The sequence below is a fragment of the Amphiprion ocellaris genome, chromosome 24 (genome assembly GCF_022539595.1).
Source record: "Amphiprion ocellaris isolate individual 3 ecotype Okinawa chromosome 24, ASM2253959v1, whole genome shotgun sequence".
NCBI classification, from domain to species: Eukaryota; Metazoa; Chordata; class Actinopteri; family Pomacentridae; genus Amphiprion; species Amphiprion ocellaris.
Genome location: NC_072789.1, coordinates 2,937,649 through 3,177,093, shown reverse-complemented (window position 1 = coordinate 3,177,093; position 239,445 = coordinate 2,937,649). Strand labels below are relative to the sequence as shown.

Below are 239,445 nucleotides of genomic sequence, written 5' to 3'. Positions count from 1 at the left end.
TCTGGCTGGATTTTGGTTGATTTTTATGTGAATGTTCTTAAAGAAAATATTAGAAGTTTTACTGATATATATGTAATCACTTTAGGATTTTTTTTGGAAGATTTTTACTCATTTTTTGAAAATATTTATAAGAATTTTCTTGCCAAATTTCGGGGATTTTTTCCAATAAAACTTTTAAGGGAAACTTTTAAGGAATTATGTAATTTTCTTCCTGAAGGGTTTGCAAATTTTCAGAAATTTGGGGATTTTTTTTGATTATTTTTTGGATTTTTTTTTTAGACAAGGAAACATATTTTTTGGTGCCCATAAATGAAGACAACAGGAGGGTTAATGATATTTTTAGCTGTTTAAAACTCTAGTATAAAGACCAAGATTCTGTAAATCAAATTCTGACTTTTCTGTTGTTTTCTGGCACGTGAGAAGCCCCAACATCCAGTGTGTTTTTACATCACAGACTCTCTTCTCTCCTCTCTCACACACCTGATGGAACAATCAAAGCAAATTTGACCAGTTCCCCTTCCAATTACCAGTCCCCCCCTGACAGTGGCTCCTTTCACTGCTCTGACAATAGAGCCACATCATGCCCTTAGTCATATGGACTGGGATCTTGTGACGTGGTGATATGCCAAAGCTAAATAAAGACCCCGGCGAGCTCCGCATGCAGCACAATGTGACACTTTTAACAGCCGAGCTCACAGATGTGGCCCAGGGGATGTCCAGAGGAAACACATTTCAAGTGTTTCTGTGTGGTTTTTTTTTTTTTTTTAACCAAAGAAGCACTTTCAGTTTTAGTTTGCTGGAAATGTTCAGGTTTACAGAGCAAAGAAAGCAGAACAAGGAGTGCTTTACAGACTGTAAACCTGTATGCAATGGTGAAAAAATAAGGCATAACATATTATGGGAACAACATGAGAACACAAAACACACATGGACACAGTTCCAAAGTGCAGAAAATGGTTCATTTGACTTTTAGAATGACCCTTGATTGACTATTTAGTTCATTTTTTGTGCACCTTTCGAATCTTATACTTCTGCTCACACTGTTGCACAGGAAAACTGATAAAAGTGACACCAATTATTGATCTCCTCCTTTCAAACCTTGCTGTATTTGGTGCAACAAGTTTACAAAAAAAGTGTGTTTGAAGTGTTATTTATTTCTTTTACCTTATTCCAGAATCTGAATTCATTTACCTCGCACATCCATACCAGAAATGACACTTTTGTGAATAAATTCAACTCATCAGGCGCGCGTCTCCATTAAATGCCGACTTTTGCGCATTTTTCCCCATTGCGCACGTAAAATACTGAACATGGCGCTAAAATTTATATGCCGAATTGTCAGTCGGGTTGTATTTATTAAGAATAATGAAGGAATTAACTCTGTGTGATGCGCAGTTTGTGTTACTCGACGTGAACACATGTAACTCGCAGATTAACAATTGAGTTTGGCGTGGCGACGTCTCTGTGTGTTTGAAGTGTTATTCATTCCTCTTGTACCTCATTCCAGAATCAGAACTCATTTACTTCGCACAACCATTACAAGAAATGACACTTTTTGGGAATAAACTCAACTCATCAAGTCGCGCGTCTGAAAAAAATGCTGACTTCTGCGCATTTTTTCCCCATTGCGCACGTAAAATACTGAACATGCCGCTAAAATGGATATGCCGACTTGTCAGTCGGGTTGTATTTGTTAAGAATAATAAAGAAATTAACTCCGTGTCGTGCGCAATTTGTGTTACTCGACGTGAACACAATTAACTCACAGATTAATAATTGACTTTGGCGTGGCGATGTCTCCAGAACCAACCTGATGTTTTCTCCTCTACGCAGCAACGCTGCCTCCGTGCGTCATTTTAGGAAATTACACCGAAATGGCAGTTTTGGATTTTGCTGGATCATAAATTGATGTTTACTATGTTGTTGTTGTTGTTGTTTTGAAGGTAATATCTCAGATTGCTGCGTCTTTACCTGCATGTTGTCCTCAAGCCAGCAGCTCCGCCTCCAGTCAGCCAATCAGCTGCTGCCTCCTCCTCATCTTGTAGAGGACATCACGGTGAGTCTGAATGATCTGAATAGCTTCAATAAACAGGCATCTAGGTGTTATTGTGAGACTTAACTCTGCATGATCACATTGTGTTAGATGGCAGATGTCGAACTGATTGAGCTGGAAGCAATGTGTGCACTTAAATATTTTATTTTTGACAACATTTTCTCAGATTAAAAAGAAGAAAAAATCATGTTTGGGCTCAACAACAACAAAAATCAACAGTTTATATCAGTCTTTTTGAGATATGCCTTTTAATAATGTCATATTCAACCAATATATGACATTAATTTAGGGGGATTAGCTCTTAATTAATTATTTAATGATTGGCAGAATATAAACACATTTTTAACCCTGTACACCCTGATCCATCGAAATATAGCCAGAAAATTCTTTTTTTTTTTTTTTTTTTGGGACTGAGGTGTTTATTCACCCTTTGAATAAAATTCACGACAAAAAGTGTTTCGGATATGTTTTTCTGTCATATTTGATACACTGATCAGTTTTAACAACTTTTTGCTCACAATAATGTTGATTTTAGAAACAAAAAAACACCTTTTGTCCTATTTATTTAACTATTTATCATGTTGATGAGATAGAAGTCGCAGAAACTCATGTAGGAAATAGAATACAAATGGTTATATTGGGTTAAGTTGATCACAAATTTAAAAATAAGTTATTCCAAGTAGTTTTTCCACAGGATTTGAAATATATACATTACTTCTCATTTAATGGTTTTCCTTTATTTTCATGACTATTTACATTGTAAATTCTCACTGAAGGCATCAAAACTATGAATGAACACAGATGGAATTATGTAGTAAACAAAAATAATGAAATGCTACTTTACACTGTTATATGGTATGTACACTTTATGACCACTGGGAGGCTCCAGTGATGCATAAACTAAATCTATTTTCAAAATTATTTTTTTTTCACAAAGTACACGGACAATAAGTACAATGACCTGCCTTAAATCTTTTATGTGGGAAATATTTGCTTAAATTTGTCTTTTTAAAATGCATTTTAATCGGATGATATTTCCGCTTTAAAAAAAAAAAAAAAAAAAAATATATATATATATATATATATATATATATATATATATATATATATATATATACACCTGCATTTTTGCTATTTGTTTTTTCCATCTACCCTTTAATGACAGGTTTCAGGAAAGATAAATATAAATAAATAGGGATTATATTTAATAAAGGTTCTCAACTGCACAGGAAGCCTCATTCACATCCATCTGATGAGCCTGAAGTGTCTGATAACAGCAGTTCTAGTCAGATATACAGTATGTGTTGCATCCTTGGGTTAATCTGAGTGCTTAAAGATAGAAACTGGATGTGCATTAGGCCCAAATGATCATATTAGGGTTATTTTTGATAGATAATGTGACTGATTTCAGTAGAAATAGTCACTTTTAAATATGTGTTCTGCTTTTAAAAAATAAATAAAAACTCTGATGGAGATATTTTGATAGTATTTCAATTAATTGGGTGTACTATTATGCAAAAACTTCCAAATCAAACCAATGTACTGAGCCCTGCTGCTCACCAAGCCTGTTTAAAGGTACACAAGACTGGAAGGTGCTGCAGATGATGCTCCACAAGAGTGGAGCCTTGCTGTGGGTGCACCGCCTACATATTCACCGTTTCCCTGGTATACATCACCCCTCATACACCTCATGGCACGGTGCATGCCACATACTTCCTCCACTCCTGGCTGCTGACAGCCATATTGTACATCTCTACAATTAGCTGCGTCAAGTTTGAGACAGAAACTACAGACATGGACGGAAACTGGTGTTTTCCTTTCAAAATAAAACCGACAACCAGAACTAATGTGGTGAGTCCGCAGGTTGTAGACTCCAAAAGTGCCCAAAGTAATACTTTTTGTCCAATTATTTATATTTTTAAACATTTGTTCCACCCCAAACTGTACATACTTATTATTAACAGTGTCTGTAGGCAAGAAAATTAGGAAACAAATGGTTGCCATGTTATCTAACCCCCAAAAAGACAATAAAATTAATGAAAATGAAATGCAAAACAATGGTTCTAGAAATACAACCCCTAAAATGCCCCTTCCTCTGTATTTATTTATTTTTTCTCAACTTAAGAACTGAATTACAATTAAGGACAAAACACAACAATATGCATACACTACTGGTCAAAAGTTTGGACACATCTTCTCATTTATTTTTTTTTCTTTACTTTCATGACCATTTACACTAGAAATCACGCAATTAAAGTTTGATTTGCATAAACTAATGTTAATTATTTGACTATAGAGGGAGGACTTTGCAGAGTGATTTAGAGCTTCACCTCTTAATACTGTTGTGTGCTCATAGCTTTTGTCTATTTTTTTAGTTGCTATTTTATTGTATGTTTATCTTTTGTGTCTTTTTTGAGCTATTTTACTCAGCTGGTTTTAATCATTCTGTAAGATGTGTGCACTTTATTCACCTTGGCTGTACTGTTATTAAGTTTTTTATTTTTGTATTTTATTCTGCTGTTTTTCTTTGCTATATTTTTGGGAGCGTTTCATTTACACTATAATATTTTGTTTCTGACATCCTTAGGCTTTTACGCTTAACGGTGCAACAGGAAGTGGTCGTAACTAATCGCGGCCTACTCGACGCATTCGCCCCAAATCCCCTTATGGCTGTTTAGACTTCAACGGTTCTTCTATGTCTGCGGGAATTCGTCTCCGCGATCGCGCCGAGAGACGAGAAACGGCACCGAGGAGGCATTTTTCGTCGTGAACGTTCAGTTTCTTGTGGAGATACCGGACGCTTGTGCCGATTTTAAAGCCACACGTCGACCCCCAGTGAGTCGCCTCTCCCTAAAAAAAAGAGGAGCTTCTCTTCTTCAAGTTTGATGCAATAGCGGATGTCCTCGTGTCGGACCAGTTCGTGTGTCACAGAGAGGCCGAGTTGTTCCAAAATGTGTCCTCCAAACTGCCCCTAAACGGCAGCTTATGTGGGTTTAAATCACAGTTTTTATCAACGTTCCGCTTTTGGTATCGTATATGGAGAATTAGCGACCTCTTTAAGGCGTTAAAAGTTCCCCGGTATGAGCCAGCCTCCGTCCCGTTATACCGACTACACCCACTAGCTTCAAATAGCAGCAGTGAGAACTGTTTGAACTATAGCGGCTAGCGTCGGTGAGGAAACTCTCATAAAAGACTCATTTTAACCCCTCAAACGTATGTATTTTTTTATTTCTGTCGTCGAGTTAAGCTATTTAGATAGTGTTGTGTTATTTTTAGTCAGTTTGTGGGTAAATTACGGTGCAATGGAAGCCAACTCTCGGACGGGTAAACATTGGAGCCAATTCCCGACAAGCCACAGGTCTTCATGTGGAGTCGGTGGCTTTTTACAGACACTCTTCAACTTTTATTAATCTTTTCAGCCACAGTTATTGACTGCAGGGAGGATTATGCTCACCTCTGTATGTTCTCTCTTCAATTTCCAAAGTGGAGCAGAGCATTTGGGTCCTTAATGTACAAATATTGTGTGTTTTCTAACCAGACATTACCAGAGATTACCAAGTAGCTAAATGCTAACTAGGCACAACAGGATTGTATGAGAGGAGAGCAGCATGCTACCTCAAAATACCTCAAAATGTCAATATTGCAAGGATTCACAAATGCTTTTTGTATGCGTAAGTGCTCAAAATTTATGTTGAAATGTCATCATTTCTGGTGTTTTAACCCTGAAGCCTTACAAAACAACTTTAAGAGCATTAAACTGGTCATTTGTTTAGTTTATGATGAAGAGAAGGCTGATTTAATGATTTATAGTCATCACCACTCAGCAAAGTATATTTATATGGTGTCTTGTTTGTATGTGTAGTTGCATCTGCTATTGGTTCTTTTTTATGAAGGTTTGCAGGTTAAAAAGCAACCAATTCCTCCACACTGTACCACTTTTATTGTCATGTATGTCATAATAAAGTAATTTTTCCTCATTGAAGTTTCAAACAAGTCAGGTTGCGGTTCAAACAGTTATGAAAAGTATGTTTAGACCCCAAAAAAAGGTGGAGTCAGTCACATATAATGATGTAAGGTGTCCATTCAGGCAGGTTATGGTGTGTTAATGTGCTTCATAAGCGTTGTGTTGATACCTACGACCGTGCACATCACCGTCACACCATGCTGGAGCTGCCAGATGTGACACTTCCACACATAAGAAGCTCTTGGATCCTTTAAGTGTTGTATTACAGTTCAACACAGGTCATTAACAAGCTATTTTAGCCATCTAGTAAAACATATATGTTGGAGAAAACATGACAGGGAAGATGCCATTGAAATGAAACATGTTTGGCTGGACGCCACCAAGAAAAACTGTTAAACACAGTTGATTTTTAGGTGGTATAGTATAAATTGCAGTATGATGAATTTCTCAAGTGCAAATGGTTAAACAACTATTCTGTCATATAAGTCGTTTGTTTCATTAACTGTAATTGGTGATGATCATTTTACAGTTTCCCACGAGTCACTGTATAATGCCTTGATTGTACTTTAGTGTTCTCTTCCAAGGCATTCACGTTTAAAGTAGTTTCCCCCCATGCACTCTCGCAATAGTTACCGTATGTGCACTTAGCAAAGTGGTAGTGCATGGCGGGATTGAAAGCAAAACCACTTCTCTGGGCCTCAGTCTGTTTGGGGTTTCTGTGTCTTTTAGTCATTAACAGATTTAGGAATGGGATTCATTTCACTTTTTTTTTTTCTTGTCATTCTTTGGAGTACTTTGCTTTTTCTTCCTCATACAGGCACCTAATTTCCTCTTTATGGAACCTTTAGATTGCCAGATTGACAGATTTACAACATGTAATCATTGGAAAGATAGTTTTTATATCGAGAAAACTTAGGCAGCTGCTCATTTTTCACCCTTCCGTGCTGTGTACTGAATGGGAAAATGTTTTCTTTCACTTTCAGGTCCTGTGATACAGGTGTTGTTGCTATCCTGTGACGGATTTATCCTCTCAGCTGTTGGGTGTAAGGAGGAGAGGAAGCAAAGATGCCGAAACCGGTAAGAGATTGAAAGAAGCTTGATAACAGTCGACATTAAAAAGTCTGTATTTTTTATCGTGCTGCATTGTTCAGATATATACAGGGGAATAAACCAGAAATGAACCACTGGAGTTCGGCAGCTTCTTTTCTGATTGGTTCAGAAAGCATGATGAACTCATTTTAGTTCAGGGACCACATTCAGTCTAATTTGATCTGAAGTGGGCCATACCAGTAAAGTCATAACATAATAACCTATAAATATCCACAATTTGTCCAACTTTTTCCTTTGTTTTAGTGCAGCAAACACGTTCTGAAAATAGTCACATTTAAGGAATGTTCTTTTTATAAAACATTATGAACAACCTGAAATTTCTTAAGAAAAGTAAGTTCAGTTTTAGCAATATTATGCCTCAGTTCACCATTCACCTAAAATATGTTACAAAAATTAGACACAAAATGACAAAAATGAGATACAAAACAACAAAAAAATTGACAAATGACACGAAACAAAACAACAGAAAAAATTAGACAAAAAAGTTACAAAGCCACAAAAACGAGACACAAAATTACACAAATGACACAAGCTAGACCAAAAATGACAAAAGCGACAAACAAAACGCTAAAAAATAGACAACACAAGCAAGACAAAAAGGAAACACAAAAATGACAGCAACATGAGACAAACGACAAAAATCAGACCAAAAACAAGACAAAATATCACAAAAACAATACACAAAATGACAAAAGAACAGTGAGCAATCTAGGATTTTACTTTATGATCAAAACAACTTGTCATGGGCTAGAAATTGTTTTAAATTTATAGTTTTACAAATTTATAATCTGCACTTAATGTCTTCTCTGTAATTTTTACACTTTACAAAGTCGTCTGGCGGGCCAAATAGAACCCTCTGGAGGGCCAGTTTTGGCCCACAGGCCGCACGTTTGACACCCCTGGTTTAGGATATATGATATGAATCAGAAGCATGAAAGTTGCTTGTTTTTTCCTGTCTGGTCTGCTTGTGTAAACCGACTTCTTAGAACTGCTCTGTAGCTGTCATACTAGTCAGCCTGCTCTGCTGCCCAAAGCTGCATTTGAACGTTCTGGGAAGTGGCAGCTTCATCCCCATGGCTGCTCCCACTCCTCCTACTCCTCTTCCAAGTAAACAACAGCCAGAGTGTGAAGCGAACTGCCCGGCCCACGGGCCCTGCAACTGCAACACTGCTGCCATTGTTGCTTAAAGGCTGGAGAGAATGCCAGAGTCCGAGGATGTGACCAACGCCAATACAAAACCAATTTGATGCAGTCCCTTCATGGCTGTCTGCTTCCCGCTGTCGTCATACTAGTTTTCACCATGAACAGACTTGTGTAGAGCACATGAATGAGTCTGGAAGTACAGCATGTTGAACAGTTTTACTGCTTTTAATCAGCAAACATTTGTATGATTTAACAGAAACTACAGTCTGCAGTGTAGTTCTGTACACTTCAGTGATGAATCTGAGAGTTCCTGTAAATTACGTTCAGTAATTACGAAACAAATAAGTTTCAGTTTCACCACCGTGACACTGAGGCTGCAACTAATGGTTATTTTCATGATTATTAGTTTTGTGGTCTATAAAATGTCAGAAATTAGTTGATCAATGTTTCCTAAAGCCCAGGATAACGCCCTCAACTGTATTGGTTTGTTCACAGCCTAAAAGTATGATATAAAATGAAAGGTTATTGTCATGCAGGGGTAAAGAAAACCACAAATATTCAAATGTAAGACACTTAAATCCAGAATTTAACTTTTTTTCTTTTAAAAAAAATACTTAAACCAATTATTCTATTATCAAAGTAACTGGAGATGAATTTAATAGCTGACAACTTGTCGTTGATCGTTGCAGTTTATGTGTCACTGGTTTCAGCTGAATAACTGTTTATGTCTGAAAGGAAATGGAGTTTTCTCTTTGCAGTAGATTTTGTCTGTAGTATATTTGTTACTCTAAGCAATCAAAAAATATGACAGCGGTTGTGAATAACGTGACATTTTTAGACAAGCACTTCTGGTTTCCTTTATGTGATGCAAAGCTTGCAGTCTGTTTTTCACATGGAACAAAATTGAAGTTGAAGCTACTGGTGCTTGCATCAGAAACTTTCCAAGGAACTGGGAACAACAGGCCTCCCTCAGACCACATCGCAAGTGAAGCACATCTCCTGTCTAGCTCTTTAGGTGGTGGGTGTTTGTGTGTCTGTGGATGAGTGGTTTGGGTTGATACAGCAGAGGAACAGCCAGGCACTGATGTCATCCTCCACTTCCCTCTCTTGTCCGCTGAGTCACCAGGGCACCATCCCAAAAACAGCTCCTAGGACGGCAAAGCGCCGGCCGCTCCGCTGAGAGCGATGTTTGTCCCACAGACAATATCTGACGGAGAAAGTACAGCTTGTCGCAGGGAGGCACTGACATAATAAACAGAGGAAGCTAGAGCAGGGTCCATCAGATGTGACCTTCTCTGGGTCTGGTGCCAGACATCAGAACTTCTGGAACGGCCTCTTAGGTCTCAATGTCATAAGGCATAAAAACAATCACAAGCTTGAGTAACAAAAGAGTTTGTTGAGCTACAGGGAAGGGTACTAAATTTGCATTTCAGTTGACGAGAGCTTTGCAGATTTTTAAACCTTCTTTCAAAACGTGGTTCTTGTTCGCAGTAAGGTTTTAGGACATCCTGTGAACTTCTGCTTTAAGGTGGAGTTGTCACAGCTCTGCCTTTCCTGTAACATCGCCTTGCTCTTTGGTCAACAGTTGAGGTTGTGGTCATATAATAAATTAGTTAAGTGCCATGTCAAAATACACACAGATGAAACCTCTGGACTATATTGAAAGAGTTTCTTTTTATAGTGAATATATTAAAAGTTTCTGTAAAACACAATATGTCATTTTTATGGCTGTAACTGACCACTGTTTTGATTGTTAATTAATCTGGTAACAGTGTGTGGTTGAAAATGCTCATCAGTCTCCCAGAGCCCAGTGTGAAAACTCTAAACAGCTTATATTCATTTTAAAATGATTGCAGTCTGAGAAAATCAGCAAATATGTAGATTGATGGATGATTTAAATGATTAATTGACTATTTAAAATGTTGCGGGTTATCTGTTGATTGACTAATCTGCCTATCACTACAGTAGTAGTGCTGTTGCTTCTATTTTGCCCTCAGTCCGTTAGATTTTTTAATCAGCCAAATAAGTCTGTGACAAAGCAAGCCAGCAAGTATAGCGAGTATAATTGAGGAAAAATAATTAGACTGACACTAAAGATCCGGTGCAGCAACTTAAGACATCATTACATAAATAAAAGGCTGAAGTCTAATGCAACTTGTACAGAAAACTATCTAGACTCTTAGCAGCAGCCCATAGTCTGAATATGTTCAAAAAAACTGAACAAAAGCTGAGCTTAGTGTGCTGTGTTTGATAATGAGAGTAACTAGATTGAAACAGTGTCCTGGAAGGTGCTTTATGACTGTCGCACTGACATTGCTGTTATTTTTCTGCGCTGGTATTCCACCAGCAGGATTTACACCCAGAGGCACAAGAAAGTCTGACTTTTTTCAGTTTTGACTGAAAGTGTCCATGCTGAGCTGTATTGGATTCCTGAGAGGTTGAATGTTAAACATGTCTATTCTTAAATCTGGATTCACTGATCATGAATTCAGGATTGAAACATCTGAGGTACTCTCATATATCCTGACACCAGTATTCCAGCCGTTCCATTTGGTGCACCCTGTAGGCTGGAGAGGGGCAGGGGAATTATGAGGTGATAGGAAGAGGGCCTTTGCTGGCTTCCTAGCTTGTGGCTGTTTTCCTGTTTGCTGGGGAGGGGGCCAGCTGTGTACTTTGGGGGCCTGGTCTATGTCAACATCCTGGCTCTGTGGAAGTAAAGGAGCAACTTGTAGGGAGAAATATCAGCAGAAACAGTCAGAAAGATGAGCGAAAAGTTTGATAAGAAAAGACAAATGAGTGGGAGAACTGTGGGATGTGGAGGAGATTCTACTTAGGAACTTTAGGAGGTAGAAAAGCAGCGGGGGTTGCAGCATGGGAGGAGTTGTGACATGGGTGCAGGGCAAAACACCTTTTGTGTTTGACCCTTCACCTCATTTAAGTCCACAGTCTTGCAGAATAAGCCCTTTTTTTTGTCTTCTGCAAGAGACACTCCCAGATGACATTCACCTTCTCGTACACCAAAATTATGAATGTTTGCGTTGGTAGTGGTGGTTGTTTATCGGTTCTCACTCCTCCTTCCGTTTTTCCCTCCCTCTGAGGACCACCTCACTCTGCAGGGGGGTTAATCAGCGGGACAGACAGTTGCTCAGAGCACAGCAGGCCAGATTAGCAGCTCGGCTGATTGAAGTGTGTGTGTCTGTCTGTGTGTGTGTGTGTGTGTGTGTGTGTGTGTGTGTGTGTGTGTGTGTGTGTGTGTGTGTGTGTGTGTGTGTGTGTGTGTGTGTGTGTGTGTGTGTGTGTGTGTGTGTGTGTGTGTGTGTGTGTGTGTGTCTTAAGACCTCTCTCGGCAAAGCTTCTCTAAACAGCTTACAGTAACTAAACAGCTGCACATTTAACAAGGGGCCCATTTGAGTGGGAACTCGTCTTCACAGCTGAAATGGAGAGGGGGATTTAGAAACATCCCAAAATGGCATCCCTTAAAGAACAAAAAATATGAATTATATCGCCATTGGACTTGACACAGCTTGTACACTTTCTGGCCTCACTTGTTGCTTTGTATCCCTTATAACACAGTGGTATAGTACAGTCTTGAACTATACTTGCTGCAGATTGAGGTCTGTTTCGTGCCCATGCACATGAAGGTGGGAGTTCAGACTTTAAGGTTATTTAAATATGAGGTGACACATAATGAAAACAAGTCCTCGCTTTCATGGTTGAAGCTAGAAGTTTCAATGTGTGTCATCGAGAAAATGGGAGGAAGATGGAGGAAACAATGGGGGGGACATGGGAGACAAAAAATACAAATTGGGTTTGAAAAAGTTTTTACATAGGGTCTTTAGTGTTCTGTGACTGGAGATGGACATTGAACATTACGTTACCTAGAGTGTCCAGTGAATGCAGCAGCGTCATGTTTTGCCTCTACTCTGGCTGCCAGAGACAGTCATTTGGTGCTTTTCCACCAGCACCTGCTCGACTCTACTCTGTTTGTGAGGTTTTCCATTAGGGCGTTGAACCTGGTACCAGATACTATTTTAGTACCTGCTCGACTGGGGTTCCTATGGAGCTGAGTCGAGCCGATAATGTGACGTCTACAGAGTGCAAGCCGCTGATTGGACAGGGAGTGATGACGCTACACAGCATACACATTTTACTATCAAATAGCGACAAATTGCAGCCATTCCAGGGTTGTACACGAGACTGATATACGATAACTGTAGCGAACTAGCATTAGCTTACCCTCATATGTCGTCTAGTTCGTATCCTCTTGTCTTTGGCTTGATACTGCTCTATCGCCTCCCAAACTCTCCTGTTCTCTTGAGGGTTTCGAGTCGCCGCCCTCAGCTTTCTCTGACTCTCTTCTTTTACTTTGAAAGCCATAGACTGAGCAGCATGTATACCATCGCCTCGTTGGTCGGGCTGCCGCGCTATGACGACTCCACCCACGATGAGATGGTACTCAATTGTAATGGAAAACGACCTAAGTCGAGTAGGTGCTAGTGGGAAAAGCGCCTATTGTGACATGTCTGCTGTTGCTGGAAATGTTTTAGTCTTTCAAACCTGTAAATACACTCACAATGCCAGTGTATGTAAATACCAACGTTTATTGACAGTAGGCTTAAAATTCATGTTTAATGAAACATTTAATTATCTCATTGTCTTGTGTCTTGTTTTTAGTCAAATAGAAAGAGAAAACTACAAAGGAAGAACTGTAGAAAGAAAGTCTCTAAAATGCTTCCACTACTTGTTGGAACCGCTTCTGACGGATGCCAAGCAGGAACTTTACTCAAGTGGATATCCAGTGTTACACTAATTTGAGGGTTTCATTGTTGTTTAGGAATTTTTAAGGCTTCAGTTCCCATGTGGCATGGTGACATTAAACAAGCACACCTAGATTTGCAGGTTGTATGTCCTGTTTAAGTTCGTAAATCTAAACGTATTAAATGTGGCTTGTGTGGAATTTACTGCTGGTCTAACTCCTTCTTTAAAGGGCTAGCACTAAGTGGTGTCACTCTCTTGTTCAAGAGGCCAGTTTGATCCTTTTAAGAACAGAGATGTTGCACAGTGATTGTGTCTAGTGTCTCCAGACAGTGTGCCGTTTAAGGACAGGCTCGCAAAAGTCACTCCTTCAGGACGTCTCAGTTGTCGAAGTGTGTGATTAGCTGTGTCGGTGCTTCGGCATGTTGTTGTCCCTCTTCTCCTCCCCCTCTCTCTGCAGGAGAGAGAGGATTAACTGACCGTCTGGTCCATACAGGACTCCACCTCTCTCCACTCCATGGGTTTGCTATGTTGTGGCAAAGAGACACACACACTTGCAGCACAAAGGTTGGCTCTTTCACAGCTGATTGCTGATGGCAGGCGGGCCCCACACAAACATGGGAAGGCACAGTCAAGGCCGGTCACTTGGAAACCCCAGCTCAGCACTACATTCTCCATAACTGTTCCTGTCTTACACAGTTACCAAGGCAGTTACTGTTGAAGTCCACGCAAAGTCTTAATTCATCTGCCAGTGAACCAGATTATGTTTCTGACATGGCTTTTGTCAACAGCCACTTTTATGCGCTTGGGTGAGCAGATCAACACGTCGTCCCTCTAGTTAATTGTTGCCATAATTGGCTTCATTTGGTGTGGTGGGATTTGTTGCAGAATTGTTTCAACAACAGATCTCAGTACCTGTGTTAAATGCGAGGTTGTTTTTCAGAGTCAGAGGTCACTGATGGCAGAACATTTCAGTGATTCTCCATGTTCAGAAACTGGTAGAGAAGACTTGATTACTGTTATCAAACCACATTAGCTGAAATACTTGGACGGTCTGTTCATAACATGGCAACACAATATGCCATGTAGTGTGAGGTATTTTACACAGGAACACAATGGCACAGCTCTTAACTAGCTGAGAGAGACCTGCTTTTCATTGCTATGGTTCTCTTACAGCTTTACGTGCACTGATAGACACAAATAGAAGGGTGGAGGTGTTTGTACTTCCACATCTGCCAGATTTGTGTCTTGGGTTGTAGTTCCTCTTGAGTGAAAGTTACATTTCATTTGTCATGCTCCTGCGGCCTGCCACAATCATGTGAAATAGGGAGCAATGACCTTGTTGCTGTATAGTGACCCCTGTACTTGGAGTTATTGACCTCCTGTTCAGTACATGTTTACATTAGTTTAGCTTAGTGTTATAATGAGATTAACATTAGTCAGTACTGTTTTGTTTGTATTGAACTGTCTACACAAACCCAATCAGAATAAAGAGCTGGTGTTGCTCTTTAGCAGTAGCTCATGTTCTGCCATGTAACAATATCCTCAGCATCCTCGTTGAAATGATGTTGATCAGGTTGTGCAGTAATAAGTAGCTTATGCTATTGGATGCCAGCCAATGGTGTAGATTGCCCAGAGTGTGACCCCAGTTCATAAAGCAGATCCCACCCTGTGAAAAGGTCTGAAGTGAGAGTGAATAACATCAACAAGATCTTAAAAAAAGTAGTAGTGTGCAAACATGAAATAAATAACTGCAAATCACTGTTTTTGTAGCTGAATTGTTTTTTTAATTAAGTGTTAATTGGTAGAGGTAGTTTTTCTATGATGGAATGAAACTGTCTATATCTCATCATCCAGTGGAATGTGTGTGCGTTGCATTTCTGTTAGTCATTAACTGGCAACTCCTGCCAGCTTTGGACAGTTGCTTTAAAAATTTTCAGCCACTTAGAACAAGTTTCCTACAGTCTGGTTTCTTCAGAGGTTACCACCGCCACTCTTGTACTACACACTAGTCGGATTTCATCTTTTGTAAAACCGTAACTTTTTCCAGACTTGCAGATTACTGGTGTGTATTGCAGCTTGGGTCCCTTTCCCAGACAGGAATTAAGCCTCGGTCTTGATGTTGACTAAAATATGGTTTTCCTTCTGTGCCGAATCCTCACTCTTGCCACAAGTGTGCCGCAGAGATTTTGGCTCACATAGAACACAATGTTTGTTTTAATGCAGCATCTGAATCAGTTGAAAATTGATCCAGACTGAAGGCAACGTACAGTCATTTATTGGCGTAAAACAACAATATGTAGCATTTGTTGAGCAAATTGTCATGTCAGTCTAAACCTGTAATTTAGTGTCCATAGCAACAGGCATTTTTGTGTTACATGTCCTTTAACAAAATGAAACTGAGCACTTTATACAACCCCGGTTTACTTTGAATTATTCACCTTCGACTTTAGGATATTAACTCAGAGCCACAAATAGCAATAAAAGAAAAATGTTATTCCCACACCATAGTGCAGCTTCAACACAGTTTACCAATATATATAGTAAAAGCCAGTGTTAAATTACCAGTAGAGCAAAGCAGATGCTTTCTGTTGAGATCTCTAGCTAGCAGTTAAACTTCTGTCATAATGGGTTGACTTGGCCCATGATCAAAAACTAGTGAGTCAACAACTTTGCTTCTACAGCTCAGAATCAAGCACAAGACTTAACAAGCCGGCTAATATAATCTACTTGTCTAACAGCAAGGACAGCTTGGCCTCTGTTTTGAAGCCTTTTATTTAGAGAAGCTCCCAACAACAAAAACAAAAAGCCAGTCCAAGATTTCCTATTGTCCATCCTGGTCGGTCTCTGTTTGTCTTCATAGCTTCCTCCATTCTTTCCTTCACTTTTTCCGTGACATCTGTACTCAGTCGTCTTCTTTTTCCTGCTTAAAGGCGATGCCGACTAGCTTTAAGGTGGTGTCCGTAATGTGAATACCGAGCTAGCTTCTACTTGGAGTGCATTGGATGTAGTAACACAAAGCACTTTTACTGAGAGATCATATCGCTATCCAAGTTAGACTGTGCGAGAGCAGGTGTTGAGGCTGTGGAGTGGGAATAGAAACTGTTATTTTAAGTTAAAATAGTTGCACAATGTTGCTTTAAGACTTAATCGTTTCCCTGGAAGCTGTTCGTCTTTTCCAACCAGATAAAGCTCGTCCTTAAGTAGGTTAGATTGTGGACACGTAGGATGCAGCCCCTTTAAAATAATGTTATATAAACGGACTGTTACACGTTAGCTATAGTGTGGCCATGCAGGAGAGATCATGCAAGATATCTATAGTATGGAGAAAGTGCTGCAAGTATTCATGGGTAATTAATGAGAGTTCGACAGAGGCAGATACATTGTGGTCTGAGCTCCCTGTGGCACAGGGGAGTCCAGCTATGTGCTGTATAGACACAAGTTTCATGGATTATTCATTGCAGGGATATTGAGAGAAACCGAGAGAGGGATGAAGGCAGGAGAGACAGTGAAAAAATAAGAGGGAAGGGAGAGAAATGCTAAGTAAGCGTTCCTGAGGTTTTGTCTATAATTGCCGAGAGGAAAAAGGGTTCATTGCCACAATTTCTTCTTTCCGTGTCCCTTTTCCTCTCCCTGCTTTCTGTATGGTTGGCTCTGCAGCAACCTCGCTGTAACTTAATCTCAAAGAGAGTATACCCCAGATCATCTCTCTTGCTTCCTGTTGCGCTGTATCTCCCCTGCTCTTTTTTTTCCCCCTCTTCTTGCACTCTTGCTAAACTTTGCTTTTTGTATACCATCTCTTCCTCTGTACTGTGCGCCTCCCTCTTTCTCTGTGTTCGTGTTGTAAACCACCGCTGAGGCAACATACAGCTCAGTGTGTAAGTAGGTGAGGGAGGAAGGATGTCAGATGCCTCGGAAGTCAGGCCCGCTCTGTTCTTTGCCATCAGCTGCTGCTAGGCCTACTGCCAGCTCCGCTTAACGAGGCACAGCCAATGACTGACTTTTATCCTCTGCTCCACCCCATCTCAGGTCCTTGAGTAGCAAGCTGCTGCCTTGAAAAGTGGGGCTTGCTCGCCCTGGTAGAGTGCTGAGAGGGTAGGAAGGAAAGGATTTGACTCACTGCCCACATATAGAGACAGAGTTTTGTATTTTCTAAAGAGTGGAAAATATAAGTTGTTTCTTAAATTCTTTTCAAACAGTCATTTTCTTGGTGTTGTGATTTGTGAATAGAGACCAATAATAATTGTGGGAGGAAAGAGAAACTGAGGGAGGGGCCCCCAGTCTGAATCCAACTCTTTTTTGAGAAAATTCAATTGAAAACTGAGAGCAGTAATTTGTGAAAAAAATGGATTCATTATTGTATTTTCACCAAAACTTGTGTGGTTTCAGTTCGTCCAACATTAACACCCACCATGTGCCAAATATTGGTAGATTTTCCATTTGGTGAGTGAATCTTGGCAGGCTGTCTGTCACACTGGCAGGCAAATGTTTGTATCAAAATACTAATGTAATAAAAATCTACCACGCTCTACCATGCTGTGTGGTTTACTGGCTGAGTTTAACAATTTATGACAGCTTTAACTGCTTTTTGCTAAAAAAAAAATACATATATTTAATGTTGAAAACACTTATCGTTGTGCTAATATTGGAAAAATGCTGGAATATTTCAAGTAAGTTACACAAACTTTATTTTATATAGTATTTTCATGTAAATTTCAAAGTTCAAATTTCTTTCTTTACAGTAAAATATGGAATGGAACACATTTTATAGCCCTAAAATCAACAATATCAATACATTTCTTTCCCATAAATGTAGAAAATGTTTTACCATAGCAATCTGGCAACCACAGCTGCCGGAATTTTACCGTAAAAACAACTTTTTTTTTTCTCACAGTGTATTGAGTTAAAGTTTTGGCTCCAACCTTTTGGTTTTAAGAGGTACATGTGATCCTGTCATTTTACCTCACATTGTCGTGTGCAGTTCTTTTTCTAATGGGATTGCTGTGGTTTTGCAAAATCTCAACACCTAAAAAAAATGGTGCTTCATAAAAATCCTCACAAAATCCTTTAAGAGGTTTCCCTAGGGATAGTTCTAATCATGAAGCATTGTTTATGTTAGCAAAAAACTTGACAAGGAAGTTTAAAAGTAAACTGAATTTGCTACTAATAATATTTCTTGATTGTTACTGGAGACTAGGGGGCATTGAGCTCAGCTCAGAGGAAAAGACATAAATAACAATGAGCTCAGAGCTGAGGTAGTTCTAGTATTGTTGTGTAGAAGTAGCAAAATGCTGAAACGGTTATTCAGGAGCTGACTTCATGGCCCGATTAATCACTCTAATTAAACAATGGACACTTAAAAATAGGTTGCTTCTCCACGGAAACTTTGTAATGAACGGTCAGGCGTCTGATCTCTTTCCCGGGGTCAAACCCAGATCAAGAGTCTATCTGTATGGGTCCTTCATAACCATCCTCTTGACCAAAGTTGGATTCTGCCCAGCTTTGGTGATTGGGTCTTGCTATCAAGAATAGAAACACGGTTCATGATACCCTCGTATAGACGTTATTTCACTGACTGACTGAAGAATTTGAGGCAAAGAAAGAAAAGTTTGCACACCTGGGGATCGAGATAGATAGGTTAACTGAATCTTAACTTTTCTTTGCAAACATTAATGCTTTGCTTGTGTAACATGGCAAACAGTCAACCTGTTGTTGTGTTTTTTTTCTAGATCAATGTCCGTGTGACCACCATGGATGCAGAGCTGGAGTTTGCCATCCAACCCAATACCACAGGAAAGCAGCTCTTTGACCAGGTCAGCATCGTTGTCAAACACCACAAATCTGGATGGAGACACATCTTGTCTTCATCCCAGATTTGTGCAAACATGGTCACACTCCGACTGGACAGCTTCAGATACAAGAAAACTGTGATGAATTTAATTTGGTTGCCTTTAAAAGCTGTAAAAATTCACATTTAGTTTTGTTTTGCTCTTAGGTGGTGAAGACGGTGGGTCTGCGGGAGGTGTGGTTCTTTGGCCTCCAGTATGTGGACAGTAAAGGCTACATTACCTGGCTCAAACTCAACAAGAAGGTCTGTCTTCTTTTGGTTTGTTATTCTGCTTTTGTAATAGCCACTAAAACACGCATAACTTTTTTTCCTTTATTCTTCGTCGGGGTCTTTAGCTTTCATTCACACTTTATCTGTTTCATTCTACATCAGTGTCTGTTGCCTGTGTGGGATTTGCCTTGAAGCTCTGCTGTGGTCTGGAGCCTCAGTTGTGCTTAACAGGCTTCCTCTTTCTCTCAGGCCAACACACCCTACAGTCTTACACCCCCACTGACACAGTGTCTCTCTGTTTCCAAGTGGGCGTGACAGAAATTCCCTCACACTCTACAAGCATTGTGTGCTTGAGAGAGGGGCAGAGAAAAACTGTGCTGGAAAACGCCAGTAGCATTAAAGTTCTGTGAAACCAGTACATGTTTATGGGCACAGATATGTGTGTGTGTTTGTGTCATAGACCTTAGGCTGTCGACATGATCTATGACAGGATTTCTTCTAACAAGTGCTCTTCCAATGAAAACTATCTTGTATGTGTGTGTCTCTGTGCACAAGCGTCAACTGTGCACATATGCACAGCCCACCCCGCTAGCATATGTCACCAGATATAGGAAGATCTGTTTGGACTGACAGTGACCACATTACAGAAGCGATAAGTGATGAAGCTGCTTGTTTAGTACAGTCCATTAACGTGCTTTTGTTGAGGATTACAGCGTGACCAATCCTAGATTTTTGAGGAAGCTATATTGCTGTATGTGTCAGTATTTTAATTTGTTTTTTCTTTTCTATGTAAACGAATGATATTTTTGATGAAATCATCTTGGATTTGATTATTAAAGAGTTTCAGATTGGGAAATAATCTTATCGGTGTTTTTTCTTGTGTGGATAAACTAGGTAATGGCTATTTCTAAAGTACTTAAGTATTTCTTCAATTAAAAAAACTTTAAGTAACAAGCTAATATTTCCTGATATATCAAGCTGACCTCTCTGTTGCTCTGCTCTGTTATGGATGAAAGAAAATACTGTTCACGTGAGATGTAGCATTAATACAAACCTTGCGATCTGCTGATTACTTGACATTTAAATGCTAATGTCTTTATTGTCCAGGTTACCCAGCAAGACGTGAAGAAAGAGAACCCTCTGCAGTTTAAGTTCAGAGCAAAATTCTTCCCTGAAGACGTCTCGGAGGAACTCATCCAAGAGATCACCCAGAGACTCTTCTTCTTGCAGGTAATCAGAGGCTCACTGCACCAGCACAAACTCATGGCATCATCACACTTTGACTAAGACAAATAGTGCCAGGATGAGGTTGTTTTATTCATTCCCAAACTACACATTATCATATTGTGTGATTCATTAACATCATTCAGCTGCCACTTTGTGCTTTTGTTTCTTTGTACACTGAATTATTATTTGACACGAAGCAGAGTATTGAATGAGTTCCATTTGTCCATGTCACCCACACCTGTTCTGCCAGGTCAAAGAGGCCATCCTGAACGATGAGAACTACTGTCCTCCAGAGACAGCTGTGCTGCTGGCTTCATACGCCGTCCAGGCCAAGTACGGAGACTACAACAAAGATGTCCACAAGGCCGGGTACCTCACCCACGACAGACTGCTGCCTCAGAGGTACACACACAAAATATGCCAGAACATATACAGTAAGGTCAAAATTATTAGCTCCCAAGGAGAAAAAGAAAGTTTTCCTAAAATTCAGCAGGTGTGTGCACCACTGCAAATATTTTATTTAGCAATACAGCTCCATTGCCTCGCTTCCTGTCAAATAAATGAAAAAAGAAATACCTCGAGGTTAGACAGACTGCTTTTGTGCCTCTTCAGGAAGAGTCCTTTTGAGTCTTTGAAACTGTTAAAAAAAAAAAAAAAGAGAAAAAGAAGTCTAAATTAAGATAGCAAAAACTCAGCGTCAGGGATAAAGTATAAACATTACATTATCCACTTGCATGAGCTGTTGATTTAATCAGCAGCTATGTCCTAAAAATATAAATTTATTGCTGTCCTTACTAGCTAGACTCCTTACATACTTGCTACTAATTTATGTGAATAATTGAGTCTCTGAGATTGAGACCATTGTTTTCAGAACATTCCCAGATTAATTTATCAGAGTTAACTTAAATCCATCAATATTTGACAAATTTGTGCAGAGGCGTTCATGATGTAAACCATTCATGAACTGATTCTGTTCAGCCGGCCTCCTTCTCTGCCAACAGCAGTCCTTCTTGCCGTGCACAGATTTTGAGTGAGCAGAGATGAGGTGTGCTCATCATTGCAAGGCAAGGAGGGAAAGAACAAATTGATGCAGTGCGTTACAGTAAAATAAGACTTTTTTCCATCTTAAATAGTAAAAAAAATTTAAAAACAATATTTTTTTGTGTTGTTGTAAATTTTAATGTTGTGACAGACTTCCACAAATACATCAGTATATGGGAAACACCATAATGAATGTATTGAAAGTATGTCGTTCAAGATGTGTCCTGTTTTGAGGTTTTTGTTGTGGGTCGTTGCCAAAGAAAATCTCCACTGCACGTCAAAACCACACTAAAGTTTGTCCTCACAAAGCACAGATCTACATATTGTGCACGCAGACCATATAATACGGACGAGCTGGAACCATTTGCTACGCAGAAATGGGCTAAAATCCCTCAAGGGACGTGTGCCAACCTAGTTAAGGAACCACAGTAAAACGCTGCCGTCAGTTGTGAGTCGGAAACGTCACATTGTTGAGTAATAATTCTAAGAGATGTAATAATCATTGTTATAATTTTAGCTTTGTCATTGTCATTTTTTTCTGATTCAAAGTGTTACTAAACCATCTTAATCAAACTTCAATTAGATTTTGTCTTTATTCTTTTGGCAGCAATTATATTACAAACACTTTATGCTCTGGTCACTTCCTTAGAAAATCTAAGGGTATTGTTAAGGTTTAGAAAAGACTCTGCCAGTCAAAGCACTTGAGACCAAACTGCTATCTACTGTGGAAGGTGTATCTTTGGTTTTCACACGAAAATGGAAATCTGTCTCGTCCCCTGTTGGAATTTTGTATGATTTCCTCCTGAGGAAGTAATTCTGTGCTGCTCGACATTCCTTGAGGTGAACGTCACTGTGTGTGTGTGTGTGTGTGCGTGTGTGTGTGTGTGTGTGTGTGTGTGTGTGTGTGTGTGTGTGTGTGTGTGTGTGTGTGTGTGTGTGTGTGTGCGCTTGCGCACAGAGTCCTGGAGCAACACAAGCTGACTAAGGAGCAATGGGAGGACAGGATACAGACTTGGCATGAAGAACACAGAGGAATGCTCAGGTGTGTCAGACTTTCCTCATCACATTCCTAACTTCACACACTCCACCCCTTGATATGAACAAAGGTATAAGTAAACATGTTTGTACTTGATGTATCATGTTTTTGTCATTCTGTGTGTAGTTACTGATTGAACAATGGTAAAAAATTCCTAATTTTTGGTTTTGGTTGGAATGTGTGATTGTCTCATACATTGGCCATGCGGTTTATAAAAATAAAATGGACAGAGATTGAATTTTCTAAAAACAGTACGTGTGTAATATAGTCTTCCAACTCCTCTTGCTTTTCTCTAGAGAGGACTCGATGATGGAGTATCTTAAAATCGCCCAGGACTTGGAGATGTACGGAGTCAACTACTTTGAGATCAAAAACAAGAAGGGCACGCAGCTGTGGCTGGGCGTGGATGCTCTCGGCCTCAACATCTACGAACACGAGGACAAGTAAGAGATGCACAGACAGAACGTTGCTTAAGTCTAGGGAAAAAAACAAACTTCAGGCTAATCCTGTGACATAATTGTTAGTCTGGTAGTGATGAAACTAGACTTCAGCTTTCAAAATGTTTGGATACATTATGTTTTACAAAAATAAATTCTTACATACAGATAGTATTTTGATGTTCCAAAAAGGATGTTTTGACATTAATCCCATCACACAGGCATGTTTTTCAAAGCCCCAAAGCGGCAGTTGAAGACAAATGACTAGTTGGAGGCTTCTAACATCAGTGTGTCACAATTAGAAGTGCTGGTGGCCGTGTGTTGAGGCATGTCATCATAATGCTGTCTGTTAGACTTTCTGCCACAACCTCACCACAAAATCAGAGCAAAACTTGAGTCATGGTCATTCAAATATAAAACCATGAGAAGATGCATTCAGATTTTACAGAAACCTATATTTGCTATCATCAGTTTTACACCATAAACAAAGCCAAATGGAATGCCTCTCTCTGCTCATATCTTTGCCTCTCTCTGGGTCCTTTTCAATTACATTTTGTGAGTGAATTGAATTTTGAGTAAAGGGTTTTAATATGTTTAATAGATTTCCAGCAACTTTAATCATCTAAACCAGTTGGCAAGGGATTTAAACACTCAACAGACAGGGATAATTATGTGGGCTTTGTGTAGGCTCTTCTGTTACGACTACAGAGCACACAGTGTGACATTTAAAACAATTCAAAAACTGTCTGTTTGGCTTCAACATTGTTAATGTCATGATATATATTGTGGTTTAAGGCTGAATCTTTGGAAGCAGTTTACACACCAGAAAGCAGCAGCAGACTTTCTTTTTCTAAATCAGTAGTTGGGCAGTGTAGTGCATATAAATATGAAACTTTGTGCCATAATATGGATCCATTTGCCAACAAATATTTTGTTGTTTATATAGTGTCTTTAGAGCTGCTATTTCAATTGCTTTTGCACATTTGACTGCAACATTTTACAGTAAAAATATCATGCTGTTTAATGGATAAACAACAGAAAGATGACCCTTTTTCAAAACAAATCTGTAGTATTTCTAAGATGCAATTTATGAATAATTATTGCACAAATCAGCGATATCAGTGGCAGTGTGAGATGCACAGAATCCAACAAGTTTAGAGGAAACAAAGATATTTTTAAAACTGAGGGAAAGGTGGGGAAAGGAAGGCTGTGTCTCTCTACTGTAGGAGAGTCTTTCCTGTCCTCGCTGTTTCGTTTTTTTCCCCATTTGTGGGAGAAAGGATAGATTTAATCACTGCTCTCATAGTTTTTCCTCTCACTGACTCTCCGCTTTGCCTTTTTGTCTGTTATCTGGGGTCATCGCAGCTGTCATCCTTCTTCCCTTGTCCAGGTGACATGGGAAGGAAACGAGAAAGATTGCAATACTAAGATAGCACAGGATAGTTTGTTTCTCTCTGTGTAGGCAGTGGCTTCCTCGCTATCCCTTTCCGTTCTGCCTTTTTATTTCTTGATCAGAGAGCACCCATTATCATTGTAATTCTTGGCAGCAAGTGATTTTTGACTTGTATTCACTCCTCCACTCTTACCACATTTCTTTTCCACTTACAAACACCGAAAAAGTAAATTGAAACTCTTTTCTGTCATAATTTCCTGCTATGTGTTCTGTTTATATGAGGCACCATCTGCTGGCAGAATTTTATAAACCATGCTGTTACATCCTGTGCTGTCCTCAATTGACACTTGTACTGTTAAAAGCGCTCACCAGTAACCATATATTAATATTTTCAGGTTGACACCAAAGATTGGCTTCCCCTGGAGTGAGATTCGAAACATTTCTTTTAATGACAAGAAGTTTGTCATCAAACCTATTGACAAGAAAGCACCTGTGAGTCAAATTTATCACAAGAACTGAACACACCACCAATATTTTAACTTTCAACATGATGCAAATGCTTTATATTATCTCTGTGTTTTCTCTTTTTTTAAATACTTGTAGGACTTTGTGTTTTACGCCCCACGACTGCGCATCAACAAGCGTATTTTGGCATTGTGTATGGGTAACCACGAGTTGTACATGAGGAGGAGAAAGCCAGACACCATCGAGGTGCAGCAGATGAAAGCTCAAGCTCGGGAGGAGAAGCATCACAAACAGATGGAGAGGTACTGCAAGGATGCACTCACAACCATATATACGTTTTATTTATGCTACATCTATGCATTTATTTATTACCTGTGCTGATCTAAAACAAAGCTTAGTAACTTTTACACTCTTCATTTGCAAAACAAGGTGTGATCAAAGAGTTTAAAGTCTCTTCCCATAAACAAACACCCTGCTCCCCTTCAAAGTGGTCCCCTTGTTCAGTGATACTCCGCCTCCAGCGCTCCTGCCAACTTCTGGAAGTCCAGTTTATAAACATGTCAAACATCATCTGGGGCAAGTGTAACAGGAAGACATTGCAAGAAGTGAAATGGAGCTAAAAGGGCGGGTAGGAAGCGACAGTTACGTGGCCAAAAAAACCCAACTGACATCGCCCCACATTTCAGGTGGCATGTTCTCCCTTCGACGCTACAGGATGTTACAGTAGATCTCAGCATTGACAGTCTGACTCTGTGGAGCAAATTCATGGTGCACAACCCTGTCAGCCCTTTTCCACCAAAAAGAACCAGGTGCTAGTTCAGTGCTGGTGCTTAGTTGGTTTAAATCTCGTGCCTCCAAAGAACCATTTTGCTTTTCCATTGGCACGCTCGGTTGTTTAAAAGTGGTGGTTCTGTGTGTTCGCCATTGATCATTGGTCACCGTAACCCCGCCCCCAGCCCATAATGTCCTCGGTTCTTAACTCTAGCCCAGTAAAGAGTTGTTGCCTGAAAAGCACCAGTTTTTGGAGCCTGGAGTCGGTGCTTAGTTGGTGGAAACACAAAGAACTGGTGCCAACTCAGGCACTGGCTCCGAACTAGCACTGATCGAAAAGGGACCAGTAAAAATAAAAAATAAAAACCATCAAGAGTGCTCTTAATGAAGCGCTGATAGGCAACATCACGCAGAATCCAAACCTAAGAGTTACTGCTCACACCTGTTGCATTCACATGACTTTGCCTCTGAACCTTTTGATCACACCTTGTAGTTTTCAATGCGACTACCCTCTATTTCACATTATTTTTAAAATGCATAAATGTATGCACAAGTACTTCTACCTAACAAATGGAGATTAGATGGATTCATATCGGTTTAGTATTTGTTTCCTAGAAAGAGCAGCTGGTGAACATAAGCAGCTGATGCAGTCGAGTCTTTCCACTGGAGGGCAGTCTTGCCTCTTTAACACACATGAGCTGAAGCAGGTGTCCTATTCAGTCAAAGCAGCTCAGCTTTATTCAGATCCCACTGAGAGGGCTTAATCTGCTGTGTTTCTCTGCATTTGTTTCACTCATGTAATTAAATGTATATTTCTAACCTAAAATAAACTCAAAGTGATCTGGAACATGTGATTGCAAATCTTCCCAGGGCCCAGCTGGAGAATGAAAAGAAGAAGCGAGAGCATGCAGAGAAGGAGAAGGAGAGGATAGAACGTGAGAAAGAAGAGCTCATGGAGAGGCTGAGGCAGATTGAAGAGCAGACGATGAAAGCTCAGAAAGGTGCCCATTTCTCTTTTCATCCATCCATCTGCTCGCTTATCCTCGCTGCTGCCTCCCTCTTCCCTCCTTCTGTCTATCAAATTAGAGAATCTCTCCACTGCTGTAAGTCAAGGCCAATTTTGTCTATTCATCCTGCTTGTATAACCAGAGTGAAGTAAAAAGTTAATTGAAGCCATTGCTCTTTCATCTCTCTGGTAGTCACGATTTCTTAGTTTATTGAATTTTTTCCATAGAACTCTGTTTGGTGCCATGTTTTGGATGCTTATGTGCAACAGAAGTCAAAATACAATTGAGAAACCATGAGTCCGCTCTCAGTTTAGATTTACATCCACATTCGATGAAATGACACCTTATGTGCAACATGTTACGTGTTTGCTCTTCCACAGAGCTCGAGGAACAAACTCGGCGGGCCATGGAGCTGGAACAAGAAAGAAAGAGAGCCAGGGAGGAGGCCGAGCGGCTGGAGAGAGACCGACAAGCAGCTGAGGAGGCCAAGGCAGAGCTGGCCAAACAGGCTGCCGACCAGCAGAAGAACCAAGAACAACTAGTGTGTATTTGTTTGGCTGACAGTATGAACATTCCCAGACTATTAGATAATGACATGTTTAGGTTTTTGCATATAGAAAACTCTGGTGTGTGTTTGAATATTTAGGCAGACATACACGGTATCTGTAACAAAACTATCTGCATCTTATCCCAGGCTACTGAACTGGCTGAATTCACAGCAAAGATTGCTCTCCTAGAAGACGCCAAGAGGAAGAAAGAGGACGAGGCCACCGAGTGGCAGCACAAGGTACAGCAGCTTCATCACTGGCTTCATTGTGGGATAAATGTGGAAATGTTTCCAACTATTGCATACTGTGACTCAGTCTTCTGATCAGCTTTAGTTAAAGAAATAATTGGATCAGAACAAATGGAGTCACTTGTTGGGAATGAAATTATCAACCTGCTCCCCACTTGGAGGTGTTCAGTCATAATCCTACAGATGGTAGCTTCACACCATTCGCCCATCAGCCAGGCACAGACAACAGATGTCAAAACCTGAGTTTTCTCTCACACTGAGCAGGATCACTAATGTAACAACACATCATCAGTAGGGTAAAACAAACCTGTCTCACCCCCGTCCAACAGTCCAACGTCTGGGCTTTCAGGGAGGGGTGAAAGAGTAAAGAACAGATCTATGCTGGACTCTAGACAAGTGTGCCAAAATTAAAATTTCAAGTGGTCACAATGTGTTAGTGTACGATGATCATTAAGCTGTATTGATGCCACTCTAACCGCCTCAGACAACTACTGTGTTAGCCACAGTGGTGGAAAGCAGTACTTTTATACCTTTGATGTACTGCGGTATTTACACTTCTGCATGCATTGCTCATAGAACAGAGATGAAACATCAGTCTGTTTCATCTTGGACAAATATGACATTAGAACGCCCTAGTTTAGCTCTTTTCAAAATCATTTTTGGTGACACACCTGTCTGAGCACCGCAGCTGCCAAGAGCAGCTACTGCAGCCTGCAACATGGGGCGTTCAGGGAAGTTTGGTAAATTGTAGTGTCTGTCCATAAGATATGTCAACTGAATTTCCCTCTGGGGGTAATAAAATCAGTCTATGTCTAAGAAAATGTTCAGCAAGCGATGTGTTTTGCCTGTGACAAAGAGAGAGACCAAATAAGAAAGTTATCTCACATTTGTAACGGTTAAACGGTATAAATTCCTTCACCCGCTGTGAAATCTTAGACTTTGAATTCATTAGACTCCCCAGGCTGTACTGCACTGAACCTCTATAAATATTAATAGCACAAAATCTCACATTTGCTTCTAAAAAATCTGACTTATTTTATAAAATCCAAATCTCTACATCGTCTGGAAATCTTTTCTAATCAAGCATGCAGTTTTGCAGTTCATGATGTATACAGAAATCGTGCCTGTGATGTTTGCGAGTCGAGTCTGTAGGAGACATTACAGTTAAAATCACACCTGGTCTGGTGCTCCCAACACTAAGCCATGGCTTTCACACTGTTGATCTACAAGAGTACCTTGCTCTTACCAGTCTGAGTCCGTTCTGTCCTTGTCTTACTCTTGTCATGTTCCTTCCTGCAGGCTCTGTCTGCTCAGGAGGACCTGGAGAAGACCAAGGAAGAGCTGAAGACTGCGATGACGGTGGTGCCTGCACCTCCAGGCGGCCATGCTGAGAGCGAGCATGACGAGCAGGATGAGAACCACGCCGAGGCCAGCGCAGAGCTCTCCAACGAGGGAGTCAGCCAGCTAGACCTCCGCAGTGAAGAGGCTCGCGTCACTGAAGCCCAGAAGAACGAGAGGGTCAAGAAGCAGCTGCAGGTAAGACAGGAGTGGAAGCATTCAGGTATGCTTCAGAATGCCTGCCTGTGGGCCAAGTTTAGCCTCTCAGAGACGGTTGAAATTTTCCGTTGAAGGGCTAGATGGAAATTTTTCTTTTCTAAAATAGAAACCTAATACAAATCCAGTTTAAAATCCAGTTCATTAGTTAATCCCCCCTTTGTGAAGTGCATGTTGCACTGAAATGAAGCGTAAAACAAAGGAATTAGTTTCATTAAAACTAAACATAAAGCAAGATCTTTTCAGTTCAACAATATTCATCTCTTTAAACACAAGTTCAGTTCATTTAATTTTATTTAACCAGAAGAGACTAATGTCTCACAAACACAAATAACAACAAGACTATATTATTTTCTAACAGCAGTTATGTTGCAAAGAAGAGAGACCGGCCAAGCAATGGCAGATAAGGGTAAGATATGGCACATCTGTCTGTCCATTCTTCTTTGAACTCCTGCTTTTAACAGGAGGAGATGTGCTGGCTTAGACGGTAGCCTGGCTTTAAAGCAGACCTCCTGGTAATTAACCAGTCAAACACATCCAATCTCCTCATATTTTTCATTATGTTAAATATATTACAGAGGCTGTAGAGCTAAGCTTGGCTACTGCATAGGCCAGGACTTTTACTGAAGCTATGGCGAGAAGAATTTAAACAATTTCAACAATAAAAACAATCACATACAGGTCTGTGTCTGCACCTGTTGGCTTACATTGTCCTTCCCCAAAGAACAGCGATGAAGAAACTGGCTTTGGCCCAACCAGTGTTTATGCTGACTCCTGCTTCTGTCTTTAAAACAAGTTCCACAGTTGATTACTTGTTCAGTGAACACTGAGGACGCTGTGACACATAAGTAGCCAGAGGCTAAAGATAAATGGCTTTGCGTCAGTCAGGTGTTTACGTGTACAATGAGGCGTGTTTCCCCTTTTTCTCTTCTGCACTTACGTCTCGTTTCTTTTTGTCACCCGTCTCATCTGCAAACTCTGTGCCCCCTCACCACCCCACTGGTGTTTTCCTTTAATGTTGTTTTCTTTGATTATTTTGTGCACTTTTTCATTTTCCTTTTTTTCTCTTCAACCTCTTTTCCTTCTTCTCTTTGATCTCTCAGACATTAAGTTCAGAGTTGGCCCAGGCCAGAGATGAAACCAAGAAGACACAGAATGACGTTCTACACGCAGAGAACGTCAAAGCAGGCCGAGACAAATACAAAACGCTGCGGCAGATCCGACAGGGCAACACGAAGCAGCGCATCGATGAGTTTGAATCCATGTGAGGACGGCACCTCTGTCCCTCAGAGGAGCCTGCTACCAAACTTTCCCCTTAACGGCTGCTTGATTTTCATGGACAACAGATGCCGCCGTCCTTGTAATCCTACCAAGTCTCCCTCGACATCCCCCAGGCAATCTTGAGAAATCGTCTTGTCAGACTTTGCCAAAGTCCTGCCCTACATCTCCATTCTGAAAGTCTGGATTTCTCCCTGACATGGAGCTGCCTACACGCCACTCTGAACAAGCAAGTTATCATCGAACTGCCGAGATCATCTGTAATCCGTCAGCGCAGGGGAAAAAAGTGACTTTACAACCAAAATGGAAACAATTGGATTTTTTATTTTGAGTAAACATGGCCATAGAAAGCTACTTTTTGTTGTTTTCTTTGTTGTTTTTGCTTGACGACTTGTATGCAAAGCTTTAGTATGATTCCATGTCTTCAGTTTAAGATTACCTGTCCTCTGCTTGTTTTTAAGTTCTTTCCCTCTGCTTTTGTTTGACTCGTTTTATTGATGATACCCGTCTTTTTAGTTGTCTGTCGAACACATCAAGGCCGGGTTTAATCCCAGGCCGCAAATAAGGACTGGAGTTTGGGGATAAACGAGGTCACTGTTGTCGTTGAGCATCAGAGCGCTTCTACATTACATCATGTCAAAACATATCACATGCTAGATATGCTAATACTGTTAGCATCTGTGAGTTAAGCTGAGATCATTTCACTCAATTCAAACTGTAAACATTTATAAGTTTATGTAAAAAGAAAATATAACACTGCAGTATTTTAATAGTTTCATTAAAGGCAAAATATCAAGATAGGCAATATTTTCAGATTTTAAATAAAATCTTTTCTGTGAATGAAATGGAAGCGAATCGATCCTCGTAGGGGAAAGAGCCACCCGACTTGTCAGACGGCAGGTTTTGACGAACGAATGTAGCAAAGGTAACAAAGGGAAAGTGGGGTTTTTTTTGTTTTTTTTACATGCAGAGGTCATAGGATAGCATGTTATCAGCTTGTGCCACTGAGCTATCGCCCTCAAGCTTCAAAAGTATTGCGAACATAAGCTAATTGGTCGTAGCGTAGCTGCGTGTTTGTATTCCCCAGCAGCACCCCAGTGTTTCATTCCCAGTCACCATAGATGGTTTTCTCTGCCTGCCAGCTCACAAAGGAACCCAGGGAGTTAAATGGACGGACAGAGGAATGGCCAGCTCTTTGTCTGCCCGTCCAGTTGTTTGAGTGTTTGTGTGGTTGAATGAGTGTATCTGAGTGTGTGGAAGCTGAGGCCTGGTACCTCTCTGGCTGGGGAGCTTATGAAAACATCGGTCCCAACCCGGGGGCAAATCTCTACCTCAGTAATAATAGCAATGGTGACTGACAGTCAAACACTCAAGGTGCTATTCCCCCCTCTCTCCTGCTTTTCCTTTAAATAAAATAACAATAAAAAAGGTCAAGATTTTACTTAATTGCTGTTACATCTTTGGGCGGTGCTCCAGGGCAGGGCTGCGTTTGGTCAGATTCTTTGTGGCTGAACATTGGTTGAGAGAGCATTTAGGATTTAATCAAGGTAGAACAGTGTTACTTCTCACATTTAAAGCAAGTTTTATACGACCATCTCTCCTGATAAAGCGGTTCATTCACTCGTTTAGTCCGGAAAACGAGCACCGAACAATGAGGACGTTAAATAAATGTGTATGGAAGATTTTCAGAAGAAGTTAGGTCAATTTATGTGGTAGGTTCCTCAAAACTTCTTTTAAAAGAAGGCTCTCATGTTAATTAAAGGCCTTATGTGTTGGTCCAAAGTGTTAGTCTCCACTGTTACAATTCCACTTTGAGGAGACGGTTTGCAGACCTGCAGTGGAATCTTGAGTCTGAGACTTTGTGAATTTGTAAAGTTATTAGTTCCTCTTAAAGTAAATGTACCTCGCTACTGTTTTTGATGGAGATCAGGCCAATGTTTTCCCCCAGAAATCTTTCTAATTTCACATCTAACAGACAACAAATTGACTCCACCTTTTTATGGTGTGGAAAATGTTTCAGGGTGCATTTTTGAAATGAGTGAACATGAACCTTCCTTTTTTTTTTTCTTTCTTTTTTATTAACATGATGGAAATGTTAAATGGTAATATTTGTTCTGCTATACTTGACAGCTGGTGTAGGTTGATATTTCTTTAATAGTCCGAGTTTCAAAGCACTTGTATGAAACAAGACACTGAGGCCTGCCTTTTGTGTTTAACTTCACAGTGTCCGTTTGTTAGCATTGTGTTTGCCATAGCAGGTGAAAAAAAAATGATCCTGTGCTTCCAGCTCATATTTTTGTATTGTGTTCAAAGATCCTAAACCAGCAGCACGCATCGCTTTATTGGACGGCTTCACTGGAGGGGAAAACGCTGGTTGACGTGTCCACACTCAAGCTGCGAGGTTTCGGTTCAACTGCAGCAGAATGTTAGCGGTTCGCCTGTCCCCTCCAGTGAAGCCAGCGTCCCTGATGATGCCTGCTCTGGCACCAGCTGTCACGTTTTGCTTTGCTTTTGTTTTTGTTTTTTTCTTTTCCTTATGTTCATTTTAGTTTTCTATAAGATAGAAGGCACAGGTGGATTGCAGTCCATTTCATTGGTTCACAAATAAAAGTTTTAAATTTTGAACGTGTGTTTTGGACAATTTGTATTCTGTCAGTCATCGATGTTGGTGTTAAAATGGGTTTAATGTATTGAAACCAATATTTTTAAATGAATTAACTAAAAAAAAAAACTAGCTAATATACACTACCATTCAGAAGTTTGGGGTCACTTCAAAATGCCTTATTTTGGAAAGAAAAGCTTTTTTTTTTTTTCAATGAAGATAACATTAAATGAATGATGAATCCAGTGTAGACATTGTTAATGTGGTAAATGACTATTGTAGCTGGAAATATTTAATGGAATATCTCCATAGGGGTACAGAGGAACATTTCCAGCAACCATCACTCCTGTGTTCTAATGCTACATTGTGTTAGCTAATGGTGTTGAAAGGCTCATTGATGATTAGAAAACCCTTGTGTAGTTATGTTAGCACATGGATAAAAGTGTGAGGTTTCATAGAAAACATGAAGACCCCAAACTTTTGAACGGTAGTGTACATACTTATTGAGACTGTTTAATCATTGCTGAAGTATTGTAGGCAGTAGCTAACTCTTTTGCTTCCTTAATAATGCTGCAACTAACAATTATTCTGTTCATTTGCCTTCTTTTGGGTCCTTCTATCTCTTCCTGTCCTCTGCTTCTGTCACACCCACCACCTGCATGACCTCTCCCAACACATTCTTAAATATCTTTTTTCCTCTTGCTTGGCTGCTCTATTTTCACAATCCTCCACCCGTCCAAACCGATGCCTCATGCCTCTTTTAGTTCGTCCCCGAATCGTCCAACCTGAGCTGTCGCTCTGCCTTCCTAATCCTGTTCGTCCTCGACAGTGTAAATGCAAATCGTAGCATCTTTACCTCAGCCAACAACTTTATTAATCCCCAAAGGGAAATTCAATATTCAGTCAATCAAATCAGTTCAATTCAATCAATATTAAATCCAGCTCCACCTTCTGTCTTTTCTAGTGATTTTCTCCAGAATGTAGTGAAAATGCGATAATCCAAAGTATATTTTGTTTTGTCAAATCTGGAAAATGTTCATATTAGAACCAGTCAAAGTGTCCTTTTCTTTCCCACTAAAAGAAGTCAAACTAATTTAGAGATTATTTATCGACTGTCACTGCTGCCCTAATCCATAGTTTTCTGCCTCTTCAACCGTGTTTAATTGGTGAATCTACTGATCTCTTGTTCTTTTTGCTTATTGTCTGAGGTGTTAACGCCCATTCTTTCACTTGTCTGAAGGTTTGACAGCATTGTCTTGGCCGTGCTAAAAAGCTAATTTTACCCTTGGTTTAAGGTCATGCACCCTCTGGAGAAGACTCCTCTTCCAAGGATGCCTTTGTATTTATCCCATTTATCATGCTGTCGCTTTAGACATTCCCTGTTGCTAAGAGCTGTCTTCATCCTCCCATTCCTCATGTTTCACCAACAAACAATTGTAGTTTAATAATTATATTAATTCAATAGTCGCTTTGTTGCTTTCGTGGCTTTTAAAATCTTGCTGTGGCCAGATAATATCCTTAAATGTCTTGTGAAAAGTCCCAAAATTGTTTGCAAATAGGTGGAAATTTCCTGAAATTATGAATTCATTGTCTAAGTCAGGGGTGTCAAACATGTGGCGTGCGGGCCAAAACTGGCCCTCCAGAGGGTCCAATCCGGCCCTCAAACTGGAAAAATTCCAGAGAAGACATTAACTGCATATTGTAAATTTGTAAAACTATAAATTTAAAATAATTTCTAGACCATTTTTTTCGTCCTTTTTTTGTCTTTTGATCATATAGTAAAAACTGGTTCGGCCCACTTGAGATTAAATTGGGCTGAATGAGGCCCCTGAACTAAAATGAATTTGACACCCCTGGTCTAAATGGTCAAAACTATTTCAAATGGCAGTAGAAACTGAAACAATTCTGCCAATAGACTTGTTCCTTTCAGCTCTGGTTTCAGCTGAGGGATGGTAAATGAGATGATGAGGGGGCTGTGATCTTAACGAGATGTAGCATTTCAAGCTAAAAATACACGCCATCTGCTTCCACTACAAGCTTGATTACAAATGACTGTGAAAGGTCACAATGAGTCGAGTTTTAGACTTGTACCGCTGAATTAGCCGTTAACGGTTTATTTCTGTTGTGTACCATTTGGCGTACTGACACTGAATTACTTTGGTACGGAAGAAAGTGTGACAGAACAACACTTCTTACCAACGGCTGAATGTTGAACCCCATCTTTAGCCCATATTTGTTTAGATTTTTTAAATATTGCAATACACACACACACACACATATATATATATATATATATATATATATATATATATATATATATGAAATAATGGGGCATGAATTTGCACAATTCACTGTTTTTGGAACATAGTTTGTCAGGAAATTAAAACAGATGTAGTAATTTCAGCTGCAGCCCATAGTCCAGCTTAATTTATCTGTTATTTTAATAGTTATTTAGTTTTTACCTGATTTTTGATGTGAAATTTTACAGAATATTGTTGTTTTTGTTTTTTTTTTTTTTTAAAAAAAAAAGCCTTAACCCTTTAACGCTGATCGACTTGGATTCAGACTGCAGCCAAGATAGTGTATGTATTCCCCCAATGGCGTTTTTTGCATATTCAGTACGGAGTGGGACTAAATTATATATATCTGTTATTATTATTATATAGCTATTCTATGTACATAGACAAATTAACAATCTCCACTTAATTTAGCATCAGCTTGAAAGCAAAAACACAAATAATATATAGATTTTCTTTACATAATTGTAAATAATTTCAGGCATCAAGAGGTTAAAATTGATATTGGAGTTTATATTTATTACATAAAACAAAGTAGTGCCATTACCCCCTTCCTCTCAAGTATAGCGATTGTTGATAACCACCTTAAACTTTTATTATTACGATATAAGGGCTCCACTTTGTTTTTATTACTGTAATTTCCTTCCTTTGCTAAGAACTACTGTTTTCCCTCATTTTTAAAAGGAACATTGTATTTTTAAAAAAAATGCCCAAATGGCTGCAGGTATCAAAGCCCGAAACTGTAAAAACCTATAGAACTATGTGTCAACAATCCTTTAAATACTCATTTCATTGGGAAATGTTACCAAATCTGAGCTTAAAATGATAATATTTCATCAGTATCAATTCTCAAAACCAAAATTTGGTCTTACCAGATTCATTAATGTGAACTTTTCAGTGCAACTTTGGAGCCATTGGTGATTCAACTACAGGTGGCAAAGATTCTGTGATATTTTTTTTTTTTTGGCTGAATTAGGCTGAACTGTAGGCTGTGTTTACTGACAAATTAACAAACAAGAGGTTTGTTATTTTGCTGTGGAGAGGTTTTTTTTTCCCAGTTTTGGTGACACCTATTGGAAAATGTTGTAAACATTAACATTTTCAATGTGCTTTATAGCATTTTAACTTTGTTATGCTGCACAAAAGACATTTTTGGAGTTATTTTTGGCCATTTTTATTGTATGGGACAGTGGAGAGAGACAGGGAACGTGGGTAGAAGAGTAGGGGAATGACATGCACGTGTTGAGCCGTGATTGTACTGTTTCCTCAGAGGTGCAGGGTTTTATATTGTGAAAATGAGTCCACAGTGACACTGTCAAGTGTCTTTTCTTAGCACTATGGCTTCCCACACTTGAAAAGGAAGCACTGGACTCGTGTCAGGATTTCACTCAAATCTTTATTTTAATTTGATCAGTGAAGGAGGAATCAGGTGAAAAACCTTTAAAACACAAAAATAAACAAATACATATGCTTCTCCAACTTAGTAAAGCAAGTATATTTTGCATAAACATAGTCATTTTTTAAACCCATAATACTCAATCAGGTTTTACAAGCATTAAACACTTTTACACTGGTATTTTTTAACAGTTCTAACACCTCTTTAGCTCTTTGCATTTACTCATGAATTAAAAATAAAGCAAAACTCATTTAACTTATACCATTTATAAACTATTTTTTAAACAAAGGTTTTAGCAAACAATGGACTACGCTAATTATGTAAATCAATATTTTAAATCAAATAAACAGTAAGTATCAAAACTAACACAAATTGCACCGTAGAATTTTTTAGCGACACAATATTAAACAAACCAGGCAGTACAATTTAAACGTGTTCTCAACAACACAGCCAGAGAGCACACTTAAACAGAGAGACAGGCTTCTTGGTCCTCACCAGGACACACCCACTCGGAGAGACTTTCACATGAACATCCCGGACGATGCCATTGGAATCTGCGTTCACACTGACAACTCTTGCTAGTTTGAACTGTCCCCTTATCGCATTTTGGTCGCAGAGCCAAACTACGTCTCCAATGGCAACGTTTCTTTCAGCCGTATGCCACTTGCTGCGGATGAACAGGTTTGGACCTGCGAGTTGGCTCCAAGACTTCCAAAAGTTGCTAACTTGAGCTTGCATCTCTTTCAGCCTTTTGAAGGGGTAGATGCTGTTGTCAAATGCCTTGAAATGGCCACTCTGTGTGGCTCGGCCAAGAAATAGGGTGTTCGGAGTGATGTAGTGGATGCGGTCTTCACGGCTCTGGATTCTAGCATCGATAGGCCTCTTGTTTGCAAGGTTGGCAGACAATTTGAGCACCGTCAGGAATTCGCTGAAGGTAAGGCCTTCTCCTCTGCAAAGACTTAGCTTTCTGAGTTTCGAAGTAAAGAATTCAACATAATATTCTTCAAAGTTGTAAGAACTGAATACAGACATACTTTATAGCAGTACTCATTTTAATGAACAATCACAGTTACAGTTGAAAATGTTACAGTATTTAATTAGTTACACTGTTATTCTACCGGCAAAATGTAAAGATCATGTGAAATAGTACATTTTCATTCCATTAGAGCAGAGCAGCCATTACAGCGTTATTATATGTACAGCCCATAATTCAGCTCATCGCTTTCTACGGCTGAGCGCACTTCTAAAGGGAGATACTTTCCTTAACGGGTTTCTTGATCCCGTGAAGTAAATACCAAGCGTTGTAGCATTCCCACTCAGGTTTATAAGATCAAAGAAGAGCGCTGCACTGGAATCAATACTGAGAAAAATTTACAAGCAGAAAAACAAGCCAGTATTGTGTACAGTTAGTCTTGTCTCGACTACTAGCATCATGTGACAGTAACAGCAAGAGAAGCTTCCAGGACAGAATATGTAACACAAAGTCAACACGAGAACACATGCAGAAACAAAAACAAATAAAAAAAAAAACCAAACATGCATAACAGTTAGCTGAACATAGTTCAGAGTATTGGATGTGTCATAAGCACAATGCCAGGAAGAGGCATTACTTTGGGCCCACGCTCAGCTGCCACGCTGACACACAGTGCCAGGAGGCCAGAGAGAAGGCGCTTCTTCAATACACAAAGATTCTCTCTCATCAGTAGCACGTGTCATTGTACAACTATCCGTACTTGTACAATGCTACACGTTGGACAGGAAAGAAACCGTTGGGCTATACGTAGCTGGCTGGTGATGAGTTGTATGTTGAGCTCACTTTTTATTTCCTTGGTTGCCATTTTGAACTTTACACTTCAGGGCTCTACCTGAAAGTTGACGGATTATTTGTGTTTTTTAAAATAGATTCCTGTTTTTAAAAAAGCAACTTAAAAGAAACTTTGTCTCTGATGCAGCTGCCTCAGTCTTAATGGTTACACGATGGCAAACGTTAAGAAGGCTTTTTTAAACCTCGTGTCGTCCTGCGGGTCAAAATTGACCCGGTTTAAAGTTTGAAAGTGTGTGTGTGTGTGTGTGTGTGTGTGTGTGTGTGTGTGGGGGGGGATCACAGTTAAACTTCTGATGTTCACATTTTCAACATTTTTGGGAAATCTTTGAACATTTTTTGGTTGAAAAAAAGAAATGTTAAAAATGTTTCTTAAGAACATTCACAAAAAAATCTACCAAAATCCAGCAAATTTCATTGGATTTTGGTTGATTTTTATGTGAATGTTCAATAAGAAAATATTAGAAGTTTTACTGATATATATGGAATCACTTTAGATATTTTTAGGATTTTTTTTGGAAGATTTTTACTCATTTTTTGAAAATATTAATAGAATTTTCTTGCCAAATTTGGGGGATTTTTTTTAAATAAAACTTTTAAGGGAAACTTTTAAGGAACTATTGGAATTTTCTTCCTGAAGGTTTTGCAAATTTTCAGAAATTTAGAGAATTTTTTTGCAGAATTTATGGGTTTTTTTCAGACAAGGAAATATTTTTTGGTGACCGTAAATGAAGAGAACAGGAGGGTTAACTAAACATGTGTAAAATGTAGCCTAACAGACGCACTTCAGCTTATTATATTCAAAATGTTCATTGTTACTGCAAATGTATATTAGGTAAGAATATCAGCTATTGATCTCCTGAAAAAGTCCCCTAAAAGTCCACCCCTATTCAGAAGGGGTAATTACTCACGATAATTACTCATTCATTGGTGGTTAAATCTAAATATTGAAGCTGTAAAGTTGATTAACATTTTAATGTTCCATCCTACTGATAGAAGCGGAATTTATGAACAAGTCTGGTGTGTAATACTACAAGGAAATGTCAGCATTCGCTTCATAAGTGCTCAGCTAGCCTCGGCAGTTATAAGTAAATCTATTTCTGTATTGTGATGCTGACATCCTGAGGCTAAAGGAGTATCAATATTTCACCTGTCAACCCTTTGACATGCAGTGTGGGTCAGGAGATACCCATTTTCCATTGGATTTAGGTCACTTTTGAACCATGTTGCGCATCAAAGGGTTAAAGAAACGTTTCAGCTAATAGTTTAGCTTGACATTCACCTGTTTAAACAGAATTTGCCCAAACTAATCAACTCAGAAACACTGGGATGCCAAAATCCATGCACGAGACTTCATTTTAAATGATTTTTTAGTTTCTAAAAATGGCTGTTAAGAGGTTTTGAGCAGTTAAGAATGCATCTTTTATCTGTTTTTTAATACTCCAGGTAGAGCTTCACTACAGTGACTTTCAAAATGGCCACCATAGGGTTTCATACTGACCCAAATATAAAGCTTTGTTGGGGTCTGTCCACTCAAATTGTGAAATAATAGAAACTTCAATGACAAAACATCACTTCTCTATTATTTCCAGTATGGTTTTACAATATTTCTGTTAGGAATATCTTCATCTTTCTGATGTAACAAAGAGGCTAAAAAAGAAACTTACGATGAACCGACCCCAAACTCACCACTGTTTTCAAATGGGCAGTTAGCCAGGAAACCAAAGCACATTTCTGGCACGATTTGATCGGCGCTCCTGTCAAAAAACTAAGCCAGCTTCAAACCCAGAAGCGCAGGTAAAGGAGTTGCGGCACCTAAACATAGTAGGCACACGGCTCCTTCCGTTGATAACATCGTTGAAATAATTGTCTCAAAGCTATTTCCACAAGATGAAAAGTTGGAACATCTGGATCGGAACGGAACTGTGGTCAATGCACTTCATCATATAGCAATACATCAAGAGTGTTCGATAGATACGGATCAACAAGTCCATGTACTGGATATAACATCAGCGACTTAGTTAATGATACAATTTGTATCAAACAAGGTTTTTCTCTGTCTAGCATGGATTCAGCTGGGATCTGCTACAGACATCAGACAGTAGACGCTGTCGGCCAAAAGCACAGCGGAGGAATCTGTTAAATATATTTACAATACGTACACGTTTGGATGGCGAGATGTTTCCTGTCTGTAGCAGATACCAGAGTTGACCCAAAATAAAGGGCCAGAGAGAAAGAGAGAGAGAGAGAGATGTCCCTTACTAAAACTAAGGTACACACGACAGGGTCACCCATCTCTACAGCTACAACTCTGACCAAAAAACCGACGCCATCTCAAATAAGACGACCGTCTGTCCAACACCTATTTTTACCAGCATGGGAAAAAAACCACAAACGGCCACAAAACACACACTAAGAGATTCATAGAGGAAACAGACCTCGATCAAAAGTAGTATGAAACTGTCGTGTGGTAATTAAAATGAAGATTTGTCACAAAATAAAAATCAGACGAGGATTGCTTTTGAACCCTGTTTGACTCAGGTCTGAGGATAAGTGTCCTGGTGTGTAATCTGATCATAAAAGTAGTGGTAGTTGTTAAATAATCCTTAATCAGGGTTTCTGCAGAAATCAGCAAGTCAAATTTAACGCTTTTTAATGCCATTTTAATGCTAGACTGTAAAAACTTTAATGCTGTGACCGTGAACTCAACAAATTACACAGGTTTGTTTTTTTGTAAAAGATGATTTTTCTATGAAAACTGTCCCCTCATTTCACTATTTCTGAATCCGGAAACCATCCCTGACCACCCACGGGCTGCAGTCATTCTCTGAAATCCACATTTTCTAGCCATTTTTGCTGGAATTTGCATTTCCCCATTACAGAGTTCTCCACTTTCCAGACGTGCAGTTTATGGAGCAATTATCGCAATGCTTCAGCATGTTCACGCAGATGCACATATATAACAAATCGCAGTCTATAATTATAATTATATTATTATTATCAAATATTTTTCTTGAAAACAGCAAAAAGAATTTTTAATGCCACTCGGAGTCAGATGTAACGATTTTTAATGCCATTTAAGGCCTTAATTTTCGCAAAATCAACTTAATGACTATTAATGCTTTTTAATGCCCTGCAGAAACCCTGTTAATTTCAGTAGTCATGTGTGATACCAGCTCACCATGTGATGATTTGGCTGTGAGACTAAAAAAGTGCCTTTTTGAATTTAATGCATAACTCGTCCTGCATGTGAAAGACAAATCAAGCTACTTCATAAATAAAAAGAAGAACCGAGTAGGTCTGGAACAATCACCACACGTTGCACTTTGATTCAAAGTCAGATTTCGTCCAGTGACTCGCTCTCTCTACACCTGCTAAAGTTGAGTTGATTTAGTGGTTGCTGCGCAGTGACCAGATCTGGATTGGGATTATCTTCAGCATTTATATGTCCTTAAATCTTATGCATCGTCTCATTAATGCCATAAGAAAGGAAGAAGCTCTCCAACCCACTTAAAGTTTGTGTTTTCTGACTCTTCAGTATCCTTTCTGGGCTTTCTCTGCCAGGATGGCGGCTGCCAGCTGCTGGGGGTCGGTGATGTGGGGGCTTCTGGACATCACCCGACTCACCAGCTCCGGGGGGAAGATGTTACACAGGTTGACGTACACTTTCTCCCTCACGTCGCCGTAGCGACCGTGTGCAGGGGAATCTGGGTGCTGCGTCAGGTAGGAGGGAGGGGGAGGGTGGGAGGGCACTGTGAGGTGGGAGCTGTGAGGAGGGTAAGGCGGGAGAGGGGTGCTGGACGGGTGAGGCGGGTGGGGAGAGTGTGCCGGGGGCGGCGGGTGGCTTAGGTAGCGTGTGGGGGACGGGTGGAGGGCTGGGTGGGAGGAGTGGTGCTGGGTGTAGCCGTCCTGTGCCCAGGGGGGAGTGTGCCAGGAGGACTGCCAGGTGTCCGGGAGGCTCTGATAGGTGGCCAGCTCGTACCTGGCAGGAAGCGGCTGCCGGTAGTACGAGTCCCAGCTGGGCAACGCTTTAGGCCGGTGGTGATGGTGCGACGCAGACAGGTGTTCGTGCAGGTGTGAGTCAGACACGCTCTCTGCCCGTGTGGGCGCCAGACAGCGGCCAAGAGGAGAGCCGGGGGGGTGAGGGTTGGACTGGGGCAGGGAGTGGTAGTCGCCTGGGCAGCTGGAGCGGGCAGTGAGAGGCTGGTGTTGGAGGTGAGGGGGCAGGGGGTAGAGGGGGCGCTTCGGTGGGGCCTCTGGTGGAGGCTGATCATGGGCACAGCTCTGCCCTCGGGCTGCACTCAGGTGGTAGCTGTGGACTCCTGGATTAGACGTGTGGCTGTGTGGGATGCTGGTATATTCAGCAGGATGGAGGCCACACAGTTCATGGTTGGACGTGGCGTGGTGAGGATACAGCCGGCCGTGGGGGTTGGCAAAATGAACGCTGTCCTCCAGTAAGGTGTCCGGGGGGCATCCAGGACACGACCGCTCGCTGTACGAGTCGCAGCTGCTGCCGCAACTGACGCTGCTCTCGCTGCCGCACTCGGAGCCCGCTGAGCCCATGGAACCTAAGCGCAGGTCGGTGTCGTTGGGGAAGCGACAGTCTGGGCTCCGTCTGGAGGAGAGGCTCAGGCCAGAGTAGGCACGTGTTACTGAGTAGTAGCTCAGGTCTGGGGACTCACAGTGAGGGTAGAGGTCATGACTGGGGGCTGGGAGGACACCATGAGGGGGCACTGCTCTGGACTGCTGGTCCTGTGGAAGGCTCAGCCCAGATGGGGGCCCTCCAGGGGCCGGAGACATGGTTGTATTCCCACTGCAGCTGCTGCTGCTGGAAATGCTACTAGTGCTGCCACCACACAGACCGCTCTTCTGGCTCTCGGCCCTCCCTTTAGCCAGCAGCTTCTCCTCAGCATCACTGTACGACAGAGCTCGGATGCTGGGGTCCGACTGCCTTTTGGGGGCGCCTTTTTTCGCCTCGATGCTGCCGGCCGGCACACTGTGGCTCTTCACCAGCCCCGCGTCCCCCTGGTTCTTTGAGGTGATGCAGGTCTTGGCGCTGGCACGGAGCTCATCAGCCACGGCACGCTGGGGCTGGGCGCCTCTCTCTGGGTGGTAGTACTTACACTTGTGGCCGTAAGTGCACTTCTTTCCTGGAGAAACACACAAACAGGTAAATAAACAACACACTGTCACCACTACACAAATGCAGATTGTGGTTATACAAAGAGAACCAGTTCCATAAATGAGCCATGAATTAGTTTTCATTTCAATTCGAGTGGTTGGTTCTTTAAACATTTTACAGCATACTTCAGACACCTACTCTCTAAAGGTCACAGTGAGAATATTGAATTTAGTCACAGTAGTTATTTTACAGTTTGTCTGATCCTTATGAACAGATGGTGTGTTGGTCCAGTTCAGTTACAACATGCTGCTAGTTTAGGAAACGCTCTGCAGATACTAGAAAATGGAGATTTGATGTGACGCTGTAAGTGGTACATTTACTGCTCAGGGTTTAATTTAAAAGGCCGATCTCCACTGATGGTTGTGAGAACAGCTGTGATGGTGAAACTGGGGTTGGATGTCTTGTTACTGGTCAGACCTCAGCTGTTTTACTGCAAAGAATACCTAAACTCAAATACACACTCAACTGCTGCTTGTGGTCAGCATTACAGCCATTAAAAAACAAGGCTGTTTGGAAATAATGACAGTCTGTGAACCCTCAGCTGTGTCTGTCAGGCACAAAACTGCCTCACTGTATTAACCCTCATGTCGTCCTGCGGGTCAAATTGACCCTTTTTAAAGTTTGAAAATGTGGAAAAAATATTTTCACAATGCAAACTTCCACATTTTCAACATTTTTGGAAAAGTTTCGAACAATTTTTGGTGGAAAAAAAGAAATCCCTAAGTTTCTTTAAGAACTTTTACTGATACATATCACTTTAGATATTTTTAGGATTTTTTTGGAAGATTTTTATTCATTTTTTGAAAATATTTACAATTTTTGTTTTATTTCCTGCCAAATTTAGGGATTTAAAAAAAACTTTCAAGGGAATCTTTTAAGGAATTTTCTTCCTGAAGAATTTGCAAATTTTTATAAATTTGGGGAATTTTTTGCTGAATTTTGGGATTTTATTTTTTTTTTCCAGACAAAGGAATAATATTTTTTGGTGCCGTAAATGAGAACAACAGGAGGATTAAAAAGAAAACTACAGGTGCTGGTAACTCTGTCACTGACTGCAGCTGAGACACTGTAAGACACATTAGTTTTTAATGGATGCAACACTGACTACATGCAGCAGTATAATTACATTAAACATACTTTATTTCTGCACTCCTAAATAATATTATCTGTCATAGAAGCAGCACGGGTACAAAGAGTAACAGCTGGACATATCCATAGCAGCTGAACAATAACCATACATCCAACCACAGCAGACAGAGCAGCTGTTCTCACAACCAGCAGCTGGACGCTGTTGGAGATCTGCCTTTTAAAATGACTAATGAGTGATGAATGGATCAATTGTCTCTCTTGAGTGACATTCTCACTGTGACCTTTATGGGGGCTCGTTATCTGCACCGTGAAGCCATGCGAGCTGCATGCATGTGTGTCTTTCTTTGTCTTCCCGCATTTGTCCTAGTAAACCATGAGACTTGCATTATTGTCAGTTAACCCACCTAGCCATCTCCGAGGTGTTTGATTAGCAGAAAATGTGTGATTGTTTTGTTACAATCACTTCAATTGAGCAAACGCTGCTACAAAACACTTCCCAGAGATAGGACTGGACTCTCATTACAGTGAAGTAGGCAAAATATGATCAAAATACACTGTAGTATTGAAGCAAAGCAAAGGTATTTAATGCAGAAATGTTTTTTTTTTATATATATATATATATATATATATATATATATATATATATATATACATTTTTTAATATATATATATATATATATATATATATATATATATATATATATATATATATATATATATATATATATATATATACATTTTTATATATATATATATATATATATATATAAATGCATTAGGAGATGGGAAGACACGGGTCAACATATTATTATTAACCCTTGTGTCGTCCTGCGGGGCAAAATTGACCCATTTTAAAGTTTGAAAATGTGGGGAAAAATATATTTTCACAGTGAAACTTCTGATGTCCATATTTTCAACATTTTTGGGGAATTTTTGAACATTTTTTTGGTGGAAAAAAGAAATGTTACAAATGTTCTTAATAAAATATTAGAAGTTTTACTGATATATATGTAATCACTTTAGATACTTTTTGGATTTTCTGAAGATTTTTACTCATTTTTTGAAAAATATTTACAAGAATGTTCTTGCCAAACTTGGGGGATTTTTTTATTTTTTTTTAAAATAAAATTTTTAAGGGAAACTTTTAAGGAATTATTGGTATTTTCTTCCTGAAGGTTTTGCAAATTTTCAGAAATTTGGGGAATTTTTTTTGCTGAATTTTTAGATTTTTTTTCAGACAAGGAAACAATATTTTTTGGTGCCCGTAAATGAGGACAACAGGAGGGTTAAAAGTAAAAAAAACTAACCATTTTTTTATGTTCATTATGATCATGTCTTTCCAAATTCCATAAATATTTATTATGGAAGCATCACTTATTAATAAGAAATGACTGGATATCACTAAAATGTCAACTAAATAACCATCCCAATTTAATAACAACCACCCTCTAATTAGCTAAACAATAATAATAATGTACGGAGCCAATCAATTTTACATTTTTAGGATTTGTTTAGTATTATGGCTGTGACTGTACTAAAAGAAACTACACTTGAAGACCTAAGAGAGATTCTTAATGCAACATACATTCACATGTATGGGGTGTCCGAAAACTTTTTTCCACCACTGCATGCTGGACAGTTTAATGAAACACAATGCATGATATTTTATTTCATGAGTAAAAACTGTGACACCGTCCACAGTGCTCTGACCATCCCATCAACACAACATCAGTATCTATATAAATATTAATTCTTGTACAGTACACATGAGAAAAAAAGCAATCTTTATTCTGTTCTTAATTTGTTTAGTTTTTTTCTCTTTAAAAAAAAACAAAAAAAAAAAAACAATCAAAACCCATCCCTATCTGTGCCCAACCCCACTGTTCTTACCATATGGACAAGGCTGTTTCTTCTGCTCAGGCATGACAGGTCTTTTCCTCAGGAAGTTGTCTAAACTGGGACCATGACGACCAAGAGGATCATCTGGCGGCATGAACCTGAAGACACGGGTAAGATCGTTCATATTTAAGGTATGGTGATGCTTTTAAAAGATGATGCATATTCATTATCACATATTAAATTGATTGTGGAAACTGAACTGGAAGTAGACAGGATAAAATAAATTGTAATTCTACATCTATATCCAAGAGAAACATGTCCGATCTGGTATCGATTTTACTCAAGCTCATTTCTGCACTGCAACATAAAGTCCTGCACTTCTAGTACAACCATGGCTGCAAGTAGAGAGAACTTAAAAATCTCTGTTGTGAAATATGACAGAGAATGAAAGCATAAAAAAGGAAAAAAAATAATTTTATGGAAGAAATTGATTTTCCACTCAACAAAAATTTAAAAACCTTGAACTGAATGTACAATTTGTTTGTTTTTTCTCCAAATGCCCACAGGTTTTACCAATACTGACATACAGACCAGTCAAAAGATTGGACACAATTTTAAACGACCCAGAATATGTTTTAGATTCCTCAATTAGTCACCCTTTGTTTTGATTACTGCTTTGCACACTCTTGGCATTCTCTCCATGAGCTTCATGAGGTAGTCTGACATGGTTTTCCAACAGTCTTGAAGGAGTTCCAGAGATGCTGAGCACTTGTTGGTCCTTTTGCCTTCACTCTGTGGTCCATCTCATCCCAAACCATCTGGATTGAGTTTAGATCATCTGACGCAGCACAACATCACTCTCCTTCTTGGTCAGATAGTCCTTCCACAGCCTGAAGGTGTGTTTGGGGTCACTGTCCTGTTGGAAAATAAATTATGGTCCGACTCAACACAAACCGGATGGGATGTCATGTCGCTGCAGGATGCTGTGGTAGCCATGCTGGTTCAGAGTTCCTTCAGTTTGGAATAAATCCCCAACAGTGTCACCAGCAAAGCACCCCCACACCATCACACCTCCTCCTCCATGCTTCACGGTGGGAACCATGCAGCATGTAGAGACCATCCATTCACCTTTTCTGGAACCAAAGATCTCAACTCATCAGACCAAAGCCCAGATCTCCAAAGGTCTAATGTCCATTCCTTGTGTTTCTGGACCCAAACAAATCTCTTCTTCTTGTCGTTCAGCCTCAGTAGTGGTCTCTTTGCAGCGATTTCACCATGACGTCCTGATTGGTCAGTCTCTTCTGAGCAGCTGATGTTAAGATTTGTCTGCCTCTAATCTGAGCTCCTGTTAACTTGTGGTTTCTGAGGCCGGTGACTCAGATGAACGTATCCTCAGCAGCAGAGGCAACGTGGTCTTCCTTTCCTCACGTGAGGCAGTTTGGTCGTAGCGCTTGATGGTTTTTGCGACTGCACTTGGGGACACATTCAAAGTTCTTGAAACTTTCTGGATCGACTGTACTTCATGCCTTAAAGTAATGATGGACTGTCGCTTCTCTCTACTTAGCCGATTGGTTCTTACAATAATATGGATTCCAACTGTTGTCAAGTGGGGCTATCCACTGTGTCCTAACCCTGTCTCTGCACAACACAACTGATGGTCTCAAACACATTAAGACTCAAGAAATTCCACAAATTGACTCTTGACAAGACACACCTGTGAAGTGAAAACCAATCCAGGAGACTACCTCTTGAAGCTCATCCAGAGAATGTCAAGAGTGTGCAAAGCTGTCATCAAAGCAAAAGGGCGATATCTTAAAGAATCTAAAATATAAAACACATTGATTGTATAACTTTTTTGTTTACTACATAATTCCATATGTGTTCTTTCATTGTTTTGATACCTTCAGTCTTAATCTACAATGTAGAGAATAATTAAAATAAATAAAAATCATTAAATGAGAAGGTGTGTCCAAACTTTGACTGGTGCTGTATTACAGACATTTTACTACTTTCATTTTTAACTTGTTTCCATCCTTGTCTAGTTTAGCTGAAAAGTCTGAATATTTGTCATATATTTGTTGGTAACAGCAGTTAGTCGTGGCCTCTTGCTTCTGCTTTCTACAGAGTTTAATTAGTGCAAATGTTTGTTCTTTTTCTCTTTTTGAGAATCTGAATTTGATGAAACATCCCAGTTTTAGCTCAGATTTCGTTGCTTTTCAAACCAAAACCAAAAGGTCACACATGATTACCATAAAGTTGGAAATCTGACAGTTCTTCCTGCTTTACAGTTTCTTTCTCTGATAAAAGTCTGATTTTCTTCTTCTTTTTGTACCCAAAATTATCAAGTTCTGATCTGACAAAACCTTACTAGTCCACTTCTACTTACTTGTCATTGACAAAGGAGTACATGAGCAGCCGCTCGTCTATGAATTTCTTCCACTCTGGCTTCTCATTAGCCAGGTCTCTGTAGTTGTCATTGGAGACGATGATGCCGTCTGACTCATAGGCCAGCTTGACAATGAAGCGGTCGTCATAACAGACCACGCGGCGACCCTGGACGCGTCGTGAAGGAGTGAAGACGAGGATTTTTTCCTTCTCAAGGCGACGCAAGATCTCCTGATCTGTGGAGGAGAGGTTCACGGTGAGATCGAGGGAAATGTTATCGTTAATGTGTGTTCTCGCCTGCTTTTGTACTCACCTGTTATCGGGGCGTCGGGGCGGGACTGCTCCTTCCTCCACGCAGGAACAAAAACTGTGATGTCATGATGGCCATGCTCCAGGAACCAATCAACAGCCAGCTGGATGCCCTGACAGGAAAACATTTCCTTGTTGCCATGGCTGCAGAGAATAGTAAAGAAGAAACGTGCAATGGTAAATTAACATTTTAATGTTTAAAGAAAAAGTAAAAGACGTCTGTACGGTGACTGAACTAGGGCTGCAACTATCGATGAATCGTCTAAGAACATTATGGTGTCAAAAGCGGAAGTGAGGGCGCTACGCAACAGAAATAACCGTCCAAGCAGAGCGCTAAACACAGACAGACATCCGCGCTGTATCGTGCATATACAGGGTTATTCAAGAAGAATGAACCGGTTTCATTACACAATATTTTAATAAGGAAAAGCAATAGAAAGCTCCAGCCAAGTCACAAGTATTCTACTCACAATCAACTTTTATTTGATATTAAAGGTCATCGAATGACATCGAATAACAGCGATTAACTCAGTGGATCGTGATATGCTGATAGGCGTCTGGGAGGAATTCTCATATCGCATTGATGTTGTCCGTGCTGCAGGTGGTGGCCACATTGAACACTTGTAAGACAGGAAATAAAAGTTGATTGTGAGTAGAATACTTGTGACTTGGCTGGAGTTTTCTATGGCTTTTTCTTATTAAAATATTGCACATTGAAATCGGGTCATTCTTTTTGAATAACCTTGTGTAATATATGTACGATACAGCGCAAACATCAGTGTTTACGATACAATGGACGATATGGTGGGCGATACAACGGACGGTACAGCGCGGACATCCATGTTTACGACGATACACCGGACAATACAGCAGATGATACAGCGTGACATCCGTGTTTACGATACAGCACAGACGTCCATCCGTGTTCAGCGCTCTGCCTGTACGATTATTTCTGTTGCGTAGCGCCCTCACTTGCGCTTTTGATGCTTTAACGTGCTTAGACAATTCATCGATTCACCGATAGTTGCAGCACTAGACCGAACTTCTGCGTTATAAGCGCCGCTCACCTCATGGCGACGTTACTGCCATCTACCACTATTGGCCGAAGGTTGTCCTGGCCGCACACAGAGTCTGAAGGACAGGGCGAGTCCGACCGCTGACCGTCCAGCAAATCTGAACAACCGCATGACGATGAGGAAGATGAGGAGGACGAGGTAGAGGCTAAAGATCCGGGCTGTTGCTCACTGTCTGACTTGGTGCCCAGTTTGACCAGCTCTCCCAGTATGTCATTGATCAGGGTGTCGGGGCCGAGCTTGGACAGCACCAGTCGCACCGTCTCCTCAGAGTAGCCGAGCTTCAGAGCAAACTCCAGCTTAGCCTGGTACTCCTTACCACCGACCTCGGACGCCGGTTCTGCTGTGGAGGGGTTGGGTGGAGGCTCACATTGGGACTGGGCAGGCGCATCGTGTTTGAGCTCTGCTGAAAGTTCGGATGGAAGCTCGGGAGGCCCGTCGGTGCCCAGGTCCACGCACTGGGTCCGACAGAGCGGCTGGTGGGTGTTCTTGCTGTGAGCGGACCCTCCCTCTCCTCCATCCGAGTCGGCGCCTGAAGCGAGGACGGAGCCAGGAGACGGCGCAGACTTGGACTCGGTGTCGGAACCGGAGTTTTCCTCTAAGGCTGCCGGTGGAGGGGAGTGGGCTGTGCTGCTGTTGCCAGAGCTCTCCCCCTGCTCCTCCATAGCAGGGGGTCCGTCAGCGCCGCCAGCCTGCCGGTCAGCCCCCGCTACGTGGAGATACTCCAAATCCAGCCCCAGGTCGAGGATATGGCCTGCTCCTGCCTCCACATGGTCCTTCTGGCCCATGGATCTGTCACAGACATCCAGCACACTGGGCTGACTGCTGCCCACTCACACAAATCCACTCACTGGTGCCTGAATGGAAGAAAGACAGGAGGATGATAAAGTTAGACAAAAGGGATGTGTGAATCAAATTTAGGAGTTAACAAAGATAAGATTGGGAGACCTAACGTGTCAACTGAAGTTATGAGTACACTAAATAATCCTGTGGAAAACGGCAACCCAGCGGGAGCCTATGGAGCCCATATAAGACATGAGACAGGAAGTTCATGCACTCTCTACATCAACACTCGTGAGTTGAAACCTAGGGCATGCTGAGCCAAGCAGAAATAATGCCAACCTAGCAGAAGTGAAAAAGAGGAGGTGGTCAACCTTTTGGTAAGATTACATCATATACATTTCTGATTAGGTCTTAACCCTCATGTTGTCCTGCGGGTCAAAATTGACTCGTTTTAAAGTTTGAAAATGTGGAAACAAATATATATTTTCACAGTGGAACTTCTGATGTCCACCTTTTCAACATTTTTGGGAAATCTTTGAACATTTTTTGGTGGAAAAAAAAGAAATGTTAAAAATGTTTCTTAAGAACATTCACAAAAGAACAACTAAAATCCAGTGAATTCCACAGGATTTTGGTTGATTTTTTTCTGAATGTTCTTAAAGAAAATGTGAGAAGTTTTACTGATATATATGTAATCACTTTAAATATTTTTAGGATTTTTTTGGTAAGATTTTTGCTTATTTTTTGAAAATATTTACAAGAATTCTCTTGCCAAATTTGGGGGATTTATTTATTTATTTATTTATTTATTTTAAATAAAACTTTTAAGGAATTCTTGGAATTTTCCTCCTGAAGGTTTTGCAAATTTTCAGAAATTTGGGGATTTTTTTTGCTGAATTTTTAGATTTTTTTCAGACAAGGAAATAATATTTTTTGGTGTCTGTAAATGAGGACAACAGGAGGGTTAAGAGAAGGTATAAAAGATGCTTTGTGTAGTCTGCCAAAATCTGGAGAATTTGCTCATGTTTGTTCTTACATCCTCTGTATTGAATAGACATTATTCACATCAGACTCTGAAGATTGCATGAAGACTCTTTCTTGAAAACATTTTGAAGAGCTGCCTGATCATCTTTGGCCCTTTGCAGGCAGACTGACTCACAACAGATGGAGTGAGTAGATGTGGATGAAACCTATTCAACTGTTCAGGGAAAGCAGTCATGGAAACAATGCAGCAGATAATCGGTACAATTTTCATCACTGATCCTCACTCAAAATGCACATCTGTTGTTCTATATGATGCGATGACACAGATACCTTCAGGGGAAACTGGGTGAATCCCGACTTAAACTTACATTTGGAGGCAAACCTTTTGTTAAAGTACGCCGTCTGCACTGGAGATCATTCAGCCTGTGTTGAGCATTTTGAGTCAAAATCTGACTTTTCACGTTTATTTTCTCAGGAAAACGTCATTGCGGAGCTCCGAGCTGATGTTGTTTACAGTGACTCTGGCTGTCTGTTGCCGTTGGGGACTCGGCTGGCAGACACAAAGAGCCGCTGGGGCCCTCTCACCCTAATTAATGGACTCCCGCGTTTTTTCAAAGCCCGGGTCCCAGTGTGTTTTTCCAGCGCCACGCCACTGCGCATTAATCTACGGGGCAACAGAGGGTGAACGCCAAGCCGTTAGCGCCAGGGACGACGGACTCCTTCCCCCCTCGTCTCATTCTACCTGGTAATTAAAGCCCATAAGCTTCTTCCCACTGGGGCGGAGGAGTCGCTCATTAAAACACTGAGGGGCTCCGAAGCCAATCAGCATTCAATCGCCACCAAGGAAACGGTATCTGGTGAGCCTAATCTGATCTAAAGGTTTGGCTGCAAATTGCAGAGAGACTTTAAAGGTTAAGCTGAGATAATGATATTATGTGGAGTTCTGGAAACAAAATTACAAGGCTTGGGTAGAAGAAATAGATGTCAGTGAAAGTTTGAGTATCTTTACATCAAATAATGTTTAATATTTGCAAATTCTACACAGATGCTGCCAGAAAACGCCACACTATCTGGACCGAACACATGGACGATGGAAGGGGAAGTGACTTGAAACAGGTGGGAGGGGGTTGATTGGGTGGAGTGAGTGTGCATTTTATGAAAAAAGGGCTGCCTAGCAACGTGCCTGAGCTACTGTTGCTAAGCTACAGCTGTTAAAAGCATTCTCCCTTCTAAATGCCAAGACAGAGGCTGCAGCCGGCTACCCGCCTCACACACACACACACACACACACACACACACACACACACACACACACACACACACACACACACACACACACACACACACACACACACACTACACAAAAAAAGGTCTACTGTGGGGGACCTAGGGGCTTAAGTGTGCCTCGGCAGCGACCCTCCCTGCCACCCAAGACAACAATAGACCTGCCGGGGCGATCGGGTCGGGGCCTTGGCATCAGCCGCTGTGGGCGTCGATGGTGCCCGTCGCTACATAAACAACATCTACCTCACTAAGTGACTCATGCTGCTGAGGAGAGAGCTGGCTGGGAGCGTTACTGATGGGCATCAGCAGGCGCTACCCCAGCGATTCCAGCATCTTCAACAAATTGCAAGAATTAACTGCAGACAGTTTGTTGATCCTCAGTAAATAGAGTTTCTTCATCAGTATCAATGTAAAATCCACTTACGTGCACGTCAGTACTAGGAACTAACATTTCAAATGATATCCAGCCTTAACAGAATGCAAATTCTAATACAAAACCTCCACGGTTACTTGAGGAAAATGATTTTTTTGTATTTCTGAAATCTAAAAAAGCGACCTTCATTGCCAGAAGAGATACGTGAACACTGGATGAAGCCAGCTTTAAAATTTGTTTCTTTTTGTTGACCAAGGTTTTTACAGAGAGGATTTGGAATAAAATGTTCTCCAAATCATGAACAAACTCCTCTGTAAAAAAAAAAAAGCCTCTAGAATATGGAATCAAATAGAAAAACAATAAAAATCGAAAGTTCGGCTTATGAAACTGTTACTGAAGTGGGGCTTTATGGCTTGGAATACGAGAAAAAATCACATTGAGGAAAATATAAGTAACTTATTTGAAATCTGTAACACAAAAAGGGGAAAGTGTAGTAATTTAAACATCTTAATTCATTTTTAGCCTGGAGGTTTTCTCTGTTGTAGCCTGAAAAAATGTCACAGAAGCAGAATAACCAAACAAAATACTACACTTCTAATATTAAACCAGCATACAATGGTTATATATTGTATATGATTCATGATGTTATTCATGTGTGTACATTCACACACATTCTGATGCATCACATCCAGGGTTTAATTATTTTTACTGCCCGTTAGTGTCAGGGAACAGTGGGAAAATGATGAGCAAAAAGTGACTAAGCAGAGCAGTCCAAAACCCAACGATGTGAACTACTAAGCCAACTAAAACCCTGCTGTTGTCTTCATTTATGGACACCAAAAAATATTGTTTCCTTGTCTGATAAAAATCCCAAAATTCAGCAAAAAAAATTCCCCAAATTTCTGAAAATTTGCAAAACCTTCAGGAAGAAAATTCCAATAATTCCTTTAAAGTTTCCCTTCAAAGTTTCATTTAAAAAAAACATCCCCCAAATTTGGCAAGAGAATTCTTGTAAATATTTTCAAAAAATGAGTAAAAGTCTTCCATAAAAATCCTGAAAATATCTAAAGTGATTCCATATAATTTAGTAAAACTTCTAATATTTTTCTTTAAGAACATTAACAAAAAAATCAACCAAAATCCAACGAAAATTGCTGGATTTTGGTTGATTTTCTTGTGAATGTTCTGAAGAACTTTTTTAATTTTTCTACCAAAAAATGTTGAAAATGTGGACATCAGAAGTTTCACTGTGAAAATAGATTCTCCCCCCCCCACATTTTCAAACTTTAAACCGGGTTAATTTTGACCCGCAGGACAACACGAGGGTTAAAACACAGAAGATTTTTCACTGTCAGAGCTGTCATTGTTCTGAAGTTTGTTTTCCTACTTTAAAATAATTTTTCACAATGTGCTCCACAGACAAATGCCCTTGATGCACCGTGACACCTCCAGCTCAGACACCGGTCTTTAACGGACCTCATCGCCTCGCCGCATCACCTCCAGACCTCCATCCTGAGTGGGTGCGTCTTTGAAACACCGGCAGTCCGGCGGCTTTGATGGTCTGTATGGTCTGTATTAATATAGCGCTTTACTATACCGGAAACGATACCCAAAGCGCTTTACATTATACATCACATTCACCCATTCACACACAAATTCACACACTGATGGCGGAAGCTGCCATGCAAGGCGCTAACCACGACCCATCAGGAGCAGTTGATGGAGGCAGTAATGAATATGTAACACGCTCCTTACAGCGCTTTGTATGTGGGAGCTTTGTGCAAGTGTGTGCAGTGACGGGGGGGGGGGGGGGGGGGGGGGATGGAGGGCAGTTAGGGAGGGGGGTTGTCTGTTGGTACATGACTGCATACCCGATACTGTGCAAGAGTTATTGTACAAAAAAAGACGAGGGGGGCAGCATAATCAGACAGAATGTATCTAGATGGCGCACAAGGCTTCCCCTGCCAGCAGCAGGGCAACAGATGTCTGCTGGGGAGGAATCGCAACAGGTGTCTGCCCCTCACACACACACACACAAGCTCATGTCTACACAGCCAACAGGGAGACGATAACACACTCCGATGGCAAAGTTGCACACACACACAGCCGCAGAACTTTTGCTTCCTCGAGGCTCGTGTGACCCACAACGCAGCCTGCATCGAGTTTCATATCGACGCCGATCAACGCTGAAATCTGAACGATGTAATGACAGCTGCAGACTTGGGGAAAAGTTGAGGCAGGTGCCGCACAGCGCTGCAGCTTCTTAGAGATGTATTAATGCAATCTAGAGTCGGTTAACCCTCGTGTCGTCCTGCGGGTCAGATTGACCCGTTTTAAAGTTTCAAAATGTGGGGAAAAAAATCTATTTTCACAGCGAAACTTTTGATGTCCACATTTTCAACATTTTTGGGAAGTTTTTGAACATTTTTTGGTGGAAAAAAAGGAATGATAAAAATGTTTCTTAAGAACATTCACAAAAAAATCCACCAAAATCCAGTGAATTTCGCTGGATTTTGGTTGATATTTTAATGAATGTTCTTAAAGAAAACATTGGAAGTTTTACTGATATATATGTAATCACTTTAGATATTTTTAGGATTTTTTTGGAAGATTTTTACTCATTTTTGGAAAATATTTACAAGAATTTTCTTTCCAACTTTGGGGGATTTTTTTTAAAAAATCAAACTTTTAAGGGAAACTTTAAAGGAATTATTGGAATTTTCTTCCTGAATGTTTTGCAAATTTTCAAAAATTTGGGGAATTTTTTTGCTGAATTTTTGGATTTCTTTCAGACAAGGAAACAGTTTTTTGGTGCCTGTAAATGAGTACAACAGGAGGGTTAAACTCACCTCTGCAAGTTGCATCTCTTTTTCTACAATATTTCACATCCAAAGTCAGTATCGGACAGAACAACACCCTGACTCCAGCTTCTTTTAAATTTAAGACTAGACTGAGTATTAAAGTTTGGTTTATGATGCTATGCAGGCGACACCACTGTCGCTTGGGATCTTTGAGCCTTAGTCTTCTATTTAATAGCAATCTATACATAATAGGGCTGCCACAAACGACGAATCGCCTGAGCACGATACGTCATCAAAAGCGGAAGTGAGCGCGCAATGGAACAGAAATCACCGTCCGAGCGGAGCGCGGAACACGCATGGACATCGTGCATATATAATATATGCATATACTATATATGCACGATACAGCGCGGATGTCCGTGCGTGTTCCGCGCTCCGCTCGGACGGTGATTTCTGTTCCATTGCGCGCTCACTTCCGCTTTTGATGACGTATCGTGCTCAGGCGATTCGTCGTTTGTGGCAGCCCTAATGCATAACAACGTCAAGTTCTAAGTAGACTTAATTCCACTCACCATACAGAAAAAGAGATCAACACCCAATGAAGCTCATTTCCACATAATTAAATCCTTGAAATGTTTGTCTCCTTTGCAGGTAAACCTCAGAGCATCCACATCCAGCTTCCGTCCTCACTGTCTGAGCGTCTTCCAGAGCTGCATTTTTTTTCGTCCTCCTCGCTATACACAAGTTGGACAATAATCGTCTGAACAGATGGACCCACAATGTCTGCTGTTCACGCACCCGGAGTGGCTGCTTCTCCGCCAATGGAAGCGCAGAGGGGGCTTCACAATGAGGCGCACAAGACGACGGAGGGGAGGGGAGTGGCCACGGGCAGATGCCTGCAACACCCAGTTTCCCCCGAGGCACGCTTACTCAACGTGCACCCGCACGCACACACGCACACACACACACACACACATACACACACACACACACACTCACACACACACACACACACACACACACACACACACACACACACACACACACACACACACACACACACACACACACACACACTCCTGAAAGGGCTTCCCCTGTGTGGCCGATGAATCAATGAGGGGTGGGCGGCCGAACAATAGAGCCACACAATGGGAGGCTGGGGAGGGCAGCTGCAGTGTGAGCGCTGGTGCTATTACGGCCCGGGGCAGCAATGGAGAACACCTGGCTACAGAGCGCCACAGTCACTCTCCTCCCTTTGTCTGGGGCCGGGGGTGCCGTTGGAGGGGGCTGGATGGAAAGAAAAGGGCCAAGGCTGCCTGAAAGACCGGCGTGGCCTTTAAGAGAGTGCAAGAGGAAAGAGGAGAGTGTGGCCGGGCTGAAAAGGACAAGTGTGGAGGGGGTGAGGGACATTAAAACAGTTTTATGTCCCAGTGAGTATGAGGAAGGGACCTGCTCTGCATTGTTGCGGCACACTTAGGGCAGATGACTCGGAAGCACAAATCTTCGCCTTTCTGTCTTTAATGTCACGATGAAGCCCATGTAGAGCATCTGAATAACTTAAATGAATCAACTCGTCCTCCCTAGAAATTGGATTACTTCAATTTACCCAATTCTGATGATACTTTTAAACGTACTTTTTAACATCCTTTTTAACGTACTTTTTGACATTCTTTTTGACGTACTTTTTAACAAACGTACCTTTTAACGTATTACTACCATACTTTTTAACATATTTTTTAACGTGCTCTTTAACGTACTTTTTTACGTATTACAAATGTACTTTTTTACGTACTTTTAATGTGCTTTTTAACGTAGTTCTTAAAGTACTTTTTTAAGTATCACTAACATACTTTTTTAGGCATTACTAACATACTTTTTAATGTACTTTTTTACTAACGTACTTTTTAACATACTTTTTGCCATACTTTTTAATATATTACTAATGTACTGTTTTACATGCTTTGTAACGTGCTTTTTAAATAAATTAATATATTTGAAATAATAAAAAATTTATGTATTCAATTAAATTGAATTATTTACTTAAATGCCAATAATGTCCCAATACAATGCAGAGCAGCCACCTTCACGTTACTCCCACACAGGCTGATTATCATCTTGCGTATGAAACTTGACACTGTTGGCCCTCTTAAAAAGAATCACTTATGAATCAGAATTAGCTCCTAAGTATAATTCAGTCACGAAAGAGAGTTTAAAAACAACATATAAAACAGGACAGCATCCAAAAAAATACCAGATAAAAAAAGTTTCTGTAAACGTACTACTGCATTTCCGGACTGGAGCTAAACTAACTGAATCGTCTATGACGTTTCTTTAGTGTCGCATTATGTCGATTGAAAAACGTCACTTTGTGAAAAACATCAAAAGATATGTCTGTCAATGAAAAAGTCATGGGGAATTGGGTTGAGAAAAACGTCATAGTATACCATGTCAATAAGAAACTATCATAATTCAGAATGTCCCTCAAAAAACGTTATATTTTAGAAAGTCGCCAAAAAAAGTCATAATGCTATGAGTTTTTGTTGCGACTTTGTATAATAAAATGTTTTGCTCAAATGTTTTGGTCGCTCAAAAAACGTCATAGTACAGCCTTTGGTCCAAAAAACGTCATGGTATAGCATGTCACTCAAAAACATCATATTATAGCATGTCGCCCAAAAAAAGTCATAGTATAGCATGTCGCCCAAAAAAAGTCATAGTATAGCATGTCGCCCAAAAAAAGTCATAGTATAGCATGTCGCCCAAAAAAAGTCATAGTATAGCATGTCGCCCAATAGACGTCATAGTAAAGCCTTTGGTCCAAAAAACGTTGTAGTATAGCTGTAGCCCAAAAGACGTCATAGTATAACATGTCACCCAAAAAATGTCATAGTACAGTATGTCATCCAAAATGTCACAAAAATGTCATAGTTTAGTATGTCGTCCAAAATCTGATCAAAACATCATAGTTTAGAATGTTGTGCAAAATATTACAAAACCATCACAGTTTAGTATGTCGTCCAAAATATGATCAAAACATCATAGTTTAGTATGTCGTCCAAAATTTGACAAAAACGTCATAGTTTAGTATGACGTCCAAAATGTCACAAGAACGTCATAGTTTAGTATGACGTGCAAAATGTTACAAAAAAGTCATAGTTTAGTATCAAAACATCATAGTTTAGTATGTCGTCCAAAATGTCACAAAAACATCACAGTTTAGTATGTCGTCCAAAATGTCACAAAAACGTCATAGTTTAGTATGTCATCCATAATACGATCAAAACATCATAGTTTAGTCTGTCGCCCATAATTGGACAAAAACATCATAGTTTAGTATGTCGTCCAAAATTTGACAAAAACATCGTAGTTTAGTATGTTGTCAAAAATGTCACAAAAACGTCATAGTTTAGTATGTTGTCAAAAATGTCACAAAAACGTCATAGTTTAGTATGTCGTCCATAATATGACAAAAACGTCATAGTTTAGTATGTCGTCCAAAATGTCAAAAAAACGTCATAGTTTAGTATGTCGTCCAAAATGTCACAAAAATGTCATAGTTTAGTATGTCGTCCAAAATGTCACAAAAATGTCATAGTTTAGTATGTCGTCCAAAATGTCACAAAAATGTCATAGTTTAGTATGTCGTCCAAAATATGACAAAAACGTCATAGTTTAGTATGTCGTCCAAATAATGACAAAAACATCATAGTTTAGTATGTCGTCCATAATATGACAAAAACGTCATAGTTTAGTATGTCGTCCATAATATGACAAAAACGTCATAGTTTAGTATGTCGTCCAAAATGTCACAAGAACGTCATAGTTTAGTATGACGTGCAAAATGTTACAAAAAAGTCATAGTTTAGTATCAAAACATCATAGTTTAGTATGTCGTCCAAAATGTCACAAAAACATCACAGTTTAGTATGTCGTCCAAAATGTCACAAAAACGTCATAGTTTAGTATGTCATCCATAATACGATCAAAACATCATAGTTTAGTCTGTCGCCCATAATTGGACAAAAACATCATAGTTTAGTATGTCGTCCAAAATTTGACAAAAACATCGTAGTTTAGTATGTTGTCAAAAATGTCACAAAAACGTCATAGTTTAGTATGTCATCCATAATATGACAAAAACGTCATAGTTTAGTATGTCGTCCAAAATGTCACAAAAACGTCATAGTTTAGTATGTCGTCCAAAATGTCACAAAAATGTCATAGTTTAGTATGTCGTCCAAAATGTCACAAAAATGTCATAGTTTAGTATGTCGTCCAAAATGTCACAAAAATGTCATAGTTTAGTATGTCGTCCAAAATATGACAAAAACGTCATAGTTTAGTATGTTGTCCAAATAATGACAAAAACATCATAGTTTAGTATGTCGTCCAAATAATGACAAAAACATCATAGTTTAGTATGTCGTCCATAATATGACAAAAACGTCATAGTTTAGTATGTCGTCCAAAATTTCACAAAAACGTCATAGTTTTGTATGTCGTCCAAAATATGATCAAAACATCATAGTTTAGTATGTCATCCAAAAAGTCAAAAAAACGTCATAGTTTAGGATGTCGTCCAAAATTTGACAAAAACGTCATAGTTTAGTATGTCGTCCAAAATATGACAAAAACGTCACAGTTTAGTATGTCGTCCAAAATATCATCAAAACGTCATAGTTTAGTATGTCGTCCAAAATATGACAACAACATCATAGTTTAGTATGTCGTCCAAAATACGACAACAACGTCATAGTTTAGTATGTTGTCCAAAATATGACAAAAACATCATAGTTTAGTATGACGTCCAAAAAGTCACAAAAATGTCATAGTTTAGTATGTCGTCCAAAAAGTCAAAAAAACGTCATAGTTTAGTATGTCGTCCAAAATTTGACAAAAACGTCATAGTTTAGTATGTTGTCCAAAAAGTCACAAAAACATCATAGTTTAGTATGTCGTCCAAAAAGTCACCAAAATGTCATAGTATAGTATGTTGTCCAAACTGTCCCAAAAACGTCATAGTTTAGTATGTCGTCCAAAATATGACAAAAACATCACAGTTCAGTATGTCTTCCAAAATATGACAAAAATGTCATAGTTTAGTATGTCGTCCAAAAAGTCAAAAAAACGTCATAGTTTAGTATGTCGTCCAAAATATAATCAAAACATCATAGTTTATTATGTCGTCCAAAATATGACAAAAACATCACAGTTTAGTATGTCGTCCAAAATGTCACAAAATTGGCATAGTTTAGTAATTGGATGACATACTAAACTATGACTTTTTTTCAAATTTTCGACGACATACTAAACTATGACATTTTCATCATTTTTTGGACGACATAATAAACTATGACATTTTTGTCATATTTTGGACAACATACTAAGCTATGACGTTTTGATCATTTTTTGGACGACATACTAAACTTCATCAGGTAGTTAAACAAAAAAACATCAAAGAACAGTCTTTCAACGTTAATTATTCTGTGCATGTTTTCATTTTTCTTCAGTAAAATCCTCAGACATACAGCTCAGCACACCAAAAGCTAAAGACCTCATAAAACAAACAAAAACTCAGAATTCCTGCATCTGAACCACCACTGACATCACAGTAGCTTCAGTTTTATGTAATTTCACTCACACATTCTAGAGTTTTTCCTGTTTGGGGTTGAATCCTCAGTTGATGTATTTGGATTTTCTATCTTGTTTTCTTTTATCTGAGCCACATCATCATTCCTGAGTTGTAATTTCTGTTTCATGAGGACTTTTTTTTGCTTCTGTCTTCACAGATTCTATGGATATTTGGACTATATAGATGTCAGCATTTCATTTAAAGCAGCATCTGCAGTGATTCACAAGGTGAGTTATGTTTGCCTACATTGCTTTAGTCTATTGCACAGTTGCAGTTACTTTTTTCCCCCTGATGTTAAAGGAACAATATGACATGTTAAATTCTAGTCTATCTCTTTACTGAGCAGAATGTGTCAAAACACATGTGGTCAGGGAAGAAAAGTACAGGAGTAAAGTGAAAAGTGTTCCTTGAACAGGTCTGTTTTCTGGCAGGTTATTGAACAAGCAGACATTCATGTAATCTAAGATGTGATTTTAGACAAAGTGAACCTTAAACTGTGAAACTTTCAATGCAGCATCAGCAAAGACAGGAAAACTGGCATAAAATAGATGTAAATCCTGATAGAGGCTTTAAAGCCTTCAATTTTAACCATTTCTGGGGGCATGTTTGCTCTGAAATAAGTACAAAAACAGAACTATTCTAAAAGTATCCCGATGCTGCGTGACACTACTGATAGGTCGAATTCAACTATTAGCAACAGCATTGCTAAAACCTAAAAAACACTGTAAATGAAATGTGAAATTGCATTATTCTCAGTTAAATTTAAACTTTTAGATGGGACATAACATCATTAACAGTCAAGCATTATACACAGCAGTATTATGTACATTTGATACAGTATTTTTAGCCTTTAAAAACTGTACATTTTACAGGACACTTTTCATGCCATTACTGAAGACATGAGATTTCTTAACTGTTGGAGTCAGTTTAAGGCAAGTTGTGCTTTAATAGTTGAACTTTTAAGTGACCGAAAATTGTCCTCCAAATAAGACCTGGGTCATTTTAGGATTGTAAACTTATTACAGAAGTTGTGCAAATAATAGGTTCCTCTGTGCAAAATGAAATGCATCTTCTTTGCTTCAATGCAGGAAAATTCTTTTGAAGTGCAGGTTGGTTTCAGCTGAAAGCCACACGAGGGCAGCACTTACACATTTTCTTTTCTAATCCAGCTCACATCCTCTAACAGCAGCATCGGAAATTGTTTTATGTTTAATATATCCTTGTAATCAAATTCTGGGTTTAAAAGCTACTGTAGAAAGTTTTCTGTAGCTTACGTCAGACAGTCATGTTATTGTGTTTTGTGGTAAATCATCTTAAAGAGCTAGAAGACATGTCCAGCTGTTGTATTTAAAACCATTTATACAGCAGAGAAACAATTGTAGTCATGTGTTTGTTTTTTATTTTAGGGTGTGTAGCAGTGGAGAAGGAAGCAGCAGCTGAAGCGTGTTAGGGTTTCCTGCAGGAGAGAGGAGGGATGGTGGCATTGTCATCACAGCAGGCAATGTTGTTTGACAGGTAAAGCTGTGGATTTGTTGAAACAGGCAAGAGTAGGGCTTTATTGACTGGCAGGCTGACACAGACACAGCGAAGAACAAACTAGCTTCTTCTTCTTCTCCAGACTTTGATCATTTGCTTATCTTTCTGTTTTCTTTTTTTGTTTTACATGCTGAGAGAGCCAACGTCTGCGGTGGACGATTAAAGACCGAGTTGTCGACATCCATAGAGGTGAGTTACACACACACAGTGTCACGTAGGTGATGGGTGTTTTCTGTCTGTGTCTCACTTTATTGTGGTGACTTGTTTTGATGACTTGTATGTCTGATTGATTGCTTTGTCACAGATTGCAGACAGTAGGCTTTGCTCATGTGTTTCTTTCTTTCAGATGCTGAGAGAGCAAGTGGTGGACATCCAGAGAGGAGAGGTGAGTTAGAAACATGCACATTGTCAGTCATTGCAGACAGCAGACTTTGCTGCTTTATTCATGTGTTTGATTGTTTCAGATGCTGAGAGATCAAGTGGTGGACGTCCAGAGAGGAGAGGTGAGTTAGACATTGTCACACATTGCAGACAGTAGACTTTGTTGCTTTACTTATGTGCTTCTTGTGTTTGATTGTTTCAGATCCTGAGAGATCAAGTGGTGGACATCCAGAGAGCAGAGGTGAGTTAGAAACATGCACATTGTCACACATTGTAGACAGTAGACTTTGTTCTTTTACTAATGTGTTTCTTGTGTTTGTTTGTTTCAGGTCCTGAGAGATCAAGCGGTGGACGTCCAGAGAGGAGAGGTGAGTTAGACATTGTCACACATTGCAGACAGTAGACTTTGTTGCTTTACTTATGTGTTTCTTGTGTTTGATGTGTCAGATCCTGAGAGATCAAGTGGTGGACGTCCAGAGAGGAGAGGTGAGTTAGAAACATACACATTGTCAGTCATTGTAGACAGTAGACTTTGTTCTTTTACTCATGTGTTTATTGTGTTTGATTGTTTAAGATCATGAGAGATCAAGTGGTGGACGTCCAGAGAGGAGAGGTGAGTTAGAAACATGCACATTGTCAGTCATTGTAGACAGTAGACTTTGTTGCTTTACTTATGTGTTTATTGTGTTTGATTGTTTCAGATCCTGAGAGACCAAGCGGTGGACGTCCAGAGAGAAGAGGTGAGTTAGAAACATGCACATTGTCAGTCATTGTAGACAGTAGACTTTGTTGCTTTACTTATGTGTTTCTTGTGTTTGATGTTTCAGATCCTGAGAGACCAAGCGGTGGACGTCCATAGAGGAGAGGTGAGTTAGACATTGTCACACATTGCAGACAGTAGACTTTGTTCTTTTACTCATGTGTTTATTGTGTTTGATTGTTTCAGATCCTGAGAGATCAAGTGGTGGACGTCCAGAGAGGAGAGGTGAGTTAGACATTGTCACACATTGCAGACAGTAGACTTTGTTCTTTTACTCATGTGTTTCTTGTGTTTGTTTGTTTCAGGTCCTGAGAGAGCAAGTGGTGGACGTCCAGAGAGGAGAGGTGAGTTAGAAACATGCACATTGTCACACATTGCAGACAGTAGACTTTGTTGCTTTACTTATGTGTTTCTTGTGTCTGATGTTTCAGATCCTGAGAGATCAAGTGGTGGACGTCCAGAGAGGAGAGGTGAGTTAGAAACATACACATTGTCAGTCATTGTAGACAGTAGACTTTGTTCTTTTACTAATGTGTTTATTGTGTTTGATTGTTTCAGATGCTGAGAGATCAAGTGGTGGACGTCCAGAGAGGAGAGGTGAGTTAGACATTGTCACACATTGCAGACAGTAGACTTTGTTCTTTTACTCATGTGTTTATTGTGTTTGATTGTTTCAGATGCTGAGAGATCAAGTGGTGGACGTCCAGAGAGGAGAGGTGAGTTAGACATTGTCACACATTGCTGCTTTATTCATGTGTTTGTTTTTTTCAGATGCTGAGAAACCAAGTGGTGGACGTCCAGAGAGGAGAGGTGAGTTAGAAACATGCACATTGTCAGTCATTGTAGACAGTAGACTTTGTTGCTTTACTTATGTGTTTCTTGTGTTTGATGTTTCAGATCCTGAGAGACCAAGTGGTGGACGTCCAGAGAGGAGAGGTGAGTTAGAAACATGCACATTGTCACACATTGTAGACAGTAGACTTTGTTCTTTTACTAATGTGTTTCTTGTGTTTGTTTGTTTCAGATCCTGAGAGATCAAGTGGTGGACGTCCAGAGAGGAGAGGTGAGTTAGACATTGTCACACATTGCAGACAGTAGACTTTGTTCTTTTACTCATGTGTTTATTGTGTTTGATTGTTTCAGATCCTGAGAGATCAAGTGGTGGACGTCCAGAGAGGAGAGGTGAGTTAGACATTGTCACACATTGCAGACAGTAGACTTTGTTGCTTTACTTATGTGTTTCTTGTGTTTGATGTTTCATATCCTGAGAGACCAAGCGGTGGACGTCCAGAGAGGAGAGGTGAGTTAGACATTGTCACACATTGCTGCTTTATTCATGTGTTTGTTTTTTTCAGATGCTGAGAGACCAAGCGGTGGACGTCCAGAGAGGAGAGGTGAGTTAGAAACATGCACATTGTCAATCATTGTGGACAGTAGACTTTGTTCTTTTACTCATGTGTTTCTTGTGTTTGATTGTTTCAGATGCTGAGAGATCAAGTGGTGGACGTCCAGAGAGGAGAGGTGAGTTAGAAACATGCACATTGTCAATCATTGTGGACAGTAGACTTTGTTCTTTTACTCATGTGTTTCTTGTGTTTGATTGTTTCAGATGCTGAGAGATCAAGTGGTGGACGTCCAGAGAGGAGAGGTGAGTTAGAAACATGCACATTGTCAGTCATTGTAGACAGTAGACTTTGTTGCTTTACTTATGTGTTTATTGTGTTTGATTGTTTCAGATCCTGAGAGATCAAGTGGTGGACGTCCAGAGAGGAGAGGTGAGTTAGACATTGTCACACATTGCAGACAGTAGACTTTGTTGCTTTACTTATGTGTTTCTTGTGTTTGATGTTTCAGATCCTGAGAGACCAAGCGGTGGACGTTCATAGAGGAGAGGTGAGTTAGACATTGTCACACATTGCAGACAGTAGACTTTGTTCTTTTACTCATGTGTTTATTGTGTTTGATTGTTTCAGATCCTGAGAGACCAAGCGGTGGACGTCCATAGAGGAGAGGTGAGTTAGACATTGTCACACATTGTAGACAGTAGACTTTGTTCTTTTACTCATGTGTTTCTTGTGTTTGATTGTTTCAGATCCTGAGAGATCAAGTGCTGGACGTCCAGAGAGCAGAGGTGAGTTACACATTGTCACACATTGCTGCTTCATTCATGTGTTTGTTTGTTTCATATGGTGAGAGACCAAGTGGTGGACGTCCAGAGAGAAGAGGTGAGTTAGAAACATGCACATTGTCAGTCATTGTAGACAGTAGACTTTGTTGCTTTACTTATGTGTTTATTGTGTTTGATTGTTTCAGATGCTGAGAGATCAAGTGGTGGACGTCCAGAGAGGAGAGGTGAGTTAGACATTGTCACACATTGCAGACAGTAGACTTTGTTCTTTTACTCATGTGTTTATTGTGTTTGATTGTTTCAGATCCTGAGAGATCAAGTGGTGGACGTCCAGAGAGGAGAGGTGAGTTAGACATTGTCACACATTGCTGCTTTATTCATGTGTTTGATTGTTTCAGATGCTGAGAGACCAAGCGGTGGACGTCCAGAGAGGAGAGGTGAGTTAGACATTGTCACACATTGTAGACAGTAGACTTTGTTCTTTTACTCATGTGTTTATTGTGTTTGATTGTTTCAGATCCTGAGAGATCAAGTGGTGGACGTCCAGAGAGCAGAGGTGAGTTAGAAACATGCACATTGTCAATCATTGTGGACAGTAGACTTTGTTCTTTTACTCATGTGTTTCTTGTGTTTGATTGTTTCAGATGCTGAGAGATCAAGTGGTGGACGTCCAGAGAGGAGAGGTGAGTTAGAAACATGCACATTGTCAATCATTGTGGACAGTAGACTTTGTTCTTTTACTCATGTGTTTCTTGTGTTTGATTGTTTCAGATGCTGAGAGATCAAGTGGTGGACGTCCAGAGAGGAGAGGTGAGTTAGAAACATGCACATTGTCAGTCATTGTAGACAGTAGACTTTGTTGCTTTACTTATGTGTTTCTTGTGTTTGATGTTTCAGATCCTGAGAGACCAAGCGGTGGACGTCCAGAGAGGAGAGGTGAGTTAGAAACATGCACATTGTCAGTCATTGTAGACAGTAGACTTTGTTGCTTTACTTATGTGTTTCTTGTGTTTGATGTTTCAGATCCTGAGAGACCAAGCGGTGGACGTCCAGAGAGGAGAGGTGAGTTAGAAACATGCACAGTGTAGGTGATGGGTGTTTTGAGTTTGATTCATTGCTTTGTCATAGATTGAAGACATGGGACTTTGATCATATTTGTCTTTTATTTGTTTCAGGAGGTTGACAGAGACAGACAGAGGTGAGTTACAACAAGAAAAAGTTATGTATGGTGTCACACATTGAAGACAGCGTTGTTGATTGTTTGCTTTTGTGTTCATGTCTTTTAGGAGGTGTCAGAGGATGTGCTGTGGAAGTTCTTCTTCTTCTTCTTCTTCTTCTTCTTCTTCTTCTTCTTCTTCTTCTTCTTCTTCTTCTTCTTCTTCTTCTTCTTCTTCTTCTTCTTCTTCTTCTTCTTCTTCTTCTTCTTCTTCTTCTTCTTCTTCTTCTTCTTCTTCTTCTTCTTCTTCTTCTTCTTCTTCTTCTTCTTCTTCTTCTTCTTCTTCTTCTTCTTCTTCTTCTTCTTCTTCTTCTTCTTCTTCTTCTTCTTCTTCTTCTTCTTCTTCTTCTTCTTCTTCTTCTTCTTCTTCTTCTTCTTCTTCTTCTTCTTCTTCTTCTTCTTCTTCTTCTTCTTCTTCTTCTTCTTCTTCTTCTTCTTCTTCTTCTTCTTCTTCTTCTTCTTCTTCTTCTTCTTCTTCTTCTTCTTCTTCTTCTTCTTCTTCTTCTTCTTCTTCTTCTTCTTCTTCTTCTTCTTCTTCTTCTTCTTCTTCTTCTTCTTCTTCTTCTTCTTCTTCTTCTTCTTCTTCTTCTTCTTCTTCTTCTTCTTCTTCTTCTTCTTCTTCTTCTTCTTCTTCTTCTTCTTCTTCTTCTTCTTCTTCTTCTTCTTCTTCTTCTTCTTCTTCTTCTTCTTCTTCTTCTTCTTCTTCTTCTTCTTCTTCTTCTTCTTCTTCTTCTTCTTCTTCTTCTTCTTCTTCTTCTTCTTCTTCTTCTTCTTCTTCTTCTTCTTCTTCTTCTTCTTCTTCTTCTTCTTCTTCTTCTTCTTCTTCTTCTTCTTCTTCTTCTTCTTCTTCTTCTTCTTCTTCTTCTTCTTCTTCTTCTTCTTCTTCTTCTTCTTCTTCTTCTTCTTCTTCTTCTTCTTCTTAATGGAATTTCACCTAAATAAAAAAAAAAAAAAAAAAAAAAGAGTCCAAACTGCATTGTCGTCAATTTTTCTGAAAAACAAAGAGGAAAGTGTGAAGAGAGAGAAAAGTAGGAAAGAGGAAAAGAGTAAAGTGTGAGAAAAAAGCAAAGAGAGAAGAGAGGAAAAAGAAGAAAGTTTAAGGAAAGAACAAAGTGTGAGGAAAGAGGATAGAGGAAAAAAGACTAAGTGTGAGAGGAAAAAAAGACTAAGTGTGAGAAAAAAGGGGATAGAGGAAAAAAGACTAAGTGAGAGAAAAGGGGATAGAGGAAAAAAAGACTAAGTGTGAGAGGAAAAAAAGACTAAGTGTGAGAGGAAAAAAGACTAAGTGTGAGAGGAAAAAAAGACTAAGTGTGAGAGAAAAGGGGATAGAGGAAAAAAGACTAAGTGAGAGAGGAAAAAAGACTAAGTGTGAGAGGAAAAAAAGACTAAGTGTGAGAGAAAAGGGGACAGAGGAAAAAAAGACTAAGTGTGAGAGGAAAAAAAAACTAAGTGTGAGAGAAAAGGGGATAGAGGAAAAAAAGACTAAGTGTGAGAGAAAAGGGGACAGAGGAAAAAAAGACTAAGTGTGAGAGGAAAAAAGACTAAGTGTGAGAGGAAAAAAGACTAAGTGTGAGAGGAAAAAAAGACTAAGTGTGAGAGGAAAAAAAAACTAAGTGTGAGAGAAAAGGGGACAGAGGAAAAAAGACTAAGTGTGAGAGGAAAAAAGACTAAGTGTGAGAAAAAAGGGGATAGAGGAAAAAAGACTAAGTGTGAGAGGAAAAAAGACTAAGTGTGAGAGAAAAGGGGATAGAGGAAAAAGAGACTAAGTGTGAGAGGAAAAAAAGACTAAGTGTGAGAGAAAAAGGATAGAGAAAAAAAGACTAAGTGTGAGAGGGAAAAAAGACTAAGTGTGAGAGAAAAGAGGATAGAGGAAAAAAAGACTAAGTGTGAGAAAAAGGGATAGAGGAAAAAAGACTAAGTGAGAGAAAAGGGGATAGAGGAAAAAAAGACTAAGTGTGAGAGGGAAAAAAGACTAAGTGTGAGAGAAAAGGGGATAGAGGAAAAAAAGACTAAGTGTGAGAGAAAAAGGATAGAGGAAAAAAAGACTAAGTGTGAGAGGGAAAAAAGACTAAGTGTGAGAGAAAAGGGGATAGAGGAAAAAAAGACTAAGTGTGAGAGGGAAAAAAGACTAAGTGTGAGAGAAAAGGGGATAGAGGAAAAAAAGACTAAGTGTGAGAGGGAAAAAAGACTAAGTGTGAGAGAAAAGGGGATAGAGGAAAAAAAGACTAAGTGTGAGAAAAAAGGGGATAGAGGAAAAAAAGACTAAGTGTGAGAGAAAAAGGATAGAGGAAAAAAAGACTAAGTGTGAGAGGGAAAAAAGACTAAGTGTGAGAGAAAAGGGGATAGAGGAAAAAAAGACTAAGTGTGAGAAAAAAGGGGATAGAGGAAAAAAGACTAAGTGAGAGAAAAGGGGATAGAGGAAAAAAAGACTAAGTGTGAGAGGAAAAAAAAACTAAGTGTGAGAGAAAAGGGGACAGAGGAAAAAAGACTAAGTGTGAGAGGAAAAAAAGACTAAGTGTGAGAGAAAAGGGGATAGAGGAAAAAAAGACTAAGTGTGAGAGAAAAGGGGATAGAGGAAAAAAAGACTAAGTGTGAGAAAAAAGGGGATAGAGGAAAAAAGACTAAGTGTGAGAGAAAAGGGGACAGAGGAAAAAAAGACTAAGTGTGAGAGGAAAGGGGACAGAGGAAAAAAGACTAAGTGTGAGAGGAAAAAAAGACTAAGTGTGAGAGAAAAGGGGATAGAGGAAAAAAAACTAAGTGTGAGAGAAAAGGGGATACAGGAAAAAAAGACTAAGTGTGAGAGGAAAAAAAAGACTGAGTGTGAGAGGAAAAAAGACTAAGTGTGAGAGGAAAAAAGACTAAGTGTGAGAGGAAAAAAAGACTAAGTGTGAGAGAAAGGGGATAGAGGAAAAAAGACTAAGTGTAAGAAAAAAAACAGAAGATTAAAAACAAGAAAGTTGAAGGAAAGAACAAAGAAAAAGAACAAAGTGTGAAAAAAGAGGAAAAAGAACAAAGTGTGAAAATAGCTAAGTGTGAGAAAATAGCAAAATGTAAGAAAAGAGCAGTGTGAGGAAAGTAAAAAGAACAAAGTGTAACAAAGGACGAAAAAGAACAGTGTGAGAAAAGAGGAAAAAAGAACAAAGTGTGATTAAAAACAACAAAGTGTGAGGAAAGACGAAAAAGAACAAAGTGTGAGAAAAGAGCAAAGTGTGAAAATACCAAAGGAAGACGAAAGAGGAAAAAGAACAGTGTGAAAATAGCAAAGTAAGAGTAAAGAGGAAAAAGAACAAATTCTGAAAATAGCAAAGTAATAGGAAAATGAACTAATTGAGAAAATACCAAAGTAATAGGAAAGATGAAAAAGAACAAAGTGTGAGAAAATATGAAAACTAGCAAAGTGTGAGAAAAGAACATAGTGTGAAAATAGCTAAGTGTGAGAAAACAGCAAAGTGGAAAGCACTAAAGCAGAAATGCAAGGCACCGGAAAACAGTGCAAACATGAAGCAGAAATACAACAGCCATCTCCTCCATGAGTGTGTTTAACTCACCTCTATGGATGTCTACGTCGTCTTTAATCGTCCACTGCAGATCTCGTCTCTCGGCATGTAAAAGAAACAAAACATATGGCGACATCAGCAAACAATCAAAGTCCCATGTCTTCAATTTATGTCAAACCCATGAATGACGCAGACAAGTGACCAGGATAAAGTCCAAACATGACCCAGATGGAAAACAGCCAACACCTCAAGGACAGAGTATGTCAAAGCAAAGAGTTAGACATGCAAAGAACCCGAACAAAGTGCAAACATGACACAGATGACACAAAACAGCCATCGCTTCCATCAATGTGTGTGACTCACCTCTATGGATGTCAACATCGTCTTTAATCGTCCACTGCACATCTCGGTCTCTCGGCATGTAAAACAAAGAAAATGGCAACATCAGCAAACAATCAAAGTCCCATGTCTTCAATTTATATCAAAGCCATGAATGACACATACAAGTGACCAAGATAAAGTCCAAACGTGACCCAGATGGAAAACAGCCAACACCTCAAGGACAGAGAATGTCAAAGCAAAGAGTTAAACATGCAAAGAACCCGAATAAAGTGCAAACATGACACAAACGACACAAAACAGCCATCGCTTCCATCAATGTGTGTGACTCACCTCTATGGATGTCAACATCGTCTTTAATCGTCCACTGCACATCTCGGTCTCTCGACATGTAAAACAAAGAAAATGGCGACATCAGGAAACAATCAAAGTCCCATGTCTTCAATTTATGTCAAAGCCATGAATGACGCAGACGAGTGACCAGCATTAAGTCCAAACGTGACCCAGATGGAAACCAGCCAACACCTCAAGGACAGAGTGTGTCAAAGCAAAGAGTTAGACATGCAAAGAACCCGAACAAAGTGCAAACATGACACAGACGACACAAAACTGCCATCGCTTCCGTCAATGTGTGTGACTCACCTCTATGGATGGCAACGACGGTGTCTTTAATCGTCCACTGCACATCTCAGTCTCTCGGCATGTAAAAGAAAGAAACAAAACTGCTACATCAGCAAACGATCAAAGTCCCATGTCTTCAATTTATGTCAAAGCCATGAATGACACAGACAAGTGACCAGCATTAAGTCCAAACGTGACCGAGATGGAAAACAGCCAACACCTCAAGGACAGAGTGTGTCAAAGCAAAGAGTTAGACATGCAAAGAACCCGAACAAAGTGCAAACATGACAGACGACACAAAACAGCCATCGCTTCCATCAATGTGTGTGACTCACCTCTATGGATGTCAACGTCGTCTTTAATCGTCCACTGCACATCTCGTCTCTCGGCATGTAAAAGAAACAAAACATATGGCGACATCAGCAAACAATCAAAGTCCCATGTCTTCAATTTATGTCAAAGCCATGAATGACGCAGACAAGTGACCAGGATAAAGTCCAAACGTGACCCAGATGGAAAACAGCCAACACCTCAAGGACAGAGTGTGTCAAAGCAAAGAGTTACACATGCAAAGAACCCGAACAAAGTGCAAACATGACACAGACAACACAAAACAGCCATCGCTTCCGTCAATGTGTGTGACTCACCTCTATGGATGGCAACGACGGTGTCTTTAATCGTCCACTGCACATCTCAGTCTCTCGGCATGTAAAAGAAAGAAACAAAACTGCTACATCAGCAAACGATCAAAGTCCCATGTCTTCAATTTATGTCAAAGCCATGAATGACACAGACAAGTGACCAGCATTAAGTCCAAACGTGACCGAGATGGAAAACAGCCAACACCTCAAGGACAGAGTGTGTCAAAGCAAAGAGTTAGACATGCAAAGAACCCGAACAAAGTGCAAACATGACACAGACGACACAAAACAGCCATCGCTTCCGTCAATGTGTGTGACTCACCTCTATGGATGTCAACGTCCTCTTTAATCGTCCACTGCACATCTCAGTCTCTCCGCATGTAAAACAAACAAAGAAAATGGCGACATCAGCTAACAATCAAAGTCCCATGTCTTCAATTTATGTCAAAGCCATGAATGACGCAGACGAGTGACCAGGATTAAGTCCAAACGTGACCCAGATGGAAAACGGCCAACACCTCAAGGACAGAGTGTGTCAAAGCAAAGAGTTAGACATGCAAAGAACCCGAACAAAGTGCAAACATGACAGACGACACAAAACAGCCATCGCTTCTGTCAATGTGTATGACTCATCTCTATGGATGTCAACGTCCTCTTTAATCGTCCACTGCGCATCTCGGTCTCTCCGCATGTAAAAGAAAGAAAATAGCAACATCAGCAAACGATCAAAGTCCCATGTCTTCAATTTCTGTCAAAGCCATGAATTAGACAAAAAAAAGTGACCAGGATAAAGTCCAAACGTGACACAGACAACAGAAATCGCCTACATGACAATGTGTGCAACTCACCTCTAGGGATGTCAACGACGGCGTCTTTAATCGTCCACTGCAGATCTCGGTCTCTCGGCATGTAAAAGAAAGAAACAAAACTGCTACATTAGCAAACAATCAAAGTCCCATATCTTACATTTGTGTCAAAACAAATTAGATAGACAACTGACCAGGATAAAGTCCAAACGTGACACAGACAAAAGAAATCGCCTACATGACAATGTATGCAACTCACCTCTATAGATGTCAACGACGGTGTCTTTAATCGTCCACTGCAGATCTCGGTCTCTCGGCATGTAAAAGAAAGAAACAAAACTGCTACATCAGCAAACGATCAAAGTCCCATGTCTTCAATTTGTGTCAAAGCCATGAATTAGACAGACAAGTGACCAGGATAAAGTCCAAACGTGACCCAGATGGAAAACAGCCAACACCTCAAGGACAGAGTGTGTCAAAGCAAAGAGTTAGACATGCAAAGAACCCGAACAAAGTGCAAACATGACACAGACGACACAAAACAGCCATCGCTTCCGTCAATGTGTGTGACTCACCTCTATGGATGTCAACGTCCTCTTTAATCGTCCACTGCACATCTTGGTTCTCTCCGCATGTAAAAGAAAGAAAATAGCAACATCAGCAAACGATCAAAGTCCCATGTCTTCAATTTCTGTCAAAGCCATGAATTAGACAAAAAAAAAGTGACCAGGATAAAGTCCAAACGTGACACAGACAACAGAAATCGCCTACATGACAATGTGTGCAACTCACCTCTAGGGATGTCAACGACGGTGTCTTTAATCGTCCACTGCAGATCTCGGTCTCTCGGCATGAAAAAGAAAGAAAACTGCAACATCATCAAACGATCAAAGGCCCATGTCTTCAATTTGTGTCAAACAGATGAATTAGACAGACAAGTGACCAGGATAAAGTCCAAACGTAACCCAGACGGAAAACAGCCATCACCTCTAGGACAGACTGTGTCAAAGCAAAGAATTAGACATGCAAGTGACCCGAAAAAAGTGCAAACATGACACACGCAACAGAAATCGCCTACATGAGTGTGTGTAACTCACCTCTATGGATGTCGACGACGTCGTCTTTAGTCGTCCAATGCAGATCTCGGTCTCTCGCCATGAAAAAGAAAGAAAACTGCAACATCAGCAAACGATCAAAGGCCCATGTCTTCAATTTGTGTCAAACAGATGAATTAGACAGACAAGTGACCAGGATAAAGTCCAAACGTGACCCAGATGGAAAACAGAAATCACCACTAGGACAGAGTGTGTCAAAGCCAAGAATTAAACATGCAAGTGACCCGAAAAAAGTGCAAACATGACACGCACAACACAAAACAGAAATCGCTTCCATGACTGTATGTAACTCACTTCTATGGATGTCAACGACATCGTCTTTAATCGTCCACTGCAGATCTCGGTCTCTCGATGTGTAAAAGAAAGAAAGGAAATGCCAACATCATCAAACGATCAAAGTCCCAGCGTGCATGCATTCGGAAGTGTGGAGCTATAATTCTGTATTTACATAATCGGCATAGCTTATGAATAAAACAAAATGTCTGTCAAACATGTTTGGTAATTTAGCACATGACATTTCAACCTAAATAAATGCCTGATTGTCTGCCTGCCAAAAAAAATGTACCCCCCCGCCCCCCTCTATATTCCTCAGGTGATGTACTAACATCACGTGGTTGATTCTGCAGACATTTGTGACCATGCTTAGCAACGCCTGTGAATTAGGACTGATTTCATCAATCACAGCTAAAGTTGTAGAGGGATACAAATTATTTCAGCCTCATTCACTGGACTTGTCATTGCAGCGGGGGGATACATTGGCAGGTCCAGTGAACGAGGCTGAAACAATTTGTATCCCTCTATAACTTTAGCTGAGATTAATGAAATTAGTCCTAATTCACAAGTGTTGCTAAGCATGATCACAAATGTCTGCAGAATAAACCACGTGATGTTAGTACATCACCTGAGGAATATAGAGGGGGGGAACATTTTCTGGCAGGCGCAGACAATCAGGCATTTATTTAGGTTGAAATGCCATGTGCTAAATTACCAAACGTGTTTGACAGTCGAAGCATGATCATAACGATCCACGTTTTGTTTTATTCATAAACTACGCTGACAAATTGACTCAAAAACGGCTTCTTACCCGACTTCCGTATAGCTCAATACGTTAAGCGTACGACCCATGTACGGGAGTTGTTCACCAACGCAGCGACCCGGGTTCGATACCCGGTCGCGGCACGCTGCTGCATGTCTTGTCCAACTCTTTTCCCCCGTTTCCTGTCTCTCGCTCACTGTGCCTAAATAAAGCCGAAAAAATAATTTTTTTAAAAAACAAAAAAACCCAGCTTCTTTCAAAGAGACACCAGGCAGACTGTAGATGAGCAGGGTTTTAGTTACAAAAACACTAACAAACATGCCAACTATGTGCAGAACTCACCACACGAGAAAGAAGAAGGAGGGCTCCATCTGGTCGGAGAACGGCTGGGGAAAATGCGAGCTGCTCGGTCTCCGGAGACACTGGACAGGAGGAATGATCCGCACAGCTTCGGAGGAAGAGTGCGAATGATCGGCATAGTCGCACTGCCGGCCTTTTAAGCGGGAGATGACAAACGAACTGGACCTCCACAGCTCATTCAACTCATCCAGCGCAGCTGCAGCTCATCCTCTCATCAGCACTGTGGCACAGAAACTCCCTTGAAACACACATAAAGTTGATTTTTTGATAAAAGCATCTGCTAAATAAAATTATAGACCGACATACTGTCTGTGTTTTTCACAAGTTAGGATAAGATAAAACATTATTAATTTTGCAGACATGGCTCAGAAAACAAAATATCTAGTAGAAAAGCAATAAGCTACAAGAATGAGACATGACTGAAAATTAAACACAGCTCCAACAATGCTGTAAAATAGAAAAGTTAGAAGAAATGCCACACATGATAATGAAATATTGGACATGAAATTGGAATATTGCTCATGAAAAACTGAATGCCTAGAACCGGAGCGCCGTAAACCTTTTTGCTTCATCGCGTCTTAAAAAACGGAGAAACGTTCATCCTGGCCGTGTATTCTTCTTCCCATCTAGAAACACACACAAAGCACAAGTTTTACATGGAGACGGACACAAAAACAAAACAAAAACAAGCAAAAGAAGCAATCGAGGTGATCACAGAACATCAAACAGGCCCTCTGAACCTCTAAACCTCACTGAGTATGTTCTATCAAGAAAACATAAACCACCGACATGACACCATTCATCAGACAGAAACAGAGATAATGTAGGATTTTCCGTCTGCAAAATGAACCAAATCTCAATCTAAAAACGTGATAATTCATCAAAATGACTGTATTCTGCTTCTAAACATTTATCAAAAACAAAAAAAGATTCTGTAAGTGGTGGATTTGTAGTAGGATCGCGATCGTGTTATCGTCACTAACCTCAAAAACATCAGTAAAACTTTAGAATGCAGTGAAAAATGAGCCCACGGTGAAGAAAAAAGCTTTTACGGTGAACAGACAAGCCAGGAACTCCCCTCCACAGGTAGGTCGGGTATACTTAGCTCTAGATTTTAACCTATAATGGTTTTCTGTGTCATGTAGGGAATGCTTAGTCCTGCTTTACAGAGACATAAAGCTGACTAGAGATGAACAGATCTCCTTAGATGGACCTGGAGCTTTTCCTCTGACCCCTATTCTTGGATTGTTACATAACATCCTGAGCAGCTTCAAACACACTCCACTGTTACCTCCAAAATAAAAAGCTTCAGCAAACTGATAGCATTCATAAGGTGAGTTTGTTTTCACTCAGCCTCACGCTCAGAGACCTTAAATCCAGACAGGAACCTTTTTAAAGAGGTTTTAGTGTCTTAACCTTAACTAGACCTTAAAGTGTATGAGATCGTAGAAAGAGCAGAAAGAAGCTGGACTCTGAAAGCAAGAAAAACCCTTCAGGTGTTTCTCCAAAGTCACTCTTCTGAAACACATGAATGAATGAGTTGTATACCGGATAAGTATAGGACGTGACATTTTGAAAACACCATAGTGTATGCAAACGTACGATTGGTTTTCAAGGATTTTCGTGGTTAAGCGCCCTCGCCTCAAGTTTTTGATTCACTGCACCTCTGGAAATACAGCCAGGACAACAAGGCCGCATCCCTCTACGTAAAACTGCCTTTGGACAATCATCTTTTTCCTGCAAAGCAAAAACGGAATGGAATGAGCTCCCAACTGAACTAAAGCCAGTAACTGATTTTAAAGACTTTTCTATAGAGACAAAAAAAAATGCCAAACCTGTCAGCTTTGACAGTCTTGAAATGATTTTTTTGAACCATGTAAACGTGAGAATGTGAGATCCTTTCTTAAAGAAAATGTAATATTTTGCTTTTCTGCCTTTACTTGTGTCTCTCTTGCCTGTTCCAGGGACTGCAGATGGAAACTAGCGAGCGTGCTATAATCTGATCCACAGCATCTTTTCATTGTGTTTGATGTTCTTCTGTACATGGTCCCTGTCAAATAAACTCATTTTAAAAAAAGTGTGTTTCTGCCCGAAGTCTAAAAACACACAAACAGGCTCCATCGCCACGTCTGCAACAGCTCCTGTTCAAAGCCAATAACACAAGACAAGTGCGACAAACGAGTCCATTTTATGTTATGTTTTTGGAACGGTGACTTAAAGCGTGAGCTAAAACCAACAGTATGCAACACATTAACACCAATCCCACACCACAGCATCTTCAGTGCTACAGATAACCATGTAGCACCTCTACCAAACAATCGGGGTGTCCTCTTGGTGTCTTTCTATACAAGGTGACGCCTTCTCTCACTGTATCCAACCCTAACACACAAACACTCTGTATGAGTCACTGCAGCCTCCCACAAGTGACACTACTGGAAAAATAAGAGCCCACATTTACTGCTCTCTATTAATAGTGGAGGGAACATTTAACGCCTGTGGAGACAACACAACAGTACGTGTTGATGTATTCTGTGGCCAAAAGCAGGCAGACTAACCTTTGGTGTGAGGCCGTCTGTCATGTTTTACCCTTTAGTTTCACTGAAAGCACTGACATTTTGTAAACCTGTGCACTTTATGGCACTTCTTCCTGTCCCAACATGATAACACTGAGGACTGTCAGAGCTCTCACATCATTATTTGCTATTATTTGAGCAGGTTTGATTATTTTGCCGACTTACTGTATTCGTTACTGCTCACCGAAGTAAAAACAGCTACAGAAATGTCATGTTTCGGTCAATATTTTCAAGTTGTTTTGCAACCCTTCTTGTGCTAAAGTTTAATGATACTAGCTGTTTATCTTGAGGCTTTTAACTTCTATTATCCACCTGTTTTAATGTACCATTATTTACATATTGTTACGGCCACAGGTATCTGTGTGCCGTCTGGTTTCTGGGGTGCTTTTCTGTTAGGCCTTTGTGTGGGGAGATTGCTTGTGTAGCTTCAGCTGTGGCTGGTTTCAGAGTCTCTCCGGAACCCCAGCTGCCAGTCGTTCCAACTAATGAGTCAGGAGTAGACGACCTGCACCGCAGCCCTGTTCTCCCCGCCTCCGGACCTTCCTGATTGGGCCACCCTCCGGCTCCCCTCCACCTCTAACCAATCGAACACAGCCATAGCCACACCTGCAGACTATATACCTGCAACCATGCGCTTAGTCTGGGCGGCTGACATCTGTGACCAGTCCACCCTGGTGCCGCTGTGAGTAATTTCTTGTTTCTATTTCTGTGATGTCTTTTGGTCTGTAGGTACTTGTGGTGGGTTCTACAGACATTTCAAGCTCCTGTTGGCGGCTGCGGCTTTGGTGTGGAATCTCCAGGTAGCAGTCCGACAACTTAGTCAAGGAGCTGTTTTGTATTTAGAGTCTTCGCCAGATGAAACTAATCAGCTAGCCAGACTGCAAGATTGTCTTAAGGACATAAAGACCTGGATGACCTAGAATTTCTTACCACTAAATTCAGACAAGACTGAAGTCATTGTATTTGGCCCCAAACATCTTAGAAAATTGCTTTCAAAGCATATAGTTACTCTGGATGGCATTACATTGGCCTCCAGTAATACTGTGAGGAACCTCAGTGTTATCTTTGACCAGGACATGTCCTTTAACTTAAATCTGTAGGACTTCCTTTTTCCACCTGAGAAATATTGTGAAAATCAGGAACATCCTGTCTCAGAGTGATGCAGAAAAACTAGTCCATGCATTTGTTACTTCTAGGCTTGACTACTGTAATTCCTTATTATCAGGTTGTCCCAGAAGCTCTCTGAAACATCTACAGCTGATCCAAAATGCTGCAGCCAGAGTACTGACGGGAGTTAGCAAGAGAGATCTTATTTCTCCTATATTGGTTTCTCTTCATTGGCTTCCTGTTAAATCTAGAATAGAATTCAAAATCCTTCTTCTGACATATAAAGCTCTTAACAACCAATCTCCATCATATCTTAAAGACCTGATAGCACCATATTATCCTAGCAGAACTCTTCGCTCTCAGACTGCAGGCTTACTTGTTGTTCCTAGAATCTCTAAAAGTAGAATGGGAGGCAGAGCCTTCAGTTATCAGCTCCTCTCCTGTGGAACCAGCTCCCAGTTTGGGTTCTGGAGGTGGACACCCTCTCTATTTTTAAGACCAGGCTTAAAACCTTCCTTTTTGACAAATCTTATAGTTTGGACTGACTGGGGGACCCTGAGGGGGTCAGCTGGAATCTTCCTCTTAGACATCCCTTTAGTTTGCCCCTAGTTCTGCTGCTATAGGCCTAGACTGCTGGAGGACCTCTCTGGATGCACTGAGCCCTTCTCTATCTGCCATTATATTTAATATATATATACCATTATTGCATTACATTCACTCTGTTTCTCCCTGTGTCCTTTCTCCGAGTGTCCCTGATCCCAGAGCTGGATGCTTCAGATCTGTGGTGGTTCTCCCACCAACTGGCCTAATCTCCATCTGTGGGATGCTGCTGCTGCTGACCTTCCTCCAGCCCACTGCTTCCAGCTGCCCATTTCCATCAATCTACTCTGCATCGCCCTCACTATACTTGATTTGCTCATCTACATATTTTTGAATTTACCACCAGCTATATATGTAGTATATTTAATGCCAGAGCCGTACACCATAGCAGTAAACTATAATCAGTTTCCATGTTAATTGTACTTTCCATGTATCATCTGTCTTATCATGCATGTATTAAACTGTGTGTTTTATGGTCCTTGTGTCCCCCCCCACCTCTCTACCTCTGTCCCTCTATCTCTATCCCTCTACCTCTTCTGTCCCTCTCAACCCGCCCGGCCAGCAGCAGATGGTTCCCCCACATTAGAGCCGGGTTCTGCTCGAGGTTTTTTCCCTGTTAAAAGGGTGTTTTCCTGCCATTGTCTCCTTAGGGCTGCTCTGGGGTTCAGGCATATGGGTTCTGTAAAGCGTCTCGAGACAATTTGACTTTAATTGGCGCTAATTGAATTGAATTTGGGAACTGTGTAATCGGTATGTGAGTGTGAGGCACCACATTTTAGTTCGTTTTTGCACTCTGTGTATTAGTTTTTGTTACTTGTGGTGGCTGTTGTTCCTGTATTTAAGTTTGGCTAAGGAGTTCAGTTGTTTTGTTTGTGTTTAGCTTAGTTACAAACTCTGTTAGGCTTCGTTCTGTTATATTTTGTTTTTGGATTTGACAACATCCACCAATAGTGTGTTTGTTGTTATCACTTTTATGTTCCATTTGCCACTAAGCAATAAATCCTTTCACCTGAACCAATAACATTCTGGTTATTTTGTTGCATCCAGCCAACTCCTAGAGGTTGGATCATAACACAGATTTATATACATTTATAATTTTATCATCAATTCAAGCTGCACAATTATGACCAAAATAGTCACCGGTGTTTTGATCTATGTGGACATTCTGATTATTTATCACCACTGATGATTTATTTTAGGAACAAAACAATTTTCCTACACTTTCACATTTTAAAAAAATCAAGTTTTCAGTCCCCTGTCCTGCTACGCTCCTATCTATGCACAAACATTTAAAGCAAAAATAGACTTAGAGCACTTCCTATTGGCTAAATATGAGTAAAACTTTACCCAAAACTACTCACTTGCTGAACATCTGCTTATTAACTTTTGACCAGATTGATCTGAAACCAAGTGATTTTATTCTCCTGGGTTGTTTGCTAGTAAGTTGAGATTTCTAAGTGTGCAGCATTTTAAAATCAACATCACAGTCGCTCATCATTTCATTGTCGGAAGCCAAAATTGTATTTAATATTCAGTGAATAGTACAGTCGTGGCATCTAGTGACATGAACGTCAGGGATTTGGCAGCAGAAAACCACATGGAAAAGTTAAACTGGGATTCGCAGCAAAAAAAAGGCCATCAAAGCTGCCAGTACCACAAATTTAAAACTAATACAGGTAAAAAATGAAATGAAAAAGACAATTAATCACCAAATTCATGATTAGAACAGTCCTAGCAAACCCCACATGTTCACAACACCTGATCCACTGAGAAACTGTGTCAGTTTACTGCTGAACTTAACTGGCTGCACACAGCTGCATCCTCATTAACCTTCATCATTACTGGACCTCACTAATCCAGCTGACTGCACACACAGAGACAGGACACAGAGAGGGAGACAGGGGAAGACCGAGAGGAAAGACAGAGAGGGAGACATGGGGGGAGACAGGGTGAGACAGAGAGAAAGACAGAGGATAGACAGAGGGGGAGAGAGAGAGGGAGACAAAAAGGGAGGCAGAGGGTGAGACAGAGAGGGAGAGATGGAGGGAGACAGAGGGAGGCACAGAGTGAGACAGAGAGGGAGACAGAGAGGAGAGACAAAGAGAATAGCCAGAGGGGAAGACATAGAGGGAGGCAGGCGGAGGGCAGAGGGGGAGACAGAGGAGGCGAGAGAAGGGGAGACAGAGAGGAGGAGAGAAAGTAAGACAGAGGGGGAAATGGGTGGGAGACATGGAGGAGACAGAGAGGGAGACATGGAGACAGAGGGGGAGGCAGAAAGGGAGGCAGAGAGGGGAGACAGAGTGACATCACTGCTGGCGGTCACAGGCCTTTGCTGCATTGCAGGTGCTGAGAGAAAACCATCAGGGAGGAGGAGGAGGAGGAGGAAGAGGAGGAAGAGGAACAGGAGGAGGAAGAGGAGGAGGAGGAGGAAGAGGAGGAACAGGAGGAGGAGGAAGAGGAGGAACAGGAGGAGGAGGAAGAGGAGGAACAGGAGGAGGAGGAAGAGGAGGAACAGGAGGAGGAGGAAGAGGAGGAACAGGAGGAAGAGGAGGAACAGGAGGAAGAGGAGGAGGACTAATGAGAGAGAGAAAAACAGCAGCTCATGTCCAGCTCTCCTCTCTGCAGACAAACATTTAATCCACGTTTCCAGAAAACTGTCACGCAAACTGGAAGCAAATTTTTTGACATGTCACAAAAAGAACCTCAGAATCAGCCTTGTTTCCTTTAACTGATGGTGGTTATCAGCTTTGTTAACTCAGGGCATCATTCTCTGATAATCATGTGGGTTAAAATATGTATTATACTGCTCAGAGCACTCGCAATGCTTCCACTGATTTCTAACCTGACAGAGCTCTGAAACTTCCTTCATTTAAACACCAAGAAGTGCAGGTTTAACTCTCACATAATGAAGGATACATAGAGATAACTTCAGTTCTTCAAGTTGTTGAGAAACATGGAGGTATGAGATCCCAGAATCAGCCCCAAGGGTGAGACTCTGGCAGAATAACAGCTAAATAAAAGGGACACTGTGATATCATAACCTGTGATTTATAAATAAATTATGCCATAACCCAATGAATGTGTTGAAGCTAACTCAAATACCTATTCTTATCATCTTTATTTAAGAAGTAACTAAGTCAGAACAGCAACTCACTGTGAAAAGTGATGTTTTTGGTTACCAGGGAAACTGATGTTTTTGATAGATTTTACAGATATGAGGAACTGATGCTTTATGAAATGGAAATGCTTTTAAGAGTTTTGATTACTATGAAACTGAGATGTTTTAAAAAGAGGTTGGATTACGATTAAACTAAGATATTTTTAACCTGGTAATGAGGGGAGATACGTGAAAGTCGTGAGGGCAATCAGGTAGCCCAGGACGACTTCGCGGAGTAGTCGAAACTAGTCTGCCCTCATCCTGACTCTATGCGCTACGAGCGGCTTTGAGGGTGCAGGCGACTCGAGACGACAAAGACGGACAAATTGGATAAAATGAACAACGATCAGGAGTCGGATTCCCTACAGTTGGAGAAAGAAGTCTCCCCTCCGCCGGCTCACGAGGCAGCGGTGGAGACAGCGGCGGAGAATGGAGGAGGAAGTGAAAGCGCAGCTGCATCCCAGTCACTGAGGATTCCGCCCGGGGTATTACCTGAGCAGAAATTCCAGGTGATTATCCGTGGGGATGGGTGGAATTCTTGGCACCCGGTTGTGCGGAAGTTGGTGGAGGCAGCATTCCCCAAAGAGGAGAGAGGTGGAGTGAAGCAGGACGGACGGTATGCTGTGTATGACCACCTGAACAAAGTTTGGATTATAATATTAGACATCCTACTGAAGTAAAAACAGAGCAAGATGCCAGAGTATGGCTGATGTGGTGGGGTGACTTCTTAGAGAAGACCAAAGAGGGCACCTTAAAGGGGCGGATAGTGTCAATAATTAGCCCCTCTGTGAAATATGATCCTGTGGTGAAGACATTGGCAAGAGAAACCGGGTGCAACAGGTTTTAGTGGCTCCCTCAAAGGCGGAAGCCATGTCGGTGTATAAGGACCATTGGACAGTTCCTGGCCCCATTAAATGTGTACCGCGACACAGGATTATTGAGGGAGAGTGAAGAAACCGCGAGTGTACGCACTGACCCTGAGGCGATATCAAATGAAGAAAATGACAGTCATGACCAGGCTGCATCGCAGGAGGAGATCTCTCGGATGCAGATAGGGAACTAGAGCCAAAAATAGACCGACACAGTCCTGCCACGGGGCGTGTGGCTGGAGAGGATTGTGGCTGCTAATAAGTCTGTGATTGAAGCACCTGAAAGGAGTTCACCAACCGTTCCTGTGGGAATGTGAACCACAGAAGAGGAGCAGGCACGTGGGGAAAAAAAGCGGAACAGAAAGATGGGGTCAGGACACTTAGGCGTGATTGGCCAGCTCAGGCCCAGCCTGAGGCTGAGGCACTGCATCTACACGAAGGAAAGAACCAGCGGGGGGCAACGTGACCTGGGGGGTGGGAGGGGCAATGAGGTTGGGATCGCGGGGCGTCAGCACTCTCTGGCATCATAAGGAACCCCTCCTTCTTCCAGGCCCGGGGTTTCTGAGTGGGGAGCTCAAGCTCAACCGGCTCCAGTTGTGCAGAGACTGCAGTGGGCAGCAGGCTGGCGCTTTGGGAGGACTGAGCCAGAAAGTGAGAGTATAAAGAAGCAGAGCAACCCGGCCGGAGCCTCCAGAACGGCAGGCAGAGGATCCAGCAGAGCCTGAGGAGGACAACATGGCCGAGCACAGTGAGATCAGCGAGGAGGACACCGCTGGACTCCATGGATTATACTACGCCAAGTAGGGTGAAAGTACTGACACTGGGCCTCCAGTAAAGGGGCGAAGAAGGATGTACAGGTTGTTCACTGCTGGATGTATCCAAGAGAAAAGCAGTGAAGCAGAAACCTGCATTCAAAGAGTGAATTAAAAAGTCCACTACAGAAGGTAGGAGGGGTTCTAAGGACGCCGGGACAGACTTTTTAGATGATCGTGGATTATGATCCAGCAGGGAGGATGACCACAACTCCCGTGTTGCTGCATTATGTGCTGTGGTTTGAAACCAGGTAGAGTGAGGAGCTGTCTGAGTATCAGAGAGCTGTACCTGGGCAACCATGATGGACTGGGAGACCCTTTTTTGAAGGTTCCTAACTGAAGGATTTATCTGGACTGCCCAAGAAGGGATTATGGAATATCAATACAACAGCTGTGGGTTCAATTCAATTCAATTTTATTTATATAGCGCCAATTACAGTCAAATTGTCTCGAGACGCTTTACGGAACCCATATGCCTGAACATCCAGAGCAGCCCTAAGGAGACAGTGGCAAGGAAAACACCCTTTTAACAGGGAAATGCTCAAAGCGTTTCGTTTTGATTCATTTTTCCCAATTATAAATAAATAAATGAAAGATTTTTGGCATTATAGCATCACAGTTATATGCCTGGTAGCTCAGAGAAGGCTTTGAAAAAAACACTTTGACCTTCATGTTTGGAGGCAGGCAGCTGACGTAGCGTTCACTTGTTGTCATGGTTACAGTGACGCTGTGCCGCTATCTGGCAATAATACAGAAATCTTTAACAAATCCGTGGATCCAGACTATAAGCCGCATCACTGCTAAAATCTAGTCACTTGGTCCTTGTGTCATTTCTGACCTTCCCTGAAAATTTCATCCAAATCCATTTTGAAGTAATGTTGCCAACAGACAGACGGACAAACAGACAACTGGAGCGTTCCTTGGCGGAGCTATGATTCAAACTGGTGCCGACAAAAAACGACAAAGGAGACGACGGGACAAAAACACCTCCACAACCAGCACAATGCCACTGAAGAAACTACTGAATCGTTTTCCATCTCCACGTCACTCTAATAGCTTTCAAACATGTAAAAACTTAATGGAACTTTTAGTGCAGCTATAAAACCGGAACGATAAGCAGTTTGTGAACGTGCAGCTCAGACAACGAGTCTCTGCTGCTCAGTTTAACATCCTCCTGAAATCAATGTGACTGAAGGTTTGTCTTGCAGAAGCATCTTGTGTCAGCAGGACGAAGCACAAAGTGTTGAGGTCGGTGCTTTTAAACATCACACAGCAGTAGAAAAAAAAAACCACGGAGGAACACATTAATGAAAACACACACAGGCTGCAGGCTGGGCCAACTAGTCACTGGGCTAAAAAATACGCTTAAATCTGATCTCTTCTGTATGTGTCATGCACCAAAATCCACCAAACAGCAACATGAACGCTGCAAATCAGCAGACGCTAAGGCATCGCACAAGATCCTGCAGGAAAACGACAACAAAATGCAACAAAGAATTCAAATCCTGCATGATTCTGGTGTCACGTTTGTTTAAGGAAGCTGTAACTCTGCAACGCTTTAAATGAAAGATTTGTCACATATGTCACATTTGAAGTGAGTTTTGCTTTATTTTAGAAAACACTGTAAGAAATTATGGCTCATAAGTGATGCGAATATCTAAGATGTGCAGGAATGTGTAAATTATTCACAGAAGACAAGGTTTTCTTATTTTACATTTTAGATGAGGCCTCTAATCCTCAATGTACTCGAAGTTTAAATAAAGGTGAATAAATGAATAAACATAGGAGACATGAATAGGATTTTACATCCTGAATGGATTAAATATCAGCTCCTAACTGCAGCAACAGCCTGGAAAACCCATTCTAACCATTTATATCCATTCCCTGCTGTATTTTTTGATGTGTTTTTGAATGGAGTTTTTAATATGCAGGATCACTGTCTTACTGGCTTTCAATCAGTGTGTTGACACGGTTTTCATTTAAGATTTTTATTTATTATGGTTTTAGAAAAAGATTTTCATCCATGTATTTATACATTTTTGACTAATTTGTTTATGTTTTGTCACTTTTTTAAAATTAGATTGTTCGATTTTCTTTATTTTTATTACTACAATTTTTAAAATGGATTTTGATCCCATTTATATATATATACATTTTGACTCGTTTATCTTTCATCACTTTTTGAATTAGATTATCAGATTTTACTAGATTTTATAAAAATTTAAGATCACTACAACTTTGAAAACAGATTTTCACCCATTTAATTGTACATTTTCACTATTTAGATTATATCACTTTAAAACAATTGGGGCATTGTTTTTTTTTTAACTGCCGTTTTGTTCCTTGTCTTCTTCATGTACTTCCTTTGATTTGAAAAATGCTACACAAATAAAGCTGGATTGATTGATTGAATGATTTAAGAAATTAACAAAGTTTGCTGCATTGACTTTAACTGTTTTTAATCTTAATTTTGTCCACAACCACCCAGCACCAAGCTACAACCTGTCCAAACACCCTGATAAACACAAGTTCATCCAAAAACCTGCTCTCTAGTGACAGAAAACTCCCTCCACCTGAAACCTTTCAATGAGCATCAGGATCATATTCTAACCCACTGACAGACTGTGAAGTCCTCACCTCCTCTTGTACTCGTCCCTCTCTCTCTTCACCTTGGCCAGCACGTTGTTCAGCGCCCTGATCTCCGGTGTGATGGTGTCGATCTGGACTCCGACGCCGTCCGGGTGGGTCCAGGACACTCTGGGTCCCGTGACGCACGACTCCCTGCCGGTGCCGAACCTCCGGGTGTGGTTGAAGGACCAGATGGTTCCGGGGGGGAAGCCCGTTGCTGGTGCCGGTTCCGGTGTGAGCGGAGAGCTTCTCGCTGATGTTGCTGATGGTTCTGGTCGGGTCGCTGGGACTCAGAGCCGGGCTGGTGGTGAGGTTGGAGTTGGAGTCCGTGTTCAGGTTGTTCCCCAGCAGGTATTTGTTGTGGAACAGAGGAGGAGGGTTGAGGGTTGGAGAGAGGAGGCCGCCGGGCAGGTAGGCCGGGTTGTTGGCGTTGTGGAGCGGCATGTCTGGGCGAGATCGGACCGATGAATCCGGTCTGGACCCCCATGTCTTTGGTCAGCGGCTTCTGGTGTGGATCTCCTCCGCTGTTGTCCTCCAGGGCCTGCTGCAGCTGCTTCTCCAGTACCTCGTTCCTGCGCTCCAGTTGGTTCACTTTGACCAGGAAGCAGCGGAAGCGCAGGATCAGGGTCTTCAGCCAGCTGATGTTGGATTCCAGGTCGTTGCTAAACCTTCATCATGCAAAAGGTCCAGCACTGAAGCTTTGTGGGGAAAAAATAGTCTTTGCAGGTTAGATGGTGTGTGAGAATCTGAACATACTTGTTTAATAAAATGGATGTTAAGAGTTAATTTGTCTTGTTTTTGACCAGATTTGGGGTCCATTTTTGGACAATCCTTTGCATGATGTCTCAGCTGTTTCATTCAGTGTTTTGAGAGTTTTTGTATAATAAACTCTGACATTCTAATACCAGAGCTGTCATTTTGAATTCTAACTCTCGTTTTGTTCTTCAGGCCAAGTACGACGACATCAAGAAGGTCGTCAAGGCCGCCGCAGAGGGCCCCATGAAGGGATTCCTTGGATACACAGAGGACCAGGTGAGAAAAATGAGTCCTTTTTAACTTACACGAGGATGCAGATGATGTAGGTGTAGGTTGTATGACTGTACAGGAACCACAAGATGGCAGCAAGTCTTTAAATATTACCACATTTTTCTTCACTGGGGCTGAGTTTCCCTGCAATATAGAGTCCTGCACCTCTATAGAAACAGCTCAACCATGGATGGAAGTAAAGGGAACTAAAGTCTTCTGTGGAGTTAATTTTTTTTGATTGTTTCAACTTAGTCTTAAGCTTAGATTTGTTGATTTTCAGAATGAAACTGCAGCTACAGATGAGTAATGCAAGTTGAAGATCTGAGCTGCTTCTTTCCATGATAAATGGTGCTTTTTTGGCAATTTTTTTCACCTTTATTATATTTAAGCTAACATGCTATTAAAGTACACTGCCATTTTGGGAGGTCAGAGGGTTAATGTAGTCAGAAAGATCATTTCTCTTTTTGTCCTCAGGTTGTGTCCACAGACTTCAACAGCGACCCTCACTCCTCCATCTTGGATGCTGGTGCTGGCATCGCCCTCAACGACCACTTTGTCAAGCTGGTTTCATGGTGAGTTTGTGACGAACTCAGCAGCTGATTCCTTCTCGTGTCAGCAGCTGTTTAACCTCAGTGTTAAAATAAATCCATATTAAATCAACATCAGCTGACCAAAGTTTATATGCCACTGAAGAAGAGGAGTTCCCAGTACCCATCTTCTCACTTGGATATTATTTGGTGGCTTTGTTTCTTTGAAGCAACTAAAAATGTCCACATATATTAATACAAATCAAAAGACCATGACTCCCTGTAATGAAGTGTTTTTTTCCATTTCTTAGTATCTCTTTAACCGCCCTCGATCTCTTGTCTGTAGGTACGACAACGAGTTCGGCTACAGCAACCGTGTCTGCGATCTGGTCCAGCACATGTTCACCAAGGAGTAAAGTCCTGTCTAGTCGACACTCGTTCCTTCCCATGATTCCCTGTTCCTTCACCTGTAACTGGATGCTGCGTCATCCGTCCCGGCAGCAAATCTTCTGACCTTTTTATATGATGCAGTCACCTCTGTTCTGCTCAGCGGTGAGGATCTTTCAGATGACGTTCCACCACTGAGCTGGATTCTGCTGAATGGTCACGTTGCACCAAACATGCACAGTGGCTCCTTTGCACTTACAAAGAAAATAAAGTCCTCAGTTTGTGAAAAGACATGCGACTTTTGTGTTTTTTATTTTGTACTTGCTATATAGAACAAAACTTGTCGGATGTTGCTCCATCCTTACAAATATGCAACGAAGGAAGGAAAAACCAACAAAGCATGCATTACTTCTCCTTGTTTACTTCTCCTACGGAAAATAATTCTCTCCAAAAATATTCCGTCATTTGGTGGGAATATCCATCTTAAAACGTCACTCCATTCTTAATTTAGGGTTTTTCTCTGTCAACTGTCTGTATTTTAAATACTGGGACGTTTTTTTTAGGCAGAACATCAAAGCAGTTAGTCCTGTTTGGTGCAGAACATTGAAGACATTTAGCAGGAGGCCAGTCAGTAGATGTTTCCTGAGAAGACATGTCACCCTGGACAATTTTATATAAATCATGTCTCATTTAATTCTTAAATGAGCTGTCGCTTTCACCATTCTTTAAACAACCATTTGGTAATTTGTGCGTCACTTTTCATTTACATAAATTTATAAATTCATCAGGGCTGTGCAGAGACCTTTGGAGGGGCAGGTGCTCAAAGTTAAAGGGGGCACATGGAGCACCAATTTGAAACACCATCCAGAAACATACCTGACAATATAACTGGCTGAACTGTAGCAACCCATATCCATGAACATGGAAGTGGTGATGCAATGGTTAAGTTTCTGGACTACTGATCAGAAGGTCAGTGGTTCAAACCCTGATGTGGTCACCATTGGGCCCTACAATTTATTATTTTGAAGCTGAATTTACATCACCATTAGACACTGGACTGTTTAACTGTGGCTACTCTTCCTGGAGTCCTTGCTTTTAAATTTCATACCTTTTCCAGACATGTACTGTAGAGCCACGGATTTGCTCCATGGTGCTGATTCATATCCTGCCCTTTATTATTTGTAGTGCTCATAATAAAGTAAAAATAAAAAAAAAATGATACAGGAATCATGTATTTAAATGTATTTGTGCTTTTATTCAGTTTCACTATCCACTTTGCGCAAGACAGCAAGGTTCTAAATGTTATATATTTTATATTTATACATATTATATTTAATTTGTCTATATATACAAATGTTATAAACAAGTACTGATATCTTTAAATGAGAGGTTGAGAAAATCACAATTAAAATTCTTCTAATTATTATTGTAAGCCATACCGGTCAGCTTGCTGTTCCGGGACAAACATCAGAATTCAAGAGATCAGAGATGATGATGTTCCTCTGAACAGCCCCAACACTGATTCCTTTCCTGCTACATGGGGAGTTCATCTACTGGTCAGAGCTACATTTCTTTTCACTTCCATTTTGTTAACCCAAGAGTAAACATGTGAAGTTACCCGTTGAGCTCGGGGACGACCTTGCCGACAGCCTTGGCGGCTCCAGTGGAGGCGGGGATGATGTTCTGGGCAGCACCACGTCCGTCTCTCCACAGCTTGCCGGAGGGACCGTCAACTGTCTTCTGTGTGGCGGTGACGGCGTGGACTGTGCTCTGGAACAGTCGGAGCAGACACATCCAAGATGACGGGGCTGTTTTATGACAGCTACAAGTCTCCTCACTTGTCACTCGTGTCTTAGCTCCTCGCAGCGACAACATGAGCGAGGATGAAGTTAGTCCTGAGTGAGGCCTGTAAATAACGTGCTGCACACCTGCACTGAACCAACAGGCATCTACACAACTTGTTAAAAGACTTCTGGATAGAACTAACTCATGTTTCTTCACTCTGATCCTCCTCTCTCCTAAAAAGACTAGAACTAGCTTAATTGAAGATGGAGAATCTTATCAGGTTGCCTTTGAAGAATCATCAGTTTCAACTTAAAGTTCTGTCACTCTGATGCAGAGTTTAAGCATCTTTGACTTACATGAAGCTAAAAAGCTGAAATCTTGACATTTGACTAGTTTTATAGTCATGTACATTTTTGTAGCAGCTCTAACTTAAAGCCTTTGCCTTCCCTGATTTTATCCAATTCTTGAGGTCACTGTTTATGAAGTTTGCCATTATTTTTCTTATTTCAATTATCTGTTCTGCTTTGTACTTTTATTTCATTTTCTTAGGTTTTATTTAGGGTTTTCTATGGGAAATGCCATAAAAATTATGACATCATTGCTAAACTCGTTTCCTTCTTTTTAGTGGGAACTTTTTGCAGTTGATAAAATGACAGCTTTGATTGCCTGTTAATGACTAAGACATGCTTTTTTAGTTTTGGCTTTATAACTGAAGATCCAATTCCGTTTTATACCGGCAGAATTCTGATCTGAGCTATTCAGATTCATCACTTTGTGACCGATAAGGTACAAACGCGTATTTTATAAACCAAATAAACGATAAATCTGGACTGAATTTAAAGTTAAACGCCTGATGATTGAATCTTCTCACTGTGAGCTGCTGACTAAAGTTTCCGTGTCCTCAGATGCATGAACCAGAATGAACCTCCGGTCGCAGCGGCAGGTTACTGCACTGTAATTTTAATCAGTGAAGTGTTTCAGTTGTTTACCATGAGACCCTCAATGATGCCGAAGTTGTCGTTGATAACCTTGGCGAGGGGAGCCAGGCAGTTGGTTGTGCAGGAAGCGTTGCTATGGAGACAAAACATAATACAAGTCACAAACACAAAGTTAATACAGAATAGAAGAGGTGCACATTCAGTGCATTTGAAGCGATGGAGTTGCAGCTAAAAATCACATCTGGAGTCCAAACGTGACTCACCTGACAACCTTCATAGAGTTCTCGTACTTCTCGTGGTTGACGCCCATCGTGAACATGGGAGAGTCAGCGCTGGGAGCAGAGATCACCACCCTCTTAGCGCCGCCCTTCAGGTGAGCCTGGGGGTAAAAGTCGGACATTTAATCTGGAGGAAACGAGACATGATGATGCCTTCTGTTTAAATGAAGACATGGCATACGAGTTTACAATATAGAATGTGGAGCGTTCTTCATACTACACAATTAAACCATTTACTGCACAGGTATATGGAATATAATCTACTTTGTTAAACAGATAAGGGTAGTACAAACAATTATGAAAAGGAAATAAACATCAAATTACATTTATTTCTAACCTTTAAGCATTCCATTAATACCATTTATTCGAGCAAGAAACTGCAAAATTACTCAAAATTTTAACTTTCTGACAGTCCTTGAACTACTCATCTGTAATGTGCTGTTCTGTCTGGAACTTTAACCAAATGAAAGTTTAAAATTGTGACATTTCATTGAAGTGACACTTGTAAGTGTTTGAAATGTGAATAATAGAAATTTGAATGACCCAGATCCTGTATTTAAAAAAAATAATAAAAAAGCTCTCAGTGCAACTATGACGCTGCAACCAACAGTCACTCGAGAAAAAATCAGTTTTTTTTCAGCTGAACTGCAGGCAGGGATTATTAAGAAGAGACAATAGGCAGGTATTGAAACAAACTTAAAAAAAAAAGTATAGTAACATATCTATAGTGTCTGGAGCTATATTTTTGAAAAAAAAACAAAAAAACAAATTCAGCTTGTTTATTTTTTTGGGATTGTATTGCATTGTACTACACTGAAGACATTTCTGAGTTTTCTCTACTTCTGGCCATAGTTGTTTCCATAGAGGTGCAGGACTTTATATTGTAAAAAATGAGGCCACAGTGATGAAAAAATGTCCAGAAAGCCCTTTGAGTTCAGAGGTTGATTTATAAAAAGGAACTCCTTCAACTGTGCTCTTTATAGACTTGCAAAAAAGAAATTAAGCCCTCAAAATAAATATAACATAAGATTTCAGACCGTTTATATGGAGTTTTGCTGAAATGACAGGTTCTAATAATTAACCTAACAATGAGAAGTCACCCTGGAGCAGCTGGTGAACTTACAGAGACCTTCTCGATGGTGGTGAACACACCGGTAGACTCAACAACATAGTCGACGCCAGCATCGCTCCATTTGATGTTGGCGGGGTCCCTCCTGCACAGAATCACAAACAGGGGGAGGTTAAACAGCATCTAGGAGCAAAGACGCTAAAGACTCTTAATGTGCTTCAGTACTCACTCGTGGAAGACCATGATGGACATCTTGCCGATGATCAGCTTGCCGCCCTCTGCCTTCACCTCTCCGTGCTTGAACACACCATGAGTGGAATCATACTTGAACATGTAGACCTGCAGGAGGAGACGACTGGATGAGTTTCACATTTAAGAATCACCACCAGGCTTCTATACAGGAACACTTGTGTGACTGCGGAGCCAAAATCTCCAAAACCTCATTACCTTCCCCCTCTTAACATCCTTCCCATGAGCCAAAAATGATACTGGCGACTACTCCTATTAAACTCGCCCTCATTTTAGGAAAACCCATAATCCAGGAGGAACATTGTTGCCTATAATTCTTTGCAAAATGCTCAAAACAGTGAAACCTGAGACGTTTGGAAAGCTTGCAGGTAGACAATATGCTAAGATAGATCCCTATTAAGCACTTTATGTCCTCTTACCATGTAGTCCAAGTCGATGAAGGGGTCGTTGATGGCCACCACCTCGACCTTGCCACCGGGGGTGGCAGCACGGGTCACCAGACAGCCGATACGTCCGAATCTGAAATCAGAAGAAGGCTGTTAGCTAGGAGCAGCTGGGAAAGTGTGCACAAACCCAACCAGACTAGAAACAAAGAAGGTTTTAAACTAAAACAAGTAAAATATTTATTTATTTATTTGCTATTGTTATATAATAATTTAGATTTTTCAATCAATAAAAGTAGTAAAATACTTCATTATTCTATAATAATATTGATTTTTAAAGAATAAAAGAATGTTCTTAAAGAAACATTTTAAACATTTTTTTCCCACCAAAAAATGTTCAAAGATTTCCCAAAAATGTTGAAAATGTGGATATCAGAAGTTTCACTGTGAAAATATATGTGTATTTTCCACATTTTCAAACTTTAAAACAGATCAATTTTGACCCACAGGACAGCAGGAAGGTTAATGCATCTCAAATTAGGAGGTTACATGAAAGCAAAAATCCATTCTTGAGTGAAAAACTGCTATTTGTTTTAGCATATCTGGCTTATTTTAAGACACCTAAGCTTGACAATCCTGGTAAAATAGAGCTTAAAATAAGTTTTCCCAGCTAATTTTAAGATCCCAGTATTCTAAATATATCTTATTTCAAGAAATCTTACCAAGACATCTTTCACTTGTTCTACTGGCAGATTTTTTCTCTTATTTCAAGGTACAAGGTTCCTTAAAACGGGTCAGTTTTGACCGCAGGACAACAGGAGGGTTAAAGCGAGGACAAACAGACTAAAAACAGCTTCTTTCTGAGAGCCATCACCACCCTCAACTCTCACCTGTAACAACTCAGCCAACAATATAATGTAAAATGTCTCTGCTGCTCTTTACTACCTCAGTATTCACTCTGCTATTTATATTGTATATTTTTAAATAGAGACTGTTCGCGCTACCTTTCAGATTTTTCAGACTTCTATCTTGCTTGCACTGAAAAGAAGCAGCTCTCCAATCTCGTTGTACACTGTATAATGACAATAAAGCGCATTCTATTCTATTCTGTTCCACTCTGGATCACCTTCTAGTACTTTCTGACAGTAAACCTAAGAGTGACATCATGACGGCAGCTGAAGACAGACAGTAGCGTTCATCATTTTAACTTTAGCTTTTTCTCTTAACTGAAACAGGAGACATGTTGAGTCATTATTAACTTCATAAGGTTTTAAACTTACCTGTGGGCTCAGTCCACTGCTGTGCAGCTTCAACGGCGCCAGGACGTCATTCTGCGCGACTCCGACCTTTAACAGCATTTACTGTTATTTATAGAAATCAAGATTATTTCGGCGTTTAACCGGCAAAACCCCGATTTAATCGGGCGGCCAGTAAATCTGTTATACGTCTTCCACGTGGAGTTGTTTGGTTCTGCTACTATCGGATCAACTGCCTATTTACGCTTCCGCGACGGCAAGTCTACTTGGACAAACTTCTAGAAATGCGTTGCCGGAGACGTTTCAGGGATTTTGAGTCATTCTTTAGATGCTTTAAAATTTTTTAGTCAGAAAAATCATAACGATAGATTAATCGGCATTAACATGTTAATTTTGACAGCCCTATTTTTAAACAATAAAAGAAGTTAAATACTTATTTATTAAACAATATTTTTTCTTTTAAAACAATGAAAACAGCAAAATCTTTATTTGTTCTTATGAAACAATAACTTTGATATTTAAACAATAAAAGTAAAATATTTATTTTATAATATTTTTTTCAACATTAAACAAGCAAAACACTTCTTTGTTATAATTAAAATTTTTTAAGAATAAAAGTAAAATCATTCTTTGCTATTATTATCTAATTAGATTTTTAAACAAAATACTTATTCAATTTTATTATAATTGTTCTTTTTCAACATTAAAAAGCAAAATACTCCTTTATTATTAAATAATGTTTTTTCAGAATAAAAGAAGTAAAATACTTCTTTGTTATTATTATATAATAATTAGATTTTTAAACAATAAAAGTACAATATTTCTTTATTATTAGTATATGATAATTTTTATTTTCAAACAATAATAGTAAAATAATTATTTATCTGTTATGCCACAATAATTAGATTTTTAAACAATAAAATAAGTAAAATACTTTATTTTGTTAGTTATTTAATAATTTAGATTTCTAAATCATAAAAGAAGTAAAATGTCTTTTACTTGTATTTTCCTGCTCTAAAATGATCCAATGTTGCTTGACATTTGATTATGTAGCTCTTACTGTATCACTATTTGTAAAACTTTCACCTTCATTTCAAGTTTTTTAGTGCTTTTAGTTGGCTGTACTTTCTTTCACACAAGGATTTTCTATCGATCACACTCATAAAGTAGGATTTCTTCTACTTCATATTACACTTAAAAAAAAAAAAAGTATTATTTTCATGTAGTTTTGGCATAAATAGGTGCATTAGTGATACATCAAGACCAATGCAGTGCTGTCTGTAAATTACTTCTGATTTTATTCAATGGAGAAAAAAAAAGACTTTCAGGAAAATACAGTAATTCCCATAGTACACACAGAGAGGACATAAATTAGAGACCTGGCAGAGGGACATCTGAGGAGGAAACGTTACCTGGGTGGCAGAAAAACATGAGACCCATGCCACCACACAGCCAGGGGGGAGGATGGAGAGGAAATCAGTGAAAAGACACCATGGACTCGTGTGAATTCTTAAAGTGAGCAAAAAAGTTGATTATTCCTGTACACAAACGTCTAAATGATAGTACAAAAAGGAATAATACAAAATACAAAACAGGGAGAAGAAAAAAAACAAACTGCCCTCAAAATTAAAACCATAAATATTCATATCGATGCACATTGGTTTAACAAAACAATTGCTTCTGTAAACATTTCTGAACATAAGGTGTGCATTACAAGTTAAAAACCACTGCAGTAGCACACGAAGGGTTACAGAATAAAAACGAGACTAGAAACTAAGTCCGAGTTAAAAATATGCCGCTCAGCTCGCGCCAGCTGAAGAGGTTTTGTAACGCTGCTGTTTGAACGTGTGTTCTTGTTGTTGTTTTTGTTGCCTTCTTAGCTTTTCACAGATGAGAGTGAAAGCATCTCGTTCCAAATGTGCCTGGAGCTCCCAACAGGTTCCCCCTTCCTCAAACCAGACAGTGAAGGCACCACGCCTACCGGGAGCAGATTCGGAAGTGTGAGTTTAACGGTGGAAAAACGGGATTAAGTCTTGTCGTTTCCGAGGATGAGCGAGGAAGAAAAATGAAACAACAAAAAGCGGGATGGAGTTCAGTTAAAGTATCTTCAATGCAGTCTGAAGATCAAAATATAAGATAAAAGAGGTCCAATATTGAATCACATGGCTGCTTCAGACTAAAGTGTTCCAAAATCCGATTCTTCGCTTGTGAAGTTGTGGATTTCAATCATCCGGAGACCCTTCTAAGGCAACCGTTTAGCTACATGTGAAGCTAAAGTCTCCTTCGAATGCCTCTCGCTTCTTTCTCCATGCTACCTTAATGGCCACCTGCTAATTTTGCACGTCTAATTCACAGTTTATCCTAAGCCCTACTTAAAAATCAAAGGAAAAATCCACTTTAAAACAGCTACGTGTAGTGAAACCTCACATTTCCGGGTGTTTTCTTGGTGCTCAACGGAAGGAGAAAAAAAGATGATAAAAAAGGTGGATTTTTCCTTTATCTATGGGTGCGTTTATTCATGTGCAGCACACAAAACATACAGTGTATTAAAAAAAACGGGGCTAATTTTTTATTCTTTTTCTCGTCGTTAATAACACCAAAGCATCATGCCGTCATAAAGTTCTGTCCAACATAACCTACAGCACACGAGGCAATGTGGTAAGATTTGTTTTTTAAAAAGGCGGGAAAACCTGTGAGATGTAGTTAATATGTACAGGCTGACATCCAGTACCCTGTGTTTAATGATTTATCATGAAGGTCCCTTAAGAATGCTTCACTTTGAGGATGTGAAGGCAAAAGAGGCAGTCAAGCGTCGTCTACGGGGGTGAATAGAATAGTGTCGCGTGCTTGACGTGGGAATCTACCAGCGGTGGTGGAAACTACCTCAAACGGGGGGCCGCGATCCAACTTCTTCGGCGCGGCAAACCTTTTAAAAGCGGCGCCTTCAGACAAAACACAAGTTGTCGTTCACATACAAAGTTTTACTATGACACAGAAACAGGCAACGCAGCCCTCAGCGGGAGAGGAGAAAAACCTCGCGAAGTTCCTTATCCTGATTACAGTCCAATCCGTTGGTTTTGTTTGTTTCGGCCCGAGCGGCTGAGAGGAAGCTCCGACTCTTCTTCGTCGGTGTCAGTCATAGTCACAATCGTGGTCCGTTGGTCGCCGTGCGGTCGTCGGGTTCGGCCAGAGGACGCCGTCTACCAGCTCATGAGGGAAGTGCGTCCCAGTGTCATAAAATAGACTTGGCTGGCACCTCCGGGACGCACGGAGGCGAAGAAGACCTGACATGAATGAGGCGATGTTTAACTTTGGTTGTAGTGAAAACTTTTCACCACTTTTTAGGAAGAGCATGCGGCACATTTCAGGTTGTTTACAGAGGCCCCTCGCCATATCGCGGCTCACTTTCCGCGGTCTCACTGTATAGGTAATTTTATATATTTATTATTTTAACCCTCATCAGTACAGCTGGGGTCCATGCGGACTCCAGGGGTATACAAGTTGTCATATTTTTTTTATTTACAAGTTGGATTTTTCAGTCCCTTTATGTAGTTTAGGTAGATGCTATTTTTGCGGTAAAATAAGCATTTTCTGGCCTAAAAAAATGAAAACAATATAAAAAATATCTAAAAATAATAACTAAAACACATTAAAAGAATATTAAATCGAAATAAAATGCGTAGCGTACAGTTGTAGTACATTCACTGCTGAGGACCCATATAGAATTTTATATGTTGTTAAAATTACATAGGTTGAAGAGTGTCGAAAGTGCTTCAGAGCATAGGAAGTGTTTATAAGTATGTAAGAAAGGTTTATAGGAGTGTGGGGAGGGTGTATAAAGCCCTAAAATATGCATAAATAATAAAATAAATCTAAGTTCAGTACTTCGCAGATTTTCGCCTATCAACGAGGGACCACTGTACACCATAAACTCTGCAAATTTTCACATTCTCAGATGAATAATCTGCACATTCCTGCACTCTGTCAATATTTCTATTGGGTTTTATTATTTAAAATTCAGATTTGCTTCACTTGCTTTCTTTTATTATACTTTATGTTTCTTTACAAATGTTCCACTTGTCACCAAAACACTAGGTTGAACTCCTCGTATGTGAGAATCTACTTGTCAATAAAACAGATTTTGATGATCTGTTGAAGATGTCCACCATTTATTCTATTCTGCAAGTTTTATAAGTTGCCATATGCAGCTCCTTTCAAACAGGAAAATTGTCTAAAAAGCCGAGAGTGGGGGCTACTATCCTCCACTCTCCTGCAAAAGTAAAGGAAAACACAACAAAAACTAAACATTTCCAGCTAGAATCGTCATTTACCACATTAACAATGTCTTGACTGGATTTTCTGAAAAAAAAAACAGTTTTTCTTTCAAAAATAAAGACATTTCTAAGTGACCCCAAACTTTTGAATGGTAGTGTAAATGGAAAATAGAATAAAACTTGTTCTATTTTCATCTAAAAATAGACGATAAAAGAACGTAACACAGGAGGAAAAACACAGGTGGTAAATGTCAGGTGCAGAGGTTTGACCGATTTCGTCGCACTTGACAGATTTGGTTGTGCTTTGTAGCGTTGGGTAAAGGGTGTTTGGTTTTATTTGTGTCATTACAGAGTTAAAGAATTCTTTCAAGAATTAAATACTGGGGGACAAAGGGAACTTTTTACAATCCCATCTTTGAATCAAGCATTTATTTCCATTGCGTATCCCAACCAAACACTCATTTCTATTTAGCTGCAGCAAAAATGAGAACAACTGTGGCTGTACATTAGTTGTCCGTAAATGACTGGACAATTCTTGGACGGTATTCCCTGCCAACCACTACTGTGACGGCTCAGACTGAGTTGGTAAGGAACCTACGTATCATTTTTGCCATTCCTTCCTTCTTCCTTGTAAAGTTGGAGACGGAAACTGTAGGAAGGATGAAACAGAAAAAAACATAAAACATAAGTACGTCCTCACCTTATCGTTCCTCTCACAAAGGAACTTGAGTCTCTGAGCTCTCTTGTGCATGAAGACGCCGTCCAGGTGACCCGTCTCAACGGAGCGGATCTCTATGGCCTTCTCACCCCAGCCCATGATCTGGTTTGACCTAATGTAGGCTGAACAACAGAGGGAGGGAGTTACAACTGTCCAGATTTATGGAAAAGTCATGAACGCTGCTGTTCGAGGCCACTTACCCACTGAAGTTGGCATTTCTCCCCACTGCAGCACCACGTCCTTGGTGATGCGTCCGTAGGTGTTCACGTAGACACCCTCGTCCTCGTAACACACCAGCAGCTCGATCCCATCAGTGTTGGGTAAAATGATGATGGCGTGGCACTGGATGCTGGTCTGGATCTGGGGATAAAGATGAAGAAGAGGAGTTCAGAGAGTAAAGAGCAGGAGAAAATGAGGTGTGACAGGCGACTGAGCCATGGTGGACTCACATGTGTGGGCAGGTAGATGTCGTAGACGGCACCAGAGTCCACATCCACAGCATGGAAGCCTGAGCAGGAGCCGTAGATGACCTTTAACCTCTGACCTTCCTCCACAGTCAGGTCGACCAGCAGAGGCTTGTGCACCAGGTCACCAAAAGACTAAACACAGAAGAATGTTTTAAAAACATCACTCCATCTGCCACCCCATTAGAGACCCAGATCCATCCTGTCATCGTATTTACCTTAAAGGCCATGAATTTGTGGTAGGGTTTGGGCGCCCAGGCGTACACCTCCACAGCGTTCTTCAAGGCCAGCACCAAGAACTTAATCCTCTCGTACTTCACTGGAATCAAAAGAAAAACCCAATCAGCTGAGGGTCTGAACTGTTCATTAGCAAATCTGGTCTCTACGTCAACAGACGAACACGTACCAACTTTGTAGTGGACGCAACCCTCCAGGTCGCCCACGTTGACCCAACCCTGCTTCTTCTCCACTTCAGGGTCGTTGTGCAAAATCTTGTTCCTGAGCCACGACAGGTAATACACTCGCAGCTTGTTCTTCTTACCTGCAGGAGGCGGAGTCTAAAGTTTATCTCCATTTCTACAGGAAATCAATCAGAAAAAGATCAGTGAATCGGCTCATGCTCCGTACCTGATATGGTGACCAGGACGTTGAGTCCCTCCAGGACGTCCATCTGCTGGATGCGTCGGCGGTTGATCAGAGGGTAAACCTTCCCCTGACCGCTGCGATCCAGCAGCATCAGACCGCTCTCTGTCCCGACCAGCAGATTCACTCCTGGAGCAGAAAAGCAACATCAGGTGGAACTGCTGGGTTTCTGTGTCGTGTTGTTAGGAACTTTCTGATCGTCCTTAACCTACTCATCACGACATGTCTTTTGGCCGGAAAAAAAACCCCAACCTATGCTTGAAACACGATATTTCCGCAAAAATCGCTGTTTTAAAAAATGTGCTGCAAATAAATCTTTTGCATTAACTAGAATCTGTGAAATTCTACTTACCCCAAAGTGCTGCACACAGGATCTCAGAGTTGAACCTCTTTTTGTACTTGCGAATCTCCGGAGTGTCGCTCGGCGGACGAGTGTTGACCGGGTTGACATTGACCACAGAGCCTTTACGGGACGGATCAGACCTCAGCGGGTCGGCCAGGCGTCCGTCCTGCCCAAACGCTGCTGGAGGGGGAACAGAAACAGTATTGTTAAATTATTATTACACAGCGGCTGTCTTCATGCGTCTTTTCAGTTTGGCATTGTTACTCCGCCAAGGAACGCAGCGGAGTTATGTGACAATCGGCGTACTTTGTGTGTCTGTTAGCAACATTACTCAAAAACAGACTAAAGGATTTGGATGAAATTTTCAGGGAAGGTCAGAAATGACACAAGGACTAAGTGATTAGATTTTGTCAGTGATGCGGCTTATAGTTTGGATCCACAAATTAGTTAAAGATTTCTGTATCACTGCAAGATAGCGGCACAGCATCACTCTAACCATGACAACAAGTGAACACTACGTCAGCTGTGTTCAGAGTCACTTCCAGACGTGGAAGACAGCATAGCACATGTCTGTGCTCAGCGCAAGGTCATTTTGTTTGTGGGTACATCTATATGAAATGGACACATTCTATGGTGCCATAATTTCTGCCACAAATTTTTTCGAGATTTCATCCGTCTGAAATGATACAACTGAGCAGCCTTGGCAGAGTACTGTGCTCTCTGGGTGCTTTTCTTGTTGTGTATTTACTCTGTCGCTGTCAACTTACCCATGTTGTTGAGGGAGCTGCCGCTGGATGGGGATATCTGCAGAAGGCGTGGGTCGATGAAGGGAGTGAACGAAGAGGAAGACTTGTGTTTGGACATGGAGTTGCTCTCTGACTGGGACTGACAGACACATCAGACATTTAGAGACTGATCAAAGAACTTGGAAAAAGGAGAGAGGAGACAACTGCAGCACGGACATGAAACAGAATCTGAGATGAATCTATAAAACTGACTGTAGATTTAAGCTGAAATAGAAACAGGGCCCTTCAGTTTCAAGCACATGAATTACAGTTTTCTCTCTTGGGGCTCATAAAACAGCCTCATTGTGTTCAATCAAACTCTTTCTTTTATGAGACCTAACATCTGTGAACACAAAGTTGGCACTAAAAATTCAAAACAAATCAAACAAAAAGATGACGTGCAGTTATGTTAGTTGTTTTGAAAGTTGGACAGGAAAAACATGATGAAGAAATGTGTAGAGGGAAATGAGAAATGATCCAAACACAGACTGCGGTGAATTGTTAGAGGAAAAAGCTGCTCTTAATAAAGCACAGACAGCAGAGGAGCGTAATTTCACCACCTAAGATGCATGTTGTTTGCAGAACCGCACCACAAACGGGACTATTTAAGCGGGGTGTTCGCGTAAGAAGATTTGCAGTGCATTTCATTTCACCCCTACCATCACACCAGGCATGCCATCACCCGACACTGCTACGATTATGCTGCAGAAGCCCCAGGTTTAGCTTCCGTCGACCACCAGGAGGCGCCGGTGTTAGCAACGACGCAGTGCGATGCAGTGAATTGCAGGAAGGAAAGAGGTTGCAGCAGCTCGGAAGATTCAAACCAGGTGCGAGCCAAGTCAGAAGGGAGGAGGATGAGAGGGAGGAGAGAGGAGAGTGAAGGGGAAGGAGAGGCTTGGACCAACAGTCGAGGGTCAGACGGTTGGAATGTTCGGACATACAATCATGTTTGAGCTTTGCAAATGATTTATTTCACCCAGCAAGGCCAGAGAAACCCAACATACTTCTATATTTAATCCATCTTCAACTGGGTTTAACCCTCGCATCGTCCTGCGGGTCAAAATTGACCCATTTTAAAGTTTGAAAATGGGGAGAAAAAAAATATTTCCACAGTGAAACTTCTGATGTCCACATTTTCTACATTTTTGGGAAACCTTTGAACATTTTTTGGTGGAAAAAATTGAAATGTTAAAAATATTTCTTAAGAACATTCACAAAAAAAAAAAATCAAACAAAATCCGGCGAAATTCACTGGATTTTGTTTGATTTTTAGATGAATGTTCTTAAAGAAAATATTGGAAGTTTTACTGATATATATGGAATCACTTTAGATATTTTTAGGATTTTTTTGGGAAGATTTTTAGTAATTTTTTGAAATTATTTACAAGAATTTTCTGGCCACATTTGGGGGATTTTTTTTTTTTTATTTTTTATTTATTTATTTTTTTTAAATAAAACTTTTAAGGGAAACTTTTAAGGAATTACTGGAATTTTCTTCCTGAAGGTTTTACAAATTTTCTGAAATTTGGGGATTTTTTTTTTGCAGAATTTTTGGATTTTTTGCAGAAACAATGTTCTTTGGTGCCCGTAAATGAGGACAACAGGAGGGTTAACAAAAATTTGCAAATGCTGTTCTGCACATTCCGGCCGTCCGTCCCTCGGGTGTTTTCCTCGGTGATGTGGGGGCGACATACCTCTACGGCAGTGAGCTCGTCCAGGGGGATCTGTGGGGACATTGCAGGACTGGCATAGCTAGATGATGAGGGGAAGGAGGAAGGGGAGGACGAGGAGGAGGAGGAGGAAGGGATGGCTGTGGAGGAGGAAGGGGAGTGATGGCTCTGCTGGATAAGGTCTGGTAGGTGGTGTATGCGGCCAGCAAAGCCGTTTTTCTCAGGGAGGCCGTGGCCGGGGGGTTGGCCGTGACCAGAGCCAGGCGAAGAAGACGAGAGACTGACCAGCCGCTTTATGTCTGCTGGGCTCTGGAAGCAAGAACAGGCAAACTTGGGCTCAAGCAAAGAGGTGGAGACGAGGAAGAGGAGGAGGAAGAGGTGTATGTGTGACTGCTTCGTGTTTGTCATTCACTCCCTTAACCCTCATGTCATGTTCGGATCTTAAATGACCCGGCCACTATGTTTAATAGCACAGAAAACGTCCTAAATGATCTTTTTTCAACTTGAAAGTGAAATTCTTACTACTGCTGTAGGTTTTGCACCTTGTGGGTGGGAGAAACAATTCAAAAGGTGAGAAGAAGAAGAGTATTTTGAGGCTGAGTATACAGTACATTGTTGTTTCCCTTCAAAAATGCATTTCAAGCTACTTTCTGCACATTTCTGGTACTTTCTTAGGATATACAAGTACTAAGTACTTTTGCTCAAACAAATAACATTTACACCTGTGCAGTACCTTTAGCAGCAATAATAGTGATGATAAACCTCTATTTCAGTAAAAGAACAGCTGTAACATGTGTGACATGATAAAAATGAATGATTAAATCCAGTCTTTCTGCCCTCTGAAGAGGGAAGACCTGACATTCACAAAGTGTGTGACGCATGACAGGTTGGTCCTTCATGTAAAATAGATTTTTGGCTGAAAATTCAATGAAGCTGCTCTATTTTAGAGGCCCAGTGGAGGCAGGATGTTAAGACCACACGAGGGTTAAACATTCTTTAAACTCATTGTTCCTCTGCTGTGCATGTCGCCGTACAACAACTGCAATGTAAAGCTGCAGGTCTGTAACATGGAATGATAACATGTCAGAAGAAATGGAGAGGAATGAGTGGATAAACAAAAGAAACTACAGTTCTATCAACTACAGTCAAGTAAGTAAGTATCAAGACAGCCCAGTGACGCAATTTTAATTTTAATGTAAGGTGTCGTTGCTCTCAACCACAATGGATGTGAAATGAAGCCATCAAGATGTAATTCAAGTGCAGACGTTCAGCTTTAAATTAAGTGGTTTGACAAAAACATTGCATAAACCGCGTTATGACTGTGGTCATATATGTGTGGTTTCTTTCTGTGCTCTGTGTCTCCTATGATTTGCATTTTCTAATATTCAAGTAGAGCTGCACCGTACCATCGACGTCACTGGACGCCAGGGTATCGGGTCAGCGCGGGATTGGTCAAGCTACCGACGAAATCAGATGAGGTGGAGATGACAGGTGGGCCTTCCTTAACTGCATCCCAACCGGCACACACATCTCTAGCATAGCGTTCTTTGTACAGCGTGTCCACGACTTAGGTCTGAGTTCCGTTCCTACAGATTGATGTAAGTCGATTTTTGTCAGAAGTCGGAACTCCGGAGAAAACAAAACCGTTACATGCATCGCAATATTAATCAGTTCCTCATAAAAGACATGAATACCAACGACTTTCATGCGTGTATGAGTCATTTTACAAGGATAACAGAATATGTTGCACTGTTTCTACAACTTGATCTAATAATGTCGATGTTCGTCGGTGTTTCGTCCTGTTCAGAGCGTTTTATTAAATCTAATTTCACTTCCATTGTGTGTTGCTCTGAAGGCAGAATTATCAATGTACTTTTATTCTGAAGTTGTCTGTTGATATTTGTCACTTACTGGCTATTTTGATGTTTAAATTTACATACGTGCTTTTCTGGATGCACGACTCTCTGCTTTGTAAATTCCACAGAGGCGATGTCATAAGTAATTAACTTCATTTTTAGACTGACTGGTTAAGTTAAAAGGAATTATTTACATGTATTTATGTTGTCTTATTCTGTTTTTGTTGCAGTTTTCACTCTGTAATGTGTATAGAGCGCCTCAGCAAAGAAGTCAAGTTTGCTACGACTCACGATTCATTTTGCAGCAGGAGTTTAACTAGTTGGACAGCTGCAGCTTTTACCATCAGCATTTTCTTTGCCATCAGAAGAGTCTGACTTATGCTTTGGAGCCATAATGAAGGGCAAAAAGTTAGTGAATGTAGGTCGAGGACGTCATAAACCAAGGACCTCCTGTAGTGTGGTAGATGTATGAAGGAGTGAGCTACCCATTTTTGTTTAATCCGTTTTCTCCTGTTTAAGTTACAGAAGGAGGGAAGACTGTGTTTAATTTTACCTTTTAGACAAGTCGGACTCCCAAAGACTAGTGTGGTGTTATTTGTTATTTTGGCGTAGAGCTCACTTTTAATTTAATTCAATGCAACCACCAATGTGTTTTTTTCAACCACAACCTTTGCTATCACATCACATTTTCTTTTTGTAAAATAACAAAATGAGAAAAGATGAATTTCTGTTTTTACTTGGAACACACAAAGTTATCCATCCATCCATCCATCCATCCATCCATATTATTCATTTTCTCAGAGAAAAAAAGTGCTTTGTGTGGCTGCTTGAGACGTGTGAAGGATGGCATTTCATGTTGCGTTTGAGGGCTTAACAAACCGTTTTGGAATTAGAGGCAATTCTTTCGCATAGTTTCTCCATTTTGACGGGCTCAAAAGACACTGGAGGTCAGCCGTGGTCGGTTTCCTCCTCATTTCATGAAAAATCAATGAGTTAAAGATCTGAAGTTGATCCTGAATGTCGAATTTGGATTCATGGAGACTCCTTCACTGCTTGTAAAGAGGTGAAAACTGCGCCGCCGTCCAAATACTTAGGCACCTGACTGTATATACGAGCATAATGTTGCTTTAATTTAACAATAACTGATGGCTAATTACCTGTCTGATGACCAGGGTTCCATCCTTGGAGGGTGTGATGGCTTGGTCACTCTCCGAGTCCTCCACCAGCATGGTCTTGGCAGACTCCGTCTCTCCGTTACTCAGCCTCCTGCGGAAGCCATGGGGATATCTGATGTCCCATAACCAGACGTGTGTTAACAGTCATGCAAGCAAAGCAACACTAATTTCTACTATCATCTCACAAGGAAACACTGTGCCGGCGCTTTATGCGTGAAAGTTGTACATTAAATCAAACAGAAGAAGCGGCAGCAGACAGCAGAAACTAAAGCTAAAGAGCTAAACCGACCCAGCTCTGGAGTCCTCGGCCCCTGAGGTGGACTCCTCTCCCGCCTCCTGGTCCACCTCCTCATCGTCGTCCTCGTCGGTGGTGCCTGATTCCTCGCTGGAGGAGGAGTAGTCGGTGACCTTGTGGGGAGGCCGGACATCGTCGACGGCACGGAGCTCCTTGGCCAGAGCGGTCAGGTCCTGAGAGGAACGGTGAAGAGGTTTTAGAAAGATTCAGGTTGGAGTCGCACATGTCTGGACTGATGTTAAGAAAGGTGCAAACTGGGTGCTTTTCTTTTCATACAGAGCAAATCAAAATGCTACCAACAGCGTGAGCCACATTACAAAGTGAATCACTGCAAAATGGGCTATTCTAGACCAGGGGTGTCAAACATGCGGCCCGCGGGCCAAAACCGGCCCTCCAGAGGGTCCAATCTGGCCCACAGGATGACTCTGTAAAGTGTAAAAATTACAGAGAAGACATTACCTGCAGGTTTTAAATTTGTAAAATTATAAATTTAAAATAATTTCTAGACCATGACAAGTTGTTTTGATCATGAAGTAAAATACTAGATTGTACATTGTTGTCATTTTGTGTCTCATTTTGGTAATATTTTGTATTCTTTTTGTTGTTTTTTTGTCATTTTTGTCGTTTTGTTTCCTTTTTGTCTCGCTTGTGTTTTTTGTCTTACTTTTGTCATTTTGTGTTTTGCTTTATTTGATGTTTTGTACATCATTCGTGTCGTTTTGCGTTTTTTTGACTCCCTTGTGTTGTTTGTCTACTTTTTTGTTTTTTCGATTCTCGCTTTTGTCATTTGTGGTCTCGTTTGTCCATTTTTTTGTCATTTTGTAACTTTATGTCTCTTTTTTGTTTTGTTTCATGTCGTTTGTCTCATTTTTTGTCATTTTGTGTCTTATTTTTGTCATATTTTGTCTTGTTTTTGTTATCTTTTGTCTTTTTTTGTCTGATTTTTGTCGTTTTGTTCATAAGGTAAAATACTACATAGTTCAGTTCCAGGTACCTGTGACTAAATGTTTTGCGCTTTTGTAGAAACTCTCATCTGGAAGTTGTAATGTGTAAATGAAATTTACTTTATTTTTTTTAAAAACAAATTTCAAGTTGTTCATGATGTTTTGTAAAAAGGCAATTCCTTAAATGTGAACATTTTTAGAATGTACTTTTTTGTACTAAAACAAAGGAAACATTTGGAGTGGGTTATTTATAGGTTATTATGCTGTGATTTTAGTGGTGATCAAATTGGGCTGAATGTGGAACCTGAACTAAAAGGAGTTTGACACCCCTGATTTAGACGATCTGAAAGTAGTCTGAAAGCAATCCCTCCTAACTTTATACACATCTTCAGGTCTTTTCTTGCTTTCTGTATTTACAGGCTCAAATCTCTGGGTAGAAACTTGTGCTTACTGGGTTGCTGTCTTGTTTATTTTTAGCCCTGGAGACGCTTTCCCTATAGTCGAACAACTTGGCCCTGGGTTGAAGCAAGAAAGACGCCAATTTGAAACCTTATTAATTCTAAGCTCTGCGACGTAGTGAGCCAAGTGGAATATTGTTTGGAAAATCAAGTACCGTATTTCCTCAAATAGCGGTGGGAGCCTTTCTTAACCTCAACCGTAGACTTTCTAAAATTAATCATGTTTCAGTCTGAGGATTTGCTTAACCCTCTGAACCCTAAAGGCATGCTGTCTTTACAAAACCACCATTATCACACCATATATCAGGGTGGAAGAAACAGAGAGAATCATTGAATTTCATACTTTCTGATGGTCCTTAAACTACTCATCACGGCATGTCTTGAAAATTAACCCAATCTACAGTTAAAGAACAATATTTCTGCAAAATCAATTGTGCTATAAATACATTGTTTGATTAACTAGAATCTGTAAAACTCCAAAAATTCTGTGGTTCTCTGCACAGCTGAGGAAGCCATTAATGACTCGGCTGCAGCCAACTTTTATAAACAAACATTCAGGTAATTTTTGGCCGAGCTAGGCTGAACTGCAGGATGTGTTTACACAGAGGAGAGAGAAGAAATATGGAAGCAAATTTACAACTGTAAGTGACAAAATATCAACAAAGTCACCATTTTTAAGTATTGGTAACACCTATGACGTGTTGATTACAAAGAATAAATACTCAAAGAAATTAAACTGTTATTTTGTGATTTATTAGTGCACAAAAGACGTGTTTGACGTCTCTTTATTTCTAGGTTTTTGTGCACTGTTTCAATAGAGGTGCAAGACTGTATAGCAACAAAAAATAAGCCTACATTGAGTAGAAATGTGAATCCCTGGTGTTCCAGTGGACAGAAATCCTTCATTTCTTAACAATGCTTCTATTGTGAAACATTTGCAAGAACAGACTTGTATTTGTTTGGATCAACCACACCTCTAGCCATTATTAGACCCCAGCTTTTAATTGACTCCCCACATTTGAGGAAACACAACAATCAGTCCACAAGTTAATGATTTTTAGTTAAATAAATATTCTTGTTGATTTGTGAGGTCAGTGACAAGCCACAAAGGGAGGAGGGATGCTTCCCCTGACATGCTCGACAAAACAAATAGGCCAGCAGCAGAGCCAGGTGAGATAAGGAGCCATTCTGACAGGAACAAGGAAACAGGAGGAGTGTGTTTGCATTCAAATGTGGTCGCATTCAAATCCAGGAAGCTGCGGCAGACGGTTAACCCTTCTCATGGCTTTTTGCTGATGGCAAGCAGAAAGGACTGTGCAGGCATGAGGGGAGACGCCAGCAGAAGGCAGTCACATCACAGGCAGAAGGTAAATCCCACAAAGGAGCAAAACTTGTTTTATCACAAACCTTTATCTTATAATGTAATGAGACGGGCAATGGTGCAAGCATAGCAGAGGTGTGATCATGTAATTTCATTTAAGAGGCTTACCACATCACCCTAAAGCCCAACAATCAGGAGCATTGGATTCACATGAAGTGTCACACACCAGGTGGTTATTAGAGTAGTAGAAAATAGAGAGAAACAGTTTTCACCCATTCGTTATCACACAAGTTGAACCTGCACTTGAGGAACGGTGGACTTACGGCCGGTCGAGTAGGTCTAGCGACGTTCTTTTCGTCTTGTTTTTTGGAAACGTTCTCAGGCCGCTGGAGAGGAGATCCCTCAGATTTAGAAGAGGCTTTGCGGAAATAAAAGGAAACAGCATTAGTGAGGAGGGCAGGCCTCTCCAAGGATCTCTAAGTACCCGTATAAGAACAGCACAAAACTTAACAGAGCATGAGCTGACAGCATTTGACTTGTAGAGTTATGGTAATAAGCATCATGCGCTAATGAGCGGGGAGGAAGAGTTAGTGAAATGTGGCCGAGTGCAGTACCAGGGGACTCACAGCGTGGCCTGAAGCGGTCCCCTGGACTGGCCTGGGAGCTGGAGTTGGAGGAGCCGGAGGAGCTGCCGCTGCCCGGACGAGACTGAAGCTTCTCCACTCGATCCCACAGGGGGCGCTGCTCCACGTTACTGCCGGGAAGAAGAGCAGCAGAGACAAGCATCAGTAGGGTTGAACCCTCCTGTCGTCCTTCAGGTCAAAATTGACCCGTTTTACAGTTTGAAAATGTGGGGAAAAAAAACATATTTTCACAGTGAAACTTCTGATGTCCACATTTTCGGGAAATCTCTGAACATTTTTTGGTGGAAAAAAAGAAATGTTAAAAATGTTTCTTAAGAACATTGACATAAAAATCAACCAAAATCCAGCAAATTTCGCTTGATTTTGGTTGATTTTTCTGTGAATGTTCGTAAAGAAAATATTAGAACTTTTACTGATATATATGGAATCGCTTTAGATATTTTTAGAATTTTTTTGGAAGATTTTTACTCATTTTCTAAAAATATTTACCAGAATTTTCTTGCCAAATTTGGGGGATTTTTTTTAAAATAAAACTTTTACGAGAAACTTTTAAGGAATTATTGGAATTTTTTTCCTGAAGGTTTTGCAAATTTTCAGAAATTTGGGGAATTTTTTTAAGGGAATTTTTGGATTTTTTCAGACAAGGAAACAATTTTTTTTTGTGCCCATAAATGAAGATAACAGGAGGGTTAATACATTTTTGTGCCTTTGAATCCACACAAAACTCATGCAATCACTACATAAACCACAGAAAATAAAATGATTCTTTCAAAAGCTTTGTGATGAAAATTCTTCCGTGGAGTCCTTATTTCTCCAAATTAATACTCGGAGTCATCTCTCAAGTCAAAGCAATGTTTTACTTGCACAAGGAATCACATGAACAGAAAACAGTCTGGGCAGGTGACTGATAATATGTGAAAACAGTTTAGCTTTAATACAAGCACAGAAACAAGTCGCAGTGCTGATATCAGTTTCTGAGCAACCAGCTGCTTGCAAAACCACATCGGGTTGTATGAGTTGACAATTATACAGTAGTTTGAATTCATAAAGAGCGTTTAATAATAACATTATTCTAATTTTATAACTCTACTACAAAGAAGGCATCATTTTGTCTGTTACATATCCACGTGTGCTGCAATTTTCTGCAAAAAAAGTACAATTTTTTGCAAAAACTGTTTCTCCTTTTAGCACCAGGCTAACAACTTTCTCAGTTTGTGGCACCAGCACATGATATGGCTCAGTTTTATTAATTTTCATGATACAGCATCATATTAATCAACCTCACATGCTGATGAGTCGTCTTCATTTGCACGACCCAATTTTACCATAATGTGAAGACCACCAGCGCCTCACAAATTGAGATCTGCAACATATTTTTATCTAAAATTAGATGAATTTTGTCACCGTCTTTCCTTGGAAAACCTAATATTTGAATGTAGTGAATTTGAGCTCCTCTCTGTCTCTGTTACCACCAGTGCTGAAATTGATGACTAGTTTATTCTCCTCCACTTAGTGATAACTCTTTTAATCGCTTAATCGTGGGGAGGTTCTTAATGTTTCCATGTGATGCATCAGTCTCTGTTAGTTTTTAGTTTCTCACTGTTGTTGTGCAACTTGGAAGGTTGGAGCTTAAGCTGTGTTAACCCGCTGGCAAGTTTAGAGTTGTCTGCACTGGACGGCCAAACTTCCCTAAGAGAACAGACACAGTCGCGAAGCCCTGTCTTAGTGGGTTTATGTTTTGTACCAACTCAGCGTTCATGGATTTTAGCAGTTTTACATCCACGACGACACAGAAACACCTCACGAGCCTCTTCACTCACCCGCCAGCGTTCCTCTGTCCACCCTGGTTGCCAGGTTGTGACGGCAGGGGAGACTCTCGGCGTGACAGAACGGGAGATCTGGATGTTGTCCTCACCGGTACCTGGAGGAGACACATTCTAATTGTTATCACGTGTGTGTGTGAGGATGATGCCACTAAACTGAAGCCCAGAAAATAAACATGTTTCTTATAAATATCAAAGAAAAAGGAAAATGGACAGTGGGTCAGCACAGGCTACACCCCATCAGTGCAATCCATATTTCATGTGCAATAATCATATCAAGTCTCTAACAACGAACTGTTTCCGTATTGTATATTGCTCTTATGTTGTATATACTTCAAGGTTTGCTCTTAGGTTGTATATATTTTTAGTGTGATATACAGTCTATTTTCAATGCTGCTATTCAGAGAGTGCCAAACCGATTTTCATTGTTTTCTGTAACAGTGACAATAAAGATCTATTCTATTCTATTCTATCAACAGTGGAAATTATTTTGAGGTGTTAAAAATATTTAAGAGGATAAAATTGCACAGGTTTATGACAAGAAGAAGAAAGAAAGAAAGAAAGAAAGAAAACTCAGATGACTATAAGTGGATAAACCTGACATCTGCACCAAATTTAGCATGAAGCATTTTTTAACCTCCTAGGACCTGATGTGCACATATGTGGACATCTTTAATTTTTCCCCACAAAGAGCGGACTGTTCATAATAATAGTAATAATAATAAAAACAATCTTAATAATTGTAATAATAAAAATACCAACAACGATAATAATAATAACAATATAAATATAATAATCAGATATCAGAGATTATCCGACTATTATATTTATTGGTTTCTCCTTACCCAACTACTAAAAAATGCAAAGTTTCCCTCATGGTAGTTGAAATGTATGCATTAACAACACAGCAAGACATGCACACACACACACACACACACACACCCCTACACACACCTACAAACACACACCTACACACACACACACACACACACACACACACAGCCTAGGTGAGTGACTTGAGAGGAGGTGAGTGACGGAGGAGAGGGTCGAGGACGGGGGCGGAGAAGGTCGGCCCTTACCTTGGGAGGGACCTCCTCGCCGCCGCTCTGGCCCTGAGGAGGGTGGTGGCGGAGGGGAGGTTGGGGTTGGGGGTCAGTGCGTGCGGGCGATGGGTGGTGGTGGTGGTGATGGTGGGGGTCCTGGGAGCGCAGGTGTAGTTGTGCAAAGCTAGAGGTGACGCCGCCGCCGGACTCGCTGAAGGACTGGGAGCGAGCGACCACGGGCGGAGGAGGAGGAGGAGAGGGGGCGGCGCTGTTGCTGCTCTTTAGAGCAGCCAGGTGGGACCACTGGACCTTATAGGGGGGGAGGAGGGGAGGGAGGGGAGGTGAAACAAGCAGACAACACAGTGAGACATGAGGGAAGATGCGTGTGGCTTTTCACATACATGTGCTCAGGTAAATACACATGCATACAGTAGACAAAGAACAACACAGAACAATGACAGGTTCCACTCACATTCACTGTCTGGGCTTTGCAGAAAGGAGCAGTCCTACTTACACTACATCACTACATCATACTCACTTCTTTGTGGTGAGTAGGAAGTTTCGTTTTTTGTAAGGATTGAATAAACAATATGTAACGTGGTCATTTGCGAGCTTTAGTATGCAGATATTTTCGAAGAACCTGAGGTTCAGAGATCTCACAACACTCTCTATCCCAAGGTTCACACTGTCTTTGGCCGGAATTCCTTTCACTTTGCAGCAGCAATCGATTGGAATTCCCTCTAAGAATCTCTGAAACTGTCATCTCTTCCATCACTATACATATTTAAGCAGAAGCTGCAGCAGACTCTAGCAGACCACTGCACATGCTGACTGTTTCTGAATGAATTGCTAGCATTAATCTAGGTTGTTTTTAATGTTTAAACACTTGTGTGTCCTTTTTTGTAAACACTACTGCTCAAAAGTTTAGAAATGTAATTATTTTTTAAAGAAAAGCAGTTTTTTTCAAAGAAGATAACATGAAATGAATGATAAATCCAGTGTAGACATAGTTAATGTGGTAAATGACTATTGTAGCTGGAAATGTTTCATGGAATATCTCCATAGGGGTACAGAGGAACATTTCCAGCAACCATCACTCCTGTGTTCTAATGCTACATTGTGTTAGCTAATGGTGTTGAAAGGCTCATTGATGATTAGAAAACCCTTGTGCAGTTATGTTAGCACATGGAGAAAAGTGGGAGTTTTCATAGAAAACAACAAACATCATACTTATGTATGGCAAACAGGAAGTTTCAGTTTGTAGTCATTTGTGAGCTTTACTATGCAGATTTTTTGCGCTGCTTCCCCCAGTTCAGGTCTAACAAGTGCTGACAGCTGCTCAATATTCAAAACAAAGGTTCAAACAGACTCCTGCACACTGTCTAACGTGGAAAAACACATTTACTGAGGACATTTCACTCGACTTTCTTCAAGTGAATGCCATTTCCTATTCATGATGGCTTCTTGAGTTTACAAGTTACATTTGAAAGTGGTAGTAAAAAATGCCTACTATTTCTTTTACATGACTATTGGATGTGTCTTCAGGCAACTAAAAAGGAATTATAAAAATAGTTAATTTAACTGTGCCAAATGGTTTTTAAAAACTATATAAATCATAGTATTCGAGTGACAAGAAAAGTTGATTTTATGTTCTTTATGGGATGATTTGGCTTGGATTCCTAGTGTGTGGTCTCAGAGAAAACACCATGAAAGTGTTCAGTATTCGAGTAAAACTGCAACACATCTATGAACTTTTGCATCCAAACAGGATTTTTATGCACAAGTAAATAAAACAACGACTGAAAAATATCAGGAAAATGTGTCAAAACTCAGCAGTGTAAAGTCTGGACAGAACTCACTAATCTACAACATCAGGAGTCAATCACATTGTTTCAGTAGTAAGTCAGTTTAATAAAAAAAAAAAAGGTTCACCCAGACACACTATTTTTCTTTTAAATACTTTCACCTTCTCCTTTTGGAAGTGATTTGTGATTCAAGTGTGAGAGTTTAGCTGACACTAGAGCAGTCCTACATCAGATTAATATGGCTGAAAGAATTCACAATATTTTTGCAATATTAAATAAATAAATACAACATTGAAAAAAAAATTGTAATAATGCTTTTCTGATGCAGGTAGATGTGTAAATAACAAACTGAGGCGTAATATTATTGAAATTGCACTTAATTTTCTTCAGAAACTTCAGGTTGTTCATGTTGTTTTGTAAAAGATCATTCAATAATTGTGAACATTTTCAGAATTCAACTTTTTTGCACTAAAACAAATGGGAAAAAATTTAATTTTATAGATTATTATGCTGTGATTTTACCACTTGAGATCAAATTGGGCTGAATGTGACGCCTCATCTACAATGACCCCTGATTCAGAGCGTCTGACTTTGGTGTTTTTACCAGTTTCTGGTTGGTGGCATCAAGCTTTATGGTATAATACTGCTGCCTATTATGTTAGAATCTCAACATGATGGATTATTTACAATATCATGGGTATTATTAACATATCAACATGTAATTGTTGGAAATATCACAGCAATACCCCTCAGTGACACATCCCATATAAATGGGCTAAAAGCTCACATACTTTACTGGCCTTTAAACCAAAAACTAACCCGACTGTTTGAGAAAATCCAGCAGTGAGGGAGGAAGACATAGTGACAGGAGGAAAGAGGAAAAGTCTGGGTGGAGCAGGAGGAGGAAGTTACCTGGGGCTCCATGGGCCGGTGCATGGCGGAGGCCTCGGAGGAGCTGCCGTTGGAGAACGGTTCAGAGGATCGGGGAGGCAGAGGGGGCTGCTTGGGAGGAGGGGCGATCTGAGGGGAGCCCTGAATGTTCTTACGGTAGCGCTCGTCGGCCTGGGATGGGGGAATCGTCAAGGACAGAGACGGGATGAGGGACAGGAAATACTTCAATGTGTAGAAAATCAAGAAGATGGAAATCACGATGGAAAGTGCAGGACAAAAATGCACTGATCTTGACACTGACAAGCTGTTTTCTGGTTTCCATCTTCTTGTATTTTCTAATATTAGCAATCCTTTGCTGCTACACAGAAACCTTCATATCTAACTGACAACAATCAACAGTAAAGACCGCTTTTAACAGTCGTATTAAACATGCTTGAAGCCCATTCAAGGCAGCCGTACAGACACAGATACATGTGGACAGACGGAGGTGGTGGTTCCACAAAAACACGACCTAGAAGTTATAACATCAGCGGAGGGAAAGATGGCTGTTAATGACACGTTGGGAGATGCTGCTTTGGTTCCCTGCAGGTTAGTTTGGGCCTCAGTCATCCACATGCAACGGCCCAGTCCACACAGTCACTGGAGAATATCTGAGGTGACCATCCAAGATCAAGAGAAACCCCTAACACTTTCTGTTCTTTAGTGATTTAAGGAGAAAAAAACTAACAGAAAAGGATGGCATTTTTTTTTCTGATTCCAATAACTGTAGAAATACAGCTGAAAAAGTATGGCAAATACTCTTTTTCTTATTCACTAAAATTCAGATGAACACATCTCAAACATCCTAATGGTTTTAGTAGTCAAGGAGACCAGCAACAGTGCAAGTGAGAGCAAGTGCCAAGAGAGAGAGGAGGAGAACAGCTGTTTTATTCAGGGCATAAAAAGGCTGGTCGCGAGCCCGTGGTTTCTCCATTCTCCGCCGTACCCCCCACTCATTTCATTCAAAAGACGACCGGCTGAGAGGCTCTGCATCGCGACAAATTAGAGGCTGCGTGAAGACAAGCAAGAAGAAGCTGGAAAGAGCAGGCGGCGGGGCAGACAGGAGGTTCACCTCTCTGATAGGCTGAGGAGGATGACTGACAGGCTCGCTGGGCCTGTCGGGTTCCAAACCTTCTGCCTGGGGAGGGGTACAGTCAGTGGGGGTTTCAGTCAGAGGGGGGCTGGGGGAGTTAGAGGGCCGGCTGGGGCAGGTCTCATCAGTCTCGTCTGAGGGGACGGTCTGGGCTCTGGGGGACTCGCCTCTCGCTGCACAAACGGCGGCAGCGTGGAGGACCTGAGCTTGAGGGGTGGTGGTGAGGGCTCTGTCGGGGGGCAGAGTGGAGGTCTGTGGAGGTTTGCTATGGTCTGAGGGGGGTTTGGTCTTGTCGCCAGGCTGCTGTTTGGACTCGTGCTGCAGCGACAGCAGGTAGGCCTGCTCTTGCTGCAGGCGCTTATGGAGTCGCTCGGCTTTGCGCTGCTCCTCGAGCTCCCGCCACTTGAACTCCTGTCGCAGAGTGTAGGACGGTGAGGAGAGAGGGGAGAGCTACCAGGTCCGACCAGTAGACTTAGCCTGACAAACAGTCTGTTCCACAGCGTTACAGAAAAACACTTCAACTTGTGCTATGCAATGTGTAAAGACTAGGGATGTCCGATATTGGCTTTGTCGTCGATATCGTCCAACTCTCAATTTCCAATTCCAGTATCAACCATACCGATATATGTGGACAATTTAACTAATTTTAGGTAACATCACATATCTCCTGTCGTGGAATTCACACATCATGCCTAATTTTATTGTGATGCCCCATTGGATACATTCTCAAATGCAGCAAGGCTTTCAAATGTAAACATTGTCTGTGCAAAATAAGAAAACTATTTCAACTTCAGTTATGGAAAAAATCCCGTATTTATGTCTCTCTCTTTTTTTTTTTTAAATTGTCTCAAACAACAGTTCACACTCTCCCTCCCTCCATCAGTTCGGTAAATGCTGGCAAAATCCAGGTATTACTTTATCGGTTTTCATGATAGGCAAAAAACCAATAACAATATTGACATTTTTGCCAATATTGGGCTGATATTATCGGACATCCCAAGCAAAGATAAGGCATTTTCAAGCTTCATCATAGGGATAATGAAATTTACAGAACATACAGAACAAATCTATTAAAAGATAGAAATTATTCTGCACACAGATTGTTAAAACTTGGAATCCCTCATCATCATAATTACTGATTTGCCAAAAAATACAAAAACCCCCTGTAAAATATGTTGGATGAGTGGAAGGTAATGCAATGGAACAACACAACATTTCAAGTGAGTCAACGGTTTCACGATCTGAATATAACTCAAAGGAAGAAATACACCGATTAAAAAAAACAAAAAATTGTCGTGGAACATTTCCTGTTGACTTCCATGGTCTTCATGTCTGTCAAAATCTGAACAATTCAGATAATATCCGAGGAACTTTCTCAATGCCTGAGGAACTCTTCAAGGATGTTATTCAGACTCAACAATGTCAATAGAACTCAAACAGTGCATCTGGAAAGTATTCATATCACTTCTCATACTCATTATTTCGTGTGTTTGAGTTTACTTCAGATCCTTGGACAAGGACTTCTTCAAGATCTCATCATTTTTTTTGGTTTCATTTCTTGCTTTTTGAGGCCAAATGACTGAATTTAGCTGCAGATGTTCCAGTAACTATTACTGTTAATATGGAAACAGGATGCACCTGAGCTCAATTTTAAGTTCCATAGCAAACAGTGTGAATATTTATGTACATGAGATATTTGAGTATTTGGTTTTAAATTAATTTGCTAAATTGTCCTAAAATCTTTTTTCACTTTGTCAGAATTTTGAGGAAAAAACATAATCAACAAAAGGTGGAAAAAGTGAAGCGTTATGAATACTTTGTATACCCAAAGTAAAGGCAAACGTGTCATCCTGAACAACCTGTTCATAACTTAAACCTACACTAACATACTGAGGAGGTTAAATGTGTGTGACTGACCAGCAGCATGGCCTGTTCACGGAGCAGCTGCTCCTGCAGCATCTCCAGGTGTCGCTGCTCCTCCTCCAGCTGACGTCGGATGTACTCCTGTGAAACCATTAAGATGGGATTAGAAATTCACTGTTCACTTTTATGTCTTGTATTAGAGTGCTCCCCTCCAGAAGTTTCTACTCTTGCTACACAAAAACATTCTGAATGCTCATACTTGCATAATGTAGGTGTTCTGCTGATTTTGTGTCTTCTTAATTGACTGAATAGTATAAAAAATATGCATACCTGTCAGTAATAAAGTAGCAAAATTCTAATTATAATCATTAGAATTGCTTAAACATTTCATACACTTCTTAATACTGTTTTGTTTAACCACCTGAACCCCAAAAACTCCTCTTTAGGTTTTAAAAATATTATCATAGCAGCAAACTGTAAAAATCCAAATAGTAGCCGGATTTCCAATTATCTGAAAACCCTTGAACTAATCATGTGACTCTTGGTTTCGTAGAGGAAAACAACCAAATCTTAGCTTAAAATTGTAATATTCCATCAAAATCACTTTACGTGTCTTAATTAAAAATTGTGACTAGATTCTGTAGAAAACTAAACATTTAATACGTTGGAAACTTTGAATGTAAAATGATTCACAAACTGACCTGCTCACGATCGTTCCTTCTCTTCTCGTCTTCAGCCCGCCGGCGTTCCTCCTCTTCTTTGCGTCTACGATCCATCTCCTCGATGCGTCTCTTGTCCTCCTGCTCGCGGCGTCGCTGCTCGCGTTCCTGTTGCCTCCTCAGCTCGCGTTCACGTCGCTGTTGCTAAAGGTGCAGAGCATCGAGAAGAGTTTCCTGACACCCAACTTTCTCTCACTATCTGATTACTCTCCGAGAGCTGAAAAATAAAACGATCCTACCTCCTCCAGCCGCCTCCTCTGCTCCTTCTGCTGCTCGATTCGTTTCTGCCTCTCGGCCAGCAGCTGTCTCTTGTACTCCTCCTGCTCTCGGAGCTGCTGCTCCTGGAGGAGCTGCTGGTGACGGAGAGCCTCCGATCGCTCCTTGTTCTCCTGCTGCAGGCGGATGAAGTCGCGGCGCAGAGTCGACTCACCGGGCACGTTGACGATGGAGCTGGAGGTTTGGTGAAATATGAACAGAATATTAGAGTTGCTTTTGAAAAGATTAGGACCCAAATAAAAATTAGGAGCAAAACGATAAATAAACAAACAAAAAAATAACATTATATAATTATTTGTATATAAATTATATATATAGTATAGAAAAAAATTGCAAAAGCAAAAAATAAATTAAAAAATTTTATTTTTATATATATATATATATATATATATATATATATATATATAAAAAAAAAACCCAAATATAGAAAAAAAATTGAAAAAACTACATTTATACACACAATATAGAAAAAATAAAATAAAACATAATATAGCTAAAGATAGAAAACAATGAGAAAAAAATGTAAAAATATATTATATATATATATTTATATACTCGTTTTGTTTCTCGCTTTTGTCTTTGTTTCTTTTTTGTTTCACTTGCTGTCTCACTTTTGTCATTTTGTGTTTTGCTTTATTCATTGTTTTCTGTATCGTTCTTTGTGTTTGTTTCACGCTGTGTTTGTCCATTTTTTTGTCGCTTTGAAACTTTTATGTCTAATTTTTGGTCACTTTTTGTTTTTTTTTAACATTTTTGTGTGTGTGTGTGTGTATATATATATTAGAAAATAATATTAAAATGAAAAATGTGTTGTTGTATTCTTGCAACAGTGGGTTTTAAAGGGTTCGTCAGGCTTTTAGGAAGTCCTGCGCGTCTCAGAGCTTACCTGGGTTCTCCCTCCTGCTCTGGGGGATCCTCTTCCTCCTCCTCACTGCCGCTGTACTCGTACTCCGTCTCATCTGTATAGAAAAAGAAAACCCTCAGAATTAGTCATAGCAACATGAAAGTATAGATTTACTTTACTTTTTCAGGAGCAAGTAGGTGGCGAGTACAAACATAGACGCACCTTTCTCGCCCCTCTTCTTCTTGGTCCGGTCAATGTGGTCTTTGAGCTGTATCCGGACCTGCCTCTCGTTGGGCTGGTCTCGGATGAAGGGATGCTTCAGCAGCTGCTCCGTCGGCGGGCGCTGCGTGTAGTTCTTCACCAGACAGCCTTCGATGAAACTGAAAAACTTTTTGGACCTGTGGTGAGGAGAGAGCAAATTACACAAAGAGGCTTCAGCCATGTGAGGATGGGGATCCAGGGATCCTAAGTAGAACGGATGTTTCTGTAAACAAGATCTGACTCCAAATTAGCCACTCGGTGCTTCATGTCTCCGAAACACTCTCCAGAATAACAACAGCCTCTGGTGTCTCTGGATAAAGTGAGATTGATGCACACGGACAGGCAGGATTGAACCTTTCATCGCATATATACCATGAAAACTCTGAAATACAGGACAAACTAAAACAAAATAATGACCACTTCTATACCTGCTGCCACTAAAAGCTACATTCCTGACTGATATGGCAGCAAAACAACCCGATATGTTATGCAAATCTGTTTAGATAACACTGCAATTTCTGTTTTGAGAGAAGTTTAAAAGAAGAGCTAATTCATCCGAGCCCTGCAGCCGAGGCAGATGAGGTTTGACTTTTTTCTGCAGTGCAGTCCAGAGCAGCGATGCAGTTTTTGTGCCAGGAGAGGCAGAGTCTGCCAGAGCAGGTGTAGCACAGATGTTCAGCTCAGCAGCAAAGCAGAGGACGCTCTTAGATTTAAGTCTCTGTAGCTGCTTGGTCTGAGGTCCGAGATAAAATCTAAATGCGTGGGAGTACACATAAAAAAGTAGGAAATCTGCACATAAAATGTCACAGATTGGCATAATCTATCAGGGCTTTTGTCCAAAATAACTGGCCGGGGAAACAACTGTATAAAATGAGGTACAATGTGTGTAAAATGGTTGAAATGTTTCCACACTGACTCTGAATTGTTAAAAATGACTAAAAACATTTGTCCAAATTGACCTGATTTTTTTTTAAAACACTTGAAATTTGTTCTGAATGAGTCAAACCCTAAATTTTATGATAGAAAATGAAACCACAGTGAATATATAGTCCTGACAGTGAAGAACAGAGAAGATAGCGTGACAACGAAGTGTTACTTTTTAATCTGACCTCAGAGATAACACTCCACTGTCCTATTCTGCACAAAATTACCAGATTTTTTTCTTTAAGTCTTAAATTTTATGATAGAAAATGAAACCATAGTGAATGTATAGTCCTGACACTGAAGAGCAGAGGAGAGAGCGGGGCGACGAAATGTTACTTTTTTAATTTGACATCACAGACGATACTCTACTGTTCTATTTTGCACGAAATTACCACAAAAACACACAAAACAACCACAAAGGCACACAAAAAGTAAATAAGATTCAAGCAAAATGACTTGTGGAGCAACAAAATGAGCACAAAGAGGTAAAAATCTACCACAAAAAGAGAGGAAATGTGGGATAAAAGGATTGCACCCACCATTTTTTAGATTTGAGCCTAGGTGGAGGGTTTCTCGGAATGAGGAAGAGGGCACGCATGGGGTGCATGTCACAAAGTGCTGGGGGAAAAAAAACATACAATATCATGAAGGATTCAAGACGCAGAATCAGAAAACAAAAAAAGATGAAAAGTTGCACTCACGTGGTGCTCCTTCAGCCATTTCAATCGCTGTGATACCACAAGACCACAAATCACTCTGCAAGAGAAGAACACACATGCTCAGACACATCGCAGGTAAAATGCACCTGCTTTATATAATTACAGCATGCAGAGGTTTGAATGCTTCTGTGGAAGTCTTACTCTGTAATCATAAGTAGCATCCGGGTTCTCGTCACAAGCGATGACCTCGGGGGCCATCCAGTAAGGAGTCCCGATGAAGGTGTTCCTCCGACCCACCGTCCGGTCCAGCTGAGCGCTCACACCAAAGTCCACTGAACAGGTAAAACAGGTGAGTGTTCATATGAAACAGGGGGCTAAAAATGTGCACATGCCAAGGCTACATCATAATTCATCATTTCTATGGCAGTGGGCGCTATCAGAGTTGAGTTTTGTTCTCAAAAATGTCAAAAGAAGAGGAAGAGGAAAGCCATCTATCATTGAAAATTAAGCTTGAAGCTGCAGAAGCACTATGCTCGCTCGCCAGTGCATTCTGCAATATTTTAGATCAGATTAAAATTGACTGGTTTGTTTAGTAGCAGCAGTCACGCTGGGAGAGGTTTTGAATTTCTGTCAGAACTTTGACAACATCTGAGCTTCAAAGAGAATCCAAATGTGAGGACAGTTGTGGGGTTGCCCACTAATTAGATGTGTTGTGATAAGATAGCTTCCTCTAAAGCTGAATTTAGATTTTGGCTGATTTACTCACAAATATATTGAATTTTCAGGGACTTGTTGATGACTTTAATCAGAGCTGAATCAATCAACTGATTACTTGGTTACCTGTCAACTATTGTATTAATCTAATAAGTGGTTTGAGTAATTTTTAAAGAAAAGAATGTTAAAATTCTCTGATTCTACTTCCTGAAATGTGAATATTGTGTTTTAGCTCAGTCAGAGTGTAAAAAATATGATGTGTTATGACTAGATTGTTAAGTAGTTTTCTCTAAGGCTTAAAATAGATGCTGGCTTATTTAGTCGCCAATATATAGAACATGCACTACCATTATAAAGTTTGGGGTCACCCAGACAATTCCATGTTTTCCATGAAAACTCCCACTTTTCTCCATGTGCTAACATAACTGCACAAGGGTTTTCTAATCATCAATAAGCCTTTCAACACCATTAGCTAACACAATGTAGCATTAGAACACAGGAGTGAATGTTGCTGGAAATGTTCCTCTGTGCCCATTTTAGTGTCTTTAGATTTTACATTAATTGCTTATTAACCCTGTTACTTTCTTGTTGTCAAATTTTTTGTGAGTACTGTAGGTCCTCGATTTATGATGTCTTCAACTTACGGCGTTTTTTCGTTACGTTGGAACTGGTTCAGTGGAACTAGTTGGCGAGTGGAGTGGATGAATACTGTATGTACAGTAGTCACACGGTGCCATAAGGCGGCTTTGTTTACATTTGCCGCCACATTGGATGATGCTACATTCGCTAACTTCATTATGGCTCTCAAGCATAAGTCAGACTTACAGTTTATATTTTCGCCAGTATTTTCCTACTGAGTTGTGTTTCAGTGTGAGCTAATGACTGTTTTTGTTACTGTGGTTGTACAAATATGTAAACTGATCAATATCGTGACACACACATAGGGGTTTTGTTTACATTTTCACTGGAGTTCCGACTTCAGGTGAAAATCGACTTACGTCACACTGAAGGAACGGAACGCCGACGCAAGTCGAGGACCTCCTGTACTGTAAGTTTCAGTTACTAAGACAAATTCCTTGTGTGTGCGAGCTCACTTGGCAATAAAGTTTTTTCTGATTTTCTGATTCAGTAATTGAGGTTAATGAATCACTATCAGCCTCATGCTTGTTTGTTAACCCACCAATAATTGATTATATTTCCATTTCAGTTCATGTAAGGCAGTTCTATTTGCACAGCAACCTTCAAGACGAGATCATTTAAGGGAAATATCAGCATCCCTTACGGATCGATGAAATGTAAAAGACATTCTTTAACTCACATTAATATTTTAACTTATGATTTACATGCTGTGCATATGTCTAAACTTTCGTATTTTTTTTCTAACTTATATACTATGTATATGGTCATACTGATGACTATTAGTGTTGGTGGGTTGTCTGCGTGTTAACATGCTACCATAATAAAAAAAAATTCTGTAAAGGATCAATTAAGTATTAATCTATTCTATCCCTATGTAGATACTCCACTAAAAATTTCCAGCTAGAATTGTCATTTACCACATTAACAATGTCTAGATTGGATTTCTGATTCATTTATTGTTATTTTCATTGAAAAAAAATCTTTTCTTTCAATAATAAGGACCCAAACTTTTGAACAGTAGTATATATTTGGCTTCACTCCCCATGAACTCAATATCTTCAGGTTTTAGAAAAAAACTAAATATTCAAGAATGCCATCAAACATTGATCGATGTCTTTTTTACTTTTTCCTGGCATTTTATAGACCAAACAAGTAATCAAGAAAATAACTAATAGCTCTAGTGTTGCGTAACTTGACGTTCATCTGAGGAAAAGTTTTCAAACCCATAAAAACCGAGTCACTCACCGAGTTTAACTTCAGCGTTCTCGGTTAACAGGACGTTCTGGCCTTTGATGTCGCGGTGGATGACGTGGTGGGCATGTAAGTGAGCCAGACCCTGAGGAAAGCAGGGAGAAAAAAACATGACATGGGTGATAGAGGGGAGGAGAGCGGAGGAGAGGGAGAACAGAAAGAGGAAAGCTCACTCTGAGGATTTCTCTGGAGATGTAGGCGATCCAGTCTTCCTTCAGCTGGTTCCCCTTCGTGTTCTTCACCAGGTCTGTGATGGAACCAGCACCACAGAATTCCATCACCAACTACAAAAACAGAAGGAAATAATCAGAAGAAGAGTCATTAATAAAACACAAGAAGACGACAGAAGTTAGGGGGAAGGAACAATAGGAAATATCACCAAGCTGCTAACCTTCCTGTTGTCCTCCTTTACAGGCACCAAAAAACATTGTTTCCTTGCTTGAAAAAAAATTCCCCAAAAATCTGCAAAAAAATTCCCCAAATTTCTGAAAATCTGCAAAACCTTCAGGAAGAAAATTCCAATAATTCCTTAAAAGTTTCCCTTAAAATATTATTTATAAAAAATCCCCCAAATTTGGCAAGAAAATTCTTCAAAAAATCAGTAAGTCTTCCAAAAAAATCCTAAAAATATCTAAAGTGATTCCATATATATCAGTAAAATTTCTAATATTTTCTTCAAGAACATTCACATAAAAATCTACCAAAATCCAGCAAATTTCACTGGATTTTGGTTGATTTTTTTGTGAATGTTCTTAAGAAACATTTTTAACATTTCTTTTTTTCCATCAAAAAATGTTCAAAGATTTCCCAAAAATGTTGAAAATGTGGACATCAGAAGTTTCACTGTGAAAATATTTTTTTATTTTTTCACATTTCCAAACTTTAAAACGGGTCAATTTTGACCCGCAGGACGACATGAGGGTTAACCTGAATTTCTTGAATGGATTTGAGGATTTACCCATAGTTGGTCGTCGTGTCCCGGGGGGCTCTTCTTAATGAAAGCGCCGTAGTAGGTGGCTATGTTTCTGTGGTGCGAATACTTCTTCAGCATATTGATCTCCAGTTTAATTTCCTCCTCTTCATCCTAGACAGACAAAAAAAAAACCCCAAAAAAACACGCAGACAAATGAAAAACACTCCTTGAACTGGAAAGTCCTTACGATGACATGATGGTGCTGTAAAAATCGTTGCCCTCGAGCATTATTTCACTTCAAATCATTTCACTTCCATAGTGGGGGGTTACAGGAAGTGTCACGCTGATTCACCGCAGCCCAGTCAGGCCTTTTCCACGTCAAGAACTCGGCTGTATCTACTAGCAAATGATTCCTTTGTTTACGGATTAATGATGCATGAGTGAGTCGCATTGGAAGTCAGATTCATTACATCGACAGCTAATCCTCCACAGATATACATTAGCATCCAGCTGAGTAGCTTAAAGGGAGGCTCAGAAACTTGCTTCAAGCTTCTACCTGGAATTACTAGAATTTCAGAAACGACTGAGGGGAATTAGTGCATTTTTAATGTGAAAAACTAAATTAATGAGCAGATGCTGCGTTTAATCCCTGCTGGAGACGACCTTTAGTGCCAATAATAGGAGCGAACCTGTCCACTATCAGAAAAAAGGTCACAACTGGCTGCTGCGTAAACTCCCTGCTTGCTACTTGACATCGATTAACAAAGACACACTAATTGAACACATGCAGAGATCAGCCTGCGAGTGGTTTTCTTTATGTGGTCTCTCCTATAGAAAGTACAGTGGGAGGAGGGGGACACAAAGCCAAGGTGGGGGGTGGCTGTAGAGCATCACCACTGCATCATACAGGGTGGGGGGTTTGCATCTTTACATTAAGGATTGTTTCATTCCTGTAATCACCAGGCTCACAGCATAAAACTGCAGTTAAACACAAACAGAAGTGTGCATTTCACCACAGTGTCTCATATAGCAAAATGGCAGGTGGCTGTTTGTGCAGGCGGCCATACTGCCACTGCATGACTCGTTTGAGTTGACGTAAGCCTTTTTCTGTTGTGTGCACCCCCCTTCTCCTCCTCCTCCCCGCCCTCCAGCCCTCCCTTCCCCATCTACCCCTCTCTGCTGCGCAGCTGTTGGATTATCACACTCCTGACTGCGAAAGCCTCGCTGCCACAAGTCACATGGCGAAGCAAAGACAGATGATCATATGGTGATGTGTGTCCGAAAGAGAGGCAGCACAGAGGATATGGAGGAAAACCATACGTCAACACACATAACCCTGGAAGACCCAAATATGGAAAAAAATGAAAAGGAAAAACTGAAATATAAATCATAATAATATATAAACCAAAATGTAGAAAAAAATGAGGAAAAAAGTAAATAAAATAAACCCAAAAATTCTCTTTCTCTCTATGAAAAAAACATAAACAATAATAATAATAATAATATTTAAACTCAAATCGAGAAGAAAATGGGCAAAAAAGAAAAAAAATTATTTATACAAAACAAAAATAGAAAAAATGGGCAAAAATAAATATAATAAACAAAAAACCAGAAATTCAAATATAGAAAATATTTTTTTCAAAAAACAAAATAAAAAGTATAAATAAAATATATAAATCCAAATATAGAAGAAAATGAGCCAAAAATTAAAATAAAACGAAGAAATATAAATAACAATAATAAGAATATATAAACCCAAATATAGAAGAAAATTTGCAAAAAACAAAAAAGAAAAAAATAGATATATTTAAAACAAATATTGAAAGAAATGACCAAAAAATAAACACACACCTGTTTTAAAATTGTATATATATATATGTGTGTGTGTGTGTGTGTGTGTGTGTGTATATATATATGTAAAACTCAAATACAGAAAAAAAGCAATAAAAAATGAAACTGATGCACTTTTTGCAACAGTGGGTTTTACAGGGTTAAAGGGTTAATTTAAAAATAATACTAGTCTGTATTTTAACTGTGGAAAAATATGGCTATTTGTGAAATTGTTTGGGTTTTTTTTTTTCATTATCTTCTAGCAGTTTTTGGTGCTCTAGCTACTTCAGCATGATCCTTACAGTCAGTGTTTTTGTACTAAATACTGTAAAGCTCAGACCTGAGTGTGCACTTGTTATTTGCATAATCAAACAGGTTTAACCTCAGTGTGCACCTGCTGCTGATGACAAATGATCTCTATTCAGTCTGGAAGGCACACCTAAGTCTTCTGTCACACAGAACAGGAAGCCGTTGGGCAAAACTCTCCCTCTCAAGATAACAAACCAGGCAGCTCTGACTCATCGTGATGGAGGGAAACCGGAGGAGTGGCAGGAGGCAAGTCGGGGCACACGGACTGCATCACCCGCTGTGTTGTCAGGGCAAAAAATAGCAGTAAATGTAAAGGAGCAGCCATGCATGGGGGGGAGATTTAGCTGATTTTAGGCTCGGCTCCCACCTATTGAGGCTGTTAATGATACATATGTTCCTCTTCATTATCACAGATGCGCAGCCTTGATTGTGCACATGTGGTTGTTTGCGTCCTCTTGCTGCTGGATGACGCAATCCACTCAAAAAGCATCCCTTCCCCTGCTGTTTATTATGGGGGGGTCGAGTCATTTTCTCCTCTCTAACCTCAAAACATTCAGACATCAGATCCAGTGGAATGCAGGCAGATTTTTACATTAACCAGACCCAGACTCAAACACATCAAAGTATAATTAGATTTGACCACAGGGCTCGTTTTCAGTCCACATGTTAATATGTATATTATAATAAGAGAAAAAATCAATCAATCCAAATCAAAGTTGCAACATAAAAGACCTGGAATGACTCTAAAAGTACCAACATCTGGTTAAATTATGTTTTTTTACAGTCTGTAAAATGCTAACTAGTGCTGGTTGAGTCAGTTAATGCGGTGTGGCATTGCGGTGCGCCAAATTACGACTTCCAAATGTTTCCTCAGTGACGTCATTGCTGAAACAATATATTGTGGAGACTTACTTCAGTGACATCCATGACCTTGATGGCAGCCAGCTGTCCGGTCTTGACGTGTCGTCCCTGTGAAGAAACAACAGAAGTGAGTGTTCACACTCCAAAATCACTGCGCTAATATATAGCAAGGAGGAGAAATGTTTACGTATCATCTTTAAAATAAAATGGAAGCTTCCCAGAGCCCGAGATGACATCTTCAATCACTCAAAAACCCAGATAATTAACTTATGATCACATAAATCAATCACTGAGCTTTGGTTTTGATTTATTTTTTGATTGCTTTAGCTTCATGCAAAGGTGTCGGTTTGTATTGTACAGTGTGTTTTTTTAGTTTATTTCATGGCTGATACCAAAACAAGTTATTAAAAAATTATATTATTATATTTATTTTGTTATAATCTGGGTTTTTTTGGAGTAAAAACTAAAATCCTGGTGTCAAAATTAAGGACAACAAGGAATTACCTGCAAAACTTTATTGAAATGTCCTTATTTGTGTTTTCCAGACTTTTAAATAAAAGCCAACCTGTCAACATATATCCTTTAGTGTCGATTGGGTGTTACTTGTAGACAGTTTTTGAGTGAGAACCTTCAGAAAAATGTTGAGTATTGGATTGAATAATCTGTTGACCAAGTCATTCAATCAACTAGTCAACTGACAGAAGATCAACCGGCAACTATTTGACACCGGACTAGCAAAAATACCAAATAATTTGCTGGTTTTGGCTTCAAAAATAAGAAGATTTGCTGCTTTTTTCTGTTTTTTATCAATGTAAATATAATATTTATAATATATATGGTCCTATAACAATATATCGGCCACGAGAAACATCGTATCACGATACAGTGATTCTGCAAGACAGACAGTATTTGTGTAATTAAAGGAGAAAGAACACCCCAAAATAGGGGAAACACAGAAATTATCTATTTCAGAATCAGCTTTAATAGCCGAGTACGTACACAACATAACCACCATACTGACAACAATATTCTATTTTAGGACATCAACTTGAGCTCTTGGAAACTGGGTTGGACATTTTTTACGACGATTTCACAGATAATAAATATAGAAAAAAAATGAACAAATTCCCCGATAATTTAAACATTTGACACTTTTAACACCAATTAAAAGCCTGTCATCTACATGAATATTAATCCAGCTGCTGTTTACATGGCAACCAAGTTCTCCTCGGATGTATCCCACAGCCTATGTGAACCGACTATATACAGTGCATACCACAAATGAGCATATGATTCCCAAGCTATAAAGTCCCAACATTCCCAGACTTCTCTGCTCTCCTAACACCCCACTGCCACTCCTTACATAAACAAAGGACCGAAATAGAGGCCTCCCTACATCCCCTCCCTCTGCCAAACCTGAGAGGAGATAAAACGAGGGACGTTTTTGGGAGCTGGCCGACATGGGTATTCCCCTTCTTCTCTGGGGCAACGCTGCAGTGACGCCGTGTTTTTCTGCAGTTTTATTGCAGACACAAATGTCAATACATCATAGCAGTAAACGGCTATCCGCATATGGACGCCCCCCGACATCGTCATCTTAGCCAGTGCATTCCATAGTCAATTGAAACTGTATGGATTATGACAATAAAAGCCACGCAGGCTTAGGGGCCCCTCTTTTTTCACTGGGCAGGGGAGAGGGATGAGAGGGACACGTTACAATAACTTTAATCCTCTCCACTTTGATCCCAGGGGTTTGCCACTGCAAAAACAACACCGGAGCTGACATTATAGCCGTCAGCTGCTCGTGTATGGGCTGCTAGTGCAAAGTGTTGGCTTCACAAATGGAACCGAGGAACTCAGGAGTTCACCTCATCATGCCTCAGGTGCACCATAAGTGTCCTTTAGTGAAAAGTCCATCCGTAATCAGCGCATTTTCTAAGTGAAAAACAGCTGATGTAGTTCTTATTTGTTGGTCATGTTTTCGAGTTGGAATTCTATCTGTGATATCGTCTTGATCTTGAGATGCAAAGTGCCCTGAAATGACAAACAGCCTCTGAACTTAACCTTGCTTTGAAGAATCAAGAAATATTTTCCAAAGAAAAGCAGTAGGGAGCACAGGCTCTAAACAAAGCTTATTAAAGACTGTAGATTGTATTCAAAACAAGAAAAGCACTCTGAAAGCACAGTACTCCACCAAGGCTGCTCAGTCGTATCATTTCCAACGGTTGAAAACCTGATTAGTCTCTTAATGTCTGATGTGTCTGTCAGTCCTAGTCAGAGAGCAATTCTATGTCCATGTCTTCCTCTTCATTCACTCCTTTCATTGATTCACGCCTTCTGCAGATATCTCCATCCAGCGGCAGCTCCCTCAACAACATGGTTAAGTCGGCAACAATGGACAGAGTAAATACACAACAAGAAAAGCACTCAGAGAGCACAGTACTCCTCCAAGGCTGCTCAGTCGTCATATCATTTCTGACGGCTGAAATCTTGAAAATATCCATGGCAGAAATCACGGCATTATAGAATGTGTCCATTTAATATAGATGTACGTGGAAGAACCTGAATCGATTCACAAACGTTCAAATTTCGATTATTTAAATCTGTTAATTAAAGTAATACAGAAAGTCCTAAATAATGTGGAACTAAGAAGCGTGGTACGCTAAAGTGCTAAATGTGACAACCATATCCTTTAAACTGTTCTGAAAAGGATGTGATTAAGGCTTGTTTTCAACCATTCCAGATATTCAACGGAAAACACCGGAATTCATTGTTGAGTTGAGCAAATCTGATTTCGTTTTAGATTTTAGATCACTACTCATTAAAAATTTCTCTTTCTTAAAGAAGGTACTGCTTATCAAACTGTCTCCGGCACACTTTGGGATGCGCACCTGGAGTGGACACGCCAACATGCGCACTGACGAAAACAAACCCACCTCGCTGTAATATCCGAACAGCTCCTTCTAATTTGTGGAAACCCTTCAGCTTCTACAACGTCGACAGTAGAAGCGAACTGAACAAGAGCCATGTAAGCTGTGTCGCGCTAAAATAAAACACTTTGGCTTCACAACAAACGTGAGAAGCCATGTAAATCAATTTCACTCAATGCATTAAAGATGCATCAACAATCATTTTAGAATCGAATCGTAATCTAATCATGAGGAGCCAAAAGATTCTCACCCCTACTTGTAGTCATGGTTACACCGTGCCACAATCTCGCAGTAATACAGAAATATTTAACAAATACGTGGATCCAGACTATAAGCCGCATCACTGCCAAAATCTAATCACTTGAGCCTTGTGTCATTTCTGACCTTCCCTGAAAATTTGATCGAAATCTGTCCGTTTTTGAGTAATGTTGCGCACAGACAGACAGACAAATATACGCCAATAGTTACAGATTGCTGTTAACAAGCAATACACATGTAGAAGAAAGCTTCAAAATTAGGGATAGTCAGACTTGCGTTTCCTGAATTATAGGAATATACATTACTGTACGATTGATTGTTTCTATGCAGCTGTATGCAAAATAGCAACAAATTTTTCATTTTTTTTGCATAACAGCATCTAATACTAGTCAGTGCCAGAGCTTTGAAAATATACATCTAAACTGTAATTTAAGTCACACTGAGTGACTATAATAAGCCACAGTCATTCATACTCACACATGCAGATCTCCTAGTTTAGTAGTAAAATAATCTCATATTTATCAGCATTATTGCACTATTGGAGTATATCATGACGTGGTTGGAAATTATTTATTTTACCAACTAGTCACATAATCAGTTACCCCTTAAAGTCATCATTTTAAGCTTTTAAAATGTGAATAATTTGTGCTTCAAGACAGTACTTTGGACAAAAGACTCAAAGGAAGACGTTGAGGAAATGATGAGCTAATTAAACAAGAAAACAAATCGTAAATATTAGAAGGAAGCAATAAAACAAATGTTTCTTGGCTAAATAAGGTTCTAGTAAGACATGAGTCAGCCATCTGACACATGTGCACACAGCCTCCCCCATGTCTACAGGAAAAAAAGGAGTGTCTAATTTATGAAGTAATACTATTTGCATCATGTTACTGCAGATATTGGCAATTTTGTTTGTAGCTACAAGCCATAACTAAAGAGTGAACACTAAGAAAAACTTCTAAAATCTTTTGAGACAAAGCTTCGGATAATCTTTTAGTTGGTTGTTGGATTTTACAGACCATCCAGATATTTGAAAGACGCAATTAATCCATCTATAAATGTGTCCAAAACTACGACAACCCGAGCTGCTTACATTGGACTTCTGGATGACTGAAAATGTGGTTTGGAATATCCACCCAGAAGTGTCAATAAGAATGTGCAAAGTTCCTACAATTCCTCCTCTGTGAGCTGTAAGTATTCATGGTCTTATAAACCCAAATGTTTCCAAGCTTCTGGAAGGGACGTCGGGTTATCTAGGCCGCAAGGTTATTGCATTTTCATACCACAAAACAACTGGGTTACACATCATTAGCACATGAGTAATGAGAGGAGTGCCTGGTTTACACTCAAGTTCCATGATGTGCTTTTATCCCCTTACACCATCCATTTATTGCATTTGGAATAAAAGAAAACACCGAACTGGTGACTTTGGAGTTGACGCCACACTGCACAAGTGATTAGAAATAAATCAGCACAGATTAAATACTCAGGTTTGCTTTTGGAGGAATGATACGGCCAAGTGTGTGCAATAGAGTTTATAAATCTACTGTTAAACAAGTGTGTCCAAGAGCTCTTAGTGAAGCAGTGACTGGATATTTACCCAGGAAAAAAAGGCTGCTAAAACACTGGTCAATTACAGTCTGAAGGTGTGCTCTAACTCATGTCATACACAGTTATCTTTGAGTCACAGAGTTTCATAATTTAAAGAATCTGGCTTTGGGTTCCATGAAGAGGAATCAAAGCAAATAAAGCTTGATTTAGACCTAATAACAGAGAAAAAACAGGTAAAAAAATTCAACCTGTGAATGGATACAGTTAGTCTAATGTCTATTTGGAGTGCCTGGACAAACTATTTCCATTGCTGAATAATCTGTTGGTTATTTTCTTGATAAATCGATTAGTCGTTTGGTCGACAAAATGTCAGAAAATGAACCAAGATGATGTCCACATCCCAAAGATACTCAGTTTAAATATTCAAATTTAAGATGCTGGAGTCAAAGATTATTTTCTTTTTTTTTAAATAAGTCTAACCAATGAATCACTTACTAAAATAGTTGACAATTATTCCTTCACCAAGGAACGCAGCGGAGTTATGTGACGACCGGCGCTCGTCCATCTGTCTGTTAGCAACATTACTCAAAAACAGGCTAACGGATTTCAATGAAATTTTCAAGGAAGGTCAGAAATGACGCAAAGACCACCTCAATAGATTTTAACAGTGATGCAGCTTATAGTCTGGATTCACGAATTTGTTAAAGATTTCTGTGTCATTGCAAGATAGAGGCATAGTGTCACTGTAACCACGACAACAAGTGAACACTACGTCAGCTGCCTGCTGACGATCACATGATTGTGATCCTACTACAAATCCACCACTGAGGACTTATCGAGACTTATCTGTCGGAATTGATACAAGGAACAATTGATTAAAATGTGGGGGTGTTTCCGAGTCCCATCAGTTCCCGCTGCCGGCTACATATTTAGGTCACGTTATTCGCTTTCTGTACATAACGTACACATGCATAACACATGCCTGTGCTCAGCACAAGGTCATTTTGTTTGTAGGTAAATCTATATTAAATTGACATTCTATAGTGCCATGATTTCTAATCATCAATAACTTGATAAAAAATGGTGCATTTCTAAAATAAAAATGCTGCATTTATGGTGGTGTAGCTTTGTTACATTGCAAAAAACATTTCTCTCACAGTTCTCTCTACTTCTAGCCATGATTGCTCCACTTCAGCTGAGGTGCAGGACTTTATATTGTAGTAAAAAATTTACCTACGGTGAATACAAATGTGATCAAAAAAAAAAAAAAAAAAATCACCCAGAAGCTGCTTAGGGTTGAGGCGGTCAACAGGCAATGTAAATAATTGTCACTTGCAGCCTTGGAACAAACAAGTGACTGTTCACAGTTGTGTTTTTTGCTAGTGGAATATCTACTAATCAACGTAATGTTTCAGATCTAGTCCTGCTGGTACTCGGCCCTTAGACCAGGATCGATCAGAAGGCCTGCAGCTCGGCACTGAAGGGCCCCTTGAAGCAGCCAGCGAGGCGGGGCTGTGGAAGGGTTATCTGAGGCACTAAGCTATCACTCAGCCCTCCCCCAGCCTCCATCTCCACTCCTCCATCACAGCTCCTCTTAACCATGGCCAGATGTGCTGCTGGCCTCCCTCCAGCTGAGCACTAAAACCACCAAATGACTTAGTGCCTTTCGAGCCAGAGAAATCGAGTTTAAAAATCTAGCAGAAAAAAGAAACCCACTACTCAATGAGGGCTCAATTAACAAACGCTGCAGAGAAAATCTCACTCGATAAGCGGAGCTGCTCTTAAACTGAGTGCTGACATAAGGGGACTGCAGAATATGAACATTATTTCATGCATGAACTTGAAACGGAGCCAAAGTAGAAACACAAATCACTGTGTCTACACTGCCTCACCATTACTGCTGCACATTTGTAGCGCAGATGATGAATAAACTGAAGGGGAAACCAGTGATTTGAGCAATAAAAGCGACACTCTGAGAGCTGAAATTGAGCGACAGGCTTTCTAACCAGCTATGCAGGTGCAAAACAAACTCAGTTTCGTGTTATTAGTTCACACAGCGAGGTGGGGAGGGAGGGAACCGCTGGGTGCCGTGGTGTGGATCTTCAGAAGGTCACCGGTGAGAGTGTGTGCGGTGTAAGCTGGCGGTAATGAGGGATAGCTGATGCACACCTTCGCTAAGGGTCAAGGGAAGATCCAAGGTGACATTTGAACCGGCAGAATGTGTCGGTGGGTGGAGGGGAGGTGGTAAACAGGCAAGTCGCAACCTCTGTGTCACGGCTTTCACACAAATGCAGAAAAAAAAATACTCACTTCAAGGCTAACACTTCCGCAATGCACATCAGATAAATGAGTGACTGGATATTTACCCAGCACAAATAGGCTGCTAAAACATTGGTCAATTACAGTCTGAAGGTGTGCACACAGTTATCTTTGAGTAACAACTTCATAATTTCAAAAATCTAGCTGTGGGTTCCATGAAGAGGAATCAAAGCAAAGACACTTCTGCTTGATGTAGAACAAATAACAGATTAAAAAAAAAAAACAGGTGAAAAACTCAAACTGTGAATGGATACAGTTAGTCTAATGTCTACTAGGAATGCACCTGCAAATTATTTACATTGCTGATTAATCTATTGATTATTTTCTTGAAAAATCGATTAGTCGTTTGGTCGATAAAATGTCAGAAAATGAACCAAGATGATGTCCACAACCCAAAGATACTCAGCTTAAATATTCAAATTTAAGATGCTGGAGTCAAAGATTATTATTATCAGCGGAGTTATGTAACGATCGGCGCTTGTCCATCTGTTTGTCTGTTAGCAACATTATGCAAAACAGACCAACAGATTTGGATGAACTTTCCAGGGAAGGTCAGAAATGACACAAGGACCAAGTGATTAGATTTTATCAGTGATGCATATTATAGTCTGGATCCACGGATTTGTTAAAGATTTCTGTATCATTGCCAGATAACGGCACGGCGTCACTGTAACCATGACAACAAGTGAACACTATGTCAGCTGCCTGCTGATGATAACGTGATTGTGATCCTACTACAAGTCGACCACTGTGGACTTACCAGCACTGTAGGAAATGAAACAAGGAACAATTGATTAAATTGTGGGGGTGTTTCTGAGTCCCATCAATTCCCACCGCCTACTACATATTTAGGTCACGCGATTCAGTATCAGTACATAACATACACATGTATAACACTCGCCTGTGCTCAGCACAAGGTCATTTTGTTTGTGGGTACATCTACATTAAATGGACACATTCTACAGTGCTGTGATTTCTGATCATCAATCACTAATAAACAAATGCTGCTTTTCTGACAATGCCATATGGGGGAATGAGCAGCTGTGGAGGAGGACTGCGCTCCTCAGTGCTTTTCTTGTTCTAATAGTTGATGGCCAGCTTACGGAAACACATCTGTCAGTCATTCAGTAACAAACCCCGATTGGTTTTCATCATTTTCAGATATTTTATAGACCAAACAATAAATAAATACAACATAAAATTATTAAAGATTAACCCTGTGAACACAGCAGGTTTGAAAGGCATGCTATTTTTAAAAAACATCACAAAAGTCATACCATTCCTCATAACTAGAAGCAGAATGAATCACTGGATTTTCAACTTTCTTTACAGTCCTTGAATTAATCATTTATGACTTTGAGATTCACCGCAAAAAACAACAAAATCTAAGCTTAAAATCATGACATGAGATTAAAAAAATCTCATGTTTTATCTATAAATTTGTCCACTTGAGTTCTGAAAAATTCAGAGACTTCTCAGCTGAACTGCAGGCTGTGTTTACAAAGAGCAGATAGAAGACAAAATAACTATGTAAGTAGTAAATTATGACATCAGATAAATGCCAAGGAAAGAAGCGATCAATCAGCAGCAAGCAGCTGCACATGACATCCAGGGCCGTGCCTCTCTGGGCTTCATACTGCTGCATACCAGCACACTGACCCACTTCTCACACGCACAGCCCTCATCTCCCCCGAGAAGAAGGACGGAGGCAGCACAGAAAGAAAGAAAAAGAGAAAAGATGAGGAAGCAGGGAGGAAAGGTGGAGGTTGAAGGGCTGAAAGTGAGCAGAGAGGCTGGGGTGAGGAGGAGAGGAGCACAGAAAAAGCTGAATAAGAGGCCAGTTAATGTGACTTTACATCTATTGATCACAGTGCAGTGCTTTTCCTCTTCACTACACAGGAGTTAACACTTTCAGGAACACTTGAAATTGAATTTGCAACGTCACAGCAGCAAAGTGACAGCAAGAAAAACAAGAAAACACAACTATAAATCAAAGAGGTGAAGCATACACACTACATAAGAAAAACAGAAGATCACCAGGATACTAAGAACACAAATTGAAGAATATTTACACAAATGAATTGCACTTTGGTTTACTGCACATGACAGTCGGCTAAACTGTCATTGTGTGTGTGTGTGTGTGTGTGTGTGTGTGTGTGTGTGGTCTGTTGGGAGCAGTGCTGATTATAAAATGGTGTGAAAGAACAAATCAACCACCATCCAAATGCTGCACGTGATGGTTTTGTGTCTTCCATTTGCTGATTTTTTTTAAACAAGTACTGAGAAAATATCGTCAGGTATAATGACATCATAAAAATTAGGATTAGACCAATTATCAGCCTGATATTTATAATTTTTCCAATTCTTTTTAGGTTAATTTTCACATCAATAAATTCATTTTAAAAAGTTCAACCCGTCTCTCCGCCCGCAGTCTTGAGCAATGTCCCGCCCACAGCTCTATCTGATTGGTTACACATCTTGAGTAACAACCAATCAACACTGAAGAATAGAAGCAGTAATTAAACATTTAAAACAAGAAATTTTAAGAGAGGAGTTTGTGTTGGAGTTTCTACATTCTGAGACCCAGAATTAAATTTTTACTGCAAATGTACACTATCAGTTTTTTATCTCGGTTTTAGTCATTTTGTGTCTAGTTTTCGTCATTTTGTGTCTCGTCATTTTCTGTCTCATTTTTGTCATTTTCTGTCTCGTTTTGTCGTTTTGTATATCTTTTTTTAAAAAATGACTGTATATAACTAAAATGTCAACTAAATAACCGTCCCAATTTAATAACAACCACCTTCTAATTAGCTAGACAATAAAAAATTTTGCTCATTCCTTGAAAATAATCCTTTCCTGAAAGTAGCTGTGAAGTCTCTCTCTTCACCCAACCTCTGCTTTTAGTTGCAGCTTGAGCACACCAGCTCACCGGTTTCTCTGCTCAAACACTCAAAAACAACTCAAGTTGTAATATTGGAGTACTTCAGCCGCACATGTTCAGACCAGAAACCCATTCTGAAGAAGAACAATGATGCAGAAAGCACCACTCGGAGTGGTTTCCTAGATTTGTTATGTATGAAACCGCAAAAGTTAGAAACCATGTTTTTGTCATCGCTAGACTACAGTTTAAATGTGGCGCTGACTGCTTATTTTGCTCCTGATATGTCTTCTAGTGGATGAAAAACAGCACATGGACATGCTAACAAGATTTTCAATGGACATGGTCTTTGAAAAAACGATCTTGAAGAGAAAAGAGCTAACAAAGTAAAGGCTGCTGCAGAAAGACAGACGAGAGACTGTCTGGTCTGTCGGGGCCTTTGTGTCTCAGCTCAACACCACTCGAGTAATGAGGTGGCTCGATGAGCTACAAACAGACAGCGTGGGGTGTACAGAAACACACACACACACACACACACACCGACAAACACAGAAAGTTTTGTTCAGGCTGCATGGCCAGTCAGCGGACATTGTAGGTCTTGTGACACCCATTAGGGAGAGGGTCAGTGTGAGGGAGACAAAAGGGACACACACTGGGTTAGACTGAGAGGATGCACAGCCGAGGAGTGTGTGTCTCATCTGCAGCTTGAAATGTTTCACACACTGTTCAGAAAGCAACACACAGAGAGAGACACATTATGAGACTCTCAGCCCGGTTAGAACGTGGCCGTTCTACACCCCCGGATCCTGACCTACAGGCAGCTCAGCCAATCAGCAGGCAGCTTCCCGAGACCTTTAGCAGTTAGCGCCATACAGCAGTCATTAATTAAGCAAGCAGCCAATGACCTGCACTGACACAAAGTCCAGCAGCGGCATCCAATCCACAGCATTCTAGTCACTTCTTGCTCCGCCGGCATGGGCGAGGCTGCCCCAATGGTTGGGGTAGAAAACAAAAGCCTGAATTAGCCTGGAAATGAGTCTCTGGTGTGTAATATCATTAGGATGGCATCAGATCTATCCTGTCAGTTAGATTTCACCACAGCCACACGACAAGATGAAAACACTGCTGGGCACAGCCTTGGCCACCCCATGGATGCATAGCAGGCAGGTCAGACGGGGCCCCCGGGGCCCCGGCCCTGACTATATATGGGTAATTCTGTAAGAGCAGCGGAGAATCTTCCCCGCATACCAGGCACAATTTGAGGAATGGTGTCTTTTGCTGTGTTATCATTAGTCTCTCTTTTTTTTTTAAATCCTTATATCCAGAGAGGGAATGTCTGCTCAGCCAGCTGGTCCGCCGCCAACTGATAAAGACACAGAGAAGCTCAGTGAGAATCTCTTTGTGTTGAGCAGCATGTTAAAACAGTGTGGGTGGAATACAATATTTAACATAAATAATGACTGAATGTGTGGCAATACTGTGCATGAGAGTAGTCAGCTACTACAAATGTTGTCGTACGCTACTGTTCAAAAGTTTGGGGTCATCCAGACAATTCCATGTTCTCCATGAAAACTCCCACTTTTCTCCATGTGCTAACATAACTGCACAAGGGTTTTCTAATCATCAATGAGCCTTTCAACACCATTAGCTAACACAATGTAGCATTAGAACACAGGAGTGATGGTTGCTGGAAACGTTCCTCTGTACCCCTGTGGAGATATTCCATGAAACATTTCCAGCTAGAATAGTCATTTACCACATTAACAATGTCTGAACTGGATTTATGATTCATTTAATGTTATCTTCATTGGAAATAACTGCTTTTCTTCCAAAAATAAGAACATTTCTAAGTGACCCCAAACCTTTGAACAGTAGTGTATGTATTGAAAAATGTATCAGAAAAACTCTCCTCTATTGTGATGTTTTATCTTTTGGTTTAGATCACTGTTTTCAGCTCATTTTCTACACCTACAGAACTCAAAATACAGCCTTGAAATAGTATTTTACATGTAAACATCAAAACATTGCGGGCTCTACTAAGTTCTCCTTAGGGTCTGGTTTAACCCTTAGATGCATAAGTGGGTCAAAAATGACCCGGTGAGGTCGTTTTCTAGCTTTTTTATCATCTCATATTTCAGGTATTCCTCAGAAAACATGTTTGTGATATCATTCTATTAAAAAATTTAAGTTAGCTATTATAGTTTTAAAGAAATTATGATATTTGTATTACTACCCCAAGCTCTTTATCACTGATAATATAAGGAAGAGTGGAAAAATGTCAACAAAATGGATGTCCTATTGCTGTTCTGTGGAATATTCTTCTTTTTCAATTATCAAAATGCTCAGAGTTTGTTACAAAGTGAAAACTTTACATATTTAAAACATGAAATCATTCTTGTGTGGACAAAAATAGAATATAAACAATAATGTAAATGATTATTCTCAACCAAAATGACCAAAATGCCATAAAAACACATTGATTCTTCTATGGGTCACTTATGGAAGAGTGTAGGTCCAATCACTGGAGCATCTAAGGGTTAATCAAAAGCGTAAGACAACTTTTGGAATCACTTCAGACGAGTGTTTTCAATCTGTTTATGGATCCGGGCTTCCATTCCAATCAGCCAGCTGGCCAAAGTCAAAAAAAAAATTAAGCGATTTAATAAAAAGTGCTTTTTAGCTCTAATGTAATTTTCATTACGGCCGTCAGTCAGAAACTGCTGCGCTGTGTTTTCAGAAATCGACTGTAATCTGGCACGTCTCCAGGGCAACGGCTGCCCGCTTGGCAGAGGAAGCGGACTGGGAGCCAGCAGCTCAGCGTGGCCACTGGACCTGGACACGGTATTTGGGGTCTTAGAGAGCAGCTTTGTCCTTTAATTTGTCGGGATAAAGCTGAAAGAAGCAGCAAAACGCATTTAAAGGTACTCATAGGATCTGCTCCTTCTTCGTCATTGTAGATACCGTTTGAAATTTTGAATTCTATGGCCATTTTTTTCATGTTGTTCTTTAGAAAATACGTATTTTTCATCACAAAATGTACTTATAAGACTTACAGGTCTTCTAAAATACAGCTAAACTGCCACAATTCGGATTTAAATCTGATCAGATTTTCCACTACAAGATTATCGAGGCAACAAGGACAATATCTACAGAAAATGAACTAGAACATTTTAGAAATAAATACTATGAGTCATCATTAAATGCTGTTGTGTATTTCATCGCTTTTATTGGCACATTAACTACACTCAAAATACAAGTGTAGAGAGTAGAGACAGTCCAGATTATTACGGGAATTAGATTAAGTGCATTATTACCATAATATCAAGATGGTAATAAGTTAATCCACAGGCTTTAAACGGTGCAGGTTTAGAACAAAGGTTAGGTGCTGGATCTGGTCCAGGTTTTGAATGAAGATGGGGTTGTAAACGCTCACAGGGTCTAAGAATCAGACTAATTCCTGGGTAGGTTTTCTGTGGGTCAGACGTGGAAGAATCTGGGATACCAGTGAAATCACAATGTGAGAGATAACCTCCTTAAACAGTGTTAACTTTTGACAGTTCGGTCAATATTTGTGTGATACTTCTGTCACTGAAGAAGGAAATGCTCTTTTAAGATGCATTTTAACATTGATTTTCTTGGCAAAAAGTTACTTTTTAATGTGGAATACAATCTTTTTCATTTTTCTTATGGTTATAGTTTTTAAATATCACTACTGGTATAGTATTACTGCCCAAAGCTGATCAAATAACACGTAAATAGGACTAGAAATCTGGCCAAACATGATAAAGTAGGGATGCAACTAATAATGATTAATCTGTTTATTGTCGTCTGCATTAATTGATTGGTTTTTGGGTCTTTAAAATAGCTGAAATGTCAAGAACTGTTTCCCAAAATCCCAAATTACATCCAAAAATGTTGTGTTTTATCCACAACCCAAAGATATTTATGGTCATAGAGCAGGGTTCCTACAGCTTAAGGCAAGTTAAATTCAAGACTTTTTTATTGCCATTTGAAATTAAATTTAAGACCAACTTCACAATAAACACAAATGAAAAAAAACACCACATCAATTACATAGGGTAAGGGACAATTTTACCCAAATGTTTATTTTAACATAAAACATGACTTTTTGGTCCAGTGAAAAAGTTTTTTTTTCTTTGACCACACCTCCAGGCAAAATTCCTTCAGTTGCAATATGTTCTTGCTGCAGTAGCTCCAGGAACTTCCAATTAACGTTTGGTCCATCCATGGAGACGGACAACGGCTTACGCCTATCCAGGTCCTTGGCACCTTCCTGAGAATAAACAATGTTGAAGCACATGAAGCATATAAAAATCATACTGGATTAATCCAGTATAGATTTAGCAAACTGTTATACAGCATATTGTCTTTGTAACAGATGGAAATCTGACACAGAAAAGATATCAATAATAACACCTTAAAGCGATATTTCACTTTTCAAGAATAATCCACTCAATGTGTACTCACCTCTATGCCCAGGTGAGGATGGGTGAAGATCTTCAGTTCACAAAACAATCCTAGAGTTTCAGCAGAAAACAGCCTTGCAGCTAATTAGAGTGAATGATGACCATGGATAAAATCAACCACCACAGAGAGCAGAGACTTTTTTTTTTTTTTTTTACATTTTACCCTGATAGAGGTGGAAAGAGACCACAAAATACTCAAATTAACTATTTGATGGGTCAAAAGTGACCCAAATCCAATGAAAAATGGGTATCTCCTGACCCACACTGCACATCAAAGGGTTAAAGCAACTGGAATTTGAGGATTTTTACTTTTGTTCTCCAAACAATACTCAAATTAGTTACCAGGTTCTCAAAAATAGCTCGTGATTAATTGATTAGTTGACAACTCATCGATTAATTGCTGCTTACAAGCAAGAGAAATAACCATTTTACTACCTCCAAGTGCAGCTTTTTAAAAAATTCGTCAAGACGTACCAACAAATATTGACCAGTTATTAAGACTCAATCATAGGACTATCTAAGTTTATATTATGATCGTTTAATTGCAAATACAATACATATGTATTAAATAGACGTTCTCCCCCCAGCGGTCTGCCTCCAACAACAAAAAAACTCAGGAGGAAATCACTGAAAGGAATCAAAAGTCACCCCGAATCAAAGCAGCTCAGTTACATTGTGTTATCCAAAAAGGGCCTCGCAAACTGTGACCAAGTGCCGGACAAAGCAGGGAAAAAGGCCTCGGAGGGAGCAGAAACTCCACCCCGTTTTCAGTTGGGGGGCTGTTGTGATTATTCAGCCGGCTGGACGTTTGAAACCCCTGCAGACAACGCCTCCTTTCTGCGGATCTCAACCGACCGACGGGCCAAGAGAGAACCCGAAAGAGCCGAGAGACAAGCTGAGCTTTGTGAGAGCGGTGGGGCAGGTTCTGTCTGGAACTGGACAGCTGCTCTTCTACCAGTTGCAGTCCTCCTCCTCCACCACCACCGTCCCCACTGCACATGCTCACAGGCCACATGCTCCGGTTAACATGACAGCGAGGAGTCGATCGACAGCTCATCAACCTTCGCAGTCTTTGTGTCGAGCTAATCTGACAGACTCCAACGCAGCAAATAGAATTAACATGAAAGGAACCAAAAGAAGCAGTGATTCCTCATCCCATACACCCAGATCTGGTCGGAAGATTCCTTCATCACTGGACCTTCTTCCTGCCCTGCTCGGGGCTGATTTCAGGTGCTCAGATAGACGGGGTTTGGCTTAGAAGTGAGGCGAAGGAAGGGGCGATCCTGGGAGTTTAGGGCGCTCTGGGGATTGAATGCAGGTCACTGGAGCAGTGTGCACTGCCAGAATTAAACACTCAGCTTAGCTCGCCGCTCAGCGCACGAGCAAAGTGATGCTTTTAGGGGCTAAACTAGACACCCGTTGACATATAGCAACAAAATGGAGCCTCCACTGATTAGCTAGCGGCACAAAACACAAGAAAAACCTCTATTTTTGTTCGTACACATGAGTGAAACAACTCATCTCATCTCAGGGAAATGTGACACCAAGAGCAGATGGCCTACAGAGAATGGGAATCCCATCCAGTGGAGTGGAAAAGATTTAAGCAGGGTACGGAATATGGAAAGACAACATATTACACCAGATTCCAATCACAAACTAGCACTACAAGCAGCTCTGGCATTAGATTCCACTGTTTGGCCATCAACAGCAGCATTTAAAAGACTTTTCAATGCCAGATCTTTGGTTTCAAGGCTTATAAAGGGTGAAAAAAACATGGTATGGAAACAGGACAGGCCATCAAAAGCACTGCGCCTCCAACCAACCAGCCAACCTACCTTGTATACTTGTCCATAGGTGCCATTTCCAACTACCTCCACCAGCTCAAATATCCCAGCCGGGTCCTGGAAGAGAAAAAGCAGAGATTTGTTTTAGTTTTTAGTGGAAAGCAGAGTTGTTTTTTCCTGTATTCTACCAACAGCAGTGTCCGGTGTGAGCCAGCTGTTGCGCCCTGGTCTACCCCTACATGCCAAATGCATCTCGAACAAAGGAAAGCCAGACACTGGCAACACCTCGCTGCGCTCAGCGGTCATTTTCAACACTCCACAAGAGGAGGCCGAAGAAGACCCTGGAACCGGCTAGTTTCAGCCCCACACACGGAGGTTTGCCTCTCAGTCGAGGTTTTGATGAAAAAGAGAGCGAAGGAGGGCGAAAAAAACATCGGCTCTGTTCGGCTGCACTCACCCGCAGTGAAGCCAAGTCTATGTCTACCAGACTTTTAGCCGGAGAGTCGTTCGCCATCTTTCTGAATACAAGCCGCGCTTCGCTTCGCCTGGATGAACAACGGCTCCTGGATCATTGGCGGGGTCTTCGGATGGAGGCTCGCCGGGTATTCCTCTCTGTGGTATCCGCTTGTGAGCAGTAAACGATGGGCTCTGGCTACTCCATGTTGAGGTGGCAGCAGCAGCGGCTCCGTGTTCGCTCTGACTTCCAGCACTGGAGGCTAGCTGGGGGAACGGCGAGCTTCCGGTCCGGTGTTTCAAAGTAAAGGCATCACTTTACACGAAAGCATGGGGGGAGATTAGAAGATCAGATTTGGAGCAACCAGCACTTTTTCATTTCTTAGCTTCTTATTTACTTATTTTTTCCCTTTTTTTGTACAATTTATGGTGTAAATGTCTTTTTAATGTAAAGGAAAATAAAAATCCAAGCACCAAATTCTCCTGCAGCTCATGTAAGATAATACAGGGTGGATTTATTTTTCTGTCAACTTTTGTGTATTTGGCACTTCTTCAATTATAAATTAATTCCTTTAACCCGTAGATGAGGGGTGTCAAACATGTGCCCCATGGGTCAAAACCGGCCCTCCAGAGGCTCCAATTCGGCTCTCAAAGTGTAAAAGTTACAGAGAAAACATTAACTGTAGATTGTAAATTAGTAAAACTATAAATTTAAAATAATTTCTAGACCATGACAAGTTGTTTTGATCATGAAGTAAAATACTAGATTGCTCATTGTTCTTTTGTCATTTTCTGTCTCATTTTTGTAATATTTGTCTTTATGTTTAGCTTGTTGATTTGTGTAGTTTTTCTCATTTTTTGTCTCGCTTGTGTTGTCTATTTTTTGTTGTTTTGTTTCTCTTTTTTTCCTGCTTGTGTCATTTGTATAATTTTTTTGTCTCATATTTGTTGCTTCCTAACTTTTTTGTCGAATTTGTAGTCTCTTTTTTGTTTCATTTCGGGTCTTGTCTCATTTTTTTCATTTTGTGTTTTTTGTCTCGCTTATGTCGTTTGCCTGTTTTGTCACTTTGTAACTTTTTTCTAATTTTTTGTCTCTTTTTTTGTTTTGTTTTGAGCCGTTTGTCTCATATTTTGTCTTTTTTCTCATTTTTGTTGTTTTCTGTATCGTTTCTGTAATATTTTGTGTTGCTTTTGGTGGGGATTTTTTGTCTTTGTCTGACTTTTGTCATTTTGATTATAAAGTAAAATACTATATTGTTCAGTTCCAGATACCTGTGATTATAATTTCGAGTTGTGGTTATTTATAGGCTATTATGCTTTTACTCGTCCGGTCCCCTTGAGATCAAACTGGGCTGAATGTGGCCCCTGAACTAAGATGAGTTTGACACTCCTGCCTTTGATGCTCCAGTGATCCAGTGATTGAATGCTACACTCGTCCATAAGTGAGTCATCAATTACCTGTATAAGAATCAATGTGCTTTTATGTCATTATTTGTCATTTTGGTTAAGAACAATAATTTGTATTATTGTTTGTATTATATTTTTGTAGAAACAAGAATGATTTGATGTTTGAAATATGTCTATTTTTCACTTCATAGCAGATTTTGAACATTTTGATGATTGAAAAAGAAGAATATTACACAGAACAGCAGTATTAGAATGTCAACATCCATTTTGTTGACAGTTTTCCACTCCTTTCCCTCAAGTTTGTGCACTTCATCACCTCTTGTGTGATATTATCAGTGATAAAGAGCTTGAGGTAGTAATACAAATATCACAATTTCTCTAAAAGTATTAAAGGTAACTAAAAAAATGAAATGTAATGATATCAAAAACCTGTTTTGTGAGGAATAGCTGGAATACGAAATGACAAAAACTTTTCATCACAAGATATTGCTAGAAAATGACTTCACCGGGTTATTTTTGACCCACTTATGCAGCTATAAATGCCCAGACTTTAGTAACTCATGTTAAAAACTTTCTGCCCATTGACATGCTGAAAAAAGGTGTATGACTTTTATAATAAAGTACACATTTGAGTAACTTGCACTGATGCTTTATACTTCTACACTGCCACAATTCAGAGGCATTTAAAAAAAAAAGTTGCTTTGCAAATTTTTTTAAACAATGCAAAATGCAATTAAGATACAACATTACAGATCAAGATAAACACTTATTGATCCCAAAAAGGGGATTCACAAGCTACCTAGCAGCTTAAAAGTAGTTTAATTATCTTTACAAGCTTGAACATTAAAGTGCAATAAAGCAATAATTGTTATTAAATAATATAGACTACATTATTCTGAAATATGTCATTCCACATATTGAATACTGTTGGTACTTTTAGTAATACAAGTTTAAATTCACTATTTTTACTTAGATCTTGTATTTTAGTAAATGCAACAGTGGAGAAATACTGAGTACTTTTCTATGTTGTTCTTTTTTACACTGACAGAGGAATTAAATCTGAATTTTGTAGATATATAATTGAAAAAATACATATATTTTTAACACCTCTGTTTATATTCACAAGTCACAAGCAATGGGTCATTTAGTCAAAGAGGTTAATGCACATTTACTAACCAAATTCACGTGTGACAATAAATATGACTTAAATTAGTAATAACTTTATTTAATTACTGATATAAATTATCTTGGTTTTGCAATTATTCTATATGGGCGGAAAATAAGCAGATTATAAACTCATTAACCCTCGTGTTGTCCTGTGGGTTAAATTGACCCGTTTTAAGGTTTGAAAATGTGGGGGAAAAAAACATATTTTCACAGTAAAAATTTCCACATTTTCAATATTTTTGGGAAATTTTTGAACATTTTTTTGGTGGGGAAAAAAGAAATGTAAAAAAAAAAAAAATGTTTTTTCAAGAACATTCCCCCCAAAAATCAACCAAAATCCAGCTAAATTTACTGGATTTTGGTAGATTTTTTTCTGAATGTTCTTAAAGAAAATATTAGAAGTTTTACAGATATATATGGAATCACTTTAGATATTTTTAGAATTTTTTTGGAATATTTTTACACATTTTTTGAAAATATTTACAAGAATTGTCTTGCCAAAATTGGGGGATTTTTTTTAATATATATAAAACTTTTAAGGCAAGCTTTTAAGGAATTATTGGGAATTTTCTTCCTGAAGGTTTTGCAAATTTTCAGAATTTTGGGGAATTTTTTTTTTTGCTGAATTTTTGGATTTTTCTCAGACAAGGAAATAATATTTTTTGGTGCCTGTAAATGAAGACAACAGGAGGATTAAATAGCTCTTATAACCCATACAGATTGTGTAGGTAAATATCAACATGCTTTCCAAGTTTTATCATCAAGTTGCCAGGTTGATTGTTGACTCCTTTTGTTTTATTCTGAAATCCACCCATCCCCACTTCCTCCTCCGCCCTGCCTGCGGCTGTCCAGCTTCACACCGCTCCGCTTCAACAGCACAAACACAGGAAGCCGGTCAGCCGCACACAGAAAGAAAAAGGGCTGGGCCTCCCAAACACCAAGCGTGGACACTGACATGTAAAGCACGATTCCATCCACCTGCACGGCAATGATTTTTACCCCTCTGAGAGGCAGCAGGGCAGGTGGGTGACAGCAGATGCCCCCCCTCCTCACCCCACAGCACAGCATCCATATGGACATGCGCATGGGAGGCTTCACTGTCAATATTGGTAATCATGGGTGTGGCAAGTGGGCAGCCTCAGGGGTGATGCTGCGTGTTTGTGAGCATGAGGAGCAAACAGGAGGCCTTTAAGACGTGATAAATAATTAATGGCTGCACAGGTAGACGCATAATCTTCCTGAATATGAGTCAGAACATCAGATTGCACAAACAGATTTCTGTCAGGTAGTGCAGCAAAACCACACTATGATCCCCGCTGCCAGCACCAAAGTGTGTCAATACAAGCAGCTGCACATCACAACTCCACAGTGAAACGTTCTGTTGCTTCAACAAACCTGAACATGTTCGACAGGACAAGACCAACCAGTCTGGCAGCTTCAGAGCAGCAGGAAGCTGGCAGGGAAGAGTCACCTAAACAAGCAGAAAGCCCCGAGGCCTTCAGTGCAAGACTTTAACCCTCCTGTTGTCCTCATTTACGGGCACCAAAAAATATTTTTTCCTTGTCTGAAAAAAATCCAAAAATTCAGCAAAAAAAATCCACGAATTTCTGAAAATTTACAAAACCTTCAGGAAGGAAATTCCAATAATTCCTTCAAAGTTTCCCTTAAAAGTTTTTTTAAAAAAGAAAAAAAATCCCCCAAATTTGGCAAGAAAATTCTTGTAAATATTTTCAAAAATGAGTAAAAATCTTCCAAAAAAATCCTAAAAATATCTAGAGTGATTACATGTATATCAGTAAAACTTCGAATATTTTCTTTAAGAACATTCACAAAAAAATCAGCCAAAATCCAGCGAATTTCGCTGGATTTTGGTAGATTTTTTGTGGATGTTCTGAAACTTTTTTTCTAGCATTTATTTCATTTCCACCAAAAAATGTTCAAAAATTTCACAAAAATGTTGAAAATGTGGACATCAGAAGTTTCACTGTGAAAATATATTTTTCCCACATTTTCAAACTTTAATTTTGCAAAACCTTCAGGAAGAAAATTCCAATAATTCCTTAAAAGTTCCCCTTAAAAATTTTGTTAAAAAATGAAAATCCCCCAAATTTGGCAAGAAAAATCTTGTAAATATTTTCAAAAAATGAGTAAAAATCTTTCAGAAAAATCCTAAAAATATCTAAAGTGTTTACATATGTATCAGTAAAACTTCTAATATTTTCTTAAGAACATTCACATAAAAATCAACCAAAATCCAGTGAATTTTGCTGGATTTTGGTTGATTTTTTTTGTGTTCTCCAGACACATTTTTAACATTTTTTTCCCCAAAAAAATGTTCAAAGATTTTCCAAAAATGTTGAAAATGTGGACATCAGAAGTGTCACTATGATTTTTTTTTATTTTTTTGACATTTTCAAACTTTAAAATGGGTCAATTTTGACCTGCAGGACGACACGAGGGTTAAGACACTTAACTGATGCCTGCGCTCCGTAAATCACCTTAAACTAATCCGCCATGAGGTGGATATTCGACACCGATAATTTGAGAGCTAATCCACGCCCTGGTTTAAGATTTGTGTGCTGGGTGTGAGGTTTGAGCTTTGCCTTTGTGTCTTTAATGTCAGACCAACAGTCCTGTGTGGTGACATTTGGTTCAAGGGTTTAGCAACATATGAGGCTTCTAGTAGTAAAAGATCAGATTAGAAATGCTTTACTGCCAACCTGTGGATAAATGATGTTACTGCAGATTTACACCAAAGAGCCACAGTATTAAAACCACTAACATGTGGGGTAAAAGGTCATATAACAATGCAACTTCCTGCTATGTGACGACTGGCATTGATGTGTCTGTCTATGAGCAACATTATTCAAAAACGGACAAATGGATTTGGATGAAATTTTCAGGGAAGGTCAGAAACTACTGAAGGACCAAGTGATCCAAGGATACACAATTTTTTTTCAAAGATTTCAGCCGTCAGAAATGATATGACTGAGCAGCCTTGGCAGAGTGCTGCGCTCTCCGAGTGCTTTTCTTGTTTAGTATGCCATCCATTTCAAGTCCCATTTTTGTCGTTTTGTGTTTCGATTTTGTCCATTTGTGTCTCGGTTTTGTCGTTTTCTGTCGTTTGTCTCGATTTTGTCGTTTTGTGTCCGTTTTGTCGTTTTGTGTCTCGGTTTTGTCATTTTGTGTCTCGTTTGTCACTTCGTGTCTCGTTTTTTCGTTTCGTGTCACATTTTTGTCATGTGTCTTGATTTTGTCTTTTCGTGTGTCATTTTTGTCATTTCCAGTCTTGGTTTTGTCGTTTCGTGTGTCATTTTTGTCGTTTCCAGTCTCGGTTTTGTCGTTTCATGTGTCGACTTCATCCTTTCGTGTCTCATTTTTGTCAGTTTGTTTTGATCCATTGGAAATCGTACAACTGAGCAGCCCTGACAGTGTACTTCACTCTCTGAATGCTTTTCTTGTTTTGACATGTACCGCCTAACTCAACATTGTTGTTGACCTGCCACGATGCAAAAACAGACTGGAGGAACACAGCAAAGAGCTCAAAGTGGTTACACCTCCCTGGATCCCAATGTGATCGGCACCTTCAGGATAAACAACTTGATCCACGGAGGCTCTACAGTGCCCTTATGTCCATGTTGTGGCGGATCTTTTGTCACTGTAAAAAAAATAAAAATTAGAAGAAACTGCATACAAAAGTTGCATTGACAAAATTGACACTTCCTGCTAAAGTAAGAGGACAAAATAACCCAAATCATTCTGAGCACAAATTCAATCAAAGGCACAATAAAAAAAAAAAAAGTACAGTAACTGACATGTAACTTTATTACCGACTAGTTTTGACCTTGTAACCCAACCACTGAGTGGCTGCAGAGAGGCAGTATTGTCTTACAGCCCAGACACTGTTTGTGCCACTAGACAGCAAGTTAATATTATAAATAGCAACATGTAATACAAAGGTTGAGTTGCAAGTCATGTTAAGAACATTTACACATTACATTTCTGATAGAAAAATGATCCTTTAAAACCCAGTGCCAGCTTCCTTTGACGTAGCGGGATAAACAGATACCTTCCTTCAGGTTTAATAAAGGCAGCGCAACCAGAACTGCGGCTTTTCACACCATTTTGATTCCACAAGAGTCGTTTACTGTCGCAGAAAGCATTAATATTCCTTGAGGAAAGCAGGAATCGATGGTTAAAAAATTTGAAAAGCTCCGTAGCTCGTAAAAACATTCGTGAAAAATATCATGGTTATTTTCTTGTCCTTCACATTTCTCGTCCAGAACAAGCGTCTTTGTCTACATCTGGCATCATAGCAACAGAAGCGCGTTTAGCACTGTCAACAACAGGACGACTCGTGATCCAAACAGTGCAATATAATAGCTACATTACAGGATTATGGGCCTGTATCCCGGCACTACAGAGCATCTGACATATGGATAAACATTAAATATAACAGTAATAATAATAATAATAATAATACCTTTAATTTATAATGCACTTTACATATAAAATCTCAAAGTGCTACAATGCATTTAAAAGAAATACTTTAGAAATGGTAAATATGTTAGAGCTTAAATAAGAATGTCTTCAGCCCTTTCTTAAATGACTCCAGGGACTGTGGGGCCCTCAGGGGTGGTGGTAATGTGTTCCACAGTTCAGGAGCAGCTGTCTGGAACGCTCTATCACCCATTGTTCTCAGGTTGGATCTTGGAGTGCACAGAAGGTTGGTATTAGTGGATCGAAGTTGTCTGGAGATGGTGCGAAGGGTTAGGAGTTCTGAAAGGTAGTCCGGGGCATGTCCATGAATGCACTGGTAGGCAAGCAAACAGATTTTGTACTGGATGCGTTTTGCGATTGGAAGCCAGTGGAGGTTATGGAGGACAGGTGTGATGTGGGCCTGTTTGGGCGTCCTCGTCAGGATCCTAGCGGCGGTGTTTTGCACGTGTTGAAGCTTTAGGAGGCTTTTTGCTGGGATCCCGACGAGGAGGGCATTGCAGTAGTCCAGCCTGGAGGAGACAAAGGCATGAACCAGCTTCTCAGCATCGGAGAGGGAGAGAGTGGGACGGAGTTTTGAGATGTTTTTTAGATGAAAAAATGAAATTTTACAGAGATTTTGTATGTGGTGTTCAAATGACAAATGTGGGTCAAAGATGACTCCCAAATTTCTTACAGAGGAAGAGAGAGGAATGGAGAAATCAGAGAGTGAGATAGCAGAGATGGGAGAGGATTTGAGCTGGTGAGGGGTCCCTATGAGAATGGCTTCAGTCTTAGAAGCATTCAGTTGAAGGAAGTTTTCTGCTAACCATGCCTTTGTCTCCTCCAGGCAGGCTATCAGGGCTGATGGTGCTGAAGTGGAAGTGGGGTCAGTGTGCAGGTAGAGCTGAGTATCATCGGCATAGCAGTGAAAGGACATTCCATGCTTGCCAATGATGTGGCCCAGGGGGAGCATGTAGATGTTGAAGAGGGTGGGGCCAAGGACAGACCCCTGGGGGACCCCACAGGTGACAAAGTGGGGTCTTGACTTGGCATCCTCCAGGACCACATACTCAGTTCTACCTGCCAGGAATGATTTGAACCAGTCTAGCACAGTACTGGACAGACCAATATTGTATTGTAGTCGGTGGAGAAGGATGTTGTGATCAACTGTATCAAAGGCAGCTGTTAAGTCCAGGAGGATGAGAAGTGATGGAGAGCCCTGGTCAGAGGCCACCAAAAGGTCATTGGTGACCCTGACCAGGGCTGTCTCTGTACTGTGAGCTAAACGGAAACCAGACTGGAATTTCTCGTATAGTGCGTATGTGGATAAATGATCGTGGAGCTGGCCAGCTACAACCTTCTCCAGAACCTTCGAAAGGAATGGAAGGTTTGAGATAGGTCTGTAGCTGGCCAGGTCTTGAGGATTAAGGTTGTGTTTTTTGAGATGTGGTTTGATCAGCGCTGTTTTGAGAGTGGATGGAACATGACCAGAGCGGAGTGAGCAGTTTATAATTGTGGTAATGAGGGGGGCAGTAGCATGTTCTCCATTTGTTTGTACCTGTGTTTGACCTACATATTGAAGTTTTTCCACACCTTTAGCAACAACATGATGAGCCGATCATCATCATCATCTACTCTCGTCAGTTTCATCACCTCCCTCCAAAAAACCCACTGTTAAATATGTTATTATTAGATAGCACTTTTCAGAATTGCACATACACCCAACACAGCAACAACCCGTCAGTTATTCCAAGAAAATGTGTCTAAAATAAGAACAGAGACGTGACGCCTCTCTGCCAGTTCAGTTAGCTACAATACACCCCTGTCTTAGTAAACCAAAAGATGTTGAGGATTTTATATCAAAGTGTCTTTTAGTTAGTGTTAATCAGTTTTAGTTCAGTAGAAAGTCTGGGTTCGGGTAGCCAAACAGGCTGAAGTCGCCCTGGTAACGGGCGTAGAGACGCCGGATGTCCCGCTTGCTGATGCCTGAGAAGTAGCGCTCCACCTTGGTCCTGTTGTAGCGGGTGATGCCCGGGGGGATGGCCGGGTAGGACACCAGCTCGTCGATGCCAGCGGCTCTGAGGATGTGGGGGGCGTCTCGCTCCAGCGTCTCGTGGTGGCCGACCACGCTGTAGTGGATTTCGCACGGCGCGCACAGCTCTGCGTACGTCACCCAGTGGATGATGTGCTCCCCAAACTGCCGGTCCATGCGGCGGCGGCCTTCTACGTCGCCCAGGTAACGGACAAAGTCCTCGAAGTGCAGACCGGAGGTGGCGAGGTCGCTGTCGCGGTGGCTCTTGCGGTATTTCCGGATGATGGCTGGAGCGATGTCGTGTTTGTACCAAGGCTCAAAGCGCGGGTTCTTCACAAACTTGTCCTTGAAGGCGGAGATCAGGCGCTCAAAAGGATCTCTCACGATGAAAAACTTAAAGTAGGAGTTCAATCTGTTCAGGCACACAGAAAGGATTCATGAGTGGACTTTAGGGACATTCCTTACAAAAGATCCCACTATAGCATGGGTGTCAAACATGCGGCTCGCGGGCCAAAATCGGCCCACCAGAGGGTTCTATCCGGTCCACAGGACGACTTGGTCAAGTGTAAAAGTTACAGAGAAGACATTCACTGCAAATTGTAAATTTTTAAAACTATAAATTTAATATAATTTCTAGACCATGGTAAGTTGTTTTGATCATAAAGTAAAATACTAGATTGTACAATCCGTGTATGGTTCACTCATTCGTTTTTCCGTTTCAAAATAAAATCTAAAAACCCAAGAAACCGCCTTGTTTTTTTGTTTTTCAGTTTTTAAAACCTAAATGTAGAAATGTATTATTTAACTGATGAAAAAACCACAGTGTTGGATTTTTTGCTCTAGCTTTTTAAACCTCTAATACAAACTACGGCTGTTGTTTTATTTTGTTGCAACACTGGAAGTCATCACGGAAGAACAATTTAGAGCTGGTCGTAAAAACCACACAGAAATCAGCGACAGTTTGCGTCGCCGTGGAGCTCCACATTGCTCTATAATGAGAGTCAGGAGGTTCTGTAGAAGAACAGTTTAAGAAGAAGAAGAATCATGTGGCCGATGACGATTTGGAGAGAGCTGGAATTTGTTCTGTTAACCAGATATGTTATTTTCAGTGCCATACTTTATTAACTGTAGAATGTTACGTTTCACTTCTGTGTGTTTCGCAGACAGGTCCGACATGTGGACGACAGTTTATGATGGGATACTGGTCATCTATTGGTGCCGCTGTTCCAGTTTAACTGGTGATCAGGTTAACTGGTGATAGTTTCAGTCTCCAGATGCTTCGTCCTCAGAGACGTCCCAACCAGATCTGGCTGTGTGTGAAATAAAGATACCAGACAAACCTGGGGAAAAACGTCAGCATTGCTACTTAAGTCTATATCCATGTAAATATCAGCTACAGACAGTAAAAAGAAATGTGCTGGACGAAATAAAAACAAGTGTTTTTATGAATGGTGAGAGGAAATGATGGAATCCAGAGATAAAATTAGAGACCACAGTCTGACTCATCATGCCACTGATCAGTCCGATAAACATCCCGCTTCATCCACATAGATCTTTGTCATCCTGCCAGGTGTTTAACACCTGGTGACTGTCCAGGAAATACGCCCAGGTCCTCTCACCATTCATAAAAATATGTTTTTTTATTTCGGCCAGTACATTTCTTTTTCCTGTCTGTAGGTGATATTTACATGGATATAGACTTTATTAAGTAGTGATGCCGACGTTTTTGGCGAGGTCTTCTTTATCTAGTATCTTTATTTGACACACAGCCAGGTCTGGTCGGGATGAATCTGAAACATCTGGAGACGGAAACTATCACCAGTTAACATGATTAAACTGGAACAGGTCAGAATCGCCAGAGCGCTTTACATTTTAATACTTAAAAATACTTACTTGGAATATTAAAGCAATTTTGTTCACACTGAGATCATGAGCTCTCAGTGTGATGCGTCTACTTCCTCCACATAAGACAAACATGTCCATGTCTTCGCTGTTCAGAGTACGTGGTGCTGAGTTTGGGACAGAGAAGTGACGTCAAGTGGCTATGAGTTCTGACTTTGATTTCCGGTTCTGCCGGCAGCTTCCAAATGAGAAAAGGCTTTTTTTTTTTGTCTAAACCTTAAAATTAGTAAAAACGCAGTGTTTTTTTCCTTTCTCTACTTTTCATTTTTCTCATTTCATTTTTAAACAAAAAAAAAACAACAAAACGATTATTTGTTTTTTCTCATTTTATTTTGAAAAAGAAAAACGAATGAGCGAACCATACACGGATTGTGTACATTGTTCTTTTGTCATTTTGCGTCTCATTTTTGTCATATTTCGTCTTGTTTTTGCCGTTGTTTTTTGTCGTTTGTTTTCTTTCTGAATTTATGTTCTTTGTCTCACTTCTTTGTCTTATTTTTTTCATTTTGTGTTTTGCTTTATTCGTTTTGTGAATCACTTGTCTTTTTGTCTCGCTTCTGTTCTTTGTCTAGACTTTTTTGCTGTTTTGTTTCTCACTTTTGTCATTTTTTGTCTCATTTGCATCACTTGTTCATTTTTTTGTCTCTTTTTGTTTTGCTTCGTGCCATTTGTTGCATTTTTTTCATTTTGTTTTTCACTTTTGTCGTTTCATGTCTCCTTTTTGTCAATTTGCGTCTCTTTTTTGTAATATTTTGTCTTGTTTCTGGTCTTTTTTGTCTGATTTTTGACATTTTGATGACTGAGTAAAATACTATATTATTCAGTTCTAGATACCAGTGACTAAATGCTTTGTGGCTTTGCAGACTTCGTAATGTGTAAATGATAAACTGAGGCATGATGTTGTTGAAATGGAATTTATTTTTCTTCAGAAATTGCAGGTTGTTCATGATGTTTTGTAAAAAGATAATTTAAATAACTTAAATGTGGACTTTTTTGCACTAAAACAAAGGAAAAATTTGGAATTGTTGTTATTTATAGGTTATTATGCTTTGATTTTACTGGCCACTTGAGATCATATTGGGCTGAATGTGGCCCCTGAACTAAAATGAGTTTGACAGCCCTGTACTACAGCCTCATGTAGCACTATGTGAGCCTTTCTTAAACGACAGCTTAGAGGCTAATCTTTTACTAGCAGATACCATTTCAGTTCTTTTTAATCTTAGTTTTGAGGACATAAACACCAACTCCTTGGACATGCAGCTGTTTGGACTTGATTTATGACAAGAACTTATGACTAACCTGTGAGTTATTTCCTGTGGAGAGAGTGACGAGAGGCGAGGGAGGCCATTTTTCTCGTGGTCGTGGACGAGGTTTTCTGGTATCTCCTCCACTGTGGAAAAAGCTCCTGCCGGCATAAATAAACCAACTAATCAAACAAAGAAACCACCAGTCACAAAGTTTAATTTAGTATTTGGAATGATATTGTCATATCTGACTCATATCCATGCACAATATCTTGTGGAATGAATGAATGAATGTTTTTTATTTCAGAAATGTGAGGGAAAAAAGCCACAAAAACAAATCAAATAAAACACAACAAAACAAAGCGAAGCAAAAAATAATAACCTAACATATCCAAAAAGGAGTAGGACGAAGCATAAGCTTATTTACTCCTACCCGTTGTCCATCTTGATCATCAGTCCCTCAGTACCCCACTCCCATAGTTAACAAACAAAATAGAAAGTAAATAATATCAACAAATTTTAAATCATCAGTGATATATACAGTGTCAAAGCCCCTTCTCTTCCTTGTACCTCCTGAAAACCTTATTTTTGTACTGCTTTTAAAACTGGGTCGTGCTTGGATATTGCTTGAGCTCCACCTTCGATCCGTTCCACAACCTCACTCCACATATTAAAGACAAAAGGACTTTAATTTTAATTATCCAATTATAACCCTCATCTCTGTTAAAAAAAAAACAAAACAACTCCTGAATATTTATGGGAAGCTGGTTGATTATTGCTTTGTACACTATTTGTGCTGGAAAAAAAACTGTGTGTATCAGTCTTTTTTTTAACCTGCATCCAACTCTCACCATTGAGCACAATGAGGACCTTCTTCCATTGTGTGTTGCCCACTTTAGGCGTCTGGCAGAACAGGATCTTGTGTTTGTCGCAGACAAAGATGCGATCGAGGACGAACTTGCTGATGGACACGTGAGTCAGATTCCTGAGGCTGCTGTTCTTGCACACGGTGGAGAGCAGCTCGATTCGCTTCTCAGCCACGGACTGCCACTCGCCCACTGTGGGTGCTGCTGAAGGCTGAGACACACAACACTAATGTGAGCGACAGCCTTGAAATAAGTGCGACTGCAGAGAAAGAAGTGAACGACTATGCTTGAGAATAAATCAGTTTTGGAGCACAATTAGGAATCAGAAACCAGTCACCTGATCTGATGGCTTTGGAGCTTGTTTTTCTGGGCTGGACACAGGAATGGGTTTGACCACCTTGGTGCCTGGTACTGTCCAGCTCTGACCTCCGGATCTCTCTCCATAGTCTGAAAACACAAATTAAACCTTACAGTGTTTCTAACAGAGGCAAAACACTTCAAGCAGGGGCAGGTACTTCTTCCTTCAGCATTGGGCTATTATCTGCTCTCAAAATAATAATTATGACACCATTCAATGACTACATTTATTTCTCAAAATATACATAGATGAGTTGATGTGTGAGGCTGCACAGTGGCGTAGTGGTTAGCACTTTCGCCTTGCAGCAAGAAGATCCCTGGTTCGCGTCCCGGCTTTCCCGGGATCTTTCTGCATGGAGTTTGCATGTTCTCCCTGTGCATGCGTGGGTTCTCTCCGGGTACTCCGGCTTCCTCCCACAGTCCAAAAATATGCTGAGGTTAATTGATTATTCTAAATTGCCCGTAGGTGTGAATGTGAGAGTGCTTGTTTGTCTTTGTATGTAGCCCTGCGACAGACTGGCGACCTGTCTAGGGTGTCCCCTGCCTTCGCCCGAGTCAGCTGGGATAGACTCCAGCCCCCCCCCCATGACCCTAGTGAGGATTAAGCGGTGTATAGATAATGGATGGATGGAGTTGATGTGTTCCATTGTAATCTGAAATGTCACCTGGTACAGTTTGTGCTCTCCTTTAAAGACATTTCCATCAGGACATGACGCAAAAATAGCAAAGAATTGCTGTGTAAAAACTCACCACAAAGCAGGACATTAAACTAAACGGCAAGTTAATATTATTAGAAATAGCAACATGAATGTAATGTGAATTTTGAGCTGCAAGAATATCCTAAAAAGATCCTTTAAATCTGGTACCAGTTTGTTTTAAAGTAGTATTAACAGCTTCTTTAATTTAGTAAAAGGAAGAGCAACTGGAACTATAGCTACAGTGCAGCCCACAGCCTTTTTGATCATTTTAAAGACAATTAATGATAACTAAAGATTTATATACTGTCTTACAAGGCATTAATACAATATTATATTATGATATATATTATGATCTATTGATCCCATTCTGAGCATGCTTGCAACCGTAGATCCTCAGGTGGATCCCTTCTGGTCATTCCAAAGACAAGGTTTAACCCTCCTGTTGTCCTCATTTACGGGCATCAAAAAATATTGTTGCCTTGTCTGAAAAAAAAACCCAAAAATTCCCTGAAAAAAATTCCCCAAATTTCTAAAAATTTGCAAAACCTTCAGGAATAAAATTCCAACAATTCCTTAAAAGTTTCCCTTAAAAGTTTTATTTAAAAAAAAAAAAAAAAATCCCCCAAATTTGGCAAGAAAATTCTTGTAAATAGTTTCAAAAAATGAGTAAAAATCTTCCAAAAAAATCCTAAAAATAAATATCTAAAGTGATTACATATATATCTGTAAAACTTCTAATATTTTCTTTAAGAACATTCACACAAAAAAAATCTATAGTTTTTTTTGTGTCAATATTATTCAGAAACATTTTTAACATTTCTTTTTTTTCCACCAAAAAATGTTCAAAGACTTCCCAAAAATGTTGAAAATTTGGACATCAGAAGTTTCACTGTGAAAATATCTATTTTTTTCCACATTTTCAAACTTTAAAACAGGTCAATTTTGACCCACAGGACGACACGAGGGTTAAATCTAAAGGTGACCGAGCTTTCCCTAGTTCCTTTGTTTGTTATGATTGCTAATCAACCTAATTATACATTTAATTTATTGTCATTTTTACTATTTACTTTAACTAACTGCTCTGATTTGTCTCCTATATCTTGTTTGATTGACTGTGTTACATGTTTTAACTGTCAAAGCACTTTGTGAACGCTGTTCTTAAGGGTGCTATATAAATAAAGTTATTATAACACCCCTGGTATAAAGCAAAACTCAATACAAAAAGAGAAATATTTATAAAAAATATTCATCAAAAGCATCACTATCTATTTAAGCTGTATTATAGTCTTGCGCTTCACTCTCTTTGTCCAAAAGAAGCTTCCCTGATACAGTCTAGCCTTATCTACATCTGGCATTATAGCAGAAGACGCATGCCAGAATGCAATAATCTAACATCTGTAGGTGTCACAGGGTTTCTGCAGAAATCAGCCAGTCAAATTTAATGCTTTTTTAATGCCATTTTAATGCTATAATGTAAAATTTTAATGCCACGACCGCAAACCCAACAAATTACACAGGTTTCTTTTTGTAAAAGATGATTTTTATACAAAAACTGTCCCTACATTTCACTATTTCTGAATCCAGAAACCACCCCTGACCACCAATGGGCCTGCAGTCATTCTCTGAAATCCACTTTTTTGAGCCATTTTTGCTGGAATTCGCATTTCCCCATTTCCCTTTTGGCAACGGTACCCAACCGGCTGGAACAATTATCGCAATGCTTCGGCATGTTTACGCAGATGCACATATCTGACGAATCGCAGTCTAGAATTATATATTATAATATTATTATTATCAAATATTTTTATTGAAAACTGTAGAAAATTTTTTTAATGCCACTGAGAATCAAATTCGATGATTTTTAATGCCATTTAAGGCCTCAATTGTCACAAAATCAATTTAATGACTTTTAATGCCAAGCAGAAACCCTGCAATAGATAAAAATGCGCTGTTGCTTCTAAAAAACATTCATCAAAAGAATCTATCTATTTAGGCTATATTCTTGCACTTTACTCTCTTTGCCCAACAAAAGCTTCCCAGATACAGTTTAGCCTCATCTACACATGCTTGAATGCAATATTCTACCGTCTGTAGGTATCAGCAGCAGCTTACCATCTACAGCTCTGAAGCTCATGAACTTGCTAACGAACATCAGAATGAGCAGCACCCAGCCGCAAGCCCCGAGGAGCAGCCAGTGGTGGCGCATCGCTTCCCAACATCAGTAGTCATCCATGGAAACAGCGAGGGGAGATCCCACCTGGACACACGGTTCACAAACACCGGCTAGGCGTTAGCTGCTAGCTCACACATAAACAACACTGCTAGCAGTACACAAGGCAAACATTATCTGCGTGACAGGTGGAGAGCCTCAGCTGTTTGACATTTTTGTGTATAAAGAAAAGCTAACCGTTTGTTTAACACTGAGCTGCTAATAACTGTTAGCTCATTCAAATGCCGCAGCTCTGGTCAGTGTTTTTGGGCTACAAGCTAACTGGTCCGTTAGCCCAGCAGCTAGCCACACCTGTCCCTCCCAGACGTGAAGCAGACGCCCCGAACCGGACTGGGAATTCCGTTAAAATTTCACAAAACACGCACGGACTAAGACAAGACTCGCGTCTTACCATGTCGCTGAGTTTCAGCTACTTCCCAGCGGCACAAAGTCCAGAGGCGTCGGTTAACGGTTCCATCGCGTCCGTTAAACACAACTTCCTGCTCAGGGAACAAGCGGCTCCCCCTACAGGTGGCAGGAGGAACTGCGCATGCTCACAGCCACCTCTATCAATTCATTTTTTTTAACGGTTTTATCCTACAAACAAAATATACATTTTTTTACGGTAAATTTCCAACAGCTGTGGCTGCCAGAACACTACGAGTTAAACATTTTCTTCATTTACGGCAAAGAAATGTATTATAACTATTGATTTAAGGTTTTAAAAAATGTGCTTCAGTTCATATTTTACTGTAGAAAAAAATATCAAAAATTTACATGAAAATATATGTGTGACCTATTATAAATATTACAGCATTTTTCCACTAACAGCACAACAGTTAGTGTATTTAACATTTAATATGTGCATTTTCAGTCATGACATATACAGACATATGTATATGTATATATGTATGTATGTATATATGTATATATGAGGGTATATACAGACATATACCCTCCTGTTTTCCTTATTCATCCTTGTCTGAAAAAAAAATCCAAAAATTCAACAAAAAGAAACTTTCCCCAAATTTCTGAAAATTTGCAAAACCTTCAGGAAGAAAATTCCAATAATTCCTTAAAAGTTTCCCTTCAAAGTTTTATTTTAAGAAGTCCCCCAAATATGGCAAGAAAATTCTTGTAAATATTTTCAAAAAATTAGTAAAAATCTTCCAAAAAAATCCTAAAAATATCTAAAGTGATTACATATATGTCAGTAAAACTTCTAATATTTTCTTTAAGAACGTTCACATAAAAATTTTTATGTGAACGTTCTTAAAGAAACTTTTTTAACATTTCTTTTCTTTTCAAAAAATTTCTAAAAATGTTGAAATTGTGGACATAAAGATATATTTTTTCCCACATTTTCAAACTTTAAAACGGGTCAGTTTGACCCGTAGGACGACACTCGGGTTAAAAAAAAAAAGCGAACAGGTGGACACGCAGCATAACCAATCCAGCTCTTTGAGGGAACAAAGGAGTAGAAATACAGTTCTCTCAACAACCACATCTGTTTGTTAACCTCTTGTGCTTCACTTCAACACAATCCTCAATCCATGAAACATTCCACAAAAAACGAAAGAAAACACATAAGACGAAGAGCTCGTTTTATTTCAGTTTATTCCACTCGCAAATTTAGTTCTCATCAACATTGACTGTCTGCAGACCTGGAGGAAAAAGTGAGGGGAAATAATGTAAGGAAATGTCTTTATTCCACTGAAAGCTGACTGAGTGAGTGTTATATTCACCTTTGCATGTGGTGACAGGAACGTATGTGACCAGGGTGTACAGTTTGTTGGGGGAGTCCTCGTCTTCATTACGCTTCCTGGACAGACGTACGCGTATCCTGTACGGCACGTTCCTGCACAACGCATGAACATGACGGTTATCAGGGGCACTCCATGAATGCTACTTGATGTGTTGTCGCTACATTCTCCAACACACCAATTCCACATACATGTTCAAGTTTTAGTCTGTCAATATTATAAATACATAGGTGATTGACCTAACAAGACATTAAACTTCAACAAGACCACCAAGTCTGCGTTTCTTTTTAACCCTCGTGTCATCCTGTGGGTCAAAACTGACCCGGTTTAAAGTTTGAAAATGTGGAAAAAAATAGATTTTCACAGTGAAACTTCTGATGTCCACATTTTCGGGAAATCTTTGAAAATTTTTTGTTGGAAAAAAAAAGAAATGGTAAAAATCTTTCTTAACAACATTCACAAAAATATCTACCAAAATCCAGCGAATTTCGCTGGGTAAGGAACCATATATGGTAACGTCACTGACTTTGAATTTCAACATGAAAATAAAAAAATTTGAAAAATGTCAAAAAAATAAAGTCGTCTGTCCTCCAATGACACTCTCGGATTCAAATTTAGAATTTCAAATTATTTCATGAGTGCCCTTTATGCCCTTTAATCAAAATCAACCACGTGTTGTGTGCAGACTGAAGGAACTTGATACTTACAGCATGGAGGAGCAACTTCACCAAAACAATCAGCCCAAAAGGACACATAGAACTAAACAGATAGTTGAGTTTTATAACTGAAGCCTGTCCACATATAATTTTCAATTGAAATCAGATTTTTACATTCAAAAATAAAGAAAATGTGAATTAGGTTTGCCTCCATTAAGCACAAATGTTAAAAGTTCGGTCAAACTGAGGGAGTTTTCAAATGTTGCAGTGTCCGTTAAACTTTTCTAATGTTTTAAAGCACGTAGTTGGATTGATGGATTTGATGCAGTTCTTGATACAATTCAGTCAACTCATGGCCAGCACTGCACACTTTAACGCTCTATATAAACACACTAGACATTAAATTTAACTGTCAGAAGAATATGAACGCATGACAACACTGAGCTGTCTCACAGAAACCCAGAACAAACTCCACCTTCAAGTCGCTGGGGTGTTATTAAGCGTGTCATCTCACCTGATGCCCTTGCTCCACACGGCCTTGTTGAGGCGGGTGTCGATGCGGACATCAGGGGTTCCCATCTCCTTCACGGCGAACTTGCGGATCTCCTTGATGGCGCGGGGGGCCCTTTTCTTGAAGCCCCTGAAGAAAGACAACACAATTATCAAAAAGAATGAATTACAACTGATATTTTGCTGTGTTTTTTCCAAACTAATTCAGAGAAAACATCCAAAACACACATGGAGCTGTTTATTGAATTACATGTTGTCATTTTAAAACAAATTTAGACAGCTTATAATGCAATATATATATATATATGTGTGTGTGTGTGGTGTGTGTGTGTGTGTGTGTGTGTGTGTGTGTGTGTGTGTGTGTATATATATATATATATATATATATATATATATATATATATATACACACACACACATATATATACACACACACATATACATACACACACACACACACACACACACACACACACACACACACACACATTAGAGGTAGACCGATATATCGGCCGGCCGCTATTTTGGGCCGATATATGGACTTTTTTCAATATCAGCCATCGGCCGATATTTACAAATAAAAAGCCCATTTGTGATCAGGCACCCGTACGGGCAGCTGCCGCGACCGCTTTTCCCTTAGAAGGACCCCCGGCACTCAGAGAGTGGAGCATGAGCGGAGCGAGTGACCCAGGCAACAACAAGCCTAACCCTAACCACTTTCAGGTTACTTTTTAATTGTATTTTTTGTAAACTTTAAGTATTTTCTTTATGTTATTGTACTTTTTCACTTTTTGTGTTCAATAAATGTTAGAGTTCTACTAGTGTATTTAATTTGTAATATATACATGTATATACTTTTAGTGTTTAAAGTGCCTTTTGTAATCGATGTGCTTTCAAAAAAAAAAAAAAGGATATCGGCCTTAAAAATCGGCTTCTACAATCGGCTTTAGATATCGGTCATTGGCTGAAAATTTTTTTTAAAAATCGGTATCGGCCTTTGAAAATCCCATATCGACCTCTAATATATATATATATATATATATATATATATATATATATATATATATATATATATATATATATATATATATATATATATATATATATGCCTACAGGCGTAACCAATCCTGGGAAACAATCAGTGACTTCACACTTGGTTTCCATACTGATCTGCCATCTGCTCTGTATAAACACAACCTGCAGTTTAGTAAAAAGTCCCTGAAATTTAGTCAAATGATCGCAGGTGAATCACTAAAGATTCACAACTAGACTGAGAATCTGTTGCATTTTTACTGAGTCTCGTTAAAGCAAACGGTTTAAGTTGGAGACATGTACAATAAAACGATTTTGATCAAGCAGCACAAATTTATGCTTAAATTTGGTTTTCTGACAGAACAGTGTGTCACAAAGGAGTTCAAAGATCGTCGGGAAGTTAAAAATCCGACAATTCTTTGTCTTATTCTGAGGATAATATCTCCACTTAAGGAGAGCATTTTTAGATAAACACCCTCTTAAATTAATGTCCCAAGTTATTTTTTATGTTATGTCTCTCAATTATGTAACAAAAGAGGAATAAATCACTCAAATTTCTTCAACATGCCTTTGTGACTTGCTTCAACTCTGTCCACAATTAAACATACCTAACAAACTAAACATAATGCTGAAGAGGCATGTGCATCTCCTCACTTCTCCCTCCAGCTCTTTATACAGTTAATTTCTAGCCATGAGACCACAATATGGCACTCTTAATTAGGTCATGTAATGTGGAAAACATTTGACTAAAACTGTAGATGATATATTGTTTCAAAAGACAGAAAAAAGAGTCAACAGAACGCCTACCACTTGTAACAGCCACAGATTCTGGAGCCTTCCCACTGTTTGCTTCATGAACTTCGATATTATGCTGACTAATACGACTGAATAACTGCAATATTTATAGCCAAGCATATATTATCGTAAACAAGCCCTGAATCATGGAAATGGCTCAGTTGTGAGGTAGATTTTTGTTCTTCTTGAAGTAGCCAAAAAGCTTAGAAAATTGAAGAACTCACATCGTCTTTAGCCTTAAAGGCAAAATAAAACAGTCAAAGTCACACGCGATACTACAGGGGTCAGAAGATGTAAGTGATTTTACCAGAAGTGGCCAACATCATGTGGAGATCATTTAGGCAACTAAAAAAAAAAGCCTCGACCCATTATTTTAGGAGGCTGATGATATACAACACCTCTTCTGGATTGTCAAGTTCACTCTTCTGAAAACAACTACCATAAAAACCACCACCGTCTACCTTAAGCAACCCTCTACATGATGGGTATTTGCAGCCCTGCTAATCACAGTACTGCCACCTAAATCAAGCCTTTCCTGAGCTGTTCGTGTTTCTGCAGTACTCACACTCCGTGGATGCGCTTGTGGACATTGATGGTGTACTCTCTGGTCACCACCTCGTTGATGGCTGAACGCCCCTTCTTTTTCTCTCCTTTCTTAGTGGGGGCCATCTGTAAACAACACAATGAGTTAATGGACACTTTGCTTAAGCAGTGACACATGTACACTGTAGAAATAAACACCATGTAGGATCCGGTGTTTCACCAAGAAATAACTTTAGCAGACTGTTGACACCGCTTCATTAGAGAAGCCGAGCATTAGCATAGAACCGGCTAGACTAAACTCATAGAAGCTAGCGTGACGGCTACAGGCTAAAATCTTTATGTTTAAATATACTTATCGACAGACAACAACTTAGTATATTAACAGTGTTCTGCGTTACAAACACTGCAGCTATAACTCGGAGAAAACGAGCCCTGAGCAGCCATGCAACCTGAAGCCACTCCGATGAACTCAATGCTACCATCCATCGATTATATGTCCACAAAGACGTTAAATCTAATCACAATCCTAAAATGACAGATAATAAAACGCTTATATACACATTTAGAAGAAATCTGAGGTCAGATGTGGCTTTAATAACGCAGGATTGAGTTAGATTGTAGGAAAATAGCTTCCTACAAAAATACTCACTTCGTCTCGTAGCTGAGGCGGAAGTCGGAAGGACGGATCTAAAGCAGAGGATTGTGGGTAAAGGAAACCAGTCCGTTCTGTAAAATGTCCGACAGGAACACATGTACGGCTGGGGGTTCCTGCTGTTGGTAGCTCGCTTTGTGGAATGAGGACGAAAACAAAAATATAATAACATAAAACAACGTTCATAGTCATAGAAATATAAATTATTGTACTTTTACAAAAAATAGATATTGAAAATTCTGTATAATATATATTATGTTTTTTTGGTTTGTTTGTTATTGCTATTATTATTATTATTATTATTATTATTATTATTATTATTATTATTATTATTATTATTATTATTATTATTATTATTATTATTATTATTATTATTATTATTTGCATTATTATTTGCATTATTTACATTATTTGCATTATTAGCACACGTAGAAGAAGCCAGGAAACAAAAATGAATGCTGTATTTGTGGTATTTACAGTCATGGAAAAAATTATTAGACCACCTTGTTTTCTTCAATTTCTTGTTCATTTTAATGCCTGGTACAACTAAAGGTACATTTGTTTGGACAAATATAATGAGAACAACAAAAATAGCTCATAAGAGTCTAATTTAAGATCTGATATTTAGACATTTTCCATGGTTTTCTTAATAATAACCAAAATCCCTTCAGTTCTTCCATCAATAGCTATGGCATTGTTCTGCCAAAAACAGCTTTAAGGGATTCCATGTTTTCTTTTCTCTTTGATTTAGTCACATGATCCACACAGCAGTTAGTACTTGACTGTACAACCATTGTTTGCATGTCAAACAGAACATAAAATATGATGTAATCAGCTGCATTTTTGTCGTGTTCATTATATTCTTCAGGTAATGTACCTTTCATGGTACGAGACATTAAAATGAACAAGAAATTGAAGAAAATAAAGGTGGTCTAATATTTTTTTTCCATGACTATGTGTTGTCTGTTCAGCTTATATCACTTTCTTTTGTTTAGATATGTGTAATATGTTCTCGGCAGTAATGATGTGACAAAAATGTCGATTTAACTGCAGTAATATAATAATATTGTTATCACATGTGAGATGGGAAATTAAAATTGTGATACAAACATAAAAACACTTAATTCACTGAACAAGACTTTCAACCAATGTAACATTAGAGAGCTCTCTTTTTTGTTTTTAAAAGGACAGTTCAATGATTTTTTATTTAAATGTCATAATGACTAGAAAGTGATTCAAACAACTTGTTTTCTCAAAATTGATTTAATAGTAATTTCAGTGATCACACTTTTAAATAGTCCAAGTGTAAAGAAAACCATACATTATCATAACAGGATTAATTCTAATGCCTTTTCACCCTTTGTTCTGGTTTTCAGTTGTGTTGAATTGCAGTGGAGTGACATACAAAGAATGAGAAAACACTTGCATAGAGAGATTAAATTTTATTTTTTTTGGAGGAGTACTGACAAACATTCATATTTAAAAGTGAGGTGAACTACAGAAAAAGTGGTCATTAAATGTAAAGGGAACCAGTTCAGGCTCAAAACTTTGGTACATTCTGGTTAAACAGACATGGGACTGTGAGGGAGAAACGGAATTAAAGTGAATTTGCACATCCAGGTTCCTACCAATCTTTATCTTCATTCTCTAAAACTGTAAAGGAAAACATCAGGTCCAGAACAAGATCAGTTTTACAGTTCAGAACAGCAGGATCAGTTGGACATGTCCTCTTTTTGACCTGGAATAGTTCAAGCTGTGTAGATATCAAAGCTGTGTATCGTCCTCTTAACATATTAGCAGTGAGTCTGTAGTAATTCTGGTCAAATGGAAGCCAGTTTCTGCAAGGGACAGACAAAGCAAATGAAAAGCGAAGCAAGATGCAACTTAAATGGCACAAAATAGCCAGAAATAAGTAAGCCAAAGTCAACATTCTTGAGTTTTTGACAAATTGTAAGTAAAAAAGATTAGATTTTATGTCACAATTAAGGAGATAGCATCTATGAGTTAGTCAGTTTGACTTACTAAAATAGAAATATGAGATTGGTTTAGGTTCAGGATTTTACTGTGTGCATAAAATATCAATGTTACCTCCAAAACATTTACCTACATGTTGATGTGGACGAAGAAGGCATGCTAACATTCATAGTGCAGTAGGGAATGTGAGTGAAGAGGGCAGTTGATAATTATCTCAGTGTACAAAAGAGGAAGGATGCACTGCAAGCTCCTTCAAAGTGGATTTTATACAATGTCCATGCTTCTATTGTGGTGTCTGTCTGGTATTTACTGTTAAATGTGTGCCTGATTTGAACCTGACTGATAATTAAACTGCACATTAACCCTCCTGTTATCTTCATTTACAGGCACCAAAAAATACTGTTTCCTTGTCTGAAAAAAATCCAAAAATTCAGCAAAAAATTCTCCAAATTTCTGAAAATTTGCAAAACCTTCAGGAAGAAAATTCCAATAATTCCTTCAAAGTTTCCCTTAAAAGTTTATATTATATAACAGTGAAGATTTTGAACCTTTAGCAATGATCATCATTCAGAGGTTCATTTTAATGTCTGTAAACTGTGACTTGTTGCAATTCTGAATAATTAGCAGACAGCAGTGGAGTATGGTACTAGAATTGTGTATGAGCTGTAGAACAGCTCACACACTACGAGGCCTAAATTTCGACTATATTTCGAGCACCACTGCTGTTCATTAACCCTTTGATGCGCAACATGGGTCAAAAGATACTCATATTCCATTGAATATGGGTATCTTTTGACCCATGTTGCTCATTAAAGGGTTAAGATAAACCTACAGTGCATGGCACCACCTTAAAAGACATGATACAAGTCACGTGATGAGGTCCTATGGACAGAGGCTGTGATTGAATATCTGTGGGTGCGTTCCAATATCCGTATCACATACTATATAGGATGCAAGATAAAGATGTCCCAATACATGGTATGCCAACTGCAGTATTCCAAAAACACCAGGATGTCCAACTACATCTGGCTGCATTTGTGGCTACTGTGAGGTACAATCCTCTGTGGAGTTGAAGATACATCGATCAGCCACAACATTATGACCACTGACAGGTGAAGTGAATAACATTGATCATATTGGTACTATGTGGTGGTCTGATGAGGCTAAGACACCCAAGTGAACGCTGTCCCAGAACACAGAGAGTAATCCCAAATGTCACTGGCATACCCCTACAGGAAGATGCACCCAACCACACTGCAAAAACATCACTCAATCAGGAACATCTTGGGTAACATGACAATCGCCCAGGATGTTGATTTGACCTCCAAACTTCCAAGACCCCATTCTGATCAAACACCAACAGGATGCACTGGAACAAGTTTGCTTCACCACTGCACAACCCAGAGTACCCAAAGGATCCACTGCCAACGTCCTGGTTCCAGACCCCATAGGACACCCTGAGAGGTCCTCTGGTCCAGGCCCAATGGTTTAGAGCATTTTTGACAACATAAGGGGGACTAAGACAATATTAAGCAGATGGTCATACTGTTAAGCCTGATAGGTGTTTGTCACAGGACTTTGCTATCTTGAGCCACCAGGAGTGCACATACCCTTCAAGTGATTGACTATTATGACAAATATGATCAATTGTATTCATACCTTTTGTACTTTGTAAGGACCACAGAATGACAACAGCTATTTGAATTCTCTAAATGCTGTGATTAGGTGCTTCCATGTCTCCTTTCCTATCTTCTTGAGGATAGGGTACACTGGTTCCTTTATAAAAGGAGATAAAACTGTTCCACATTCCACAAGCAACACACCATCCATGACAAACGTCAGTAACACCTACTGTAGCATAATGATGTAACCTGGTGGAAATACAATGTCTGTTCCTGTTCCCTCATGTTTTCTTGACTTCATGACATTTTGCATTGAGGTTTCACATCTGTAACCACACGTACCTACGGTTGTAGTTAACCTTTGGCAATGGATGGCCTTTTTTTTAAATGTTAACAGGTATAGTGTCTTAAAATCCCATAAAATGTTACTTTGTTCCAAACTTGCTGCAATGTTTTTCTAAACCAGCAGCAAAAAAATCAAAATTTTCCACAAGTTCGCCGTAAGTTGATATTAAAAATGAAAATATGACCTTGCTGCAGATTTGTGGCAGCGTTGCTAAAGGATAACTACAACCATTTGTGGAAACGGATCATTTTTGTGTCAGGAATATTAAATATAACCTAGACGGTGAAGGGATGGAAGAGTCGGACAATCAGATACAAGCTACAGGCAACCAAAAGCCAATGAAAGAAGCAAACATCTCAAGCTTATGTAAGACGAACATTTGGAGCTGTATGTAGAACGACAACTTTCTATTTGAACATGTACTCAAAACTGACATCTTGAAATGTTGGTGTTATTGTTTGTGACTGGAGATCACTGCATCCACAAAGGCTTATGTTAACTTGTTGAGACTTATGAAGCAATAGCTCTGAACGTAAATTGGGTTTATGTTTAAAGACATTCAATTAAGGGACTTTTTGGTATCAGAATAATGGAATTCAATGTTACTGGCACAGACTGCCAACGTTCTGATATGGCTTATATATCACTCCCTGATACATACTCCGATTGACTGAATGGAAGAGATCCTTTCACATTCTAGCTATTGTAAAGCAAAGTGACTGGACTTGAAAATTGAAAGAAAGGGGAAAGGTTTACATCTTTTAGACAGATATATAGCTGCAGAAGTGATATGTATTTTCATGGTGAAACCCCCACCTTACAGCCTTCCCATGCTCCCCTCTTGCCACTCCTTTCATTTTTAGATGGTGGGTAGAAATGCGATATCTTTGTAAATTTAGACATACATTTATTTTTTGTTAAAACATTTCTTGAAGGTTGAGTAGTTGTAACAAATTTTCGAAAATAGATCTGGCTCAAAGTTGGTTTAAAATCAATTAGATACATTCAAAGCATATGTTTATGGTGGATTATGTATCTTAATTAACTTAATTTGCTCATCAAGACATGATTAAGTGAATTGTGGCCTAGAAAGTTTTTTTTGCCAACTGATCCAGATCTGGTAGAAAAGTCACTCCCCACACAATCTACATCAAAAAGTTACATTCAGATCACATCAAGTCACTGCCACGTCATTAGAAAATCACTTTTTCTTGTAGAGGAAAATACTGTAACAACGATAGCAAAACTCCTGACTGGACTCCAAAATCAGCCGTGGGCAACTTCCAGTGGAAAAACAATCCCACAGTCTTTACCTAAAGGTACGTTAGGCAGACCTGTAAAGGCTTTTAGAAAGAAATACACCATCGACGGGAGTGCAGTTACTGCAGCAGGCCACAAGGAGACGCTTTACTACAAGCGCTTCACTGAAAGAGTTTTGGACTCGATGGTCCTCCGAGCCCCGTCCAAACAAAAGTAAAAGAGGCTGAATCCTTTCAGCTTTTGCAGTGAAGGCAGTGATTGCTTCTTAAGTCTTTGATGTGTCTTAACCTCCTCCTATGAAAGTGAAATAAACATCCAGGTCTGTGATTGGTCAGCTGTGGTCTGTCCTGATCCCATAGGCAGTGTGCATCTTCATTTGTCACATCACACAAGTGCAACTAGTTTACGAAGCCGGTGCAAAATATGTGCAGGTGCAACAAACACTGTTTACTTAATTTTAAGAGATCAGCTTCACGTTTCATCAGTTTCTCTTAAAAAATAGGTCCTGATATAAATAAAACAGACTTTAAATCTTGATTTGGGACACCCTGTCCAGTTTGTACCCTCTAACTACCACCAGCAGTCCTCAGGGGCAGACTGAGGGCAGCTGAAGGTGTGGATAGATGAGTCTCATTCAAGTCCAAACGTGCTGGTCTCCTCCACAGCAGTCAGCATCTTGTCATAAAGGATGGAGAAGGACGGGTAAGGAGGCAGGTCCAGCCGGTTGAAACAGGTATGAGCTCTGAAGGACAGACCACGACAAGTGACTTTAGACAAGAGCAGCATGATAGCAGAATAAAAGCATCAGTGTTTGCACAGGAGGTGACATTTAGTGCACCCAACACACAGTCACTGTATTCACATGTGGAAAACCAAACATATGAGCCTAGAGTACCGTCAACAAAAAGCCACAGTTTGCAAACTACAATTTTCCTGTATGCAAAAACATTTATTGCAGAAAAACTAAATATCACAGTGTCATTTTTTCCCAGTATCTTGCAGCCTTGATGCTTACGAGCTTCTTGCAGAGACTGAGAATATTCTGATATTAGCAGTCTGAGCCAGGATTGGTTAGTCTTGTTAACACAGAGACGAGGAGCTTGGGGTAAACAGAAAGCCAGGATGTGTACATACAGTACACTGAGATTTTACTTTGTTTTCGGTATTTTATACACTGTAGAACAATACTGAGATAACCTCAGATATGGAATAATAAAGTATAAAAAAGTGCCAACAAAACATGTTTCATATTTTATACTGTCCAAAGTCGCCATGCCCTGCATTGACAACAGCTTTGCACAGTATTGTTTCGCCAGTCAGCTTCTGGAAAATTTTTGAGAACATTTCAATGAATCTCCCAGAAAATTCCTTTTAAAAATCCGGGAAAATTTCCATAAAATTCCTGGAAATATCCCATAGAATTCCTGGACAATTTCAGGAATTTTTTTTAAAATAAAATTGCCACAAAATTGCTGGAAAATTCCCACAAAATTCTGGGAAAAAATTCTAGCAAAATTCCTGGATTTTTTTTCTGAACAATTTTGCAGCAATTTCCATCAAATTCCTTTTAAAACATCTCATAAAATTTCAGGAAAATTTCTAAAAAATCATCAGAAAATTCCTATAAAAGTTCCATAGAATTTCTTTTTTTAAAATCCAGGAAAATTCCCACAAAAGTCCAGGAAACTTCTCACAAAATTCCAGGAAAATTTCTGGCTGAGGGACAACAGTTAACAGGATAGTGCTGTGTGTTGCTGCTGTTTCATCAAAGTCATTTTTGTACTCTTAAAAGTCTAGTCATTATTTTGAAGTTTATTTCAACGTCTACATTGTTTTTGATTTCACAAAGTAACAGAACTTTTCCTTGAGCACAGTATTTGTCCATTTCTATGCACCTCTGGCTAAAAATGTTTTTTAAATTTTGTTTGTGCTAACTTATAAAACCCACATAGTATAACAACTGTGACCCAAATCAAGCTGGTTTAAACTGTTCCATGTTCTTCCTGTATTTTTACCTGGGTAGTGAGGTGACTTTCCCCCACTTCTCCACACAAAACCTGCGGGGCCCATTGCTGCCTCGCAGAGAGGCAAATCCTTCGTAAGGAATACTGGATGTCCCGGTCACAAACTGAGGAGAGAGAAGAGAAAGAAAAACAGAATATCATGGTAGAGGTGTCAGATATCACACATCTGTCAGACTTGGTTTGGACCAGAGGACTTTAAGGTAAACAGCAAACAGCCTACCTGCAGGAGTCTCAGTCTCTGCTCATTGTTGAACCTCTCGACTGCTGCCCAGAACCACCGGATCACAATGTGGTTGTCATGGTAACCTAAACAGAACAAGTCACGTCGGGTAACTATGGCAATAAGCTCATGATGATAGTGAGTTACACCAGCTTAACAAGCTCAGTCAAACGTTTGACCAATGACATTTTGCCTGATTTGTGATCTGACATTTGTAATTGAATGAGGTGAACATAAATGCCCTGGGAACGATACAGAAAAGCAAGAAAACAGCAGTTTAATGGCCAATTCATGGTTTCTGCATGGCTAATTTGAACTTTTAAACAGACAGCTCGCAGTTTTATTCTACTGCATTAGGTATGAGTCTTTAAACCAGGGATGAGAATGACAAATGGAAAAAAACTCTGAAAATGTCTGCCGAAGGCGGCGGCGGCGCCGCCCCCCCCCCCCGCCCCCGCCCCCCCACCGAAAATAGGCGGATGTTGTCATTAACATAAATAGCGAGTGATGTTTACAGATAGCAATGCCGATTTCCGTTCTCACAGCTGTATCTGATTTTGCAATGCGCGTTGCCGAAAGATGTCGGCGGCGGGATGGCCATCACGGCGGGATGGCCATCACGGCGGGATGGCCATCACGGCGGGCGGCCATCACAAGCCTCGGCTCGCGACGCGTCGGCCGGCCGGCCGCTTACCTACCCCTACCCCCCTACAATTTTCTCAACGGATTTACACGATTCACAAAAACTATACTTTCGGCGGAAAAAAACTCGGAATTCCGCGGATCCGCGGAAAATTCTCATCCCTGTTAAACAACTCTTTAAATGATGAATTATACAGATTAAGGCACCATTTATTGTCCTGTCATGTATGTATGCATTTTTATTTTGGGTTTTTGAAACATTTCACATCTTAACCAAGAGTTATGTGTCCTCCTGGTGCCACAAGGGTCAGTGTGTGGATGAGAAAGGATCATCTCTTCCTCCTCATTCTGGCGTACCCAAATGTAATCTAACAAACAGTCCATTCATCCTTCTTTTCCTCCGTACCTCCTCTGTACTCCGTGTTGTTCCTCCAGTCTGATAAGTCAATCTCAGCAGTGCCAGCGATCACCAGCTCCAACTCTCTGGCATCAAACACAGACACCAACCTGGCATCCACCACCTGGAAAAATCGCACAAAAATATTAAACAGCCACTCTTTTTTTTTTTTTTTTTTCAAAACTGGATATTATTTAACATGCAAATGTTTTATTCCAGCTTGATCCCACTGAGCCGTACCTCATAGAAGCCTCTGACCAGACTCTCAGTTTGCTGGACCACCCCTCTCTCTATCCTCCACTTCACCATCCGCTCAATGTACTCCTTCTTGTTCTTCTCTGAGACGGGGATGTTGGCTCCTCCAGGCTTCAGCTCCCTTTCTGTTATCTACACAAACATCCACAATCACAAAAGTGCATTAATTTTTTGCTTCTTCAATCGTTTTGATCTAAAGAGGGCATTAAACAACAGACAGTAAGCACACCTCTGTGGACGTTTGCGTCACTACAGGTACTGTCCACCCTGGAAGCAATTGCACATGTTCTGGGAAAACAAATTGTGCTGAGAACAATCGCTTGGTATGAGGAGATCCTCTGTCATCCACATTCACTAAAGAGTTCTAATTGAAGTAGTTGCTGCCGGACTTTAAAGGTGCTTTGATTTGCATTTGTTTTCCATCGATGGTACCCAAACACGGTGGAAAGTTCTAAACTTTCCAGAAGTCCTACACTACCTTTCAAAAGTTTGGGGTCACTTAGAAATGTCTTTAGTTTTGAAAGAAAAGCAGTTTTTTTCAATTAAGATAACATTAAATGAATGATAAATCCAGTGTAGACATTGGTAATGTGGTAAATGACTATTGTAGCTGGAAATGTTTAATGGAATATCTCCATAGGGGTACAGAGGAACATTTCCAGCAACCATCACTCCTGTGTTCTAATGCTACATTGTGTTAGCTAATGCTGTTGAAAGGCTAATTGATGATTAGAAAACCCTTGTACAGTTATGTTAGCACATGAATAAAAGTGGGAGTTTTCATGGAAAACATGAAATTGTCTAAGTGACCCCAAACTTTTGAACAGTCGTGTACATATATAATATATTTGGATTATGGAATTTGGGCATAATATTACAATAGCATATGGTTTTACTGTTTTACATCAGTCTACCATCCAAATAAATGACTCAAAGACAATTCAGTAAAACATTTTGATTCCACGCATGTCTAGAAAACTCGTAAAATTGTGATTTTTACGAAACAAAACTGCATCTACATTGTGAATATTTTCTAAACTACAACTAAGGATGTATTTGTGGCCTAAAATAATGCACATTTTTGCATCACTTAGTGAAAAAACACAGTCAACAGCACTGCACTTTAGCTGCTGAAGCTGAAAAAACACATTGATGCATGATGTAGTTTAAAGTGTAAAATAAGATTCCAACAGTTCCTTTAACCGGTCGTCTGTCAGTTAAAACAGAAAATGTCAAGTTAGCTCGGTCTGAAAATGTTCATGAAAGTTGTTTCTGAGTACAAAACCATATTCAGTCAAGCAGACACTTGTTTGAAAGCTTTGCATAAAGATTACCAGTTAATTTTTAAAGCTAGAATGAAAGTAATGGGTGTGAATATTATATTATTTGAAGCAAGGACCAGTGAAAATGTCCTCACTCCAAAGGTCTTCAACCAGGCAGTAGGGTTCTTCACAAACTACTCGAATTCTGGAAAAATTAAGACCTGATCTCTGACTCCCATTGGACTAGATCTTGTTTAAGTCCCCTCTGATCTCAGCTGTATGAGCCAGTATGTTCAATACTGAAATGGATCTAAGAATATCCATTATAATATCAATAATATGTAATATCAATATATAATACCGATCATCAAGTATCAACAGACGACGAGCAGTGAGTAACTGACAGAATTTCCCTTGTTGGTGGATGCGTAACGATGCAGGTCCACCAGGGCAAACACCCACCTGTCCGAAAACTTCCTCATTGACAGTGAAGGTGAGGTCCAGCATGTCTTCGATGTCATTGTCCTTCATCCACTGGAGAGACTGGTGAAACTCCTCATCCAGGTACTCCAGGTCACTCAGGTCACAGGGACTAAGAAGCAGGAAAAGACACTGAGTGGACAGAGCTCAGTAGAAGTGTAGAAATGTGACTTGACTCGAATTTGTATCACATCATATGCTTTGCTGTGATAGTTGGGTATGTGAGTCAGTGGTCCAGGTAGTGTGCACGGTGGATAGAGTTGTAGTTCTAATGGGCAGTGTAGTCATTGCTGTGAGTTTCTAATGCTACAAGGCGGAGGAAAGCAGTTGCTCCTCTGGTCTGTGTGTCACCTGATTTGACTTCAATCCAACACCTTTGGCGTATTTTAAAGAGAAAGACAGCTAAAAAAAATGTCTCTGGTGAACAGCAGATTTTTGGTGTCTTCCATACTGAGGAGGATTGACTCTTGTCATCAAAAATAAAGGTGGACACATGAAGTGCTGAAAAAATAAAACATTTTCAGGAAATTCCCTGTAATTTTCCATAAAATTCCAGGAAAATTCCCACAAAATTGCAATAAAAATTCAAGAAAAATTCCACAAATTGCAATAACATTCCACAAAATTCCCATAAAATTGCAATAAAATTCTAGAAAAATTCCCTTAAAATTGCTGGAAACTTCCCACAAAATTCTGAGGAATATTCCAGCAAAATTCCTGGAATCTCACTAATGAAAGGTGTACTGACTTGTTAGTAACTGTGGGTTTGTATTTTTAGGAAAGTAAATCCAAACTACTAGTTTAGAATTTTATATTATAGCAGATACCCAGTATTCAACTTGAGTAATGCTGTTGGTGATACAATTGTAAAATATTTGACTTTTAAGTAATATTGCACTGGGGCTTACTTTTGTTGTATATGGTATGTGTATGTGGGGGTGACAATTTTAGTATTTCAGGAAACATTAAACATAGCCTGGCTGTTGTATGAGTTAAGATCCCTGTAAATGTTTTGTACATATACGTCAGTGTTTCTTTGTATTGCAGATAAACATACATGCGCAGTAAGCCTTTATAGAAGGGTCTGGTGAAGAAGGCGTCCAACAGGTACTGATGAATCAGAGCCAGGCCTAGAATGCGACCGCTGAACCGGAACCTGAAGCACACCAAGACAAAGAAAAGTCATGCTGATGATAAAGACTGTGTGTGTGTGTGTAGGGATAATGTATGTCACTCACCATTCGTGGTGATTGTCTACAAAAGCAGACATGGGGCTGATCTGAACGGTGTACGTGTCGTTGGCTGAATACTCAAATAGACCATAATAAGGGTTGAACAGTTCTCTGGAAACCAAGAAGAAGAACTCTCTGGAAGGTCCACTGTAGTCCAAACTGTAACAGAGGCACAACTTTCTCAGTATTTATTCTTTTTTTTACCCACTTTCCTTGTCCTTTCCCTTCACAGATACTCACCCCTCCTCCCCGACGAAGCTAACGTAGAGCTTGCTGCGCTGTAGGTCTTTGCGGGAGTAGCACATGATCTGGTTGAAGGCATCTTCCAGGAGGTGGTCGCGTCGGATGATCAGTCTGAGGCGCACAAACAAGTAAGAGACAATTTTAAACGTATCAGGACTAAGAAAGAGATCAGATCTGCAGACAAACGGTCCACTTACTTTAGCTTCCCTGGTCCTTGGCCATAGCCTTTAGTTTCCAGCTTCCTGTAGAAGTTGCGTAGTTTAGCCTCAAAATCTCTCTTGTAGGGCGCTGGGGCTCTGGCATTAGCTCTCTGAGTACCTATAAGCAAAGACAGAGATGGTTTTACACTGAAAACTTTTACTGTGCTGGCATTTGTCAGCAATCTGTGACTGTCTATACTCTCCAGGGATATATTGGAATTAGGGATTCTTATTCCAACTTTCCTTACTCAGTCTGTTCTGTTAACAGAGTAACTTTGAAAATTCCCATAAAATTGCTGGAAAATTCCCACAAAATTCTGAGAAAGTGTCCTGGAACATTTCCATAAAATTCCTGAAACTTGCTCATAAAATTTCATAAAAAATCCTATAAGAAGTGCTGAAAAAAAAAAAAACATTTCCATGAAATTCCCATAAAATTGCAAGAAAATTTCATAAAATTGCTGGAAATTTCCCACAAAATACTGATAAAAATTCCTGGAAAATGTCTTGAAAATTTCCATAAAATTCTTGAACATTTCTCATAACATTTCAGGAAAATTATTATAATAAGTGCTGAAAAAATAAAACATTTCCATGAAATTCCCAGAAAATTCTGGAAATTTCCCATAGACTTCCTGGAAAATTTCATGAAAATTCCCATAAAATTGCAATAAAATTCCTATTAAATTGTAATAAAATTCCATGAAAATTCCCACAAAAATGCTGGAAAATTCCTACAAAATTCTGACAAAAATTCTATTTGTCCAATTGTCTTTTATTGAAGCGCATAAGATTACCAGGACCTTGAGAATCTACACAGAAACAGGTCCTGGTGATTTTGTGAGACAGTGAACATGTTTTGAGATTCACTGTATCGTAATTTGAATCAAATGAACAAATTATGATACGGAGGATACAGCTGGTCGAAACAAGGGAACCAATCGGAGGGCAGAAATGTAGGACGGGCGTGAACATTGACCAGTTGTAGGGCCTTTTTTGACTGACTGTAGAGCCAGTCCTGTCTTTCTTTCTCTTGATTCTCACGGGAATAAAACCAGCTATCCATTCAGAATTCCAGTTAGGACAATCGGGATATCATGCTTGGAAGATGGGGATGCTATCCCAAACGCTGTGGGGTTGGAACCGATCAGCTTACAGTGGGGAAAAAGACATGACTTGTGGGGCGCAAAGGGGACATATTCGGCTTTTGATCAACTCTGCTAACACTGGATGCTAACACCAGATTTGAACAGAATAAACTTTTAGGACGAACAATCCATTAGCATCAAATCATAGTTTCCCACACATGGAACATGCATGTGACTTTTACCGGGTGAGTTCTGCGGTGAGGAGACAGGTGACCCTCGAGGTGACTGACAGTAACTGGAGTGAAGTAGGGTGTGGGGAGGCACATAGGACATTACTTCATCTTCGAATAGACTGTAAGAGACAAAGAGAAAGAAACTCAAACTGAATCAATTTAATAGGGCAGAACAGGCTGAAAGCAAGGCCGGAAAAACTAAATAAATATAGGGAGTCAAAAGTGAAAGGTGATAATTCAATAAGAATTGAAAAAAATCTATATAACTATAGATATTAATACAAATGTATATTGTAATGTAAAAATCAAATGGAAAGAACAGAATTGAGGAAAGATGAAGAGAAACCAAGAGGAAGGTAGAGAAGGACGGCAGGAGGAATTTCTCACCTTAGCAGCATGACAAGGTCGGCATCTCCTGACAGCCTGGCCAATCCTGACACTCCATCTGTACGAATCAGCTGCACCTTCTCCCTGTTGTACAAGAAAACGTACAAGTAAAAAAGTGTGTCCCCTTTCTAGTCATCCATCAATGTTAGATGCACTGACAACACAAATTTAGCACAGTGGAGAACTGTCCTGTGCTCATATTGTTTTAGTGAACAGACACATGATACGAGCCACAAAGACAGATCTGTTGCATACAAACATGAACAAAGGATTACATAAACTTGAAAAGACCCCGTATGCCATGGCAGTCTTGAGTTTTCATTGCCTCAAATTGCTCTGATGGAATCACTGGAATCCATGCCTCTTAGCTGATGGTACTATTATGCTCTTGAGCGTTTTGGTACCAGTGGAACTGGAACTTTACCTCTGCAATCTTCAGGGAATTCTAAAACCATTATAAACCTGTGGACTGTGATAAAGAAACAAGTTTGTGTCAGAAAACCAACAAATTTAGTTTAACTGTACCAACTCTGTCAAGAGCAGTGGTCAAAGATGCAACCAGAAGCTTGTAGACGGCTAACAAAAGCACCTAGTTGAGGTGAAAATGCCCATGGGACATTCAGCCAAATATATCCATTGCTGTATGGATATATTTGACCCATTTTTGTGACAAAGACTCATGGGTTTCAGGTATTCCATCATAGAAAATAGGTTATAGGAGTCATTAAAAACTCAAGACTGCCATGATATACCTGGACTTTTGTTCATGACTGTGTGCCACTGGAGTATAGGAAAGATATCCTGATCGATCCCAGCTTGTCTTAAACACGAGTTCTCATCGGAGGCCATTAGGTGTTACAGAAGTCTTTGTCATAGTGGCCTGTAACTGGATAAATCAACACAATGCTGTCTGCTTACCAACACGGAACTGTTCATAATTCAAATGGCCACCTACTCGGGTCAATATAGTGTTAAACAGTAAGAGGAGCCACCTGGTGGCGCAACCACTACAGATAATCCACAATTTATTTCCTGGCATGCATGGAGAGAATACAGGTTGTCGCTATCTTTTGAAGCTTATGAAGGTATGGTAAGGTATGCCCTCTTGAAACTACATTTCAGACTGTGTCCAACTGGAACTTTATAACAAAGTTCTTGACCACCTATGTAAGATACAAGAACAGCTTGGATGCAAAAATGCAGTCAACATACTTAAAATGTGTAACATTATACGAAAATGGTATAGGACTGGGACTCTGTATTATTAAATGCTTGGATCATATTCATGGGGGTGTGGATTTGTCTTGCAATGATGATTTCTCTTTTCTGGTTGGGCACGTGCAAATAACTTTTCTTGTTTAGGTCAGGCTTTTAGTCATGATGATTAAAGAGTAACAGACGAAGGAAGTACAGACGTTTTCACAAGTACAGAAAGACCAGTGTGTATACCTGAGTGCATGGTTGCGGTTGAAGTCAGGCTGTCTCTCCTGCAAAATCTCATAGATGTTTGGTTGTCGAAGAAACGCCACAATCTTGTCATTGTAAGCTGGATGGAGAGTGGACAGAAAACATGTGGGTGAGTTTTAATATTCCACAGCCCTCTAAAACCTGTGATACGTAACATCGCTGGTCTCATCAGTCTGTTAAAGTGATGTCATTCTGTCACTTTTATGTTAATGCTCCTCATGGCTTCAGTCAGGCATACACTGTAACCGTTTAACAGAGGTCATGGTCAAGGAACAACTGATTAAATTGTGGGGGTGTTTCCGAATCCCTTCAATTCCCGCCGCCCGCTACATATTTAGGTCACGAGTCGGTATCTGTACATAACGTACACATGCATAACGCACGCCTGTGCTCACCACAAGGTAAATTTTTATTAAAGATTTCATCCGTTGAAAATGACACGACTGAGCAGCCTTTTTATTGGTCAGTCTCATTAATCTGTTTCCTTAGTGTAAAGCTTCATTTTTTGTGTGTTTTTCAGATCATAATAGATGTAAAATTGAAGAGCAAAGTAAATGAGAAAGTGTTGTATAATTTTGACAAACTATCTTTTGCTCACTGTGATGCTGGCAACTCAAAACACATCCCTTCTGTGTGCCTATCTGCTGCTACTTCCACAGGAAAGTGCCCACAGTGCTTCTTCAGACATAAAGCAGACACATTCATGTGTATGCTTGAACTTATACTGACCAACTGGCACAACTTCCTGACACTGCCCCCTGCTGGCTGAGGTGAAGGTGCTGGAAGGTCGCGGCAGGATGGGCGGACCAGCATGACGAGGGTCTTCACCAACCTGCACAGACGAGAGTCAAATAAATGTGTAGCTCTTCTGGTTTTAAAGGGCAATTTTAGTATCATCTGGCACAAATGCATGCTAATAGGCTTGTAATTCATCTCCATAAGGTGACTGTGTTGCACTAGCTGTGAGGAAAGGAGCTGTTAAAGCAGATATCCTGTTATAAGTACGAACAGCTAAAATCCTCCATCATCCTGGGTGAATTCAGTCTCACCAGTCGGCGTGGGCTGACCTCTCCAGCGCTGTGGCTGCGTTGACGGGTGAGGTACTGACGGTGAGCCAGGAGGCTGGGGGGCCGAGAGCTCTGGAGAGGCAGCCGGGGGTCGATAAAGGTGGTGGCACGGCAGTTATGGTCCACAAAGAAAGGCTGCATAGGGGTACACACATAGAGGAAAGCGTCCATTGTATTATTTTAATTTCATTACAATTGTAATTGTCTGTACAGTAACATATAGTGGTAAGCAAAAAGTGTCAGAACAGAGTCAGAGCATCTCCAAAACAGTCAGTAACACAACATAACATAATAACACATGGTGCATTGCAGCTTGCTGATCCCTGTCTTTTGGAATGCAGGTCTCAATCTGATTTAGCATTAGTGAAATGTGCTAGTCTAGTCTAGTGTATACATTTTAAGACCCTAAAGGTATCTTGTAAAATGTTAAATTTAATTTGGTGAAATCTGGCTTTTAACCATCTGCACTATCGTTCAAAAGTTTGGGGTCACTTAGAAATGTTCTTATTTTTGAAAGAAAAGTTTTTTTTTCCAATGAAAATAACATTAAGTTAATCATAAATTCACTCTAGACATTGGTAATGTGGTAAATGACTATTCTAGCTGGAAATGTTTCATGGAATATCTCCATAGAGGTACAGAGGAACATTTCCAGCAACCATCACTCCTGTGTTCTAATGCTACATTGTGTTAGCTAATGGTGTTGAAAGGCTCATTGATGATTAGAAAACCCTTGTGCAGTTATGTTAGCACATGGATAAAAGTAGGAGTTTTCATGGAAAACATAAAATTATCTCAAACTTTTGAACGGTAGCATATTTCTGTTCAACATTTATCAATTTAGCTGTTAAGTTATGGAAAAATGTCCAGATTTTTGTTGTGAAAATTATTTTATTTGATTATTAAATGTTCTTATTCATTGTAATACTATATAACTGTGTGGTGTGTAGCTCACATGAAGCGCTGTAAAGAGGAACCAAGGCCTAACCAGCAGTGAACTATAGATAAAACATACCAAGATGTGTAACTCATGCTTATGTGCCTGTACAGAAGCTACGCTGTTTTCAAACTGTGCTCTGCTCATGCTGACTCCTTGTGCAAGCAAAACTTTGCTTTGACTTAAGAGACGACTCCGAGCATTAATTTGGAGAAGTCAGGACTCCACTGAAAAATTTTCCTGACAATTGTAACTTACATTTATTTTTATTTCTATATTTCTAATCATGTCATTTTTTTAGCCCTAATTTGTCAATTTGGAGCCCAAGATCACATTGCCAAGTAGGAAGTTTAGCCGCCATATTTCATTTTATGCATTGAAGCAAATATTTTATGACAAAAAATGTATTTTTCCCAAATTAGACAGCATTCATAAAGCTTCATAAGTGTTTTTAGGCTGTCAAGGGACACAAACATTCAGTTAAACATATCATAAAATCACATTTTGTCACTTTTAGTCTTAATACAATGTCCGATGTGTATCTGCACAAGTCATAAATCTGTACATTATATTGCCTGCAGAACATTTACAGCCCTTGAGTTTATAAGACTCTGAGACATTTGATTCAGCTGCCAGCCCCACCTTGCCCGTGTGGTCGTGCTTCATCTCCCAGCCTCTTGGCAGCTCCAGCTGTTTGTTGGCCAGCATGTTGAGGAAGGCCACCAGATCCCTGTTGTGCTGATAGCGCTCGAAGTGGTGAGCGTCCCGACGAACCTTACTGATCATATGCTTCAGACACGTGTTGGTGGTGAACATACGGTAGGCACTCTGAGAGAAGAAGGAGAAGGTTAACAGCATCTGTTCTCTGTCAACATATCACCATATACTGCATAGATTTCAATACATTTAGCTTCTCCTCAGCATGAATTGTGTACAACAGAAGCGAGTACATTCCTGTTCAATATCACATAACTGTCAAATTATTCAAAATTGCATCACTTTGGACAGTTGAATAGTGGAGAATGTTTTTGCTTCTCTTTGCTGGAGGTGTTGTGCTGGTCTCCCAGTCTGTATAAATTAAACTCAAGGGTTTTCTATTGGATTTAAGCCAGGCAACATACTTTCCCAGGTTATAGTTTCCATTTTGGCAGTGTGCTCTGCAGGAACATTCTTCTCCTGCCAAGCTTCTACAGACTGGGAGTCATGTTGTCTGTATTTGTGTATCTCCACAGGCATTCATGATGGACTCTATAAATAAATTCTATAGGTTATATCGATTGGTTCCATGCAAGTGGCAGCCTTTTGTAGTGGCTCTTGTCAATGTCTTCAGTTTGTTTATTTTTACTCCACCAAGGAACGGCAGAGTTATGTGACGATTGGAATACTGTTTGTCTGTCTGTCTGTCTGTCTGTCTTATAGCAACATTACTCAAAAACAGACTAACGGATTTGAATGAAATTTTCAAGAAGGTCAGAAATGACACACAGATCAAGTGATTAGATTTTGGCAGTGATGCAGCTTATAGTCTGGATCCACGGATTTGTTAAAGATTTCTGTGTTATAGCGGCACAGCATCACTGTAACCATGACAACAAGTGAACACTACGTCAGCTGCCTGCTGATGATCACATGATTGTGATCCTACTACAAATCCACCGCTGCGGACTTATCCGTCGGAAATCATACAAGGAACAATTGATTAAATTGTGGGGGTGCTTCTGAGTCCCATCAGTTCCTGCCACCTGCTACATAATTAGGTTATGCAATTCGGTATCTGTACATAACGTACACATTCATAACACACGCCTGTGCTCAGCACAAGGTCATTTTGTTTGTGGTACATCTACAGTCAAGCCTGAAATCATTCATACCCCAAACAAATTTTAACTTAAAGATATTTTTAAATGTAAATAAAAGCTGAGAAATTATTTTTTCCACAATGATGCCTCTTGCACATCATCTTATCTTTTAACCCTCCTGTTGTCTTTGTTTATGAACACCAAAAAATATTGTTTCCTTGTCTGAAAAAAATCCAAAAAAGTCAGCAAAAAAATTACCGAAATTTCTGAAAATTTGCAAAACCTTCAGGAAGAAAATTCCAATAATTCCTTAATAGTTTCCCTTAAAAGTTTTATTTTTAAAAAATCCCCCAAATTTGGCAAGAAATTCTTGTAAATATTTTCAAAAAGTGAGTAAAAATCTTCAAAAAAAATCCCAAAAATATCTAAAGTGATCACATATATCTCAGTAAAACTTCTAAGATTTTCTTTAAGAACATTCAAATAAAAATCAACCAAAATCCAGCAAAATTTGCTGGATTTTGGTTGATTTTTATGTGAATGTTCTTAAGAAACATTTTTAACATTTCTTTTTTCCACCAAAAGATGCTCAAAGATTTCCCAAAAATGTTGAAAATGTGGACATCAGAAGTTTCACTGTGAAAATATATATATTTTTTCCACATTTTCAAACTTTAAAATGGGTCAATTTGACCCGCAGGACGACACGAGGGTTCAGAAACACCTGTGTAATTTCCAATCAAAAAAAACTCTTGCTGGTTGAATAAAAGTAACTTCAAGTCAAAATTTGCTTGGGGTATGAATAATTTTGAGCTTGACTGTATATTAAATGGACATATACTATGTTGCCATGATTTCAGTCGCAATTTTTTTTTTTAAGATTTCAGCCGTCAGAAATGATACAACCAAGCAGCCTTGGAGGAGTGCTTCTTCTTGTTGCATTTTATTTTTGTGTTCAAGTTAGCTTTGCAAACTAAAGTGGACACTTGGTGACTGAACTGACGATCTTATCTTCTTCCCAGCTTTTGGCTTTTGTTGTGACTGAGTGCCATGTCAATGTGTGGAAGAACCATCTGCTTTGGATCCAGCTACTAACTAGGGCTACCTGGTCTCACTGCAGCCTGGAGAAAGACTTGAAATCCCCAGGAGACATAGAGGATGAAGGCTGGGGCAATATGGACGTCTTACATGGATTGTCATTGGGAATGTGAGGTTTATAAGACAGACAGGCCTGGGGCACTCATGAGGACACAGCAGGAATGTCCGAAATGAAGCATAATGCTGACAACTAGACTATCAACACAATACCTGAAAGCTTTTAAGGCAATTCTGGACACTCTCAGCTACAACTTTTCAGACAGCAAAATGCCTTTCTCCTACCCCCAACTTTTTCATTACCCTCCTAATAATTTTCCAGCAGGCCTTTCATGAATGGCTGGTTGAAAAGGAGCTTCTTAAAGCGAACAAGATGGAATAGAGAGAAGAAAAACTACTACTACCCCTACAGGGTTAGAATGCAGCACGGTGAAGAAGTCGGGGCTGGTGAGGAACTTGGCGCTGGGCGACTGAAGCAGCAGGGTGAGACGGGACCTAGAACTGGACTGAGCCACGCTGCCATCCCTACGCAGCTCTGTGACACACAAACACACAGAAGCACTGTCAAAAACATGCACAACCCAAGGCTAAAGGACATGTTTCACTATATAGACTGGAATGATATGCAGTGAAGGGGGAGGCTACCTGGGATGGAGGAGTTTGCATCAACCTCGTCCATTGGAAGCTCACTTCCCGACTGCTGCTCCTCTGGTCTGCTGTCATTGGTTATCGTCCTACGTATACTCTGGTATCTGGAGAAGTGATTATACATGCGTTAATTACCACAGTGAGCCTTAAACTAATGGGAAAAGTGGACGATTCAGTTGTTTTTAATTGTCTACCGTTCAAAAGTTTGGGGTCACTTAGAAATGTTCTTATTTTTGAAAGAAAAGCAGTTTTTTTTCAATGAAAATAACATTAAGTTAATCATAAATTCACTCTAGACATTGGTAATGTGGTAAATGACTACTGTAGCTGGAAATGTTTCATGGAATATCTCCATAGAGGTACAGAGGAACATTTCCAGCAACCATCTCTCCTGTGTTCTAATGCTACATTGTGTTAGCTAATGGTGTTGAAAGGCTCATTGATGATTAGAAAACCCTTGTGCAGTTATGTTAGCACATGGATAAAAGTGGGAGTTTTCATGGAAAACATGAAATTGTCTAGTGACCCCAAACTTCTGAACGGTGGTGTAGTTTTGGGCTGACCATCAGTGTGTGTGTGTGTGTGTGTGTGTGTTCTGACCTGCGGTTCAGCTGCTCCATCTGCTGCAAGGAGTTGGACCTCTGGAGGGTCTGTGGGGCGGGGGGAGCTGTGGGACGCTGCCATGTCGTCGTTCTGTTCACGTGGTCCACATAAAAGATGCGACCGTGGCTGTCGATGCGAGCCTCCCAGTCTGAATAGTAGACACACACACAAACACACACACAGTGCTTACTTAAGCGTCTTGAAAAATGCTACAAAAGTATTCTACATTATTAAAACTATCAATTCTGCTTATATCTACACTGTAGTGGGTCATAAATCATTCACACACAGCAAATGCTAAACAGAGATAAGTAAGGATTAAAGCTAAAGCAAGGCTTTAAATATTGTGCAATTCAGAATAGATTCCTTCTGAAATAATTTTCCACATACTGTGGGTCACACACAGACATACACTCACTAGGTGGCAGAGGCTCGTCCACTCTCTGGTAGCGGCTGATGTCATGGCGGACAGATGGAAGGGAGCGAACGGACTGGTGGCCGTTGACTTGAGCTGTGGCGCCTACATAAACAGTTACACAAAATGTGTCGTCATCAAAACTGCAAAACAAGCTTGCATCACGTCACATACAAAAGTTTGGAATCACCCAGACAATTTTATGTTTTCCACACTTTTCTCCATGTGCTAACGTAACTGCACAAGGGTTTTCTAATCATCAATGAGCCTTTCAACACCATTAGCTAACACAATGTAGCATTAGAACACAGGAGTGATGGTTGCTGGAAATGTTCCTCTGTACCCCTATGTTTTCCCCATTTTCTTACATTATTTCGCCTTTTCTGACTGAAATCTAAAATAAATGATTCATCCCTTTACATTGACTCACCAAATTCAACTCAGGTGAAGCCAGTTGGTGCTAATAGTCACACAATTAGTGAAATTAAGGTCATCTGAGTTCAGTGAATGTGTCTCAGAGATTGTAGTACAAATAAAGACACCTGTATTTGGAGGAATCCTTCATATAACTACACTGAAAACAGTAGAACAAAGTACTCTGTGTAAAGGTTGCTGAAAAGCTTCAGTCAGAGGGTGAATGCAAGAAAAAGTCTTTTACTTTACAGCAGATACACACTAAACACAATATTAAAAGTAGCAAAATAGTCTGAGATTACAATCTGTTCAGCTTCATAAAAGGAATAAAATGTGAAAAAAATTGACAAGGATGTTTAAAATTATATTATTTGACTGTAAAGTCACCTCAGATCGATTATTTGATCATTTACAAGCTGCACCACTGGACTGAAGACTGACTGATTGGAAAAAACATCGCCTGAATCTCTCTTTCTTCTTCTTTCTTTCTTTTTCTGGCTCTTCTTCTATGACTTTTTCTTCTTCTTGCTCTAGAAGCTGATTAATCATTTCCTCTATGTCTCTTGCAGCCTCCATCTCCTCTTTAAGCCTCTCCAGATGGCTCAGTTGAGTCTTTCAGTCGTGTCCTCTCTGCTGGTGTTCAGTCCCTTTAACAAACATCTGGTCTTGGATGCTGGAGATGGTTCAGCCTCTGGATTTCTTCTTCTTTTTTTAGGTCTTGAAGCTGCTTCTCCTCTCTCAGTATTGTCAGTATCTACTCCATGTTTCTTTTTTCCTCCAAATCCTCTCTTAGCTTCTGGAGGGCGCTGAGCTGAGTCTTCCAGCTGTCTTCTTTCTGTCGATGTTCGGTCTCTTGGGCCAACATCTGGTCCAACCGTCACAGACAGCGAGTCTCTAGGAGCTTCAGTAGAACTCAACTAATGGGGAGTTAGATTATTAATAGTCACTTCAGCTCCCGTGGCTAATGGCCCGTTAACAACGAGGACTCACCTGCCTCAAGGTGTGAATTGTTGTGAAACCAGATCGTCCACCAACAATAACACCTATCAGTTTTAATACGAAGCAAGCAGCAAGAGACTTTAAAACATAGATGTGAAAAAACATCCATCTCACCTGCCTCTCTCTCACCCAGCGACATCCCGCTTTCACTCTCTCTGGACCCACACACCTCCTGGTTCTGGGCGGCGCCTCCGGAGGCCTGCATGGACCGCCTCCTCCACACCTCCCATTCCTTCTCCTCCTGCCCCTCCAGCCCGTCCTCCCCTTCAGCTCTCGCTCCTGAAAGGAAGAAGTAGGTGTTATATTTTGGAATGCAACAAGGGTTCAAGTAGAAGCAGCAGAATAACAGCTAACATAACATAACAACTGATGAACAGGAAAAACAAATACTGTAGAATGATCATATTCAGACAAATCTGAAAAATACAAAACCCCAAAAAAGTGAATACACATGTAAACACCAGAACTTAGTCAGTAAGATAAGGAAAAAGTCTTTGTGTAACTTTAAAAGATGAAAAGAGACACAGCTGCAGTGGTCACTGTCCTAAAATGATGCCACAGTTACTTTTACAATCTCGCTGTGAAAAAAAAGGATGCCTTGGAGTTTTCAATGGAAAACTGAGCTTCTGTGACAGCTCACGCAGGAAGAATTTCAGCCATCTGGACTGTGCGTAAAAGTTGGTTGCTCTTTTGATGGTGACTATTTGGAATTTAATAACTGCCAATGATGTTGCGCTTACTGCCGCTCTATCTGATGACGCTTTGGCAAAAAGAAAGCTGACAAAAAACAGCTGCTCAGACCGACTGAACACTGAAACCAAAACTAGTTGACTGTGGTTAAACCAGCCGCATTAGTCCCTGAAAGAGGAGCCTCCGGAGACCAGGGGGGACCATGGCCTTCCCTGAAATCTCATTGGACACCCAAGATCTCATAGGTCAAGTTTATTCACTTAAGCTCCTATGCTGAAATTTCAGTCGATGCAACTATGGCAGGTAAAAGCAGCAATCAATGTTCAATCAATAAAGTATTTCTGATTTGGATTCTTCTGCGAGCTTTCACAGACAGTCACAGTAAACCGGCTGCAGTTAACCCTCCTGTTGTCCTCATTTACAGGCACCAAAAAATATTGTTTGCTTGTCTGAAAAAAATCCAAAAATTCAGAAAAAAAATTCCACAAATTTCTGAAAAATTGCAAAACCTTCAGGAAGAAAATTCCAATAATTCCTGAAAAGTTTTATTTAAAAAAAAATAAAAAATCCCCCAAATTTGGCAAGAAAATTCTTGAAAATATTTTCAAAAAAATGAGTAAAAATCTTCCCAAAAAATCCTAAAAATATCTAAAGTGATTCCATATATATCAGTAAAACTTCTGATATTTTCTTTAAGAACATTCACATAAAAATCAACCAAAATCCAGAAAAATTCATTGGATTTTGGTAGATTTTTATGTGAATGTTCTTAAGAAACATTCTCCACATTTTCAAACTTTAAAACGGGTCAGTTTTGACCTGCAGGACAACACGAGGGTTAAATCATTTGTTTCAGCTGAATCCTGAGCTCCATCACAGCTACATATTATTTTACTGTAAAAGTATGATCTCTTTGATCGAGTTAAAATGCAGAGGTGATGTCTGAAGTAGTTCAGTAGCTTCCTCTGAGTTGCTTAGATTTGATGGGCCTTCGCTCACCCTGTAACTTCACTATCCTGAATGATATATATTCATCATATATCCTCAGCGTTCAGTCAGTTGTCAACAGTGCAATATATTTATCGCTGCTGTTTGTTGTCATGCTTGTTCTTCTCACTGTCCTATCGGCTCCTTAGGTATATATATTTATACTTTTTATCTATTTGTCTTATTTGTACTTTGCACCACAAGAGTTGTCTTTTAATTTTGTTGTACATTGTGTTTGTATACTGACAATAAAAAGCATTCTATTCTGTTCTATTCCATACACTTTGTGGCACCACCTACCAGCTTCAGAAGAACCTGCTTCTTCTTGATCAGCTGTACTGCTGCTGGCTGGAGCAGCTGCTGCCACCGGACCATTTGCCTCACTGCTTGATGACTCTGCCCCCTCTTCCTCTGCCTTTGGAGCCATCTCTTTTCTTGTTTCTACCTCCTGATAAGGGGGAGAAGGAAAGAAAGGGGAGGACTTGAAACACACTTTCACATATAGATAAGTGCTTATATGCGGGTCAATATATAATTGCAGGACTTTTTGTATCATAGTTGACATTTTTGCTGTTTTCAGGCCTAAAATCTACATGGCTGCCTATAACCAAACACCACCTGGCATTTTTACAGAAAGATTCTTCTAAATATTATATATATACAATTGAGTAAAATTGAAATTGAAAGTTATTTCTAAAGATATTGTAGTAAACCTGCTGACTACTTTATATTAAATAAGTCAGAAAGCCTTGGAGTCTGGCCAGTCTTTTCTTCAGGAGGAAATGACATCATGTGGAGCAGGTCATGTGATCTGGAATTAACACACTTCCTGGAGAGGTGTTTTTGTAATGTGGAACTTAGTTGAAAGTGATTTCTGGGACACAGATACAATTTGTTATTTTCCATATAGATTTTGATAAATTCCCCCCAAAAAAATATCTGTCATGTTTATCTCAACTTAATAAAAAGAACACAATCAAAACTATTTTTGAATAAGCTCAATTTATTATTGTTTAGCTAATTAGAAGGTGGTTGTTATTAAATTGGGACGGTTATTAAGTTGACATTTTAGTGATATCCAGTCATTTTTTTTTTTATCAAAAACCGAGACACAAAATGACAAAAATAGACAGAAAATGAGAAAATCGACACACAAAATGTGGAGCAGGTCATGTGATCTGTAATTAACACACTTCCTTGAGTTGTTTTTGTACTGGGTAATAGAACACAATCAAAACTATTTCTGAATAAGCTCATTTTGTTATTGTTTAGCTAATTAGACGGTGGTTGTTACTGAATTTGGACAGTTATTTAGTTGACATTTTAGTGACAACCAGTCGTTTTTTTATTAATAAGTGATTGTTTCCATCATAAATAATTATGGAATTTGTAAAGACATGATCATAATGAAGATAAAAAACATTAATTTTATTTACTTTTAATAAAAATGTATGCAAGATATATCCCATGGACTTCAAAAGTCCCTCAATTATATATTAACCCAACTGCAAATTGGAACTGCAAATCATCTAAATGTAATTTGCATACCACATGTGCTTAACATTTAAAAGTCTTGTAAAACTTTTACTTTTCCCTCACAGGGTTTTCATGCACAGTCATCTCTAACACACCTCCTCTAGACATTAAAGGAGATGAAGAGACATGATAAACCTCGCTGTGCACAGGTTGTAGCTGACACACGTGAACTACAACTGCTTACCTGAATAGGTGAAAGCGGACCAAGTGAGGGATTACAGGGCAGCTCCTGGCTTGCCCTCCTCCTGCAGCTCTGCTCCTGACAGGTGCATTCCCCTCCAGACTCTCCTGTTCCAACTGCTGCACTCACCTCAGCCCCTAACGCCTCTGATGAGGTGGAGGCTGTGGACGTTTCTCCAGTGACATGTGCAGCCTCCCTGGTCTCAGCTGCACTTTCTGAAGCTGCCGCTGCACCTTCAGCACCAGCAGAAGAACCTGCTTCTGCTGTGGCCTCAGCTCCACCTTCAGCTCCAGCACCAGTGTGCCCACACGGCTCACTTTTTGAACCCTTGTTCACGTGTCGAGGCTCCGGTGATCTCTTTGATGGGTTTGTACTTTGCTGGGCCTTCATCTCTTGTGATTGCTCCCTGTGCTGCCCTGCCGTCTCCTCATCCTCATCTGAGTCTATGTGCAGCATGGTGTTGAGCCGCGTGTCTGTCGGAAAGCTGGAGCGAAGTTTGGGTGAAGGCCCCGTTAGAGGTCGGTCCCCGGGGCTCCTGGGAGCTTCGATGGCGTCCAGGTAGTCGTTGAGCGACACCTGCCGGTGGGTGTGGCTGCCCAAAGCCGCAGGAAGGAGATCCTCTTCTCTCATTTGCCTTTCCTGCCACACGCTATCACTGCCATAGTAACAAGAACCGTTAACTAACAAGGGGCCCTCACTGGAGCCAGTGGGAGAAGGTCCACATGTGACATGTGAAGATAAAGAGGGGTGAGGGAGGTCTTCATCATCAGAGGGACTCCCAGGGTCGCCATTCACTGCACTGCCCAGGATGGCTCCCACTGCGTCTGGGGACGACTCTGAGGGGAAGATGATTTATGATGAGGTTAAAGAACTCATTACTAATAAAAAACATCACACGCTATTCCATATTTTTGCTTGTTTGCAGGGGGTTCGAAGAATAATGTGACGATACCAGATTTCGCAAAGAAAGCATCAGATTGTTCACATTAAAAAGTGTGACTCTTGGCATATTTCGTCATCAGACAAATGTTGTGTTACCCATTTACTTCAGCCAAAAAAAAAAAAAAAAAAAAAAAAGATTGAAGCACACACACCCTCTTGTCCGGTGGAAGTGATGTCCACTCTGAACAGAAGCTGTCCGCTCACATGGTCCGTAGGAAGACGGCGACACAGGCTGTAGCTGACAGGCTGATCACTACAAACACACACAAAATAAAAAGGCTAATATCCTCACAAAAATCACCACGGTTGCTAAATTGGACAATTCAAAAATTGAGCAAAAATTGCAGGGAATTCTGAAAACAGCAACACATGGATACTTTACTAAGAACATGCACATACTAAACGTAAGCTTCATATTCAGTCAGACATGGGTATGTATGTACATTTACACACTCTCTCACACCTATCTAATGCATATATACTTGTCCTCAAAATTATTCATACCCTTGTTAATTGTTGTGACTTTTTTTTTTATTTTGATGATGAAATTAACGCATTTTCTCAAGTTTGTTCACGACTTAAATGTGACCAACAAGTGAAAGATTGACAACAATACATAATTCAAGAAACTTCGAAATGCCATTTTCAAAATTATTCATACCCTAGTCCAATGTCTTTCTTTAATAGTCAATAGCATAGCCTTTATTTTTTATGAAAGCTTCCTGCATGTCTCCTGTGGGATGTCAGCCCACTCTCACCTTGGCGAAAAGCCTCAAGCTGGGTCAGGTTGGTTGGTTTCCCAGCCATCACTCTGGTCTTCAATGTCAGGACTCTGACGTGGCCATTCTAGAACGTTGACATCATTGTCCTTGAACCGTTTCTTCACTACCTTGGCGGTTTGTTTTCGGATCATTGTCCTGATGGTACGTCCAGTTGTGGCTGAGCTGGAGTTTCTCAGCAGATTACTTCACGTTTTTATCGAGGATCTTGATGTAATCCTCCTTTCTCATGATTCCTTGGACCTTGACAAGATTCCCTGTGCCACCGGAAGAGAAGCATCCCCATAGTATTATGATTCCACCACCATGCTTGACTGTGGGCACATTGTTCTTCAGCTTGTATGCTTCTCCTTTCTTCCTCCAGACATATTCAGCATCCATACAGCCAAATAACTCCAACTTCATTTCATCAGACCAAAGGATGGTCGACCAAAAGCTGGGATCTTGCTTCAGATGACCTCTATCAAAGGCCAGGCAAGCCTAAACATATTTCTTCCTGAGCAGCGGTGTCTTCTGAGGCCTAAGTCCATGCAGACCTCCTCTGTCCAAGACTCGGTTGATGGTGGACCGTGACACCTTCATCCCTGCTGGTCAAGCGTTTCAAGTAGGGCCTTGGTTGTGGTCCGGGGGTTGTTGTTGAAGTCTCGGCAGATTTTCCTGGCAAGTTTAGGGGACATCTTAACAATGTTGAACCTCTTGTGTTTGCTGATTATGCTCTGGATGGTCACCACAGGGACATCATACTGCTTTGAAATGGCTTATAACTCTTTCCTTCACTGTGGGTACGCACAAAACATTGACGTAGGTTCTCACTGAGCTCCTTCTTCTTGGCCATGGTGACCAGAAATTGAGAATGGCCAGAACACTTTTTCTCTATTTATACTCTTCTGGAAAGATGATATTTTATATAAACATTTAACATCTGGCCAATAAAAAAGGTATTTAGTCCATTGTAACATCTTGAAATAACTATAGGACAAACGTTAACACATTTGGGACATTTTTGTTGACATATTGTCAGTGGTATGAATAATTCTGAACATGAGTAGAAAGATTACTTTTGGCCATATTATGCAGATGAAGTTTAGTCAACTTATATGTGGACTGGTGCATAGCAACAAGTTGACAAAAGATACACAGGAAGTACCAACATAATAGCTTTTACAAATGACGAATCTACATGTGCAGTCCTTTGTGAATTCACTGTTGTTTGCACAAGCCCCTACCACCAGACAGCCTGTGTGGAGCACTATGCACACACTCTATACAGTCATATCATGGTTCACTGGAGTTGTACTCTGTAGTAGAGCAATAGCAAATCAATGCCTGGACAATGAGCTGACTGGGGCGTATTGATTGGTATCAACAGAACTATGTTGAGTCACTGTGGGTAAATGTTGAAGGTCAAAAGTCAGTGCATCCTCTGCAAACATCCTCTCTTCCTGTCTGAGAATGAACTATACTCTAACACACTCAGCACAGCTTTGCTCTCCTTGGCCTGTTCTGCTTGTATTCACAGGTCGATGCAAGTGAGCAGGTTTGGGTCTGTTTGTACTCACTCAGCCGTTGGCCCCTCCAGAAGTCTCTGCACGGGGATGATCAGCTGACCCAGAAAGCGCTTGATGATTGGTCGGCTCTTGGCAAACTTATCCTTCACCTCGATCTCCAACACGTCAGTCATCAGAGCCACAAAGGTGTACTTCTGAAGGACGGAAACAGCAAATGTATAGGCGGAAAACTAGGATTATTTGAATGCAATATGTATTTAAAATGCTGTTCTACAGAGAAACCATTTTCTAGAGAGAGCCACAGGCGGATTGGTGGAGCTTTAGTAGTTACTTGGACAGTGCACTGGACTCCTGTGGTTAAGGAAGTTGAGCTTGAAGGCAAAACTTTTGATTTACTCATCGCCATTATTTTACAGTTCTACAACTTCATTTAGCAGACGCTTTTATCCAAAGCGACGTATATCTGAGAGTAGATACAATACAAGCAGGGATCTAATCAGGGGAAAACAAACTGGATAAGTGCCATAAAACAAGTTCAAGTGTTTTAACTGATTTCCATACATGTCTCCTGTCCGTTCTGTGAAAACAAAGCCTACAGTTCAGCAAATAGTTCATGAATTTTTGTCACAACTGTTGCTTACAGTATAGTTCATATGACCAGAACTTTAGAGATATCTCCCTAGTCTTGTAGTACAGTTATAAAGAGAAGCTTTATTTTTGTATTTCCTGTGTATTTATTTCATCTATTTCTTTTTTCAACTTCATACTTTTGGGTTTACTGTCATCTTTTAGAGTTCCTGAGTGTTCTTTTCAAAGTTTCTTCAATTCACCCTCGAAATGTTTGACTTTTTGTTGCCAGATTTGCTTTTCGTTGAAGGAGATAGCTATTTTTTTTTTAACTCTAGTTGTGGCTTAAAGTGAATCCCAGAGTATAGGTGGCGTCACCTCTTCATTGCCGTCATGTTCCGTATACCATTTAATTTAAATTTTCAGTTTTTCTTTAATTGCTGGGTCATTTAGGATGTTTGTATTCAAGCTCCAGAGAGTGGACTTAGTCTTGTTTTTAAAGCTTAGTGAGAGGTAGACAGGGTTGTGGTCTGAGAGAGTGCTGGGGCCAGTTCCACCATTATGTACTCTATGGAGATATCTGGGTATAGACATTGTGGGTAGATGAATAACATGTATGGTCTTGCCAAGTTGGGTTTATGTCCCTCCACACATCTACAATTCCTATTTGATTCATCAGATTGCTAATTCTTTTGGTATCCTGCTAACAACATCGTACACTTGGCATTAGAAGCTTTTCGTCTCTATCTCGTCCCCTACTGTCTTTATCTGTGCATTAACCCTTTTCTAACATTGTGGGGTATAAATCTGTGCAGGTGTGTGTTTGTGCTGACCTCCCCGTGCCACACAGGGTTGGTGGTGTTGGCTATAATGGAGGACCGTCTCTCCTGGCCATGATGGGTGAACTTGGGGAGGCCACTCCTCTTCCCAGGTTGGATGGACATCTTCAGATAGGGGTCAGGGTTGAAGAACATGCCCTTCTTGAGGCCCACTGCGCGGATGACTAAAAATGGGAAAAGATGATGAGCATTTATTTCATTAATACTCCACAATGACTCCACTAAATCATTCCTCTCACCTGATAGGGTGAAGCTGACAAGTTTCCGACAGTGCTCATTTCCTGATTGGTCCTCTGCTTGGCCTTCGCTGCTCACCTGATGAGAAAAGCAACCGATAGGTGAGCAGTGTTTTTAGAGTGAACCGACGTTAAATCCAAAGATAAAATACATGAGATTGATTGAAAGTTAAAATGAGGCATCAGCAAGAGAAGGTGACTGGTCCTAAGATTACATTTACTCTCTGAAACAGTTCTGAACTCTGGAATCCCATATATATCATTCTATCCACATGCCACACATGGTTCAATCAGTCAAATGGTGACAACACGGCCGGCCAGGAGCAGATGGGTCCCCCCATGTGAGCCAGGTTCTGCTCAACATTTCTTCCTGTTAAAAGGGAGTTTCTTCTTGTCACTGTCACCTTATGGCTTGCTCTAGGGGTTCCGGTTCAGGCCTTATTGGTTCTGTAAAGCACCTTGAGACAATATGAATTGTAATTGATGCTAAGTAAATAAAATTTTGTTGAACTGAACAGGGTTAACAGGCCTTTATCCAGCCCTGTTAGTAGCTTTGTTCATTTAGTGCCATAAAATACTGCATAAGCCTATTGGTGGCTTCTGTTTCTCATGGTACCATGGATGTCCAGAGAACTAGCATATATTACTGTGATAATGAAGTCATTTCTCAGGCACGTTCTGAAATGCCTCTATGATTGTGAATGACTTCATGCCTACTGATTTTTTCCATGTTTCCATGTCTGTATCTATTGCAGACCATGTCCTGGAATTTCACAAAGTTTCTAGACTCCTATATCATATGTAATGAAGAGCGCAGCACATGGAACCACTTTTTTTTCTTTCATGAGCATATTGCAGCTTTAGTGACAAAACAAGAGGCTCCAAAAATACGTTTGCCAACCATTTATGGATTTTTCAGAAAGTCGATGCACAAAACGATGAGCCCACAGACACCACAAAGCTCATCTCTAAAAGAGAATTTATCTGTGCAGACTGAGAGAGTCATCATGTCCAATCTGGCAACACATCTCAGCATGTCAATTTGTTCAAGGACTGGGACAGCAAATGTGGTAGAAAACATACCTTTGCCCTCAAATATAAACCAAACAAGTGATTGGTTTTGTAACAAGCAAACATTCCCAATCTGATTTGATGATGCAATGGTAACTGTTTAATTCATTCTTACCAACATTTCTATATGCAAACACACGCCATAATAACATTAGCTTTCAGTATGCAGATTAACAACACCAATAAATAATTAACTGAATTCCTGTGGAGAGAGTGGAAGTGGGTAAATACAATGTGCACTAAAGCACTTATCTCTGGAAGGATTTAATGTTTTATAGCCTGCAGAACGACATGCGGAAGGTGGAGCGATGTGAAAGTTTATATGGTTGAATATGACAATGTATAAACACAGTATGGTGCAGCAATTTGTTCCAGTTTAATGGCTTCTTTTCAAATCTTCCATTTGCATTCACAGAAGAAACCAAGTGAACTGTTGTGTCTAATTTCAAGAATGTCACTCGAGGCATCTAGGAAATACTGCGTTCACAAGAATGAGACATACAACCAGAAAACAAATGCCTCCGCCCCCAGACACTGAATGATTGAATGAGCAAGAAGATGAGAGACGAGGGTGGAAGAACCTACGTGAAGGAATTACTGCAGGGAACTGAGGGAGATGAAACACAAACCTACCGACACTCCAGGGTTCTTGACGGTGATACACGGCGTCGTCGCTCTTAATGCTCCACTTACACCATGATAGTATTTAAAGCAGACCTTTGTCTCAGCTGTAAAGAGAGCACACACAAAACACTTCCTTTATGGTTTGTTTTTACACATTATTTAAATGAAGATCAAATCAAATAGAGCACTCAAGGACTGGTACGAGGTTTCTACAAGATTCACCAAATAACAGATCCCATCCAAGGAATGCAATATGTTTTTCATAGTGGCTGAAGAATGAATGGGAACTAGTGGATAACTTACATTAGAGAATACTGTTGCATCAGATTAATGAGATTCATCAATCATGAATGGACACTAGCAAGTGAAGCCAAAATATCTCGATCATCCACAAGTGGATGGTTCCAGATAATAATTTTTTTCTCTTCAAATATAGTTTTTATCTTATGAAGTACTTCTTATCATGGTGATGTTTGTTCAAGTGTTAATTTTTTCAGTCAGTTTGCTTTTGATTAGTCATTCGAGTGCTGCAGGGTGTATGCCATAATAATTGAATGCTGCCCTGAATAAAAGAGTCGTCTGTTAAGAGTTCAAGGACAACAAAATGAGTTGTTCTCCACTTAGCATCACAAACTGATATTCTGAGGGATCTAAACAATGCTTGTTGGACAGTCAGACATCTAGCCTTTACTAATCACTACAGTAGGTCCTCGGTATACGACAGCCTCGACCTACATCGTTTCATGGTTACGTCTCCATCTCCCATAAATTTCTTAAGAAAGTCTTGTTCCATCATTCTGGCGTTTGGACGAATATGTCGTCATACAGCGCTATACAAGAAAGACGGCTTTGTTTACATTTGCCAGTTGTACGCCACATATGTCACATATGTGAGTTCTGACTTCTGGTGAAAAACAAAATCAAGTGCTGTAATAAACTTTTGCCCAGCCCTGATCTAGACTGCAGCGGCTAGGCTTTATGAAGTTCAAGGGATATGTGCTCACACTGGGAGGGAAGCAGGACCTTGATACCACATCTCCATCCACTGGTCACTACTGTTCAAACTGTAGTTGTAAATGACATTACCAGCACAAGGTTGCTTCATGGCAGAGTGGGAGGGAGTGGTGTATCGTCATCTATCTTTATGTGAGTCGTTAAGCTTTCAGGCTATGGGTTTATCATCCACTGTTACATCCAAGCACCAAAGGTTAAGATATCTTGAAGTTTAATACCTATTAGTATGGATCAAGCTCCAAAACCATTCAATCCTACATTTCTCACAACAGACTGATAGTAGATATCTGTCATGAGAAACCCCATACACATGAATCTTGGAAGTGATGGCTTTGGCTTGGAAGAATGATTAAATGGATATCTGATATGACAATTTTGGATAGAAAGAATATCATTGTGGATACCTGAAACGTTCTTTTTAAACCGGAAGAATTGGATTACCAAACTGGTCAAGGCAGATGGCCGCCTTCCCTGAGCTTGGTTCTGTCTGTGTTTTTTTTTTCTTCCTTATTTTTTTTTTTTTTTTTTTGTTCCTTCCCACCATCACTCATAGGGAATCTAAAGGCAACTTTTCTGTTCTCTGTTTATAATTCGCAAGGTCAGGACCTTACATTGCGAAGCGCTGTGAAAAGACACATTGCAAATCTGCAATATATAAATAAAATTGAATTGAATTATGTATATCTGCTTTACATATCCAGTCTAGGTAATAAATGTTAAAATGGTTTGCCATAGACTCCACACCTCTGTCATCATGACTTCGTCAGATTTGCCTTCTTCAGAACTCCTCTAGAGCAACCGTTTTCAGAGGCCAACACAACTTAGTGTTTAAAAATGTGTGAAATCGCCCTTTAACTAATATATAAATGCAGCTAACGTAAGTAAATGACACTTGGATTACACTCACGCTCCATGAAGTAGGGCCCCGGCTCCAGTCTCCACACAATCTGTCCTTTCTGGGTGCCATTTATTCCACGGTTCTTGGAGTCCCACACATTGGCCACACACGTCTCATCTGCAAAACACACATTTACGTATTTAAGATGCTTCTTTGGTTCTACAAAGATCCTTGTTTCAAAGCAGGCCTCAGTAGTAAGCTGCAAGATAGAAATTAAAAAAAAAAACTGCCCCCTATAGAGCCCATCCTCGTGAAGCAAAAAGCCATAAAGCCTCATATACTGTGGACTGTTGGTGAGATAGTCGATGGTCCACAACTGCTGTTCCCTCCAGCTTCCCCCTGAGCAGTGATAACTGTATTGATGTATTGAAAGCACCAGAAGAGTAAAGAAAACATGATCCTCACAGTAGGGATCAACCTATATATGAGCTATATACACAGTTTTCACCATTTTGACTCCACTACAATCAATATGTGCTTTAACTCCAGACTTTCAACTGTAATATGAAGGTATTTACATCCAAATCAAAGGCTGGATGTAAACTGTGTCAAGTCCAAACATTTATGGACGTGACTGTATTTTACACTCTTAAATACTAACACCAAGTGCAAAGAACCAAACCGAACACAGGGGATGGGTTTACAGAGCTGCAATGGTTAATTAATTAGTTGTCAACTTTTACATTAATCGCTAACCATGTGACCAGACTAGGCACGAGCATCTCCAGCTATTAGCATTTCTTGTCTGGTCGCTTGCACACCAAAGCTGCCAACTAGACACGAGCATTCCTGAGATAGGAACTAACATTGCTAGGCTAATCCATAGCATGTCTGGGGTAGCAGTTAGCATTCCCCAGTCTAGTCATTAGCACCTCTAGTTTAGCAATTGGACATGAGCAGCTAGCATTCCTATCTAGGCTAGTGACTAACTCTTCAGTAAGTAATTAGCATCCTAGGGCTTGTGGTGTGCATCTTCAAGCAAGTAACTAGCATTCCTAGAGTAGTCACTAGTATCTCTAAGCTAGTCATTAGCATCTCAAAGCTAGCCATTAGCATTCCTTGTCTGGTCACTGGTCATCACAAGCCGAATAAGAACATTTAAAGTGGCTGCTGATACACTTTAGCAGCTTTAGCTTACAGTTGAGAACAGAAACATGAGAGTAAATATCTGTAAGAGCACCTGAACAAATACATTTTGGCCAGGATAGCACTGTTACCTTACAGGTAGTTAATCCTGCGGTGTGCCGTTTTGAAGTCTGATATTTAACACGTACAAAAGAGCTGCTCAAGAACCAATTATGTGGAGTATTAATCAATTTTTTCTCAAGCAAATCTGGTAAACATTTGCTGATGATACCATCTCAAATGTGAAATTTTCTGCATTTGATTGATTTAACTGTTGGTTTGTTGATTCATGCTGAGTGTTCATACTGTGTCCAAGCACCAGTTTCTTATCTAATCGATGAGGAGAGTGTACGGAGTTATGGGCCCCTCGAAAAAAGCACTACATGCAGCATCTCTGAACTTTTCACATTAGGTGCTGGTGTTGACACTGTCCCTAATTTCCAGAAAATGATCAAGACATTGTCACAGGAACAAAAACCCACAGCATGGAAGGATGAAGCACTCCCTGCTGATCTGCCAGCACTTAAATGCCAGAGAATAATGCTCTGTGGACACAGCCTAATTGAGGGAATGACCAGCAGATGAAACGGCAAGAAAATAGATTTGTAAACAGACTGTGGCAAAAGTAGTGTGTGTGTGTGTGTAATGTGACACAACATGAATGATAATAATCTATCATCTTTGCATGATTCGTTTCCTTCAGTTTGTTCTCATTTTTGGAGATCTTACATGGAAGGTAGGGTAGTGTGTTGCACTGACGAAGCACCATGGTGGAGATTACTTGTTGCTGAAGGAAAAAGCTCCTGTCATAAACCACACCCCTGTCTCTCTGTGCCTGTCGAGCCATCAAACATTTACGTGCACATAATGCGTAAAGGACAAATGGCCCGTATCCTAATGCTTCACAGACACAATCACATACACAGCAGTCTACACACTACGCCCTATGTCATACCAGGTCACCGTTAATAAACCCTGACTATCTGTGACATCTATGTGCCCTGATGACCTGCAGCCATGCAAACCTTATAAACTACCCACGTCTGAATACTCGTACAGGTCATACAGCAAGGTGAAGCTGCTTGGCTCAGCTGGCTCCAGGGAAGCATGGCCGGCAGCCAGGTTGGAAGCAGTCCACACCTCTGGGGAGGAAAATCCTAGAAATCCTCTCCCCATACTTGGATCAATACCAGCAAAGAGCTGCACAGAAGCTGGAATGATGTAGGGATTGTGTTTCACCAGCTTTCTCTCTCTCTGTGTATTGGATAAAGGATTGTCCATAGACTCTTCCTCTCACAAAATCGTTCACGTGTGGTTTGAGATAGCGTTTGTAGAATAGTATGTATTTCACTGGCTACTGAAGGCTGATCTAGTACACCTAAATCCGAGAAGTAAAGGGCATTCACAAGGCCAGCAGTCATCGGCTGTTATGAGAGAACATTATCGAACATTAATCTCATAATACCATTTTGTAAATAGTGCCAACAATGCCAGAGGAAAAAGCATGCTTTATGTTAATACTAATAAGAATTGGCTTGCATGTAGTAATCGAATAGGGTCATTTATGTGAGTACATGAGGGGATATTCAGTGGAAAATATACAGTTTTTAAACCTTTTAAAACTTACAGGATTTAGTGTCTCCTGACACAAGAAAAGAAAATTATATTAAGTGTTGAAAGTATAGGTTATTGTCTTTCTTTTCAGTAGTGAAGATAGAAAAATATGCTTTAATTGAAGACTTCCTTTATGAGATTTACTATACAAACACAGAATATGGACAAATGGCCAATCCTTGTACATAGTTTTGTTAGTTTAGAATTGCTTCTTTGCACTGAATGGGATTCCAATTAATTTCATTGAACTTTTTGTGTAATGACATTAAAGATTCAGATTTTTTCCCCCCTTTTCTTTCTTTCTAGAATTAATGATTTGAATTCAGAATTAAAGATGAGATTGATTATATGAGAATGTTGGCTTCACAGAGGCCTGACTCCCCCTATCTAACCAGCCCCAAAGCAACTCAACAACATTGTCTATGAGACCTCTCTTGGTAAATGTCGAAGTCTTCCAAATCTAAACTCGATACAGACATTTGCTGGCTTCGTCAATCCATTGAAGTGAGTCCATTTGCTGCTTACTTTTCCATTAATGTTCCTCAAGGCCTCTTTCAGACATTGCTCTTATACAAGCTACAAATGACAACATGTCCAACTAGTTCACCGCCTACTGAAATAACCTAGCGTTACAGAGGCTCAGAAGCATATTATTAGTTAACAGAGTGACACTCGCAGTTTTGTCCTGTTTTTTATTCGATTTGACCAGCCAAAATCAAAGTCATTATCAGAAAATTGTGTTTGCTAAACTCGTTAGTCATCCTAACAGCCCTTTCTATTGTGGAAGAGAAATACAGTATTTGAAAATGCAAACAATAAAGCATAAATGTGATCTATGTGCTGCTAATCCAAGCATGCTTTGGTACCAAACAGATGCTAATTTTAACCCCCTACTCTGCCAAGGAAAAACAGCACTACTCCCACATTTCTATATTTTCTGCATGGATCATCAGCTTGTGAGGAGGTTGTGTTATCCCCAGTCCTTTAGCCTGATGCTATCAAATGCACATTAGAGACCCATTTGGATGAAATTTTCAGGGAAGGTCAGAAATGACTCAAGGACCAACTGATTAGATTTTGGCAGTGATGCAGCTTATAGTCTGGATCCACAGACAGACCTGTTAAAGATTTCTGCATCATAGCATCACTGTAACTATGACAACACGCGAACACTACGTTAGCTGCCTGCTGACGATCACATGATTGTGATCCTATTAAGAATCTACCGCTGTGGACTTACCAGGATGTATCCGTCAGAAATGATCCAAGGAACAACTGATTAAATTGTGGGGGTGTTTCTGAGTTCCATCAACTTCCGCCGCCCACTACATATTTAGGTCACGTGATTCGGTATCCGTACATAACGTGCACATAGATAACACACGCCTGTACTCAGCGCAAGGTCATTTTGTTTGTGGGTACATCTATATTAAATGGACACATTCTATGTTGCCATGATTTCTACCACATATTTTTTCCAAGATTGCAGCCGCCAATGATACGACTGAGCAGCCTTGGTGGAGTACTGCGCTCTCTGAGTGCATTTCTTGTTTATAGGTTATTATGCTCTGATTTTACTGGTCCGGCCACTTGAGATCAAAGTGCTCTGTATGTGGCCCCTGAACTAAAATGACACCCCTATTTTAGATAATCAGCTGTTTCATTTTCCACCCTTCAGCAAGTGAGTTGCAGTTTCTCACCAATATGGTACAGGCCAATCCAGTCGGTGGCATCCACTTCCTCCTTAATGTCCCAGAAGATCACCAGGTGGCTGTGGCCTAATGTCAGCTGGTATGTGGACGCCGTGAGTGATGAGCGGCTTTCTGAGGTCACCAGGTCTGTGTCACTATTGGCCCTCTGGAGCCCCACCCCCACCGCTTCAGGCTGGTTCGCCGATGACATGGCGGAGGAGGAGGATGCTGATGAGGCTCCGACTGCTCCCTGCACCGACAGGCTGCGGAGGTTGTCGGGTCCAACTGTGTACGGCCGGGTGTGCGGGGTGCGCCGACGCACTGCCAGCAGGTGCTCCCGGGCGCTGCTGTTGGGCGACGATGAGGTGGACGGGGATGAGGAGGAAGCTGTGGCGGCGGTCGCCATCATCACAGCCGAGGTAGTGAAGGGAGGGGGTGAAACGCGAGGCGGCGAGGAGGAAAGCTGGTGGTGAAGGTGCTGGTGGTGGTGGGAGTGGGACTGAGGGTGAGGATGGTGGTGGTGGTGGTGGTAGTGGTGGTGGTGAGGGGAGGAGGGGGCAGAGGAAGTGGAGGGAGATGACTGGGGGCGGGGGCGAGGGGGGAGGACGGCGGTTGTGAGGGAGGGGCGAATGGTGGAGGTCAAGGGAGTGGGCAGAAGAAAGAAAACGAGGGAAGGGGTACAGAGGTTCAGAAAGACAAGGCAAACGAGGATGATTTTAGCTTAAAAGTGCACCACTAAAAGGGTAAGATGAAGAAAACTAGAAGGCAGGATGGAAGGCTGGATAGAATGGATGGAGAATGGACTTCTATTTTGAAACAGCAGTCCAGATCATGATTTCCTCTTTGGCCCTCGTGGCATTCCTTTGGGAAAGGCACTTCAGAATTCTCCAGTTCCACAACTTATCATTCCAATAGACATGAGATGTTGACAAGGCCGAACCTTTCTACCTCTTTATCAGTCATTTATATCCTGCTTCCACTGTCAGTACTGCTGAGTTATCTCCCTTAACGTTGATTTGCACCCTTCCATTTTGACAAATTTAAGGTGTCAACAGCAGAGCAATATTTTGCTCAAGGGCACTAGAGTACTGTGTAAATCATCCACCTAGTCATTACTGAAAGAGAGGGAGATGGAAGTGGCAGTGAAAGGCGAGGAAGAAAGTCTGAAGAACAATCCATATCCTTCTGCTGGTCTGTCCAGGGAGGAGGGGGTGATGATGGGGCAGTCCTATGGCCCACAGGGGAGGAGAGGAGGGATTGGAAATACCAGACCTGAGAAAGACAAAATGAGAGAGAACGAATAAGTAAGGTGAGTAAAGGGGGAAGACAAGGGGAACAAGAAGAAGGATGATGTTTGTTGTGTAATATAATTGCTTCTTTTGTACTACAGGAGAAGAGATTAGTCCCATAAGATGACAGTTTATGCTGTGTAAGCAAGACTGGAGCTAACATGATCAAAAGTTGTGCAAACAACAGCAAAACGGGCTAGAATACAGAGAAAATATGTATGTATGTCAACAAAATCAGAATCTCTGTGAACAAAATCTTTTCTTGCTAGACCAAGAACAAAACTGATGATAAGATTATTTATGCAAGCAACATTTCACAAAGGTCACTGTGTGCACAAAAACAATTTAAAAATCAGATCAGATCTTCATCAGTCCACAGGTTGTCAATGAGGTCTAAGTCAGGACTTTAGGGAGATCAAAACCTTCATTCTAGCCTGATCTAACAATTTCTTTGCCATTTTTGACCAGGTTTTCCTGAAGAATGAGGACGTAATCCTTATGCTACGTGTCCGCTAGATGCGTTTTTCCCACATTTAATGCACCACATCTGAAAACCGCCCACTTGGTGGGCCGGTCCTTGAGGCCAGTAGCTGGCGTTCAACTCCCGACGACCTTCTTCTCCAAATATCCTGTCCCTGATTGGACAAACGCATCGACTGGGGAGCTGTCTGCTGCTGGATTTCAACAGGCGGCCCGGTCGCAAACTTTTGTTTTATTACAAAAACAGTTCTGCGAAAAATATTTCTGAAAGCATTTGAGGCAAGAAATAACCTGTGCAGCAGCTGAATCTGTTCTCATTTTAGTTCACCGATGGCTAGTTTAGACGTCTGACCAAACGGAACTCTGCATGCCGCATCGAATTTGCATAAAGTAGACTCGACGTCTACTTTATGCAAATGAGTTGCAGGAAAGATGCACCGCAACCGGACCAGCATGCAAGGCGGTGCGTTTCACATAGACAATGAATGGGACGCGGGAAATTGCCGGATCTAGTGGACACGGACCTTAAAGCTTCATGATTCACTTTACTTTGTGTAAAGCACCAGCTCCACTGGTACCAAAACAGCCCAACAGCGTTATACTACCACCACTATGCTTGACAGTAGGTGTCCTTGCGGTTAAAGGTCTCACCCTCACACAGACCACAGAACTTTCCTCCAGAAGACCTTTTCTTCGTCCATGTGATCAGCAGCTATCTTAAAATGTTGTAATCACTCACAAGAACTTAAAATGCCATGCCACTGACACAGCTTTCTACTTCATCAAAAGAAACAATTCTAGTTGCTGTGTTCATATTGTTGACCTAGCAGATTTTGCCATGTTTCCAGAAGACCTATAATAAATCTATGAAACAATCAAAATACATGATTGTTTTTTTGTGAAAAGATACGTGAAACTTCAGAGTTATCGGAGCCATTGAAAACTCCAGATTGCCATGATATACCTTACAAGTGTACAGAAACTTTTGTTCACAAGTGTATGTGCTAAAGCTACTATAAATTGTACTACCTTTGAAAGACAGAACTTGGCAGCTGCATTAATTTATCGATAATCGGCTCACAAAAATATCAATACCAATATATGATAATTGGGAAAATGCCAAATACGGGCCCTGACATTTGACCGGCCCATAATCGGTCTATCCCTAATTAATACAAAAAGCTTTAAAGCTTTAAAGTTCAGAGACTGTCCTTCACGCCGTGGTCATGTGCACACATCATGTGCATGCAGTAATCATCATGTCATCTCCTGAGTGCTGAGCAGAAGCTGCACCGATTTCTACGATCTCCTTCAACAGACCCTGAACGATTCAGAATGAATAAGGTCTTTAACCCCGTCTGCTCCGGGCATCATAGTGTGCCTGACCCTAAACTCTAATACCGGCTTTATATGCAAAAGACTTCATTGTGTTATACTCTGCACAATGACAATAACTGTTATTTAAATATGTATACATGTACATGTATTTATGCAATTAGTTGTACTGAAAATGCGCTCACACACCCTAGTTGCACAAACACACACACACTGTTGTTAATCAGAAACAGCAGCACATGCATGTGAAGCTCTTGGGAGGTAAGCGTCCTTGATCCAGCAGCGGGATTAAAACAGAGAATGGGGTGGGGGAGATTTAATGTTCTGTTGACAGAATTCTTTCTCTAATCTGCTGCTTTTCCACAGAGCTTCAGTCTGCAGCTGGAGTCCCAGCTTGCGCTGCGGTTTCCATTTAGCCGTCCAACAAATTTCATCAGATATCTCTGTGAATTAAACGTAACATCAGAGTTTCCGTCAGCAGTTTCCGTCACAAATCTCAGCCTCAGAACCAAATGTACAAAAAGAAACTTTCCAAACTTTTGGCAGCATCACTGCTACTTTATGTTGTGGGATTTGATGGTTTGAAAATGTTTTTCCTACATATTAGATTATCACATTTTGTCCCAGTTTATTCATACTATGCACGGACACTTGCATTTAAATTTGTAGTAGGCAAGTCATTCGAGTTGAACACTACTGTTTTTTAACTTCCATTTCTTAACATAGTGTCACATGTCAAATAGAAAGCCTGATGAAGGTCAATTCAAAAAGCTACAGATTGCTTTTGATTAATACAGTCAGTCCTGCACCTCCCAAGACTAAGGATTAACACCTCAAAGAAACAGTCAGGGATGAAAAAGAGGACCAGTTTAGGCTCAGCATCCAAATTGTTTTGGTAACTGGTAAGTTTTACATTCATTTCCAAACACCTAAAAGTCTCTAAATAAATGCTTATCTTGTGATAATGTCTGATATAAACATTGCTATAGTATTGGAAGAGCTGTGAATCTTCTATGGAGTGCTTCACATGTTGATACAAGATGATTATTTTTTCCTGTGGAAGCCCACCAAGCCTCGGTTACTGATACGCACACACCCATTATTTATTTGCTTATTGTCCAGTTTTGATTCTTTTCCTCTGGTCAGTCTAACAGGCTTTATTAAACACGTCTTGGTCCTCATTGATTCACACAGCTGCAGTTTATTTCTCTGTAGGGCTGCAAGATGTTTTAACTCAGCATCGATATTGCGATGTAGTCACATTACGGGAAGTAGGGAAAATCAACGCAAACTCATTGCTATAGTCTTTTTAACTGCTTGATACAAAAAGATAACTCACATGATTCTCATTTTGACTATGAGTCACCTATAGAAGTCTGTCTAATAGAACATAATTTACCCCAACTAAAGGTTTCTTGGATACACTGATATTTTTTTAATTGTTTTTTGTACTTTATGTAAAAGACAAAGAGTTTCTTGACATGAGACCAACCGATATGGTTTTCTTCAGGGCCGATGCTGACCAAGAAAGGCAGATAGCCAATATTTGGAACCAATATACATTAAAAGTTAGTTATTAACAGCATGTGGTAGCAGGGAGCCTGTCATAGGAACTAGATAACTAGAGAAAGATGACTGCATCACAGCCAAAGTAGCGCATTTAATGTATTTTGTGATAACTGGTCAATGAAAATGATATTAGCAATCAAAGAAATGATAAATATTGTGTTCAGTAATGGTTCACCTGATAATCAAGTCTTTAGGAAATATGACAAAATCTTCCAGGTCAAAAATATATATACCGCCATCATGTCCTTGGCCAGTTTTACCTCATGACTTTTAGTAGCCGTCCACAAGCTTCTCGTTGTATCTTTGCGGGCCTCGTACCCAAAATGTCGGCACTGAGAGAGATACAGGAAGTGCAATCTTTCCTTCAGCAGCAGCTTCAAGCCTCAATGCTATTTATAAACCGCAAGACTTTGTGTCTAAAAATACACAGAACCTGGCGAAAACAGACCCAGGCTGACTTACAGTCGTAGCTAGTGGCAGTGCTACATTAACTGTATGTAGTGCTAGGAACGCCTTAAAGCTGCATTCATTTACTTTAATCCTAAAATGAAAGACTAATGGGGACGGGCAGAGATTTGAGTATATTCACCGGGGTTTCATATAAAAACTAAATGTTTGTGGGCTGAACAGGATGAGCACTTCTTTGCTCTCACTTCAAAACTTCCCACTGAAATAATATAACTGCTGACATTCTTCTACATGGGGTAGACGAATGAATTCTACAAGCATTAGAGCTTAACAGACGCAAGATTTAACTGTAAAGAAAAAATTGCAGCCAACACCAACGTAATCAAATCACAGAGCAGAGGAGTCCCTGAAGTCATAAACTTTGGCCTATTTGCAAAAAAAACACTGTTTTTTTGTGGTGTTGTGGTGGTACACCTCTGTGCCAGAGGCCAGGCATTAGACCAGGGGTGTCAAACATGTGGCTCGCGGGCTAAAAGCGGCCCTCCAGAGGGTCCAATTAGGCCGGTGGGACGACTTTGCAAAGTGTAAAAATTACAGAGAAGACAGTAAGTGCAGATTGAAAATTTGTAAAACTATAAATGTAAAATAATTTCTCGACCATGACAAGTTGTTTTGATCATAAAGTAAAATACTAGATTGCTCATTGTTCTTTTGGCATTTTGTGTCTCATTTTTGTAGTATTTTGTCTTGTTTTTGTTGTTTTTTTGTCTGATCTTTGTCGTTTGTCTTGTGTTTTTGTTGTTTTGTTTTTTGTCATTTTGTATTTCCTTTTTGTCTTGCTTGTGTTTTTTGTTTTATTTTTGTCATTTTGTGTTTTGCCTTATTCATTGCTTTGTGTATTTTTTGTGTTGTTTTGTGTTTTTTTTGTCCTGCTTGTGCTGTTTGTCTACGTTTCTAGCATTTTGTTTCTCGCTTTTGTCATTTTTGGTCTCATTTGTGTCATGTGTAATTTTTGGTCTCGTTTTTGTCGTTTGTCCATTTTTTTGTCGCTTTGTAATTTTTTGGTCAAATTTTTTGTCTCTTTTTGTTTTCTTTTTGTTTTGTTTTCATGTTGTATGTCTCATTTTGTGTCGTTTTGTGTCTCTTTTTTTTATATTTTGTCTTGTTTTTGTTGTTTTTTGTCTTTCTTTGTCTGACTTTTGACGTTGTGATCAAAGGAAAATACCATATAATTTAGTTCCAGATACCTGTGAATAAAGTTTGTGTTCCTTCTTGGAGATAAATTGTGATCTCTAAGTTGTAATGTGTAAATGAAAAACTGAGGCATAATATTTTCGAAATTGAATTTATTTTTCTGAAGAAATTCCAGGTTGTTCATAATGTTTTGTAAAAAGATAATTCATAAATGTGAATATGTTCAGAATGTACTTTTTTGCACTAAAATATTAGGAGTTGTGGTTATTTATCGGGGGGCTGCACAGTGGCGTAGTGGTTAGCACTTTCGCCTTGCAGCGAGAAGATCCCTGGTTCGCGTCCCGGCTTTCCCGGGATCTTTCTGCATGGAGTTTGCATGTTCTCCCTGTGCATGCGTGGGTTTTCTCCGGGTACTCCGGCTTCCTCCCACAGTCCAAAAATATGCTGAGGTTAATTGATTATTCTAAATTGCCCGTAGGTGTGAATGTGTGAGTGCTTGTTTGTCTATATATGTAGCCCTGCGACAGACTGGCGACCTGTCTAGGGTGTCCCCTGCCTTCGCCCGAGTCAGCTGGGATAGGCTCCAGCCCCCCCCCGCGACCCTAATGAGGATTAAGCGGTGTATAGATGATGGATGGATGGATGGTTATTTATAGGTTATTATGCTGTGATTTTATTGGTCACTTGAGATCAAATTGGGCTGAATGTGGCCCCTGAATTAAAAGCAGAGTTTGACACCCCTGCCTTAGAGCAACATTTAAATCCACTTCCATGTCAACTCACAGGATTTTAGTTTACTTTGACGGCTAAATTTACACATTTTACTCTGACAAAGGTTTCTGGTATTAGCCTGGACCACTGTGACGTACATGTACACAGTCCTGAAATAGCTGCTCCGTGATTGGAGAACAATGAGGCAGGCACATCAGGCAACATCTTCCTGTTACCAACACGCCCATCGCATTCCTCTCTGTCAGTTTGTGTGTCTGGGTTTCAGTGAATTCCTGCGCTTCTAAGCTAGCGCAGACCAAAGCGGCTGATCCAACATGACAATTCTCCACCAGACATTCAACTCACTGCCTAAGTTCAGGCAACAACATCATCCCTAACAGCCCAAACCCACAAGCTGTAGGACATCAGAACTGAAAATAGGCTTTACAACCAGTCATTACAACTTAACATGACAGCAAAGACGGTAAGTTAAAGGACGGACGACTCATACAGTCCTCTTGATGCAACTCATGGTCAAGTCCAAACTGTTTTTTCCAGACACAAGCAGCCTTATTCTTCAGAAGCTATTGTTAGTTAACAGCCATGATGACGTAGCTGGTATTGTATTGACCTTGTGAATCTGTGTGTGTGTGGTCATGACCAAATGTGGTACCAGAGTCACCTCCTGAAGCAGGAACTACCACGACATTACTTCAGTACTTTGGCAGGCGTTTAAATGTCCTTCTGTGAATAGTTTGTCAACACAACATAATCACAATTAGACAGATGTGGGCTTAAGATCGAATGAAGGCTGAGTTTGAAGATAGATTTGAAACACTGATGTACTGATGTGTATCTGGCCAGTGTGATCCACTGCAAGTCTGTGGATTTCTATTTTCGAAAGTGGGCTCCGAACAACTCCTTCCTGAAGACAGCAAACTACACTTGGGTCAATATATAATTGTGGGACTCTTTGTATCCTAGTTGACATTTTTGCTGTTTTCAGGCCTAAAATCAACATGTCCGGCTATAACCAAACACCACATGGCATTTTTACAGAAAGATTCTTCTAAATATATACTGATCATCTTATCAGACACAAAAATTCTGTAGTCTATAGGTTTCCCATTCTGGTAAATATGCATTCTTGCTGTACACTAAATATGATCCTAGAGTCAATAGCTGGTTATCTCAGGAAAGACTCCAGGAGCAAACTGCTCCAAGCCAAGAAAAATCTGATTCATAAACTGTCCAAAACCACCAGACACACCTGAAGAGCATTACTTGACCAAAACAACTCAAAAACTGTCCGAACACCTGTTCAAAGTGATCCAGGACCTGAAAAAATTAACCTACACATGCACAGGAAGAACATGCAAACTCCATGCAGAAAGATCCCAGGTCCAGGCTGAGACACAAACCAGGGATCTTTTAGCTTCAAGGAGAACATGCTAGCCACCAACCCCTGAACAAAACATCTCAAGCCTTTCCAAAATGACAAAAACTTGCCCAAAATGCTCCAAAATACCTCAAACTTCTCCAAAATGCTTAGAAGCATTTCCAAAATGACTCAAAACTTGACCAAAACAACTCAAAAACTGTCTAAAAACCTGTTCAAAATTATCCAGGACCTGAAAAAATGAACCAACGCATGCACAGGAAGAACATCCAAACTCCATTCAGAAAGATCCCTGGAAGGCCGGGACGCAAACCAGGGATCTTCTAGCCACAAGGCAACAGTGCTCACCACCTAAGCACTGTGCCACCCAACTGTCAAGTCAATAGACTTTAAAAACAGTCTAAACACCTGAGGATTTCAGTGGTGTTGCAGTGCCAGATGCATAATTCAACCTGATCCAGGTCTGTTTTTAGCCATAAACACCGGCAAGTGAAACACCATGCATGTTAAAGAAAACCACATCCTCGCTGTCGGACACGGATCCCAACCAGTGGAGCACACGGATGATCTGCCAATCAACTTGATGATAAATCAGCTTACACTGCAGTTTGCTATGTAAAGATTTTAATCGGGATCAGGCTCGACATGCAGCCACCGGGCAGGAAATAGTAAGGGATGAGCTGCCCTGTTATTCTGCTGGTGATTTGATTGTGTGAGCTTAGTATAGCTCTGATCTGATTTACTCACCTCCTCTTGACAGTGTGTGTGATCAGGCTCCCTTCCCTTTGTCTAAAACATATTCTCTGATTCTGACAGGAACACATGATGCTGCAGGATTTTAGTGTTTATTATTATTCTATGGGGCCTTTACTTGATCCTGCTCATCAGAGGAGGATTTCGCCATCTAACCCATCTCAGTCGGTGGCAGATGGATCACAGGGCGAATTAAATGCATATTAGTATTAGTATTATTACTACATTTATAAGCGTCATTTAACTGCGTACTGGTAACAGACAGGGCTCCAGAAAAAAACAAAACAGTGCAATAATAACCCAAATTATTTCATCACTTACCTTTGTGTGGTTATAACGGCCTCTGCATGGTAATAAAAGCCCAGAACAAGTCGCTCGATCATGGAGGACGGAGCTCCACACGGCCCACAAACCACCGACCCGACAGCGGCTTCCAAGCGGGAACCAACGCTCCCGATCCCGGCCACAGCCTCGCCGCCGCCCCGTAGCCCCAACGCGAGGTGGAAAAATATTTGCCTTTTTGATGATTTCCGTTTTTATTTTCTTTAAATCACGGTCGCCACATCTTTCCTCTCCGCTCCGTCGCTGGCTTCTCCTCCGCGAGGATCTGGGTGAAAAACATTCATATCTTATTTATTTGGCTTCACATCCGCCTCCCCGTTTCCGCTGCTCCAGACGCTTCATTCCGCAGCAACCCCGGAGTCAAATAAAACCCACAAAGACGCGTCTCCACCTCAGGTTAGGAACTTTTAAACAAAAGAAAACAAAAGAGAAACACAAAAAAAGCCAGGCCTTGTTGTGGGAGTCCGTCCTGACAGAGCTGTCCATCTAAACATCTAACACCTCCCACCTCCACCTCCTCCTGCCCACACTGAGGGACAGGGGTCGCTAGAGGAGATCCAGGACCAGCTCTGAGTTTCCACGAGAAATGGAGAGTTTACACATTCAGTGAGGTAGTCTGACATAGGGCATCCGAGGATAAACTCTGAAAGTGTGTGTTTCTGTCTGTGTCTGTGCAGGAGGGTGGAGGGTTAGTCTAGTTAGTTTAGTCGAGTCTAGTTAAGATAACTTACCAAACGTTAAGGTAAGTTAAGATGAGATAAACTGAGATGAGTTGAGCTGCGATGAGTTAAGTAAAGATGAGTTGAACTGAGATGACATGAGTAAAGTTAAGATGAGTTAAGATAAGTTAAGCTGAGTTGAGGTGAGATAGATGAGTTAAGATGAACTGAGTTAAGTTGAGCTAAGATGAGCTGAGATGAGTTGAGATAAGTGAAGTTGATGTGAGATAGATGAGTTAAGATGAGTTCGGATTAGTTGAGATTAGATGAGTTGAGGTGAAATGAGTTAAGATGAGTTGAGGTGAGATAGATGAGTTATATATTAAGAGAAGTTAAGATGAGTTCAGTTGAGATAAGTGGAGTTGAGATGAGATCAGACAAGCTGAGTTAAGATGAGTCAAGATTAGTTGAGTTGAAATAAGATGAGATGACATGAGATGAATTAACTGGAGTGAAGTTAAGTTCAGATAAGATCAGATAAGTTGTGTTATGTTACCTTGTGATATGTTGAGATGAGATGAGTGAAGTTCAGATAAGGTCAAATAAGTTACATTACATTACAATATGTTAAGTTCAGATAAGTAATTATGAGTTAAGACGTTCATCCCACAGTGGGGAAATCTGCATTGTTCCAGCAGCAAAGACTGTACAAACATTTAGAAAATATAATGCAAAACAACAAAAACCCCCCAGGATATACATAAGTACTAATTCTAGAAATGTTAGTGGTATTGCGGATTCCTTCATGAATGAAAATATTGATATAAGTATTAATATTGCACAGAATATTATCTATATTGCACAGGTATTATGTAGGTAGGAAAAGTGGCTATGAAGAGTATGTTCTAGTCAATATGTATAAAAATATATTCATCACTCAGAATGTGTCTGTATTGTACTGAGAGGTGTATGACTGGGGTTAGTCACAAAAAAATGTTTAAGATGCCACGGTTTACAGAAATAGAAGTTCGAATGGGACGGAGGAAGGAGTTTATTTCTAAACAGTCCCACCAACTTAAAGATTCCATCTGGTGAAAATCGTATTTTATGTTTGCTTTGTGGTTATTTCAAAAGTTGGAGGTCTCAAGAAGAAGCTGCTAAGATGTGAGGATGTTTACGTCTGTCATTCCTCAAGTCCCCCACAACTAGATGGCCTCCTGGCTAAACAAGACAGTGACTATTAGACCAGAATGAGCAGAGGGCTGGACTACGAAGTACACCGTTTACTGCTACCAGATTAGAAGACTGATGACTCTCTTGGTATTTATTACAACTGATACCCTGCATTATGGGACAGTGTCAGACCTAAATGCACTTCAGTGGAACATCATGTTTGAGTGGATATAGTTCAAAGCTTAACGGCTCTAATCTGCAGCTGTTGTGTTGGAAATAAGCGGCTGCAGTGATCAGTAAGATAAATATATTAACATATTAGTATGACAACAGTGCTTTTCAGTGTCATAATTTTATCTTCCTTGTAGCTCTACAGTCATGAACAAGATGCTCCATACACTTGTAAAGACTTCTGAATTTTCTATGATGGAATCCCTGAAACCCAGGCGTTTTTGTCACAAGAAACAACCATGCATTGTGGTTGTTTAATAGATTTATTAACCGTCTTCTGGAAATACGACTACATCCGGTTGTTCAAAAATATACAGAAATGCTGATATTTGGTGAAACATCCTTTGGCCATTTTCACCTAAACTTGGCGCTTTTGGTAGACATCGGCAAGCTTCTGGTTGTATTTTTGACCACTCCTCTTGGTGCAGTTGAACTAAATTTTTTGGCTTTCTGACACAGACTTGTGTGTGAAAGCATAACTAATATGTTTATCAATATCTCTGTCCCTGTTTGTCTAAGATGCTTAGATGTAAACTACCAGTCAAAAGTTTAGACGCAAACTTGGTTCTTGCCATAATATGGATTCTAACAGTTGTCAAATAGGGCTGTCAACTGTGTTAGGGTTAGGGGTTAACACAACTGTTGGTCCCAACCCCATTAAGAAGGCAAGAAATTCCACAAATTAATCTTGACAAGGCACACCTGTGAAGTGAAAACCATTCCAGGTGACTACTTCATGAAGCTCATCCAGAGAATGCTAAGAGTGTGCAAAGCAGGGATCCAAGCAAAGGGTGGTTATTTTGAAGAATCTAAAATATAAAACATATTTAGTTTTTTCACAATTGTTTGTTTACTGCATAATTCCATCTGTGTTCATTCATAGTTTTGATGCCTTCAGTAAGAATCTACAATATAAAGAGTCATAAAAGTAAAGAAAAACCATGAAATGAGAAGGTGTGTCCAAACTTTTGACTGCTAGTGTAGGTTATTCAAATCGATACATAGGTTCATGGACAAACAAGATAATACATCCAATGAAACATGTTTAATTAAAAAAAAAAAAAAAAAAACCCACAAACTTATGACAACGAGAATGTTGTAACAAAAATAGAACTTTACAAAGTGGAAACTGAGAATCTGATCTGTCGACGATGTCGGCAAGAGGCATCTTAAACAGCAAACATTCGCTGTACAACCTGGCCGTGGTTTGTTTTAATTGAAATGATAACTGACATTTGAATTCATTCACAAGCAGAAAAGTTAGAAAAATATAAATTCTATTTTAAAAAACTGTCATCACACATCCTTACTGCTTGTGAAGTCAAATTTTGAGACATTTTAATACAAAGGACACATCCCGACTTATTCAGAAGTCAATATATTCATAGATAAATGTGAAACCATTAAATAATTTTATATTTAATTCAGTAAAAGCTGAGTGAATGCATACATTATTGAATGATTAATGACTAGTTTGTCATTAATTTTAAAATAAAGTATCGGATTGTACAAATTTTCTTTCTGCTTGAAGATTTTTTAATTTCTGCCTTTCCACTTTTATTTCTAAATGTCTTCAGTTATTTGTATATGGTTGTGTGTATAGTAACAAGCTGAACGAGTGACATGACTTGCAGCTGGATTAAATCAGTAGAAGTCAGCTGGACTTTATACGTTTCTAGCAAAGCAATCATAAGCCAGCTGAAAAGATCCATGCACGATGCAGTAAAAACATATAATCCTCTGAACACTAATATAGAGAAATAAATGAAGAAATGTAGAAATAAATGTTTGTAGAAATCTAGAAATAAGAGAACGAAAGTTTATATACACTGCATATTTCTGACTGAGCAGCTTTTTTAATTCTTCTATATAAATATGAATTTATTTACTTCAGTTTTAGTTCATCTTTTTTACCAATGGATGTGTTTCATTCTGAATAAGGCGTCCTGAGTCCTCTATATTCTGGAGTCTCAAAGCTCAAACATCAGAAGCATGGCTGAAGACCAGGGACTAAACGATGCAGTGTGTGTTGATGAGCTGCCGGGCCATCTCTAGGTTTCCACTGGCCTGGTAGATGAGCGACAGGTTGAAGGCGATCTCCCACCTCAGATCTACCTGATCATCCGCGATGCCCTGCACAGTGAATGGGTGGATATATATTTTTTTTTTTTAAAAAAGATGAAGAAATGTTCTGTAAGGTTGTTATTAAGTTTGTTCTCAAAAAAAAGGCAAGAAAAAACTAGCTGTGGGTGTAGGTGCATTCATCATCATCTTAAATAAAGTAAGGAAGGGAGATGTTTCTAAATTTAACATATTATGCAGCATGCTGAACTTGCAAACATACACATACACACTACCGTTCAAAAGTTTGGGTCACTTAGAAATGTCTTTATTTTTGAAAGAAAATCAGCTTTTTCAATGAAGATAACATTAAGACATTGTTAATGTGCTAAATGACTATTGTAGCTGGAAACGAATGATTTTATGGAATACAGTGGTCCCTCGTCTATCGCAGAGGTTACGTTCCAGAGCCCCATGATAGACGAAAATCCGCAGTGAACATATTTTATTACTTATATATACTTTAAGGCTTTATAAACCCTTTCTACACACCTCACAGCACCACAGAGCAACACTATGCAGCAATCAGACATCTGTGTAAAACGGACAAGGCCAGATGCTGAATGCTGCTGCACACAGGAGACAGAGGAGACTGATGCTACGGTCGCTGAGCCAATCAGAGCCCAGCACTGTACGCTACGCGTTTTATTTCAATTAAATATTCTTTGAATATGTTTTAATTATTAGTTTTAGATATTTTTATATATTGTTTTCAATTTTTTAGAGTAGAAAATGCTTATTTTACCACAAAAATAATTAAAATAATGTAGCGATCGCAGTCTCGGATGATATTACTGAACTGTTGTGCTGCAATGCACCATGGGAGTTAGGAGTGTTGGGGGTTTAAATGTCATTATCGTGGTTTATGTTGTCACAGCGTTATTAGTGTTTGTCTTTTGGGTTTTTGTGGTTTAGTCAGCCTAGTTAGTTTGGTTAAGTGTTATGTTGTCAGGACTGTGAGTGTGAAGTGTGTTTGATGACATCCTGCCATATTTTCTGTTCTACAGCTCTTTGTGTGTGTCAAAATAAAAGCATCTGTCAGTTGCAGAGTGCATGAAAGGCAGATATCCTTTCTCCAGCGCCACTCTTTCACGCAGCTCGCCAAATACATATATAAAAATACTTACATAACGCAAAATCCCGTGAAAAGCAAAAAATCTGCGATACCAAATGCAATTTAAAAATCTGCGATACAGTGACACCGCAAAAAGTGAAACACGATATGGCTGGGACGACTGTATCTCCATAGGGGTATAGAGGAACATTTCCAGCAACCATCACTCCTGTGTTCTAATGCTACATTGTGTTAGCTAATGGTGTTGAAAGGCTCATTGATGATTAGAAAACCCTTGTGCAGTTATGTTAGTGCATGGATAAAAGTGGGAGTTTTCATGGAAGACATGAGATTGTCTGGATGACCCCAAACTTTTGAACGGTAGTGTGTATATATTATATTGATTGCATAATACCTACTAGAGTAGGAGCTGTGTGTGTTGACCCACCTCCAGTTTCTGTGCAGGTAGTGTCAGTGCCTTTTGGTAGTAATGAATGGCTAAATGTGTGAGGCCCATCTGGTGCAGCGCTCTGCCCAGGTTGTACATCGTCTCCTGACACTCTCCACGCAGCTCCACGTACTGCCACAGGAAGGAGAATCCCTGAAAAACACACATATTAAAATACCAGACAACAGCATGTAATGCTAAATCTAAAAAGACAACTAAAACTAAACAACTGTGTACCTGCAGCACCAGCGTGTGTCGTTTGCCGACATACTTCTGAGATGCCATGTGGAAGAAGGTCAGACCCACACACAGGCTGTGCAGTGGGTTGTCGGGGTGAGTCTGGAAAGCCTGGACATACTGACCTGAAAACAGTTCCATGAGGTATGGTCAGGGACTCAAGGTTTGCTTTAACTGAATAATGTTTTGGAGGTCTTAGCAGCTGTACAGTTGTGAACAAAAGTTTACATACATTTTCAAAGACTGCAGGTATCATGACAGTCTTCAATTTCCGATGACTGATAACTCTAAATTTTCTATGATAGAATACTTGAAACTCACCTGCGTCTTTGTGGTATTCATGCATTTTGATTCTTTCATAATTTATTACAGGTCTTCTGGAAATCTGATGGGTCAAAAATATACATACAGCAATGCTGATATTTGGTTCAACGTCCATTGACCATTTTCACCTCGGTTGGTTTTAGCCGTCCAGAAGCTGCTGGTTGCATCTTTGACCACTCAACTTGACAATTGGTGCAGTTTAAGTTTGTTGGCTTGTTTCTTCATCACAGTCCACAGGTCCTTGATGGGACTTCAAACCTTTATTCTGGCCTGATTTAGCCATTTCTGTAACACTTTTGATGTGTTTGGGGTTACTGTCTTGCTGGACCACCCAACTGCATCTAAGAACCAACCTTCTAGCTGATGATTTTACGTTTTCCTGAAGAATGAGGAGGTAATTTGTTATTCTATTCACTTTGTATAAAGCACAAGTTCCACTGACACCAAAACAGGTCAAGAGCATCATACTACCACCACCATGCTTCCACCACTATGCTTGACAGTATAGGTGCCATTGGCATTAAGGGGCTTACCTTCTCTCCTCCAAACATACATCTTGTCAGGTGGCCAAATAATTCCATTTTTGTTATATCTGACCACAGAAATTTCCTCCAGAAGACCTTTTCTTTGTCCATGTGATCAGCAGCAAGCTTCCATCAAGCTTTAGGGGGTCACTTCTAGAGGAGGAACTTCCTTCTTGCATGGCCGTTATGTAAAACACTTGACTGTGGACACTGAACCGTGGAAACTTCCAATTCATTCAGACCTGCTTTCTGCTGATTCTTGGTTGACTCAACCGTGACCAACTGTCTCTCAGCAGCAGGTAATAGTTTGTGTTTTCTTCCTGACTGTGGCAGCCACACAACTGCTGTTTTGGGATCTGTAGCTGTTTTGAAATGTCTCCAAGCAACTCTCTTGACTTGCTCAAGTCAATGACTTGCTTTTTCAGATCTTTACTGAGCTCCTCAGACTTTCCCACTGTAGTGTTTGTGACTTGGTCTAAAGTGTGGATCAAATGGGCTCTATTTAAATTGGTTCAGAAGAGTCACCAGCTGTAGTCAACTGTAATCACTCACTAGAAGCTGAGAGGTCACGCGACTGAGAATATTTGATTTACAGCTTTTTACATCAACAAAATTGATATTTCAAGTTGCTGTATATTTTTGGCATATTTTGTTGTATTTCCAGAAGACCTATAATAAATCTATTAAGAGCTAAAATGCATTATTGTGTTTTTGTGACAAAGACGAATTGGTTTCAATGATTCCATCATAATAAAATTAGTTATGAAAGTCAGACTTCCTTTACATGCATGGTCTTTACAAGTGTATGCAAACTTTTGTTAACCACCATATATTTGCTAGACAGACTTTTAGTTGTGGCAGAGAAAGACATAACAACACATCTTGAGACTTTAGAATCGACATGCAGATTAAAAGAATGTGAATGAAATTAAAAAGTTAACTCATAGACTAAAATTAAAGAAAAAAAACATTTGAAAATGTCCCCCACTTATTACAAATCATGTCTGAGGCATGTGAAATGAAGAGAAACTAAAGACACAAATGCTTAAAATATACCACTGAAAAGAATTTTACATTACTTGTAATGCAGTCCTTGATGTGAGTGTCGAGTGCCACAAATGTAATATTAACCCGTTTCTCAGGTAAACGAGAGACAATGAGGAAACTTGAGCATCATGAGACACAATTACACATGTTGATCCCATGTCCTGATGCTGACATGAAAGGTCTTTGGTAGTTGAGTGATCAAAACAGGTATAAAAATGAGTGCTGTTGTTGTATTTGTGTATTTGGTACCTAGAGCGTGTTTGAAGCTCCCTGACACCATGGCGTTGTGTCCGCAGAGGACACACAAGGCGTGGTTGTCTGGATGTTTTAACAGCAGACGAAGACAGAAGCGATGGTGACGCTGGTGCTGGGAGGTAATCGTCAGCTGAGGAGAATAAAACACACAATTTGTTGACAAAAACCCTTCCTGATTAAACTCTTTGACTTTGTTTATGAAAAGGGCTACATAAGAAGACCTGGTTGAAAATATTCCACAGCTGGGGTAGATCCACATTTTCCATCAGCATCAATCTGTGAAGAAAAACACGAAGCTAACAGGTTTGACTTCATTTCTTTGGTACATGCTTCACTTGTGCACCTCAGTCTACCTGATGTAGTTGTACGCTTTGTAGTAGTTGTGGTCGAGGATGGTGGCAGACAAGCCGAAGAACTCCAGCTCCTTCCTCCTGGGCTTGTTGTCGTAGAAGGAGTAGAACTCCATGGCCGATTCCACGAGCAGCTCGGCCTCCTCATAGCGCTGCACCTCACACAGGGTCAACACACAACTCACCAGCAGCTGCCACCAGTCCTCTTTAGACAGAACGTTGGTTTTGCCTGAACATGGGGAAACCGAGATCATTAGAAAGACTATTTCAAAGTCTTTTCCATGTCTCAGTTACCAAATCAAATATGTGTCCATGAACCAGGACCGTCTCTCAGGTTCTCCGGTGGTTCCAAAACTAACTTTTCTTTCACTTTTAATGCTCCAGCTTTTGAAACAGGGACCTGAGAACAGTTTAGTGTTGGTATCTTTAAACTAGGGATGGGACTTTAACACGTTTAAAAATAACGCATTAAGAAAAATAATGCATTTAATCGCACCTTTCTCAGTTCCCTAATTTCTGGTAACCGGTAACACTGATGAACACTCCAGCCCAGTAGGTGGCGGTAATGAACCTAAAGTCCGTTTGCCAGCCGTGAAGAAGATACACAAAATGCTAATGTCAGCACGCAAGAAAGTTTGGTGAACAGTGATGGAAGGCGAGACCACATTGAGCTTGTTGGACAGAAAGTTTTCTTTTAAAAATCTTCCCAATGGCAGCTTGGATAAAAGCGTGGTTTAGAGTTTTCTAATCACCGCAGCACTTCAAGCCGACAGTATCACCTCAATGCGACACATGTTGCTGTTGGCACCAGAGCTAACGTTAACTACGACGGTCCTGGTACCGGCTAACGGTGTAGCCATCCCATAATAGACCACTTTTCAAGACATTAAAAGTGCTCGAGTTTACAAAAACTCTATTTTTTCTGTAATTAATTAATCAAAATGAGCTAAAGTCCCAGCTCTAACTGTAATATACACATACCAGTGTTGTCCAGATAGGCAGTTTCATGGTCAGCAATCTCTGGCAGCATGTCCTCTACCTTCACCAGCTTCAGGTGGTTCTTGCCCGACATGTTTACTGAGCACAAACACACCTTAGCTCGCTGCATGGCCACCTTGAACACACACATACACAGATGTAAACACAAAACAAAAACAGCTAGATGTTAGCCTTTAACCAATACAGAAATTGTCCTCCAAAATTTGACCATCAAGGAGGATAGCATGTTTGTGAGTTACCTTCAGCAGCATGGAGATCATTGTAATCATAGCATCCAGGTAGTCCTGTATTTGTCCCTGTGTTTTCAGAAGCGTGGAGCGATGCAGCAGCAGCTTCAACTCCTGCAACCATGACACACATTTACTGATCTGTCCACATAGAAACACATACAGTTTGAGGTGCTCTACTAGTGGATATGGTGGAAGGGGAAAGCTAGCATGGAGAGGGGTGGTTCTGGGATGACAGAGCTAACTGCTAAGCCTCAAAATATCAGTGAAGGGAGCAGCAGATATACAGTAAATGCGGTCGATGTCTTCTAAATCATGCACATCATTGGTAGACTCCTTGTGCTCGTACCTTTCATCATTGAAAGCACCGATATGGAAACTGACCACTGGTCATTGCTATGTCTACATCCTGTTCCCTCCCTATTCTTGGACTGTCTATCTCATTTCCAAATGACATTCTTGTATAATTTCTTGGTTCTAAGAAAAAAAACACTAATGCAGTATATTCTGGTGTAGAAAAAACACCTAGAACACCTAGAAACACCAGGAACAGTGTAAAACCAAGAAAATGTGATTCACAGCCACATCTGACCCATTCACAGAGAAGTCCACACCTTCTGTGCAGCTGATGAATCCTGTGCCAGTGTGTCGCTGTCATACATGGACTCCAACGCCTTCAGGGCGCAGTCCATCCGACCAAGCTGCTGCTGCAAAGTTGCGAGGGAAAGCCGGGCCTCCAGGTGCTGAGGAGCCATCTGGACCACCTTAGAATAACTCTGTGCTGCTGCCTCCATGTGGCCCAGAGCCTTCAGACATTCTGCAATGGAGAAGTGAAGTGATGACGGCATTTCCATGATAGGGGTTTAGCGTTTTTTTCTACTCAGAGCCAGTCAGGGTAATTTCAATCAAGTAAAGCAGTCAGAGAGCGCAGTACTCCACCAAGGCTGCTCGATCATTGTATCATTTTAGACCACTGAAATCTTGAAAAAATTCATGGCAGAAATCACGGCAACATAGAAATGTGTCCATTTAATATAGACGTACCTACAAACAAAACTCTTATGTTGTAAATTGGTGCTATATAAATACAACTGCATTGAATTGATACCTACCTGCATGTCGCAGCCAAACAACAGCCAGGTTGTACTTGTCAGATATGATGAGGGCAGACAGCAGAGGCAGAGCAGACATGTACTCCCCCTGCTCCAGGTAGGCTTCACCTACATCCAGGTACAAGTCTCCAATCTCCTCCGGACTTTGCTCCATCAGCAACGACACCAAGCCCTATGAAAATCAAGATTCCTGGCTGGAGTTTAAATTGTTTCTCATAATGAAAACCAACCAGGCAATGCTCTTTACCTCCAGAGGTGTGTAGACGTTCAGGTGTATGAGGCATACGATTAGTTTGGCCCTCAGATCCACTGGGACGCTGTCGGGTACCTGGACATCCTGAATAGCAGCTGGAGACACAGCAGACAAACAATCAATGAGAATGATGAATATAAAAACAACAATTTTGATTATAGATTGGTTGTACAAGCCTATCCATTATTAGTGGTGACTGGGAAGTGTTAGAGAGGGGAAACATTGTCTGTAGTCACTTTAAGTGCCAAAAATAACTCTGTGTATGTGCTCCAGCAGTTAAGTTGGTCTGAAACTAAACTCTAGAGGCTTCAGCTCTATTTAAAACACTTCTTACTCAGTTTCTCTGTGATTTTGACACCAATGGATTTGACATATTGTATGGGTTTCACATCAAATTCACTGTTGAACCTCTTCCAATAAATCATTTTTGGCAAGTTGGATCAATCAGTGGCAAACATAAGATTGTTTCTACACCAATGAGCCAAAACATTATGACATTATTTAACAGGGACAATTTGTTAAAGCCAGAATACAAATATAACCATGTTAATATGTCAGTGTTTATCTAGATGACACTCTAGATCAGGGATATTCAACTATAATTCAAACAGGTCCAGCCAGAGAAAATGTATTCAAGCAAAGGTCCAGAAGATCTTATTTTTTAACTTGAATTAGTGTGATATATGTTAATGTAACCTGTAGTTTTATTAGTGTCTGCATGTAATGAATAACTTACCATCAAATCTAATAAATTCAGTACGGTTCAAAAACATTACTGGTGAATCATCCTGACTAAACACTGTGAGGTGAAACTGCACAGTGGCACAGATTTCTACCAACAGCGACTCACCATGCTCCTCTGCTGTAATTTCCTCTGCAGTGTTTGATTTTACACTCTGGTCGTTCTCCTGATCCTCAGCCATCTTCTCTGCCTCTTTCTTCTCTTGTGTCGGTGCAGAGGCACTGGTTGAGGGTTCAGTTCTGATCAAAACAATGCCTGAAAACTGGACCAAGACCTGGAAAAACACACACTCAAAGTAAACACTTTCATGAGGACAGACTACACATTTGCTCTGACTCTAAAGTGACTGTCTGACATTGGACAGGTTACGCTTTTGGCTTTTTCAGATTGTTCCATGTACATAAATGCATGTAACACTTTCACTTTGGAGACGCTCGTGGATTCTGCTGCTGCTTAATGCTGCAGATATGTAACAAACTCAATGAAAAATACACTATAAACAGCTGGAAGCAACAAATTTAACTCCAGCTCCTGCAAACATTTTGTCAAACCCTGGATTGTACTCATTACTTGTCTCTTTCTGACCTTTTTGTCTCTTTTCAGCCGAATAAAGTTTAATTATACTGCACATATTTGTTTTAAATAGGTATAGAATTGTACAGCAAAGTGAACAATATGCAAACTGTGTCTTTAGTGTTCTCTGTGATGTTTTTAGACCAATATTGGTGCTTTCCTGATCTAAGATGCTACAGCAGATGGCCGCCTCAGTACTATGCTCTCTTGTATCTTGTCTGTTTTTGCTTGTTTCCACCACTCTCTCACTCTGATCACATTCAGCAGACAGGAACTTTAACACAGCCGACAACGTTCACCACCGTTCAGAAGTTTGGGGTCACCCAGACAATTTCATGATTTCCATGAAAACTCCCACTTTTCTCCATGTGCTAACATAACTGCACAAGGGTTTTCTAATCATCAATGAGCCTTTCAACAGCATTAGCTAACACAATGTAGCATTAGAACACAGGAGTGATGGTTGCTGGAAATGTTCCTCTGTACCCCTATGAAGATATTCCATTAAACATTTCCAGCTACAATAGTCATTTACCACATTAACAATGTCTACACTGGATTTATCATTCATTTAATGTGATCTTCATTGAAAAAAAAACGCTTTTCTTTCAAAATAAGCACATTTCTAAGTGACCCTAAACTTCTGAACAGTAGTGTAGATGTCTTATGGTGTGCAACACGACAACAGAATCATTAATATCTATCCTCCAGTATTTCAGAATTTTGCCCCGGGGCTCAGTACGCATCTACACTAATCCATGTTGACAGTAACATAGAAATGTTACTGGGTCTGACCTGAGAAGATTGTTGTCACAACTTTGACAGAAAAGTAACCAGGATTCTCATTCAGACACGAAGCCACCAGGTTCAAATGCTCACGGACTAATGGAAGGGAGTTTCTGTCTGAAAAGGGCTTAAGTGACGCCAGCTAGCATCCACTACATTGCACTGTAACACACGTGTACCTGCAGGGCCTTGCTGTACTGGCGGTTGGCAATATAGAGTTCTGCTGCCATGTTGATGAAGTCGTCGCTGACCAGGTTGGGATGTCGGGCCAGAGCTTCCTCTATCACACTCAGAGCTGAGGGCAGGTCATTGCTCTCATAGTAACTCCTAAACAGGACACACATTATTATTTTATAGATAAAGCTGAGGACTTCTGTGGACAATCCATTATTTAGTGTTAGGATGTTAGGATTTTAACGGTGCTGACTCCAGAATCATTGGTTCTTTTTTTGGACCAAAAAAATGATTCAGAACAGAATTAACACTGATGTTTGTCTTTTTTAATTAATCTCTTTCAATCTTCAGTATCTTCACGAGCAGTAAGGAGCTGAAGGTTGCACAGAGGGAGCTGAGGGCGAGGATGGAGGATGGAGGAGCAGCTGCAGCACATCAGCAGCACATCAGCTTCAAAACCATCTCTGGCCACAAAGAAACCAGTGTGGGGGAGACAAGGAGAGAACCTTTGCTTCAATAGCTTTGATCAGTCATCTGTCCCACCACCACCTCGCTAACTACAGCTTTAATTTGACTGTATTTACATCCAAATCAGGTGAACTGTGGAGGAATTACAACACATTTTATATGAGCCCTCCACCGTTTTAAGGGACCAAAAGTATTTAGACAGTTGGCTGCTGTTTCATGGCCAGGTGTGTGTTATTCCCTCATGATTTCATTTACAAGAAGCAGATAAAAAGTCTAGAGTTTATTTCAAATGTGGTATTTAGAATCTGGTGAGGTCAACTCTCAATATAAACTATCAGTGAAGCTCTTTGGACTTCAATCATTTATCCCTGGAGCCCGTTTATTACCAAGTTTCAGTACTCATTCCTCATCTAGGAATACATTCTGACTGAACCCTGGTGCAATGAGGACATTTAACTAATGAATTACTGTCTGTCTGTTTGCTCTGTTGCATCGGTGTGTGTCCTTTACTTGGCCATGTCCTTGGAGAGCTGCATGAAGTGCTCTCCATCCTCCAGCGGCAGCAGCGACAGGATCCTGCGGTATCCGTCCATGCACTGTTTGTGGTCTCCCAGACGCATGTGGAGGCTGGAGCGCTCCCACAGGTAGCGGACATTGGTGGGGTCATACTTTATAGCTGTAGAAAAGGGGATGAAGGGGAGCCAGGGAGTGGATTATTATTAGTAGTAGTATTGATTAAAAACGATCATCATCGTAAAAAAATGCATGGTAATATACTGATCTTTAGACTAACTTTGGGATAAATACAAATTTCTCATCGTTTCTCTGTTAAAATGACTGTACAAAAAACAATAAAAGATGACGAACTTAAATACAAATTAACAAGAAAGTGACACTTTGGCCAGCAGGGAGTAATAGACTGTATTCAGCAAGCAGAGAGGACAACAGGAAACATAATAATGAATGAATTAATACATGAATAATTATGTGTGTGCACGTTTTTAACCGTCTGAATCACATCTCTGGCCACGAAGTCACATTTTTAGAAAAACAATGGTGGCAAAACATCCTCTAGGTATTTTATTACTTATATTTTTGGTCTTTCCATGCTTACATTAGAACACAGCCTGCAGTTCAGATGAAATTCACCAGATTTTTTTGTTATCTGATGGTTTGCCTTGAAGTGATTTTGATTGAATATCACAATTTTCACAATAACAATAGAGGGAAAAAAAAAGACTGTATTTAACATTACAAAAGTAACTTTGTGCAAAAAAATTAAATGTAAAAATGTATCTTAAAAGAGCATTTCCTATTTCAGTGACAGAAATGTTGCACAAATATCAACCAAACTGTCAGCTTAGCTTAGGTTTGCTTAGATTTGGGTCGTTTTTCTCATGTAGCAGACATCACTGAAAAGTTGAAAATCTGACAATTTGTTGACAATTTCGCCTGGTTTGACAGTTTCATGCTCTGATAAATGGTATAACTGTGGTGATTCCTTCTGAGGAAAACATGCCTTTCACAGTGGCAAGCTGTAATCCTCCGGTATACATGTTTAAAGTGGAAACCTATAGATCAACAGTACAGCTACAGTTTTTACTACTTGAATACAGGGGGTCCTAGACTTACGTTGGAGCTCCATTCCTGCAGTGTGATGCAAGTCGATTTTCACCGTAAGTCGGAACTCCGGCGAAAATGTAAACAAAGCAGTTATGTGCATCATGATATGATCAGTTCTTCATAGAAGTCCTGAATACCAACGACTTTCATGCATCTACGAATCATTTTACAAGAAGATAGCAGAATATTGTGACGGACTGATATTGTTGTTGATGTTGAGGGTTCAATGTTTATTGTTCAGTCCCAGATTTACCTAATGTCAGTGAACGTGCCATGTTTAGTTAGCTCACCTCTGATTGGCTGAGAGTCAGCAGTAGAGAGAGCTGGGAACAGTGGCTAATACTGGAGCTAAGTTATGGGGTTTTTCTAGTTATTCTGGTGTTGACTACGGTCCACAGTAGCCTGTGTGAAGGTTCAATAAACCAGCAGAGAACCAGATAAAGTCTCACTCATTCATCACAGAGGGTCGCTACATCATGTTGACCTGTTTTTACAACTTGACCCATGTTCGTCTCTGTTTCACTCTGTTCAGAGCATTTTATTATATCTAATTTCACGTCCATGGAGACTGCTTTCCTTTTCTTCGAAACACTGCCATCAGAAGAGTCTAACTTACGCTGGGAGCCATAATGAAGGACAAAAAGTTAGTGAATGTAGCACAATCCAAGGTGGAGTACAACCAGAGAATGGAAACAAAGCTGTCTTATAGCGCCGCGTGTCGACGTATTCATCCGCTCGTCAACTAGTTCCACGTAACCAGTTCTGACGTAACAACAAAACGCCGTAGGTCGAGGACGTTGTAAACCGAGGACCCTCTGTACTTAGTACATAAGTAACCTCCTTCTACCAGATGAACCATCCAGATCACTGAGGTCGTCTGGTACAGGAACCAAAAATGGAGAAGCATCTTTCACTTTTTATGTTCCACATCTCTGGAACAAACTTCCAGAAAATTGCAGGTCTGCTGAAACTCTCAACTCCTTTAAATCAAGGTGAAAGACTTATTAACTGTTGCCTTTGATTAATGACTGTCTTAACAGAAGCACCACAATCTAACTTTTGATTTTATTTTATCTCTCTTTTTATCTTAGTTTGAATTTATTTGTTCATGTTGATTTTATTGCTTAAATTATGTTTTATTTCTATGATTTTGACGCATGCTTTTAATGTCTAGCTTTGAAATCATCTTTATAATTAACTTCTCTGCAGCTGTAAAGCACTTTGACTTGCCTCATGCATGAATTGTGCTTTATTGTATTTTATATTTTGTTGACTATCTTGCTCATTCAGGTCAGGAGTGTAAACGTTTCTCAAAAGAAAAAGTAAAAGCTGTGAATGCAGAAGCTACAGACGGTGATGTTGACGGTGTCAGACGGACCTTTGGTGTAGCACAGGATGGCCTGTCGGATGTTGTCCTGCTCCAGGGACATTTCTGCCAGCCTGATCCACTCCTCACAGTCTGACGGGTTGAGGTGGGCAGCGATCAGACCGAACTGCAGCGCTTTGTCCATGTCCTCATCGTCCTCATAGATCATAGCCAGTGTGGAGAAAGGTTCATAGGCTAGAGGAGCTGGAGGACAGTGTGGGGGTATTAAGACTTTGTTGTCCTGAGCTCTGCACATAAAGGTCTGTGAACATGAACACACACCTTCCTACCTTGCCTTATGATTTCCATACACATCAGGATGGCGTCCTCTTTCTCTCCTCTGGCGTAGCGTATGTTGGCTTCTCCCATCAGACCTCTAAGAGCCCGAGGAAGCTTGCTGCCATGACGTCGTCCCTGGATACACAAGTCAAAAACACACAATCACATAAATAAAGAGCTGGAATAACTCACTGCAACGTCTCTGATATGTCTGTTCCTTCTCTTCACCTTCATCATTTTCTTGTTTTCTCGGTTCAGCTCCATCTCCAGAGCAAACACGTCTCCCACCGTCATGTCCTCCTCCTCCTCCTCCTCCTCAGCTTCCTGCGTCCTCCTCCTCCTCCTCCTCCTCGCTCGTTTCCCTCCTCTCCTCGGCTTCTTCTCCGTCTCAGCCTTTCGCCCCTCTTCCTCCTCCTCCTCCTCTGCATTGTAATCCTTGTCATCTTCATCGTCAACGTAGCTCAGGGTGTCCTCCTCCTCCTCCTCTTCGTCCTCGGCCTCAGACGATGGAGCTTCTGCCGTTTCTCCCAGCATGGAGGCGAAGGCCAGCTGGACTCCTGGACTGACGTCGTCCTCTGAGGACAGTAGAGAGTTGTGTTAAACTTCATCAAGACTGAGCTGTTTTTCAGACTGTGATCTGACTGTTGAGCTGCCAAAAATCAGAAGAGAGGAGTTTAAAAAATGTAAATTCTAACTTTCCAACCAATTTCTTGAAAACTGAGATAAATGTCCATCACAGGTTCTCAGAGCAGTTAAACTATTTAATTCAATTCAATTCAATTCAATTTTATTTATATAGCGCCAATTACAGTCAAATTGTCTCGAGACGCTTTACAGAACCCATATGCCTGACCCCCAGAGCAAGCCAAAAGGCGACAGTGGCAAGGAAAACACCCTTTTAACAGGGAAAAAAACCTCGAGCAGAACCCGGCTCTAATGTGGGGGGACCATCTGCTGCTGGCCGGGCGGGTTGAGAGGGACAGAAGAGGTAGAGAGGTAGAGATAGAGGGGTAGAGGTAGAGATAGAGGGATACAGATAGAGGGGTAGAGATAGAGAGGTGGGGGGTGGGACACAAGGACCATAAAACACAGCCACACATCTGAAGCATCCAGCATCCAGCTCTGGGACCAGGGACACTCGGAGAAAGGACACAGAAAGAAACAGAGTGAATGTAATGCAATAATGGTATATATAGTAAATACATAGGTAGTTAGAGAAGGGCTCAGTGCATCCAGAGAGGTTCCCCAGCAGCCTAGGCCTATAGCAGCATAACTAGGGGCAAACTAAAGGGACGTCAAGAGGATTGTTTTATCCAAGCAGTAGCTCAAAAGTCAGGGTTATTCATTTTACTTAAATATTAGATTAAGAAAAGCAGCTTAAACCAACCGAAGCAGCAACATTAACATTTTTTAAAAGCATGTTAAAAGACATTTGTGCTCTGTCAGCTGAACTTTCACCAATGAAGAAATCCTCATAAACTTGGGACAGTACAAGTTTATAAAGATTTCCTGGTCCTGACATATTTATCACTGTTAGATCAGAGCTGCAATGACTAATCAACTGGTTGTCAACTTTTACATTCATCGCTAACCATGTGATCAGACTAGGCACTAGCATCTCCAGCTATTAGCATTTCCTCTTGACGCTAGAATTCCTGACATAGGTACTAGCATTGCTAGGCTAATCAATAGCATGTCCCGGCTAGCAGTTAGCATTTCCAAGTCTAGTCAATAGCATCTCTAGGTTACCAACTGGATACTAGCAGCTAGCGTTCCGATTTGGGCGAGTGATTAACTCCTCATCGAGTAATTAGCATCCTTAGGCTTGTAGTGTGCATCTTCAAACAAGCAACTAGCATTCCTAGGATAGTCGCTAGCATATCAAAAGTAACCATTAGCATTCCTTGTCTGGTGACTGGTCATCACAAGCAGAATGAGAAAAGCACTCAGAGTGCGGCTATTTAATATAGATGTATCCACAAACAAAATGATCTGAGCACAGGCATATGTTACGCATGTGTACATTATGTACGGATACCGAATCATGTGACCTACATATGTAGCAGGTGGCGGGAATTTAATCAACTGTTCCTTGTATCATTTCCAAAAGATAAGTCCCGATAAGTCCGCAGTGGTGGATTAGTACTTGGATCGCAATCATGTGATGGTCAACAGGCAGCTTGTTGTCATGGTTACAGTGACACCGTGCTGCTGTCTCGCAATGATACGGAAATCTTTAACAAATCTGTGGATCCAGACTATAAGCTGCATCACTGCTAAAATCTAATGAGGCGGTCCTTGTGTTATTTCTGACCTTCCTTGAAAATTAAATGCAAACCTGTCAGTCCGTTTTTGAGTAATGTTGCTAACAGACAGACAGACAGATGGACAAACAAACTGTGACCACTCGTCACATAACTCCGCTGCGTTCCTTAGTAGAATAATAATTACAGTACCAACAAAAACAATAATCATCATTGTGATCCCACCAAATGTACTGAAGAAGCAGCTCCTTTTCAGAAAAAAAAACCAACTAAAATACAGGTGCTGACACTGTATGAAACCTAAGATTAGAGCTACAGCTATTTCAGTACAGTCTTGCTTTGCTTGTTTCTCATAAATGTGATCATTTCTGCTTTTATTTTTCAGTTATGCTCAAATAAAAGACCATTTTAACAGCAGTTATAAGTCAGAACAACAGGAATCAAGCATGGACAACATCAGGATGCTAAAACTCACACAGCTAAACTGAATTTAGCTATAATTTATTCCAACATGCATTATTGTTATTTCAAAAGGTCCATTATTTCTATTTCAAACCCCACCCACTGTCAGTCAGACATGAAGTTTACCGATTTTTCCTGCTTGTGCTGAGGTGGAAGGCTGAGCATCATCTTCCACATCTTCAGGTGTTACCTCTGACTCCTGAGAGAGGACAGTGGAAAGAAAAGGTCACCTTTATGGTCATTTCACCTCAATTCACCAAATTAAAAAACTATATTTTAAGCCTCACTGTCTCATATTTGTTCTGTGTAAACATATGTTATTAAATGTGTAAAATGTTGATTTTTGGCATCGTTTTCTTCACACCAATCTGTGGAGTGATATTTGAAGTGCCACATCATGAGAAATAATGACTAAATCCTGATTTAGTCAAAAAATGTCCACGTTTTTATTACTTCAACATTCCACCAATTGTTTAACCTAAGAAACTAAACTCTTGTACTAAAGCTCACGACATTTCACAATATTTCCACAGTAACTATTCATTTTCTTCTCTGTAATTTTTACACTTTGCAAAGTCAAGCTGGTGTTCTGCAGTCTGTTGGAGCAGTTGTCGCTTTGTCACTTTTTTTTCCTTTAAGCTGTTGTGTGGCCTGGATTATAACCAATCCAGGTGTTTTTTGCCTGCTGAAGGACCTATTAAACTCATATTACACAGTTTTACATTTGCCAAATTGTGAGTACAGCCCCAACATTGTGACACAAACGACTGATTTCAATCCTGAGGTTACATTTTTAGAAATAAAAGAGCTTATAAAGAGATAATGTTTTCATTTTTACATGTAAAGCCATCCAGAAATCCATTCATTTACAGTCTAAAAATGAAATTACACAGCATAGCCAAACCCTTTGAAAGAATACTATAATACTTCTTCACAAAAGACACATTTTTATATAATGTTTTTATTTATTTATTTATTTAGCCTTTTTATGTAGGTAAAAACAGCTCTAACACGAAGCACCATCAGCTTTTAGCACAACATTTTTTGGCAGGACCCTCTGGCGGGCCGGTTTTAGCCCGTGGGCCGCATGTTGGACACCCCTTACATGATATTACACATGGGGTGTAATTTCTGGACGTTACTGAAACGTGTTTACTCCACGCTCTGACAGTAAAACCAACCGTAACGTGACTAGCTACCTAGCAACCGAAGCTAGTGAACTTTGCTGCGCTAGCTAGCATGCTAACGTATCTTTCAGGTTTACCT

The 239,445-nt window shown here is 40.1% G+C and overlaps 9 protein-coding genes and 2 long non-coding RNA genes across 36 annotated transcripts in view; 4 read left to right on the top strand and 7 right to left on the bottom strand.

The window, feature by feature from the left end:
• The first annotated feature begins 1,384 nt into the window (after positions 1-1,384).
• LOC111583876 (radixin) lies at positions 1,385-32,713 on the top strand. Of its 4 annotated transcripts, none has more exons than XM_035958589.2 (15): positions 1,385-2,056; positions 7,001-7,094; positions 18,755-18,838; positions 19,021-19,116; positions 20,191-20,313; positions 20,561-20,712; positions 22,310-22,393; positions 22,684-22,830; positions 24,613-24,709; positions 24,821-24,984; positions 26,324-26,454; positions 26,841-27,001; positions 27,155-27,247; positions 28,556-28,792; positions 29,914-32,713. In XM_035958589.2, exons 2-15 carry the CDS (start codon positions 7,083-7,085, stop codon positions 30,076-30,078), a joined length of 1,746 nt encoding a protein of 581 aa, XP_035814482.1. In that variant the 5' UTR covers positions 1,385-2,056; positions 7,001-7,082; the 3' UTR covers positions 30,079-32,713. The 4 variants fall into 4 exon arrangements, with proteins under 4 accessions (XP_035814482.1, XP_023148896.1, XP_023148897.1 ...); XM_023293128.3 differs by lacking the exon at positions 1,385-2,056 and adding an exon at positions 4,684-4,888; XM_023293129.3 differs by lacking the exon at positions 1,385-2,056 and adding an exon at positions 4,957-5,266.
• Positions 32,714-37,417: 4,704 nt separating this feature from the next.
• LOC111583877 (probable ribonuclease ZC3H12C) lies at positions 37,418-73,683 on the bottom strand. Of its 4 annotated transcripts, none has more exons than XM_055008517.1 (7): positions 72,130-72,738; positions 71,821-72,012; positions 50,077-50,939; positions 49,014-49,153; positions 48,702-48,936; positions 46,367-46,473; positions 37,418-43,355 (listed from the first exon to the last, which is right to left on the bottom strand). In XM_055008517.1, exons 3-7 carry the CDS (start codon positions 50,868-50,870, stop codon positions 41,740-41,742), a joined length of 2,892 nt encoding a protein of 963 aa, XP_054864492.1. In that variant the 5' UTR covers positions 50,871-50,939; positions 71,821-72,012; positions 72,130-72,738; the 3' UTR covers positions 37,418-41,739. The 4 variants fall into 4 exon arrangements, with proteins under 4 accessions (XP_054864492.1, XP_054864493.1, XP_054864494.1 ...); XM_055008518.1 differs by having other exon boundaries at positions 71,821-71,926; XM_055008519.1 differs by lacking the exons at positions 71,821-72,012; positions 72,130-72,738 and adding an exon at positions 72,753-73,683.
• Positions 51,576-57,097, top strand: LOC118471841 (uncharacterized). Of its 2 annotated transcripts, none has more exons than XR_004849180.2 (4): positions 51,576-52,594; positions 52,895-52,965; positions 54,926-55,065; positions 56,959-57,097. It is a non-coding gene; the product is annotated as an uncharacterized LOC118471841 (long non-coding RNA). The 2 variants fall into 2 exon arrangements; XR_008600841.1 differs by having other exon boundaries at positions 51,582-52,594; positions 54,926-55,026; positions 56,959-57,093.
• Positions 65,639-66,140, top strand: LOC129348318 (uncharacterized). Its single transcript, XR_008600842.1, has 3 exons — positions 65,639-65,679; positions 65,760-66,010; positions 66,099-66,140. It is a non-coding gene; the product is annotated as an uncharacterized LOC129348318 (long non-coding RNA).
• Positions 73,684-88,563: 14,880 nt separating the features above from the next.
• On the top strand, positions 88,564-90,352 carry LOC129348344 (glyceraldehyde-3-phosphate dehydrogenase-like). Its single transcript, XM_055008721.1, has 4 exons — positions 88,564-88,764; positions 89,019-89,153; positions 89,622-89,719; positions 90,021-90,352. Exons 1-4 carry the CDS (start codon positions 88,564-88,566, stop codon positions 90,088-90,090), a joined length of 504 nt encoding a protein of 167 aa, XP_054864696.1. The 3' UTR covers positions 90,091-90,352.
• Positions 90,353-91,295: 943 nt separating this feature from the next.
• LOC111584469 (glyceraldehyde-3-phosphate dehydrogenase-like) lies at positions 91,296-96,283 on the bottom strand. Of its 2 annotated transcripts, none has more exons than XM_055008698.1 (7): positions 96,044-96,283; positions 94,361-94,470; positions 94,186-94,276; positions 93,048-93,163; positions 92,836-92,917; positions 91,680-91,831; positions 91,296-91,511 (listed from the first exon to the last, which is right to left on the bottom strand). In XM_055008698.1, the coding sequence occupies exons 1-7, from the start codon at positions 96,119-96,121 to the stop codon at positions 91,478-91,480; spliced, it is 663 nt and encodes a 220-aa protein (XP_054864673.1). In that variant the 5' UTR covers positions 96,122-96,283; the 3' UTR covers positions 91,296-91,477. The 2 variants fall into 2 exon arrangements, with proteins under 2 accessions (XP_054864673.1, XP_023149389.3); XM_023293621.3 differs by lacking the exon at positions 96,044-96,283 and adding an exon at positions 94,800-94,818.
• Positions 96,284-97,298: 1,015 nt separating this feature from the next.
• On the bottom strand, positions 97,299-147,302 carry LOC111567325 (mitogen-activated protein kinase kinase kinase kinase 4-like). Of its 16 annotated transcripts, none has more exons than XM_055008690.1 (32): positions 147,030-147,302; positions 146,624-146,689; positions 130,417-130,473; positions 127,411-127,536; positions 126,626-126,736; positions 126,447-126,537; positions 124,050-124,180; positions 123,891-123,945; positions 123,729-123,807; positions 122,227-122,402; positions 122,047-122,119; positions 121,124-121,334; positions 120,867-121,028; positions 120,220-120,306; positions 118,282-118,713; positions 117,192-117,341; positions 114,511-114,783; positions 113,429-113,529; positions 111,579-111,718; positions 111,288-111,382; positions 108,236-108,414; positions 107,929-108,058; positions 104,940-105,224; positions 103,228-103,345; positions 102,470-102,637; positions 102,103-102,246; positions 101,882-102,016; positions 101,694-101,794; positions 101,461-101,610; positions 101,212-101,371; positions 100,994-101,133; positions 97,299-99,303 (listed from the first exon to the last, which is right to left on the bottom strand). In XM_055008690.1, the coding sequence occupies exons 1-32, from the start codon at positions 147,084-147,086 to the stop codon at positions 99,220-99,222; spliced, it is 4,467 nt and encodes a 1,488-aa protein (XP_054864665.1). In that variant the 5' UTR covers positions 147,087-147,302; the 3' UTR covers positions 97,299-99,219. The 16 variants fall into 16 exon arrangements, with proteins under 16 accessions (XP_054864665.1, XP_035803174.2, XP_035803178.2 ...); XM_035947281.2 differs by having other exon boundaries at positions 102,470-102,640; positions 147,030-147,301; XM_035947285.2 differs by having other exon boundaries at positions 102,470-102,640; positions 107,929-108,037; positions 147,030-147,300.
• An 8,312-nt stretch (positions 147,303-155,614) lies between these two features.
• chst10 (carbohydrate sulfotransferase 10) lies at positions 155,615-163,953 on the bottom strand. Its single transcript, XM_023268394.3, has 6 exons — positions 163,799-163,953; positions 163,290-163,434; positions 160,460-160,569; positions 160,108-160,333; positions 159,312-159,417; positions 155,615-156,522 (listed from the first exon to the last, which is right to left on the bottom strand). The coding sequence occupies exons 2-6, from the start codon at positions 163,381-163,383 to the stop codon at positions 155,970-155,972; spliced, it is 1,089 nt and encodes a 362-aa protein (XP_023124162.2). The 5' UTR covers positions 163,384-163,434; positions 163,799-163,953; the 3' UTR covers positions 155,615-155,969.
• A 1,033-nt stretch (positions 163,954-164,986) lies between these two features.
• rpl31 (ribosomal protein L31) lies at positions 164,987-169,386 on the bottom strand. The gene is made up of 5 exons (XM_023268396.3): positions 169,335-169,386; positions 168,708-168,811; positions 166,320-166,445; positions 165,132-165,244; positions 164,987-165,050 (listed from the first exon to the last, which is right to left on the bottom strand). The coding sequence occupies exons 2-5, from the start codon at positions 168,809-168,811 to the stop codon at positions 165,019-165,021; spliced, it is 375 nt and encodes a 124-aa protein (XP_023124164.1). The 5' UTR covers positions 169,335-169,386; the 3' UTR covers positions 164,987-165,018.
• Positions 169,387-170,764: 1,378 nt separating this feature from the next.
• hecw2b (HECT, C2 and WW domain containing E3 ubiquitin protein ligase 2b) lies at positions 170,765-218,939 on the bottom strand. 3 transcript variants are annotated; one of them, XM_055008196.1, is made up of 31 exons: positions 218,408-218,939; positions 208,958-210,220; positions 204,528-204,635; positions 202,616-202,710; positions 200,915-200,990; positions 200,670-200,839; positions 199,321-199,463; positions 197,135-197,235; positions 196,044-196,876; positions 194,624-194,771; positions 192,761-192,925; positions 191,231-191,338; positions 190,816-190,966; positions 190,213-190,319; positions 189,978-190,102; positions 187,316-187,501; positions 185,719-185,871; positions 185,399-185,501; positions 184,652-184,748; positions 183,203-183,286; positions 182,825-182,934; positions 181,492-181,612; positions 181,292-181,405; positions 181,058-181,210; positions 180,877-180,975; positions 179,802-179,931; positions 178,063-178,209; positions 177,832-177,946; positions 176,784-176,869; positions 176,555-176,667; positions 170,765-175,281 (listed from the first exon to the last, which is right to left on the bottom strand). In XM_055008196.1, the coding sequence occupies exons 2-31, from the start codon at positions 209,355-209,357 to the stop codon at positions 175,170-175,172; spliced, it is 4,653 nt and encodes a 1,550-aa protein (XP_054864171.1). In that variant the 5' UTR covers positions 209,358-210,220; positions 218,408-218,939; the 3' UTR covers positions 170,765-175,169. The 3 variants fall into 3 exon arrangements, with proteins under 3 accessions (XP_054864171.1, XP_023124133.2, XP_054864172.1); XM_023268365.3 differs by having other exon boundaries at positions 191,237-191,338; positions 218,408-218,938; XM_055008197.1 differs by lacking the exon at positions 218,408-218,939 and adding an exon at positions 213,882-214,009.
• Positions 218,940-221,521: 2,582 nt separating this feature from the next.
• The window catches only part of gtf3c3 (general transcription factor IIIC, polypeptide 3), an 18,109-nt gene continuing 185 nt past the window's right edge, over positions 221,522-239,445 (bottom strand). Inside the window, exons 1-19 of the mRNA XM_023268393.3 lie at positions 239,444-239,445; positions 238,306-238,378; positions 235,682-236,028; positions 235,465-235,588; positions 235,187-235,378; positions 232,696-232,861; positions 231,723-231,870; positions 230,293-230,458; positions 229,437-229,537; positions 229,190-229,361; positions 228,692-228,894; positions 228,090-228,191; positions 227,833-227,965; positions 226,855-227,080; positions 226,723-226,777; positions 226,496-226,631; positions 224,352-224,476; positions 224,115-224,267; positions 221,522-222,624 (exon numbers count right to left, since the gene is read on the bottom strand). The exon at positions 239,444-239,445 is cut by the window's right edge and continues 185 nt beyond it. Coding sequence (XP_023124161.1) covers positions 222,502-222,624; positions 224,115-224,267; positions 224,352-224,476; positions 226,496-226,631; positions 226,723-226,777; positions 226,855-227,080; positions 227,833-227,965; positions 228,090-228,191; positions 228,692-228,894; positions 229,190-229,361; positions 229,437-229,537; positions 230,293-230,458; positions 231,723-231,870; positions 232,696-232,861; positions 235,187-235,378; positions 235,465-235,588; positions 235,682-236,028; positions 238,306-238,378; positions 239,444-239,445 — 2,747 coding nt within the window. The 3' untranslated portion in view covers positions 221,522-222,501. The remainder of the gene's footprint in view (positions 222,625-224,114; positions 224,268-224,351; positions 224,477-226,495; positions 226,632-226,722; positions 226,778-226,854; positions 227,081-227,832; positions 227,966-228,089; positions 228,192-228,691; positions 228,895-229,189; positions 229,362-229,436; positions 229,538-230,292; positions 230,459-231,722; positions 231,871-232,695; positions 232,862-235,186; positions 235,379-235,464; positions 235,589-235,681; positions 236,029-238,305; positions 238,379-239,443) is intronic.

Bases quoted from the DNA above. Each gene is read 5' to 3' on its own strand.
- chst10 (XM_023268394.3), bottom strand. From the start codon at position 163,383: ATGCGCCACCACTGGCTGCTCCTCGGGGCTTGCGGCTGGGTGCTGCTC. The intron at 160,334-160,459 runs GTGACTGGTTTC...TGTGTGTCTCAG, and splicing joins CTCCAAAGCCATCAGATCAG to CCTTCAGCAGCACCCACAGT. The intron at 156,523-159,311 runs GTTAGTCATAAG...GTGCCTGAACAG, and splicing joins CCACAGGAAATAACTCACAG to ATTGAACTCCTACTTTAAGT.
- LOC111567325 (XM_035947281.2), bottom strand. From the start codon at position 147,086: ATGGCGAACGACTCTCCGGCTAAAAGTCTGGTAGACATAGACTTGGCT. The intron at 123,946-124,049 runs GTAAGACTTCCA...CTTCTCTTGCAG, and splicing joins ATGCTACTTATGATTACAGA to AGTGATTTGTGGTCTTGTGG. The intron at 101,795-101,881 runs GTACGTGTTCGT...TTTTGATTCCAG, and splicing joins TTGCGTCCACTACAAAGTTG to TGAAGTACGAGAGGATTAAG.
- LOC111584469 (XM_055008698.1), bottom strand. From the start codon at position 96,121: ATGCTGTTAAAGGTCGGAGTCGCGCAGAATGACGTCCTGGCGCCGTTG. The intron at 94,471-96,043 runs GTAAGTTTAAAA...CTCCTCCTGCAG, and splicing joins GCAGTGGACTGAGCCCACAG to GTCTACATGTTCAAGTATGA. The intron at 92,918-93,047 runs GTGAGTCACGTT...TTGTCTCCATAG, and splicing joins AACTCTATGAAGGTTGTCAG to CAACGCTTCCTGCACAACCA.
- LOC111583877 (XM_055008519.1), bottom strand. From the start codon at position 50,870: ATGGGCCAGAAGGACCATGTGGAGGCAGGAGCAGGCCATATCCTCGAC. The intron at 48,937-49,013 runs GTGAGTACAAAA...TCTCCTCCACAG, and splicing joins CCCCGACGCCCCGATAACAG to ATCAGGAGATCTTGCGTCGC. The intron at 43,356-46,366 runs GTAAGAACAGTG...GTGTTTCTCCAG, and splicing joins GAAACAGCCTTGTCCATATG to GAAAGAAGTGCACTTACGGC.
- hecw2b (XM_055008196.1), bottom strand. From the start codon at position 209,357: ATGATGGCGACCGCCGCCACAGCTTCCTCCTCATCCCCGTCCACCTCA. The intron at 196,877-197,134 runs GTGTGTGTGCTT...TCTTCCCCTCAG, and splicing joins CACTTCCACCGGACAAGAGG to AGTCGTCCCCAGACGCAGTG. The intron at 177,947-178,062 runs GTACGGCTCAGT...CGATTTTTCCAG, and splicing joins TGGTCAGAGGCTTCTATGAG to GTGGTGGATGCCAGGTTGGT.
- rpl31 (XM_023268396.3), bottom strand. From the start codon at position 168,811: ATGGCCCCCACTAAGAAAGGAGAGAAAAAGAAGGGGCGTTCAGCCATC. The intron at 165,245-166,319 runs GTGAGATGACAC...TGCGTTGTGCAG, and splicing joins GTGTGGAGCAAGGGCATCAG to GAACGTGCCGTACAGGATAC. The intron at 165,051-165,131 runs GTGAATATAACA...TTTTTCCTCCAG, and splicing joins TCCTGTCACCACATGCAAAG to GTCTGCAGACAGTCAATGTT.
- LOC129348344 (XM_055008721.1), top strand. From the start codon at position 88,564: ATGTCTGGGCGAGATCGGACCGATGAATCCGGTCTGGACCCCCATGTC. The intron at 88,765-89,018 runs GTTGGATTCCAG...AAACTCTGACAT, and splicing joins AGGGTCTTCAGCCAGCTGAT to TCTAATACCAGAGCTGTCAT. The intron at 89,720-90,020 runs GTGAGTTTGTGA...TCTTGTCTGTAG, and splicing joins TTTGTCAAGCTGGTTTCATG to GTACGACAACGAGTTCGGCT.
- LOC111583876 (XM_035958589.2), top strand. The intron at 20,314-20,560 runs GTAATCAGAGGC...CTGTTCTGCCAG, and splicing joins AGAGACTCTTCTTCTTGCAG to GTCAAAGAGGCCATCCTGAA. The intron at 26,455-26,840 runs GTGCCCATTTCT...GCTCTTCCACAG, and splicing joins GACGATGAAAGCTCAGAAAG to AGCTCGAGGAACAAACTCGG.